General features: G+C 32.0%; 12 protein-coding genes, 1 long non-coding RNA gene and 2 pseudogenes across 14 annotated transcripts; 7 read left to right on the top strand and 8 right to left on the bottom strand.

Annotated features, from left to right (window-relative positions):
* Positions 1-8,251: 8,251 nt before the first annotated feature.
* On the top strand, positions 8,252-24,669 carry LOC143069716 (uncharacterized). 2 transcript variants are annotated; one of them, XM_076244485.1, is made up of 5 exons: positions 8,252-8,502; positions 19,627-19,699; positions 20,917-20,982; positions 22,690-22,823; positions 24,181-24,669. In XM_076244485.1, exons 1-5 carry the CDS (start codon positions 8,394-8,396, stop codon positions 24,387-24,389), a joined length of 591 nt encoding a protein of 196 aa, XP_076100600.1. In that variant the 5' UTR covers positions 8,252-8,393; the 3' UTR covers positions 24,390-24,669. The 2 variants fall into 2 exon arrangements, with proteins under 2 accessions (XP_076100600.1, XP_076100601.1); XM_076244486.1 differs by lacking the exon at positions 20,917-20,982.
* Positions 24,670-44,732: 20,063 nt separating this feature from the next.
* Positions 44,733-46,575, top strand: LOC143069715 (uncharacterized). The gene has a single exon (XM_076244484.1). The coding sequence runs from the start codon at positions 44,860-44,862 to the stop codon at positions 46,237-46,239; it is 1,380 nt and encodes a 459-aa protein (XP_076100599.1). The 5' UTR covers positions 44,733-44,859; the 3' UTR covers positions 46,240-46,575.
* Positions 46,576-57,005: 10,430 nt separating this feature from the next.
* LOC143069714 (dihydroxyacetone phosphate acyltransferase-like) lies at positions 57,006-136,625 on the bottom strand. The gene is made up of 14 exons (XM_076244483.1): positions 136,460-136,625; positions 134,393-134,589; positions 128,973-129,149; positions 126,848-126,977; positions 126,300-126,503; positions 125,275-125,426; positions 119,804-119,934; positions 119,222-119,442; positions 116,775-117,029; positions 116,291-116,370; positions 115,278-115,418; positions 59,594-59,805; positions 58,737-58,798; positions 57,006-58,056 (listed from the first exon to the last, which is right to left on the bottom strand). The coding sequence occupies exons 1-14, from the start codon at positions 136,494-136,496 to the stop codon at positions 57,974-57,976; spliced, it is 2,082 nt and encodes a 693-aa protein (XP_076100598.1). The 5' UTR covers positions 136,497-136,625; the 3' UTR covers positions 57,006-57,973.
* LOC143066696 (uncharacterized) lies at positions 61,055-62,977 on the top strand. Its single transcript, XR_012975748.1, has 2 exons — positions 61,055-61,730; positions 62,747-62,977. It is a non-coding gene; the product is annotated as an uncharacterized LOC143066696 (long non-coding RNA).
* Positions 71,824-73,704, top strand: LOC143069842 (uncharacterized). The gene has a single exon (XM_076244646.1). It carries the CDS (start codon positions 72,001-72,003, stop codon positions 73,702-73,704), a length of 1,704 nt encoding a protein of 567 aa, XP_076100761.1. The 5' UTR covers positions 71,824-72,000.
* LOC143069841 (uncharacterized) lies at positions 75,526-97,615 on the top strand. Its single transcript, XM_076244645.1, has 2 exons — positions 75,526-78,583; positions 97,133-97,615. Exons 1-2 carry the CDS (start codon positions 76,898-76,900, stop codon positions 97,613-97,615), a joined length of 2,169 nt encoding a protein of 722 aa, XP_076100760.1. The 5' UTR covers positions 75,526-76,897.
* Positions 136,626-136,878: 253 nt separating the features above from the next.
* LOC143066871 (uncharacterized) lies at positions 136,879-205,448 on the top strand. The gene is made up of 15 exons (XM_076239682.1): positions 136,879-137,056; positions 139,711-139,824; positions 140,774-141,987; positions 142,575-142,705; positions 143,186-143,312; positions 146,910-147,009; positions 147,762-147,910; positions 148,615-148,852; positions 153,594-153,695; positions 159,068-159,143; positions 160,250-160,351; positions 174,938-175,066; positions 175,549-175,635; positions 199,713-199,888; positions 201,727-205,448. The coding sequence occupies exons 1-15, from the start codon at positions 136,946-136,948 to the stop codon at positions 201,859-201,861; spliced, it is 2,991 nt and encodes a 996-aa protein (XP_076095797.1). The 5' UTR covers positions 136,879-136,945; the 3' UTR covers positions 201,862-205,448.
* LOC143069709 (complement C1q-like protein 3) lies at positions 177,054-178,833 on the bottom strand. The gene is made up of 3 exons (XM_076244479.1): positions 178,739-178,833; positions 178,326-178,379; positions 177,054-177,489 (listed from the first exon to the last, which is right to left on the bottom strand). The coding sequence occupies exons 1-3, from the start codon at positions 178,812-178,814 to the stop codon at positions 177,071-177,073; spliced, it is 549 nt and encodes a 182-aa protein (XP_076100594.1). The 5' UTR covers positions 178,815-178,833; the 3' UTR covers positions 177,054-177,070.
* Positions 180,524-183,918, bottom strand: LOC143069711 (complement C1q-like protein 3; annotated as a pseudogene).
* On the bottom strand, positions 187,376-189,843 carry LOC143069712 (collagen alpha-2(VIII) chain-like). The gene is made up of 3 exons (XM_076244482.1): positions 189,762-189,843; positions 189,374-189,427; positions 187,376-187,811 (listed from the first exon to the last, which is right to left on the bottom strand). Exons 1-3 carry the CDS (start codon positions 189,835-189,837, stop codon positions 187,396-187,398), a joined length of 546 nt encoding a protein of 181 aa, XP_076100597.1. The 5' UTR covers positions 189,838-189,843; the 3' UTR covers positions 187,376-187,395.
* Positions 190,975-194,649, bottom strand: LOC143069713 (complement C1q-like protein 3; annotated as a pseudogene).
* On the bottom strand, positions 197,104-198,867 carry LOC143069708 (complement C1q-like protein 3). The gene is made up of 3 exons (XM_076244478.1): positions 198,758-198,867; positions 198,359-198,412; positions 197,104-197,535 (listed from the first exon to the last, which is right to left on the bottom strand). The coding sequence occupies exons 1-3, from the start codon at positions 198,831-198,833 to the stop codon at positions 197,117-197,119; spliced, it is 549 nt and encodes a 182-aa protein (XP_076100593.1). The 5' UTR covers positions 198,834-198,867; the 3' UTR covers positions 197,104-197,116.
* Positions 205,449-210,807: 5,359 nt separating the features above from the next.
* On the bottom strand, positions 210,808-212,288 carry LOC143066694 (complement C1q-like protein 3). The gene is made up of 3 exons (XM_076239519.1): positions 212,181-212,288; positions 211,788-211,841; positions 210,808-211,243 (listed from the first exon to the last, which is right to left on the bottom strand). The coding sequence occupies exons 1-3, from the start codon at positions 212,260-212,262 to the stop codon at positions 210,825-210,827; spliced, it is 555 nt and encodes a 184-aa protein (XP_076095634.1). The 5' UTR covers positions 212,263-212,288; the 3' UTR covers positions 210,808-210,824.
* A 1,555-nt stretch (positions 212,289-213,843) lies between these two features.
* LOC143069710 (complement C1q-like protein 3) lies at positions 213,844-215,258 on the bottom strand. Its single transcript, XM_076244480.1, has 3 exons — positions 215,149-215,258; positions 214,758-214,811; positions 213,844-214,269 (listed from the first exon to the last, which is right to left on the bottom strand). Exons 1-3 carry the CDS (start codon positions 215,222-215,224, stop codon positions 213,851-213,853), a joined length of 549 nt encoding a protein of 182 aa, XP_076100595.1. The 5' UTR covers positions 215,225-215,258; the 3' UTR covers positions 213,844-213,850.
* A 13,351-nt stretch (positions 215,259-228,609) lies between these two features.
* Positions 228,610-248,653, top strand: LOC143069704 (WD repeat-containing protein 26-like). The gene is made up of 14 exons (XM_076244476.1): positions 228,610-228,994; positions 230,464-230,563; positions 231,368-231,424; positions 231,897-232,033; positions 232,720-232,817; positions 233,373-233,529; positions 234,059-234,197; positions 234,898-235,038; positions 236,033-236,152; positions 236,840-236,985; positions 237,501-237,579; positions 238,999-239,128; positions 240,380-240,553; positions 246,323-248,653. Exons 1-14 carry the CDS (start codon positions 228,801-228,803, stop codon positions 246,361-246,363), a joined length of 1,713 nt encoding a protein of 570 aa, XP_076100591.1. The 5' UTR covers positions 228,610-228,800; the 3' UTR covers positions 246,364-248,653.
* Positions 248,654-257,528: the final 8,875 nt, after the last annotated feature.

Here is a 257,528-nt window from a genome sequence, read left to right as displayed (position 1 = left end):
AAGTCCTATTTGTTAATTGATTTTATGAAAACCATTATTGGGATATTAAGAACAAAAACATTAGAATTCTTTTGACAATTGTTTGCATAATGTGACATTAATCATAAATGTTTAGTATATAAATAATCTATTCATAGAATATAGCATTATTTAAATATGACAATAGTGATAGATTTATTAACTAAAGTGATATACATGTAATTGAAAAAAAGTAGTGATTAGATCTAGCCTAGTTTGGATTATAATTTAATATGAAATGTAGTAAAAATCTAGTCTATATTGTAATTGTACTATTTTGTATTAAATTTTATTATATTCAATGATTTAAGAAATATATAGAAAATTCATGTAAATTTTAATGATAGTGAAATCACTGGAAGAGTTCTACATGAATTCTGTGACATTTAGAAGTTAAATTGATGGAAAAATAACTGTTAAACATGGAGATTGTTTACCTTATAAGAAAGACATATTCAAAAGTTAAAGATAGAAAAAGAAAAATGATTCAAACTGGAGTTATTTCCCTTTAGTTATTTATTTTGTAGTCTTTTGGTTCCACATGATTTATGGTTTGCAAATCTGAAAAAGGTAATTCATGGAACAAAAACCAAATACTAACACACCATGGGGACTTTAAAAATATCAGTAAAGGGGATGACCAGAAGTTATAAAAAAAAAATTGGTCCTTATATAAATAACAAATCTCTTGCATATACAAAGAAGTAAGTTTATTATTTACAATAGAAATAAGCACATATTCTAAACTGACACATGCAATACCCTCATTGGTAGTCAAGGTAGTTAAAAACCACCCTCGTCATATTATAAACATCATTTTCAAAACTGAAAAATTACTCAGAAATACAGAGTTTTTGAAAGGCCTAAGGATGAACATATTCAATCATAATTTCTTTCATTTATCTGATTAATTTATTAATATTAACCAATTTCAAGCTGTCTCAATCTGAAATCCTATTAAAATTGTGCCATTTTGTTTTACAAGTTTCATCTTTTAAAAATTAGTATATAGTATATAATACCCCATTTTAAACACCTTTTCCCATTATTTTAGCTAAGGTGCCACATACATGTAGTTATTTATAGAACACAGGGTAGGTTTCAGAAACAAGCTGTACATTGCTTGCATTAATCAGTTACCATAAATTAGCAGCAACAACTAGTGATGATGGAGTGGAAGAACGATTTAAGAAAGAAGTCATGCTTGAGAAAAGATGAAACATTCATTTATTTTAAAACATATTTTGTTGAAAATGATTTAAGAAATGAGAGGAAAATTGATTCAGCATTATTGTTCTTTATGAAAGATCTGCACACTAATGTCTGAAGTTGTATTGTTTAGGCATTTATTTCCATTGTTAATTCCGTCATTGATTTCAGAATGATGTTAAGAGAACTGAAATTGCAATTTTTTTGGAATTGATTTTAAGATATTTAACATTGATATATTAAGAGCATACACTTAAAATTTGTAAAAATATGATTCAAAGGAATTTAAAGTTAAATGTGCATAGAAATTTTACTAGCATCACAGGATTTTAATGAAATAAAGTACATATTGTCAATTCATTATTTTCACAGTGGCGGATCCAGGGGGGGGTTCCGGGGGTTGGAACCCCCCCTTTTTTTTGGCCGATCAATGCATTTGAATGGGAGCATATAGTTGGAACCCCCACTTTACTCTGGGTTGGGAACCCCCCCTTTTTAAAATGGCTGGATCCGCCACTGTTTCACCAAGCATATTAAATATGCCAAACCATGCAAACAACCATGTGCCTATTTGTTATTTAAGCTTTTGTATTTTATTGTAATATTGTAGTTTGTTAATTATACATATACTAGTGGCTTTTAGGTTGCTTTTTTTGTCAAATTGTCTGTATTGTGCAATTCTTTTGGAAAATTTTATTTGTTAATTATTGCAGATTAAATATAAATTTTAATGCTACAAATGTGTTAGTTTGAATTATCCCCCTTTACTAGAAAAATATGTCTTGAATTTGTCTTTATTGATTTGATATACTGTGAATTCATTTAATTTTATGGATAACAATTTGCATGGATTGAGGAAAACTTGCCTTTTCACGGATATTTAATTTTGTGATTTTGCCAAAGTCTTCTTACAAGGCTAAGGAAAATTGGTAATTAGTTAATTACCTACGTAATCCATGAGAATTGGTATTCAACGAAAATTATTGAATCAACCGTATGATATAAAAGAGCTGTGTGTTATCTCTTTAGTTCATGGGATGTTGAAAGCTAAAGTCATCCTTTTCTCATCACTTGGCTTCCATCTTCTTTCTGTTATTTCCTCTGACACAACTGGACATTGGTCTGAATTATCAGATTCCAAAATTTTAAAATCAAGACAGAGAATGAAATTATTTATGAAATTTACAGTTTTCTGTTTGTTGTCGGGTTAGCCTCAGTGGCTGAATGATCTAAGTAGTTCATCTACTATCTCGCTAGCATGTCAACACTGATGTTAGCTTGAACCCTGCACAGGGCAGGTGCATTTGACTCCAGTATAAAGACGTAAACATTTTAAACTACTACAGATAGTCTAAAAATGTCAGTGATGTACCTAAAGAGAAGATTTATTGATTGATGGTTCATGTTTTACACCACTTTCAGTGCTTTTGGCTATATCATGGGGAGGAAAGAAGCAGTACTTGGAGACTACCACCAACCCATGCAGGAAAATTGACAATCCTAGTCAATCACATTTCTACAAGCAGGATTCATGCTGTATATGTTTACAGTCTAGAGTTCATTGTAAATTAACTGGTCTTGGTATATTGAGGTTATGATCTTCAAAAAAAAATCAGAAGCCTCATAAAACCAATTAACAACTGTGTTGGACATCTACATGTATCCTGAATTTGATGTTAGTATTGGTAAAACAACAGTGCTGGCATTTCATTTTCCTGCTGAAGACAAACCATGTTCTTAACTTTATTTATTTTCTAATTTGATGTATACATTATGGCTATGCTATTAAAATTCTGTGCCTATAAATTCTTGTTTTCAAAATTCCAATAGGGAACATACTTTTTATACGACCGCAAAATTTGAAAAATTTTTCGTCGTATATTGTTATCACGTTGGCGTCGTCTTCGTCGTCGTTGTCCGAATACTTTTAGTTTTCGCACTCTAACTTTAGTAAAAGTGAATAGAAATCAATGAAATTTTAACACAAGGTTTATGACCACAAAAGGAAGGTTGGGATTGATTTTGGGAGTTTTGGTCCCAATATTTTAGGAATTAGGGGCCAAAAAGGGCCCAAATATGCATTTTCTTGGTTTTCGCACTATAACTTTAGTTTAAGTGAATAGAAATCTATGAAATTTTGACACAAGGTTTATGACCACAAAAGGAAGGTTGGGATTGATTTTGGGAGTTCTGGTTCCAACAGTTTAGGAATTAAGGGCCAAAAAAGGGCCCAAATAAGCATTATTCTTGGTTTTCGCACAATAACTTTAGTATAAGTAAATAGAAATCAATGAAATTTTAACACAAGGTTTATGACCACAAAAGGAAGGTTGGGATTGGATTTTGGAGTTGAGGTCACAACAGTTAATGAATTAGGGGCCAAAAAGGGGCCCAAATAAGCATTATTTTTGGTTTTTGCACCATAACTTTAGTATAAGTAAATAGAAATCTATGAAATTTAAATACAAGGTTTATGACCATAAAAGGAAGGTTGGGTTTGATTTTGGGAGTTTTAGTCCTAACAGTTTAGGAATAAGGGGCCCAAAGGGTCCAAAATTGAACTTTGTGTGATTTCATCAAAAATTGAATAATTGGGGTTCTTTGATATGCCGAATCTAACTATGTATGTAGATTCTTAATTTTTGGTCCCGTTTTCAAATTGGTCTACATTAAGGTCCAAAGGGTCCAAAATTAAACTTAGTTTGATTTTAACAAAAATTGAATCCTTGGGGTTCTTTGATATGCTGAATTTAAAAATGTACTTAGATTTTTAATTATTGGCCTAGTTTTCAAGTTGGTCCAAATGGGGGTCCAAAATTAAACTTTGTTTGATTTCATCAAAAATTGAATAAATGGGTTCTTTGATATGCCAAATCTAACTGTGTATGTAGATTCTTAATTTTTGGTCCAGTTTTCAAATTGGTCTACATTAAGGTCCAAAGGGTCCAAAATTAAACTAAGTTTGATTTTAACAAAAATTAAATTCTTGGGCTTATTTGATATGCTTTATCTAAATATGTACTTTGATTTTTGATTATGGGCCCAGTTTTCAAGTTGGTCCAAATCAGGATTCCATATCAAGTATTGTGCAATAGCAAGAAATTTTCAATTGCACAGTATTGCACAATAGCAAGAAATATCTAATTGCACAATATTGTGCAATAGCAATTAATTTTCAATTGGAGTTATCTTTCTTTGTATAGAATAGTAGTTGATAATATATGTTGGAAATTTGCCAGACATGACTATGATGTCGTTTTCTATTTTTATTTGCCAATAACTTTATGTAAATAACTTCATTGGAAATTTGCCAATATAAAATGTTGCTGATGAAGCTTTTTTTCCTTATCTTATCTAAAATGTTTTTAGATAATGTATGTTGGACATTTGCCAGACATGACTATGATGTCATTTTCTATTTTTATTTGCCAATAACTTTATGTAAATAACTTCATTGGAAATTTGCCAATATAAAATGTTGCTGATGAAGTTTTTTTTATTGTTTTATACAATAAACAATGTATATTCACTTTTACTACCAACCAATCTTTACCATTCAGTGATAACAAGCACTTTATTTTACATTTTAATATTTTATGACGTATTTAAAAGAGTAGTTATTGTTGCAAACTCCATTAGAAATTTGAATTGATATCAGTTTTGGAGAAAGGGAAACGGGGATGTGAAAAAAAAAGGGGGGGGTTAAATTTTTCTCATTTCAGATTTCATAAATAAAAAGAAAATTTCTTCAAACATTTTTTTGAGAGGATTAATATTCAACAGCATAGTAAATTGCTCAAAGGCAAAAAAAAACTTTTTAAGTTCATTAGACCACATTCATTCTGTGTCAGAAACCTATGCTGTGTCAACTATTTAATTTTAGATTTAAAAAGTTTGAAGAAGAAATCTTTAATTGATTTGTAAAATCTTGACAATTGTTTTGTGTAAAAAAAAACCATGTAATGTCAAAAATTTGATCACAATCCAAATTCAGAGCTGTATCACGCTTGAATGTTTTGTCCATATTTGCCCCAACTGTTCAGGGTTCGACCTCTGCGGTCGTATAAAGCTGCGCCCTGCGGAGCACCTGGTTATAATTGTATAAATAAACCAATTTATCAAGACGTTTCGGCCATTGGCCTTCTTCAGTTCTTTATTTTTCCTCTCAACTACATGGCTGACATTTTGTTTTCAATCATTGAAAAGATGTAAAAGAGTGCCTGCTAAATTGGCTCTTTTTTCGGGGCTTTTATAAAAACTCCTGTTGACCATAAGGTGACTAATATAGATATCTATTGTTGGATTGCTTTCTGATAGAATTTATGAAAACTGCAGACAGTCTTATCATAATTTTCTGTTGATAGAACAAGTATAAATTGTCGTTTGATGTATGTTTGCACACCATCCAGTGGCAAATATTACAAGAATTACAAGAATATTTTGAGGAACTACATGCAAGTTATATGCAATATGTTACATTTGAAGCAATTAGAATGTGCTTCAGTATGTCTTCTCAATTTTTTTGTTTCTTAGTTTAAGCTCAAAGAAATATATACCAAAAATGTCCCTTCATTCATATCCTAACTCCACCGATAAAACCTAAAAAAAATGTTTCAAAGTCTAAAATTTCACATCTTTTTGTGAAGGTCATTATCCACAACATAAGAAGGTGCCCTGCCACTGTCCAGAACTCTATCTAACTTGTAACATTAATTATAGTCATTTAACTATGATCCATATCGCTTTACAGTGCTACATTTGCAAAAATATTCAATGTTTACCGCGACGCACACGAAGTGATATGTGCCTTCCGATGATCGGTTGGTTCAGCATTTAAAGCTATGTGGACGAGAAAAAACTGTAACGGATATGTAATCTTCCGTGCGAATCTGTATCTTTCCTATATTGATTCGTAGAGTTAACGATGTAAGCTATCCAAATTTTGGACTCTCTGTTGACATTATGATCATTATGCAGAAATAAAATTTATCGACATATTTTGATAACTTCTGTGAAAACAGGACTTTTTCCAACACCTCTGATGTGGAAGTGTATTGTGAAAACAGCAGTGGCCGCTTTCGAGACTGTTAATTGGACAAGACAGTTAAACTTTGATGATGACTATGTTGCTTTTAAAACGACCAGAACCCCATACGTACCTCACTCTGTATGGACTGTAGCATTGAAGCATCCAAACCTACAAAAACAAGCACATTATTTGATTTCTGTTTGCTGTTTAGTAACAGACACTGTCATTGAACAATACATTCTCTGTGAACGATGTGGTAAAATGTTTTTGGATCTTAGTTCACGCTATTGCTTCATGTGACTATTTCGACTTTCTGGAGGCAATAAAGAATATATTTAAAATAGCTGTACTCAACTTCAATTGCAACAAATGTTACAAAATTTAACTTTTTAAATGATTTTAAAATCTTGTAAGACCAATAGTCGAATATGCAAGTTTAGTGTGGGAAACAATCGGTTAGATAATTGATTTTTAATAGACAAGTATCCTTATAAAGAAGCACCAATAGAAAACAACGTAATCCACACAATTTGTTTTATGTACAGTTGCTTTTAAAATCTGGATTTTTTTTTATTGCTACTTCAAAAACATGGAACTTATTGTAACGACCATGTACTTAAGACCCGCTTCGTGTTTCTGTTGCTTAAGTTGCTTCAGTTAACTCCGTTGCCTGTAACCGCTTAACATAGGGGTAATAAAACTTCCCTTCAGATGATGAGAATCAATGGTTGTTTAACCCTAGCGACAAGTTAAATGTACATTCATGGGGGGGGGGGGGGGGGGGGGTGGATTCAAGACGCTTTACGGGTGACATATTAATGAGATGGGAAGACATGTCATCTTTATTCTGTATTTTTGCTTACGTTTAAATTCCGCCTGCTTAGCGGATAAGAATCATAATGTTAAAGTCTTTGGTCACCTCTTTAGATAATATTATTTTAAGAACAGTCTATCTTTTAACATAACAATCGTCTTAATAATAATTTTCTTTTCAAGATTTAAGCTTAAAATTTAATAAGATTATTAGAATGTTCTGAAGATAGGTTCAACGCCTAGTGTATTTTTTTTTTGTATCATAGTCATGTCTCACATACACTGTAAAGTTTCCGTATGAATCAAAAGACATGATGAAGGGAAAAAGTCGAGAAAGTGGTTATATCTGATAGTAATAAACAGATACCCGCCTTTTATAATAGTTTTATATGCTGTGTTGTGTGTACTGCTATTTATCTGTTGGTCTTTTTTTTTCTAGCCGTGGCGTTGTCGGTTTATTTTTGTTTTGAATGTTCAATTGGTATCTTCAATTGACGCAGCGGGCATATAGTTTTTATGTCCACTTCTAGAGACAATCGAGATTGGTTTGAAACACATACAAAAGTTTTTAATATAATTTATCATAACATACAAAGTATCAAACCAAACAGTGCCGAAGTGATATAGCCTGAAAAAGTTCTGTTTGCTTATTTCAAGACTTCAAATTGTCTAATGATAAGAACCAATAAAAAGGAGGGTCAATACTACCTAGTTTGTATTCTTCTGCAAAACATATTGAAGACCCATTGGTGACCTAGGGCTGTTTTCTATACTCTTTGGTCGGGTGGTTGTCTCTTTGACACATTCATCGTTTCCATTCTCAATTTTATGATAACGAAACTATTTACCACAAAATCTGTATCACTAAATTTTAATGTGACAGCATTTCCGATTTGCCCCAAATTTGCGAGTTTTTAATCCATATATTTCCCTGCATCAAAAAGGGACAATGTACCTATAAAACGACCTTGTACTATGATGACTGCGCATGAAATAAATACGCATATCTTTATTATTGTAATTATAGGCATCAATAACTCTCAAATAATAGTTTGCCCAAATCCACAACAAACTGGATGTGGAAAAAAATCAATGACAACAGCTTGCAACAAATGTGAATAAACATGATAGATAAAATCTTTTATTTATGTCGTTCTACATGAGAGGACAAGGATTTTTAAACCCTTTTATATACACAAACTTTTAAATACATATACACATATAAATATATAAACATTTGTGGAAATAATAGTTTAAATTGAGTATTGCGTGGCGTTTGTGTGTGTATAGATATAGATATGTTCACCATGTGTGCTAGTTTGTGATGGAAAAGGATCGTATAATTCGGACTGAAACTGGCCCACCAACACAACCTAAGCTTTTAGCATATATACCGGCAGTAGCCAGACTATGGACATTGGCCACTCTAGCACGTGAGTTGTAAATGTACTTATTAAAGTCTGCCACCATACATTGATCTACCCACATAAGTATGTTCATAGTGAGATGCAATCTTTGTACAAACTACAAAGACTTATGTACTTCTTTTATCTCTCTAAACAGATATCGGACAATTCTGAAGTAAAGACAAACCCCGGAGACAAACTTTCTTTTTTTTTGCATTTTTGAATATATAATTCTTTATTTGCAAAACAGACAAAAACCAATTTAGGTTATGGCAAATACAAAATAAACATGATCAAACATAATGAAAACTCGACAATATTATAAGAGATATATGATAAAAACAGTTATTGTTCTCCTTTCCTCAGTTCTAGTAGAAGGTTTCATATACCACGCATCTCCTACCCCCCTTCCGAGTTGACAAAAAACATATACACCTAACCGGTGGTCTCGTTATAGTCCCAATCCTTGGTGTTGTCTTGTGTTCCTCGACTCTGTATCAACAGTTTTAAGTCGAATGAACGGATGTATTGACGTTTAACGTTCAGTGGCATATATAACATCAGGAAAAGAACATATGGGTCTTTTTCAAAAAATGTCGAATTTTGAAATTGAAAAAATTATTAAAAGTTACTTATTCAAACAACCCTCTACATAAGCAAATCATAACAAACAGTACTTTAAGAACAACATATTAAAAGATGCAATCTTAATGATGTCATACAAGAATATGTTATAACATTTTTTGATCGGTGGTACATTATTTTGTCTATCCTGTTACCATTTTCAAAAGAAATTTTGGGTTATTAAGAAAAGGTTAAGATAAAATGTTAAGCTTGTTTTACGTAGACAATTAGATGGTTTTCAAGAGAATAAACTTCTATATATATTCATTCTGTAATATAATAGATAATTTGCCAATTTTCCAGGTTGTACTGAAAAATGCCTCTAAAAATTGGTTTTCAAAGGTTGTAAAAATTAGCACCAGTAATGCAAGTCTAAGATAGCAATTTATATTGTTCGGCATTTTTTCACCCTTTCAAATAAACCCAACATCAAGTAAATCCCTCATAAGTTAGTTTACTTTTCTCTATATTTCATTGGTAACAGGAACGTACGTTTCTGATATATTACTATATAAAAGTCTATCCTGTTACCTTTTTGTCTATCCTGTTACCGATATCAGTATTGCACCTGCGAATGCTTAATTGGGAAGATTAAGACGTTATAGCCTGAAGATGACTTCAAACAACGAAATATTTCATTCGTTTTGCACCTATATGTTAAGATAAAAAAATTAACGACGTTTTTGTCTACAATTGTCTATGCTGTTACTGTAACCATAGCAACCATAGTAACAGGATAGACATAACAGGATAGACAAATTTCTTCGTTTTTGATTGCTGTTGTGAAATAACTACTCCCTTTGGAGAAGTGATTATGTTTTTCTATTGTGAATTTGGTTTCCAACACGTTATTGCACTTTTTACAAATATACTGTTGGTGTATTTAATCAAAATTGGTGGTAACAGCATAGACATAAAAAAAAGTACGCTATATTTTTTTCACTAAATGTCTTGAAATTTCTTTTCTCTACACTGTCGTTCAAGAAACGAGGCGTTTTAAATGTAAAGATTACTTTGCACTTTTGAAATCAACACTGACTGATTCAATATTCATAGGGAGATTAATTTCACGGCTGATTTAAGTAGCGGTAACAGGAAAGACATGAGCCTCCTGTACGCAGATTCAATTTAGTTTGTAGATAATATGTTACATACAGTGATATAGAAGCTACGAATTTTCGTTAGAATAATATTTAACGTTCTTAAAAAGTCCCTTTTGTAGATATCAAGGCGATCAGAAAATCGCAAAAAAATCATTTGAAATGTGTTTTTCTGACACTGTACGCAGACAAATACCCCCAAAATGGGTCTTAAATGCAGTTTAATCTTATCAAAATAGATGTAAGGTGTGATTATTATTAATGTTCTGAATCACAAATTCGACAAGCTTTCATTTAAACCATTACAACTGAAATTTCCATTAGAAATAAAAAAAGTTAGCATGGGTGTACTGAAAATTCGACATTTTTTGAAAACGACCCATATAATGATATCAATGTCATCTGAAAATTAGTATGCACTATACAAGACTAACACCCATGAGCCAGATTTTAACGTGCTGCTTCACTAGGTATAAACAGTTCTAAAACCTGTTACATTTCATCCTACCTAGACACATGATTCGGCTGACCGCAAACAAGTCTTTGCGCTTAGCACTACACGCTGTATGGCTTAGCGGAGAAGCTACCAATACCAATACTTCAAAGTTTTGAGGTTTGGTCCTGCCAATTATCGAACTCACTACCTCCCAGTCAGAGCTCCAGATAAGAATTTACAAATTTGGGTTTTTACCCACCATTTTCTTATTTAATTGGGTGATAAAGTTTTTGAATTGCATTATCAATTTTAATTCACCCCTCAAGCAAATATCAAATTGGGTTTTTCACCACCAAGCTCCTTAATGTGTTGGGTTTTTTCATCAACACAATATTAAATATTTTTCCATCTTAAAATATATATGTGTCTTTCTTTGTATACGTGCTACATGTAGCTGTTTTATTCACTGACGAGCAATTGCGTACGTTTAATTTGACTCGTTTCAAACGTTCTGCCGGGCAGTTTTGTATTTTCTCAAAACTTATATAAACTGTGAAAAACGGATATGCGTATTCACTCAACTAAAATGAAAAAATAGTATATAAACTAAAATTATACTTGAATGTTTTTGTTTAAATCAATTTACATAAATCTGGGTTAAGTTGTCCCATATTAGAAATGTTTTCCAACTACATGTCATAATTGATTTGGCTTTTCGCTTTTTCCAACTGATTTCGTTTTTGACGAAACCCCATTATTATAATTAGTCCAAATAATTATGACGTCTGGCAACTGAAGGCTCTTTTATTTTTTTCTTGGACGTTATTAGCAATGTTCTCGTTAAAGTACGCAAACACGTACTCCTGTGAATTCGATGGACCCTTCCTAAAAACAATAGATTCATGAGTCTTTTTATCATCATAACTTTCCATCAGCTATTCAAAAGAAGCTGAAAACGTGTTTTTTTAGTATATTTTTAGCGGACATTAACTTTCGTTTTAATTCATTGTATGTAATGATAAATCCCGAGAAATTTGAAAAAAAATATGACAACATGATACACGCTAATTGGATAAACGCTGAGAAGATCGAAATGTTTCATAAACATGCGTACCTTTTGAGCATAAGAAAGTTCCAACGGGGACCCATTTCAGCTACTTGATGCAGAGCTCTATCTTTAGAACGAAAGGAAATTTCCAATTATATAATTATAAAAATAGAATTACGCGAAGACTATAAACTGATGAGGGTAAATAACGCAAAAGATAGAGAATAAAAGCGTTGAAAACTCATGGTTTTGGCATATTATTGGGTTTTCTGGTGAATTAATTGGGTAATTGAACCCTGCAATGGGCTATTGTATTGGGTTTTTAATTATTTGTATTGCGTGATCATGCAAACACGCAGCTTATCTGGAGCTCTGGTCCCATATTCAAGACAAACACGCTACCCCGAGACCTTTACATTTGATGTTTGCTATTTCTCCGATATGGATTCTGGACTTGTCGCCTCAGTTTTTGACTGTTAATTTGATTTTCGTCTACTTTATTGATGAAGGTAGAATTGAACATTTGTAAACAACTGATGCATAAAATGCTGATGCATGTAGATATATTTACCTCTGAATAGTAAAAATCTTGTCATTCAACTCGATCATCAGCAGCATATAATAATTAGAAGAGTATGCAGTTAAAGTTACCCTTGACCGATGAAAAGCTTCAGACAATTTGGCATATTGACTCATAAAATACTATTGTAATTCGTGACTTTAAGTCTACTGCAAATGTATTTTTCTCGAAAATTACGAAATTTGTGAGTAAAGTTATGACGAGGGAAGGGCCATTGCTTCTAACTCTATACAGTTTTTTTCTTCTTCTTCGTGAATGTCGAGAATTGAAGTCAGAGAATATTTCCACTTTATCTTGTACTAGTATAATAAATTTCGCATCATATACATGTATCATTCTAATTAAAAAAAGTCTTTCTCAGTAATGAAGACACAGGCACTAAGTCAACAAATGGAAGTTTTTAACGACCTTGACTGTCTATACAGCCCTTGCACGGTCGGCTAGGTACTAAGTATTGTCTCTGACTTAGTTATAAGGTAGATAGGGTGTCTTCCTTCATCTTGGCTTTTGTAATACCAGAAAACATCGGTCTAGACCTTTGATAGAATGTGCAAATTTTGAGAGTAGTAGGTAATTCATGTGTAAGAATTTTCATTACAATATAGAAAATGAGATGTATTTATGGTTGTATTTTACAGCAACTTTTATTTGATTCATTTTTTTTTTTAAACTTTGCCACAAAAGGGGAGACGTCAACTCAAATGTAAGGGCAGATAAAGATAAAGGTACTTTTACAATAGAATGTATTAGGAATTTCTCTATTTTATTACGTAGCAAGTAAACGGGTCTGGTGACCTCATTTTTCTTTTTCTCATTTGACAGCATACTATTATAAAGCTATCTTCTCATTTTTTTATCTCAAAATTCTATGGTGCAGTTTTCGTTTTAAGGCAGAAAATTGTGGTTTTCATGCATAATCTATACAAAATATGTCAATTTTGAACAACCTGTAGCATGAAAATAAGCCCCGTGACCCATTCTTTAAAAAAAAAAATTAAAAAGCATGATATAAATCCCATTTTGGCAAATTTAAAAAAAATTCAATTGATTATAACTTAGACACCTCTATCTACCTTACATCTTAAACTGAATTAATTTTTGTAATACATTAAAGATAGAAACAATTTTTACGGCTGCTCTGCTTATCAAGTTTTATTCCTTTATTAAAAGGTAACCAAAAAGATTTCAGTTAGTTCTAGTATAACTAATATTTGATACTGTTGAACAAGTGCCTGTAAATGAATGAAAATAGTTCTCAAGTGAAATACTATGAACAAGTAAATCATACTATTTTATATTTCCGTCAATTCAAGCCGCTCTAATGTGTCTATGTTTCAGTACAAATTAGAGTTTTTGATCTATACTATAAATATATTAAGCACACACCAGAATTCCACTACCTATACTTATAGTAGAAGTTAGAATATCTAGATCATAAGATGTGAACTTGGAGGATCATGAATAGTCCTAAATATCAAGAACAATAGCATAACAATGCCGAAAGCTATAGGTAGTATGATTCAGGATTACTCAGGATTACTCTGGATACAATTTTTATTTATTCATATTCCGGATTTTTCTGGATAAGTATGACAACAAAATCAATAGAAATGAAAGCAAGTATTAATACTTTATTTTAGTACAAACAAGTTCTGGTAATATCTTCATTTAAAAAATATGAGATATTACTATGCACATTTGCTATTTTTTTTATTTATGGCACTTTGATGAGAGCAAACCATACACAAACAAGCCTTTGAAGGCAGAAACAATATATGGAAAAAACTGATGAGAGCAAACAATATACAAACAACACTTTGATGAGAGCAAACAATTCACGAACAACACTTTGGTGAGAGCAAACACTACATAAACAACACATTGATGAGATCAGACAATTCATGAACAAAACTTTGATGAGAGCAAGCAATTCATGAACAAAACTTTGATGAGAGCTAACAATACATGAACAAAACTTTGATGAGAGAAAAAAACATTAATAAACAACACTTTGATGAGAACAAAAGAACATCAATTGTATTACTGTTCGTCATCTCAAAGTCACCGTGAGGCCTTCAACAAGGAGCGAAATAACTCTTACCTCTCGGTTAAATATACGAAAAACACTTTAATGAGAGAAAACAATACATGAACAGCAGCAAGTAGAATATTTCTTCTTGGTTTCAGATGCAAACCAATTGGTAATAACCACCTATATTTCAATCTTTTACATCCATGGATTCCTCTCGAAAAATTAGGTCGAAAAAACAGACTACGTAAACTAACAAGGTCAATAATTTTGCACAAATGCTATCTGCAGCAATGCAGAATTTCGTGGTTTTTTCGTTCAATCTTTAGTTTTCTGGTACCCAATCTTTATTTTTATGTTGGTCAATCTTTAGTATTTGGTTTTCCTCTGTATTTAATTTTATTGTCGTTTTTTTTTTTTTTTTTTTGGTCGTTTTCTTTTTGAATTATGCATGGCTTCCTGATTTTCCCTCAACTTGCTGTCGTTGATATCAAATTTCTCCTAGTTATCTCCCATTTTTGAATGTTCATCACACATTTTATATTCATATGGTATACTATCCAGGAGCTTAACATTAAAATCAGATAATTTCAATTCCTAATAACAAATATTCATTCATGTCCAGTGCAGGATGTTTATTCAATGTTGTCGACATCGCGATATCTACAATGTTAACACGATATCGTGTCAACATTGTTTACATTGTTTGAACCCTTATATAATGTTTACATCGTTGACATCGCGATGTATACAATGTTAAAACAATGTTGTGTCAACATCGTTTACATTGTTTAAACCCTTATATAGTGTTTACATCGTTGACATCGATAACATCGCGATGTTTACAATGTTAACACGATGTCGTGTTAACATCGTTGACATTGTTTGAACTCTTATATATTGTTTACATCGTTGACATCGTTAACATCGCGATGTTTACAATGTTAACACGATGTCGTGTCAACATCGTTGACATTGTTTGAATTCTTATATATTGTTTACATCGTTGACATCGTTAACATCGCGATGTTTACAATGTTAACACGATGTCGTGTCAACATCGTTGACATTGTTTGAACTCTTATATATTGTTTACATCGTTGACATCGTTAACATTGCGATGTATACAATGTAAACACGGTGTCGTGTCAACATCGTTGACATTGTTTTGACTTTTATATATTATTTACATCGTTGACACCGTTATCATCGCGATGTTTACAATGTTAACCCGATGTCGTATCAACATCGTTGACATTTTTTGGACTCTTATATATTGTTTAAATCGTTGACATCGTTAACATCGCGATGTACACAATGTTAAACCGATATCGTGTCAACTTTGTTAACGTTGTTTGTACTCTTTTTTTTGTTTACATCGTCGACATTGTTAACATAGCGATGTATACATATAAGAAGATGCGGTATAAGTTCAAATGAGACAACTTTTCATTTAAGTTACACGTTTTATAAGTAAACCATTATAGGTCATAGTATTGTCATTAACACGGAGCTTTGGTTTTTATCGAGTAGCAAGCTATAAAAGGCACACACAAAAAAAACACTAGTGTGAAACTATTTAAACTGGAAAAATAACGGTCTAATACATGTAAAAAAATGAGAAACCAGAAACACGTATGATTAATTTAACAAACGACAACCACAGGCACTTGTCTCAGAAGAAAAAAATTACCTATATACCTTAATATTAAGGTATATAGGTAATTTTTTTCTTCTGAGACAAGTGCCTGTGACGACAACTACTGACCAACAGATTCCTGACTAAGGACAGGTGCAAACAAACGCAGTTAGTTTAACGTTTATATACGTACCATAGACTCAATATAAAATATAAACACGATTTTGACACAGTCAATATTGCTAGCATTGCTATGTGAACAATTTAAACAGAAATGTAGAGGTGGTATGATTGCAAATAAGTCAAATTTCCAGTACATACAAAGTTTTACCCTACACGCATTAGGAAATTAGCTGTAAGGCAAAAAATATTAATAAAATTAATACTCAGCGAATGTGAATTAAAATCAAATTTTTCGGTGTTTAAAACTGAATTGTTGAAAATTAAACTTTTGACAAAAACAATTGCTCCAAGAATAATATCCTACATAAAATCGCTCCCTTTTATTTAGCTACAACTGTGACCGGAAAGATTGAAAACAAATTTCGATTTTCAATGCCGGCAACAACCTTTTCTTTGTTTTAATTTCCAAAATGAGCAATTTAGATTTATAATATTTTATACTGTTGGAGAAATCTTACTTTGTAGTTTTCAACGGAAAACTATTTCCAATTTTTTTTTGTATTTTATATTTACTGTCTCGTTTATTCAAAACACGTGAGGTAGTAATAAAAGAATTGTATTTTAACTAAAGATAGATGTATAACGTTTTAGGATCAATAACTTTCATTCATTTATGATACCTATAATTTTAATTTCCTTATATCTTAAATATTCATAAATGAATTCACAAACTCGATGCAATAATTTCTAAACGTTCGTCTTAGTCGGGAAAAATAATGGTATACAGAAGTCCGTCCATGCTTTTGTATGTCCCTCTGTCAACAGTAGCGAATGAGTTCGTTACCGCAAACTTCTGTAATTGACGCGAAAAAAGAAACAAGCACATCTAGTCTGGTGTAGTTAAATACTCTGTAAGTTAACCAGTTCCATCTTTCATTTCTTTTTTTATTTTCAATATTTTTGCTAATGAGGGAGAGAGAACAAAAACAGACTTTCAATACAAAAGCGGCGTGAAAGGTTATTTCAAACAATTTTCCATTCCGACGGATGGTGGTTCTGAAGGTTAATATTGGATGTGTTGTGCGGCAACAACATCATAATATCTAAAACGGATACATGCTTAATCTCTTGTATTACCGGATAATAAAGTAGTGGATATAGATGTTTTTCTTGGAAATTTAAATGTGGTTTTCAAACGTCTAATTTCTATATATTTTTAAATATTGCTCCAGCAAGGAAAGTTTGTACTATGACGTCAGATGCAATGTTCTGAAGAAAGACAACTATTTTCTTCAAAACGAACGAGATAAAAACTCATAACTTTTTTGAAAGGTCGGTGACATACACTTCTTTTTGCTTTATTTTGAAGAGTACATATAGCACTTTACTTCTTTACTTAATGTTTTTGAAGAAATCACTGGTAGATATTTTTTTAATACTGGAAACGTTCATTTTTACATTTGATTTTTGGCGGGAATGAAATAAATCATATTTTTATTAAAGAGCAAAACAATATGAGTCTTAATCTCTTGAACCTGTATTCGAAAGATACAAATCTACTGTTTAACGTGAACTAAGAATTGTGCTTGTAGGTTTGATGTAAAGCATATTTTTTTGAGAGTTTAGATAACAAGCAAATATAATGTTAATATTCGGGAAAACACGAAACTGAGGTTGCTATAGTGACAAAACTAAGTCGGTGATCCCCAATTTTTTTCAACATATTTTGTTCCTCAAATCATGCAACACCTTCACACAAAAAGGAAAAATCACTGATAGAAATGAATAGGCTGTTTGGTCTTTTTTTAACATTGAGCAAAGTTTATATCGCATAGTTAACAATAAAAGACGCCGACATGACAAATGGAAAACAATTTAAACTATATAACTAATTGCTTAACTTATTTAAAAAAAAAGAGCGAAATTATTTTGTTATTAGAAAAACAACAAGATGTTGACACTATATTGTTAACATTACGATGTATACGATGTGAAAGATGTAAACAGAAAGATATACACTCAATATATACAACATAAACACGATGTCGAAACGATATTGTCAACATCGCGATGTATACGATGTGAACGATGTAAACAGAAAGGTATATACAACATAAACACGATGTTGACACAATATTGTCAACATCGCGATTTATACTGCAATCAGCTATTTTACTATACAGATAAAGCTATACGTGTAAACGTTAGCTTTATACGTCAATGACCTCAACTCACCTATAAGCCCCGCCTACTTACAACGTCACGTCACAACCATGACAACGTGTAGTAACAATGGTCAAACTTTTATGAATTTAAACCTGTTATGTCTTCAAATTGGTAATTTATATACCATGTTTATCAAATGTTATTAATTAAATTCATTTTCCCTTTCTAATTCCTTAAATTGTCAATGCTTACCGCCTAGACTACGCTCATAGGGAAATACCCCAAAATGGTACCCCAAGGGGGAAATTCCAAACACTTTTTTTAATAATATTTGTTTCATATTTTTATTATTTTTTTATTTTTTTATCGATTTCAGTATAAAAGCAATATACGTATAGTGTCTTGAAATATGAAATTTATTTGTATTCGGCACGAAACGGGAAAATGCTCGGTAGAACCTCGCATTTTCCCGTTTCTAAGCCTCATACAAATAAATTTCATATTTCAAGACACTATACGTATATTGTCTAAGTATACGATATGAACGTTGTAAACAGAAAGGTATAGACTCTATATATACAACATAAACACGATGTTGACACAATATTGTCAACATCGCGATGTATACGATGTGAACGATGTAAACAGAAAGGTATAGACTCTATATATACAATATAAACACGATGTTGACACAATATTGTCAACATCGCGATGTATACGATTTGAACGATGTAAACAGAAAGGTATATACTCGATATGTACAACATAAACACGATGTTGACACAATATTGTCAACATTGCGATGTATACGATGTGAACGATGTAAACAGAAAGGTATAGACTATATATACAATATAAACACGATGTTGACACAATATTGTCAACATCGCGATGTATACGATTTGAACGATGTAAACAGAAAGGTATATACTCGATATGTACAACATAAACACGATGTTGACACAATATTGTCAACATTGCGATGTATACGATGTGAACGATGTAAACAGAAAGGTATTGACTCTATATATACAACATAAACACGATGTTGACACAATATTGTCAACATCGCGATGTATACGATGTGAACGATGTAAACAGATCATATTGATAGGATAAAATGTAAACACAATAACGACACTATAAAGTTGACATTTCGATGTTGACAATATCGACAAAACATCGTGCACTGGACATAGTTCCAAATATTCAAATTCAGATTTGTTAGTTCTAATTACTCTAAAGAAGTAAAATTCCAATACGATATCTGCAAGATGGATTTTAGATTTACTGAATTTTAATATCTCTATACATAAGCCAATCAATGATAGATTAAAGAGGTCTGTAGTCTCAAGGTAACATATCTACTATTGAACTTATGATGCTGAAAATCTTTTTTGTTTCAGTCATGTGGTCCACCAGCATAACAACTCTTCAGTTTGCTTCCGGAACGCCATTATATTGGGGTTGGTACATACTGTAAGTAAAATATAAGCAAATCAAAAAGTTATCATGAAAGCTAACAAAACTTTAACTCAATTATAAAAGAGGGGCGAATAATACCAAAGGAATATTCAAACTCTTAATTCGAAAACAAACTGAAAACACCTTGGAAAAATACGATAAACGAGCAAAAGACAAACAACAGTATACCAAACACAACATAAAAACTGAAGACTTCAGCAATACGAACCGCCACCAAAACGATGGTTGTCTCAGGTGGCAAATATAACATGTATATCCAGGGCGAAGTTTGCATCATAATTTATAAATACAAGAAGCAACAGAGTAATAGATATGGAGATATACTTCTACAAGGTCCTTGTGTTTACATGTCGAACGATAGGAAAAGAGTTTTAATTTTTGTTAAAATACCGAACTGCGAAGACAATTAAAAAAGGGGGCATAAACATTAGAAAATATAACGCTGAACTATATCAATCAACGGAATGAGGAACATTCTCCAATTTTTACGTTTTATTAGTCGTGATCATTTTTTCACTTACAGATATCTCAACAATATTTCAAATTGCAAAAACTTGACCTGGTCCGAGACCACCATTGTCGTCCCTTGAACAAATATAGTCCCTAGTGTTGACAGTGGGTTACTTGCCATTAATTTTTATACCCCTTCCAAATTTATTTCTCCACGTTTAATGCCTTAAATTGCAAGTAGGGGGGTGAAATTACACTGTAAAAAATTTGGGTCCAGAATTTTAAAGGAAAGTAGTGATTTGGTCCAGCTGAAAACGGTTTAAAATTAGCACTTCGGAAGCTGTCAAAAGATTTCAAGACGCCCTAAACATAAAATTGTCCATATTTTGAGTTAGAGACGATGAAGTTTTCTATCATTTTGATATAATTTGTCCCAAAAGTAGTACAACACACTGTAAAAGTTTCTTTGAGAAAGCGCAGGTGGGATTTTTTTTATTTTCATTTATGTTCTAAAAGAAATGCACTACGAAATAATTGTGATCTCGGACCACCTATATATAGCAATTTAACTATCATATCAAAATGCTGGTTTAATTAGCATTCGTGGTTGACATTGGAGAGTCAACGTCAATTTCAGTTTAAAAGAATTTTGTTTCTACACAATTACAAAATTTTTACAATTTATTTTACAAGTTTTCAAATAAGCAATAGTTTGGTTTTCGAATAGTTAAAATGTTTAATAGCTATTTTTCAACTTTTAGAGCAGCCAGTATTTTAATAACACTATTAGAACTTACATGGATGATACATAAATGTTCATGCTGCAGGTATGATAATATGATATTGGACTTTGCATAAAAATAAGAAAATATGCGATATGTTTGTTAATGTAATACCAAACCACAAACAGAGATAAAAAAGACATGACTGAATGTAAATTAAATCAGACGAGAAAAGCAATTCCCTGATTTTATGAACAAAATAATAAATTAAAAACAAATAAAAATTATATCAATAAACGACACTTGAACCAGTCGGAATTACTAGCTCTCCATTTGGAACAGACACTTACATTGTCCGTTGTTCAAACATATATATGTTAAGGTCCAGTTGCAACTATAACATGCATATCTGTTGTACAGATACTAGTCAGACTGTTACATAATATGATCTGACATTGACCCTGATGATATTAATAAAATTTATTAGCTGCATTTATAATGTATATATTATTAATGTTGTTTTCTTTACATTATTGGTTGATGTAGCACAAAAGGTTATACATATACTTCACAAAAATAGATATCTATATATGTCTGTTAAATGATAATTGTATTATTAATTCTTAATTAGATGCATTATTTGCCCAGATTGAATGTGCTAAGTTGCATACAAGGTCACTCTCGTATGTGTTAAACACTCAGATATGATAGCAGATGTTTTAAGAAGAATAACCCATAGTCACATCAGACTGAAGCATACTATTGAAAGTTAGCTTTCAATATAGACATCAGCATGTTTGATTGCACTTGTATGATCAAAGGTCTCTTTAGACTCCTCATACAGTCATGGATAACTAATATACCTTTGTTAAACATCAACAAAGCCAAGAATTAACATGTGGTCAATTGTTGAGATATTGAAAAGTAGGGTAAAGTTCGAAATTCTTCCCACACATTGTATTTTGGCTAATTTGTGAATAAAATAATATCTGGGAAATTATATAGTTTCTCATCCTGTAAATTTTGTCTTTATGGGAGATCTAAATCAGGGACAAGAAAATCTTAAAAAACAAATCATCAAATAGACAAAGTGTATGCCCCCGTTACATGCAATAATACTACACCACAAACATTGGATTTCAAGTAGTGATGTTGAGGTACAATTAGCAAAGGTTGTATCTGAAAGACACATTTGAAGACACCACTAAAAGGGTTATCTGCTCTTTTGTCGGGTTGTTGTCTCTTTGACATATTCCGAAACTTGCAGAAAATTTATAGAAAATCATAATCCTGATAATAAATTAAATATGTTATAATACCTTGCATTTATGAAATAAAAGAAATGGCTAAAAAAATGTAGAAGGGCTCAGCCAGAAAAAAACCTTGCACTTTGCTTGTATAATTCCATATAAAATCCCAAAGTTTGCATTATGTTTATTGTGAAAATTTAGAAGAAAAATCAAATTCTCAAAATAAAAGCAAGCATGCCTTTAGAATATGAAATAACAACCAACAGACGATAAAAGTTCTAACTGGCACATTGATAATGATAGAATGTAACCAACAGTAAAACAAGTAAAAAGTTCGTGCTTTAACTCCTTAGGAGGGTTTGGTGGGACAAACTGTAATATGTGGTACGAATTGAGTGAATGACAAGAGGACAGACAACTGGGCTGACGGACGTGGGCAAAACAATATCCCATCTTGAAAATTTGTAGCGGGCGTATGGAAACAGATTTAGCCCTAGGTGTCGCAAAAAACAACATTTACAGTATTGTCTGTAATATACGTATTTATCGTTCCATTTTTCAGCAAAGAGGGATGTTGCTGTAGATGTTGGTCCGTGGTCATGTGGATTGATAACTGGAAGAAGGGCATTTTATACTTATTACTTACTATACCTATATTTCTGATTGGTACACAAGTTATTCTAGGTTTTATTTCAGGTAATTCATTTTAAATAACATAATTATATATAATATTCGCTGTATATGCTATATAAAAAATAAACGGACCGGTCAAATGAAATAGTAATCAAAAAACAAAACAGAAAACATGGTTTGTCAGTCAAATTATGGCCGATGGCTATTTGATTTTGATGTTCTTTGGCAATGCACATGGCTTCCCAAACTGTCAGTCACCAGAAAACCTGGTGGTTTTCATTTCTGTACTTTTTTTTCGTTTTTATATCATTTTCCATATTCTTTTTCGTTTTTTCATTATCCTCTATTAAACATGTAAAAACAACACGTTATCAACTGGTACGTCCGAAGCGCCTTTTTTAGATTTACCTTCACCAGGAACGTTAAAATCCGAATTATTGAAACTAAGGATGTATAAGTACCGAAACAGTCGAGGAACTATATATCTAAAATAGAAATGATTTGTTTTAATTGTTGTCTTAATCTCAGATGTTTCACGTGGTCAAGATTGCACTCTTTCAAAGACTTGAAATACTACCAATAATTTATTGTGTAATTTTCTATTTTTAACTAGCTGCTGAATGGTCCTTAACAAAAGATTAAGAGGGTAGTTAAAAAGCAGAAGCAGATTTTGGGGAAAAAAATGGTTGCTTATATAGGGAACTACTGAAGCGTGACTAAAGAGGGCCCCCTCTTAGGCAGTCAGTAGGCCCCACTTATGAAAATTTCTAGATCCGCCACTGAAAAGTCTTATATGACAACAAATGACACAATTAACTTTAAAACAGAAAAAAACCAATCAAAGGGTTAATTCAACAATAAAAAGCAACAAAATTGCTAGATAGTCTTACAGCAACAAAATATCATGGAATACTTCCTTTTGGACTTCCCGGGCGTCATCTGTGTCTAATATGAATATTCTGCTTACAAAAGGGGGTTCATTGGGAGGAGTTTTTCTTTAAATAATTTTGTATAAAAGGCTAAGACGAAAGATACCAAATGGAGATTCTAACTCATAAGCAGATGATAGACTGACAACGCCATGGCTACAAAGGAGAAAAAAAAATGCTTACATAAACTTTCTTTATGTTGATAGAACATAATGCATATATCTTGTAAAGATGCTTGACTTTTGATGAATACTAGTCTAGCAGGCCCGTAGCCAGGAATTTCCAAGGGGGGGGGGGGGGGGGGGTAATTGGACTCACGAACTCGACTTTAACAGTCACAATTCGGATAAAACGTTGACTTTAACAGTGCTTTTTTGTTTTCAAGGGGGGGGGGTCGTCCGAACCCCCGAACCCCCTGGCTACGGGTAGTAGTACTGTATGTTTCTGTATAATGTCAGTGATTTTCACTTATATTTTGTATCTTCTTTCAGGTCTAGCATTAATTATAGCAGGACTTTTATACATTTTAAAGACGTTCAAAGAAGGCATTATTTACACAATCAGAGAAACACGTTACATAAAAACCTACACACCTCCAGTAAATGTGGTGTCGTGTCACACACAGACCGAAGAGGAGAAAATTACATATGAAGACTTTGAGCCAAATGCTGGATACAAATATTACCGACAGGGGAAATGAATTAGTGCAAATTTTCCATGCAAAATGAAATATAACTTTTAGGTTGGAATTTTATAAACAAAGGAAGTAATTCCTGGAAGTGATCCATGAGTTTTTGAATTTAATGCTCAGTCATGACTCTGGTATTGAACTAAATGAAATGGGAGATCATCTATATCTTTATTTGATAAAGATTTATCAAATCTACTTTATTGTCATGTTACAATATACATCTTTATCAGACAAAAAGTTTGAAGAAGATGAATTCTTAAGGGAATAGAGTTTTTATTTCTGCAAGTACATGTACTAACATGGCAGATAATCAAGGAATGATGATTATGATTTTTTTCTAGAGGACTATTATTTATTTGTGTATCAATCTATTATGTTTAAATAGATATAAAATTTACGAACAAAGGATGCATATTAATGTAAAAAGCCACTTATTTGGACTGGTCAGGACGAAAAAACTAGAAAGAAGCATCAGTAAGCACAAATTAGCTCTAACTCATAGCTTTACCATCTAAAATATCTAACATGCTTTGAATATGTTGGTATCAAATGGAAACTTAAGAACTGGGGTTCAGTGAAAAACATTTGTTGAATGTATATTTGATGAATAAGAGAAACCTTTATGGGGTTGGCTAAATGTAAGGTGTTAACTGTAATTGGTTCATTCATACCAAAATTTTCCTCGAGAGAAGAAAATGTATATATTTTTCATGATATGTGCAATTTATTTCATTCAAAGTATAATTTCAGTGATTTTTACAATTTTGCATAAGTATAGTCTCCCTTTCACTAACTTTTAAAAATAGATCTGATTTGTCAGAAATCTTATTTCTTTTAGTCATTTATCCTTTGCTGGCAATATTTATTAAATTACTTTATTATTGAAACTTGTACCAGATTATCAGAATATAATTTCAATTTTGTTGCAATATTTTAGCCACAGTGTATGTATATTTTTTTTATTGGTTCCATGATCTACGCTATAGAATATTCATTAACTGCATGGTAATTAGGGTTGTACATACATATACTTGTTACTCAACTTATTATTACTATTAAATTTCTGTTATCGATATTGCATTGTTTTTATTTGTACAAATTTTAGTGCTCAATTCTTTTGATATCATTTATTTCTAAAACATGCTAACTTCTCTGCTATTTGTATTCTGAAGGATTTGTATCATTGGCAATCAGACCATATCTTCTTAAAGTCATATTCCATGAAAACGTTATCCGAATATTCTGCACTTGTTTAGTGCCATTTTCATAATTTGTCCAGTACCCCGCAATGGTATTTTTTTGACAGCAGAGCAACAGTATTGTATTATTATGTTGACATGCATATATTGATGATTGCATGGTAGCAAATAATTATTTCCTAGCCTTGATGCCAATAAACTCTTGGGCAAGTAAACTCAATTAGTAACTATCATATCTATCATAAATTCCAAGCAAAAACAACACAACAAATGAATTACGACCCTCTATAAAATCATTTAATCATGTTTATTAATCTTTAAAACTAAAGTTTAATACATGAATATATTTCAATCTAAAATTATATCAAATATATATAGAAATGTAAAAGGAATGATGCCAATTGTACAGTTTAATTTGACATGTAATATTAGTTATACAAAGTCATAAACTATCTTTTACAATTTACATTATAAATGGAAGTACACCAGGGTCGTAAATTACATGGAGACATGTAGGTAGTTGCCTCCTATTGTGGGCTGACAAAAAAAAATATACAAAAAAACCAGAAATGTTTTGTCACGTAGTGTTGTCATTTGAGCGATATTTTTTTTAACATTGTCAAATAAGCGGTAGCTTTGGCTTGCCATAAAACCAGGTTCAACCCAGCATGTTAAAAATGTCCTGTACCAACTCGGGAATATGGCAGTTGTTATCAAATAGTTCGTTTTTATGTATGTCCATTGTTTTTGTTGCACTTCAATGTTCCTTTTGTTCCTTTGTTTTCCTCTTACAGTTGGTGTGTTTCCCTCGGTTTTAGTTTGTAACCCGGATTTTTTCTCTCTCAATCGACGTTTGAACAGCGGTAGACTAATGTTGCTTTTATTGATTGAACTTACAACCTCAGAGTTGACAGGAAGAACTTGTAAGACTACTGAACCGCCGAGTAAGAAAACATGTTTAAATTTCATGTACAAGTCTATCAGAACACTCTCATTTTATATATTAAAATTAAAGTCAGTTTGAATTGTTCTAGGAATTAAATGCAAGAAAATACATATTGTTATTCATAATCTAATAGATTAAGTAAACAATTATGTTTTATCTTAAAGGGGCACTAGCTACGAGATATATATAAAAAATCTACTAAATATTTTTTTTGCTCAATCATTAATGAAATGCAAATAGTGAAATAATAATTCGTTTTAGCCAGTATGGTTCAATTTTGTCAAAATAAGCCTAAAAACATTGATTATGAATTATTCACTTGCACTTATACGGTCATCTGATGACTTTAGAGGTCAACTCGATGGTTAATTAGATGGCGTCTTGATTAAATTACACGCGACACGAAGCTACGTATTTTCATGCCAGTACCCTGTTTATTGTTTATTTTAGACTTTAATAGTTTGGATAAATGTTTAACATTGTTATAAATCAAATATGAGAATTTGATAAAAATCGGTGAACATGAATTTGACAGCTAGTGCCCCTTTAAACAAACTAACTTGTTAACTTTTCAACCAGGTAATTTTGTTCTGAACAACCAAACGAACTCTTCCACACAAAAATTAATAAGGATAATCAATGTTATAATAAACATTTTTTTTCAACCCTGGCAAATTCTCTAAAATCACCAAAGTACACACTCGATGTTTATAGTCAATGTCATTATTAGATCATTTTGAAATAATATACATCAATACTTCGAAATTTTACTGATTGTAAAATCCCCCATTTTCTTATAAAATATCATAATTTCAAGGCTTTTTGTGAAGAAAAATCTGGAGGAAGCTTCAGAATCGTCAAATTAAAAATGGTATTTTCTATTATATTGTAAAACATCATAGTGATCGTTATAATTAAGAAGATTTATCATCCATATCAATTATCATGAAAGTTTGTATAAAATCAATTAACATGGTTTTAAAGTGTCTAATAATTGTAAATTATGCATTCAATAACAAATAAATAAAAATGGATTCAACATTTACGTATGGGTATTACTACAATAATGGTCAATTTAGACATATCTACATTCATTGAAGCTGTTAAACTATATACACAGGGGTGATATTAATTATTACAACTCAAAAATGGGACTAACAAAAAGATGCTATATAAAGTGAAAAAGTATTTTTTTCTTCTTCATCGAAACCGATCCAGTCGCAATGTTTGCAACAGTTAAAATTTCAAATCAAAATAATACTGAACTCCGAGGAAAATTCAAAACGCAAAGTCCCTAACCAAATGGCAAAATCAAAAGCTCAAACACATCAAACGAATGGACAACAATTGTCATATTCCTGATTTGGTACAGGCATTTTCTTATGTAGAATAGATTCAACCTGTTAGCTAAACCTCTCACTTGTATGACAGTCGCATAAAATTCCACTATATTGACAACGATCTCATCACAATCTTTTTTTCTTTTAATTTACAGTATATAATGATAACTTTGATATCATTAACATCTACATGCAGTGATTGTCAACGCATTTCAAGGATTTAAAAACTATTGTATACCATCAAGTAAATTATTTCTAACTCAACAGAAACACATTGGTAAAATAAGATAATAATGTTAAGAATCTAACTGAATGCAAACAATTAAAACAAACGACTAAATACTGTTACTTTTTATTAAATAATATTTTAATTTTGGATGTAACGCGTCTTCTGATTGGCTGACGTTGTTTTGTTTATCAGCTCATAGACATAATTAGGAACACACAAAGCCGAATATTTGAAAGCCATGGATGTATGGGAACCGAAGAAGTTGGAAGAGCTTCATGACAAAAAAATCGATGGTCAACTTTGCCTCAGGGAATAAAAAAAATAGTGTCTTTATTATTTCAAAAAATGTACAAGTGATAAAATTGTATAAATTGATCTGATAGATGTTAAACAATTTGTTTGCGGTGATGATGGATACACTATAATAAAGTCAAAAGGATACAGAAAATACATATACAATATTAAGTCAATCTCAGAAAATATAAACTTTTTTCTATAAGGCTGAGTAACTGGGGAAGGGCGATTGTTTATCGAGCCCTTACCCAGTTTTGTGCTGAATACAAATCGGAAGTATAATTTTATGACATTGACCTAATAGTGTTTTTATACTACAACTTAAATAAATACATTGATAGCTTTTTAAATTGTAGCACAAATTTCAATCTTATTTTCATCCCTAATTGAACCCCTGATTATGGAAATAGTGTTTCACGAAGAAAATTGACATTGCATACAATATACATGTGTTACTATATTTAGGAAATAAATACAAGTAGTTGCAGTATAAAATTTCAAATGGATTCGTAGATGTTGTGTTGGTATTTTTAACTGGAATGGCATTATCAAAAAGTGGTACCTGCGAACCAATACCATTGGCACTTTAATACATTTTATATTCACATCCAGACCACTTGAGATCAGCCCCAGATTGTAGAGGGGTTAAAACAAATCCTTTTTATCTAGTCCTTATGTTTCCAAAAAGTGTTTGCAGACTGCCATGGGTCTATTGGTTTTCTTTTTGACATGGCACCAACTCAGCTTACGACTTATAAGTTTGATTGTCCCAATGGTATCTCTCATTGTCATTTTAGCAGTATTTTTAACACTGCCATATAAGCGGGAGGTATGACTGGCCATAAAATCAGGTTCAACCTAGTTTGGGGTTTGTTTTCTATTGCAGTACAGTGTTAAAGTTGTTTTGTTGTTTTCCCTTGATTTTAGTTTGTGATTATCTGTTGACCGTTCTATTACAGGTCTTTTCATCCTCCCTAAGGCAGTTTTACGCTTGACGAAAACGAACTTAATAACGTTTCCTCACACAATGTGATGTCGCTGATAACTTATCCTGATGATGCCTGTTGTCGTCTCAAAGCAGTGATACGAGAATTACGGAGCGACTGATCGGGGTTATATAGGCTTAGGGAAAGATGATAATGCATGCTACCCTGGTTGTTAAAAGAAGTTTTAGGTAAACATTGGTAAAACGATATATGAAGGCATCAAACGGGAAATAAAACATATTAGCAGGAATTTGACATCCTGTAAAACCTCAGTTCTTGGTAGAACAATCATCAATTATACTAAAAACAGATTTGATAAAATAAAAATGATATTGCACTTATATTGAGTTAAACTATCTCTCTCAGTATATATTCGTCGATATTTAGTGCAAAAACATATAATACAAATGTATATACATTTTTGTTTTGTTTTAACAATTGGTCAAACATTCATCTTTTTTCAACGAAATCATCAAAAGGGACACATTCCAATTGCTTGCCAAATATGTGAGGAATCTTATGATTTATGTATAGTTTAAAATGTAAAATTTATATACTGTGGGATGATATTGATATCCTTCCAAATCAGATAAAGATTGCACAACACTCCAAATTAGTCATATATATTAAATGTGTTTCATACACCATTCACCACTGCTAGAGTGTGTTCATCATAATGGCTTCATCCAAATCTCTGCAGGAAGGACAGATTCCGATATCTTGTCAGTTGTGCGAGGATTCAAATGAATTAAAATGGAAAGAGTCAAATCCACTTACCAACATATCATTATTGACATCAAAGACATTGCTTCACACCTGCAACAAGCTAAAGATAACGAAGTATTTCGAAATATTCCATGTGAAATTCATAGCGGACATAACTGTTGCTTATTTTGTGGTGGCACGGTAGTATTTGCATTCCAGAATTTATGTTGCTCTTTTGTGTACCCTACTTAGGTTAATGTATCTAAACAGTGTGATTGGACAAAAAATACAGTATCAACTGAACATACTTTCCCAAACTGAGGGATGAATCAGGTGTAGAAAAATATGAAATAATTTTACATACAGATGAAAATGAATTTTTGAGATTTTTTTTTTAATTTTGTATTCACTGCACTATAAAAGACCTAAAAACACTAGTGGCCTTAGGTATTTAAATATAGCAAAAAAAGTAAACGGTCATGATACATATTCAAATTCATTTCTAAATAGTAAAATGAAAGTACTTCAGTTTGCAGTGTTAGAAAGTGGTGAAAATTCTAAAAAGGCTATCAATATCCCTATGGGCCAGGAAATACTACCGTGCCACCTTGTCAGACCTGCGATAAAGTTGTCTGCCCTTCGTGTATTGCAGAAACTCATACCAAACACGATATGATTGAATTATCCGAAGGATATAAATTAACTGTAAAGAAATTAAAACGTTTAATTCTGAGCTTGACGTGAAAAAATCAAATTGTCAAAAAGGATTATCTGACCTATCTTTATTCAAATCTTCAGAAAACTTCAAATATATGAGTGCGAAGCAAAGCATCGAGAGTCGTGAAAAAGTTTTAAAAGATGAAGTTGAAATGCACACAAAAAAAATTATAAAAGAAATTGATCAGAGATGGGATCGTAAAAACAAAATCAGTAAATGATGCATATATTAAGTCACAGAAAATACACAAAGACCTAGAATTTCGAAGCGAGAGTTTTACCAATGCATTAGCTTCTTACAATACAAGTGATGTTTTCAATGCATACAAAGAAGAAAAAACAGCCAGGATACAAAGAATAGAACAAGTAAATACTCATTTTAAAAGACTGCCAAAATATGTGGCAGGGACAATGCAGATTCTACAGGCACTACATGGAAACCTAACAGAGTCTGATGAAATTTATTCACTAGAACAATATAAATTCAATGTGGTTTCAAAATTCAACACAGCACTTAAGCAAGTTGACATGGTATTCATCTGTGCTGATGAAACAATGTGGATTAGACTGGTAAAAGTTGTGCAGAACAGACAGGTGAAATGTGTTGGTATGGCAGTATTACCATCTGGAGAATTACTAATGAACCAAATCTTAAAATACTTTCTCATACCACTGGAAAAATTACTTCTTCAAAATATAGTGAAGCACCTTTAAGTACCGGTCATATCCATATAACCGGCGATAATAGGATCATAATCAAAGCCAGAAAGAAAGGATCTGTCTTCCCAGTTAAAGGCACTAGACAAGTTGTTGTTATGGATACAGAAGGAAGAACTGAAAAGGTATGGCAAGCCGTTCTCGTCAAAACTATGTTTAAACCATTTTTCGAAAAATTTACACACTGAGAATTACAATAAAGCACTCTGAGATTTAAAAACTTCAAAACGCACACTGAGAAATAAAAATTACACACTGAGAATTGAAAAGTACACACTGAGAATTAAAAATTACACACTGAGATTTCATAAAGACGCACTGAGATTACAAAAATGAAAAACGCACACTGAGAATTGAAAATTACACACTGAGATTTCAAAAAGACACACCGAGAATAAATAAACTGAAAACACACACTGAGAATTTGAAATTACACACTGAGAATTTAAAATTACACACTGAGATTTGTGCGCAATTTTTATGCGCACATATCTAAATAGCATACTTAATCTGAATATATTACAAGCTAAATACAACAAGGGGACAGAACTCGTTAGTTCTTCGATTTGGTTCCAAATTATTAAAAAAAAACACTTTAGAAATACAAGAACAATAAATACCCACTTACTCTTAATACAAAATAACAATCTTCAAAAGAATGCAGTGAAATTTTTACTCAAGTGTCTATTATAGCATATAAACGTAACAAAAATATAAAAGATTAACTAGCGAAATCAGGGAAACAGTTGGAAGACTTTTGAAAAGGGACCCACGGTTTTAAGTTAAAAAAAATCCCGATACACTGGTAGTTATGATCTGAATTATAATAGGCAACAAACTTATGAATATGAGCGATGTTAATTAAAAGATATTAATCTGTTGAATTATTCATCTCATGAATATTCATTAGTAATTTGCATATTAATCTCAGTGTGTATTTTTGAAATCTCTGTGTGTAATTAACAATTCTCAGTGTGTGTTTTTCAATTTATTTTATCTCAGTGTGTCTTTTTAAAATCTCAGTGTGTAATTTTGAATTCTCGGTGTGTGTTTTTTATTTTTTTAAATCTGAGTGTGTAATTTCGATTTCTCAGTGTGTTATTTTAGGTTTTTAAATCTCAGTGTGTATTTTTTTCGAAAAAAGGGTTTAAACATAGTTTTGACGAGGACGGCTTGCCATAAAAAGGTGTATGAATAAGACAATAATGGAAAACCTATCTTTTTAGAACAATATACACTGGGGTAAAGCTGATGACCGTAACTGCATTCACGGTCATCCCAAGATGTCGGATGAAAAATTAGGTCAGTTTCTGTATTGTCTGTTAAAGTGTTTCTATATCATTTTCTTTACAAATCATACATTGAAACGATGTAAATTTATAAAAGAATCACTCGGAAATCACTAATTACTTCTGAGAAATGTGCATGAAACGGGAAATTCGATTTGAAAAAATCGCCAAGATGACCGTAAATCACAATCGAGATGACCGTAACAGAATCAGCGATTCATAACAAGGCTGACCGTAACTGCCATTCAGATGACCGTAATTTGTAAATGATGACCGTAACTTTTAAAGGATGACCCTCAATTCTAAGAAATATCCGTAATTATATAACTATCTTTTTGTATCAAATGATTGCCAAAAGACATGCAAATGAACAGGAAGGGAAAACATGCCACAAAAGCGCGATAAAATGACACCTTACAAGCATAATAAAAAAAAATGGGGTGCACAGCCTTCAACTGCTCGACAAAAGACTTGTTTGTTTCTGGGATTCCTTTTAATGACATATAATAAATACGCATTTTTAAAAATGTCAAAAAATTGCATGTACACCCATTGATATTATATCGTCTTTCATTTTGTCGTGCAAATGAAATAACAGAAATATTTTGAAAATATCATTCGAATAAACTAGTGAAGGTGAGCTCCAGCAAAGTAGATTCTTAAAATAGTATTGTACGAAAAGCGTATCACAAGGCGGAACGTTGTCAATTTGTATATATACAGAAATGTTATTCATACAGTCAGGATTCTACTTCTTCAAAATTATCTCCCCATTACGCCAGTTCATGCTCACAATCGTAGAAATGGAAGCCATTGTAGGGATGACGCTCTGCCAATTTTGCTCTTGAAAACTGATAAATTTATCCACATAGCACCATTACGATAGATCGTTATATGTCAGTTGTATTTTAAAAGACAAATGTATCTACTAGCTAATGAGCATTAGTTAATGATCGTTAAACATTTCGTGGAAGGGCAGACTAAACATTTTCAGTGGTTGAAGATTATAAACCCTAGTTATCACACACAAGAAAATCATATTTTTTCGAAGATATCCATTTTCATCATCCAAATTAAAAGACTTTCGTCAAGTACTTTTAGAAAAAAATAGCTATTCGAACACACCTACTCTGTTTTTGTGATTCATTAGATAGGTATCTCACTTGACCCATGTATTTCATCTTTTCGTACTGTCATTTTTTTACGTTATAAAGTCAACCTGTAGCTTTAATATATAATAATGATAGAATCTGAAGCGAGATGCTATATAAAATACTCTTGCTTTGTACGTTTTAAAGACAAAATATACACCCCAAACATGCCCTAACATAAAAAGGTGCACTCGATTTTTCTCTTTTCGATACAATCGTTACCTGTTTTGGGGGATTTTTTCTTGATTCACATAATGGAAGGACAGACACGGAAATTTCTGAACTAAAAGATTGATATGTTCTCCCTCCGTGATAACAAAAAATCGGAGGTTATGCATTTTATACATCCAACTTTAGATACTATATATAAAAAAGAAGATATGGTATTATTGCCGATGAGACAACTATCCAGAAAAGACCAAAATGACACAAACATTAACAACTATAGGTAACCGTAAGGCCTTCAACAATGAGCAAAGCCCATTCCGCATAGTCAGCTATAAAAGGCCCCGATAAGAACCATGTCGTCGACTTGATATCTTATTGTTTTGCATTACTATGTAATAGGTACATTGAAAACCTATGCAAAAGGTGTTTTTAAAATAAGAAAATTGTCGTTTTATTTGTTTCTATTCACTTTTTAAAATTTTGTTACTATATCAAACATTACAGTTAACATTTATCGCTTTCTCGATAAACACAGAGCCTCGATTCTTTTGTTCTATTTCAAAAGTGTTTCCGCCTGCATATATCAAGACAAATTAAGATTTTAATCTGCTTCCTCTGGATCCATACACATGGGCTCGATTACCAAATATTCGTATGTATTATTAATGTTTTTAATGCTCCATTTATTGGCATTGTGTTTTTCTGGTCTGTGCGTACGTCTGTTTGTTTGTCCATTTGTCCAGCTTCAAGTTAAATAAAATTGAAACGTAGTACACATTTTCCCTATGGTATGATCTTTTTAATTCTAAAGTCAAATTACAGTTTTATCCCATTTTCATAGTCCACTAAACATAGAAAATGATAGTGTAGATGATGCATCCGTGTACTAGGGACACATTCATGTTTCTTCAAATTTTCGTCGTATCGCTGTCAATTTGTGTTAAAATTTTAACGTCGATATCAATAAATATTTCATTGTTTACGAGAAATATGCAATTTACTATCATTGTTATAAATCCTAAATATGCCCAATTATATTATAGTTCAAAACAAGAGGCTGTCACAACGACAGCAAACCGGATTTATTAATATTTATTTGTGTCCTGGCAATATCACAAGAACCATTACTGATGAATGGTGAAAGTGAAAATCGTCAACATCAAATTTGACCTCCATTTTGTCATCAGTATCAACATCTTAAAATTTGAAAAGCTTAGATTGAATGGTTCATGAGTAAATGCAACAACGTGAATGGAAACGCCATTTCACAATCTTTCAAGAACGGTAAAAGTCAAAATCGTCATTATTAAACTTGACCTCTAATTTGCCATCAGTAACAACATATAGAAATTTCAAAAGCTTTGGTTGAATGGTTCATGAGAAAATGCACGGACACGACTGGAAACACCATTTTTCAATCTTTCAAGAACCATAACTCCTGAACGGTACAAGTAAAAATCGTCATTATTGAACTTGACCTCCATTTTGTCATCAGTAACAACATATTAAAATTTGGGAAGCTTAAGTAGAACAGTGCATGCGTAAATGCACGGACACGACTGGAAACTCCATTTTTCAATCTTTCAAGAACCATAACTCCTGAACGGTAAAAGTCAAAATCGCCATTATTGAACTTGACCTTCATTTAGTTGTTAGTAACAACATATTAAAATTTTAAAAGCTTTGGTTGAACGGTTCATGAGTTTGTGCACGGACAACATTTGATTGCCGGTCCGCCCGCCCGCCCGTCCGCCCGCCGTACATCCCCAAATCAATAACCGACATTTTTGTCACAAAAATCCGGTTAAAAAGAAATTGATGAAACATATTTATATCCGCTAACCGAGCCCTTATTGAGATCGACAAACTCAACAAAAAAGCTTTGAATACAATACGGATATTTCTTAGAATTGATGGTCATCCTATAAAAGTTACGGTCGTCCTATATAAATTACAGTCAGTCTTTACAAATTACGGTCATCCTTTACAAGTTACGGTCATCTTTTTACCAATCACTGTCATCCTTGTTTTATGTTACGGTCATCTTGAAAATATTTTGATTATGATTTACGGTCATCTTAACGATTTTTTCAAATCGAATTTCCTGTTTCATGCACATTTCTCGGAAGTAATTAGTGATTTTCGAGTGATTCTTTTATAAATTTACATCGTTTCAATGTATGATTTGTAAAGAAAATGATATAGAAACACTTTAACAGACAATACAGAAACTGACCTAATTTTTCATCCGACATCTTGGGATGACCGTGAATGCAGTTACGGTCATCAGCTTTACCCCAGTGAATATAGAGCTAATGAGGCCAGCATATATACTGCACAATTTTCAGACCTCTAAACATTCACTTGACAATTGTGATATTCAATTCCGGTGTCAATGATAGCTTACATTACACTGATTAGAAAGATATATTGTTTTAATGTTTTGCCATTTGGAATAAGGGAAATAATTAGGAATAAACTGTCTACAAAAGGCCATTTCCGGTGAAAATGATGGCTTCCATTTCACTGATTAGAAACATATTTGGTTTTCATGTATTGCTATTGGAAATAATTTTTCTTGAAATAAATTAATAAAATTGAGAATGGAAATGGAGAATGTTTCAAAGAGACAACAACCCGACCATAAAACAGACAACATCAGAAGGTCACCAATAGGTCTTCAATGCAGCGAGAAATTCCCGCACCCGGAGGTGTCTTTCAGCTGGCCCCTAAACAAATATATAAACTTCTCCCGGTCTACCAGATGGAAATTCCGGTTCAGATGATTAATTACTTGACACTTTTCTAAAAGTATAAGGTTTTTATGTACTTTTGCATGAACTATAAGTGCAAAAATTGCCACTTCTTGTTTGCATATAGTCACTTCTTGTTGACCTTTTCTAGGTTATATGTGAACAAACTAAATACAAAAACCCTTATTGCATTTTTATGTACTTGTATGCAGTTTTAGAAGTAGTCTATTTTCAAGCTAAAGAATAAAAGATCTAAAACCAAAGACCGCAACTCCCTATATGTATGGTAAAGTATTTATCCAACAAAACAACGTATTTTGAATATTTAACAGAAGAACAATCCTTTAAAATTTCACCAGAGCACTTCTATCACGACATATCGGCTTTGCGTTAAGTCATTACTGAAAATTTGACCAAAACATTAAGTCAATCGATCTTTCACGATTTCTGAGGAGTTGGCGATTGTTCCCCGTATCGGGCCCAATCCTTTTATCGTTGATAGGCCAAGTCAATGCACTACTATTGTCTTTATACTGCAATCTAAAAAAAAAAACATTTTTAATTGTTGTTTAATGTGTTAATGTTATTTATTTGATTTAGATATTGGGGAAAATCCTCCTTTAAAAAGGCCTCATAGCATGCAGGCGGGGACATATATAACACCTGTTGAAAACCTTAATCGACGGTGAACGAATATCGTTTGAGAATGGACTAGAATATCAACAATAAGCATAAAACAATGATTTATAGGTTGCAAACAAAAAGTATTAACAAGTGAACTATGATTTTCCAATACTTGTTTAAGAAACAAGTTTGAGTCGTTTCACGCATCATTGTATACATGAGAAACAAGAACAGGTTGAAAGGTCGTATGAATGATTAAATATAATTTCTACAAATTCTATTTGAATATTCATGAGAAAAAGTGATATCGGGGCAGTGACTGTATATGACATAGAAATATACAGTCATCACTTTTTGACTGCTCAAATAGAACGAGTGCAGTATACAATGGATTTAAAGTATTGAATATGAAACTATCGGTACTACTATCAAATAATAGTAAATTCAGATATTACTTGTTGCATTAGTTATTGCAATTGTTAAACTATATAACAAAAATGCTATAAAATTGCATAAAAACGATTTTATTCTTCAACCAAACTTATCGAAAAATCAAGAAAATTTTGGAATTTTCAGTATGCAATTATAGGTTTGATATCATTTACATCTACATGCAGTGATTGTGTCATAAGAAAATGCCTGTACATTGTGTCATAAGAAAATGCCTGTACCAAGTCAGGAATATGACAGTTGTTATTTATTCGTTTTATGCGTTTGAGCGTTTGATTTTGCCATTTGATTAGGGACTTTCCGTTATTAATTTTCCTCGGAATTAGTTCAAAATGCCTCAAATTATAACTGATAAAAACACAATTAAAACAAGTGACTAAATATTCTTTCTTCTAATGAAGATGATATAATAGCAAGAAACACTACTGCAATTTAAAAACTCAGGAGAGTGATGTCTCAGCCAAACTCTTTTTTTGTTTTTTTGTTTTTATCTCAACATACTTTGGTATTTGCTGCTCAGTCATAGTATTCTTTTTCACAACATGTTTTCCCCAGTTTTGTTTTTCATCGTATATCACCAACGGTAAAACTTTAAAATTAACCTTCTGTGAATCACATAAGGAAACCTCTTAATTGACAAAAAGAACAGTAACCAAAATTTATTAAGTATACTACTGTTTGTATTGTACTTATCATAAGATTAAAATACACATATAGCTGGGTTTGGTTTAAATTCTAGTATGTTGAAAAGCAAAGATGTGATTATAAACGGTAAATCCTGAAGTCTGTTAAGCTTACCTTGCCAATCTATGCAGAAAATGCTTAAACTTGCAAAAGAAACTAGTGGAATTGTTAGTGTCGATGATGTTATGATATGTGTTACACTAAAAGCCTTTCAATACGAACGAGGTGGAAATTGATGATTTATGGTAAAATAATCGTTTTGTAATAAAGAAAAAAATCAATAAGCCTGGGAAATAAAAATATTTATGTCATGAATAGAGCATCCACTTAAATGACAATATAACTTTAATCGAAAAATCACAAACAAGTTTGTTGAAGAAAACTGACAAAAAATTATGACCAGAAATTTGTATTTTGAGATAACTTCTGAGTATTTTCTCACAAAATAGGAAGCCGGAAAATTCACAAATTATAAATCTACTATAAACATCACAAATATGACTGTATAAGGAAACTGACAACTTTCCATGAAAAATAACAGTATTTGGGTAAAAAGCTATAAGATTTTATCATTTTTAATGGGTAATAAGTTATAACATTTTTATCATTCTTAACCGAAAACAGGAAACCAGAAAATATGTCAAATTGAATGCAAACTAACTTGAGGATGTTTTTGTTAATATCAACAAAAAAATTGTGTAATCGGATTAACTTGAAATGTTTTATATCTCTCATGACAAAAAACATCCTCCGCTAATAAAATCTTACCGACGTACAAGTTATATTCAAAAATATTTACATTCTCGTTGAATAAGTAAAATTTTATTTACTATAAAAGAATGGCAAGAATACAAAATGTAAATTCCGTTTCCCCTCCTTTAAATCTGGGTGGACGAAATCTTATTATGGTTTCTTTACTTTGCTGGTGGATTTTTTTTATTATCGATAGATATATATTGTATGTGTATTATCAAACAAATAATAGAGAATTATCCGAAAACATCTTATTGCTTGATTGTATTTAATCTGAGCTAACAGTAGAAGAAGAAAATACCAGATTTTCTTTTTCTTTCATGCTCATAGATAATTGCAATCTGATACAATCTTATGTAACGAATTCAATATTAATTAAGTGCTTTCCACGGGACTTTTGCAACATTTATTAGAGAACCGTGTTGAACATAGTTTATATCTTGTCGCGTCACATTTCTCCTATCCTCTTTTTTTATGGACAGTTCCCATTGAGTTGGATTTTCTTCTGTACTGTTTATTAACATTAAATTTGGCAGTCTAATCTTATTAAACCTTTCACTATTAGTGCAAGTTCTTTATTTTCATGGGTTCAAGTATTATGATCAAGTTTTCCTGGATTCTCGATCTCATGGTTTTCAATTTTGCTTATTTACTTTGTGCATATGCCATTTTATTTTCTTTGTTGAACCAGTTATTTGTTTTTATATAGTCATTAAGATTATATTACAATGTTGACTGCTGTACCCTAAATTTTGACATTGTTACCTGTTATAAAATTGAGAATGGAAATGGGGAATGTGTAAAAGAGACAACAACCAGACCATAGAACAGACAACATCAGAAGGTCACCAACAGGTTTTTCAATGCAGCGAGAAATTCCCGCAACCGGAGGCGTCCTTCAGTTGTCCCCTAAACAAATATATATACAAGTTCAATGATTATGAACGCTATACTAAACTCCATATTGTACACAAGAAACTAAAATTAAAAATAATACAAGACTAACAAAGGTCAGATGCTCCTGATTTGGGACAGGCGCAAAAATACGGCGGGGTTAAACATGTTTATGAGATCTCAACCCTCCCCCAATACATCTAGCCAATGTAGATAAGTAAACGCATAACAATACGCATATTACATTCAGTTCAAGAGAAGTCCGAGTCTTATTTCAGAAGATGTAACTAAAGAAAATACACAAAATGACAATAATACATAAATAACAACAGACTACTAGCAGTAAACTGACATGCCAGCTCTAGACTTCAATTTAACTGATTGAAAGATTATGTCTTCATCATAAGAATATCATACACAATCCTTCCCATTAGCGGTTTAGTATCATACCATCATAACATATATGAGAAGAACATAACCCGTGTCGTGCAAACAACAGGTTTTTAAATAAATGTGTATAGTTCCGATGCAAAGACCCTATAAGTGAATCAATATTAACGACAAAATATGCAATCTCTTTGCTTTACTCACACATTGTTGTCAATAAGATAAATTTTACGCGACTGTCATAAAAGTGAGAGGTTTGGCTAGCTATAAAACCAGGTCCCCGTGCCTGTAGTGTTTATCTTTATATTTTAACAGTAAGTGTTTTTTGCTTGTGAGAGAGCTGTCTACATTTTCCATTATCATGATTAATGTTCTGTCATTTTGTCTCTTGTGGAGAGTTGTCTCATTGGCAATCATACCACATCTTCTTTTTTATATTGATCCAGCGTTTTCTATGTGAGGAAATGCCTGTACCAAGTCAGGAATGCGACAGTTGTTCTCATGTCAAAAGATTTTTTTTAGCTTTCCGTTTTGGTATTTTATAAAGGACTTTCGTTTTGAATTTCCCTAGAAGTTAACTTTGGTATTTTTCATCACTTATGTGCTGACAAGAATTATCATTGATATGGTCATATTTATAAATTAACTGTTAAAACTTTTGAATTTTTGAAATACTAAGGCTTTTCTACCTTAGGAATAGATTACCTTGGCTGTATTTGTCAAAACTTTTGGGAATTTTGGTCCTCAATGCTCTTCAACTTCGTATTTTATTTGGCCTTTTAACTTTTTTGGATTCGAGCGTCACTGAATGAGTTTAGTTGTTAATTTACCTTGTGCATCATTGTTTTTAAAAGGTTTCATCTGGATATAACTGGATAAATGTTTTGATTATACATAACTAATTGAGTCTTGTGGTGAGTCTATGTTCTTAAACAATTTATTTTTACAAGGAAAGTAAAACGTTATTATAAATGGCATGCATCCAAAGGGATATTCTGGATTAACCTTCATAAGAACACCAAAAGCCGAACATTTGAAAGCCAGTGAAGTATAAAGTAAAATCACAAAAATACCGAACACAGAGGAAAATCAAATAGGAAAGTCTCTAATCATATGGCAAAATCAAATGAAAAACACAACAAAAACGAATGGACAAGAACTGTCATATTCCTGAATTGGTACAGGCATTTCCAAATGTAGAAAATGGTGGATTAAACCTGGTTTTATAGCGCTAAACCTCTCACTTTGTTGACAGTCTCATCAAATTCTGTTATGTTTACAATGTGAACCGAAGAAGATGGAAGAGCTTTATGACAAAATATAAAATAGCACAATTGATCGATGGCCAACTTTGCCTTCAGGAATTGAAACATTAGTGTCTATTATTTCAAAATTCACTTGCTCTCGTCTCAAAGCCGTGTTACGAAAATTAAGAAGCGACTGATCGGGAAAGACGATAACGTATACTACACTGATTGTTTATAGACGTCAAATATAATTTCAAATCTATTTTTAGCATAATTTATGATAATTCTTCCAAGGATTGAAGTTAGGACATGATGTAAAATTCCTGCTATTATGTTTTATTTCTCGTTTATTGTGTTCATATATCGTGGGTAACAACCGTTGCCGGATAGTTTTTCTGCACGAGTAGTCAGGACTTGACCTGACTACAAGTGCAGAAAACTATTCGGCTGGTTGTTATCGGCCTGTTTCTTTTGTAACTTTTGTTTTTTATCTGACTTGTACGACGTTTCAAGAAAGTAATAATATAATCGCAAGACTAAACATTTGAGAAACTTAGATAGCCATAAAGCAGTAAATGTAAGTTATAGTATAAACACATTTTTTTGTCATTTCCCTTCAACCGAAAAAAGAACCATTTTAAGTAAAAGATGAATGTTGTACACATTTAAGACTTTTTAAAATGCAACTTCGTAAAAAAGTAATATATTAAAGAAATATTTTAGTGGAAGGTAGAGACTTTTTATCAAGAAAAAAAAATCAGGAATATAATAATTTGATAAAAAAGAACCATTTCAAGTAAAAGATGAATGCTGTACACATTTAAGACTTTTTAAAATGCAACTTCGTAAAAAAGTAATATATTTAAAAAAATATTTTAGTGGTAAGTAGCATTACGTTTGATTATTATGGATGAAACGGAAAGCGGGGAGGGGGGGGGCTAATTCGTTTTAAAATAAACAGGCTGTGATCTTTATTTTTGATGAAAAAATGCAGGATGTGTCATTCCATCCCCCAATTCCCCCTAAAAAAATTTTGTAAAAATCGCGCGTTTGTTGCCAAATACATGAATTTGATATTCAGTGTGTGGTGGGGGGAGGGGGTCCCGGGTGTTGGAACAACCCTTTTTTGGACGATCAATGTATTTAAATGGGGACATAAAGTTGGACCCCCCCCTGTTTTGTCCTGGATTTGGACCTGGATCCGCCACTGATATAAATTCGATAACAATATAAATTTATCAAAAGAATGAATTTCCTACTTCATTAGAGAATGAAATGTTTATGAAAAAATGGATTTTATCTTGATATTATATATATTCAGGCATATACTTTAATTTTTTTTTTATTCATGCTCGTCTCTAGATCTGCAGGTGTTAATTGGGATTAAACACGTGTAACATTATGATCCAATCGCAGCTTACCGCCCAAAACTGATGACATAAGTTGAATGATTTTCTTCTAGATTTGCTGCTTATTTGGACGTGATCACTTTGTTAATAGAATCAATCGTGCATTAGTGAGTTGATAGGGATTTTATCTTTTGATAAGATTTGATTTTTATTTACTTATTTCCTATCTTATTTTTATTGAAATATACACGTCAGTATCATCATTTGTTTACTTTCAGCATTGTCCAAAATACTATTCATGTCCATATATCAAAGAAAACATTTATTGACCGAATATTTTGCTTCATAAAGGGGGCGGTATGTTCTTTTTTGAGTATATTAACTATTTACTTTTCAACGCCATCACCCAAATGTTTTTTTGTTTAAATCAGCACTCTTTATGGTATTCGGAAAATCAGGAATCATGCAAAACATTAATTTGTCATCTGCTTGACCATAATAATTTTTTTTTCCTCATAAAATTTGGGATCAAAATATCTATTTTAGGAAAAAACCATACCCCCCCCCCCCCTCTTTGAAGTTAAATGTCTTATCCCTTAGTGTACTGATAAGAATAGTATTTTACTGGAAATGTTTGAAAAAAGACATTGATGCTAACGTAAATATGTTTTCAATAAAAAGACAGGAAATAAGTCGGTGAACCAAAAAATTCAAATCTAATTGAAATTTAAAGTGCCCATGAACTCACTGATCATGCACGAGTGATTCTATTCATAAAAAGTGTCCGTGTAACAACTAAAAAGAGTCCGTGTATCATCTAAAAAGAGTCCGTGTAACATCCGTTTATGTACTATTTTTCTATAGCTCTGCGGGGGGCAAAGTCGTACAAATTGAGTTAAACTATCCCTCTAAGTATATATTCATCGATATCAGTGCAATAACATATAGTACAAATACAATGTACAAACACTTTTGTTTTGTTTTATCAATTGTTTCAAACATTCAATCCTTTTCAACGAACGGATCATGGCATAATCCACATATAAGGGACACATTCCAATTGCTTGCCAAATATGTGAGGAATCTTATGATTTATGTATAGTTTAAAACGTAAAAATCAATGTTCTGTTGGATGATATTGACATCCTTCCTCATCCGATAAAGATTTTAAAAAGAAGTCACAACACTTCACACTAATCATATATAAGATTAAATATTTTGTATACATCACTCATTGCAACCACCGTGAGAGTGTGTTCAGCATAATGGCTTCATCCAAATCTACCATGAAGGACAAATTCCTATATCTTGCCAGTTGTGCGAAGAATCTAATGAAATAAAGTGGAAATGTTTACAATGTGACTTTCTCTTGTGTACACAATGTCAGAAAATTCATAAGAAAGTGAAATCTACGTACCAGCATACAATCATAGACATTAAGGACATTGCCTCTCAACAGCAACAAATCAAGGATACATTAGATTTTAGTCACATACCATGCAGAATTCATAGTGACCAAAACTGTTGCATATTCTGTCAGACATGTGATGAAGTTGTTTGCCCTTCCTGTATAGCTAAAATCCATACCAAACACAACATGATTGAATTAGTGGAGGGATATAAAATGACTGCCAAAAAAATTAGTAGATTCTATTCTGAACTTGACATACAATTAGCAAATTATAAAAGAGAAAGATCTAACCTGTTATCTTTCAAATCTTCAGAAGACTTCAAATATGAGGAAGAGAAGCAAAATATTTTGAGTCGAGAAAAAGTTTTGAAAAATGAAGTTGAAATTCACACACAACAACTTTTGAAAGATATTGGTCAGAGTTGGAAGCAAATAAAATCTCTAACTGATGCCGATAGTGAGTCACAGAAAATAAACAAAGAATTAGAATTTCGAAAAGAGAGTTTAACAAATGCCTTGGCTTCTGTCAATACTTGTGACGTTTTTAGTGCATACAAAGAAGAATTAACATCCAGGCAACAAAGAATAGAACACGCTAATACTCTTTATAGAAGACTACCCCAATATGTACCAGGGAAAATGAGGATTCTACAGTCATTACATGGAGAACTCATCACGTCCACTGATGAGTATTCACCTGAACAATATGAGTTTAAAGTGATAAAACAGTATAAAACCGGACGAGTACTTGTTGAAATTTTAATATGTTGTGACGATGGAACATTGTGGGTAGGCTTTGTTAAAGACAATATCATACAAAAAATACAATTTTCAAACAAATTATTAAATGTAGTGAAGGAAATACAGACGTCTTTTGTTTCTATGGTACCATTACCATCAGGAGACCTACTTATATCTAATGCAGAATCAAATCTTAAAAGGCTTTCACATACCACTGGAAAAATAACTCACTTTAAATATAGTGTAGCACCCTTAATAACAGGTGCTGTCCATGTAACTGGGGATGGTAAGATCATTGTCAGAACCAGAGAGAAAGGACCTCTCTTCCCAGTTAAAGGCACAAGGCAAGTTGTTGTTATAGATATACAAGGAAGAACGGAAAATGTTTATGAATTAGACAATAATGGAAAACATATCTTTTCTGCTCCGCAAAGAATAACAACAGACACTGACAATAACATATATGTTCTAGATTATCTGAATGAAGACTGTGGTAGAATATTGGCATTAAATAAAATAAACGGTGTGAAATGGATATATAATAGCGATCCAGATATGAACCAAAAACAAACATTTAAGCCTTCAGGTTTATTTGCTGCAAAATCAGACAATATTATAATTATAGATTCTAAGAATCAAATGATTCATATTCTTAACTCTTCAGGGCGGTGCCTTCATTACCTGAAAACAAAGGATCAGTTAGATATAAAGTTACCATTCTCTGTAGACATGGACAATAGAGGTATACTGTACATAGGCTGTAACACTAAATCCCGGGAACCTGATGAAGCCAAAATTTATACAGTTCAGATATCAGGATTCTGAAATAATGATTTTGTTAACTCCGTTGATCAAACTTTTAATAACTTAAAGGAGTTTCAGGGTATATGCCATGTTTTCATTTTTGATTCTACATGCATAATCAGAATACTTGAAAGCGTTAAAAATGATTCAAATAACATTTTCGCCTCTACCTGTGAATAACTTTGTCAATTCACATTACCAAATGCCTGAAATGATAAAAAGTTAAAAATACAACACAGTGATCTAGTTATTAGTTTGCAATTTGTTTAAAGCAGTTATCAGTTTTAATGAAACTTGATAAATGTTTTCTTACTGTTTTTTATGTTTTTTTCATTGTATATAAAATGTTGGATTAAGGTTCCACTTAAGTCAAAATATAGGACACTTCATAACCATCTAGACTTTGCTTGTATTTTTCAGCCGATAATGAATAAAGTCCTAAACTATGGGAACATATCTTCATTTAAACATACTTATGTTGTTAAAATAATTTACAAAGACATAATTGTATTAAGGTTATAAACAACGTCAGTACTTAGAATCTACACTTCAAGACCATCATGCATTATTTGTTATGTTGATACAGAATATCTATCAAAGAACTCATCAAAGATACTAGGGATAAGATCAAGCACGCGTTTCTAATAAAAAAAAAGAATCATCAGGGATCCTCGAATCAAAAAACCTTAAAAGGCCAGATAAACTACGAATTAACAGAGCATTTAGGACCCAGAATTCTAACAGTTTTGACAACTACACGTAAAGAGTGGTAATAAATATCAATGGGACATTTCCTCTCAAAAGTCAAAAATAAACTGAGAACCCTTTTAATAATACAAGAGAGAGCAAGATGCTCCGCAGAACGCAGCTTTATACGACCACAGAGGTCGAACCCTGAACAGTTGGGGCAATTATAGACACTATATTTAAGCTTGATACAGCTCTGAATTTGGATTGTGATTAAATAGTTGACACAACATAGGTTTCTGACACAGAATGAATGTGGTCTATGAACTTAAAACTTAAAAACTTAAAATGTTTAAATTGGACATTTATTTTTACCAATTATGGTCAAATATCCAAAATCTAAATGCATGGTTAGATTCAGCATATCATAGAACCCCAATAATTCAATTTTTTATGAAATCAAATAATGTTCAATTTGACCCTTTAGACCTCAATGTGGACCAATTTGATAACCAGGGCCTAATATTAACAAGAGTGCACACACTGAAATGTCTCGCCTTCTTTACTAATCATTGATATTATGTTGATAGATTAAATATAAAGCTTTATTACAACTGTCACATAAACTCAACATTAACCAAGAAAACTAAACATTGATCAATGAACAATGAGGCCAAGGTCAGATGAACCATCCCAGGCAGACATGTATAGCTAACAATTATTCCATACTACAAATATAGTTGACCTATTGCTTATAAATTAAGAAAAATAGACCAAAACACAAATACTAAACACTTAGCAATGAACCGTGAAAATGAGGTCAAGGTCAAATAAAACCTGCGCGACTGACATATAGATCATAAAATATTTCCATTTACCAATTATAGTTGACCTATTACATATAGTTTACGAAAAAATAGACCAAAACTCAAAAATTTAACCATGAAAATGAGGTCAAGGTCAGATGACACCTGTCAGCTAGACATGTACACCTTACAATCATTCCATACACCAAATATAGTAGACCTATTGCATATAGTATAAGAAAAACAGACCAAAACACAAAAACTTAACTATAACCACTGAACCATGAAAATGAGGTCAAGGTCAGATGACACCTGCCAATTGGACATGTACACCTTACAGTTCTTCCATACACCAAATATACAAGACCTATTGCTTATAGTGTCTGAGATATGGACTTGACCACCAAATCTTAACCTTGTTCACTGATCCATGAAATGAGGTGAGGTCAAGTGAAAACTGTCTGACGGGCACCTTGCAAGGTACGCACATACCAAATATAGTTATCCTATTACTTATAATAAAAGAGAATTTAACATTACAAAACCAGATGCTCCGCAGGGCGCAGCTTTATACGACCGCATAGGTTGAACCCTGAACGGTTGGGGCAAGTATGGACACAACAATCAAGCTGGATTCAGCTCTAAATTTGGATTGTGATTAAATAGTTGACACAGCATAGGTTTTGGACACAGAATGAATGTGGTCTAATGAACTTAAAATATTTTTTTTGTCTTTGAGCAATCACTATGCTGTTGAATATTAATCCTCTCAAAAAAATGTTTGAAGAAATTTTCTTTTTATTTATGAAATCTGAAATGAGAAAAATTAACCCCCCCCCCCCCCTCACACCATTTTTTTTCACATCCCCATTTCCCTTTTTTCAAAACTGATCTCAATTCAAATTTCTAATGGAGTTTGCAACAATAACTACTCATTTAAATACATCATAAAATATTAAAATGTAACAAAAAGTGCTTGTTATCACTGAATGGTAAAGAGTGTTTTAATTTATCAGTTGGTAGTAAAAGTGAATATACATTGTGCATTGTATAAAACAATGATTTAAGTTGATTCAACTACTATTCTGGACAAAGAAAGATAACTCCAATCAATTGAAAATTTCTTGCTATTGCACAATATTGTGCAATTAGATATTTCTTGCTATTGCACAATAGTGTGCAATTGAAAATATTTGCTATTGCACAATACTGTGCAATTGAAGATTTTTTGCTATTGCACAATACTGTGCAATTGAACATTTTTTGCTATTGCACAATACTGTGCAATTGAAGATTTCTTGCTATTGCTGAATACTGTGCAATTGAAAATTTCTTGCTATTGCACAATACTTAATATAATAATTTTGGATCCTGATTTGAACCAAATTGAAAACTGGGCCCATAATCAAAAATCTAAGTACATGATTAAATTCAGCATATCAAAAAAGCCAAAGAATTCAATTTTTATTAAAATCAAAATTTGTTTAATGTTGGACCCTTTGGTATTTAATGTAGACCAATTTGAAAACGGGACTAAAAATTAAGAATCTACATACACAGTTAGATTTGGCATATCAAAGAACCCCAATTATTGAATTTTTGATGAAATCAAACAAAGTTTAATTTTTGACCCCGATTTGGACCAACTTTAAAACTGGGCCAATAATCAAAAATCTAAGTACATTTTTAGATTCAGCATATCAAAGAACCCCAAGGATTCAATTTTTGTTAAAATCAAACTAAGTTTAATTTTGGACCCTTTGGACCTTAATGTAGACCAATTGGAAAACGGAACCAAAAATTAAGAATCTACATACACAGTTAGATCCGGCATATCAAAGAACCCCAATTATTCAATTTTTGATGAAATCAAACAAAGTTCAATTTTGGACCCTTTGGGCCCCTTATTCCTAAAAACCTGTTGGAACCAAAACTCAAAAAATCAAACCCAACCTTCCTTTTATGGTCATAAACCTTGTGTTTAAATTTCATTGATTTCTATTTACTTATACTAAAGTTATTGTGCGAAAACCAAGAATAATGCTTATTTGGGCCCTTTTTTGGCCCCTAATTCCTAAACTGTTTGAACTAAAACTCCCAAAATCAATCCCAACCTTCCTTTTGTGGTCATAAACCTTGTGTCAAAATTTCATAGATTTCTATTTACTTAAACTAAAGTTATAGTGCGAAAACCAAGAAAATGCTTATTTGGGCCCTTTTTGGCCCCTAATTCCTAAAATTTTGGGACCAAAACTCCCAAAATCAATCCCAACCTTCCTTTTGTGGTTATAAACCTTGTGTTAAAATTTCATAGATTTCTATTCACTTTTACTAAAGTTAGAGTGCGAAAACTTAAAGTATTCGGACGACGACGACGACGACGCCAACGTGATAGCAATATACGGCGAAAAATTTAAAAATTTTGCGGTCGTATAAAAAATGAACTTTTTTTTCAAGTTGTCACTGAACCATGAAAATGAGGTCAATGACATTGGACATGTGACCGACGGAAAGTTCGTAACATGAGGCATCTATATACAAAGCATGAAGCATCCAGGACTTCCACCTTCTAAAATATAAAGCTTTGCAGGCTCGACAAAAATCTGAATACATGGTTAGATTCAGCATATTGAAGAACCCCATATATTCAATTTTTGTTGAAATCAAACAAAACAAAAAAGTTTAATTTTGGACCCTGGTTTGGACCAACTTTTAAACTGGGCCCATAATAAAAAATCTAAATACATGTTTAGATTCAGCATATCAAAGAACCCCAAGAATTCAATTTTTGTTAAAATCAAGCTAAGTTAAATTTTGGACCCTTTGGGCCATAATGTAGACCAATTTGATACCGGACCAAAAATTAAGAATCTAAATACAGGGTTAGATTTGGCATATCAAAGAACCCCAATAATTCATTTTTTGATGAAATCAAACAAAGTCTTTCGGCCACTAAATCCTAAAATGTTGGGACCAAAACTCCCAAAATCAATCCCAACCTTCCTTTTGTGGTCATAAACCTTGTGTTGTAATTTCATAGATTTCTATATACTTACACTAAAGTTATTGTGCAAAACCAAGAAAAATGCTTATTTAGGACCTTTTTTGGCCCCTAATTCCTAAACTGTTGGGACCAAAACTCCCAAAATCAATCCCAACCTTCCTTTTGTGGTCATAAACCTTATGTTAAAATTTCATAGATTTCTGTTTACTTTCTGCTTACTTATACTAAAGTTATTGTGCGAAAAACAAGAAAAATGCTAATTTGGGCCCTTTATTGCCCCTTTTTCCTAAACTGTTGGGACCAAAACTCGCAAAATCAATCCCAACCTTCCTTTTATGGTCATAAACCTTGTGTTTCAATTTCATAGATTTCTATTTACTTATACTAAAGTTATAGTGCAAAAACCAAATGTCTTCGGACAACGAATACGACACCAACGTCATACCAATATACGACCAAAAAATTGTCAATTTTTGCAGTCATATTAAAAGACCAAAAGGCACAAAATAGTACATAAAACTTAAGATTGAGCAAAACAAACCCTCTAAAAACATGGGTGATCTCAAGTTTTCTGGAAGGGTAAGCAGATCCTGCTTCAAATGTGACATTCGTCATTTTGTTTTGTAACTACAACCCCCATGAAAGGTCACATTCGGGGAAAGAGGACAGGATTGTGGTGACAAAAATTGGAACACACATTTCCTCATCTGTAAAACATATGTTCCATAACAGTAAACCATATTGTGATGACGTCTGTCAAATTTATGAAGGGATGATTTCTACTTCACCACTTGGAACTCTTGGTTTAATAGCTTTCTTGTGAGAAGCAACCCTCTAGAGATCAAGAAAATTATGATGAGAAATGCAAGCTCTGTAATATCCTATCAACTGGGAGATATATATACTGCATATATTGTATATTTATGATTAAAACAGTCATATCTGTTGATGGCCAAAGCAATCAATGAGACCTCTATGAAGAAAAAAAGAAAAGAAAACGATTTTATTTTGTTTTCATTTTATCATAATAGTTTCATACATAATATTCATTAATATAAAATAGTATTTTAATTAGACAAAAGTAAACATTTTTATTTGGTTAATATAATAGTGTATTACATAATATGTATCAATATAAAATAGCATCATAATATAAAAAAAAAATAAACAATAAAGAGAATTATGCCTATTGCACAGTCTTATGGACATTAAATGAGCATAAAGACATAAACTATCTTTTTTAACATAACAAATTGCAATACAGAATACAGAACCTAATTAAAAGAACATGTCTGAATTAAATTAGTCTCATTATAGATACTAAGCAATTTTCATCAAAACATTAAGAAGGGTGGTCAATGTTATATAAGTTAAAAAAAATTAGAATGTTTTTCAAGTAGAACAAATTCACTTAAAATCACCAATCCAGTGCACAGTCTGCATATTCTTTGTCAATTTTAATATTCAAAATTTTTACGATTATATGTTGCCATACTAACAAAGGAGTAGGTTCAGTAAGACCCCTTTTTGGCCCCAAAATATAGCAGTTTTACAAAATTGTAAAAATGTAACCGTTTAGTTATTTATTGGACAGTAGAATGCTTCTGCTATATAAATATGGGCTGTTTTTGACAAAACAATGCACATATATCAGGTACTAGCACCATTAAGTCATGCTAAAATACTGAAATCTTCACAATTCTAGCATTTTAGTTAAATTTTAGAGGGTTTTCGTGTAAAACGAAAGTGGCCACATTCGTGTTCATCCTTAATATTGAAATGTAAGTTGTATTTTATGATAATACATAACATATATAAAGGTTGAGGATGAACACTTTCATTTTTGACAAAAACCATCTGAAAATTGACATTTTTTGGCATATTTGGTAGATTTTTCATATTTGAGCTTGAATCGGATCGTTTTTTATGACTAAATAAGTTAAAAATTGTCACATAAACTAACTGATTCAAATGAAATAGACACTTAAGTGTTTAAAAAGTGGTCAAAATCTTTCGTCTGATGAACCTAAAATTTGAGGCCAAAATCAATCCTTATTGGACCTACTCCTTTCTAATTAACGTACAATACAACACTTTCATATAAAAAATCATAGCCGTACTTTGACAGTAAAACAATCATTTAATTCAAGACAAGCATTTCTTCATTCAAATATATTATCATGCAAAATGGTATGAAATCAAGTTACATTTTTTTAATGTGTATAAAGTATGAATGATAATAAATTAAATGGATTTCAATTATTTTACATGGAAGTACTATAATTGAAAAACACCAAAACTTCCTTCTTTTTCTTTACATATGTACTGTTTATATATAGCTTAACAGCTGTACAGTTGATATACAGCTTTACATATGTACTGTTTATATATAGCTTAACAGCTGTACAGTTGATATACAGCTTTACATATGTACTGTTTATATATAGCTTAACAGCTGTACAGTTGATATACAGCTTTACATATGTACTGTTTATATTTATAGCTTAACAGCTGTACAGTTGATATACAGCTTTACATATGTACTGTTTATATATAGCTTAACAGCTGTACAGTTGATATACAGCTTTACATATGTACTGTTTATATATATAGCTTAACAGCTGTACAGTTGATATACAGCTTTACATATGTACTGTTTAAAAATAGCTTAACAGCTGTACAGTTGATATACAGCTTTACATATGTACTGTTTATATACAGCTTTACAGCTATACAGTTTATGTAAGGGACGACATCAAAAGTTCAATGAAGGATAAAAAACTTAATTCACATAGTTTTTTCACTGACCCCCCAACCCCCCTCTAAACTTAATTTGGGAAAAATTGATTGACCCATATGGATATATGTAAAAATCAATGTCGGATAACCAAATCTTGCAGCAGTTCAACCCCCCTACCCCCAAACTATTTGAATTAAGTTTTTTATCTTACATTGATCTTTTGATGTCGTCCCTAAAGCTTTACAGCTGTACATTTGATATGCATCTTTAGAACTGTACATCGAGATAACTTGTACTAAACTAGCTGTGTACAAAAAATAAACCATTACATTTTAAAACATGTTTTTCTTTATTTGCAATATACAATGATAAACAAATAAATCATTTTATATCTACATGTAATGATTGTCAAAGTATTGCAAGAAAATAAGAACTAGTATATACTATCATGTAAAGCATTTCCAATTCAACACAAATACATTTGTAATATCAAACCATTCTGCTGCAAATTCATAATTATTACATATATTAAAATAAGTGTTCAAATACTGTAACTTTAAATGAAATGTTAGCTTTGGTAAGATAAAACCAACTAACATAGCTACAATTTGTCAAAACATAAGTTTATATTAAACATATTTTATTGTTCAAAATCATTGACAATAGGATTAGACACAAGTTTGCAACAGAAAACGACTTCTCCTTTACATACAAATAATAAATAACCGAACAAAATAATAATATCATAAACAATAGTGATATTAATATGGAGACATGAAATTAACAAGAATTTAAACAACATGGCAAAACATAAGAATGGTATCATTTAAATTATATTTAAAAAAATAGTTTACAGCTTTATGTAAAACAGTACTGATCTAAACAAATCTAGCTACATGTTAACTTTAAATTTGAAGAGTCGACCAGTATTTCAGGTCAATAATGAACCGTTGCACTTGTAAAACTGCACTTCTTAACAGTAAAGTGACATTGAATGACTACTTTTGGTATAAAGCTGGATAACAGCAACTCACAATATGATGATTTAAACCAGTGAGACATCATAGATTAACCCTGCTTGAGAATTTGTCTACCATCCCTGAATTTAGCAGTAAATAATGAAATCCTAGCAAAACATCAACAAACCAAACAATAAAATCAAAATGATTCTCGGTTTTGCCATCTTTAACACCTTTAAAATATTTAACATCAAAAGACTTAGATTAAAAACAGTGTTTTTTGTTTTTTTTTTTAAGTTTAATGATAACTAGGAAATATTTACATCTTGAATGGATCAATATTTTTATTACAGTGTAATTTTAAAACATCACACAAACTTTTGAATGCAGAAGCTGAGAAAATTTCATCCTCAGAAATTACAATTTTAAGTGAATCCTCCTTATCATAAAATCTTTGAAAACAGGAAACTGGAAAATTAGTCAAATGTAAATCTATCAAAAAATAGGAAATGAAAAGATAATAATACTTCTAGCCAAAATCTATAAGATTTTCTCATTATTTTCCAAAAACAGGAAATAACCAGGTGCTCCGCAGGGCGCAGCTTTATACGACCGCAGAGGTCGAACCCTGAACAGTTGGGGCAAGTATGGACAAAACATTCAAGCATGATACAGCTCTGAATTTGGATTGTGATCAAATTTTTGACATTACATGGTTTTTTTTACACAAAACAAATGCCAAGATTTTACAAATCAATTAAAGATTTCTTCTTCAAACTTTTTAAATCTAAAATTAAATAGTTGACACAGCATAGGTTTCTGACACAGAATGAATGTGGTCTAATGAACTTAAAAGGTTTTTTTTGCCTTTGAGAAAATCACTATGCTGTTGAATATTAATCCTCTCAAAAAAATGTTTGAAGAAATTTTCTTTTTATTTATGAAATCTGAAATGAGAAAAATTTAACCCCCCCCCTTTTTTTTCACATCCCCGTTTCCCTTTTTCAAAACTGATATCAATTCAAATTTCTAATGGAGTTTGCAACAATAACTACTCATTTAAATACATCATAAAATATTAAGATGTAAAAAAACTGCTTGTTATCACTGAATGGTAAAGATTTTTTAAATTTATCAGTTGGTAGTAAAAAGTGTATATACATTGTATATTGTATATAACAAAGATTTAAGTTGATTCTGGACAAAGAAAGATAACTCCAATTAAAAAAAATTCTTGCTATTGCACAATATTGTGCAATAGGATATTTCTTGCTTACTATTCTGGACAAAGAAAGATAACTCTAATTAAAAAAAAAAATGCTATTTCACAATATTGTGCAATTAGATATTTCTTGCCATTGCACAATACTGTGCAATTGAAAAGACTTGCTATTGCACAATTCTTAATATAATAATTTTAGATCCTGATTTGGACCAACTTGAAAACTGGGCCCATAATCAAAAATCTAAGTACATGTTTAGATTCAGCATATCAAAGAGGCCCAAGAATTCAATTTTTGTTAAAATCAAACTTAGTTTAATTTTGGACCCTTTGGACTTTAATGTAGAATTTGAAATTTGAAAACAGGACCAAAAATGAAGAATCTACATACACAGTTAGATTTGGCATGTCAAAGAACCCCAAGGATTCAATTTTTGATGAAATCAAACAAAGTTTAATTTTGGACCCTTTGGACCTTAATGTAGACCAATTTGAAAACTGGACCAAAAAACTTCAATAATCAAGAATCTAAGTACATTTTTAGATTCAACATATCAAAGAACCCAACCGATTCATTTTTTGTCAAAATCAAACTAAGTTTAATTTTGGACCCTTTGGACCTTAATGTAGACCAATTTGAAAACGGGACCAAAAGTTGAGAATCTACATATACAGTTAGATTCGGCATATCAAAGAACCCCAATTATTCAATTTTGATGAAATCAAACAAAGTTTAATTTTGGACCCTTTGGGCCCCTTTTTCCTAAACTGTTGGGACCAAAACTCCCAAAATCAATACCAACCTTCCTTTTATGGTCATTAGCCTTGTGTTTAAATTTCATAGATTTGTATTTACTTATACTAACATTATAGTGCGAAAACCAAGAAAAATGCTTATTTGGGTCCCTTTTTGGCCCCTAATTCCTAAACTGTTGGGTCCTAAACTCCCAAAATCAATACCAACCTTCCTTTTGTGGTCATAAACATTGTGTTTAAATTTCATAGATTTCTATTTACTTAACCTAAGGTTATTGTGCAAAAACCAAGAAAAATGCTTATTTGGGCCCTTTATTGGCCCCTTATTCCTAAACTATTGAAACCAAAACTCCCAAAATCAATCCCAATCTTTCTTTTGTGGTCATAAACCTTGTGTCAAAATTTCATAGATTTCTATTAACTTAAACTAAAGTTATGGTGCGAAAACCAAGAAAATGCTTATTTGGGCCCTTTTTGGCCCCTTATTCCTAAAATGTTGGGACCAAAACTCCCAAAATCAATCCCAATCTTCCTTTTATGGTCATAAACCTTGTGTTAAAATTTCATAGATTTCTATTCACTTTTACTAAAGTTAGAGTGCGAAAACTTTATACCTGTTTACTTGTTAGAGACCTTAAGTGATCTGTACAGTGGAAATTTAAATGAAGATTTCATTTTTTTTTGATTATTTAGTAATTAAGATAATTGTGAAAAAATCCCCAGACATAAATTAGATCTTTAAAAAAATCAAAATAAATAGTAGAAAAACACAAAAATAATACCTTGTGTTCCGGTTTGGAGTAAGAATTGAAAAATTCAAATTCAAAATAAACCTAAAAGCCATTTTTTTGTTGTTGCAGGTGTACTAGAATCCCTATATTTACCATTACAGTGACTTGACTGTTAGTGTTGCTCTCCAACAATTGCAACTCATTCAAAATTTTGACCAAATTGCAATTTGTTTTATATAATCAAATTGTTCTACTGGTCAGTTTAAATATTTTCATAGCAATTCAAAATAACAAGTTCACCTTAAGCATTGTTATGACTATAATATACTTATACAAACTGATGGACTAATTTTGTCACAACATCATTTAAGTGGAGTTTTAAAAAGTCTTATAGGATTGTAAGTATGTTTTATTTTATCACCTTGCACTATCATATTATGACTGAATAATATTCTGACCAGTTGAACAATTTGGTTTAATAAAAACAAATTGCAATTTGGTCAAAATTTTGAATGAGTTGCAATTAGTGGAGAGCAACACTAACTGTCAAGTCACTGTAACTTGGTTAAATATTACAATATAGGCACCAGATATAATTATAATTGTTGTTTTACGTCAGTGTCTTGATGCCAATATTGAAGATCTAAGAATAATCACATGTGGTGGATATTCATATCATTATAACTGTCTACTAATCAAAACTGTTTTGGACAATGAACAGACGTTGATTATTACTTGACATTGATTGTGACAGATTTGGATGACACACATATATTTGCCTTTAAATGACTATAACTTGGCATTTATGGTGACTGTTTTGAATGACGAACAGACAATGATTTTTGTATATTTATAACTTGGCATTTATGGTGACTGTTTTGGATGACACATTGATGATGGCCTCTGGAATATGGGGAACATCTATATATTTCTCTGAAAAATAAATAAAATTGATACTATTCATTAAGAAACTTCTAATTTCATAATTGAATTTTAAAACATTAATCCACATAATCTTTTTTAATACTTATTTTGAAATAATATGGGAGTTTTTAACTTCTTAAAATTGCAAAGAAATATTTAAATTTGCAACAACAAAAAATGCATTTGAAAACTTTTATCAATATGACAAATAGCCTCTACATGCACCTTACCACGTTGGTATGTGCAAATGACAAAATCCTTAGATTTATATGTGTAACTATATATATAAAGTGCCTAGAAAATCAACCTAACGATGTTAGAGTAGATTTGATTCGTAACTTCCTCCCTGGTGCCGGGGCTGGAACCTGTACTTTTTATTTCTAACTTCTACGACAACACCGCCTAGCATTGCGCAGAGACCTTATCCCCTCCTCTAACTCTAGCTTATAAAAATAAGCTTTCGTTTCGGGAGGTGTTACCTTGTCGTAGATATAGAATGCAAGTTAAATGAAGTTGTCATCTAGTTTTCTGACTATTATTGCTGCCCCTCCTTTTATCTCTTCTCAAACTAGACAAACTGCACTCCCCTATTCTTTTTAATGAAATATACAAAATTTAAAACAGCATAGGTACCTTAGATAAAGTTAAAATATGATTGGAATATCCCCAGTGATTAAATTCTATCTTACCTATTTCTGAACAAACAGCTGTAAGTTTGACTGTGTTTGGGAACATGTATGTCTGGTTATCTCTGAAATTTAAATAGGAATAATAGAAAATGTACAAATCACTGTAAATCGGACAGTTTGATAAATATCACATACTGTACTATGTAATATTTCACACCTTTGTCCTTTTGACTTTATAGATGGTTGTCTTATTGGCAATAACACAACATATTCTTATTTCTATATGCCAAGAATTAATGTTAAAACATTGATTTAAAAAGCCTAGGATAGTCAAGTAGTTATCAAAGTTACCAGGATTATAATTTAGCACGCCAGATGCATGTTTCCTCTACATAAGACTCATCAGTGACGCTCATATCAAAATATTTATAAAGCCAAACAAGTTGAAGAGCATTGAGGATCCAAAATTCCAAAAAGTTGTGCCAAATACGGCTACGGTAATCAAGATGTCTTATAGCTATGATCATCAGCTAGAGATGTTGTTTAATTACCGTTAGCCATTAAATGTATCATTGTAAATATACAGCTACAAGTGTTGTTGTCAATGTAGTGGTATTTGATTTTTTAAACTGACAACCATGCATACCATCTGGTATCCACTAAAGGGAACTCTACCAGCACAAAACATAGGTGGCGTTGGTTCAGCAGCTCTTTATTTTACATTATTAATATAATGTAATAAAATTGAGAATGGAAATGGGAAATGTGTCAAAGAGACAAAAACCCGACCAAAGAGCAGACAACCGCCGAAGGCCACCAATGGGTCTTCAATGCAGCGAGAAACTCCCGGCAGCGTACTTCAGCTGGCACCTCAAAAAATTTATACTAGTAATATATGAAGCAATTGCACTATTTACCTTTTTTCTTTCCTGACTGCACCCATTTGATGTAAGGAATTTATTCCATTACTGAGTAGATCTAAGGACAGAACTTCCAGATGTCTGATCTGTCCCTCCCTCAATAGCCTTGACCCCAGAATCTGTGATTCCTTAGTGATTGACTTTGGAGGCTTGGCTAACGGTTTCCCATGAGCATCATTGTGCATTGACAACATATATTTACAGGCAATCTGTAAAATATGAAAAACACAAACATTAAGTCAGGCAATCTGTAAAATATGAAATAAATTAACATTAAGTCAGGCGATCCGTAAAATATGGTCAACATAAACAATAAGTATTTGTCTATAAACATGTGAAATATTTTGCATTCGGAAAAATTAAGTAATGTCCGTAACTCAGGTAAAGTAATTTAAATAAATGATGAACAGTAAAAAAGAACAGTTAAACCAAAATGATTGCAAGATGCCTTAGATGAAAAAGTACCCTATCAACAAAGGAGTAGGTCCAGTAAGACCCCTTTTTGGCCCCAAAATATAGCAGTTTTACAAAATTGTTAAAATGTAAACCTCAAGTTATTCATTGGACAGTAAAATGCTTCTGCTACATAAATTTGGGCTGATTTTGACAATACAATGCACATATATCTGGTACTAGAACCATTAAGTCATGCTAAATTACTGAAATCTTCACAATTCTAGCATTTTTGTTAAATTTTAGACGGTTTTTGTGTAAAACGAAAGTGGCCGCATTCGTGTTCATCCTTAATATTGAAATGTAAGTTGTATTTTATGATAATACATAACATATATAAAGGTTGAGGATGAACACGGATGCGGCCACTTTCATTTTTGACAAAAACCATCTGAAAAATGTCATTTTTCGGCATATTTGGTAGATTTTTCGTATTTCAGCTTGAATCGGGTGTTTTTTATGACTTAATCAGTTAAAATCTTTCACATAAACTGATTGATTCAAATAAAATAGACATTTAAGTGTTTAAAAAGTGGTCAAAATCTTTCTTCAGATGAACATGAAATTTGAGGCCAAAATCGGTCCTTAACGGACCTTCTCCTTTGATTTAAATAATGAACAATTCCAGCACATCTGCATTGGTAAATTATAACATTACCTGCATCTCTCATGAAATAAAATGTAATTCTGAGCAGGGATGGGGTTGATTACTTTAAAATGTAATCGATTAAATTACAATTACTTTGCTAATAAAATGTAATCGATTACATTACAATTACACCCTATTTCATATGTAATCGATTACATTAGATTACTTTTCTTTATTGTAATCATGATTACTTTAGATTACTTATGATTACATTGCATATTTCTATATCAAAGTTTTTTATCCTCACAATAAAGCTTATATTGGTGATTTTTTTTAAAAGCCTTAATTTATTCATCTTTTTCTTAAAGGAATAATTTATAGACAAGTACAGTGTAACATGTGTAATTTAATAAAATAGCTATAGACAAGTGTCCTTTCTCTATGTAAAAGATATAACTTTATTTTTAACTATAAATTGTAACCAACTGCCTAATTAACAAAAAAACTGAAAATAAGGAAAAATTAATTAAGTATAGTTTTATTGTCTGTTGGGGCATAATTGACACATCCATTAATGTTTTTACAGGTGTTAATCACTACTTCCATTTTTTTTAAACAAACAATAGGTGGGCTTGGGTATTTAAATTTTATTGTCTTAATAACAATATCAATAAAGTTAAAAGTGGTTGATTGTCATTATTTGTTTGAAAATTTTTAATACTTGATCTAATTAGAAATAAATAGAATTATTGTCAGGTGAAAACACAAAACAGTTTTGTTACTTAGGAAAGATTATACATTTCTCTTTATATTAAGAAACAGTTTATTGTATTAAAAGATATTTTGTATTGATGAAACTTCTGACGTCACCTATTGTTTACTATGCATATTGTTTGTAATATTATGCCATATGTATACACTGTACCAGTCCGGAATGCGGTTCGATAAAATTGCTCCCCTTGTTTTTTTCGCTCTCCTGTCAAATCATGTAATTTCGCTACCTCCAATGGTAGACGCTACAGTGATGGGTGTCGTCAAGAAAGATACGATTAAAGGAATCAGATAGGAATTAGACGATCACCATTGGTATAGGTGAGTTGTTTAATAGTTGTTGCTTTGGGATAAATGCATGTTTTGGATTAATTGATAATCAGGAATAGCTGGAAAGGAAAGAAACGTGTTGCTACGTGAACCCGGAAAGGCTGGGACGAATTAAAAAAATAAATCTACAGACGATCGTTCTGAGTGTGCCACCTACACATTCAAACGTGTACACAAGCACAATATTCCCTATCTACATAATGTGTTTTCATAATTATGTGATATAGAGCAAAAAAAGGTAGCAGTTTTTTGTGTCTTGTTGTTAAGCATTTCCAGGGGAGATAATGTTATTTTTCACGGTGTGTTTGATAGGTTTGTTACATTGTAACATTATATAATACACACTCAGAAAGTGGATTAAAATAGCCTCCCACACTCAATTAACTGAATTTCAATTATTCTATTTACCGTAAGGCTATTATATAAACTTCGGAGGTTCATATCTCTTATATTCAACGTTTTTATATCGTTTTTTTTTTTTTACTATAATTGATGTTGAACGGTTCATAGTAAAAAGTAAAAAAAAAATCTGATAAAACCGTTGAATGTAAACGATATGAACCTCAGAAGTGTTATATATTGTCCTTTAATATAAGACCGGAGGTTCATATCATTTACATTCAACATTTTTTATCGAATTTTTGTTATTAACTATCAATGTTGAACGGTTCAACATTGCCATTTGGTAGTTAAAAAAATCCGATAAAAATTAACGGTTCAACATTGATAGTAAAAAACACTCCGATAAACATGTTGAATCTTAAAGATATGAAACTCCGAAGCCTTACATTATAGGACTATCGTTTATAAGTTCTTTATCCTAACTAAATGTGTTTTTTTGTGGTGTATATTAAAAAAAGGGGGAGGGGCTTTTAAAATCACCAAAATACCTTAACAATCCTACAATATTTGTTTACAGAATGAGAATTGAATTCGATCCGTTTGTACGGGGAACATGTGGTTGCAACCCCCTCTTTAATTGCCTGTTCGATATTTTTTTTTTGCAGCGTCGAAAAGGGAGATAGACAGCAGTTTTATCAAGAAGTTATGTACGTTCTGCTATACATTTGACAGTCAGTAATTATTCTGAAGTACACATGTCGACCAGAGGCATGGAACAGAGAGGAGAGGTTTTAAAGTACCAGATGCTTATCTGAGATTCCAATTTGAACTAAAGAAAGCAATATATAAAGATATGTAGGAGAAATAATCTATATGAATAAAGTTATGTCACAAAAGGAACTTGTTTTTTTTATATACAGAATTTGTCAAACGTCTCCATAACAGAAGAGATGTGAATGCATCCTTCATAGTCTTGTAATACTAATGGTAATAATTTATATAATTTCTGAGATGATATAGCAGTGCTATTGGTTTCCCCTTTCTCCTTCTTCAAAGAACTTGATCATCTGAACTCTTTCTTTTTTATTTTAAATTGGAGCCCTGTTCAAGAACAGTTAAAAGAGCATATGCTTAATTTTCGTTATCTTTTATCTTTTTTTTTTTTTAGAATTTTTTTTTTTTTCAAATGAAACAGGTTGTACATTCTACATAAAACATGCAAGTCAACCGCAAATGTAAACATCCAAAAAGGTCTTTAGTATATTCATTTTTCAACATACAAAATATGCCAAAGGTTTAAGCATCCCAAACATTACTCTTGTACAAAACTGTATAAACAGATTATCAAAGACTGTCTAGTAAGTACAATTTTAACCCAAGCGCAACGACTTGGTTGATTGTAAGAGTTCGGTACAGAAACTGAAGACTTGAGACAATATCATGGAGATAAGTATGTATACATAAGAACAACATTTTCAAGAATATAGGCGGGGGAAGGGGGGTTGGCTTTCGTCTAATCAAATATGTTTGATTAAACGTAGGGAATCACTGGAGTATGACTGGAACGAGCTCCCCTTAGCTCAGTCTTAATTCCTTGTTGATGGATTGTTTCCTGGCTTGCTTTGGTAGAGTATTGTCTGCATGTTTCACACTCAAGTAATATATATACGCATGTGTAGTACATGAAATATGAAGACACCGGTGCACTACTATAGTACTTGACTTGTAATAGTGAGCAAGTATGAGAAAAATAGAGTGAGCCACCGTATACGGTAAAAATTAATATAAGGGAACTTTGATATTCTTGAATCTGTTTGAGTTGTGAAGAACTAACATACAACTGACAGTGGGACGGTTATTCAAGTAAAGTACTATAATACAATCGAGTCTTTATGTGATAAACGATAATAAAATTGAGTCTAATGTAAAACGGTTAAATAAGTAAAGACTCTTAATGTCTTGCAAATTTTCGACTGTAGGTAAACTATAATAAGAAAAGAAAAAGATATACATGGTAAATTCAAATCGTATGAATAATATTGGCGAACAAAAAAAGTATCACATTATGTCGCCGGACAATTGTAAGATGCTATAAGATAGACTAAAAATGTATCGAAAATACAGCACAAAAGAAATCATGAAATAACTCGGTGCAATCCCAATTTAAGATGCAAACACATCAAAAGAAAAACAAAATCACATCATATCTCCACATATGACACAAAACAAAAACCAACTGCAATCAACAAATAAGACGCAAAGAATAAAAAAAAATCCATTCGCGGGCAACTACCTACTTATTATACTGTATGATCGAACACAAATTTTACATAGATCCCGCTAACATGTTTAACCCTGCCACATTATTTATGTACAATTTATGTGCCTGTCCCAAGTCAGGAGCCTGTAATTCAGTGGTTGTTGTTTGTTTATGTGTTACATATTTGTTTTTCGTTCATTTTTTTTTATATAAATAAGGCCGTTAGTTTTCTCCTTTGAATTGTTTTACTTTGTTATATTTGGGCCTTTTATAGCTGACTATGCGGTATGGGCTTTGCTCATTGTTGAAGAGCGTACGGTGAATATGACACCAAAGAAATAAGACGCAAACTAAATTACAAGAAATTGCAAGATAAATAAATGACGTATAAAAAATAATTCCGAACGACAATTGGTTAACACAAACAAAAGGAATACAACGATATAAATTTATGTTACCCCAAAAACTCAACTTCCACAATAGTCAACCAATCCGGGTTACTGTATAACTAAGGTGTAACAAAATGTGTAACAAAACTTTTTTTAAATAATACAGAAATTATGACTGTTGGTGTAATTGTAATTGTTAAAGAAAAAAACATGTCAAACATGCAAATATTATTCAAAAAAATTAGTTTTAATCACTTAAAAGTCATGTGATGTTACATATATAGGACGGGTGTGTTCGATTCGTAAATTAATTAACAAAACCCCGTGATATAACATCCAACTTTGAAATTGCGTCCAAATGTCAAATTTAGGTGTGCCACTTTGGGAATGGTCTTAAACGATTGGCAATTCATTTCTCAATTTTTGTAATTTTTCCAAGATTTTTTCTATGTCGAGCAAAAAAAAGTAGCAGTTTATAAGGAGACCCCCTAAATGACGTAACAGCTTGATTTATGGTCGTTTTAAAAACGATTGTTTGCAAGTTGCATTGTCAACAATTGTACAATATGAAAATTAAACAACGTGAACGCAAATATAAAATTAATAATGACTTTACGGAAAGTAACTTTGGTGACATCTTGACAACCGTATACAAAGTTCATTTCACTTTTCTACCTTCTAAACACAAGAGGTCGAATTCTTTTGTTCTATTTAAACCGCATATCGGACTGTGTACATGTACTTGTTTATACTGGCTCAAAGTTAATAAAGAATAAAAATAAGAAAGCACATATTATACACAAATTTATGGAAAATAAAATTTATTCAATTTTGTCAATAAATGCAACCTGGTTTTAACTTCCATTTTGAATTAAGTGGGCTTATATATTTATGCCGACCATCAAAGTCAAATAGGAACTAAATGTTTTCTGCATTTGAATTTCAATGTAGTTATGTAAAAATATTGGGTAAACTGATATGAAATTGGAGTTAATATCAGAAGTTTTCAATCAAGGAAAAAAAAATGCTTTCAAGGCATTTTCTTGTATCATAAGAGCTCAATCTCACAAAAAAACATTGGAGAGTAAATTTCCTTTTGTAAACGGTTAACAAAATAAAACACTTGGTTATACAGATTTGTTATATAGATGATCACATTAAACAAGGTCCCATCATTGTGATTACTAGTTTAATGATTTTTCATTCAAGCTTTACATTTTCTTATTTTCATCTTGTCTATCAAAAACTATTTTCATATATATACAAGATTTGTAATCAGCAAGTAATCATTTGAATGTAATCTTACACCTGTTTTTTGCCATGTAATCGATTACATTACGATTACTTGTAATCAGAAATGGCATGATTACTGATTACATAGGATTACACTGCAAAATGTAATCGATTACAGCTGATTATGATTACTGATTACGATTAACCCATGCCTGATTCTGAGTGGCGGACAATAAAAGAGATGCACTTTATAATCAAATGTGACATTTATGACTGCACTGCTGCACATGACAACCTCACAGCAATGCATATTTAAACATATAAATGGCAGACACAGATGATGCCTGCTTGAATATCATATATATTATAAAGGACATAACTGAAGAACAGTAAAAGTGACACTACCCAAATTTGTACTTGATCTGAGTTTTATGGTAATAAGTAATGTGTATAAGTTTCATAACATTTTGTTGAGGCAAACTAAAGTTGGAAAACAGAAACCAACTTTGGGACTTTCTGACGTACATACATATAGACACACGAAAAGATGAACAGACCGACAAGGGTAAAACTAAATGTCCCCTCCACCACACGGGGGGGGGGAATAACAAAAAGCTTAATACAACTTATGGTACATGGTTGTAGCAAAGGTTTGTATAGTTATATACACAGATTGTAGAATTATTCATATTTTAAAACAAACTATAAAAGTACTTAGTTCACTTTTTATTTTGTTTTATCAGGTGTATGCAAACATTTATATAAAGGAAGATATATAAAATAATTTTGTCAGTCAAAGTATTATATGTGCAAATATGGTGTACAAAGATTACTGAGAGAGATCTTAAAATACAATGAAATATGAACACCTTAATAATAAAGTAGTACAATTTTTTGCATTGAATGTTCACACTGTTTGAACAAATTGGTATTATTATAAATCTCTTTAGGGCCTGCAGAATCTCTCAGGAATATAATAGAAAAATTCAAATATTTACACCCCAAATGGTACCTTCACCTTTCAAAGTATACATTTAAATACTAAAATCAATAATTTGAGGGAATATATACCTTGACATACCTATTTAAACAAATTCATATTGTACTACTTCGATCTAGTTACATATATAAATTTATTTTTGGAACAACATTCACTGCGATCAAGTGTGTTCAGCATAATGGCATATTCAAACTCGCTATGTAAAGGGCAAATTCCAATGCTTTGTCAGTTATGTGAAGAATCGAACGAGATCAAATGGAAATGTTTACAGTGTGACTTTCTTTTGTGTACAAAATGTCAGAAAATTCATAACAAAGTAAAATCGACTGACCAACATTCTATTATTGATATCAAAGACATTGCTTCACAACAACAAGAAGCCAAAGTTAACACAGATTTCAGTGCATTAAAAGAGGAAAAAGCAGCAAGAAAACATAGCAGAGAACCGGTCAATACTTATGTTAAAGGACTGCATCAGAGTATACCAGGAAAAAAGAAAATTGAAGAGGCATTACACGGAGAACTAACTGAGTCTGATGATGATTATGCACAGGAACAGTATGAAGCTAAAGTTATAGAACAGTATCAAACTGGACTAAATCTTGTTGAACAGTTGGTTTGCAGTGATGATGGGACATTGTGGATAGGTAATATAGCAGACAAAATCCTACAGAAAATAGAACTATCAAACGGAAAGTTAAATATTGAACAAGAAGTAAAGGTAAATTGTGCTGGTATAGCATTCTTATCATCAGGAGACTTACTTATATCTACCGCAAAATCAAATCTTAAAACACTTTGCCATACAACAGCAAATATAATAAATTCAAAGTATAGTGTAGAACCATTAATTAGTAGTACTGTCCATGTAACTCAGGATCGTAAGATTATAGTTGGAGCCCGAAAGGAAGGACCTGTCTTCCAAGTTGATGGATCAAGGCAAGTGGTTGTGATGAATATAGATGGAAAAACAGAGCAGGTGTATGATCTTGACAATGAGGGAAATCCTATCTTTTCTGCTCCACAAAGAATAACGTCAGACAGTGACAATAACATTTATGTCCTAGATTGTCTCAATACAGACAGGAGTGGTAGGATAGTGGCATTAGATAAAACTAATGGAGTGAGGTGGATATATAGTGGTCATCCAGTTATCAACAAAGAACAAACATTTAGACCTAAAGATTTAGTGGCTACACAATTAAACAATATCATAGTTACAGATATGGATAATCACATAATTCATATCCTCAACACTTCGGGAGAGTGTATTCATTACATGAACACTAAGGATCAATTAAGTATCCGTTGTCCATACTCTTTAGACATTGACAATACAGGTACACTGTATATAGGTTGTAGTAGAAACACAAATGAACCTGCTATAACCAAACTATATACTGTTCAGGTTTCAGGATTCTAAACTACTGATTTTATTTATTCACCTATTTGTTTTACAATGTTTAAAAATATTTTATGATCCAAAAATTTAAATAAAATAACTTTTTCTATTAATTCAATATAAAAAATAAGATGTGGTATGATTGCCAATGAGACAACTATCCACAAAAGACCAAAATGACACAGACATTAACAACTATAGGTCACCGTACCGCCTTCAACAATGAGCAAAGCCCAAACCGCATAGTCAGCTATAATAGGCCCCGATAAGACAATGTAAAACAATTCAAATGAGTAAACTAACGGCCTTATTTATGCAAAAAAATGAACGGAAAACTTTTTGTATTTTTTTGTCAGCAAATCACCATATCAAAAAACATGGTAATTAAATTAAAATGTCTCTTTTACCTTTTTTTGTAGAAATACAAAATATATTGCAAAATGAATAGCCGTATTAATAAAATGTTCTGCAGGGTGCATCTTGATATTTCTAACAAGAATGTGTCCTCAGTACAAGGATGCCTCATCCGCACTATTGTTTTCTATGTTCAGTGGACCATGAAAATGGGGTAAAATCTCCAATTTGGCTTTAAAATAAGAAAAATCATATCATAGAGAACATGTGTACTAATTTTCGAGTTGATTGGACTACAACTTCATCAAAAACTACCTTGACCAAAAACTTTAACCTGAAGGACAGATGGATGGACGAACAGAAGAACGGACAGACGGACGCACAGACCAGAAAACATTATGCCCATAAATGGGACATAAAAAATCAATAGACTGTTGACACAGAGATATGTCACACCTTTTTTTTTTTATAGTAAAATACAAATGTTGAAATTTAAATAGCAATACTTTATCATGTAAGTGATGCAAAATATTCAAATTCAATGAACCATGAGTCATGGCATGACTGAAGATACAGAGCCCAAAAAATCTCCATGGAAATGAGATGTGCCAATGCTATTAAATTTTCATGGAAATGAGATGTATCAAAGCTCATACATATGCATACTAAACATAGACCTAACACAAATGTTTCCCCATAAACTGACATAATCACAAACTGATACATATTATCTAAGGGAAAGTTTCAAAGTCAATAGACCATGACTGATGGGGTGTGGTCAATTATCTCCATAGAAATGAGATGTGCCATTGCTAATACATATGCATACTAAGTATTATTGACCTACCACTAGTGGTTTCCACATAAACTAACATTAGAACGAACAGATATATGTTATCTAAACAAAACTTTCAGACCTAATTAATTTTGAAAAGAGAAACCTACCCATACAAGGTTTCATTTTAAGAAATCCAAATAATCATTTTTATTCTGTAAAGTGTGTTATGTACATTGCAATACATTTTTTTCAGTATCAATAATTCCTCTATACATGTATGTGGCAAATTGTAAGTTATTTTTCTATCTGTAGGCAGCAATAAAAGCATTTATTTACATAGTATTGCATTATGAAGATATTGTACAAAACCCAGATATCTCTCAATGGTCTTTGCACATGATGTCTGTTTTAATATTTTCTTTAAACTTGTAAATGAAAACTTCAATTGTTATGTCATTTATAAGGCCAAAATAAATAATATGGGCATTTCCTAGTGCTTTTTTGATAAAAATAGGGTAGGTAGGTAGGGATTTTTATTTTATTTTTCCTTCTTTTTTTTACATTGAGTCTATGGGAAGGACATTCTGACTTTAACACTGCTTATTGAAAAATGACAAAAAAAACTTAAGAATAGGCTATTTTTTAGCTTAAAAAATAAGGACGTAGGGTAATAGAAAACACACATCTTTTTTTTATTTGGCCTAAGTAAGCACTTCCTTACATTGTTTTGTTGAACAATAAATAATTCCTTTGTTTTCTTACAGGAAGATATTGTTTATTTGTTATTTGGATATTCTATCTAATATAGTGATTACTTATTTGCTGAGATAAAAAGAGATATATCATTTTAGACTAAAATGCGATTTTAATTTTTGCGATATTGAGAAAAGTCGTGTTTAATTAATATCAAATATCAAATTGCAAGTTTAAATCTTTGTGATTATAACCCTGTTGCATTTTGCGCAATTACAAAAACATTGCAATGATTTATGAATTTACAGTCTATAAAATCAGCAAAATCTGTATTTTCTGTTAACTATCAACTTCTTTAAAAATGGTATATATTAAACATTCTTTTTTAATGATATAAACTATATTTGGAGACTGGTTTCCTAATTTATTTATAACAAGTGTAGGTTCAAATGCCAAATTGAATCAAAGATATAAATTTTTCACTATGAATTTGCTTTTAATATGATAACAACTAGCAACGATGCTATCCCCTAGATATCAATCTATGATGAAAGATAGGCTACATATAGCTGGCCAATCAAAGTTAGACACCATTGGGATTCTATAGATATCTTGAATTTTTGGAGCTAACTTGATCCATTATTTAGTAGATGAGCTAGCAGTATGTTCAGTAGTCCAAATTTATGTTGCCCTAGCCCTACACAGCTGCTACCACATTGAAGACACCCAAGTTATCTTTAAATCTGATTAAATCTGAGCACTTCAATAATCAGAACTGAATATATTAATATTTTTTGCATATAGCATTAACACTGTTTCACATTCATTGCAGGCATAAGAAAATGCCTGGACCAAGTCAGGAATATGACAGTTGTTACCCGTTCTTTTGATGTGTTTTAGCTTTTGATTATAACAATTTGATTAAGGACTTCCTGTTTTTGAATTTTTCCAGAGTTCAGTGATTTTACTTGTTTCAAATAATCCATTATCATGGCATTATCCAAATCTTTTTAAAAAGGACAAATTCCAGTGGCATGCATAATATGTGAGGAGTCTAACAAAATAAAAGAGAAATGTTTATAACAAATTTCCCCAAAAAAATTTTGACATGAAAAAATTTCAGAAACTTTATGAAAAGTTAAATTTACACTGCATTATTATACTTAGTTATAAATATAACAAGAATGTGTCCAAAGTACACGGATGCCCCACTCGCACTATCCTTTTCCATGTTCCATGGACCGTGAAATTGGGTAATAATCTAATTTGGTATTAAAATTAGAAAGATTATACTATAGGGAACATATGTACTAAGTTTCAAGTTCAAATTGGACTTCAATTTTATCAAAAACTACCTTGACCAACAACTTTAACCTGAAACTCCCACGTTCATTTTCTATGTTTAGTGGACCGTGCAATTGGGGTCAAAAGTCTAATTTGGCTTCAAAATTAAAAAGATTATATCATAAGCAACAAGTTTACTAAGTTTCAAGTTTATTGGACTTCAGCTTCACCAAAAACTACCTTGACCAAAAACTTTAACCTGAACAGACAGACGGATGCACAGACGAACGGAGCCACAGGCCAGAAAACATAATGCCCCTCTACTATCGTAGGTGGGGCATAAAAATCAATATACTTCATGTATAAGATAATCTAGACATACATCTCTGATCAAATTTGATTGCATAAGGAAGTTAAAAATCTAAACCATTGATATATTTTATTCATATCAAATTCAATTTAGATATTGTTAAAGAATTACATTGTTTGATCATCGATAATCTACTGTTGCCTTAAATTCAGCATAATGGCATATTCAAAGCCGTCTTTTAGAGGACAAATTCCAGTATCTTGTCAGCTTTGTGAAGAATCAATTCAGATCAAATTGAAATGTATAGAATGTGACTTTCTCTTGTGTACAAAATGTCAGAAAATTCATATGAAAGTGAAATCTACAGACCAACATACAATTATAAATATAAAAGACATTGCTAGGCAGCAAGCTAAAGATTTCACTGACATTCCATGTGAAATTCATAGCGGACAAGACTGTGGCTTATTTTGTCAGACATGTGATGAAGTTGTCTGCCCTTTGTGTATTGCTAACACTCATAGAAAACACCACATGATTGGATTAGCTGAAGGATATAATTTAACTATCAAGAAAATTAAAACCTTTAGTCCGGAGCTTGTTATGAAATTATCAAATTATGAAAATGGAAGATCAACCCTGTCTTCATTCAAATCTTCAGAGGAATTCAAATATAAAATAGAGAAACAATTAATTCTGAGTCGAGCAAAAGTTTTAAAAGATGAAGTTGAAATGCACACAAAAAATCTTCTAGAAGAACTTGATCAAAGATGGGATCTTCTTAAGCAATCAGTAAATGATGTTGATAATACAACACAGAAGATAAACAAAGATTTAGCATTTCGATCTGAGAGTTTAACTAATACCTTAGCTTCTGCCAAATCTTTTGATGTTTTCAAAGCATACAAAGAAGAGAAAACAGCCAGAAAACAACACAAAGAACCAGTCAAAGCTTGTTTCAAAAAACTGCCACAATATATTCCAGGAAAACTGCAAATTCAACAGGCATTTCATGGAGAACTTAAGGAGTCTGATGATGATTACGAGTATGCACTTGACCAATTTGAACTGAAAGTAATAAAACAGTATAAAACTGACCTGAAAAGCATTGCACAGATTGTTTGCTGTGACGATGAAACATTGTGGATAAAAGACAATAACAAAAAAATACAGAAAATACAATTTTCAAATAGACTGGTACATATTGTTCAGCAGTTACAGTTTGTGACAGCTGGAATGGCATTATCATTACAAGGAGACTTATTTTTCTCAATTGCAGAACCTTATCTGAAAATGCTTTGCCATACCACTGGAAAAATGATAGAAATAAAGAATAGTGAAGCGCCCTTAATAACTGGTCCCATCCACATCACTAGAGAAGATAAGATCATAATCAGAGTAGGAGAGAAAGGACCCCTCTTCCCTGTCAATAAACCAAGAAAAGTGATCATGATGGATAAAGATGGAACAACAGAGAAGGTCTATAATGGTCTTGACAATGAAGGAAAACCCCTCTTTTCTGCTCCACAAAGAATAACATCAGACAATGACAATAACATTTATGTCCTAGATTGTCTCAATAAAGACTGGAGTGGTAGGATAGTGGCATTAGATAAAACTAATGGATTGAGATGGATATATAGTGGCAATGCAGATATAAACAAGGAACAAACATTCAAACCTAGAGATTTAGTGGCTACAAATTTAAACAATGTCATAATTACAGACAAAGATTCTCACATGATTCATATCCTGAACACTTCAGGAGAGTGTATTCATTACATAAACACTAAGGATCAGTTAGGTATTGAACTACCGTACTCTTTAGACATTGAAAATACAGGCACACTGTACATAGGATGTTTTCAAAGCAAACCTGATGAAGCCAAAATATATACAGTTCAGGTCTCAGGATTTTAAAGTGCTCATTCTAATTATTCATCAATCAATTTCAAACTGAAATAAAATTACTTTGATTATAAGTTTTAGATTTTCTGTTTGGCCAATTGCAGAACGTATAATGAATAATATTAATTGTTTGCATGATTTTTATTTAAGAAATGTAAATTGGGAAATACCTTATGAAATAAATTCAAACAATCAAAACTATAAAGCATTTTACTAAAGCTTTCTAATTTTTAATTCTGAATTTCACAATTATTATGATTATTATTTAATCAATATTATTATTATTAAACTGTCATGTATTCTACTTTAACCAGATGCTCCACAGGGGGCAGCTTTTTACGACCTCAGAGGTCGAACCCTGGACAGTTGGGGCAAGTATGGACACAACATTCAAGCTTGATACAGCTCTGAATTTGGATTGTGATTAAATAGTTGACACAGCAAAGGTTTCTGACACAGAATGAATGTGGTCTAATGAATCTAAAAAAACTTTTTTTTTGCTTTTGAGCAAAATACTATGCTGTTGAATATAAATTCCCTCAAAAATAAATTTGAAGAAAAATTCTTTTTAATTTCTGAAATCTGAAATGAGAAAAATTTACCCCTCACCCCACCCCTCCCCATTTTTTTCACCTCCCCCAATCCCTTATTCCAACCAGGTGCTCTGCAGGGCGCAGCTTTATACGACAGCAGAGATTGAACCCTGAACAGTTGGGGCAAGTATGAACACAACATTCAAGATTGACTTCAAATATTTGACATAATATGGGTTTCTGACACAAAACAAATGTCAAGATCTTACAAGTCTATTGCGCAATATTGTGCAATTAAAGATTTCTTCTTCAAACTTTTCAAAAATTTTGAATTTGAGAAATTAAGAAAAAAAATTGAAAACTACTACCACCCCCCCTTTTTTGCAATTAGTCCAAAACCTGACATTTTATTATACATAATTTACAAGTAGTGTAAGGGAGGTAAATCGGAACATACCTAACATTATATGTTAAATGTTTCTGAATTACCTCCCTTACACTGCTTTTAAATTGTCTTAATTGTCCATTGACCAGAAAAACCTAGTTTTCCCCTTTTTTTGCCCCCAATTCCAAAATATTTTGAGCCATAATCCCCCAAAGTCAACACTAACCATCCCTTCATGGTATGGAAATTTGTGGTAAAAAATTTCAGAGAGATTCATACACTTAAACTCTTATTTTAGGCCACTTTTTGGGCCCTAATTCCTTAACTAATAGGACCATAACCCCCAAAATCAACCCAACCTTCCTTTAGTGGTATTGAACCTTCATAAACGATCAAGGCTCCAACTCGTATTTCCGTATTACATATAGGATCCCATGAAAATAAAGATCTCATTTTGAATTTAGTGGTTTGCTGTAAAAAAATGTACATAAAAAGTTTGGCACGACAGCCGAAAACAACAAAAAAACATAATAATAAAAAACTGTGAAAAGACAATGAAAAATCGCTGGCAAAAGTAGACCGTTTTTTTTTAAAATATAATATTGGTCAGTTGAGCTATTGTTGAGTCAATGAATTGAAACTCGCACATTTCTTGTTAATTATGGTGATTGTAGATTGACAGGGGTGGATTTATGCGGTTTTAGCTTGAAACTTTAATTTCTCGCTTATTTTAACACAAAATATTCGCCACGTTTTGCTTGCCATTCAAGATATCTACATTGCACCCTCTTAAGAAGAATAATCTAAAAATTTCGATAAATATACCTCAAAAAATTTTTTCACCTCGCTCCCCTCGGCGAAATTTTAACATTGCGCCCCCCCCAATCAGAAATCCTGGATCCGCCCCTGATTCGGCCGAAGTAAGCACTTCCTAACATTGTTTTGTTGATCAATAAATAATTCCTTTGCTTTCTTAAAGGAAGATATATTGTTTATTTGTTATTTGGATATTCTATCTAATATAGTAATTACTTATTTGCTGCGATAAAAAGAGAAATATCATTTTAGACTAAAATGTGATTTTAATTTTTACCTTATTGAGAAAAATCATGTTAAATTCATATAAAAAATTTCAAAATGCGAGTTTAAATCATTGTGATTATAACCCTGTTGCATTTTTCTCAATTACAAAAACTTTGAAATAATTTCTGAATTTACAGTCTTTAAAATCAGCAAAATCTGTATGTTCTGTTTACTATCAACTTCTTTAAAAAAGGTATATATTAAACATTCTTATTTAATGGTATAAACTATATTTGGAGACTGGTTTCCTAATTTATTTATAACTAGTGTAGGTTCAAATGCCAAATTAAATCAATGATAGAAATTTCTCACTTTGAATTTGCTTTTATTAGCAACGCTGCAATACACCGGATATCTATATATGCTGAAAGATGGGCTACATAGTGACACTGCTAAAAACCAATAAGACATCATTTGGGATTCTATATATAGATATCTTGGCTTTGGGTTTCTATATATAGATATCTTGGCTTTTTGGGCTAACTTTTGTATTTAGCAGCAGAGCTATCTGTATGTTCAGTAGTCCAAATCTATGTAGCCCTACACAGCTGCTACCATATTGGAGGCAGTCGAGTTATCTTTAAATCTGATTAAACCTCAACACTTCAATAATCAGAAGATATTCAATTTTTTGCATATACATTAACACTGTTTCACATTCATTGCAGGCATAAGAAAATGCCTTTACCAAGTCATTGGTATCTGTTCATTTGATGTGTTTGAGCTTTTGATTTTGCCATTTGATTAAGGGCTTTCCATTTTGAATTTTCCACAGAGTTCAGTATTTTTGTGATTTTACATTTTTCAAAATAATTATTTATCATGGCTTTATCCAAATCTTTTCAGTAGGGACACATTCCATTACCCTGCAAAAGATGTGAGGAATCTAACAAAATAAAAGAGAAATGTTATGTAACAGCAAATTTCCCAAAAACTTTGACACAACAAAATTTCAAACTTTATGAAAAAGTTAAATTTACACCAGCATCATTATATTTAGTTTTAAATATTAAAATCAATATTCAACATGTATAAGATAATCTAGATATACATCTCTGATAAAAAATTGATTGAACAGGGAAGTTAAAATATCTAAACCATTGATACATTTTATTTATTTCACATTCATGACATTTATTGTTAAAGATTTGAATTGTGTTTGGTTTGATCATCAATATCTTACTGTTGCCTTAAATTCAGCATAATGGCATATTCAAACTCGTCTTTTAGAGCGCAAGTTCCATTATCTTGTCAACTATGTGAAGAATCAAATCAAATCAAATGGAAATGTTATCAATGCGACTTTTTATTGTGTACAAAATGTCAAAAACTTCATAAGAAAGTGAAATCTAATGACCAACATACCATTATTAATATCAAAGACATTGCTAGGCAGCAAGCCAAAGATGACATTCCATGTGAAATCCATAGTGGACAAAACTGTGACTTATTTTGTCAGACATGTTATGAAGTTGTCTGTCCTTTGTGTATTGCTCACACTCATGGAAAACACCACATGATTGAATTAGCTGAAGGATATAAGTTAACTATCAATAAACTAAAAAATTTCAGTTCAGACCTTGTTATGAAATTACCAAATTATGAAAGAGGAAGATCTACCCTGTCCTCATTCAAATATTCAGAGGAATTCAAATACAAAATAGAGAAGCAAATAATTCTGAGTCGAGAAAAAGATTTAAAACATGAAGTTGAAATGCACACAAAAAATCTTCTAGAAGAACTTGATCAAAGATGGGATCTTCTTAAGCAATCAGTAAATGATGTTGATAATACAACACAGAAGATAAACAAAGATTTTGAATTTCGGACTGAGAGTTTAACTAATGCCCTAGCTTCTGTCAAATCTTCTGTTGTTTTCCAAGCATACAAAGAGGAGAGAGCAGCCAGAAAACAAAACATAGAACCAGTCAGAGCTCGTTTTAAAAGACTGCCACAATATATTCCAGGAAAACTACAAATTCAACAGGCATTACATGGAGAACTTCAAGAGTCTAATGATGATTATGAGTATGCACTTGACCATTATGAACTGAAAGTTATAAAACAGTATAAAACTGATCTGAAAAGCATTGCCCAGATTGTTTGCTGTGATGATGGAACATTGTGGATAAGTGACAGTAGCACTAAAAAAATACAGAAAATACAATTTTCAAATAGACTGGTACATATTGTTCAGCAGTTACAGTTTGTGACAGCTGGAATGGCATTATCATTACAAGGAGACTTATTTTTCTCAATTGCAGAACCTTATCTGAAAATGCTTTGCCATACCACTGGAAAAATGATAGAAATAAAGAATAGTGAAGCGCCCTTAATAACTGGTCCCATCCACATCACTAGAGAAGATAAGATCATAATCAGAGTAGGAGAGAAAGGACCCCTCTTCCCTGTCAATAAACCAAGAAAAGTGATCATGATGGATAAAGATGGAACAACAGAGAAGGTCTATAATGGTCTTGACAATGACGGAAAACCCCTCTTTTCTGCTCCACAAAGAATAACATCAGACAATGACAATAACATTTATGTCCTAGATTGTCTCAATAAAGACTGGAGTGGTAGGATAGTGGCATTAGATAAAACTAATGGATTGAGATGGATATATAGTGGCAATGCAGATATAAACAAGGAACAAACATTCAAACCTAGAGATTTAGTGGCTACAAATTTAAACAATGTCATAATTACAGACAAAGATTCTCACATGATTCATATCCTGAACACTTCAGGAGAGTGTATTCATTACATAAACACTAAGGATCAGTTAGGTATTGAACTACCGTACTCTTTAGACATTGACAATACAGGCACACTGTACATAGGATGTTTTCAAAGCAAACCTGATGAAGCCAAAATATATACAGTTCAGGTCTCAGGATTTTAAAGTGCTCATTCTAATTATTCATCAATCAATTTCAAACTGAAATAAAATTACTTTGATTATAAGTTTTAGATTTTCTGTTTGGCCAATTGCAGAACGTATAATGAATAATATTAATTGTTTGCATGATTTTTATTTAAGAAATGTAAATTGGGAAATGCCTTATGAAATAAATTCAAACAATCAAAACTATAAAGCATTTTACTAAAGCTTTCTAATTTTTAATTCTGAATTTCACAATTATTATGATTATTATTTAATCAATATTATTATTATTAAACTGTCATGTATTCTACTTTAACCAGATGCTCCACAGGGGGCAGCTTTTTACGACCTCAGAGGTCGAACCCTGGACAGTTGGGGCAAGTATGGACACAACATTCAAGCTTGATACAGCTCTGAATTTGGATTGTGATTAAATAGTTGACACAGCAAAGGTTTCTGACACAGAATGAATGTGGTCTAATGAACCTAAAAAAACTTTTTTTTTGCTTTTGAGCAAAATACTATGCTGTTGAATATAAATTCCCTCAAAAATAAATTTGAAGAAAAATTCTTTTTAATTTCTGAAATCTGAAATGATTTGCAATTAGTCCAAAACCTGACATTTTATTATACATAATTTACAAGTAGTGTAAGGGAGGTATATCGGAACATACCTAACATTATATGTTAAAGGTTTCTGAATTACCTCCCTTACACTGCTTTTAAATTGTCTTAATTGTCCATTGACCAGAAAAACCTAGTTTTCCCCTTTTTTTGCCCCCAATTCCAAAATATTTTGAGCCATAATCCCCCAAAGTCAACACTAACCATCCCTTCATGGTATGGAAATTTGTGGTAAAAAATTTCAGAGAGATTCATACACTTAAACTCTTATTTTAGGCCACTTTTTGGGCCCTAATTTAACTAATAGGACCATAACCCCCAAAATCAACCCAACCTTCCTTTAGTGGTATTGAACCTTCTGGTAAATATTTAAAGAGATCCATTCACTAAAACTAATGTTATTGTCTGGAATCTAAATGCGTCTTTGGAGGACAATGACGACGACAACATGATAGCATTATACGACGCAAAAAAATGTTTGCGGTCGTATAAAAATAATCTCAATGCTACTCATTTAAATACACCATAAAGTATTAAAATATAAAATAACTTACAGTCATGGTTAAAATTAATATTAATTAAAAGTAACTACTAAAAATAAATTTACAGCTACACATCTCAAGACAATTATCACTTCCTTTAACATTATTTTCAAGCAGTGTAAGGTAATCAAGTTATCAAACATATATATAACAGTATTCTTTAAATTTTAATTTTAATAGGATTTCCTCCCTTACATTGCGTTTAAATTGTCTAAATTGTCCTTGAATCAGAAAAAACCTTGTTTCCCACCTTTTTTGCCCCTAATTGCTTAATGAGTTGATCCATTACCCCCTATAACCATCCCTTTGTAGTATGGAAACTTGTGGTATAATTTCAGAGAGATTTATACATTTAAACACAAACTATTGACTGAAAACTACAAAAATGCTGATTTGGGCCCCTTTTTTGGGCCCCTCACTTATTGAAACCCCCATGGAGCAAGAAGCCCAAAACTCAATTCCAGTCTTTCCTTTGTAGTAAGAAACCTTGTGGTATAATTTCAGAGAGATCCATAAACTTAAAATTCAAGTTATTGTCTGTAAACTAGAAAAATGCTTTTTTTTGGTCCCTTATTCCTAAATGTTCATTGATATTAACCCCAAACTTACACCAAGCCTTCCCTTCATTATATGGAACCTTGAGGTACAATGTCAGAGAGATTCATACAGTTAAACATAAGTTATTGTCCCAAAACTTCAAAAATGCTTGTTTTGGCCCTTAATTCCTAGACTGTTTGTCCCATAACCCTTAAAATAATTCCCAACCTTCTACTTAGGATGTGTTCACATTGACCTAAACTTGGTGTTGTGTTAGTGTAACTCACACATAAACTAAACATAATTACGTTCCCATTGATAAAACTCAATGCTTACATGTAGTTTAAATCATGTTTTGTCTACATGCAGTCGATAGTGGATGTAGGCCTTGTGTAGGTTAAGTGTACACACAACTAGGCATTCAGAACTTTAATTTTCCCATGTATACTTAAAAAAGAAACGATTTTTATATAAAATTGATACTTATTACACTATTTTTAAAGTTCTTTACAGAAATATTTGTCTAAACTTGATATATTTATTTATTATAAAGACACTTTACGTAGCCTTATTAACCCCTTATCAAGACTCATCTATCATCATTGCTGAACACATAATTCACAGTGGCGGATCCAGAAATTTACATAAGAGAGGGCCCACTGACTGACCTAAGAGGGGGCCCACTCCAGTCACGCTTCAATGATTCCCTATATAAGCAACAAATTTTTTTCCCTAAATCCACCTCTGATTCATTTGAAAAGGTCTTCCCGAATCGACTGGACGTACACACTAACAGAAATATTTGCCACTGTTCTTTACGCAAACAACGATTCACTCATAAATGCATTACTGAAACAGGTGCTCCGCAGGGCGCAGCTTTATACGACCGCAGAGGTCGAACCCTGAACAGTTGGGGCAAGTATGGACAAAACATTCAAGCGTGATACAGCTCTGAATTTGGATTGTGATCAAATTTTTGACATTACATGGTTTTTTTTTACACAAAACAAATGTCAAGATTTTACAAATCAATTAAAGATTTCTTCTTCAAACTTTTTAAATCTAAAATTAAATAGTTGACACAGCATAGGTTTCTGACATAGAATGAATGTGGTCTAATGAACTTAAAAGTTTTTTTTTTTGCCTTTGAGCAATTCACTATGCTGTTGAATATTAATCCTCTCAAAAAAATGTTTGAAGAAATTTTCTTTTTATTTATGAAATCTGAAATGAGAAAAATTTAACCCCCCCCCCTTTTTTTTTCATATCCCCGTTTCCCTTTTTCCAAAACTGATATCAATTCAAATTTCTAATGGAGTTTGCAACAATAACTACTCTTTTAAATACATCATAAAATATTAAAATGTAAAATAAAGTGCTTGTTAACGTTATCACTGAATGGTAAAGATTGGTTGGTAGTAAAAGTGAATATACATTGTTTATTGTATTAAACAATAAAAAAAACTTCATCAGCAACATTTTATATTGGCAAATTTCCAATGAAGTTATTTACATAAAGTTATTGGCAAATAAAAATAGAAAATGACATCATAGTCATGTCTGGCAAATTTCCAACATATATTATCAACTACTATTCTATACAAAGAAAGATAACTCCAATTGAAAATTAATTGCTATTGCACAATATTGTGCAATTAGATATTTCTTGCTATTGTGCAATACTGTGCAATTGAAAATTTCTTGCTATTGCCCAATACTTGATATGGAATCCTGATTTGGACCAACTTGAAAACTGGGCCCATAATCAAAAATCAAAGTACATATTTAGATAAAGCATATCAAAAAAGCTAAAGAATTTAATTTTTGTTAAAATCAAACTTAGTTTAATTTTGGACCCTTTGGACCTTAATGTAGACCAATTTGAAAACTGGACCAAAAATTAAGAATCTACATACACAGTTAGATTTGGCATATCAAAGAACCCATTTATTCAATTTTTGATGAAATCAAACAAAGTTTAATTTTGGACCCCCATTTGGACCAACTTGAAAACTAGGCCAATAATTAAAAATCTAAGTACATTTTTAAATTCAGCATATCAAAGAACCCCAAGGATTCAATTTTTGTTAAAATCAAACTAAGTTTAATTTTGGACCCTTTGGACCTTAATGTAGACCAATTTGAAAACGGGACCAAAAATTAAGAATCTACATACATAGTTAGATTTGGCATATCAAAGAACCCCAATTATTCAATTTTTGATGAAATCACACAAAGTTCAGTTTTGGACCCTTTGGGCCCCTTATTCCTAAACTGTTAGGACCAAAACTCCCAAAATCAAACCCAACCTTCCTTTTATGGTCATAAACCTTGTGTTTAAATTTCATAGATTTCTATTTAATTATACTAAAGTTATGGTGCAAAAACCAAAAATAATGCTTATTTGGGCCCCTTTTTGGCCCTGATTCATAAACTGTTGTGACCTCAACTCCAAAAATCAATCCCAACCTTCCTTTTGTGGTCATAAACCTTGTGTTAAAATTTCATTGATTTCTATTTACTTATACTAAAGTTATTGTGCGAAAACCAAGAATGATGCTTATTTGGGCCCTTTTTTGGCCCTTAATTCCTAAACTGTTGGAACCAAAACTCCCAAAATCAATCCCAACCTTCCTTTTGTGGTCATAAACCTTGTGTCAAAATTTCATAGATTTCTATTCACTTAAACTAAAGTTATAGTGCGAAAACCAAGAAAATGCTTATTTGGGCCCTTTTTGGCCCCTTATTCCTAAAATGTTGGGACCAAAATTCCCAAAATCAATCCCAACCTTCCTTTTGTGGTCATAAACCTTGTGTTAAAATTTCATTGATTTCTATTCAATTTTATTTAAGTTAGAGTGCGAAAACTAAAAGTATTCGGACGACGACGACGATGACACAGACAACGACTACGATGACGCCAACGTGATAGCAATATACGACCAAAAAAAAAGGGTGAGGTTAATTGTTTGTTTGTGTAGTATCTCAGATCCGTTAAAATACAATTTGAAATATAAAAAATATTACAACCACCCTTTCCAAATACTCCTTGGAGAAAAATACATTTGAAACAAACAGAAAAGATAGAAATGTAGTCAGATCCTAACATCGCAATTCTTTTTCTTTGTCAGTAAGGGACGACATCAAAAGATCGATGAAGGATAAAAAACTTAAATCAAATAGTTTGGGGGTGGGGGGGTCAACATTGCTGCAAGTTTTGTTAATGTAAAATCGATTTTACATATATCCCTATTGGTTAATCAATTTTTCCCAAATTAAGTTAAGAGGGGGGTAGGGGGGTCAGTGAAAAAAAACTATGTGAATTAAGTTTTTTATCCTTCATTGAACTTTTGATGTTGTCCCTAAGGATGCTGATGCAGCCTACGTTTTTTTAATGCGTAATCGAGACATCTTTAAACTACTGCAAATCATCCAAAATGACTTTCTTAAAGAAGCAACCACTTAATTTCAAAAAAAGGAGGGGGGTTCTGAGTCAGCGAAAGTTTATATTTAGTTTTTTTTTCAATGGTAACAATTCAATATTTAACACTATAATGTATGGGGAAACTTTGGATTCAGAATATTTGTTCATTCTAATCATATGTATTTGTTTTTAAATCAAATTGTGGAAAAATCCATCCCCCTAACTGCTAGAAAAGTTGTTCGAAAATTTGGTTCTACGTAATGAAAATTTAAATGACATATAGTTTACAAATGTGAACAAATCTTATGTACAGGTAGCTAAACAAGGTGTATAGATGTGAACAAATTTAATGTGAAACTAGTGTACATTACATTAAACCAAATGTAAACATGTTTACTGTACTCGGCCTTTGGTGTGAACACGGCCTTAGTAGTATGAACATTGTGGTAGAATTTCAGAGTAATTGAAATACTTATACACAACTTTTTGTCTGGACACAAGATAAACTCAATCCCAACCTTCCTTTTGTGGTAATAAACATTGTGTTAAAATTTTATTGATTTCTATTTACTTATACTATAGTTATTATCCAGAAACCATCTGTCTTTGGACAACACAGACGACGACTTAATATTAATATACAACGGTCCTATAAAAACTATACAGTATAATAACTTCAGTACAAATGTATAAGTAAATAATAATAACTTCAGTATAAGTAAATAGAAATCAATAAAATTATACTGAATTAAATATTAATTCAAATTAAAGGAGTGTGTTTTCCCAGAAAAATATCTTTTGTATTCCAAGTTGAAGTATTTTTTCAATCAATATGCATTGGTAGATTATAACATTACCTGCATGTTACATAAAAAAATGTAATTCGGAGTGGCAGACAATAAAAGAGAAGCACTTAAAATATTTTTTTAATTCTTAATAAAATGTGACATTTATGACTGCATGTGCTGCTCGTGAAAACCTCACAGCACTAAAATTGAGAATGGAAATGGGGAATGTGTCAAAGAGACAACAACCCAACCATAGAACAGACAACAACAGAAGGTCACCAACAGGCTAGGTCTTCAATGCAGCAAGAAATTCCCGCACCTGGAGGCGTCCTTCAGCTGGCCAATAAACAAATATATTTACTAGTTCAGTGATAATGAACGCCATACTAAACTCCAAATTGTACACAAGAAACTAAAATTAAAAAATAATACAAGACTAACAAAGGCCACAGGTATATTCAAACAAATAAATGGGGAATGTGTCCATGGAACACAGATGATGCCCCCGCTTGAATATCAAATAAAATAATAAAGGAACATAACTGAAGAACAGTAAAAAGTAAAATCACAAAAATACTGAACTTAGAGGAAGATCAATTGGGAAAGTCCATAATCACATGGCAAAATCAAATAACAAAACGCATCAAAAACAAATGGACAAAAACTGTCATATTCCTGACTTGGTACAGGCATTTTCAAATGTAGAAAATGGTGGATTAAACCTGGTTCTATAGCGCTAACCCTCTCACTTTAATGACAGTCTCATCAATTTCCGATATTTTTACATTGATGCGTTAAATAAACAGACACAATAAATATAATAGTCAAAATATGGGTACATCAGTCATCATCGTTTAACAATTTTAAAAGGAACAATTTAACAGAATACAACCAGATGCTCCGCAGGGTGTAGCTTTATACGACCGCAGAGGTTGAACCCTGAACGGTTGGGGCAAGTATGGACACAACATTCAAGCTGGATTCAGCTCTAAATTTGGATTGTGATTAAATAGTTGACACAGCATAGGTTTCTGACACAGAATGAATGTGTTCTAATGAACTTAAAATTTTTGTTTTCTCTTAGAGCAATTCACTATGCTGTTGAATATTAATCCTCTCAAAAAAATGTTTGAAGAAATTTTCTTTTTTATTTATGAAATTTCAAATGAGAAAAATTTAACCCAATTTTTTTAATCACATCCCCCTTTCCCTTATTTCAAAACTAATCTCAATTAAAATTTCTAATGGAGTTTGCAACAATAACTACTCATTTAAATACATCATAAAATATTAAGATGTAAAAAAACTGCTTGTTATCACTGAATGGTAAAGATTATTTTAATTTATCAGTTGGTAGTAAAAAGTGAATATACATTGTATATTGTATATAACAAAGATTTAAGTTGATTCTGGACAAAGAAAGATAACTCCAATTAAAAAAAAATCTTGCTATTGCACAATATTTTGTAATTAGATATTTCTTGCTTACTATTCTGGACAAAGAAAGATAACTCTAATTAAAAAAAAATTTGCTATTTCACAATATTGTGCAATTAGATATTTCTTGCCATTGCGCAATACTGTGCAATTGAAAAGACTTGCTATTGCACAATACTTAATATAATAATTTTAGATCCTGATTTGGACCAACTTGAAAACTGGGCCCATAATAAAAAATCTAAGTACATTTTTGGATTCAGCATATCAAAAAACCCCAAGATTTCAACTTTTAAAATCAGACTAAGTTTAATTTTGGACCCTTTGGACTTTAGTGTAGACCAATTTGAAAACAGGACCAAAAATGAAGAATCTACATACACAGTTAGATTTGGTATATCAAAGAACCCCATTTATTCAATTTTTGATGAAATCAAACAAAGTTTAATTTTGGACCCCGATTTGGACCAACTTGAAAACTGGGCCAATAATCAAGAATCTAAGTACATTTTCAGATTCAGCATATCAAAGAACCTAACTGATTCATTTTTTGTCAAAATCAAACTAAGTTTAATTTTGGACCCTTTGGACATTAATGTAGACCAATTTGAAAACGGGACCAAAAGTAAAGAATCTACATACACAGTCATGACAGTTAGATTCGGCATATCAAAGAACCCCAATTATTCAATTTTGATGAAATCAAACAAAGTTTATTTTGGACCCTTTGGGCCCCTTATTATGTTGGGACCAAAACTCCCAAAATCAATACCAACCTTCCTTTTATGGTCATAAACCTTGTGTTTAAATTTCATAGATTTCTATTTACTTATACTAACGTTATGGTGCGAAAACCAAGAAAAATGCTTATTTGGGTCCCTTTTTGGCCCTAATTCCTAAACTGTTGGAACCTAAACTCCCAAAATCAATACCAACCTTCCTTTTGTAGTCATTAACATTGTGTTTAAATTTCATTGATTTCTATTTACTTAAACTAAAGTTATTGTGCGAAAACAAAGAATAATGCTTATTTGGGCCCTTTTTTGGCCCCTAATTCCTAAACTGTTGAAACCAAAACTCCCAAAATCAATCCCAACCGTTCTTTTGTGGTCATAAACCTTGTGTCAAAATTTCATAGATTTCTATTAACTTAAACTAAAGTTATAGTGCGAAAACCAAGAAAATGCTTATTTGGGCCCTTTTTGGCCCCTAATTCCTAAAATGATGGGACCAAAACACCCAAAATCAATACCAACCTTCCTTTTGTGGTCATAAACCTTGTGTTAAAATTTCATAGATTTCCATTCACTTTTACTAAAGTTAGAGTGCGAAAACTAAAAGTATTCGGACGACGACGACGACGACGACGCCAACGTGCTAGCAATATACGACGAAAAATTTTTCAAATTTTGCGGTCGTATAAAAACATCTACTATCTACGAACACATTTATTGATTTGAGTGTCTGACATCAGAAAATTTTATTCGTCACATAAATTTGTCGTTCAATGTACGTACAAACAATTTTAAAATTTTCATGGGAATGTTAGCATACAGGGTTAAAAAATCAAAAGTATGTAAGAATAAATTTAAGAAATAGACCGAGATTTAAACTTGTCCAAAAGTTATATATAGAATTTATAAGAATCCAAAAATAGTGAATTCCACTACGCGATTGAATGATTTTGACGTTTGTGGTTCAACGTATATTGTGATTCATAATAGAAATATATCATAATGACATATAAATAGAACAATATCCTACTGACGGGATCTTTTAAAGTACAGAGTCAGGCCACGGTTTTTTAATTTGTTGGTTTACAGATTTTCCCCATGAAAAAGTCGGGTCGGTCGGTCGGGAAAAAAAGAAAAAAAATCATCTTTGAAGACAGAAAAATATGCAAAATCAATATATATTTCACCTTTCTAACAATATGTTTGTTATGCTATTTTATCATCATTTCTTAAATTTTAGTTCGATGAAATATTATTGCTCAGCTGTTATAAACACCGCATGACATTGTCTTATAATTTACAGTAAATAAAAGGGGGTGCACAGACAAAGACGAAATTAAATCGTTATTCCAGAAACAAGAAAAATAGATTTGCGTAGCTCTTAATCAATTCCAGAAAACTTGGTGAATAATGATCTTCAAGCACGAAAACTCACTGATAAAGAAAAAAATATAAAAACGTCGTACGAAAATAAGTTTCAACACACGTGTCAAAAACCTAATAGACTCGTCCACTGGAAAAACGAGATTATCGGGTTAATCTGTTGTCTCGCATTCCCGTTTTTTTATCCAAATGGACAATAATTTTTTTATTATCTATGAAACAAGAAAATTCCAAATGATTTGTTAATATTCAGTACTTTAACTTGATGTCTTCCACCTGTCCACATTTGGACAAGTCTATTTCTATGAGATGGTGCATCTTACGGACTGATGACAAATAAGGGAAACGAACTTATTGTGTAATATTGGTTTTAAACACAAGTTTCGTTCCGCAAAATAATTCGCGAAAACGACATTTGAAGGTCAGTTATAATTGATTTGTCTATTTTTTTGAAACGTAAACTGGAAGTTTTATTTCTTTCACAACAGAAAGTGTTATCAATTTTATTAGTGATTAATGCATTTCATTTCATAAAAAAAATTATTTTAATTATTTTTCAGGGATAATGCATTTGTTAGGGTCGATGGGGAAAAAAAGCATGAAAAGTCAATTTTATTTTTATTCTGGAAATCGGCAAAATCGGGTCGGCGGATCCGTAAACCATCAAATTAAAAAATCCTGGCCTCACGTTATAAGAACAAAAGAAATACAAAAAGTGACGTCACCTAAATTTGTACTTGATCTGAGTTTTGTGGTAATAAGAATTGTATATAACATGTATAAGTTTCATAATGGAAACCAACTTTGGGACTTACCGACGTAAAAAAACATATGGATGGACGAACAGATGTACAGACCGACAAGGGTAAAACTTAATGTCCCCTCCTCTACAGATCTAGAGGGGACATGACAAAAAGCTTAATATAACTAGTGGTACTTGATGATGTAATTATAAGGATCGAATGCTTCATTTTGTAATTCTATAGGGTCACTGTTTGAAAGAAGAACTTACATGCTTCATACAAAATCAACTACTACACCTTTTATTTGCTGTCTTTGCTAGATTAATTGTATTGTTAGTTTGAATTTTTTAGTCATTTGTATTGTATGTCTGTGATGTATTATTAGCTGATAGTTAGATGTAAGAACTTTCCTCAAATTCAAATATACAATTGTTCAATGTTTAAGTTCCATTAACATGATTAAAGACTAGAAATTATCATCAAATATTATTTTCTGTGAGGAACATTATATTAACAGATAAAATATAAAGCATAGTTTTGTATAGTTATATACACTGATTGCAGAATTATTGATATTTTCATGATTTAATCAGATGCTCCGCAGGGCGCAGTTATATACGACCACAGAGGTTGAACCCTGAACAGTTGGGGCAAGTATGGACACAATTTTTAAGCTGGATTCAGCTATAAATTTGGATTGTGATCAAATAGTTGACACAGCATAGGTTTCTGACACAGAATGAATGTGGTCTAATGAACTTAAAATATTTTTTTTGCCTTTGAGCAATTCACTATGCTGTTGAATATTAATCCTCTCAAAAAAATGTTTGAAGAAATTTTCTTTTTATTTATGAAATCTGAAATGAGAAAAATTTAACCCCCCCCCATTTTTTTTCACATCCCCCTTTCCCTTTTTCCAAAACTGATCTCAATTCAAATTCCTAATGGAGTTTGCAACAATAACTACTCATTTAAATACATCATAAAATATTAAAATGTAAAATAAAGTGCTTGTTATCACTGAATGGTAAAGATTGGTTTAATTTATCAGTTGGTAGAAACAGTGAATATACATTGTATATTGTATAAAACAATGATTTAAGTTGATTCAACTACTATTCTGGACAAAGAAAGATAACTCCAATTGAAAATTTCTTGCTATTGCACAATATTGTGCAATTGAAGATTACTTGCTATTGCTGAATACTGTGCAATTGAAAAGACTTGCTATTGCACAATACTAAATATAATAATTTTGGATCCTGATTTGAACCAACTTGAAAACTGGGCCCATAATCAAAAATCCAAGTATATGTTAAGATTCAGCATATCAAAAAAGCCCAAGATTTCAATTTTTGTTAAAATCAAACTTAGTTTAATTTTGGACCCTTTGGACTTTAATGTAGACCAATTTGAAAACGGGACCAAAAATTAAGAATCTACATACACAGTTAGGTTTGGCATATCAAAGAACCCCAATCATTCAATTTTTGATGAAATCAAACAAAGTTTAATTTTGGACCCCGATTTGGACCGACTTGAAAACTGGGCCAATAATCAATAATCTAAGTACATTTTTAGATTCAGCATATCAAAGAACTCCAAGGATTCAATTTTTGTTAAAATCAAACTAAGTTTAATTTTGGACCCTTTGGACATTAATGTAGACCAATTTGAAAACGGGACCAAAAATTAAGAATCTACATACACAGTTAGATTTGGCATATCAAAGAACCCCAATTATTCAATTTTTGATGAAATCAAACAAAGTTTAATTTTGGACCCCGATTTGGACCGACTTGAAAACTGGGCCAATAATCAATAATCTAAGTACATTTTTAGATTCAGCATATCAAAGAAGTCCAAGGATTTAATTTTTGTTAAAATCAAACTAAGTTTAATTTTGGATCCTTTGGACCTTAATGTAGACCAATTTGAAAACGGGACCAAAAATTAAGAATCTACATACAAAGTTAGATACGGCATATCAAAGAACCCCAATTATTCAATTTTTGATGAAATCAAACAAAGTTCAATTTTGGACCCTTTCGGCTCCTTATTCCTAAACTGTTGGGACCAAACCTCCCAAAATCAAACCCAACCTTCCTTTAGTGATCATAAACCTTGTGTTTAAATTTCATTGATTTCTATTTACTTATACTAAAGTTATTGTACGAAAACCAAGAATAATGCTTATTTGGGCCCTTTATTGGTCCCTAATTCCTAAACCGTTGGAACCCAAACTCCCAAAATCAATCCCAACCTTCCTTTTGTGGTCATAAACCTTGTGTCAAAATTTCATAGATTTCAATTTACTTAAACTAAAGTTATAGTGCGAAAACCAAGAAAATGCTTATTTGGGCCCTTTTTGGCCCCTAATTCCTAAAATGTTGGGACCAAAACTCCCAAAATCAATCCCAACCTTCCTTTTGTGGTCATAAACCTTGTGTTAAAATTTCATAGATTTCTATTCACTTTTACTAAAGTTAGAGTGCGAAAACTAAAAGTATTCGGACGACGACGATGCAAGACCACACAAGACGACGACGCCAACGTGATAGCAATATACAACAAAAAATTAAAATTTTTGCGGTCGCATAAAAACAAACTATAAAAATACTTGATTCACTTTTATTTTGTTTTATCAGGTGTATGTAAACATTTAAACAAATTATATGTACAAAAAATTAATATAGTGTACCGTACAGAGATTACTGAGAGAGATCTAACTAAATAACATGAAATATGAACACCTTAATAACAAAGTAGTACAATTTTTTGCATTGAACATTTACTGTGTTTGAACAAATGCATTATCTTAATTGGCATTATTCAAATCTCTGCGGAATCTCTGAGGAATCTAAAGGAAAAACTGAAATATTTACACCCCAAATGGTACCTTCATCATTCATTGTATACATTTAAATACTAAAATCAATACATTGCCAATTTGGGAGAATAACCTTGATGTACCTATTTAAACAAATTCATATCATATTACTTCTATCTAGTTAAATATATTATTTATTTTGGTACAACATTCAATGCAACCAAGTGTGTTCAGCATAATGACATTTTCAAACTCGCTATGTAAAGGGCAAATTCCAATGCTTTGTCAGTTGTGTGAAGAATCAAACGAGATCAAGTGGAAATGTTTACAATGTGACTTTCTCTTGTGTACAAAATGTCAGAAAATTCATAACAAAGTAAAATCTACCGACCAACATACTATTATTGATATTAAAGACATTGCTTTATAACAACATGAGGCCAAAGATAACACAGATTTCAGTGCAATAAAAGAGGAATAAACAGCTGCGCCATGAGTGCATGATACGCCCGACGTCTTGTGGGGAAGTTTTATGCAATAATCATAAATAGTTTCTGAGAAAGTTTTAAGCAATAACCATATATTGTTTTTGAGACATGGCAGGACATGTGAAACCCCGTTTTTTTTTTTACAAAAAACTAAATATCACTAAAATAAAATTTTGAATCAAAACCAAAAAGTATACAGATCTTTAGATAAATATAACAAAGAAGTGTGTAAAGTTTTAAGCAATAATCATAAATTATTTTTGAGATACGGCGCGACATGTAAAAAAAAACTCCCCTGTTTAACAAAATACTCAAAAACTCCAAAATAAAGTTTTAAATCATCACCAAAAAGTATACAGATCTTTAGATTAATATAACAAAGAAGTGTGTAAAGTTTTAAGCAATAATCATAAATTGTTTTTGAGATACGGCACAACATGTAAAAAAAACCTCCCCCTTTTTTACAAAATACTCAATAACTCAAAAATGAAATTTTGAATCATCACCAAAAAGTATACAGATATTAAGATTAATATAACAAAGACATGTGTAAAGTTTTAGGCAATAATCATAAATCGTTTTTGAGATATGATGCGACGTGTAAAAAACCCCTCCCCCTTTTTTACAAAATACTCAATAACTCAAAAATAAAATTTTGAATCATCACCAAAAAGTATACAGATATTAAGATTAATATAACTAAGAAGTGCTTAAAGTTTAAAGCCATAATCAAGAATCGTTTTTGAGATACGGTGCGACATGTGAAAAAAACACACCCCTGTTTTAGTTACAAAGTGCTGTAACTCAAAAAGTTTTAATCTTATTTTCACCAAAAAGTATACAGATCATTTGATCATCATAAGAAACAACTATGTTAAGTTTCATGAAATTTGGATAAGTCGTTCTCAAGTTACGGTGCGACATGTTTACGTCGGACAGACAGACGGACAGACACCGGACATTTGTATACCATAATACGTCCCGTCAAAATTTTGACGGGCGTATAAAAAGCAGCAAGAAAACATAGCAGAGAACCGGTCAATACTTATGTTAAGGGACTGCATCAGAGCATACCAGAAAAAATTGGAGAGGCACAATGTGGACAACTAACTGAGTCTGAAGACGATTTTGCACAAAAACAATATGGAGCTAAAGTTATGAAACAGTATCAAACTGGACTAAAACTTGTTGAACAGTTGGTTTGCAGTGATGCTGGGACATTGTGGATAGGTAATATTAGTGGAAGATATTAGCAGGCAAAATCGAGGGAATTGTGCAAATGATGATACAAGCATGAAAATTACCACAAAGCATCATTATTATATACTTTTTAAGAAACAACTACTGGCCATTAAAAAAAATCATTTTTTCAAGATGACCACCACCATTTTCTAAAGTGGCTGTTTTTTCAGTTTGAAAATACTGATTTTTTCTGGAAAACTTTTCGTTTACCTTCTTTTAGTGAAAAACAGCTGTCAGGTTTGGTAGCTACCTTCTTTACATGTGAATAATTCACTAGACATGAGTATTTGACACTTACAGGGTTTGCGCATGCGCGAAAATGTAACAAAATTCATTAAAAAATATTTTAACTATTTACCATAAAATAAGTGATTTGGGATTTTCAATGATATTATGATTTGGTTTGATAACATTTTTCAAGGTTATGACACACATAATTTAACAATTTTGCGCATGCGCGAACTATTTATAGACATAATGAGTGATTTGTATGCACTACCAGGGCAAACTGGTATAAATCGTAGTTCATCTCATTACTCTAAAAAGCAAGTAAGTTTAAAATCTATGATGCCACTGTTTAAAAACAAGCCAATTCAGTTGCCATGATCAGGTATTTGATGGATAAGACGGAAAATGTGGTAAAAACGAGAAAAACATCAATAGTAACAGCAGATCAGTCACTTTTGGTAATGGATATTCAGTGGGAATTGACTGATTTGTACAGAGAAGATAAGTTTATCGTCATGTAAGGTGGATTTCACATTGAAATGACTTGTTATAAAATTCTGGGTGATATATTACGTGAAGGTAGATGGACACATGTGTCATGTGTCCTCACTAAAACCATTATTGCAACACCTAGAACGGCATATTCTTGTATGTATGTTCAAATGTACTTAGGATTAGACACGCGCATCAGATAACTCTATGTGTTTTAGCTTGAAAGGTATATATCGGCTTAACAAGCTAAACACAGAAATTATAATCATGTCATGACTCTGTGACGTTAAATGATTTGATAGACTGGCGTAAGAAAATATAGTCATCTCTACCACAGTTCAATACTTGGCGTTCAATTATAAAATACATGTAAGAACTTCTTGTGAATTTGGTAGTATGCTTATTTCATGAGTCAGATTTTGTACAAACAGTCCATATAAAGCATGATACTGTATTCATTTAGGTATTGATCGTGTAACATATTCTCGATCGCGAGCGACCTTCTCCTAGATATGGCTTCCCTTCTCTTAAGTCACCCATAGGTGGCAATTGATTTTGAAAATGATAATTTTACCGTACGTAAGACCAGAAAATATTTTTCTTATAACACAATTGATCAGACAAAAACAGAATAATGCAATTGTAAAGGGCGATGTGTTGTCATAGGTTTTAACCGAAGACCTCATTTAGACGTATTGATGGTAGCTAGACCAGAAGTCAGTAGACTATCAGATAAATTTGCAAGATCTAGAGGTTTGAGGCATTCTATAATAGATGAACGACTTAATGAACACACAAGGGTTTCTTTAAAAAGATCAAAGGCAAATAATTTGAAGATTGTTTGAAGCAAATACAAAAACGAAGGAGAACCGGTTTCTTATAACCAGATTAAAAAGAACAACTCCTATTATGTCGGTAAAATAAAACTGTAAACGTTTTTGTAAAAAACAAAGCTAGAGCTCTTAGATATCTTTTCTAAACTTTTATTTTTTGTCGCAGTGGACAAATTGATTTGGAATATTTCTTAATCCATAAAGACAAACTGCTCCTCCGTTTTTGTCTTCGGATGTCATTTTAAACAGTGGTATTAAATCGGTGCAAATGGATAAACTTGAAGCATTTTGTAATTTGCAGATCCAAATTCAGACGCATTTATCGTTGATAGAGCAGCAATGGTTAATTTTCAGGCCACCTTGTAGGGAATCAATATTGGATGGTTTTGCAATTGTGTTATACGGCCTTAAATAAAATCTTGCATCGATAAGTATTCAAGAGTAAATATTGTGTTAGATTAAAAAATGAATCATTGAAAGGCTAGATGTGAGAAGACAAAAGTTGGGTTCTGGAGTAGTTTTCTCTATGAAGATGACAACGAAACGAAATTTTTCAAGTGTCTTGCCGACAGAAATGCTTCTGTAGAGACTAATCAGGATACTTTCCAGCTACCCCTTGTAAGCATGGAGAAGCAGATATACGAAAGTTTGTCCATGTTCGGCCTGATTATGAAAATTGTTGTAGGACAGTAATTTAAGGTAGCACCGACACAGATGTAGTAGTATTAGGAATTGCAGCACTCCAAAAATAGGGTGGAACAAACTTTGAATAGGTTTTGGCAGGAATGAATACTTTTGATGGCTTCCTGTACGTGATATATCAAATGCGTTTGGTCCTCGTGTAGCTACTCTTCCTTTCATTCATACATTCAGTGCATGTGACACTAAGGGAATAAGTCAGTTTGGATGACATAGGAAGTATTTCAACATGTAAGGGACGTACTTATTTCTTTGCTGAAGTATAAAGACACATACAAGGACATAAAAGAAGCATTTGTTTGCATCATGTATGACAGAACAACATCACTATTTGCTGTTAACGAGGCACGATGTAAATGTTTATCCAGGAAGCAGCGGCATTGTGATGTAGTTCCGCCTACAAGAGGTTTTTTTTCGGAGCACATCCAAAGAGCAGCGTATCAAGGAGGATAAGTTTGGGCTCAGCCTGATTTATGTACCAATTCATGAACACTAGGGTTGGATGAAAGAAAAAAATTGAGGACTTCTTCGGCTACCGTTAAAGTTGCATCCTCCTGTCGGGAACTTTTGAAATGAGGAGGCGAAAAATCCAGTTGTGTTGGTGACTGTAAATGCTACCGTTCTGTCCTTCCTTGTACGAGTTTTGTTATTGGCTACTGTCCGATAATTTTAAGATAACGAACCTGTCTTTCTAACAAAACTAGACATTTAATCTTAACAAAGAATGTGATATCACTTGTTAAGTTTTACGTATTTGCATCTAATTTGGAACCGGAAACCACTATTTTTCTTCACTTATGTGTTGTTTTGTCGTACTAAGGAGCTGTTTTTAACGTTTTATCATACTTTACATTGAATTATACATAACACATCTTTCAAGGATTAAAATCCCTTGTAAAATTGCTTGAAAGTAAAAAAAATCGAAATTTTTGACTCGTTAGCCGACATTTTGAAACCGGAAGTCACCTTAAGTTTCATTAATGTATTGTCTAGTCGTTGTTTATGAACTGTCATTTCCTTTTTATCAAATCTAACAATGGATTTTACATATAACACACCTTTCAAAGGATTAACAAATATTGGCTAATTTGTTATGACGCCATTTTCAAAATGTGTGGTGGCCATCTTGAAAAAATGATTATTTTTTCTGGCCAGCAGCGGATTTTTTATAAGTATCATTTAGTTAACCTTTATACCAAATTTCATGCTTGTATCACGATTTGTACAATTATGTCCATAATATCTCCCACTATATTGCAGACAAAATCCTACAGAAAATACAATTATCAAATGGAAAGTTAAATATTGTGCAAGAAGTAAGGGTAAATTGTGCTGGTATGGCATTTTTACCATCAGGAGACCTGCTTATATCTACTGCAGAATCAAATCTTAAAATACTTTGCCATGCCACTGGAAGTATAATACAATCTAATTATAGTGTAACACCCTTAATAAGTGGTGCTATCCATGTAACTCAGGATCGTAAGCCCGAAAGGAAGGATCTGTCTTTCATGTTGATGGCCCAAAGCAAGTGATTGTGATGGATAAAGATGGAAAAACAGAGCAGGTGTATGATCTTGACAAAGAGGGAAACCCCCTCTTTGCTGCTCCACAAAGAATAACATCAGACAATGACAATACCATTTATGTCCTAGATTGTCTCAGTAATGACTGGAGTGGAAGGATAGTGGCATTAGATAAAACTAATGGAGTGAGGTGGATTTATAGTGGTCATCCAGTTATCAACAAAGAACAACCAATCAAACCTAAAGATTTAGTGGCTACAAAATTAAACAATATCATAGTTACAGAGAGTATACATCAAATGATTCATATCCTCAACACTTCAGGACAGTGTATTCATTACTTGAACACTAATGATCAGTTAGATATCCAGTTACCATACTCTTTAGACATTGACAATAGAGGTACACTGTATATAGGTTGTAGTAGATACATTAATAAACCTGCTATAGCCAAACTATATACTGTTCAGGTTTCAGGATTCTAAACTATTGAATTTATTTATTCACATATTTGTTTTACAATGTTTCAAAATATGTTATAATCCAACATTTTAAGTTAATTATTTTCTTCTATTAATACATACAATTTTATATTTTTTGTTAGCAAATCACCATAACAAAAAACATGATTATTAAATCAAAATGTCTCTTTTATCTGTTTTTGTAGAAATACAAAATATATTGTAAAATGAATAGCAATATTAATAAAATGTTCTGCAGGATGCATCTTGATAATACCAAAAAGTCAATAGACTGTTAATACAGAGGTATGTCTCACCCGTTTTTATTTTGATAGAAAACTGCAAATGTTGAAATTTAAATAGCAATAAATTATCATGTAATAACATTAACGGTACCAATTTTCTTGCATCAGATGCGCATTTCGACAATACATGTTTCGTCAGTGATGCTCGTGGCCAAAATATTTGAAATCCAAAGCTTATATAAACAAGAATGTGTCCTCAGTACATGAATGCCCCACTCGCACTATCATTTTCTATAATCAGTGGACCATGAAATTGGGGTAAAATCTCTAATTTGGCATTAAAATTAGAAAGATCATATCATAGGGAACATTTGTACCAAGTTTGAAGTCGATTGGACTTCAACTTCATCAAAAACTACCTTGACCAAAAACTTTAACCTGAAGCGGGACAGACGGACGGACGAACCGACAAACAGACGCACAGACCAGAAAACATAATGCCCCTCTACTATTGTAGGTGGGGCATAAAAATGAAGAGCTATAAACCAAAAGGTCCAAAAAGTAAAGCCAAATCCGTGAAAGGAATGGTGATGCAAAATATTCCATGTCAATGAACCATGTTTCAGGGCATGACGGATGATACAGAGCAAAAACAATCTCCATGGTAATGAGATGTGCCAATGCTATTAAATTTTCATAGAAATGAAATGTGTCAAAGCATATACATATGCATACTAAATATAGACCCTTACACTAATCTATCAAAAACTGATATATAAAAAAGAAGATGTGGTATGATTGCCAATGAGACAACTATCCACAAAAGACCAAAATGACAAACATTAACAACTATAGGTCACCGTACGGCCTTCAACAATGAGCAAAGCCCATACCTCATAGTCAGCTATAAAAGGCCCCGATAAGACAATGTAAAACAATTCAAACGAGAAAACTAACGGCCTTATTTATGTAAAAAAATGAACGAAAAACAAATATGTAACACATAAACAAACGACAACCACTGAATTACAGGCTCCTGACTTGGGACAGGCACATACATAAATAATGTGGCAAGGTTAAACATGTTAGCCGGTTCCCAACCCTCCCCCTAACCTGGGACAGTGGTATAACAGTACAACATAAGAACGAACTATAAAAATCAGTTGAAAAAGGCTTAACTCATCAGATAGACAAAAAATACAAATGGACGTGGCTGGGTACTTATACATCCCGACACAAAAAGACACAATGAACAGATCTGAGAGTACTCGCAGTTATCTGACAGCTAGTTCAAAGCCACTACCAACTAATAAAAAAATCATGCCTCTAAGACTAAACACTCAATCCGTACACATCCAACATACAATGGATTTAGTGTAAAGACGTCATAAACAGCCAGAGAAAAACATGACCTTGTGCAATGCCAAGTTACAGGTATCGACAGATTGTAGATCCATGAAAATGTATATACTAGTAATATTTAGTTAGCTTTTAATCTACTAATAACAAAATCAATATTAATACCAATAAAAACAATATTCAATGATCTTATTACAGTGTTGAATAGGTAACCTTTTACAATAAGTTTATTTAAAGGAGCAACAAGTTTAGATGGATCATTTCTAAATTTCCGGGCACATTTAACAACATTTCCGTAAAAATGAGGATGTGCTATCCCATTTGAAATAATTTTTCTACAGGTACAACCAAACTTCAAAACCAAAACTTTATATCTATGGAAAAATTTAGTAAAGGTTTTAAGTAATTTATGGTAACGATATCCCTGGTTTAATAATTTACCAGTAATACATAGGTTGCGTTTGTTAAAATCAAAAACATCACAACAGACACGGGCATAGCGAACAAGTTGTGAAATATAAACACCGTAAGATGGTGCCAAAGGAACATCACCATCTAAAAATGGAAAATTAACAATAGGGAACGAAAAATCGTCTCTTTTGTCGTAAATTTTAGTGTGTAGTTTCCCGTTTAAAACCGAAATATCTAAATCCAGGAAAGGACAGTTATTACCGAATCCATTTGATTTATCTAAAGTAAGTTTCTTGGGGTAAATTTCAGCAGTATATTAAGAAAATTCTTGATTATTTAACGAAAAAATATCATCAAGATAACGGTAAACGTAATTGAATTTATTTGCAATTTCGACGTGTCTTTACTGAGTTTAGTCATAAACTGTGATTCGTAACAGTACAAAAACAAGTCTGCTATTAAAGGGTGCCATGGGATACCTACAACCTGTCGATAAACTTCGTTGCTGAAACGTACGTAAATATATTCAAGGAGAAAATTAACAGCTTCAATCATCTCATCACACCTCCAGTAAGTATATCTAGCATATTTACCTTTCTCATTAGCGAAGAAGGCTTTAAATGAGTTGCAGCAAATATATCTACATTCAGCTTTACCAAACGACCATTTAATTAAATAGGAAAACTTTTGTTTAATAAGATAGTGTGGAAGTGTAGTGTAAAGATTAGAAAAATCAAAACTATTCACAGAATCAAAAGGACCATCAAAAGCCCGTAATTTATCTAAAACATCCAAAGAATTTTTTACACTCCAAAAATGGTTTATACCACTATGTTTATATATTTTATTACAATAGTTTATGATTAGCTCTTTAATAGTAGTTAATGAACCAGTTAAGAGCACTGACAGATTAGTTGTAGAACACTTACTAGAGGCCGAGATGAAACGATATTTAAATGGTTTTTTGTGTAGTTTTACTCAGGTAGCCAATACATAGTAGGGACCTTCAAATGTTCAGAAGAAGCCTTAAACTTTGATGTGGTTGTGATATGCTTGTTTACTATATGACTCTCTGTGAAGCGGATGGACTTGAATGTAGATGAATTTAAAATTTCATTCTTAAGAACGTCCGTGTAGTATTTTTGTCATACCACAACCACATTGTTGGCTGCTTTGTCGGCCGGTACAAACACAAACCGCTTTGAAAGTATTTGAAGTTTATTTCTTATTCTGGAAATAGGTGTATTATGTACTCTATTATTTACTTTTAAATTATTTTTTCAAAATGTGATATTCTCTTATCTACCACATTCATACATTTATTTAAATAAGAATCAAGAGATTTTATATCAGATTTTTCCTGTTTACACCATTTTTTACAAAATGAGGAAAGAGCATCTTTGGTGACTTGACGACACTCTTTCCAATCTATTTTAGATGGAGGACGATATTTTGGTCCTTTTTTCAAAAAGTTTTTAACCTCTCTGTCCTGGACGGTATTGAGGTCCCCTGTAATAACATGACCATAGGGAACATATCTAAACTTCGACGATTCAGTTTCAAGTTAAGGGAGTATTACTATCTATATTCACGTCTGATGTATTTACCGACGTATAATTAAAAATTAAACTTCTGCTGGGTTTTTTGTATGTGTATGAAATTATAGGTGGGTCTATATTATCAAAAAAGGGAGGTTTTAAAGTTTTGAACGGTAGAGTCATTAAATATACCAGATAAGTTGATAAAATCAATACCTCTGCTAATATATTTAATTTTCAAAAAATGACGTTTATGATCTTCAGGTTTGTCGATACGTGGGAACAGCCTATGGTGGCAAAATGCTGTAATAATACAAAAATATTCATACAGTGGGCTGAAGAATGAGATGGTGTCACACTCTTTGAAAATATCGTGTAATTTTGCTAATGGGTATTTGACCCAGTTTACCTAATAATTGATGCCGTAACCATTATTTTTAAATATAGATAGGAGATTATCAAGTGTATAATTTATACGATGTTTAATTTGTTGATTTTCGATTGATACGTTTCCCATGAGACCTATTATTTCGTTGTTTTTTATCAATAATATTCATGATATCAATAGAGGGAGTAGTAGATATGTTCCCTTGTCCAAGTATATTGTCTATTAGACCCAGGGGATAAGCTGTTTGAAGTCGTTAAATCCAAGACAGTTCCATAATTTTACGGGAATCTTCAAATTGTTTATGCGACTGCCCTTGTTGTTTCTGGACCGTTTCGAGCGGTTGAAATCTAATAAATTTAATATTGTGGTTGTATTGTGACCTAAATGTTGATAAATAATGCTTTTGAATTTCTTAGGTTTTCGGAAGTGGTATAGATGTTCCTGTGTTCATTTAAAAAAACTCCCGTCCTGTTTGTCCTACATATTGTATACCACACTTGGGCTTAGTTCATGTAACCAGATAAATGAGGCTTTGGGTTTTTATGTTATGTCACAGGAAAAGGAAAGCGAAAAAGCTCTCCCGTTCATGTGACCTTTTAGTATTATCAGAAGATAATCTAGAACAGGTTTGTCATTTTCTGGCATTGCACGGGAATATTTGTGGATATCCACGTGCATTTTTATTGAATAATCTGGCTGCAGCAGCATTGCCACCTTTAACACAATTATAACAAGAGTACACACACTGAAATGTCTCGCCTTCTTTACTAATCATTGATATTATGTTGATAGACCTAAAGATAAAGCTTTATTACAACTGTCACATAAACTCAACATTAACCAAGAAAACAGAACATTGATCAATGAACCATGAAAACGAGGTCAAGGTCAGATGACCCATGCCAGACAGACATGTACAGCTAACAATTCTTCAATACAGCAAATATAGTTGACTTATTGCTTATAAATTAAGAAAAACAGACCAAAAGACAAACACTTAACACTTAGCAATGGACCGTGAAAATGAGGTCAAGGTCAAATAAAACCTGCGTAACAGACAGATAGATCATAAAATATTTCCATACACCAAATATAGTTGACCAAATGCATAAAGTATTAGAAAAAAAGACCAAAACTCAAAAACTTAACTTTGACCACTGAACCATGAAAATGAGGTCAAGGTCAGTGACACTTGTCAGCTAGACGTGTACACCTTACAATCATTCCATACACCAAATATAGTAGACTTATTGCATATAGTATAAGAAAAACAGACCAAAACACAAAAACTTAACTATAACCACTGAACCATGAAAATGAGGTCAAGGTCAGATGACACTTGCCAGTTGGACATGTACACCTAACAGTCCTTCCATACACCGAATATACTAGACCTATTGCTTATAGTATCTGAGATATGGACTTGACCACCAAAACTTAACCTTGTTCACTGATCCATGAAATGAGGTCGAGGTCAAGTGAAAACTGTCTGACGGGCATGAGGACCTTGCAAGGTACGCACATACCAAATATAGTTATCCTATTACTTATAATAAGAGAGAATTTAACATTACAATATTTTTTTTATTTTTTTTCAAGTAGTCACTGAACCATGAAAATGAGGTCAAGGACATTGGACATGTGACTGACGGAAAGTTCGTAACATGAGTCATCTATATACAAAATATGAAGCATCCAGGTCTTCTACCTTCTAAAATATAAAGCTTTTAAGAAGTTGGCTAACGCCGCCGCCACTGCCGCGGGATCACTATCCCTATGTCGAGCTTTCTGCAACAAAAGTTGCAGGCTCGACAAAAACTGCTAAATTCAGATAAGGAATTTCGATTGATGGCAGTTGAATTTATATTTGGGATAATGTTTTTATAGCACGTGAATATCCTTGAGGGATTAGAGTTGAGTGTTTTCTTACCAATTCGTAAAATCATGATTATTTAAAGGGTTATGAGAAGATAAAATGAGGACGAAATTCATAACATTGAATTAAGAGTTACAGTAACGGAATATATATAAACAATTTATAAACCAGTCGAAGAATTCTTATAAAAACTATATTGAACAGCCCAACAAACAAAGGTGTATATAACAAGACAGACATGAAACAAATATAGGTCCGAGAAAACAGTTATGATGTAGTGAATTTATCTATACCAGAAAACAACAAAATTCTTTTAACAAAAATTAGCACGTGCTCGATTCGAAAAATATTTTTAAAGTGTAGTGTATTTATTTAGGGACACAACATCCTAATTTATGACCTTTTCAAACTGGACCAGATCACTAATTTATCTTAACATAAAGTTACTATAAACTGTTTAGGCATGTAATTTCCCTTCCATATGACTATACTATGCATAAAATATAAGGAAATAAAATTGAAAGGTGTATGAATCAAATGTAAAACAATGTCCACATTAGGGACTATATTCGTAGACAACGAAAGAAGGACAATAACTGTGTCCCGGACCTATTAAAAGGCTAATACAAGAAAATATAAGAACACTTAGTAAAGCCATAGAAGGGATACATGTTATCTTAGCAAAAGTTTCAAAGTCAATAGACCATGACTGATGGTAAGCGTCAATTATCTTCATAGAAATGAGATGTGCCATTGCTAATACATATACATATATATAAGTATAATTGACCTACCACTAAGGGTTTCCCTGTAAACTGACATAAGAACGAACTGATATATGTTATCTAAACAAAACTTTCAAAGTAAATAGACCTAATTAATTTTGAAAAGAGAAACCTATCCATAAAAGGTATTATGTTGAAAAATCCAAATAATCATTTTTATTCTGTAAAGTGTATTATGTACATTGCAATACATTTTTGTCAGTATCAATCATTCCCATACACATGCATGTGGCAAATTGTAAGTTACTTTTCTATCTGTAGGCAGCAATATAATACTTTTTTATATATATTTTGTGTAGGTTCAGAAGCAAAATTGAATAAAGACAAATTTCTGTCTATGAATTTGCCTTTAATATATTAACAACTACCAACATTGCTATAGCCTAGATATATATCTATGATGAAAGATAGGCTACATAGTTGGTCCATTAAAAATGTCATTCTAAGAACTCAATTAGACACCTTAACACTTCAATAATCAGAAGATATTTAATATTTGCATATAGCATTAAATTATAACACTGTTTCAAATAGTAAATCATCATGGCTTAATCCCTATTTCTTTATATAAAGGGACAATTCCAGTAGGCTGCCAAATATGAGAAGAAGAATCTAGTAACAAAATAAAAATAAAATGTTAACAGCAGGTTTTCTACATTTGAAAATGCCTGTACCAAGTCAGGAATATGACAGTTGTTGTCCATTCGTTTGATGTGTTTTATAATTTGATTTTGCCATTTGATAAGGGACATTCCATTTTGAATTTTCTCGGAGTTCAGTAATTTTGTGATTTTACTTTTTCCCAAAAAACTTTGACACAACAAAATTTCAGAAACTTTATGAAAAAGTGAAATTTACACCAGGCATCATTATATTTAGTTATAAATTTTAAATCAATATACTACATGTATAAAGATAATCTAGATATACATCTCTGATTAAAATTTGATTGCATAAGGAAGTTAAAAATTCTAAACCATTGATACATTTTTATTCATATCAAATTCATGTTAAATATGAAATTGAGAAGCAAATAATTCTGAGTCGAGAAAAAGTTTTAAAAGATGAAGTTGATATCCACACCAAAAAATTACTAAAAGATCTTGATCAGAGATGGGATCTTCTTAAGAAATCAGTAAATGATGTAGAAAACACAACACAGAAGATAAACAAAAATTTAGAATTTCGAAATGAGAGTTTAACCAATGCCCTAGCTTCTGCCAAAACTGTTGATGTTTTCCAAGTGTACAAAGAGGAGAAATCAGCCAGAAAACAAAATACAGAACCAGTCAATGCTCGTATTAAGAGACTGCCAAAATATATTCCAGGAAAACTGCAAATTCAACAGGCATTACATGGAGAACTTCAAGAGTCTAATGATGATTATGAGTATGCACTTGACCATTATGAACTGAAAGTAATAAAACAGTATAAAACTGAACTGAAAAGCATTGCACAGATTGTTTGCTGTAATGATGGAAAATTATGGATAAGAGACAATAACACCAAAAAAATACAGAAAATACAATTTTTGTCGAGCCTTCGACTTTAGTCGAAAAAGCGAGACTAAGCGATCCTACATTCCGTCGTCGTCGGCGGCGTCAACAAATATTCACTCTGTGGTTAAAGTTTTTGAAATTTTAATAACTTTCTTAAACTATACTGGATTTCTACCAAAGTTTGACAGAAGCTTGTTTATGATCATAAGATAATATCCAGAAGTAAATTTTGTAAAAATAAAATTCCATTTTTTCCATATTTTACTATAATTGGACTTAGTTTTTTCTGCGGGGAAACAAAACATTCACTCTGTGGTTAAAGTTTTTAGAATTTTAATAACTTTCTCAAACTATCCTGGGTTTGTACCAAACTTGGACAGAAGCTTGTTTATGATCATAAGATAATATCCAGAAGTAAATTTTGTAAAAATAAAATTCCATTTTTTCCGTATTTTACTTACAAATGGACTTAGTTTTTTTCTGCGGGGAACCATTACATTCACTCTGTGGTTAAAGTTTTTAGAATTTTAATAACTTTCTTAAACTATCCTGGGTTTGTACCAAACTTGGACAGAAGGTTGTTTATGATCATAAGATAGTATCCAGAAGTAAATTTTGTAAATAAATAAATCCATTTTTTCCATATTTTACTTTTAAATGGACTTAGTTTTTCTGCGGGGAATCATTACATTCACTCTGTGGTTAAAGTTTTCCTGGGTTTGTACCAAACTTGGACGAAGCTTATTTATGATCATAAGATTGTATCCAGAAGTAAAGTTTGTAAATAAATAAATCCATTTTTTTCCATATTTTACTTTTAAATGGACTTAGTTTTTCTGCGGGGAACCATTACATTCACTCTGTGGTTAAAGTTTTTAAAATTTTAATAACTTTCTTAATTAAACTATACTGGGTTTGTACCAAACTTGGACAGAAGCTTATTTATGATCATATTAGATTGTATCCAGAAGTAAAGTTTGTAAAAAGATTACTCCGTTTTTTCTGTAATTTACTTTTAAATGGACTTAGATTTTCTTACAATCATAAAATAGTAACAAGAGGAATATTTTTATTGATTTTTTTCCTCATTATTGTTGAGCCTGCAATTTACAGCAAAAATAGGCGAGACACTGGGTTCCGCGGAACCCTTACAAATTTTTAAATAAACGGGTACATATTAATTAGCAGTTACAGTTTGCGACAGCCGGCATGACATTATCCTTACATGGAGACTTGTTTTTCTCTATTGCAGAACCTTATCTGAAAATGCTTTGCCATACCACTGGAAAAATGATAGAATCAAAGAATATTGTAGCGCCCTTAATAACTGGTCCCGTTCACATCACTAAGCAAGATAAGATCGTAATCAGAGTTGGAGAGAAAGGACCCCTCTTCCCTATCAATGAACCGAGATAAGTGATTGTGATGGATAAAGATGGAACAACAGAGAATGTGTATGATCTAGACAATATGGGAAACCCCCTCTTTTCTGCTCCACAAAGAATAACGTCAGACAGTGACAATAACATTTATGTTCTAGATTGTCTCAATAAAGACTGGAGTGGTAGGATAGTGGCATTAGATAAAACTAATGGAGTGAGATGGATATATATTGGTCATCAAGATTTCAACAATGCATTTAGACCTAGAGATTTAGTGGCTACAAATTTAAGCAATGTCATAATTACAGACATAGATTCTTACATGATTCATATTCTGAACATTTCAGGAGAATGTATTCATAACCTGAACACAAGAGACCAATTAAATATTTTGTTTCCATACTCTATTAACATTGACAATACAGGTACATTGTACATTGGATGTTTTACACGTCATGGCGAACTTGATGAAGCCAAAATATATACTGTTCAAGTTTCAGGATTTTAAATAGCTCATTATAATCATTCATCAATCAATTTCAAACTGTTTTAAATCTTGCTTTAATTTAAATATTTAATAACCTTGATTATAAGTTTTAAATTTTCTTTTTTTTAAATTGCAACAAGAATGTACCATAAATGATGATAATTGGTAAAGAAATGAATTCTACATGTGATTAATTCCTAAACAATCAGAAAATGGAAAAAAACAAAAGCTCAGAGAAATCTAACAAATGAAAAAAAAAAAAGCTCTGACAAATCTAACAAATGGAAAACAACTGTCATATTCCTGACTTGGTACAGGCATTTCCTTTGTGTGTTTTCTTTTCGAGGTTTACATGACTTTAAGATACTTGGGGTTTTGTCATGTGCATGTTGGAAGTTGGTGTCATGTTTTAACAAAATATTAATATATATAATGTTTTTTAATTGATACTGTAAACACATGTTGTCTTTAATATCTCCTACAGTGGTCTAACCTCCTTTATCAGACACCATTTGTATGCACGCTTCAATTCTAATATTTCTATTAAAGTCCTACCAACAGGTTAAAATTGAAGTCCATGATATAAATGAAATACAACAAGAGGGATTGTTGAAATATTTGAAATAGCTCTCTTCACTAATTATAATTTTCAAAACAAGTGAGAATACGCTATGGCTTGATATCAACTAGAGTTATTTAATTTCAATATAATAATATATTGATATCAAGCTATATCCAGTTTTCACAAGTTTGTTAAACCTATTTCTATTATGGTCAACACTTTCAATGCAATAAATCAGAAATTCAGCTTAATGTTGATTTAGTTTTTTTCATTCCAGTATGACATCATATATCCTTTTCTAGTGTCAAACTTTAACATCAGACATTTTAAGACTCTTTGTATGCTTCAGAATGTAATAAAATTTGACAAAACAAGAATGTGTCCACAGTACACGGATGCCCCACTCACACTATCATTTTCTATGTTTAAAGGACTGTGAAATTGGAATAAATTCTCTAATTTGGCATTAAAATTAGAATGATCTTATCAAAGGGAACATGTATACTAAGTTTCAAGTTGATTGGACTTCTACTTTATCAAAAACTACCTTGACCAAAAACTTTAACCTGAAATTTGCACTATCATTTTCTATGTTCAGTGAACCGTAAAATTGGGGTCAAAACTCTAATTTGGCATTTAAATTAGAAAGATCATATCATAGGGCACATGTATACTAAGTTTCAAGTTGATTGGACTTCAACTTCATCAAAAACTACCTTGACCAAAAACTTTAACCTGAAGCCAAAAACTTTAACCTGAAATTTGCACTATCATTTTCTATGTTCAGTGAACCGTAAAATTGGGGTCAAAACTCTAATTTGGCATTTAAATTAGAAAGATCATATCATAGGGCACATGTATACTAAGTTTCAAGTTGATTGGACTTCAACTTCATCAAAAACTACCTTGACCAAAAACTTTAACCTGAAATTTGCACTATCATTTTCTATGTTCAGTGAACCGTAAAATTGGGGTCAAAACTCTAATTTGGCATTTAAATTAGAAAGATCATATCATAGGGCACATGTATACTAAGTTTCAAGTTGATTGGACTTCAACTTCATCAAAAACTACCTTGACCAAAAACTTTAACCTGAAGCCAAAAACTTTAACCTGAAATTTGCACTATCATTTTCTATGTTCAGTGAACCGTAAAATTGGGGTCAAAACTCTAATTTGGCATTTAAATTAGAAAGATCATATCATAGGGCACATGTATACTAAGTTTCAAGTTGATTGGACTTCAACTTCATCAAAAACTACCTTGACCAAAAACTTTAACCTGAAGCCAAAAACTTTAACCTGAAATTTGCACTATCATTTTCTATCAGTGAACTGTAAAATTGGGGTCAAAACTCTAATTTGGCATTTAAATTAGAAAGATCATATCATAAGGAACATGTGTACTAAGTTTCAAGTTGATTGGACTTCAACTTCATCAAAAACTACCTCGACCAAAAACTTTAACCTGAAGCGGGACAGACGGACGAACGGACGAACGGACGGACAAACGGACGGACGAACGGACGCACAGACCAGAAAACATAATGCCCCTCTACTATCGTAGGTGGGGCATAAAAAATATTGTCAAGTAAAAAGTGTGAGTATTTAGTATATTATTAAAAAATCACAAAGATGTATGTTGCCATGGATGAAATGTTCATCGTCTTAGCCTTTGAAAGTCATCAATGACCTAACAAATAGCCAATGGAAATGCCATAATATTGTCTTGTGATACTCGATAAGCCAATCAAATTTAAGCAGATTTTTGTGTCATTTTTTTGTTCCCTATTGCTATTTTTTCCTTTATTTTTATTGTGATGATTCATTGACCCTTCCAAAGGTAGAATAGAGAATGAAAATTTGGAACATGTTAACAAGACAACAACCCGACCAAAGATCAGAAAACAGCCTAAGGCCACAAATTGTTAGTTAGATCTCACATATGGAGGCCTCCTCCAGCTAGACCCTTAACAGACATGTAAACTAGTTCAGCGAAATGGACTCCACATTAAACCCAAAAACATATAAATACACCTAAACTTCAATGAATGCAATAGAAAACTGTGTGCAGAGAAAATTTTAATATAGAGAAAAAGAAATTGATAATAGACAACCCAACATGCTCACATACCCCATGCCCCCTCATTGTCACTGGGAATACAAAATATCACCAAATTCCTTAAGTTTATAGACTAATAACTGCTTCAAAAGTCAACTTGAAACTTTCTAGTGGATATGCACATCAACATAGTATGTCCTATTTTCAAAATTAAATGAAATTCTGTTTTGTAAATAATTCAGAGATTTTCTACATCAGCTGACTATATTTGGTTTTTCTCTTTGTTAAAGGAATACATGTATGGTGACCTGTTATTGCTAATATCCACTTCATTTAACTCTGATGGATAGATGTCTCAATGGCAATCATACCACATCTCATTATTTTTATATTCCCATAAATTAAGAAATGGCAAAGTAATTGTTACTATTGGGGGTATCTTGATAAAAGCAAAGGTTTGTACAGATTATGAAAGGACTATAGACTATAAATATTATAGTATGATAAAAATTATATCCATTTTTATTTGTTTTATCAGTTACATGTAAACAAATAAAAATGGATATAATATGTGAAATTCATTGTGGACAACTCTGTTGTTTATTTTGTCAGACCTGTGAAGAAGTTGTCTGTCCTTTGTGTATTGCGAACACTCATAATAAACATAGCATGATTGAATTAGCAGAAGGATATAAACTAACTCTCAAGACAATACAAACTTTTAACTCTGAGCTTGAAGTTAAATTAACGGACAATGAAAAGGGAATATCAAAACTGCATTCCATCAAATCTTCAGAAGATGTTAAATATGAGACAGAGAAGCAAAAGATTTGGAGTCGAGAAAAAATCTTAAGGGACGAAGTTGAAAAGCATTCAATAAAACTTTTAAAGGAACTTGATAAATTAAAGGATCATCAGAATAAATCAATAAAAGATGCAGAAAATATATCATACACCATAAAAAAAAATCTAGAATTCAGAACAGAAAGTTTAACAAAAGCCCAAGCTGCTGTCAATGCTTCTGATGTCTTCAGTGCATTAAAAGAGGAAAACACAGCAAGAAAACAAAGAACAGAACCAGTTAGTACTTATGTTAAAAGACTGCCCCAGTATATACCAGGAAAATTGAAGATCCAAGAGGCACTACACGGAGGACTAACTGAGCCTGATGATGATTATGCACAGGAACAATATGAAGCTAAAGTTATAGAACAGTATCAAACATCTCTAAAACTTGTTGAACGTGTTGTTTGCAGTAATGCTGGAACATTGTGGATAAGTTATGCCGAAGACAAAATCCTACAGAAAATACAACTATCAAATGGAATGTTAAATACTGTTGAGGTACAGGTACAATGTGCTGGAATGGCATTACTACTGTCAGGAGACCTACTAATATCTTCTGCAGAATCAAATCTTAAAATAGTTTCTCATACCACTGGAAATATAACCAATTCAAAGTATAGTGTAGAACCCTTAATAACTGGTGTAGTACATATGATCCGGGATGTAAAGATTGTAATCAGAGCCAGAAGGGAAGGACCTGTTTTCCCTGTTAAAGGGACACGACAAGTTGTTTTGATGGATATAGATGGAAGAATAGAGAAGGTGTATGATTTAGACAATAATGGGAAACCTATTTTTTCTGCTCCACAAAGAATAACAACAGACTCTGACGATAACATTTATGTTTTGGATACTTTCAATACAGAGTGGAATGGTAGGATACTGGCTTTAGATAAAACCAACATTGTAAGATGGATATATAGTGGAATTCCAGATGTCATCAAAGACAAAACATTCAATCCACGAGACTTAATTAGTACACAATTAAACAATATTATTATAACAGATATGGATAGCAGGTAATTCATATCCTAAACACTTCGGGAGAGTGTATTCATTACATGAACACTAAGGATCAATTAGGTATTTTGTTACCATACTCTGTAGACATTGACAATACAGGAACACTGTACATTGGTTGCAATACAAGTAAACAAAATAAAACCAATTTATATACTGTTCAGTTTTCAGGATTCTGAACTACTGATTCTTATTATTCACATTCAAGTTTTAAACTGTTTTGAAATACATGTCAACTTACTTGTGTTCTTAATTTAATTCAAGGCCATTTTGTCAAAGGTTATAGTTGACTTTCTTTACTGTTATGTTGCACTACTGTTAAAACATTTAAACCTATTGCCTTTGTTTGCGGCTTTCCTTAGTAAGGAATCTGTTGTTCAGTGGTTGTCAATTGTTGATGCGGTTCATAAGAGTTTCTCGTTTCTTGTTTTTTATATAGGTTTTCCTGTGTGAATTGTTTTACACTAGTTATTTGTTAGTAAAGAAGGTGAGACATTTCAGCAGGTACACTCATGATACTGATCTATAGTATTTCTCCACACCTTTTTTTTTTTATTAATATGCAGCCATATATTCTAATTTGTAGAATATTAGACAGGGTTTTGGTGATCAATTCATCATTTCAAAACTGATTCTATAAGACTATGTTTGTGCAATAAAATCATCTGATTCTGAGTTTCTTAAAATTAGTACATAGGTAGTGGGCAGAATGTTTATCAAAATGCAATTGTAGAGACTTGTGGTCACTATCCTCACTTGAAGTTACAGTGGGCTAATTTGATTTTCATCATTTATGAAATCTAAAAAATTGAAGGGTCATCTTTAGAGGTTTTAATTTTTTTAAACAGGTTTTTAGTATCTCTTCTATTCTTATATATATGTGTTAGGTGTTTTAAACATTAATTTCCAACAACTCATAATGTTGAAACCAATCTGTTCAAACTTGAAAGTAAATCTAATAGAAATTTCAAAGTAAAGAAAAAATGCACAAGAAAGAAAAGACTTTAGAAATTTTAAGATACAAATAGAAGATACTTCAACTTCATTGCAATGACTTGCTAAGTCTTGTAATAACAAGAACCAATACTTGATGAGGTCAATTACGTAATACAAAAGTTATTGTATTAAACAAAGATTGATTGATACTGTATAATACATCCTAATATACAATTCTTGACCCCAATAAGCCTTAAAAATAAGTGTTTGAAAATAATGTTGGTATCCACTTTGATATCAAAAAGTAAAATCACAAAAATACTGAACTCCGAGGAAAATAAAATCGGAAAGTCACTAATCACATGGCAAAATCAAATTATAAAACACATCAAAAACAAATGGACAACAACTGTCGTATTCCTCACTTGGTACAGGCATTTTCAAATGAAGAAAATGGTGGATTAAACCTGGTTTTATAGCACTAAACCTCTCACTTTGTACGACAGTCTCATCAAATTTCGTTATATTTTCAATGATGCGTGAACTAAACAGACATAATATATATATTAATAGTCAAAATATGGGTACATCAGTCATCGCTGTGTTACAATTTTACAAAAAAAACAAAAGCATCTATCAAATAAAAACACAATCAATGCTTCGCATGTCTGAGGTCAGAAAATTTATACATCACATAGGAAGAAATTTTGTCATTCAATGTTTATACAAAACAATTTTATAATTTCACATGGGCAATATTGGCATACAGGGTTTAAAAATCAAAAGTATGTTAGAATTAATTTCAGAAATAGACCGAGATTTAAAATAGTCCAGAAGTTCTTTAGAATTGATAAGAATCCATAAATTGTTAATACCACTACACGATTAAATAATGTTGAAGTTTGTGGTTCAACGTATTTCTCAATTTATAATAGAAATATAACATAATGACATATAATAGAACAATAACATACTGACGGGATCTTATAAAGTACAGAGTCACGTTATAAGAACCAAAGAAACACAAAAAGTCGCATATACAAAACACACCAGCAAAAATGAAAGAAAACACAAACATACTGACAGGATGTATAAGTACTGAGCCACAATCCAGACAGTAAAAGTAATATCAATAGAGCAAAGACAAATGAAAGAACAATATAACACGTTGTTAAGATGATAAACAATGTCAGTACGCAGAATCTATACATCAAGACCATTATGTATTATTTGTGAAGTTGATACGGAATATTTATCAACAAGGTCTTGGTACCTTCCGATGAACTTTTTTAGAAAAAGGACGAGACATTCCTTGACAAACCCCTGGTTCATCAACTTTCTGCTCAAGACACTGCTTTTACCAATTTCGTTCATTCACCATGTTCACTTATTAATTATAAAAGAATCTTATAAACTAATAAAGTATTTTCATAAACTGCTTAAATTTGATATATAACCTTTTCACAATAATTCATAAATAGTTATATGATATTAATTTTAATAAACAAAGGAACTATATGCAAGTCTACATTTAAAATTTAGAAGTTTTTTTGGCCTCTTTTTATTTAACATTTAAGGGCTAGTTACATGTCTAACCTTGGTAGCATATAATCAAAATAGAGTTTGTACATTCTGAAAGTCATTTACTTGATATAGTATATTTCATTAGTTCAATGATATGTTCAAATTCAGATTTCTGCACTCTCGTAAAATCCAGAGTGATAACATATATCTTACAAGAATGTGTCCCTTGTACACAGATGCCCACTCACACTATAATTTTCTATGTATGTTTAGTGGACCTCTGATTTGGCATTAAAATTAGAAAGATCATTTCATGTGTTCTAATTTTCAAGTTGATTGGACTTCAATTTCTTTAAAAACTACCTTGTCCAAAAACTTTAACTTTAACAAATGGACAAATGGACACACCAACAGAAAAACATGATGCCCCTAATTGGGACATAACAAGAATGTGTCCATAGTACATGGATGCCCCACTTGTACTATGATTTTCTATGTTCAGTTGACCCTGTTATTGAGGTCAAACCTCTAATTTCGCATTAAAATTAGACAGATCATACCATAGGTAACATGTGTATTAAGTTTCAAGTTGATTGGACTTCAACTTCATCAAAAATTTTAACCAAAAACTTTAAACTGAAGCGGGACAGACAGATAAATTGACCGACTAATGGACACACATGCCGAAAAACATAATGCCCCTAAGCGGGGTATAAAAATCAAATACAGCAACTAACATTCAATTTTCATTTGAATAAAAACTTACCCAATATCCAAGTAAGAAAGGTTCAAACATCTGACTAAAGAATGTTGTATATTTATTTGTAGATTTTTTAACTTGTAATAAACCATCTTCTACCACCACTCCACAGTTGTGTGTTAATGTCAACATTGCATTCTCAAAATCCTACAAAATAATTATAAAAAAGTTTTATATTTAGTACCTTTATTTGGATAGAACAATTTGGATGTTTCCTCATAGATACCATAAACAGCACCACATAGATACCAATAAAGATCTCAAAATCTTTCTCTCTCTGTATACTGTAAACCAACTTTCGCGAGTAGAAAAAAAATGCGAATATAAATTGTCGCAAATATGTAAAACTTTGATCATTCCTTATTTAACTTCATCAAGTTAGACAAAAAATCGCGAATATAAATAACTGCGAAATGGTCTAGAAAGGGTAAAATCCGAAATAAAGTATCCGCGAAAATAAGTTGGTTTACAGTATATATGCGAGCCAGAGAAAGGTTTGAGATCCCAATAACATGTTTAAGGCTGCCACATTCTGTACTTTTATGCCTGTAATTCAGTGATTTTTGTTAGTTGCTGATTTACATATTTGTTTTTCTTTCATTTTTTATACATTTATCAGGCCTTTAGTTTTCTGGTTTGAAATGTTTTACATTTGTTATTTCGTGGCCTATTATAGCTGACTATGTGGTATGGGCTTTGCTCATTGTTGAAGAAAGGTTGTACAGTGACCTATAGCTGTTAATTTCTGTGTCATTTCATCTTTTGTGGAGAATTGTCTCATTGGTAATCATATAACATCTTCTTTTTTTATATACAATTAAGCTTTGTTGCAATCCTATATAAATTATTCAAGTTAGCAGACAGACAGAATAACTAACAAATTGATGGACATCTAAAAAACTAAATAACCCTTCACCTCTTTGTATTGTTGGTACAATATCTATGTGTTGTAAAAATTGAGATATACACTTTCTTAATTTCTACAACACACAGATATTGTGCATTTTCAATTAACTTACTTGTTTTGTAGAGTCTGGCATAAAGATAAAATCTCTGTTAAGAAGATGTTCTAAAAACTCATATTTACTGTAAAGTTCATCTGAAATGTAAATAAATGATGGGAAGATGCTATTTTAAAGTAATCTGCTCAAACAGCTTTTTTTGAAGAAGGATTATTATCAAATACAAATATTTCAATACAAGTTTCAAATATATATAGCAGCATAACAAATGCATAAAAAATCAAGCTAAATAAGAATTCTACATTATATTTAGACTTTGGATAAATAAATCAAAATTTCAATTTTGTTTATTTGACTTGACTTTACTGTAAATCACAAATGGAACACAAAGACACATAGAATTACCATATTTTGTACCTAAATTAATATTTTAAATCAATCTCTTTTCTTATTCTGATGGAAATCAAGCTTATACTGCCAACAATCTTTTTTAAAAGAACCAAAAAATTATTTCTATATTTAAAAAGAGACCCATACTTACTCATAGACATTGTTTCCTCTGTACATGAATTAATAGATAAAGTAACCATGGAAACTCGTACAAATATATGCATTAATTGATTTTTATACAGTGTTATTATTAAATGTTGAGCGGCAGCTTGCATCAGTTCATCTTGGCTGCCTCTGGTTGGATGCTGAATCTCTAGGAGATGGACTACGTCTTCGCTATCTACTTCGGCAATGTTTTTATGTAAAGCTAAGGTACTTCTAAGGACTGCATCAGCTGACTCATTACCTGGAAATAAAGATGCAGTAAGATACATGTTTATACACCCTCCCTATTCCTGACTCAATACCTGGAATAACTTAAAAGTAAGTTCTACGATACAAGAGATCCATGTTTATACACAACCCCTATTCCTGACTCAATAACTGGAATTACAGCAGAATGCATTGGGTGTGTAGGTAAAAGTAGAATCTTTGGTTAGCTTGCTAGTTAAATGAACCGTGAAGTCATTATTAGGTTAGGAATACTAACCTCGTTTCACAGTAGTCTAGTCCAACAAACAGATAGGTTGGGTATCTGTCGACTAGTCTACTCTTAAAGGAGGGTAGTTTACCTAACCTAATAATGACTTCACAGTTCAGCTAGCAAGCAAGCTAACCAAAGATTCTACCTTTACCTACACACTCAATGAATTCTGCTGTAAAGATACAGTAATATCCATGTTTATACATTGTCCCTATTCCTGACTCAATACCTGGAATAACTTATTAGTAAGATCTGTGTATACACCCATCGTATTCCTTTCTGTCCAATTGCAGAGAAAATAACAAGTCAGATGATTTTCCTATCATTTTGATATTACAAAACAAAATTTCTAGGTAAACATTGATGTGGTTGTTGTATTGAGTCAATTGACACATCAGTCTGATTAAAACCAGCCCCCACTATTCACTTGTATTTGTAGTCTGGTTTCAATCAGACTGTTGATGCATAGTTTAGAACTAGTCTTGTGTATGTGTTAATGTTCACAATCAACAACAGATAAATTTATAAAAAAGTACTATACTTCTGATTCATCCAATTTACTATTTTCGACTTATTATATATTGTAAGGACAGTATTGAGTGTCAATTGTACAATAATTTGAAACTAGAAGATCTAAAGAGTCTAAATGGTTCAAGAGAGATAACCTTTGAAAAGGTATAAACATACAACAGATATATGGAGAGGAGATGCAAAAGCATAACATGTAAAAAATCCTCTGTGTACATTGTTTATAAATGTATGTATGCTGTGTTGTGTGTTATACATTTTAAGCATGAATGGTGTAGCGGACTTTTTGGTAGGATATTCAGGACTTAAATTTGATTAAGGGCTTTCCAGAATACACCTTCTCCCTAATCCCAGCTGACCCGGCCGCTTGAACTTTTGACGCATACAACAATGACTTTTCCATTACAGCATCAGATATTTTGTTTTATGTCATCAAAATTTTACGGGAACCTGTGTGATATCCAGTAATGGCGGACAAATAGCGATAAGGTGGATTAATTGTATGTGGGTGGGGAGGGGGAAGAAAGCACTTGATTAAAATTTGATGGGTGGTAGTTATTTAATAAAGATTGCTTGAATCTTTAAATGAAATATACAATTTAAAATGTATGCATGGTGGGGTCAAATAAAAAGTGCCTTCCTCCCCCCTACAATTATTTTTGGAACAGCCCTAACAGCATAAAAGAAGGGTTAATCTTCAATTATTGGCAATAAGCAGCTCACCAGTATTCTGACCTGAAGTAGATTTTTTTGTTTTATAATACTAACAAATTACTTTTTAAATAAAATGTAAATGCTTAGTAAGTTCATGGTGTTAACAAGATTTTAGACAATGTGTTTTCCTCATTTATGTTTTCTTGGATTGTTTTCAAAGGCAACTTTTTCATCAAAGATCAATTTTTTACAACATATATTGCTCTGGTGGCAGGACATACTTATAGATTTCTGACAAATGTGAAACAAGCAATAACTACATCAGCATGAATATTTCAACATTTAACTGTAATTTGAATCCCCAATGATGCCATGATTTATGACCTTGTAACCATTCTAATAAAGTATCATTGAAGGTCATACAGTGACCTGTAACTTTTCATTACTTTGTTGTTTATTTTCAATCACACCATTTCACCTTTTTTAATATAATTATAGAAAAAGTATGTTGTTGTAGTATTTCTAAATACCACACTATTTAGCTACTTTTATTGCTCACACAGATTCAGATATAGACAACTTACTGAACTGTTTTCAAAACTTTAAAATGCTTTTCAACTTCCTACTTGATTTTGCCATTTAAATATCACGATTCCATCATCGCTGGTGAGTCTTTTGTAGAGTTGATGCACATTTGATGTGAAAAATTATAAGCCTGCTATTTTTTTCTGATTTTTGTTTGTGTATGACTAAATGAGGAGTTAGACACTCACCTGGCCAGTCAATATAAGCTCCCAGGTTAGTGGCCTGTCTTTTTATCCATTCCACTTCCTTCTCAAGCTGTTTGATTTTAATACCATCTTTATTCTGTACAAGGACAGCAGCCATTAATGACCAAGGGGAGATAACCATATGTTCCTGATGGAGTAACAGTACTTTATATCCTAAATTTTGTATTAATTTATTTTCGTCATCTGAAAGGCTAGCAATATACCTGAAAAAATAAAGGCAATAGACATTTGGTGAAAATTTAAGATGAATATACCTAATCACTATTTGTTCCTTTAAAATTTTAACAACACAAACTGTGTGAAATAGTTAGTACCACAATATTTAGTTAAATCCACTTTGCCTGTAGGTCAAAATCAAGCAGTTTGAAACTATGGAAATATAAGTGTTCAATCAGGACCAAGCTATTGGCCACTGTACTCTTACACTTCTCAGATTGTTTTTTAGTTCATGCATTCACTAATTTATTCAAAAGTTCACAGAAAATTTAATACATATCTCAATTTAAACATTTTTTGTTCTATAAAATTTATTTACACACTACTCACTCCTGTGAATAATTTTACCTGGGTGCTAAACTATGAACACTCCTATCCACTTTTCCATCTGTATATTTTCTGATTGACAGAGGCTCACCGAAATGAACATGTACATTTCCAAAATCTTCAGAAAGTAAATTTCTAGCTTTGAATAAACCCTGCAAATATTGAAAATATGGAACTAGTGAAACTTAATTGTGTAAGATAGTGCAAGAGTGCATATTATTGGTTGTTTGCCAGTCTTGTTTGTTTGAAGGAAAAGACATATTTAAATTACACTTTTAAATGTTTTACTCATTTTTATTAAATCTATTTACAAATTGTTAACAATCAGTTTAATTAAAAGCTTGACATACTGTAGGTTCATTTTTGTTGATTTTGTGGGAAAAGGTAATTAAAATTTTCAGCACTTTATATAGGCTTAAAATTGAGAATGGAAATGGGAAATGTGCCAAAGAGACAACAACCCGACCATAGAAAAAAACAACAGCAGAAGGTCACTAACAGGTCTTCAATGTAGCGAGAAATTCCCACACCCGGAGGCATCCTTCAGCTGGCCCCTAAACAAATATATACTAGTTCAGTGATAATGAACGCCATACTAATTTCCAAATTGTACACAAGAAACTAAAATTAAAATAATACAAGACTAATAAAGGCCAGAGGCTCCTGACAGGGGCAAAAATGCGGCGGGGTTAAACATGTTTGTGAGATCTCAACCCTCCCCCTATACCTCTAGCCAATGTAGAAAAGTAAACGCATAACAATACACACATTAAAATTCATTTCAAGAGAAGTCCGAGTCTGATGTCATAAGATGTAACCAAAGAAAATAAACCAAATGACAATACTGTGGATTCATTTTTATTCGTGGTATACCAATTTTCGTGGTTTTCGTGGGACACAGCAAACCACGAATTTAAGAATTCAACGAAGAATAATCCCGACAAATGTGAAATGAATCGGATGTTTACTTCCGGTTAACTTTTGCAATACTAGTATAGTGTTGATTCGGTACAAACATGGTAACAAAACACGTGTTTTAAATAAAATAGAAAAGTAATAGTATTTTGATTACATTTATTCATATACTAGTATTCTACTTTCATTTAAACATTTTAACAAACATTACATACAAGTACATATAATAAATGAAATACACATAACAACACATTTGCACACATACTTTTAACAATCTTTAACAAGACTTTAGTTCACATACATACAATGTCACCCAGTACGAAACAAAGCACTAGATAGAATGTTATAATGTCAAATTTACAATAAACCAGCTTTACGGAAGCCAGACTTGATTAGGTCAGTACGGGTGGAAATGATCTGATGTGTTGAAACTACCCACTGGGCATGAATGGGTTTCATGACGGACGTCTTCAAATCTACGATGACCTTTGGTTCACGTTCACCGGTGATGTCTTCTTGATGGTTTAGCTGTTGCACAACTTGTGCTGAATACCAGTCATGAAATTAGATTTCAATTGTTCTTTATACTCTCGGTTTACAGATAAGTCCAACGGCTGTAGTTTGTCAGTACAGGCGGCAGGCACAAACAAGGGAATAATGTCATTTTTCTTTAAGTGGCTTAGTAGCTTTTCTCCTGTGTGGGCTCTGTATACATCAAAGATAGCTACGGCTTTCTGGTTTTTCTGAGAAAGAGGAAGATCTTCAATAATACCCTCTACGTAAGGCAAGATGACTTTATCTACAAAACGGATCATTGTGTCTTCGTTGCTCCAATGTGTCTCGGTACTTGTAACATCCCAGTTGTCTGGAAAATCAACACCCTTAGGTAAGCTACGATCTGTTTTACCCTGGTAGATTAGTTGAGGTGGCAATAAGGACCCATTCATAGATGTTGCTAGAAGAAGTGTTATTTGACGTTTGTCATCAATACCGGTGATTGGTACCTGTTGGGAGCCCTGTTGCTCCATTGTCCAGTCGCCGCCTGGTATCAGCTGACACCCGGTCTGGTCCCAGTTAATCACAAGAGAGTCAGGAATGCTGTGTTGCTTAATGACTGTGCTGACTTTTTTTACGTACTCCTGTTTAATGTCGTCGAAATCAGCTGGTAGATGTTTTACACCCTTGGTTCCCTTACGCTTAACGAAGCCCATGCGGCGGAGAACGGAAATAGCGTAGGTCTTTGTGATGTTGATATGCCCGCCATACTTTTGCAGCTTGTGTCTAGCGAACTTTGTCACAACGGCCTCAGCTGCTGCCATAACGATGCGTGAGTTGATGACTCCGCCGTTCTTACGAACGTTAAGGATCCATTGTTGAACGTCGTTATCTAGGTGACCAAGTAAGAGAGGATTTCCACGTGGCGATCTTGGTAAAACTTCTATGTCTCCACCTCCTTAAATAAATAATAAAAACTTTAAAATATCAATCATACTTTACGTTTTTAAATTGATAAAAAATATGCATTAGAAAATAACGGTAAACGAGTTGTTAATTACCGTGTCAAAATCCACTTTTATTGCTCATTAAAAGGATTAAGGACGGGACATTGGCCTTAGGTGATATTTTTGTGACAGGAACAAGAAAATTCACACCTTTGACTTTACAAATACATTTATGTAAACAATAAGGGAATACAGGTAAAGATGTGGGTTTTTTTACATAAAATTTCGATAAATTGTAGATGTTGTTTTGCTTATTCTTGACAAAAACGACACAACTTGCATTTCAATTAATATTCTGATAAAATGCAGTTTAAGCATTGTGTTTCTTTATTCTGGACAGAAACAACATTTTATCAAAATAAAATTTACTGTGCAAATTGGATTAAGAAGGGACAGGGAGGAGACAAATTGCAATTGAAATAATATTCCGTGAAATTGTCATTTAAGCGTATAATTTATTTTTCTGGATAAAAAGCACATTTTTTTTCGAAATAAAAATTTTACTTAATAAATTGGATAAGAGATCGGGGGTTACATATTGCTTTCAAATAATATTCTGATAAAATGCCGTTTAAGCATCGTGTTTCTTTATTCTGGACAGAAACAACATTTTATCAAAATAAAATCTTACTGTACAAATTGGATTAAGAAGGAGCTGGGAGGACACAATGTACAAATTGGATTAAGAAGGAGCTGGGAGGACACAAATTGCATTTCAAATAATATTCCGTAAAAATTGTCGTATAAGCGTGTACTTTAGTTTATTCTGGACAAAAACGACATTTTTTACGAAATAAAATTTTACTAAACAAATTGGTCAAAGGATGAGCCCCGAGGTTACAAATTGCTTTCAATTAATATTCTGATAAAATGCCATTTGAGCATTGTGTTTCTTTATTCTGGACAGAAACAACATTTTATCAAAATAAAAATTTACTGGCACTTGAACCTTACGCGATTTACTGTTACATAATTTAATTATAGTCCCTTTATACATGATCAGTACATTATACATACGTTATGCAAATAAAAAATTTAATTAAAAATTCGATCATCGACATTTTAAGTGCAATAATTAATGCCAATATGAAACTAGTTAGTAAAAATAAGAATAAAATTATCTTTTTTTATCGTAAAAAAACCAAAGTACTAGTACTATTAAGATAAAAAAAATTCAAAGTAAAATGTTGAAGAAATTTTCAATAAATATAATTATATTTAGCATTGAATCTAAAAATTGAATAGAAAAGAAAATATTTTCCTTTGAAAACAGATAAAAAAAATCCCGATAGTTACCTTGTTTTTTTAATTTAAGGTAGGTGTCTCTCATGCTACGAACAGACGTCTCGCTAACTTTCTTGTTGAGGTCACTGGAAAACTTGCGTGCAGCTCTAGCAACGCCATTCTCGACTGAGTATCTGGCAATTTTAGCACGTGTTTCGTCATCATAATAGTTGTAGTCTCCCCGTTTGCGTTTTCTGGTTGGAGTAGTTGGAAGGCTAGTAGCAGAGTTCATCGTGTCAATACCGTCGTTGGCTGCTTGGGTTACAAGAACATCACGTTGTGTACTGCATTGAGATGGATCGGGCAAGCCTGGTGTGGCAGGAGCTTTCACCTTAATACTACCGGACTTTAACCACTGTTGAAGCGACATTGTTTGTTATGAAGGAATCATATTCCCCAGAGTATATATAATAAAATCGTGAGATGAGTAAATTTTATCATTGTTTTATGGCTTGGGTTTTAGCTTGGATGGCAAACTTCGTTAGCTTGTTCCTTACTTTTGATCATTTTCTAATTACTTCATATTATGTCTTGATTAGGAAAAAATAACTTTCAATCAGTTGTACATCAAAGACCTTTGTATACCTTATAAAATTCTAACGACAAATTATAAATTGTAAAGCAAACAAATCATTAGTTGCCTTTGTCCACGCTTGTAAATGAACACTTTAACATAGAATGATTAAGGGAAGATTTTGACAATTCAAAACATTTTCAATGATTTACTTCTTTTTTTTAACTATTCTTCATACAGAGATCCACGAATTTAAGTATCTGAAACATTTTTTTTTATTTTTGAAACAGCGAACCACGAATTTACGTATCCCACGAAATGCCTTTTTTCCTCTATCCACGAAAATTGATACCCACGAAAATAAATGAATCCACAGTAATGCATAAATAACAACAGACTACTAGCAGTTAACTGACATGCCAGCTCCAGACTTCAATTAAACTGACTGAAAGATTATGATTTCATCATATGAACATCAGGCACAATCCTTCCCGTTAGGGGTTTAGTATCATACCATCATAACATGTATGTTGTATGTTGACTTTAACAAAAGCACAAAATCTAATACAGTAGTTTTCAAAAGTAGATTTAGCTTTCATATTGAATATTTCTAAAAAAAAATCTGAGATATTTTGAGTGGGCAAGAGTACACTGCCCCCCACAGTTATTTGTATTTATTGTGAATTGACGTACAATTATTTAGGAGATAACTGAATTGTATTTTAAGCTCTGACGGCAACAATTAGGGATTTGATGGTCGCATATAAAGTTTACTGGCGACGCGTTAGCGGAGACAGTAAACAGGTATTTTGCGGCCATCAAATCCCCAATTGATGCTGTCAGAGTTTGAAATACAATATTGTTACCTCCATTCTAATGAAACTGACAGAAAACAACATTAAAACATGTAATTAAAATCTGTCATATGCCGTCTGCGCATGCGCGTACGTCCCATAGCATCAATTGTGAATTGATGCCATGTAAAAAAGTGACGTTATCCAATCAAAATGAACGTTACAAACGTTGTTGCATTAGAATTCGTAATTGTAACATAACTGTAATTGTAATTATTTGAATATATCTTTCTACTTTATTTGTACAGTTATTTCACATACAAATTTTCACCTGACTTGAACAGTTATTTTGTGTATATCTTGTTACACGAAATTGAATTCAAGTTTACATCACTTGACTTTTCTACAATTCTTTTGTTTACAATTTTGTATTTTTCTTGTGACTTGGATTGTACAGTAAGTTTATAAATATCTTTTACTTACAGAAGTAGACTCTTTCGGCTTAGGTACACCTAATATTTCGTAAGAATACAATGTTTCTTCTAAAATCTTGTCATAACTTATACTAATAGGTATAACCATGATATCTGGAATGTGGGCTTTAAAATAAGGTTCTAATGACGCAGATAACATTCCTGAAATAAAAGTTTACAAAATTTGTAAATTCTCTATCTAATGATGACATTGTTGAGATACTTTTTTGCATTCTCTTATACCTCAGAATTACTTTTTCACTTTTTCTCTTCCTAAATTGATTAAAAATATATATATTTGTGGTAGGATACATTTATGACAATTCAATATAGTTTGTTTTGTAGTGCAACACACCACTGACAAAGTATTCAAAATTAATATATATATATATATAATTTAATTTTGGATGTAACGCGTCTTCTGATTGGCTGACATTATTTTGTTATGAGCCCATAGACAAAATTTAGTCATGTGACCATGACGTCATCAACGTTTTATCATGGTTTTCTACAGTTTAAAATGGAATTTAGAATTAAATTTTAAATGACTAATATTTTTTCTGTCTATTTAAATAACATAAAAAATGTGGTGCACACTGTTAAATAACCCGCTACGTGCGTTATTCAGTGTGCACAAATTTTTTTATGTTATTTCTTCATAGACAGAAAAAATATTACAGTCATTCCTTAAATATATATATATATACATGATTGATTGTCCAATGAATAAAATATACCTTGAAGATTAGTATATCTTTTATTCTCAAAGATTTAATGGTTCTCTCTTTGATTTACAATTTTTTTCATCAGTCAACCAACTACCAAAAATTTGAACATAGAAACTGAAAGAAGATCAAATTTTGATTACCGGTACCAAAATGTGATTCTTATCTGTTGGGTTGCTGCCAACTTGATATTCACTGCACATCTTTGCTCATACTCACAAAGAATTCAATTAGTTGCTCTTAAAAAAATAGGAAAATTTAATCTAAAAAACAAACTGACACTTTGGCAAAAAAGTGACATATAGCCTACCAAATTTTGGAGCATATGACTTTGACGTTCTGCTTCTGGTTCCCTCAACATAAAACTCTATAGGATGATCTCCGTTAACCAGCTGAGACTGGACATATTCAGTAAATACTGCCCAGTATAACATGTCATCTCCAAAACTTCTTCGAATATAAAATGCACCACTGTTTCTCAACAACCATCCAAAAAACTTCATACCCATAAAATCTGAAAATAAATATATGCTATTTTGTATAAACTTGTATATTTTTGTTATAGTGAAAATTTGAGAACAACTTTTTCTTGGACATTGAAAAAGACCATTCATTTATATATCCCATGATGTAAAATATAATTTAAGTTTATAACAGAAATATTTTTGCTATCAAAGCATGTGATAATATTTTTTTATGAAAACATACTTGCATTTTTAGGTTTTTTTATACATGTAAGTAAAAAAGTTAGGTATATTTTATCAATTTACATAAAGCTGTTTTATATATTTCCCCAATTTAAATTGTGTTATACTTTTTTCATGTGACAAAATAATTTCCCTACACAAATATACAAACCCATAGCAGCAGCAATAACAGGCAGTGGAAGATCGTAGGAATAGAACACATATGACATCAAAAGAAAGTCAAAATAACTTCTATGACTAGGCATCAATAACACTGGATATTCTACTAACATTTCTCTGACCTGAAAGTAAAGAAAAGTAGGTCAAAGTCAAATTAAATGTACTTCTATGACTTAACATCTCTCTGACCTGATAATAAAGAAAAGTAGTTCAGTCAAATAACTTCTATGACTTAACATCTATTTGACCTGATAATAAAGAAAAGTAGGTCATAGTCAAATAACTTCTATGACTTAACATCTCTCTGACCTAATAATAAAGAAAAGTAGGTCATAGTCAAATAACTTCTATGACTTAACATCTATTTGACCTGATAATAAAGAAAAGTAGGTCATAGTCAAATAACTTCTATGACTTAACATCTCTCTGACATAATAATAAAGAAAAGTAGTTCATAGCCAAAAAACTTCTGTGACTTAACATCTCTCTGACCTAATAATAAAGAAAAATAGCCTAGGTCATAGTCAAATAACCTCTACGACTTAACATCTCTCTGACCTAATAATAAAGAAAAGTAGGTCATAGTCAAATAACTTCTATGACTTAACATCTCTCTGACCTGATAATAAAGAAAAGTAGGTCATAGTCAAATAACTTCTATGACTTAACATCTCTCTGACCTAATAATAAAGAAAAATAGCCTAGGTCATAGTCAAATAACCTCTATGACTTAACATCTCTCTGACCTAATAATAAAGAAAAGTAGGTCATAGTTAAATAACTTCTATGACTTAACATCTATCTGACCTGATAATAAAGAAAAGTAGGTCATAGTCAAATAACTTCTATGACTTAACATCTCTCTGACCTAATGATAAAGAAAAGTAGGTCATAGTCAAATAACCTCTATGACTTAACATCTCTCTGACCTAATAATAAAGAAAAGTAGGTCATAGTCAAATAACTTCTGTGACTTAACATCTATCTTACCTAATAATAAAGAAAAGTAGGTCATAGTCAAAATAACTTCTATGTCTTAACATCTATCTGACCTAATAATAAAGAAAAGTAGGTCATAGCCAAAAAACTTCTGTGACTTAACATCTATCTGATCTAATAATAAAGAAAAGTAGCCTAGGTCATAGTCAAATAACTTATATGGCTTAACATCTCTCTGACCTAATAAGAAAGAAAAGTAGGTCATAGTCAAATAACTTCTGTGACTTAACATCTATCTGACCTAATAATAAAGAAAAGTAGGTCATAGTCAAAATAACTTCATTGGCTTAACATCTATCTGACCTAATAATAAAGAAAAGTAGGTCAAAGTCAAATAACTTCTATGGCTTAACATCTCTTTGACCTAATAATAAAGAAAAGTAGGTCATAGTCAAAATAACTTCTATGACTAAGCATCAGTAACACTGTGTATTCTACTGACATCTCTCTGACCTGATAATAAAGAAAAGTAGGTCATCATGTACTAACATCTCTCTGACCTGATAATACAGTAAAGTAGCATATATAGGTCAAAAGCAAAATAATTACTGACCAGGCATCAGTAACACTGGGTATTCTTTCACAGCTCCTTCTCAAAAATAGGAATAAATCATTTTTATTTTACCTACAAATAATAAGACTATTTTGATAGTAACGTCACTTCATTTTTTCTATTTCTTAATAGCCTTTGATTTTTTAAAGATTCCATCATATTGCCCTCAGAAGTTTTCAACTACATTTTGTATTTGTTTCATTTTTAGAATTATATGGCAGTAGAGGCCTATCCTTTCTGAGTTTCAATGTACCTGATATCAACCCATTCTTGTTTATGCTATTCTTATTGTTTTCAAGCATGTTTTTGGGAATAACAAAATTGGTATATTCTAATGGAATTCGTTTGTAACGACAATTTTCATTGGACATTGACAAATATTTTGAAGGGGTAAATCCCACATTCTACCTGTCTGCTACATGTTGCTAGGCAAACTCAATTTGTGTTTTACAAAGGATTAAAATACAATACAGTTATCACCTTATTTTACTTTCAAATCACATACAACATGTTCAAAGTAATACATTTTGCTACTTATTATGTGATCAAGAAACAAGTTTTTTACCTTTTGAATTCCTTCTGTATTAACATATACTCTTTTAAACAGTGATTTTAAAACTTTGACCATAAACATTGCAAATCCTCGAATGGCTCCCATGCTTAGATTGTGGGACATTTCCTGCATAACTTCTTCTGCTTGCTTCCATACCTCTTCAACTGGTAATCCACTTTCTGAACAAACCTGGAATAAAAAATTATTGACCCACCATAACATTAAGTGGAGAATGCAATGAAAATGGTGGACTTTTAGTAGATTTATGCGGCTTGAATGATCTAGTTATTGGAGGTTCCTTATTTCCACACAAGGACATTCACAAGCTTACATGGAACTCACCAAATGGCAGGGACCAAAACCAGATAGACCACATAATTGTAAATGGAAGATGGAGAAAGTCACTGATGGATGTCTGTGTCAAAAGGGGAGCCGATTGTGGAAGTGATCATCACCTTCTACTTGGGAAAATTAAACTTAAACTGAAAAAGGTAGTCAGACCACAGCATAACAGAAAAGCATATAACATCCACCGCCTCAAAGACAACATGATAAGACAAAAATTTAACATCAGCATAAGAAACCAATACCAAACACTACAAAATATCAGTGAAAACAACGACAACATTGGTCCTGATCTAAATGAACATTGGAACAAAGTAAAAACTATGTTTAACGATACAGCTGTAAATGTGCTTGGAATTAGAGACAGTACAAGGAAAAGGTGGATTTCAGATAAAACCTGGAATGTTATTGAAAAGAGAAGATCTACAAAAAGTAAGTACAATCAGGCAAGATCAGAAAGGTTGAAAGAAAAGCTACAAATAGAATACTCAGAACTTAATAAAGAAGTTAAGAAAAAAGCTCGAAAAGACAAATTACAATACATTGAAGGATTGGCAAATGAAGCAGAAGAGGCATGCAAACATGGAGAACTAAGTACTGTATATAAGATCACTAAACAGCTATGTGGGAAAAGCAACAACAATGACACACCAGTTTTAAGCAAGAATGGAGAGGTACTAACATCAGAATCACAGAAACTTGAAAGATGGGCAGAGCACTTTCGGGAAGTTCTAAACAGAGAACCACCAGACAAACCAGCTCAATTTGATAACACCGAAGACAAGATTGAAATAGATATAGCAGAAGAAAAAATTGAACTAGGTGAAATAAAGAAAGCATTATGCAAGCTAAAAAATAGTAAATCAGCTGGAGTAGATAACATCAGTGCAGAACTCCTTAAGGCAGATGTAGAAACAACAGCATCAATACTACAAACACTATTTAGCAGAATATGGGAGGAAGAAGTTATACCTGAAGATTGGGAAGAAGGACTTCTACTTAAACTTGCCAAGAAAGGTGACATGAAAAATTGCAACAACTGGAGAGGTATATCTCTACTATCTGTACCTGCAAAAGTTTTCCTTAAGAGTTATTGCCAAACGAATAGTAGATGCTATAGATGACACCCTGCGGAAAGAACAAGAAGGTTTTAGAGCCAATAAAGGGTGTAGTGACCACATATTCACACTCAGAAACATCATTGAGCAGTGCATAGAATCGCAACACAACATCGTCATAAACTTTGTGGACTTTGAAAAGGCTTTTGATAGCTTGGACAGAGACAGCATGTGGGAAATAATGAGATCGTATGGCATACCTGAGAAAATAATTAACATGATCAAATTATTTTACAACAACTACAGATGCTGTGTCCTACACAATGGAACCCAATCCACCTGGTTCAATGTACAATCTGGAGTTAGACAAGGATGCGTCATCTCTCCCCTTCTTTTCCTCATTGTCATCGACTGGTGCATGAGAAGAACACTTGGCAACAGAGTAACTGGAATAAGATGGTCGATGAACACAATCTTAGAAGATCTAGATTTTGCAGACGACATATGCCTATTATCAACAACTAGAGCAAACATGCAGAACAAAACATCAAGACTACATGAGACTGCTCTATCTGTAGGTTTAAAGATAAATGCACAAAAGACAAAGATAATTAGCCTGAATTACAAAACTAGTAAACAACCAATAACACTTAAAGGAGACAACATAGAAGAAGTGGAAAATTTTACTTATCTAGGTACTAATATCAGCCAGGACAATGGCACTAGCAAAGATATCATGGCAAGAATCAACAAAGCCAGAACTTCTTTCTGCAGATTACGAACAGTATGGAAAACAACATCAATATCCAGGTCCACAAAAATTAAAATCTATAATAGCAATGTAAAATCAGTTTTGCTATATGGTGCAGAGTCATGGAGGGTAATAAAATCTGACTTCAACAAACTGTCATCTTTTCACAATACATGTCTTCGGAAAATTTGCAAGATCTTCTGGCCAAAAACCATCAGTAATAAAGAACTATACACCCTAACCTTACAACGAGACATCAGAACAGAAATTAAAGAAAGGCGATGGAAATGGATAGGCCATGTTCTACGAAAAGACAAACATGACATCACAAGGATAGCTCTTCGTTGGACACCAGCAGAGGGGAAAAGAAAGAGAGGGAGACCGAAAGAAACATGGCGACGTACAATAGAGAGCGAACTAAGAATCATGGGAATGACATGGGGAGAAGCTGAAAGAAAGGCACAAGACAGGCAACAGTGGAGGGCGTTGGTAGTGGCCTCATGTGCAAGTATGCACGAAGAGGATTAAGTAAGTAAGTATAACATTAAATTGTAGAAGTTAAGACATCATAGCCAAATATAACAAGAATGTGTCAATAGTACACTGATGCCCCACTTGCACTATAGTTTTCTATGTTCAGTGGACCGTGTAATTGGGGTAAAAACTCTATTTCAACAGAAGAAAGATAATATCATAGGAACATGTGTACTGAATATAAGTTTCAAGTTGGTTGGACTTAAACTTCATCAAAAACTACCTTGACCATGAACTTTTACCTGAACAAATGAACGCACAGACTGAAAAACATAAATGCCCCTAAGCATATAAGTGGGGCAAAAAAAAGACAGAACAAACAGATATCAGTTCATGAACTATATATTATCTGGTTTTTATGTTGGTTTGACCTAAGAAATTCAGTTTCATCTTCACATGTTCATTCATGTTAGTGTTGTACAACCTTTTGCCTTGAAATGTCATTTTAAACCAGGTGCTCCGCAGGGCGCAGCTTTATACGACCGCAGAGGTCGAACCCTGAACAGTTGGGGCAAGTATGGACAAAACATTCAAGCGTGATACAGCTCTGAATTTGGATTGTGATCAAATTTTTGACATTACATGGGTTTTTTTTACACAAAACAAATGTCAAGATTTTACAAATCAATTAATGATTTCTTCTTCAAACTTTTTAAATCTAAAATTAAATAGTTGACACAGCATAGGTTTCTGACACAGAATGAATGTGGTCTAATGAACTTAAAAGTTTTTTTTTGCCTTTGAGCAATTCACTATGCTGTTGAATATTAATCCTCTCAAAAAAATGTTTGAAGAAATTTTCTTTTTATTTATGAAATCTGAAATGAGAAAAATTTAACCCCCCCCCCTTTTTTTTCACATCCCCGTTTCCCTTTCTCCAAAACTGATATCAATTCAAATTTCTAATGGAGTTTGCAACAATAACTACTCTTTTAAATACATCATAAAATATTAAAATGTAAAATAAAGTGCTTGTTATCACTGAATGGTAAAGATTGGTTGGTAGTAAAAGAAAAAAAACTTCATCAGCAACATTTTATATTGGCAAATTTCCAATGAAGTTATTTACATAAAGTTATTGGCAAATAAAAATAGAAAATGACATCATAGTCATGTCTGGCAAATTTCCAACATATATTATCAACTACTATTCTATACAAGAAAGATAACTCCAATTGAAAATTAATTGCTATTGCACAATATTGTGCAATTAGATATTTCTTGCTATTGTGCAATACTGTGCAATTGAAAATTTCTTGCTATTGCACAATACTTGATATGGAATCCTGATTTGGACCAACTTGAAAACTGGGCCCATAATCAAAAATCAAAGTACATATTTAGATAAAGCATATCAAATAAGCCCAAGAATTTAATTTTTGTTAAAATCAAACTTAGTTTAATTTTGGACCCTTTGGACCTTAATGTAGACCAATTTGAAAACTGGACCAAAAATTAAGAATCTACATACACAGTTAGATTTGGCATATCAAAGAACCCATTTATTCAATTTTTGATGAAATCAAACAAAGTTTAATTTTGGACCAACTTGAAAACTAGGCCAATAATTAAAAATCTAAGTACATTTTTAAATTCAGCATATCAAAGAACCCCAAGGATTCAATTTTTGTTAAAATCAAACTAAGTTTAATTTTGGACCCTTTGGACCTTAATGTAGACCAATTTGAAAACGGGACCAAAAATTAAGAATCTACATACATAGTTAGATTCGGCATATCAAAGAACCCCAATTATTCAATTTTTGATGAAATCACACAAAGTTCAATTTTGGACCCTTTGGGCCCCTTATTCCTAAACTGTTAGGACCAAAACTCCCAAAATCAAACTCAACCTTCCTTTTATGGTCATAAACCTTGTATTTAAATTTCATAGATTTCTATTTACTTATACTAAAGTTATGGTGCAAAAACCAAAAATAATGCTTATTTGGGCCCCTTTTTGGTCCCTTATTCATAAACTGTTGTGACCTCAACTCCAAAAATCAATCCCAACCTTCCTTTTGTGGTCATAAACCTTGTGTTAAAATTTCATTGATTTCTATTTACTTATACTAAAGTTATTAAGCGAAAACCAAGAATAATGCTTATTTGGGCCCTTTTTGGCCCTTAATTCCTAAACTGTTGAAACCAAAACTCCCAAAATCAATCCCAACCTTCCTTTTGTGGTCATAAACCTTGTGTCAAAATTTCATAGATTTCTATTTACTTAAACTAAAGTTATAGTGCGAAAACCAAGAAAATGCATATTTGGGCCCTTTTTGGCCCCTAATTCCTAAAATGTTGGGACCAAAACTCCCAAAATCAATCCCAACCTTCCTTTTGTGGTCATAAACCTTGTTTTAAAATTTCATTGATTTCTATTCACTTTTACTAAAGTTAGAGTGCGAAAACTAAAAGTATTCGGACGACGACGACGACTACGACGCCAACGTGATAGCAATATACGACGAAAAATTTTTCAAATTTTGCGGTCGTATAAAAACAGTGAAATGCTTGAAAAGGGTAAATTTTGCACTTTAATGGCTACCCAGCATGTGTCAGTTCTGTTGGACTCCAATCTTATGATCTTAATTGACTTACCAGCTGAATGTTGATGGAACTCTCTAGATAAGCACACTGAAATTCCACCCAAATAAAAACAGATTGCCACGATATACGAAGTACTGAATTTTGTGTAACAGTAACACAAACACTTTATTCAATTACACTAAAACAGAAACATACCTTTTCAACAGCATATTTAACACGATCACTGTGCATAACATGTTTTCTGATCTCATCTGGAGTTCTTGGTTTGTTGTACTTATATTTTGGTTCTTCTCTCGTCCTAAATGACCAAACAACATCGCTTGAATGTCTTCTGTCCTCCAAAATATCTTCATAAATGTCTTTCTGTCGAGCAGACACTAGCCTTGGATTATCTGTAATAACAAGAAGACAATATTAACACTGAAAAGAAAAGAAAAACTGTTGATCTCAATATACATGTATATAATACTAATAGTACATGTTTATGTCAAGTGATGGACTATACTCGAATTGAGGCACAAAATGTATAATCTATTGATTAATGGTTATTTTTGATCTGTTAAACAGTTTACATAGCCATGTTTAATCTGTCCCTTTCTTACCATATTTTGTACATAAGTTTCTTAAGAGTCTATAGCTAGCTTTAAAGATCCTGCATCTTAACAACCCTATCTTGGATTCCAGGCCATTATAATATAGCCAGGAACAAAATAGCAAACTGGTTTGTGAAAGAGGCAGAAAAGAAGTTGTTATTACTTAATGACCAATTTAATATCATAACAATGTCAAATGTAAGAAGTGCAATCAAGATGTCTACAACAATACTGAAATGGCTAAGAAGATGACCAATCTAGTTAAGTACAAAATGTACCTATTGTTGGGAGGGTTGTTTTAATAACTTGACACACCTAACCTCAAATAGGAAGAATATTGTAAGAACTAGTTCGTTCTTCTGTTGTACTGTTACACTACTGTCCCAGATTAGGGGAGGGTAGGGATCCAGCATACATATTTAACCGACACATTATGTATGCATGTGCCTGTCCAAAGTCAGGAGCCTGTTATTCAGTGGATATCCTTTGATGTGTTACATATTTGTTTTTGTTCATTTTTTATACATACATTAGGCAGTTGGTTTTCTCGTTTGATTTGTTACATTTGTTATTTCAAGGCCTTTTATAGTTATAGTTTGCAAGTATGGGCTTTGCTCATTGTTTAAGGCCATATATATGGTGACTTATTGTTGTTAATTTCTGTGTCATTTGGTCTTTTGTGGAGAGTTGCCTCATAGGCAATCATACCACATCTTCTTTTTTATAATCATTGAGATGGGTGCCATCTCTGTGGGCCCGCTGCGAATAATGTGTTCTAAAAAAATTGTATCTTTACAATAGGATATAGGGTTGTCAACTGAAACCAAAGTTTTTGACCTTAACCTTTGACCTAGGAATTTGTACTTACATTATAACATACCCTCTGGTGTTGGTTAATATACATGTCAAGTATAAACTTTTAAATCCTAATGGTTCTCAAGATATAGAGCACACATGATCTTGACCATAGGATATAGGGTTGTCAACTGAAGCTAAAGTTTTTGACCTTGACCTTTGACCTAGGAAGTTGTACATACATTATGACACACCCTCTGATGTACATTAATATACATGTCAAGTATAAACTTTGAAATCATAACCGTTCTCAAGATATAGAGTCTGAGTGTACAACCATAGGACATATGGTTCTCAACTTAAACCAAAGTTTTTGACCTTGACCATGATCTAAAAGCTGTAAAAATATTATGACACACACTCTGATGTTGGTTAATATAAATGTCAAGTATAAAGTATGAAATTATAACGGTTGCCCAGATATAGAGCAGACACAATTTGTTACCGACATACTGACAGAACCATCACTTTACAATACGGGCAAGGCCCTAATAAAAAATCTCCCATAAACATGTAAATAAAAATGTTAACTTAAATCCAAGTTATCTTTTAAAATTACATGTTTATAGATCCCTTTTTTGACTTAATTCAACATTTCGCACCAAAATATTGCCAAGATGTCTTTCACACGGGTCTAAGCAGTCGTGATTTGATTTAGATAACTGTCAATGTCATATAAATGTTGTGAAGTACTACATCAGTACATCTACATCATGAACTTGTGTAAGATGTAACTTATAAATATCAATATGAGAAGATTAGATAAGAGAGAAAATTTATGATGAATGTGAAGTACAGAATTTTCTTTTGATACCTTGTTTAATCCACGAATTCCTTGACTGGTCTGACATATTTGAGCTTGGTAAATGGTCTTGCACCCTTCAGTACGAATTCCAAAGTTCTGCAAATGTTGTTGGTGTTTTTTCTGGTTCTCTGTAAATAAACTTTCAGCATATAACTAGGAAAAACAGTAAACTGGAATACAGTTTTACCGGTGGCGTGATCGATCAAGGTTAATATTTTACTTGTTTACTGTAATCAAAATGCAGGACTTTAAAAACACCATCAATACTTGGATGACGATAACGCGATTTACGACTTTATAAAATAAAATTTATTACATACTATTTGCTAGAAATACTATGTTTGTAACTTAATTATGTTTTAAACACAATTGTAGCATGAAATAATATTAATCAACAGTTTAAACTTGATTAATGTGGTACCGAGTTATGTCGTAAAATGAAATTCGTCTGCACCTGAAAACAGGTGCGTGCAAGACTGACCATTCCATGAGAAAATGGCCTATCAATACACTAAACCTGTCATAAAAAGAATCCTGCTACTCTTTGTGATAATCTTTATTTCAATGGACATCACATCCTGTAAACTTTCAAAGAAAAAAGAAAATGTAAATGAAAACATTTGCCATAGGCAGTCACACACATATACTATTCAAATGTATTTATAATAATATTTATGTCTCTGACTGCGCTTTGAACATGAACTTACTTAGTATAGAAATTCCCTGCATAGATCTTCTTCTCTGTTTCATGCACACACTAGTCACTAGTTTAATTGTTAATATGAGGCAGGTATTACCCGTGAATGGGGACAAAGTCTGTATGAATTATTTTTTTTGTAACTAAAATATTTGGTCAAAAAAAAACATTTTTTTCATGTTTTGACTTCTCGTTTTCTCGTGTTTGGTTCGACGTGCGTGCCTCGTGTTCTCCTTTATTTATTTTCCGTTTTTTTCGTGTCAGTACTCTTAATTTTTCGTGCTTGTCCCGCATTTGATTAAAAGGTAAACCAGGACTAAATTCAAAGTCAGTTTGGAGATTATTTTAAATTATGTGTTCCCAGAATATTTAAAATTGCAATCAAATTAATTATTATGAATAATCACATGATTTTTCTTTCAAATCAGTTGCAACTAGCGGACGCTAAAGGTGACTGCAGGGTCATAATGTCCATTATATAATGACTAGATGATCTCCAAGAACGGCTGATCAATAAATTACTTTACTTTCTCCATTAAGATTTACGATTTTATTTCTCGTGCTTCGTTTTTTTCTGATTTTTTTTCTTTTGTGCAACGTTTTTGCGATTTTTATTTCACGTGTTTCCGTTTTCAGGGCCCCCCTTTACCACCCTTTTCCTTGAGTTCCTACATTTTACTAGACTAATCAAAGTCTCATGACAACGAGACCGGACGAAGGAAGTAGATTTCTGTGTTCTGTGCAAATGCGAGAATTAAAAAAGGCGACAAAAAAAATTTGAACAATTTTGAGTTCATAGTACAATGAAAATTTCAGGAAATTTTCCTGATTTTTTTTTTTTTTTATTGATTTTTCTACTGTATTAGGGGACTTCGTCCCCATATAATCATTAGGGTGAAATAGCCCTTAATATCGTCAGGTGTCAAACCGCGATTTTCAGCTACTGTGATTGTGATCGTCAAATTGGATATTTATCATGATCCATCAGAGGTCTCACATAATTATTCATTACCGATAATTTGTTGAAGAATTTAACATGATTCATCAAAGTAAATCATAAAGTAAAATGTACATTTTATCGTTGTGCATCAAAAAATATATATACTCTTATTCGTCCATACTGGGACTATTATACTAAAAGTAAGTATAATAGTCCCAGGTCCATACTAATTTTAAACAAATTACAACATCTAGCAGGCCTCCAGATTTTTAGTGTTCACCCTAAGAACTGATTTGTATAATGTTCGGTAAAAGTCTGGCTAAGCATGAAGCGATCATCTACTTTTTAGTTTTCAAGGCCTTTTTAAGAAACAGTCATTTTAAAATAACTTGTGATCTTTTTTACCAAACCTTTTGCCTTTAACAGCCACACACATCCAGTCATATAAGTGACATGATCATTATTAAGTACTATCAAAACAACCCCATCTTTGCATTTTAATCAAGGCTAATTAGTTGTCGAACAGCTGAAAATTAACTGTTCAGGCTGCCAAACTGTTTCTGTTCATTAATATGAAAATATGAAAACACTTTGATGGAATCTTTTCAAATTTAGATAATGTTGTTTCTTTTGACTTCATGAAGGTCAAGTTTGATTTCACAATTTTAGCTTTAATATCCTTGAGTTTTAGAATTTTAAATTCTTAATTATTTTATTTGATCCTGTTTGAGGTTCAGACTTGCAAATATAATTTTCATGCAGGAAAATCCAGTTTGATGTCACTCAGACAGCTCTAGTTGCATGACATGTTCACACATGTACAATTCAAGCCATTCTTGACAAATTTATATGATATTATATATCAGCAATGTCTTTGACAAATTTTAAAGTCAGTTCTAAATAACTATTTTTATAGGAGTCCTGCGACTTTGGAATATAAATTAATTAGAAAATTGCTTTGTTAGCACTCTCAAGCTTGCATATTTTTTGCATGATTGTTCTTAAAACTTAAATTGAAGGTTTAAATCAGCAATGTCTTGACTCAGTCGAAAAATTTGTGCAGATCAACTTTTCAAAAGCCTTATGCATCTTGAAAATATTAATGATATAGAAAACTGATTGTGAGCCTTTTTCAACTACATAGTAGAGCTCCAGAATTCTCGATATCTTTCTTTTTATGGTCACATGTCCTTGAAGAAATTTGCTGGTCCTCACTATTCATGCTTTTATTTCTATTGAAAATATCAAAAATGTGGTGTTCCTTTGGAAATTTTGGTTGCCAAAACCTTCAGACCACCATTATTCCAGAATTCTGGAGCTCAATCTTGGTACATATTTTAAAACTCTATCATGCTACAAAAAGTGTCACAGCATCATATGATATAAGATCTCAAAGGTTATTGGTGCATGCTTGTATTATTTATCGTCATAATTTCTGGTATTAAACCAAACCTAAATTATTTGTACCCATTGCTTGTTCAATGTATTTGGTTTTTTTTATTTATAGATAGGAATTTGCCTTTTGTATCTGTGAATGTACATATATGTGCCTGTAAACAAAAAATGTATATGTTTTTGTGCAATAATTTTTCAAAGTACCTACATATTTTTTATATTCTGTAGAATGTTCAAAGTTTCCTGGAAGATGAATTAAAGGAAGCAGAAACTAAAGGTAGTAAATGTGCTCTGAAGAAGATAAATGTGAAAAGTGTCAACCAAATTAGATGGACTAAAACTGTAAGTACATGTTGCCACTACATTGAAAAAATTTAAAGAAAACATCATACAAATATCAACATTAACACAAAGTGATTTTCACTATACAATTCTGAGAGATATAATTTGTAAACATATAGTTCTAGAGAGTAAAGGAGACATTATTTTGAATGATAAAAAAGAAACAATTTTGCAAACCCCATGGCTATCACTTACTTAGTTACTAAATGCCAAGTTCTGTAAAAAATTTATTTGGAGAATCTCATTAACAAGTCTTAATAATTGTTCTAAAAGTTCTTTAAAAAATGGTTTGGTGAGATGATTATAATGTGTTTCATGAGACAACTAATAATTCTAAACTGGTTCAAGTCTGTTGGTCCTATCGTGTTTTCGTCAGTCTGTCCATTTCATAAAAATTAAGGAACTTCAAATCAGAGCTTCCTGAAATTTGGAATCGAGCTCCATGTGAGCATGCTGTATAGTACTGTGTGATGCATTTTTTCAAATTTATTGCTTATTAACTTCCTATTAACCAAGAACTTTATTGTCAGCTCATAGTTCAACATGGTAATCATTTGTATATAATTTAATTTTGGATGTAACGCGTCTTCTGATTGGCTGACGTTATTTTGTTATGAGCCCATAGACATAATTTAGTCATGTGACTGTGACGTCATCAACGTTTTTTCATGGTTTTCTACGGTTTAAAATGGAATTTAGGATTAAATTATAAGAAATGACTGTAATATTTTTTCTGTCTATTCGAAATAACATTAAAAATGTGGTCGGCCCACTGTTAAATAACCCGCTACGCGCGTTATTCAGTGTGTACCAAATTTTTAATGTTATTTCTTCATAGACAGAAAAAATATTACAGTCATTCCTTAAGTAATTAATGTTGATTGTTCTGCTCCTTGTGGGCGCTTTGATTAGCAATAAAATATATTTGAATTTGAATGTCTTATTTTAGGCTAAAGAGGTGGTTCCTTGTGCTATTAAGCTCTTAGCAGAAAACAAGAATGATGGATTTCTATGGTCAGTGCTTGGCACTTTGTATGATAATGCAGATCAGTCAACTGATGCAAACTTTTGTTTCAAACAAGCAGCAAGACTTACAGGAAAGATAACTCCGTTTATCAAACAATGGAACTATCTTGGTCCTTTTGTCATTGGAAAGACAGAGTTCGATGGTGATCCTGTAGAAGCATATGGTGGAATTTACAATGTATCAAAGTATAGGGAACACAAAAATCAAAAGTTTTACTCAGAGTTTTCCCCAGGAGGGGAAATTACATGGCAGGTATATAACCAGAGACAACCAAAAGATGCGATGAAAATTGCCCCAACCGTGAATTGGAATGAGTTAATCAATACATTAAGCTCTATGGGAATCACAGAATGGCAAGGATGGATTGTAGGGGAATTTTCTCTAAATGACGACAGACAAAATGTTGCTTTACAATGTCTTGGCCACCATACCATATATGTTGATGGGATACCAGTCACAGGAGATGTCTACCATAGAAACCAGTTTTTCTTTGGCCTTCAACTCAATAGAGGTTTACATACAATTTATGTCAGACTAAGAGGAAAAGTTGGTGCTAATTTGATGTGCAGTCTACAGGTTAAACAAGTCCCTTTTGAAGTTTTGAATCCTCATTATCTACCAGATATTGTTGATGGGCATGTATTTGGTAAACATATAGCCATACCAGTTGCCAACTACCATTTTTCAAAATGGATAAAAATATCAAAGATAAAGCTGGTTGACCAATCCCATGGCAATGATATGACCTTTGAACTCTTGAACCAAGTTCATATTGCACCAGGTCAGATTTTACCTTTTAATATTGTTTTCGAATCGTCAGAGATATTGCCATGTGAAAATATACAATTAAAGCTAAAATTAATGACTTCAGAAGGAAATAAAGATTTTCTAGTGAATTTGAGGTGTAGAAAATTAAAAGAATCTTTTCTGTTTACGTTCCTGGATCACGATGGTTCTATACAACATGCTGCAGCTATATATCCACTGAGTGACTGTATGGGAGAATCTTGTCCTGTTCTCTTGACTCTACATGGAACAACTGTGCCACCACAGAACCAGGCAGATAGCTATAAATATATGGTTGATAAAGAGTTTGTGTATGGGGTTAATGGTGCATGGTTGTTGGCTCCTACAAGGTATACTTATATTTACAAAAAAAACAAAATTGGAAAGATAACTATGTTATAAAGGAAATAACTAAAAGTGAATCAGAAAAAAATTTAGCTTTATAGAGTTATATATCTTAGATGTATGTAATGTTAAAAATTGTGCAGTGCGCTGAGGGAAATCTAATCATCATTGTAAATAAGTTCTATTAGATTTATGTATTTCACAAGATCATGTTTTATATCACTCTATTTATGAATTTAATACTTTTTTTAAATTTGTGCTATGGTATACTGTTATACCAATGCAAATGATTATCGAGTACTGACTGCTATGACGGCTTTAGACACACTCTCTAAACTCACGTAGGAGTATTCTTGGTTGACAATGAAAGCTGATTAAGAAAGAGTTTTTTTTTTTTTTTATCTTTATTTTGGTTGTTCTTTTCTAAATATATTTTAAGTTCTTGCAAGTGTTAAAATATTACCTTGTTTGGAAAAAATATGGACAATAATTTAAAAATTTAGACTTACAATTTTCACACTTTGTAGGTATATGTAAATGATACCAATAAAATAATGGAAAATAACAATGATATTTCATATTTGCTTTTTAGGCATGGCGCTCATAACTGGGAAGGTCCAGGAGTACTGACCGCTATGACGGCTTTAGACACACTCTCTAAACTCACTGAGGAGTATTCTTGGTTAACAATGAAAGCTGATCAAGAAAGAGTTATTTTTGCAGGTATTTACCAGTTTTTTAAGGTAAAAACAATATTTTTTTTCCTACAAGTGTTCTTTTTTTTTTTATATTTTATCATTTTTTAAGGATAAGGAATAAGTAAGCTCTGCATTCCTATTTATTCTACTGGGTCTACCCTGCTTGTTGGATTGTGAATCAGAAAAAAATTAAAAAGTAAATTGAAATCTGCATTTGTAACTGTAAATATATTTCACTTACCGCTTATCTGATATTATGTTTTGCCTACTAGGGGAAGAATAAATAATCAGTGAAAATATTTCTTGTGTTTTTTTCCTGACGACTTTTATGTAATAGTTATTGCACTGATTATTGTACAACTGTTATCAATTAAATACTTTTAACTGATTTGAATTATGGGAAAAATAAAGTAATCGTTCCTAACACAAATTATTTTCGATGAAGATGTGATATGAAGTATGCTGGTGCATTTAGGTTCAGAAATTATACATTTATATTTTTAAGGTCATTCCATGGGAGGTCATGGTGCACTAAACTTAGCTACACATTACCCAGACAGAGCATTAGGCCTCATTTCTCTTGCTGGTTGGATAAAGAAAGAAGAGTATGGTGATAGTAACCTGTTCTTTAGGTAATTATATCTATGGATGATTTAAATCCCTGCTTGGAAGTTATTTCTATAGCTTAAGGAGGCTCGCGGGTATAAGATTTTCAGAAAAAAATAAACATTTATTTTTCATTACAAATTTTATTAACTAACTTACATAGTTGTTACTTTATCATATGGTACAAAAATCATTCCAAAAAATCAATTCGTGTTGGCCCATGGTGATTTTTAAAATGTAGATATCATTGAAAAAGCTCCAAATTATCTCCCTTTGGTGCAAAAAATGCCATTTTTTGGCATAAAAATTGAAATCTCTTTTTTAACTCATTGGTGACCTATATTTTTTATTGTTGTTTTCGAATAAGCTGTACATAAACTAAATAATTGTAAAATTTAAGCGATTTCTGTAATTTAGTTCTTTTTTTATTTCGATATTACCTCTTTTTCTCCTATTTGTTCAACAGAAAGAAAGGACATTAACAAAAATGTATGCTTCTTTCGTAGGCAGATTTGGAACGTAAATGAACGGTGACCCCATTTTTTTATTTCATTTTTAGCTCACCTGGCCTAAAAGGCCATGTGAGCTTTTCTCATCACTTGTCGTCGTCGTCGTCGTCGTCGTCGTCGTCGACGTCGTCGTCTGTCGTCTGTCGTCGTTAACAATTTTTCAAACATCTTCTCCTCTGAAACTACTGAATGGATTTGAATGAAACTTAAAATGATTGTTCCTTAGATTATCCTGCACAAAGTGTGTGCTTCGATTTTTGATCCGTCAAAAAACATGGCCGCCGTTACTTAAAATAGAACATAGGGGTCAAATGCAGTTTTTGGCTTATATCTCAAAAACGGAAGCATTTAGAGCAAATCTGACAGGGGTAAAAATGTTCATTAGGTCAAGATCTATCAGCCCAGAAATTTTCAGATGAATCAAACAAACCATTGTTGGGTTGCTGCCACTTAATTTGTAATTTTAAGGAAATTTTGCAGTTTTTGGTCATTATCTTGAATATTATTATAGATGAAGATAAACTGTAAACAGCAAAAATGATCAGCAAAGTAAGATCTACAAATAGGTTAATATGACCAAAATTGTCAATTGACCCCTTAAGGGGTAAATGTCCTTTAATGACAATTTTTCACAATTTGTTCATCATATTTGCTAACTTTAAAAAATCTTCTCCTCTGAAACTACTGAATGGATTTGGATGAAACTTAGCATGATAGTTCCTTAGATTATCCTGCACAAAGTGTGTGCTTCGATTTTTGATCCGTCAAAAAACATGGCCGCCCTTACTTTAAATAGAACATAGGGGTCAAATGCAGTTTTTGGCTTATATCTCAAAAACGAAAGCATTTAGAGCAAATCTGACATGGGGTAAAAATGTTCATTAGGTTAAGATCTATCAGCCCTGAAATTTTCAGATGAATCAAACAAACCATTGTTGGGTTGCTGCCACTTAATTGGTAATTTTAAGGAAATTTTGCAGTTTTTGGTCATTATCTTGAATATCATTATAGATAAAGATAAACTGTAAACAGCAAAAATGATCAGCAAAGTAAGATCTACAAATAAGTTAAATATGACCAAAATTGTCAATTGACCCCTTAAGGGGTTATTGTCCTTTAATGACAATTTTTTCACAATTTGTTCATCATATTTGCTAACTTTAAAAAATCTTCTCCTCTAAAACTACTCAACCAAATTCAACCAAACTTCAACTGAATGATCAGTAGGGTGTATAAAATAAAGTTTGTGTTTTATTTTCTATTTTGTCTAAAAACATGGCCGTCATGGCTAAAAATAGAACACAGGGTAAAATGCAGTTTTTGGCTTATATCTAAAAAAACTCCAGCATTTAGAGCAAATAAGACTAGAAGTTAAAATATTTATTAGGTCAAGGTCTACCTGTCCTGAAATTTTCAATTTTCAATTTGCAAAAAAAATAATTTTTTTAATACTTTATGCATTAGGTCAACTATATTTGGTGTATGAAAATATTTTATGATCTATATGTCGGTTACACAGGTTTTATTTGAACTTGACCTCATTTTCACAGTCCATTGCTAAGTTTTAAGTGTTTGTGTTTTGGTCTCATTTTCTTTATTTATAAACAGTAAGTCCTATATATTTGTAATATTGAAGAATTGTTAGCTGTACATGTTTGCCTGGCATGGTTCAATATGTTCAATAAGGCATTGTTTACCAGGTGAGCGATTCAGGCTCTTGAGAGCCTCTTGTTCTATTAAGTATAAGATAAAGTTCATTTATAGAAAAATATAGCAAAATCCTATATTAAATAAAATATTTGATTTAGACCCGCGAACCACCTTACAATATCTGTATCTGCAGCTGGGTTCAATTCCCAGTGTTGGGATTGGAAAGTGGCATACTGTAAAAGGCTGCCAACATTTTTTGTGCAGTAACTTATTAACCTTTTAATCAATGCTTTTCTTATTTTGATTTGTGGATACTTATAAAAATTGAAATCAGTCAAGTCTAAAATTGACATTTTCACTCTAACTGTTCAGGAAATATATGTCCACTGGTCCTTTATGGGCTGGAAAATGGCACTTCTGTTGTTAACCGGAATTTTGTGACAAAAATGTCGGTTATTGATTTGGGGATGTACGGATGCCAGGGAGTCGGGCGTCGGTTGGCTGGCGGCAACCAAATGTTGTCCGTGCATTTACTCATGAACCATTCAACCAAAGCTTTTAAAATTTTAATATGTTGTTACTGACAACAAAATGAAAGCCAAGTTCAATAATGACGATTTTGACTTTTACCGTTCAGGAGTTGTGGTTATTGAAAGATTGAAAAATGGCGTTTCCAGTCGTGTCCCTGGATTTACGCATGAACTGTTCAACCAAAGCTTCCCAAATTTTAATATGTTGTTACTTATGACAAAATGGAGGTCAAGTTTAATAATGACCATTTTGACTTTTACAGTTCAGGAGTTATGGTTCTTGAAAGATTGAAAAATGGTGTTTCCAGTCGTGTCCGTGCATTTACTCATGAACCATTCAAGTTCAACCAAAGCTTTTCAAATTTTAATATGTTGATACTGCTGACAAAATGGAGGTCAAATTTGATATTGACGATTTTCACTTTCACCATTCATCAGTTATGATTCTTGTGATATTGCCAGGACACAAATAAGTGTTAATAAATTCGGTTTGCTGTCGTTGTGACAGCCTCTTGTTTTAGTGCAATTACTTATTAACCATTAAAAAACAATGCTTTCAAATTTTATTCATACATTATTACAGGTGATTAAATGGAGGTCAAGTTTGATATTGAAATTTTTGACTTTTACCGTTCAAGACATATGATCTTGATAGATAAACACACAATGGACATGGTACATGTGTATGTTAAACTATAGCCTGAAAATGCCATACATAAGAAAAAATAATTTCAATCACAATTTGTTGTAGCTGCCCTCTTAAGTTCTTAATTTTAATAAACAGAAAACCTAGTTTGCTGTCAATTAGAGGGCTAATTTTTTTTTAAATGACTTTACTTTGTTATTCAATCATACAAGTGCACTAGAGATAATGCTATTTGTCAGATTCATGATATTTATAATTATTAAAATGTTTTGTATTTTTGTCTTTCAGACATGACATAGCTGCAAGCCATGTAGACCCAGGTGTCAAGTTTATCATGGAATCTTCTATCACAGAAAATGATGTTGATCGACACGTTTCTAACTTGAAGGTAAGTAGGATCAAAATATGGTTTCAAATCCAAAATTATAGGATTATTACCAAAAAAAAAATATATATATATACAATAGATGTAGGAGTCTGACTTGTTAGTCAAAAAGGCCTATGTTATCTAAATAAAATGATAAAATAAAATTTTATAAATAAACATTAGTTTTAAAACTTGATCACTTTTTGCAAGGAATGTTCTTTTTGAATTGTCTCCCTTCCAAATTAACTCATAAAACCAGACTTCTGTCACAAATAATTGCCTTTTCAGACGGACTATGGGTAATATCATTGTTCATTCACCAAAATGAAAATAATGTTGCCCCATTGGTTAAACTTCTATTGTTTAGAACTTTTTTAACCAATCACAAAGATTTGGTTTAAGCTTTTGAAAATTTAACCCAGAATGCATTAGGTTCTGAAACAGTCAATTGTATATTTAAATTGACCAGAAATTATTAATTATTATCAATTCTTAGAATATGTATAATTAAATAGTTACTTATTTGATATTCACATCCAACACTATAAGGAAATATCTGATATGACAAAATTATTAATTTCATGTCAGATCAAAGCTACAGAGTTCTACATTTGCTTTACCTCCTGGGTGAAAAGGACTTGTCCTAATTTTTTCCATTGTAGCCTTTCTTGGAAATGATGCCAGAAAGCAGTAATTTGATGATTTAATAATCATTTCCACCATCTTATAAAAAAGTAAGTTAAGAATTACTCATATTAAAATGTATGTTGTAGCATGTACCTGTGTTGATCAGAACTGGTGCTGCTGACAAGACTGTACCTCCATTCTACCTTAGAAGGGTGTATCGACTCTTGAGGGAGATAGGAGCTATGGTTAATTATACAGAACCTGAGGGAAAGGAGCATTGGTGGTGGGATACTAAGTAGGATATATATTCTAGTTTTGAGTGTTATCAATTTTATAAGTATTAATCAGTTACGACAAATCTTTTCAAAAGTTTTTTGTGAACTTGAGTTTACTTTGACGGATTAACATGAAACTTAAGAAAATGGAAGATACGGTTTAGAGAAATGGTAGAGCCATTTTGATTTTCAGATCAATAGGTTTAATTTAAGGTCACAGATGCTTAAAATAGATTGAAAACAAAGAATATGAGTTGCAGTTAGGTGTTTATGGTATATTTGTTGAAATTAGACATTGTGGTAGATAGTTGGGAAGGGACAAAACCTGTTGATTTTGAGGTCAAAAGGTCAAAATATAAAAAGGAGGTGAGGTGAGGTATGATCACCAATGAGACAATTATCAACCAGCTGAGACCAGAGTGGATGTAAGCATGTAAGGACTTATAGGTTACTGTACAGTCATTCAACAACGAACGAAACACATACCCTATAGTAACTGTAAAAGCTCATCTTGGCAATAAATGTAAAACTTCAAAAATTGAAAACCATTGGCAATTGATCATTTTGTAAAATTGAATATTGAAATCAAAATCTTTGCATGTTTTGATTGGTCATTTTCAAGCTTATGCAATTGAAAAAAACCTATTCCCTTTTGTAAATTCTAAACTACCCCCTCTAATAAATGTACGGTATAGTCAGATTAATACTGATTTTTACTTTTTAGAGATACCAATGACGGGGGAGTGGTAAATGACAAGTACATCAGAGATTTCACCGCTAAAGCTCTGGAGCAGAAGTTAGGTTACTGTCATGAGGATAACTGTAAACCAGTCAGTGATAATAAATACAGTAAACAAGATTATAGTTTTACCTACACATGTGTGAATCCAGCGTTCGGGGAAGGTCTGCGAGGATTTCAAGTCATTCAGCAAATTACACCTTTCAGACTTAGTCAGATAAAGGTAAATTGCAACAGTTCAGTGAATTCAATTATTACAATATTTTTTTTTAAACGTAGGAAATAACAACTTTTGTATTTTTATTCAATAAATTTCTTCAGGATGAATAAGTAAAGGAACAAAACACTTGATAAATAAAAACAATGTGAAAATGCATTAGATTTCAATGGTTCTCTCATAGATAAAAAAAATATTTTGGTTCATGAAAACTTATTTATTAATTGATGAAGTTACAGAAACACTATTTTCTACTCATTTTTCATGCATTTCAGGTGTTACCTAACACTACAGGGAGATAACTCTGTAAAATCAGCTAAGCGTTTTAATCACATTGTATTGTAAGGGAACTATTAAGCTTCTCAATGATCAAAATTAGTGTTTGCCAAACTGCTATCTATCCAACCATTTTTTTCCGAGAAAGTGATTGGTTCAAATTTTCTGAAATTTTTATATTTTGTTCGAAGGGTCAAAGTTAATATTTTGTCAAAATTTTATGAAAATTAAACGAGCCAAATTAATTTTAGTCAAGGTGTTGGGTACCACCTTAAAAAACTTTGAAAATTAAGATATAAACTGTTTTAGCAAAACACTGCTAAGAGAATAAAAATATCTTTGAAATCACAATCCTTATCTGGAGTCATTAATTAAGTAACTAACCCAGTGGTATCTGAGATTCTCATAATGTTTTGGATTTGAGATTCTTTATATTTTACATCTTCACATTTGTTAACACTTTCAGTACGGCATTGTTTTTTTTGGCGCGTTTGAATAGCCGGAGATTTATTAGCGCGAGCAGTTTCGTGGCCGGGATTAATTTGACATGTGCTCATAAAAAAACGTCTCGGAACTTCAAACGACAATTACCGCTATTTGAGATCGATTTTCGTTAACATATTTTAAGGTTAAGTTGTACCCTACTTGTTTTGAGTTGTGGTGTGGTTAGAGCGATATGAAAAGGAAGCAATATCAACAGTTTAGCTCTATGACGAACGAGGTTTTTTTTTATAACTGAATGTTTACAAATACATAGCTGCGAAGGGGAGAGTTTCTTCTGACCGTTCCCTTTCCGAGATATTAACTTACGTTCGATGTTTCTTTTTGTTACAAAGAATAAAATGAAATGTCTATGACAACACCATAACTGATTGGGAAGACGATAAACGACCGACAACATGAGAAGTACCAGCGATTGAAATCCGCCATTTGCAAAGCGTCGTTCATGTCAACAACAATTAAAGAGATATAACTCAACTGTAATTTGGCGGACGACAACTCTTTTTAAATATGTTGCTGTATGTTTTTAAGTCACTTGGGGTATAACAGAATTTCTTGTTACTGTTCTATGACAAATAAAAATTTGTATTTGTTCAATGATTAAACAAAAAATCTCTGTATTTGTCAAAGTAAATTACCTTCCTTGAAAATATTCATTTCAAACTAAGTAACAGGCATGCAACCTAATAGCAATTTAAGCAGATAAAAAAAAATACATTTAAAAAAATAAAAATCAAACGAATAATTAGATATTTGACAAAAAAAACTACTCAAGGTATTGATATTATTTTGATTTCTTTTAAACTGCTATAAGGTTATATAACAAACAAAAATAACAGTGTTATAAATTTTTGTTACTTGCCTCTTTTCAAGTCTTTAAATTTTTTTTCGGTGTCCATTTTACTACATTTTGTTGTCCTGATCTCTCTATAAAATTCCTTCTTTATTTTAAAATGTCTCTTGATACTATCTTTTTGAATATATCCTTCATCAGTTATTCTTTAGTTTTGTTCATAGTTTATAAATAAATAAATTCGCAAATTGAAACGGTAAAGTCAATGAATTCAAAATTGTCTGGAACTAACAACATAGCTATAATGCTAACAGTAACTTTTAACAGAATGGAACACCGTGAAACACTCTGGTAGACAGAGGTGCTTTCCACAATCTAGACAGCCATATTTTGTTTGACTACGTGTGTCTTGCTGATTATTTTTCACTCTCATGTGACAGACATGGCACCAACTTTTATTTCCAAAGGAACCTGGCAAGTGTCTCTGTGTAAGACGATCATCAACCGGGACAAGTGATGGACGGCCTTTACGAACTGAACCACCTGTGTATCCACCTATCAGTCCTACTGCTACTCCCTTTGAAAACTTCAAAAAGGTTAATGGTCTCTTACCAGGGCCTGGTTGATGATGAGGAGAAGCCAGAAAAAGCCTAAAGGCATTAAATTTCAACATTTCTATCATTGTAAAGAAAATCCTTTTAGGCCATTTCAGTGTTTTGTGTTGGAAAACATAGTACTGGATGTACTGGTCAGCCCTATCAACCCCTTCCATGTATTGTGTGTAATCAGAGATCATCTGTGGACATGGTATCTCTTGTCATTGAAAAATACCATCTGATTGTTGCACATTTCTCTGCACTGCACCTACTGAGAAATCGTGTATACTTGATATTAAGTTTACATTTTTTTTGTCCTTCCATACTACAGCAGCCACTGCATCCTTCTGTCTAAACTGCATGTCCCCACAATTAGTAACACCTTCAGGGTTTTTCTTCATTATATCTTTAGGAAGCTCTCTCCTATTTATTCGTACAGTACCACATGCAGCAGTGTTAAAATGTTCAAACAAGTCTGTAAATAAGGTGGGAGAAGTGAAGTAGTTGTCCATATAAATATGGTACCCTTGCCCTATAACATTTGCCTTTTCAATACAATTTTTGACTACACGGTTTGCCAGACCATGAGCTGCGGCACCATTTATCCTCCCACTGTATACCTGACAGAAGGAAACATATCCTGTATTAGCTTCCGCTATCGCCCACATTTTTATTCCCCATTTGGTAGGCTTGGCTGGCATATACTGCTTAAAAGACAGTCGTCCTTTCCATGGAACCATCACCTCATCAACTGATAGTTGCCTTTTAGGGATATACTGGTTTACCATAGAATCTGTGAACATATTCATTAACGATTCAATTTTGTATAATTTAGAATAATTGGGATCCCCTGGCTGTGGGGCTTGCTCACTATTTGAAAAATGGATGTACCGCATAATTTGCATATAGCGATCCCTTTTCATGACTTTACTGAAGTACGGGGTCTCCAGCATAACATCTGTGCTCCAGTAGGATTTTATATCTGGTTTTACATTGATTCCCATCAAGAAACATAAACCTAGAAAAGCCTTCATTTCTTCAATAGTTGGTGTAACCCATGGGGATTTATTTTCATCAGGATGATCACGAATTTGTTTATTGGCATACCTGTCTGTCTCCTGTATGATGTATTGCAAAATGGCATTGGTAAACAGCAATGAGAAAAAATCAACGGGCTCTTTATCTGGATCTAAAACTGTGGTAGGACCAGTATTTCCCCGTGGTAAAAATATATGTGGTAATCCCCTCTCATAATAATTAAAATTCTCATGCCACCCATCAGCTTCAGCAGGACGGTCACCAGCTTCATCAACAAGGGGTTCATTTTCATCAGAAAAATCATTTTCACTTTCATTTTCACCATCAACAACATCTAATTCACCTATCCCAATTTGTGCAAGCCTATCATTGTACCGCTGTGCAGCTGCATCAACTTCATTTTGCGAAAATTCCGTCAAACTCTTCATCCGAAGATTCAGACAATTTTTTTTATTTTCACCCAGACGACAATACTAGGTTTATCACAACTATTTTACTATGGAACCGCCTTTTAGCCTAGAAAAATTTGATTGGCTGCACAAAAATATGGATTTCCTTATTTGGGAGAACACCTGCACATCGTGTGAAATTTATTTGTCAGCAAAAACCGTAAACTCCTGATCGTCAACAGAGCGTAAATCAACAACATGCAAAGATGATACATAAAGAGACAGCCATTACCGGCTTATCTTTTTTATTAAACAGTCCTAAGTAAATATTATTAATTTTTAAAACAGCGATACATAAATGGTTTAAATATTTTGTTTGTAAGGTAATGAACTTTCATTTTTAAAGCGATCACATTGACTACACATGTCAACAAAATTGAAAAAATGGCGGCATATTATTTTATCATGAACGCAAATCGAAAGTACGAAGAAATGACATAACAATGACTTTTATTGTCAAAATTTATACATAATATTAAAAATTGAAACCTGTTAACACATTGTGGTAACGTACGCTTTACAGCTTTACGTAATTGATCTGATATTAAAACTGAAAGTAGGTCGGAGTATTTTTCGTTGTCCATGATGCATTCAAGCATCACGCGGCCGTAGTAAGGTGATGCATTCAGGCATCATACGACGGTACCTAGGTGATGCCTTAAGGCATCATACGCCTTGAATGGGTTAAAGATTGTATGTTCTTATCAGCAGTCGAATTTAAGCTTTTTTGTGTACTGGCCAGCCGGACCAGTGAACCGTAAATCTACTGGTCCTGTACCAAATCTACTGGTCCTAAATAATGACATTTATTAGACAAACACTAATATAAATAATGACATCCCTGTACAGTGGAATTTGTTTCACATGTATTTTTTTGTTTGTTAATAAAGTGAGATTGTGTTGCAATCAGTGATTTTCATTAATAATTTCTACTGATCCGTCGGACCACCAGCTAACAAAATCTACTGGTCCGATGTAAATTCTACTGGTCTTGGACCACCGGACCAGTGCTAATTTTGACCCCTGGTTCTTATGTATGGTAATGTTATCTGTTATAACATTTAAACAACTACAAATATGAATTTATATTTCAGGGTTCCATGAAGGATGATTCAATGATAGTTGATACAACCAATGTACTGAGATTTTCATATAAAAAGAATAACTTGAGGTTGCCCAAGTTCAAATCGTTACAGGTATAAACGAAGTAATAGTCTTTCATTTTAATCTTTTGCAATGTTAGCAGCTAGTCTGCAGTTAAAATTTTAAAATTTCTTCCTCTATGTTATTGATGAAGATAAAGGAAAATTAATTTTTAAGTTTTCTCTTCTGAACAGAATTTTAACCATTTCCAACATAAAGACAGGCATTTTTATTTAATTTTAAAACAAATGTTAAAGGAGTAGGTCCGGTAAGGGCCGATTTTGGTCTCAAATTTCAGGTTCATCTAACAAAAGATTTTGGACACTTTTAAAACACTTAAGTGTCTATTTCAATTGATTCAGTGGGAAATACTGGGAAAACCAGGGTTTTACTGGGTTTTAGTGGGTAATACTGGGCAATACTGGGTAATATAAAATATTTGTCTGAATTTTAAAGAGGATTCAGTGATAAACACAAATGCAATACATTTAATAAGATATTTATACCCTATTTTGTTTGTTTAGCATTTGTCTAGATTGGCAAACTGTAAATAGAAAGCAAATAAATCATTTTTATACGACCGCAAAAATTTTAATTTTTTGGTCGTATATTGCTATCACGTTGGCGTCGTCGTCCGAATACTTTTAGTTTTCGCACTCTAACTTTAGTAAAAGTGAATAGAAATCAATGAAATTTTCACACAAGGTTTATGACCACAAAAGGAAGGTTGGGATTGATTTTGGGAGTTTTGGTCCCAACATTTTAGGAATTGGGGGCCAAAAAGGGCCCAAATAAGCATTTTCTTGGTTTTCGCACTATAACTTTAGTTTAAGTGAATAGAAATCTATGAAATTTTGACACAAGGTTTATGACCACAAAGGGAAGGTTGGGATTGATTTTGGGTGTTTTGGTTCCAACAGTTTAGGAATTACGGGCCAAAAAAGGGCCCAAATAAGCATTATTCTTGGTTTTTGCACAATAACTTTAGTATAAGTAAATAGAAATCAATGAAATTTTAACACAAAGTTTTTGACCACAAAAGGAAGTTTGGGATTGATTTTTGGAGTTGAGGTCACAACAGTTTATGAATTAGGGGCCAAAAAGGGGCCCAAATAAGCATTATTTTTGCATTTTTTGAAGTTTGGATTATTGAAACAATACTTGGTAATTAAAAGGTATCTTTAAATGTGCAAATCTTGTATTCTGCCTACATATAAAATTAATAGAGAAGAGAATGAAATTGAATTTTCTAGAAATGACTGTCAATGGTTATCTGTATAAAAAGTATATGTTTAGCTGTTATACTATGAAACTATAACAAGTCTTTACTATTTTGTGTTAAAATAAGCTTAAAAAATCATATTGCCAAGTAATGCCCACTATCACCCATTTCTGGGAGTATTGCCCAGCCCGGGAATTCCCGGGTGGGTAATACTTTGCCAACCCTGCTTTTCAGATGGTTTTTGTTAAAAATGAAAGTGGCCGCATCTGTGTTCATCCTCAACCTTTATATATGATATGTAATATCATCAAATACAACTTACATTTCAATATTATGAATGAACACGAATGCGGCCACTCTCATTTAGGAAGAAAACCGCCTAAAATTTCACTAAAATGCTAAAATTGTGAAGATTTCAGTAATTTGGCATGACTTAATGATGCTAGTACCCGATATATGTGCATTTTATTGTCAAAAAAAAACAGCCCATATTTATGTAGCAGAAGCATTCTACTTTCCAATAAATAGCTAAAAGATTACATTTTTAGCTCACCTGGCCCAAAGGGCCAAGTGAGCTTTTCTCAGCACTTGGCGTCCGGCGTCCGTCGTCCGTCGTCTGTCGTCCGTCGTCTGTCGTCCGTCGTCCGTCGTCGTCTGGCGTCGTTAACTTTTACAAAAATCTTCTCCTCTGAAACTACTGGGCCAAATTTAACCAAACTTGGCCACAATCATCATTGGGGTATCTAGTTTAAAAAATGTGTCTGGTGACCCGGTCAACCAACCAAGATGGCCGCCATGGCTAAAAATAGAACATAGGGGTAAAATGCAGTTTTTGGCTTATAACTCAAAAACCAAAGCATTTAGAGCAAATCTGACATGGGGTAAAATTGTTCATCAGGTCAAGATCTATCTGCCCTGAAATTTTCAGATGAATCGGTCAATCGGTTGTTGGGTTGCTGCCCCTGAATTGGTAATTTTGAGGAAATTTTGCTGTTTTTGGTTATTATCTTGAATATTATTATAGATAGAGATAAACTGTAAACAGCAATAATGTTCAGCAAAGTAAGATCTACAAATAAGTCAACATGACCAAAATGGTCAGTTGACCCGTTTAGGAGTTATTGCCCTTTATAGTCAATTTTTAACCATTTTTCGTTAATTAAAGTAATCTTTTACAAAAATCTTCTCCTCTGAAAATACTGGGCCAAATTTAACCAAACTTGGCCACAATCATCTTTGGGGTATCTAGTTTAAAAAATGTGTGGCGTGACCTGGTCAACCAACCAAGATGGCTGCCACGGCTAAAAATAGAACAAAGGGGTAAAATGCAGTTTTTGGCTTATAACTCAAAAACCAAAGCATTTTGAGGAAATCTGACATGGGATAAAAATGTTTATCAGGTCAAGATCTATCTGCCCTGAAATTTTCAGATGAATCGCTCAATCGGTTGTTGGGTTACTGCCCCTGAATTGGTAATTTTGAGGAAATTTTGCTGTTTTTGGTTATTATCTTGAATATTATTATAGATAGAGATAAACTGTAAACAGCAATAATGTTCAGCAAAGTAAGATCTACAAATAAGTCAACATGACCAAAATGGTCAGTTGACCCGTTTAGGAGTTATTGCCCTTTATAGTCAATTTTTAACCATTTTTCGTAAATTAAAGTAATCTTTTACAAAAATCTTCTCCTCTGAAACTACTGGGCCAAATTAATCCAAACTTGGCCACAATCATCTTTGGGGTATCTAGTTTGAAAAATGTGTCCGATGACCTGGCCATTCAACCAAGATGGCCGCCACGGCTAAAAATAGAACATAGGGGTAAAATGCAGTTTTTGGCTTATAACTATGAAACCAAAGCATCTAGAGCAAATCTGACAAGAAGTTAAATTGTTAATCAAGTCAATATCTATCTGCCCTGAATTTTTCAGATGAATTGGACAACTGGTTGTTGGGTTGCTGCCCTCCAACTGGTAATTTTTAAAGAAATTTTGCCGTTTTTGGTTATCTTGAATACTATTATAGATAGCGATAAACTGTAAACAGCAATAATGTTCAGCAAAGTAAGATCTACAAATAAGTCAACATGACCTAAATGGTCAATTGACCCCTTAAGGAGTTATTGCCCTTTATAGTCAATTTTTAACAATTTTCATTAATTTGGTAAATTTATGTAAATTTTTACCAAATATAGTTCTCTGTTACTAATGGGCAAAGTTCATTATAGATATAATTGTAAGAAGCAAAATCGTTCAGTAAAGTAAGAACTTCAAACACATCACCATCACCAAAATACAATTTTGTCATGAATCCATTTGTGTCCTTTGTTTAATATGCACATAGACCAAGGTGAGCGACACAGGCTCTTTAGAGCCTCTAGTTACAATTTTGTAAAACTGCTATATTTTGGGGCTAAAAAGGGGTCTTACTGAAGCTACTCCTTTTAAAGAAATTTTACCCAACTGCTGATGAAAAATTCTTTTTTTGTTGCATCAAAATTTCTTGTTTCTATTCTACATTTAATTTCATGATTATTAATTTTCATAGATTCCAGTATGAGAAAGTAATATTCTTTGTAGGTTAAAATTTAGTTGCAGTTTTTATTTGGTGGAGAAATTTTTCTATGAAATAAATCACATTAAAACTACAACTACCATTTCTGCTTTTACAGTAATATGATATGAAAAATTATGTTTAAAAAGTAACAGTTTTATTTCAGGAATCAAATTGCTAGTAAGAGTGCATTACTATGCAGTTTTCTGTTTTACCCAATAACATATTTTGGATGTCATATTTTCGTAGTCCTTAACTTTTTAAACAAAAAAATGTTGTCTGTTTTTATTGGACTTTAAGGGGACAACAAAAAATAGTCCAATAAAAACAGATAACACAGTGGCTACAAACAATTAATAAAAACAGCAATAGCAAAAAATTACACAGAAAACTTTTGACTGAGCAAAACAAACCATACAAAAAGCCAGGGTTGACCTCATCTGCTCAAGAAGTGGAAGCAATTCATGTTTACTCACCTGTAGTGTTGCTCAAGCAGTTGTATTGGATTAAAAATAAGGTCAATGATATATTTTATATATGAATGTTATTTACATTTTTATACGACCCCAAAAAAATTTTGGGTTCGTATAATGGTATGATGTCGTTGTCTGCGTCGTCTGCATCGTCGTCCGAAGACACTTTGGTTTCTGGATAATAACTTTAGTTTAAGTGAATAGATCTTAATGAAAAAAAGGAAGGTTGGGATTTATTTTGGGGATGATGGTCCGAACCGTTTAGGAATTAGGGGCCCAAAAGGGGCCAAAACAAGCATTTTTCTAGTTTCAGGATAATAACTTGTTTACCAGTATTTCAATTGCTCTGAAAGTGTACTGCAATGTTTAAAATCACAAGTAGAAGGTTTGGATTCATTTAAGGGGTTATGGGGCCAAAGTTTAGGAATTAAAGGCCAAAAAGGGGCCAAAACAAGCATTTTTCTAGTTTCCAGACAATACCTTGTGTGTAATCGCATGGATCGCTCTGAAATTGTACCACAATGTACCATATATCAAAGGGGAGGCTGGGATTAAGTTTTGGGTTAATTGCCCAAAATATGTAGGAATTAAGGGCCAAAAAAGGGCCAAAAAGAAGCATGTTTCTAGTTTCCAAACAATCATGACAATAACTTGTGTTTCAGTGTATGGATCTCTCTGATTTATCGTACTACAAGGTTCAATATTACAAAGGAAAGCATGGGATTGAGTTTAAGGGTTATTGCTCCAAGGGGGGGTTTCAATAAATTTTGGGGGGGGGGGGGATCTCAGTTTACCATTTTTTGTAAGGGATTTTTTTTTTTTTTCAACATTTTTCAAATTTCAAATTTTGAAAAGTTTCAATAAGAAATATTCAATTGCACAGTATTGTGCAATAGATGTGTTAGATCTTGAACCACATTAATTTTGTGGCAAAAACCTATATTTGTCAAAAATTTGATCAGAATCAAAATTCAGACGGTATCAAGCTTGAATATTGTGACCAAATTTGCCCCAACTGTTCAGGGTTCGACCACTGGGGTCGTATAAAGCTGCGCCTTGCGGAGCACCTGGTTTTTTCTATTAGCAGTATGATACTTAAGCATTGGATCCACCATTTGAAATAAATCTATGTAAAAAAACTCATTTGTACTGTAAAGAAGTTTTGATCTTTTGTAGGTGGATGGATCTTCAGTGAAGAATTTAGAAGATAAACTGAAAATTTCTTCTACAGTTTATTTCTGTAGAAATACAGGTATGACATAGAATATGGATTCTAATCCTGGGGGGTGGGGGGTTACTGACTATCCTTTTGGGTATAACTGTGCCAACAGCACTTGCCAAATCATACCCAGTTCTTACCAGAAAACCTTGATAAAACATACCCTGTTCTAAACAATTATTGAAAAACATACCATGTTCTAGACACGCTCAGAAAATGAATACCCTGTTCTAGACCCAGGTTCCAGACTGTATCTTAAACAGTTAAATAAGCGATCCTGTACTAGACAAATACTTTGTTTAAAAAAAAAACATATTCACCAGCAGGGCATTAAAAAAGCAACCCTGTTCTAACCAACAGGGCATTAAAAAGGAACCCTGTTTTGCAGCACACTCATACCACTAAAAATATAGGAAGTAACCCCCAGGATTCTAATGCAATAGACCACTTTTGAGTTTGTTGCATTTCAATATTAAACTTTAGTTACTGTGGATTCATTATAATTCGTAAGATTCTAATTTTTGTGGATTTCGAGGTAATGCGGGAATTACAAATTCCAATGTCAAACAAAATACCAGTTTTCTATAGGAATGAACTTAGACTTCAGCAAAACCACGAAATAAAATATCCACAAAAAAATTAGTTTTCTTCAATCCACAAAAAAATGGTATCCACGAAAATAAAAGAAACCATGGTATATTCATCATTTGTGTGTTTCTGTCTTCAGCGTCATCATCCCTTCCATCCATGTTGAGGGAGTGAATGCTATATTGCACTTGTTATTCATCAAATTGAATTATAATTTCAACACTGCTGTCATTTGGGAATTGTGATTTAGTACCTATATATATATATGGAACTAATGTAATTTCTAGTTTACCTTGCATAATGACAATCACAAAGACCCTTGATCAATTTTAATAGTGCAAGGATACAGACAAACCTGGTAAATAATGTCATCAATGTACACATAATTGACCAACTTTTCTGTTGAAGGACTTTGATAACTAGAAAGTGGTCTATTTGCTCATATGACATCATGTATATTTATAGAAATAAAGTTATGAGATGAAGTTTTTTTTTTATTGAAATAATCAAGTATTGGCTTTTGATATATTTCTGTTTATTATTTATTATAGATGCTTGGGAAGTCTGCACAGAAGATTTGGGAGATTCCAGAGTACCTTTGTCTTATGGTCCTGCTAGGAGAGTTGCTGAAAAGAAATTCTATATTGTTATTGGTATGCTATTTAGATATTAAGGAAGCAGCTGACAGTCAAAATATTCACTCTGCTTATTCAAAAGAACTTGTCCTTTAACAATACCTATACCGTAGAAAGTCTTGTATAGTATGCGGTTTTTTTCTCCAAAATTGGACCTTCCAGAGGGGGTGTGGACTATAGAGTACAATAAGCAAGAAATAAGAAAACAAGTTCAATTTCGCGGCCAAGGTGGTTTGTTTACGTTCCGCCATCTTTGTTATTGATATTGTAGAGGGCACTTTCATCATTTTTCAAACTTATAATTTTAACTCATTCATATTAATAAGTTATTTCTATTCAATATCAAATTAATACTAATAAATATAAATAATAAACCTTTCATTACAAATTTCTCGTTTCTTTTCAATGTATTGGTTGAAATAAACTGGTATCTGCTTGATTGAAACGATACAAATATAGTAAAAATGACATCCGTAAACCAGCTTGAATTTGTTAACTTCAAAACGTAATAGATTATTGCTCATTTGTTCATTCCGTTTTGGTGTTTCATACTGACCAATATGGTTTTTATTGTCGAGCCTGCAACTTTTGTTGCAGAAAGCTCGACATAGGGATAGTGATCCGGCGGCGGCGGCGGCGGTGTTAGCTAACTTCTTAAAAGCTTTATATTTTAGAAGGTGAAAGACCTGGATGCTTCATACTTTGTATATAGATGCCTCATGTTACGAAGTTTCCGTCAGTCACATGTCCAATGTCCTTGACCTCATTTTCATGGTTCAGTGACCACTTGAAAAAAAAGTTGAGATTTTTTGTAATGTTGAATTCTCTCTTACTATAAGTAAGAGGATAACTATATTTGATATGTGCGTACCTTGAAAGGTCCTCATGTCTGTCAGACAGTTTTCACTTGACCTCGACCTCATTTCATGGATCAGTGAACAAGGTTAAGTTTTGGTGGTCAAGTCCATATCTCAGATACTACAAGCAATAGGGCTAGTATATTCGGTGTATGGAAGGACTGTAAGGTGTACATGTCCAACTGGCAGGTGTCATCTGACCTTGACCTCATTTTCATGGTTCAGTGGTTATAGTTAAATTTTTGTGTTTTGGTCTGTTTTTCTCATACTATATGCAATAGGTCTACTATATTTGTTGTATGGAATGATTGTAAGGTGTACCTATCTAGCGGGCAGATGTCATGTGACCTTGACCTCATTTTCATGGTTCAGTGGTCAAAGTTAAGTTTTTGAGTTTTGGTCTTTTTATCTAATACTATATGCCATAGGTCATCTATATTTGATGTATGGAAATATTTTATGATCTTTATGTCAGTCGCGCAGGTTTTATTTGACCGTGACCTCATTTTCACGGTTCATTGCACAGTGTTAAGTTTTTGTGTTTTGGTCTATTTTTCTTAAACTATAAGTAATAGGTCAACTATATATGTTGTATAGAAGCATTGTTAGCTGTACATGTCTGTCTGGCATGGTTCATCTGATATTGACCTCATTTTCAAGGTTCATTGGTCTTTGTTTAGGTATCTTGGTTAATGTTAGTTTATGTGACAGTTGTTTTAAAGCTTAGCTTTATACTTAGGACTATCAACATAATATCAATGATTAGTATAGAAGGCGAGACATTTCAGCGTGTGCACTCTTGTTAGGTTAAGACCCTTTAAACATTAATGTGATAGGTATATTAAAGGCTGTTTCACAAAAGGATGGAACTGTTTTACTTTCAAAGTCGTATTATAGTGATATCTGTTGTGTACAGATTTCGACTCTCACCGGTTAATTTCTTCTTTTACACATGCTTTTTAAACTTCCTGTTTAAACATACACAAGTTTCTAAATTGTTTTTTAAGTGAATTAAACTTATTTCAACAATCATGAAGGGTTCTAGAATCAATTACAAGCCGTTTCAGCTTCTGTTTGATGATGGAAAACAGGTTTTCCCAAGAAAATACCACAAACGACCTCACAGGATTCGAAATTACCGGAGTTTCATTAGACTTTTTCTGACAGTTACAAAAAGTTTTTTTTACCTGAAATTTCGTGGAGAGAAGGGGGTGTGGACTATGTACCAGTGCGAACTATAGAAGCCTTTCTACGGTAGCTAAAAAAGTATTACTGTAGGGATTAATATTCGTGTGTACCAATTTTGTTGAATGAAGGAAATCTTGCATGTTCATGGACATTTAATTTCATGGTTTTGCTAAAGTCTTTATACAAGTCTTTAGAAAAAATTTCATTTTCCTATACCCACAAAATCCATAAAAATTGGTATCCAGCGAATAATAATGAATCCGTAGTATAGCTCATATTAGCAGAATATCCAAATTATGATTAAGCAATAACTTCCTGTTTGAAAATAAAATAAAAAATAATACTCAAAATTGACAACAACACTTCGAATGGTCTTCAATTTTATTTGCTATGGTCTACATGTTTCGCCTGCAAGGCAGGCTTCATCAGGACAATTTATATACAGAAATTTATCCCTGAAGTGCTGAAAGTGGTGCAATTTGATGTCGTCATGGTGAGAGAACAATGAAAAGTGAAAGTAACAATACAGAGTTATAAATAGATAAGATAAATATAGAAAATTAAGTTTGTTTACAGTGTAACTTGAGTTCATTTTACTATTATATGATACATGAAATTGTTCTAAAGGCTTGGTATCTAATTGGACGAACTTCCCATGGTTCCTACCACTTCGCAAGGCTTCTCTTAAAATGTTGAGAACTAATTATTTATAGAATGTAATTAGGAAAAAAGTTCTCATATCCAAATAAGACCTTTTTAAACAAATGCCTTATATTAAAATGTGAATTCTTTTATTTCAATATCATGACACAGACATTAAATTACTGGATGTTAAGCTCTATTCTTATTTCACTGCATATACTCCACACTAACAATCTTTCACTGAAGCAATGAACTAAACAAAATAATATGTTTTACTAGCTAATTAGTTTTTAGAGGCGAATTCAAACTGCAATTAGGAAAAAAACTTTTTGGCAATTGGTATTGTAAAAGGACAAAGCCTTCTGAATAAGTAATCCAACATATATATGTAAAGATATAAAAGATAGGTGAATGATTCCAAATAGACATTCAAATTCACATGTTAAAAATATACTGACAACACTATGGCAAAAAAAATCATATAGACAAACAACAGTATACGTAACAAAACAAAACATAAAAAGACTGAGCAACACAAACCCACCAAAATCCAGGGGTGATCTTATGTGCGCAAGAAGGGTAAGCAAATAATATAAATATATTTAATATCATTGACAATTTTTTTCTTTTTTCTTTCATCTAATTTATTTTTTCTTCAGAGATTACTTTCTTATCCAACTTTATTAGTTTAACTATTTTTCTATTTGGCAACTCCTCAGGAAAAGGCATGAAAGGGTGTTAGTGGTGATGATTTGAGATTTCATAAATATGTATTACAGGTGTAAAACCACCATTTATTTTTCGCTATTAGTCTTTGTAAAATTTGCGCTCTTCAAAAAATTGTGCAAAATTTATTTTTGTTTCAAATAGAGAAAAACTTAGCATAATTAAAGTTATATCCTGCCCAGTACTACAGACAAAATTTCGCATAACATTTCATTGCATTTAAGGTTGCAGTCTTGTAATTGACTGCTCCATAGGCTTACATGCAAAACAGCTGATCTTTGAAAATAAAAAAAAAAAAATGCTACATAGAAAAAAAAGTCATGTTCATATCATTTATGTTCTAATGTGAAATTGTGATTTAATCGAGAGAAAAATGTGGGTCATGCCACGAAGAATAAAAAGTTACATAGTAACCCTGAAGACAAAATATTTTTTTTCTACTTTCTGTTTGCTGTTTTTACTAAGCCGCACCACTTCCAGTAAACATGATATCCTTCCACTTTCCTGGATTGATATCCCAAAAAGATGCAAGATTTTTTTATGGCCCCGCAATGAAATTGTCTGTGCCATTTAGTTTTTACCCTTGTCCGTAATTCAGTCATTCCGTCATTCCGCAACAAACCATTATACAGAGTTTTTTCCTAAATGCCTTCAGATATTGGGCTGATTTTTGGAATTTGAGTTAACCATGATAAGTTACAGATCAAGTTTAAGTTTCGTCCTGCTCAGGTATTTTTTGCCGAAATTACGAGCTATGGATAAATTGTTGAAAATCACAGTTATACGGACTTTTTTTCTAAACGCTTTCAGATATTGGGCTGATTTTTGGTATGTGAGTTACTTAGGATGAGTAACAGATCAAGTTTAAGTTTCTTTCCACTCGGCTAATTTTTGCCGAAATTACGGGCTATGGACTTTGATAAATTGTTGAAAATCAGTTAAACCGACTTTTACCATGTAACGTCATGTTTCCAAAATATTCTATAGAAACACCAAATAAAAAATATGGTATTTGAAACACCCAAGATATATGTTTATGACTACGATTTTTTTTACTGCCATCAAATGTAGATTTAATTTACTACAATTGTCAAACTGAAGGGAATATTCTTGTTTTACCCTTTTTCGGATATGACGTCCTATGATTTTGGTAGTATTACACTTGTAGTCCCTAGTACGATATAGACAGTTAAAAGTCACAGTTTTAATATAATAGATTTTTATTTGAAAAACAACAAAATCACACTTTTTAAATTTTATAAATAAAAGCTGTTTGGTATAATTTATCATCACTTTTATCAGCCTTTATCATACTAGACAAAATCATCATTCCTGTTTCTCTGTTTATGTCTATTGCCATTGGAAGTTTTATTCCATCTGCTTCTGACAGTATGGTTTTACTGATTTTACCATCTGGCGATACTACGACAATATTGTTGTTTCCAGAAGAAGCTATATAAACAAAGCCATTATTGTCTAATGTAAGTCCTTGTGGTTTTACAATGTCTTGGTGGATAAATGTCCAGAGAAGTTCCCCAGAATATTTGTAGCAGCAGATTTTGTTTTCATAATTAATTGAACCATAGATATTTCCTTTGAATAAACAAATGTGATATGCCCTCACTCCTTCTAAAACTGTTTGAGACATGTCATTTAGATTCACTATAGTACTATTACTTCTACTACTGACAACTAATATTTTACCATCACTTGCTATTGCAGTACAATTATGGGAAAAGTTAATTGTTCTGATAAGTTTATTCTTTTCTACATCAATCAGCTCTGTCTGGTTTGTTGTTAATAATGTGACAGCCACTGTATTATTTCTAACAAAGCAAGCATCAAAAAATGATCCTTTCAATGTTACTACTTTTCTTAAAAAGGTGCCATCATTAATGAATAGTAGCAGATGACTTTCATTAGAAATGTTATCAAGTATTAAATATTTACCGTTGGGTAATATTCTACAAGAAAATATATCAATAGACCTCATGTCTTTTGGAATTTTCAAGTTCCTCAACAAGGATGGCTTAATGAGTTCAATTCCAGCAACAACTGGAAATAAGTTCTGTGCCTGATCTTTTCTTCCAACTTCAATTCGGAGAGATGATGGAACGATTTTGATATTAACATCCCCAAATGATTTAATATCCCTTGAAATTGATTGAAGAGCAGATGAAATGGTAACCTCTAAGTTCTTTTCATCAAAATTGTCTCCACTTTTTAATTCATCTATGTATTTTGCTGCTTTGGATGTTGTTTTCTCAATTTCTCTCAGACCAATGTACATTTGTAGCTCGGTTGCATACTGTGTCATTTTTGAGAACTCATTTTGCAATTTGTTTATCTGATTGTCTTGTTCCTTCAGTTGTTGCAGGAGAGTATTCATATTACATTTTAAATTGGAATGTATTGATTCCACATCATGAAGAATTTCTTTCTCCAATTTGTTTATGTAGTCATTTATTGATTTTCTCATGGATCGAATATCCTCAACAGCTTTTATTTTCTGACTGTTGCTTGCATTTATCCTTTTATTTATGTATTTGATAATGTCTTCAAAGCTATCCTTTAAATCCCTCAAATCTTTTTCTAGTAAATGAACTAAGGCAGATGACTTAACTTGCTTTAGAATATTAGACAAGGGTTTCATGTCGTGACACATCTTATGTTTATCGGTGATGCACTGGACACAACATGGACAGGCGTGGAAAGTACAATAAAGTTCAAACTTCTTCTTGTGCTCTCTGCATTGGCTACTTATTTCTTGCATAAATTTAGGTAACTTGTGGTAGTCTGTAGAAGACATTGTTTTGTGGTCTTTGGATGTTCTTGACCTTTTGTGATGCTTTCCACAGTCTGTACAAAGGAATACCTCACATTCCGTGCACCATGTGACTGCTTCTTTAGATGTCCCATCTTCATAACAGAGAGTGCAAAAGTTTCTTTCTTTTGATGCCATTTTATTTGATTATTTCTAAAATTTAATATGAAAAAAAATTACAGTGCATACTAAACAAGTGATATCCTTTTAACAGATATCCAACTTGTACACTTTGTAATATATGTCAAAAACAGTTATTTTATACATTAAGTTTTACCCTTGTCCGTCTGTATGTCCCAAAGTTGGTTTCCTTTCCTTTCTCTAACTTTAGTTGGCCTCAACCAAATGTTTTGAAACTTATACACAATGCTTATTACTACAATATACAGATCAAGTTTGAATTTTAGTGCCATCTTTTTTACTGTTCTAGAGTAATATAAAAGGGAAGATGTGGTATGATTGCCAATGAGACAACTGTCCACAAGAGACCAAAATGACACAGACATTAACAACTGTAGGTCACTGTACGGCCTTCAACAATGAGCATAGCCCATACTGCATAGTCAGCTATAAAAGGCCCCGATAAGACAATGTAAAACAATTCAAACAGGAAAACTAACGGCCTTATTTATATAAAAAAATGAATAAAAAACAAATATGTAACACATAAACAAACGACAACCACTGAATTACAGGCTCCTGACTTGGGACAGGCGCATACATAAATAATGTGGCGGGGTTAAATTATGCTCTTTACAAATAGAAAAATTGCTGAAATGGCAGTGGTGGTGTTGGCTAACTTCTTAAAAGCTTTATATTTTAGAAGGTGGAAGACCTGAATGCCTCATGTTACGAAGTTTCCGTCAGTCACATGTCCAATGTCCTTGACCTCATTTTCATTGTTCATTGACTACTGGAAAAAAAGTTAAGATTTTTTGTACTGTTAAATTCTCTCTCATTATAAGTACTAGGATAACTATATTTGGTATGTGCGTAGCTTGCAATGTCCTCATACCTGCCAGACAGTTTTCACTTGACCTCATTTCATGGATCAGTGAACAAGGTTAAGTTTTGATGGTCAAGTCCATATCTCAGATACTATAAGCAATAGGTCTAGTATATTCAGTGTATGAAAGGACTGTTAGGTGTACATTACCAACTGGCAGGTGTCATCTGACCTTGACCTCATTTTCATGGTTCAGTGGTTATAGTTAAGTTCTTGTGTTTTGGTCTGTTTTTCTTATACTGGATGCAATAGGTTGACTATATTTGGTGTATGGAATGATTGTAAGGTGTACATATCTGGCTGGCAGGTGTCATCTGACCTTGACCTCATTTTCATGGATCAGTGGTCAAAGTTATGTTTTTGAGTTTTGATCTCTTTTTCTAATAATATATGCAATAGGTCAACTATATTTGGTGTATGGAAATATTTTATGATCTATATGTCAGTCACGCAAGTTTTAATTGACCTTGACCTCATTTTAAGGTTCATTGCTCAGTGTTAAGTTTTTGTATTTAGGGCTGTTTTTCTTAAACTATAAGCAATAGGTCAACTATATTGGTTGTATTGAAGAATTGTTAGCTTCATATGTCTGCCTGGGCTGGTTCATCTGACCTAGACCTCATTTTCAAGGTTCAAAGGTCAATGTTTAGTTTTCTTGGTTTATGTTAAGTTTATATAACAGTTGTAATAAAGCTTTATATTTAGGATTATCAACTGTCAATGATTAGTAAAGAAGGCGAGACATTTCAGTGCGTGCACTCTTGTTTTTTTAGATTTGAGTTATCTTCCTGTGTCCATGATTACAGTTGAATCAACTAAAACCAATGCTTTATACAATGCAATATTCAATTTTACTTCTAACTTGTCTCGCCTTCTTTAACATTCTGGATTATGCCCCTTTACAAATGGAAAAATTGCTGAATTTTTGGTTTCTGTTCTCTTAACTCAAGTTTGTCTCTACTATATTGCTTATTAATTTAACACTCAAAATTCTATTAAAGTTCTTATTTTGGTAGCTAAACTTTTACAGTTCTTGAGTTATGTCCCTTTATAACGTTATATGCTAGTGGGGGTATCATCTGTGTCTCTATACACACATTCCCCATTTATTTTTATTTTTTTTGGATGCATTTTTTAAAAGCATTGTCAAAAACTTGCTTGAGGTCCTATTTTTATGAAATATTTTAGAATACACTCACAAATGTGATTATGACTTGTCAATACTGAGAAATCATTATTTGTTTACATTTAATGAACTTACTTGTCATTTTTTCCTAAATAGCCATATGATTTTTGTTTTATTTTTATGTTTTCTAAAATTACAAATCATAAATATATTTCATAATTTTTGCAACTGCAGAATGAAAAAAAGTTATTCAATTTGGACAAGATACATCACAAGTATAATTTTTATAAAAATTTGTTTTTATTTCAAATGATAAGGAAATTTCAGAAAGGTGAAACACTTTTGACTGAAGACAACATGATACATTATTAATCAAAGTATTTAGTCTTACCTTATCTGTTTGGTAGTGCTTATGGAATAGGCAGCATATTAGAACAATAGATTAAACAAAAAATGGACTCGATATTGTTATTTTATATTGATATACATATCTTAAAAGGTATACCTATAGAAATTAGCTTTGAGTATTTAATAAGCATATCATGTTTCAGTGTTTTTTTTAAATCTTTTTATCATTGATACTATAAAGTTTTGAATGAGTGGTTCCATTCAAGGATAAACAATAAGTGTTCAATAAAAAAAAGTACAAAGATACCATGGGGTTATAAAAAATCATGAGTTGAAAAAATATCTCCTTGAAGCATTTAAACAGTCTATTTAATTTTGTTTACTAATTAAGTCAATTATTTAAAGTTTTGATTTCTATATGATTCAACTATCAACTAATTTGATATTGTACGGTCAATCATATTGTTCTTATCCATAAGGCTGTTGGGGAAACAGTTATGATCTTCCTCCCTGTGACTGTGTCTGAGATCATTTAACATAAAGCTTGCATACTTGGTAGTATGGTTGGTTGTCATATTTATAGACTATGTTAATGATCTTCAGTATGATTTTACATTTTTCCTGAAGTTGTGGGAAGATGGCTGACGTCCTCGTCGTCCGTCCTCTTCGTCCGTCCTCGTCATCCGTCCTCATTGTCCGTCCTCTTCATCTGTCATCGTTAACTTTTACAAAAATCTTCTCCTCTGAAACTACTTGGCCAAATTTAACCAAACTTGTCCACTGTGAATGAATCGTCATTGGGGTATCTAGTTTAAAAAATGTGTCCAGTGACCCAGCCAACCAATCAAGATGGTTGCCCTGCAATTTTCAGATGAATCGGACAACCGGTTGTTGGGTCACTGCCCCTGAATCAACAATTTTAAGGAAATTTTGCCGTTTTTGGTTATTATCTTGAATATTAATATAGAAAGAGATAAACTGTAAACAGCAATAATGTTCAGCAAAGTAAGATCTACAAATAAATTGATCCCTTAAGGAGTTATTGCCCTTTATAGTCATTTTTTACCAATTTTTCGTAAATTTTTGTAATCATTTACAAAAATCTTCTGCTCTGAAACTACATGGCCAAATTTAACCATCCTTGGCCACAATCATCATTGAGGTATCTAGTTTAAAAAATGTGTTCGGTGACCCAGCCAACTAATCAAGATGGCTGCCCAGCAATTTTCAGACGAATCGGATAACCCGTTGTTGGGTCGCTATCCCTGAATCAACAATTTTAAGAAAATTTTGCCATTTTTGGTTATTATCTTGAATATTAGTATAGATAGAGATAAATTGTATACAGCAATAATGTTTAGCAAAGTAAGATCAACAAATAAGTCAACATGACCAAAATGGTCAGTTGATCCCTTAAGGAGTTTTGCCCTTTATAGTCATTTTTTACCAATTTTTCGTTAATTTTTGTAATCATTTACAAAAATCTTTTGCTCTGAAACTACATTGCTAAATTTAACCATCCTTGGCCACAATCATCATTGAGGTATCTTGTTTAAAAAATGTGTGCGGTAACACTGCCAATCAACCAAGATGGCCGCAATGGCTAACTAGAGGCTCTTAATAGCTTGTGTCGCTCACCTTGGTCTATGTGCATATTAAACAAAGGACACAGATGGATTCCTGACAAAATTGTGTTTTGGTGATGGTGATGTGTTTGTAGATCTTACTTTACTGAACATTCTTGCTTCTTACAATTATCTCAATTTTATAATGAACTTGGCCCATTAGTTACAGAGGAAAATATTTTGTTAAAAATTACAAAAATTTACAAAATTTACAAAAATTTACAAAATTTACAAAATATACAAAAATTGACTATAAAGGGCAATAACTCTTTAAGGGGTCAACTGACCTTTTTGGTCATGTCGACTTATTTGTGGATCTTACTTTGATGAACATTATTGCTGTTTACAGTTAATTCTATCTATAATAATATTCAAGATAGTAACCAAAAACAGCAAAATTTCCTTAAAAATTACCAATCCAGGGGCAGCAACCCAACATAAAAAAGAGATAAACTGTAAACAGCAATAATGTTCAGCAAAGTAAGATCTACAAATAAGTTAATATGACTAAAATGGTCAGTTGACCCCTTAAGGAGTTATTGCCCTTTATTGTCATTTTTTACCAATTTTTCATAATTTTTTCTCATCTTTTACAAAAATGTTTTCCTCTTAAACTGTTGGTCCAAATTTAACCATACTTGGCCATAATCATCATTGAGGCACGTAGTTTAAAAAATGTGTGCGGTGACCCTGCCAACCAACCACGATGGCCGTTATGGTTAAAAATAGAAGATAGGGGGTAAAATGTAGATTTTGGCTTATAACCCTGAAACCAAAGCATTAAGAGTAATTCAGACATGGGGTTAAACTGCTTTGCAAGTTAAGAGCTATCTGCCCTAAAATTTTCAGATGAATCCTACAAATGGTTGTTGGGTTGCTGCCCCTGAATTGGAAATTTTTAAGGAAATTTTGCTGTTTTTGGTTACTATCTATATTATAGATAGAGATAAACTGGTTGACAAACTCTTTTTGGATATTATCTTGAATATTATTATAGATAGAGATAAACTGTAAACAGCAATAATGTTCTGCAAAGTAAGATCTACAAATAAGTCAACATGATCAACATGGTCAGTTGACCCCTTAAGGAGTTATTCCTCTTTATAGTCATTTTTTATCATATTTTTAATATGCACATTGACCAAGGTGAGCGACACAGGCTCTTAAGAGCCTCTAGTTGTAGTTTCCAGACAATAACTTGTGAAATTAAATTTTTCTGGTTAACGGACAATTGAGACAATTCAAAAGCAGTGTAAAGGAGGTAATCCAATTCAATTTCAAGAACACTGTATGATTACCTCCCTTACACTGCTTGTAAATTATGTATTAAGAAATGATGATTGTCTTGAAGTGATTAGCTTTTTAAATTAATATTAATTTTAGCCATGACTATGTATGTCATTTAATGTTTTAAAACTTTATGATGTACTGTGAAAGTACTTTTATTCGTGGGGTACCAATTTTCGTGGTTTTCGTGGATGACTTTATCCACGAATTTAAGTGTCCAAAGAAATAAAACAACCATTGTCCAAATCAAGACACGGAAAGATACCCAAGTAGGTTTGAATACTGTTATGATCTAGAGAATATATTGAATAACGCCAAATCTGAAAATACTAGAATAGAAGTCACAGGGCAAATGCACTATTAACTACAACTGCATGCAGGATTATATCCATTTAATCTTAAATAACCTAAACCGTACAACTTTTGATCTTTTGATTCTCATAAAAAGTATTTTTGATCGATGAAAATCAGATTTCCGGTATTGGTAAGCTAGTATGATAAAGTGTTCACTTTATATCCTCATAGTTCTCTTACATATGGGAAAAAATTATTTCATGCTGGGCTTGATTTTGACAAGAACTATTTCACAATTCAAGATACGTTTATAGCATTTGTTTATGTTACTGGGTTTTTTTTTATGGTCTTTAATCTGTTGATCACTTTATCTTGGGTTAATTAGTGTTGTCACTACGATTTATACGGGTCAATGTTCACTTAGCAATTTCCTTCAATCCAGACTAAGTGTAACCGTCGTTTCTAAAGGCTTCAATTTTTATGCCCCATTTATGGGCATTATGTTTTCTGGTCTGTGCGTCCGTTCGTCCGTCTGTCCGTTCGTTCGTCCGTTCGTCCGTTCGTCCGTCTGTCCCGCTTCAGGTTAAAGTTTTTGGTCGAGGTAGTTTTTGATGAAGTTGGAGTCTAATCAACTTGAAACTTAGTATACATGTGCCCTATGATATGATCTTTCTAATTTAAATGCCAAATTAGAGTTTTGACCCCAATTTTATGGTTCACTGAACATAGAAAATGATAGTGCAAATTTCAGGTTAAAGTTTTTGGCTTCAGGTTAAAGTTTTTGGTCAAGGTAGTTTTTGATGAAGTTGAAGTCCAATCAACTTGAAACTTAGTATACATGTGCCCTATGATATGATCTTTCTAATTTAAATGCCAAATTAGAGTTTTGACCCCAATTTTACGGTTCACTGAACATAGAAAATGATAGTGCAAATTTCAGGTTAAAGTTTTTGGCTTCAGGTTAAAGTTTTTGGTCAAGGTAGTTTTTGATGAAGTTGAAGTCCAATCAACTTGAAACTTAGTATACATGTGCCCTATGATATGATCTTTCTAATTTAAATGCCAAATTAGAGTTTTGACCCCAATTTTACGGTTCACTGAACATAGAAAATGATAGTGCAAATTTCAGGTTAAAGTTTTTGGCTTCAGGTTAAAGTTTTTGGTCAAGGTAGTTTTTGATGAAGTTGAAGTCCAATCAACTTGAAACTTAGTATACATGTGCCCTATGATATGATCTTTCTAATTTAAATGCCAAATTAGAGTTTTGACCCCAATTTTACGGTTCACTGAACATAGAAAATGATAGTGCAAATTTCAGGTTAAAGTTTTTGGTCAAGGTAGTTTTTGATAAAGTAGAAGTCCAATCAACTTGAAACTTAGTACATTGTATACATGTTCCCTTTGATAAGATCATTCTAATTTTAATGCCAAATTAGAGAATTTATTCCAATTTCACAGTCCTTTAAACATAGAAAATGATAGTGTGAGTGGGGCATCCGTGTACTGTGGACACATTCTTGTTTTCTTTTTTTTTCTAAACTTAAATCCACGAATTTAAAAACCCACGAACATGTAAATATTGCTGAAACCACGAAAATTGATACCCACGAATTAAAGTAAATGGGTAATTATGGTTGCAAACTCCATTAGAAATTTGAATTGAGATACTGGAGGTGAAAAAAATTGGAGGGGGGGGGGGGGGCAATTTTTTTCATGTCAGATTTCAGAAATTAAAAGAAAATTTCTTCAAATATTTTTATGCCCCATTATTTTTTCTGATCCGTGCGTCCCTTCGTCTGTTCGTTTGTCTGTCCTGCTTCAGGTAAAAGTTTTTAGTCCAGGTAGTTTTTAATGAAGTTGAAGTCTAATCAACTTGAAACTTAGTTTACATGTTCCTTGTTATATGATCTTTCTAATATTAATTCCAAATTAGAGTTTTTATCCCATTTTCACGGTCCACTGAACATAGAAAATGATAATGTGGATGGGGCATCCCTGTACTAGGGACGAATTAAAGTAAATGGGTAATTATGGTTGCAAACTCCATTAGAAATTTGAATTGAGATACTGGAGGTGAAAAAAATTGGAGGGGGGGGGGGGGGGGCAATTTTTTTCATGTCAGATTTCAGAAATTAAAAGAAAATTTCTTCAAATATTTTTATGCCCCATTATTTTTTCTGATCCATGCGTCCCTTCGTCTGTTTGTTTGTCTGTCCTGCTTCAGGTAAAAGTTTTTAGTCCAGGTAGTTTTTAATGAAGTTGAAGTCTAATCAACTTGAAACTTAGTTTACATGTTCCTTGTTATATGATCTTTCTAATATTAATTCCAAATTAGAGTTTTTATCCCATTTTCACGGTCCACTGAACATAGAAAATGATAATGTGGATGGGGCATCCCTGTACTAGGGACACATTTTTGTTTTTGGGGGTTGTTTTGGACTAACCCTTTAAACAACAGAAAGGATCTATAAACAGAAAAAACCCACCATCAAAACATTTATGAGTCAGTAATTATGTTTTTAGTCAACAATTAGGCAGGGTTTCTGTTGTTGAAGATGCATATCAACCCTGGTGAGCAACATAGGCTCTTTAGGTGTTTAACCTGACAAAAACTATACATAGAAACATTACATTTTATGTTGTTGACAAATCAATTATATAATTTGTTTTATTCCCTGAAGGTACCCAAGATCCTGAGGCAGCAGTATACATTCAGAAGTTTGCTGTTTACATAGCCAACCTGTTCTTTCTGACATCTGATACACCAGCTGTGGTTATAAAGGATGATGACCCTGAGAATGGTCAGATAGGTATAGGTTTTACACAAATAGGGGTGGATAAGGGTGCTGTTTACATAGACAACCTGCTCTTTCTGACATCTGATACACCAGCTGTAGTTATAAAGGATGATGACCTTGAGAATGGTCAGATAGATGTAGGTTATAGGTTTTACACAAACAGGGGGGTGGTGTTTAAATAGCCAACCTGTCTAATGCACTGGTTGTAGTATTACAGGATGATGAGCTTGAATTTTATATTCTGTATGCCATGTACATCACCTAATTGTGTAACTACTTAATCAAATAAAAATAATAAATTATTTAATAAAAATGACAGAATGCACTATCATTGCAGCCATAATAATATATGTTTAACCTGCAGATATCACGTGATCCATATAGTAAGTGTTTATACAACCTCAAAAATTTAAACATTTGAACTGAACAAAATAAAATATGTATTAGTTATTTGAAAACACCTAGATATCAATTGTATTTCTTTCTTTTTATAGAAAATTCTAATTTGATAATTATTGGATCACCAAAACAGAATTCAAGGACAAAGATGTACATAAAGAAAATACCTATCGAGGTCAAAGGTTAGTAAAAATGTTAATTTTTGCCTTTTATTTTGAAAATTATAATACAAAGAGAGAATCTTTTTAAAAAAAACAGCAAAAATTATCACCAAGTCAATATCTACAAATAAGTCAACATGGCTGAAACTGTATGATGCCTCCTTTATATTGAAGTTCTTACCAAATTTTAACAGTTTTGACTAATATCTGAGAAAAATGATTGAAAGTTGAAAACTTAAATCAGCAATTAGGATTAGCAATCCAAAATGTTTTTAGTTGAATCTGGATTAGAGTTATTGCTCTTTACTGACAATTTTTACCCAATTTTAGTTTTTCTGCATGTTATATTGAAACTTATAATAGATAGATAAAAAAAAAACGTTAGAAAGCACATGAGTGCACATGCTGAAATGTCTCACCTGTTTTTACTGATCATTGTCAAAGGTATTAAAGATTTTTACCACAAGTATAACATAAATTTAACATTTTTAAACATCCATTAAAGAGTAATTGTAAAACAGACTAACATTTTAGCATTGACCAGCAAACCATGAAAATGATTTCAAGGTCAGATGAGACAGACTAGACCAACATGTACATTATACAATCATTCCATACACCAAATATAGTTTACCTTTTACTTAATATTGTACTTAAAAACAGAACAAAACACAAGAACTTAAACCAATGAACTCTGAAATTCAGGTCAAGGTCAGATGAAACCTGCCAGAATTACAAGCATTCCATTCACCACAAAAAGTTGACCTACTGCTTATAGTATGTGAGAAATTACCTAATCAAGTAACTTTTATCTTTGATCACTGATCCATGAAATGAGGTTAAAATCAGGCGAACCATATACTAAATATTCAGTAATCCTATTACTCATAATAAGTGAGAAATTCATATGATAAAAAACGATACATTTTTCAAGCAGTCACTGAACCATGAAATTGAGTTGAAGAACAATGGAGGTATGACAGCCAGAAAGTTTGTAACATAAGGTATCTGCATACAAGGTATGAGCATCTAGGGCTTCAACCTTCTAAAAAATACAGCTCTATACAAATAGTTAATGTCGTCCGCAGATAGAAATCCTTATGTCTCCAGACTGCACCTTTCTTTGCAGGCCATACAAAAAAATTATCAGCAAGACAAGATCTACAAATAAGTCAACATGACTGAACTCAACAGTCAAACTTTTATTGAAGTAGTTCTCTAATTAAGATTTTATCATTTTTTGGGCTTTGGGCATTATGGACTTTGATTATTTGCAAGCTGGTTAATTCTTGTTGTTGTGACACATCTATTTTTCACCCTTTTTTTGCGTATTGGATTCTATTCTAGTCCACAATGTTTAAGATTGTTTAAGGTGTACAAAAACCTTGGTGAGGGATACAAGTTCTTTCTAGCATCTAGTTTTAATGAAAAAGAAAAACTAACAGTATAATATCTTTTATTGAGCTATGAGATAGCCAGAAAACCAGCTATATGGGTAATTTTTATTAGTGTTGATGGTATAACTGCCTTGGCTCTTCACTGCAACTTGGTCTCCTTTCTTCAGATTCAATATAATATTAGCTGTTCCAGTCTCATGACTAGAACCTTTCAGCCATGTAGTTTGTTGATGGATATTATTATGAGTAAGGTAGACAACCAGATATTTTCCACTAAGAGTCATTACTGTATAAGAAAACTGATAAACTCCAGCTACAGGTGCAGTAAAAATACCAGTAGTTGGGTTATAGCCATTTCGTATATTGGTGACAACTTTATCAAACTTGATAACACCTTTGGCTTCAGGGGTCTGTTGTTGAGTCAGCATTGATTGAAAGGCTGGGATTGTGGTTCTACTCAGACACTGACAGCCTTTATCTAAAATGAAAGTAAGAGAAAATGTAAAATGACAGTTATGAATAAAACTTGAAAAATATTCAAATTGCTATTGTAAAAAATGTACATAGAAGATTGCAAAATAAAATGTGTAATGAAAGGGATTTTATTGTAGACATTCACATTATAATTGTACCAGCCTCAAAATGAAAGATATTTAATAAATCATCAAGTTAATTTTTAGCTCACGTTGGGTTGCTGTCTCATTGACATATACATAGCATCTCCTTCAATCCATATAATCATCAAGTTCAGCAGCAACAAATTATTCATGTTTGTTGTGGATAAAAGGTTTTATTACATTTTATGTAACTGTTTATTAGGTAATAAAAGAAATTTTATGTATAGAATAAGTAAAAGATATGTTTTTTCACTCTTTTGGTCGTTTGGAAAATGTTGTTTGTGCTGTATTTAGAGCCTTCTACAACGAAATTTGTTACATGCACACATATAAAAATTGCAGTTTTTATCCAACACAATCATAAGTTTGAACATTGTTTTCAATTTAGACTTGTTTAGAATAAGTATATATATACATTGTCTTATGAATTATAAAAATTTTAATGTCCAATTTGTTCAAGGATTAGAAATATGTAGAATGTGAGGCTTTTAAATTACTATCCTGTTTCAAACCAAGTACAAAATTATATATTTTGAGAAAATGTATGGTTGTTCTCTTTCTACTGCATCTCTGCAAACTCTAACAAATAGAATATTTTGGTATTTGTCTATATAAAACCAACGTTTATGCATTGGCAGCATTTTGACTGAGCAAACAGCACATTAGTAGCATAAAAGTAATTAAATATGAAACTAACCTGAACTTTTTTGTTTCATTGACATTTCAAGGAGATCACCAAGGAGTGAACACTCTGAAAATAAATATTGCATCATGAAACGATTGGATTTTAGTATATTTAATATGTTCTTTTTGCAACTCTATAATTCAACATGTATGCTTAATATTGTTTCCATTACCTGTTAAAGTGAACTCACTAAAAACATTTTTCTCCTCAGAAATTGAAAAAAAAATATTTGAAGCAATAACTTTTACCCACTGTATTGTATGTAACAAAATAAGAAAAAAATATGTTTGTTATCTTTATAAGCTTAAAACAAATTTATTAGAAACAATAGCTTTTAGCCAGTATATTAGTTCATTTTAATTTCATTTCAATAATTCTATATTTTCATTATTTCATAAAGTTAAAAATGATATAATTTTATTTACCTAGTTTTGTGTCACATGACCCCATGACTATTTCTGCCGATAACATTAGTGTCAATACTGTGGTATAGAAACTCATCTTGATATCAATGCTAAATAGTGACTTAGAACAGAATAATTGTTTCTGTGGTGTGAGTCTTTTATATAGTGTAAGTAATGGTAGCATTGCCTGACTTGATGAAAACCAGCTGTCAATTAATATGAAATGGATATGGTTAATGAGTTTTTAACATGCATTCTAACATGACGGCAATATTTACAATTCAAGAACTTGCTGTAGTTGTCCTTTTTATGCTAGTACTTATTTTTGCAATTTTGGTATTGTCAACTAACTCACATGTATTTGATTTCGTGGTATTTCCAAAAATATCAGATGTTACAGTGATCTATAGTTGTTAACTTCTGTGTCATTTCGACTCTTGTGGGGAGTTGTCTCATTGGCAATCATACCACATCTTCTTTTTAGCTCACCTGGCCCAAAGGGCCAAGTGAGCTATTCTCATCACTTGGTGTTTTTCGTCTTGTTGTTACTTTGTAGCCGATCCATCATCCATGATGGCCGACAGCGGGGAACTTAGTTAACCATAGACCCGATTGGAAATACATACAAATGTCTTCTTTTAGAGAACCACTGAATGGAATGAAACAAAATATAGCCCTAATGGTCCTTATGAGGTGCTGACTAAGTGTTGTTACTTTGTAGCCGATCCATCATTCAAGATGGACGTCAGTGGGGGACTAAGTTTAACATGGGACCCTATGGAAAATACATACAAATTTATTCTTTTAGAGAACCACTGAATGGAATGAAACGAAACAAAGCATGAATGTTTCTTATCAAATTTTGTTGAAATCCGACATAAACTCTTTATAGGAGTGTTGGGCTTTAAGTGACATTTTTATGCCCCACCTACAATAGTAGAGGGGCATTATGTTTCCTGGTCTGTGCCTCCGTTCGTTCGTCCGTCTGTGCGTCCGTTTGCTTCAGGTTAAAGTTTTTGGTCAAGGTAGTTTTTGAAGAAGTTGAAGTCCAATCAACTTGAAACTTAGTACACATGTTCCCCATGATATGATCTTTCTAATTTTAATGCCAAATTATAGTTTTGACCCCAATTTCATGGTCCACTGAACATAGAAAATGATAGTGCAAAGTTCAGGTTAAAGTTTTTGGTCAAGGTAGTTTTTGATAAAGTTAAAGTTACATCAACTTGAAACTTAGTACACATGTTCCCTATGATATGATCTTTGTAATTATAATTCCAAAGTATAAGTTTGACCTCAATTTCACGGTCCACTGAACATAGAAAATGATAGTACTATGGACACATTCTTGTTTTTATTTTATTTATTATTAGCTTTAGGCTTTGTAATTTTGCGAGCAGGACCATTTGTGTTGTTCCTCCACATCTTATTTTCATCCTTTTTTGGGGGGTGATTTGGGCAAAAAGTAAAGAAGATAGAAAGGAAATTTAAACAGAAAAATATAACAAAACAAGATCATGAAAACGAATATTTTTGTGATGAATTCTATACTTGTCCGCAATGTTTTAGAGTGTCCATTGTTGAAGATGTACATAGAGTCTTTACCACAGTATATAATGTAATCATAAGTTATCTAAAGAAAAGTTATCTAATGTAATCAATAACATTTGAAATTAGGTGTAATTGTAATGTAATCAATTACATTAAATTAGCAAAGTAATTGTAATGCAATCGATAACATTTCAAGGTTATCGATAACATTTCAAGGTTATCAACACCTAGTTTAAATGAAGAATAAAAATAAACTAGTGGTAATATATATTTTATTGTGCTATGAGATAGCCAGAAAATGAGCTATACAGGTTAGTACTATCACTGTGAATAGTATAACTGCCTTCGGACTTCACTGCAACTTGGTCTCCTTTCTTCAGATTTAATATATTATTAGCTGTTCCAGTCTCAAAACTAGACCCTTTCAGCCATGTTCTTTGTTGTTTGATATCATTATGAGAAAGGTAGACTGACAGATGCTTTCCAGCCTGACTCATGACTGTATAAGAAAACTGATAAACTCCAGCAACTGGTGCTGTAAAAATACCAGTGGTAGGGTTGTAGCCATTTTGTGTATTGATGATAACTTTGTCAAATTTGATAACACCTTTGTCTCTAGGGGTTTGTGGTTTAGTAAGCATTGATTGAAAGGCTGGGATTGTGGTTCTTCTCAGACACTGACAGCCTTTATCTAAAATGTAAGAAAGAGAAAATGAAAATGACAGTTATGAATAAAACTTGAAAAATATTCAAATTGCTATTGTAAAAAATGTACATAGAAGATCGCAAAATAAAATGTGTAATGAAACATTTAAAGGGATTTTATTGTAAACATTCAAATTATGCTTGTACTAGCCTTAAATTGAAAGAAACTTAATAAATCATCAAGTTACTGTTTTTTCTATACAGTCAACTCAGTTCTCCTTGTCATTGGGTTGCTGTCCCATTGACAAATACATAACATCTCCTTTAATTCATTGTTATAATGATTAAATTCAATAGTATACAGTTTTTATACGACCGCAAAAATTGAAAATTTTTTGGTCGTATATTGGTATCAAGTTGGCGTCTGCATCGTCGTCGACGTCGTCCGAAGACATTTGGTTTTTGCACTATAACTTTAGTATAAATAAATAGAAATCTATGAAATTTTGACACAAGGTTTATGACCACAAAAGGAAGGTTGGGATTGATTTTGGGAGTTTCAGTTCCAACAGTTTAGGAATAAGGGGCCAAAAAAGGGCCCAAATAAGCATTATTCTAGGTTTTCGCACAATAACTTTAGTATAAGTAAATAGAAATCAATGAAATTTAAACAAGGTTTATGACCACAAAAGGAAGGTTGGGATTGATTTTGGGAGTTAAGGTCCCAACAGTTTAGGAATTAGGGGCCAAAAAGGGGCCCAAATAAGCATTTTTCTTGGTTTTCGCACCATAACTTTAGTATAAGTAAATAGAAATCTATGAAATTTAAACACAAGGTTTATGACCATATAAGGAAGGTTGGGATTGATTTTGGGAGTTTTGGTCCCAACAGTTTAGGAATAAGGGGCCCAAAGGGTTTGATTTCATCAAAAACTGAATAATTGTGGTTCTTTGATATGCCGAATCTAACTGTGTATGTAGATTCTAAATTTTTGGTCCCGTTTTCAAATTGGTCTACATTAAGGTCCAAAGGGTCCAAAATTAAACTTAGTTTGATTTTAACAAAAATTGAATCCTTTGGGTTCTTTGATATGCTGAATCTAAAAATGTACTTAGATTTTTGATTTGTGGCCCAGTTTTCAAGTTGGTCCAAATCGGGGTCCAAAATTAAACTTTGTTTGATTTCATCAAAAATTGAATAATTGGGGTTCTTTGATATGCCAAATCTAACTGTGTATGTAGATTCAAAATTTTTGGTCCCGTTTTCAAATTGGTCAACATTAAGGTCCAAAGGGTCCAAAATGAAACTAAGTTTGATTTTAACAAAAATTGAATTCTTGGGCTTCTTTGATATGCTGAATCTAAACATGTACTTAGATTTTTGATTATGGGCCCAGTTTTGAAGTTGGTCTAAATCAGGATCCAAAATTATTATGTTAAGTATTGTGCAATAGCAAGAAATTTTCAATTGCACAGTATTCAGCAATAGCAAGAAATCTTCAATTGCACAGTATTGTGCAATAGCAAGAAACTTTCAATTGCACAGTATTGCGCAATAGCAAGAAATCTTCAATTGCACAGTATTGTGCAATAGCAAGTATTTTCAATTGCACAGTATTGCGCAATAGCAATAAATATCTAATTGCACAATATTGCGCAATAGCAAGAAATTTTCAATTGGAGTTATCTTTCTTTGTCCAGAATAGTAGTTGAATCAACTTAAATCATGGTTTTATACAATATACAATGTATATTCACTTTTACTACCAACTGATAAATTAAAACAATCTTTACCATTCAGTGATAACAAGCACTTTTTTTTACTTTTTAATATTTTATGTAGTATTTAAATGAGTAGTTATTGTTGCAAACTCCATTAGAAATTTGAATTGAGATCAGTTTTGGAATGAGGGAAAGGGGGATGTGAAAAAAAATTGGGTTGGGGGGGGGGGGAGTTCAATTTTTGTCATTTCATAAATAAAAAGAAAATTTCTTCAAACATTTTTTTGAGAGGATTAATATTCAACAGCATAGTGAATTGCTCAAAGGCAAAAAAAAAATTTTAAGTTCATTGGACCACATTCATTCTGTGTCAGAAACCTATGCTGTATCAACTATTTAATCACAATCCAAATTTAGAGCTGAATCCAGCTTGAATGTTGTGTCCATACTTGCCCCAACCCTTCAGGGTTCAACCTCTGCGGTCGTATTAAGCTGCGCCCTGAGGAGCATCTGGTTCATGTTTGTTTTTGTAAAAAGATTTTACTACATTTTGTGTAAACTTGTAAAATAAAAGAAGAAATTATATGTATAGATTATTTATAAAACCAAATTTAATGCATGACGTGCAGCATTTTGACTGTACAAAAAGTACATTTTTAGCCTGAAAGTAATTATATATGAAACTTACCTGGACTTTTATGTTTCATTGCCATTTCTAAATATCACCAAGAAGTGAACACTCTGAAAATAAATACTGCATCATAAAATGTTTGATTTAAGTATATTTTATACGTTCTTTCACAAGTTGATAATTCAACATGTATGCTATATAATTTCCTTTACTCTGATAGTGAACTAATTAAAAGATTTTTTTCTCTTAATTTGAAAAAAATAAAAGTATTTGAAGCAATAATTTTTACCCACTGTAAGGGAAAAACATATATAGATATAAGAAGATGTGGTATGAGTGCCAATGAGACAACTCTCCGTCCAAGTCGCAATTAATAAAAGTAAACCATTCCATTATAAGTCAAAGTAGGGACTTGGCTCACACCAAACAGCAAGCTATAAAGGGACCCAAAAATTATTGGTGTAAAACCATGCAATTGGAACTAAATTATTCAGAACAAGAGCTTTTGGCCAGTATGTTAGTTCATTATAATAATTCTTTATTTTATAAAGTTAAAAATGATATAATTTTATTTACCTAATTTTGTGTCACATGATCCCATAACTATTTCTGCCAATAACAACAGTGTCAATACTGTGGTGTAGTAACTCATCTTGATATCAATGCAATGGTGACTTAGAAAACAGTGATTGTGTCTGTGGTTTGAGTCTTTCATATAGTGTTAGTAATGGTAGAATCACCTGACTTGATGAAAACAAACTGTCATTTAATATGAAATGGATATGGTTAATAAGTTTCTGTCATGCACTATAGCATGGCAGCAATATTAACAGTTTAAAGAACATACTTTGGAATTATATAAAGGTTTGTCCTTAACAAAAGGTCCTGGAATACATTGCTTTACAAATGAACAAAATCGACCCATATTTAGTAATTTTACAGTACTACTTCAAACTAGTTGATTGAACCCTCAATTTTTAAGTCATATGCATCTGTTTGCCATGTTCTGTAACCTTCACCCTGCATTATCTTTTCAAAATTCTTCTTTGAAGCCGCTTGGCCTCATTATCTAAACTTTGCCTGCAAATTCATTAGAGTAAGAAGAAAAAGAGAAATTCAATCAAAATGATCAGCATGCTGTTCCAATGTTTCAAGTTATTTCAGAATAATAATCAATTGACTCCATTTTTGAGTTATCATCCTTAAATGACGATTTAATAAGAAATACATGAATATATTTCTTTCTAAATAGTGGTTGACTGAAACCATTGGATAACTGCTAAGGTAATAATTGTCTTAAATTGACAGTATTCACATTATCATGTTGTTGCCAATTAATTTTGAAAAGATGGTGTAAACTGTGACAACAAATATTATCATTAATGCAAAACCTGCAAAAAAAAGTCTAAGTCTTCCTTTCAGGCCCTTAGGAGCCTCTTGTTTGGATTATTCTTTCTGAAGATTGCTTAAATATAAAAGTTTGAAAGTTAAGTATGTATGGACCTGAAACTTTTGCAGAAATCTATCTCATAGTTCTCGATTGTTGAGTAATATGTGTGTGGACCATATAAATACTGATTCTTCCATAAAAAGAAAATTGTAAACACCTGCATATAAGAAAATACTTGCAAGTTGATCGCTTTTTAGCTCACCTGGCCCACAGGGCCAAGTGAGCTTTCCCCATCACTTTGCGTCCCGCGTCGTCTGGCGTCGTTAATTTTTACAAAAATCTTCTCCTCTGAAACTACTGGGCCAAATTAAACCAAAGTTGGCCACAATCATCATTGGGGTATCTGGTTTAAAAAAAATGTGTCCGGTGACCCGGCCAACCAACCAAGATGGCCGCCATGGCTAAAAATAGAACATAGGGGTAAAATGCAGTTTTTGGCTTATAACTCAAAAACCAAAGCATTTAGAGCAAATCTGACATGGGTAAAATTGTTTATCTGCCTTGAAATTTTCAGATGAATCGAATAACCCGTTGTTGGGTTGCTGCCCCTAAATTGGTAATTTTAAGGATAAAAGAGATAAACTGTAAACAGCAATAATGTTCAGCAAAGTAAGATTTACAAATAAGTCTACATGGAGGAGTTATTGCCCTTTATAGTCAATTTTTAACCATTTTTCGTAAATCTTAGTAATCTTTTACAAAAATCTTGTCCTCTGCAACTACTGGGCCAAATTAATCCAAACTTGGCCGCAATCATCTTTGGGGTATCTTGTTAAAAAAATGTGTCCGGTGACCTGGACATCTAACCAAGATGGCCGCCATGGCTAAAAATAGAACATAGGGGTAAAATGCAGTTTTTTGCTTATAACCCAAAAGCCAAAGAATTTAGAGCAAATCTGTCAGGGTAAAATTGTTTATCAGGTCAATATCTATCTGCCCTGATATTTTCAGATGGATCAGACAACCCGTTGTTGGGTTGCTGCCCCTAAATTAGTTATTTTAAGGAAATTTTACTGTTTTTGGTTATTGTCTTGAATATTATTATAGATAGAGATAAACTGTTACAGCAATAATGTTCAGCAAAGTTAGATTTACAAATAAGTCTACATGACCGAAATGGTCAGTTGACCCCTTTAGGAGTTATTGCCCTTTATAGTCAATTTTTAACCATTTTTCGTAAATCTTGGTAATCTTTTACAAAAATCTTCTCCTCTAAAACTACTGGGCCAAATTAATCCAAACTTGGCCACAATCATCTTTTGGGTATCTAGTTTAAAAATGTGTCCGGTGACCCAGTCATCCAACCAAGATGGCCGCCATGGCTAAAAATAGAACATAGGGGTAAAATGCAGTTTTTGTCTTGTACCTCAAAAACCAAAGCATTTAGAGCAAATATGACATTGGGTAAAATTGTTTATCAGGTCAAAATCTATCTGCCCTGAAATTGCAGATGATTCGGACAACCCGTTGTTGGGTTGCTGCCCCAAAATTGGTAATTTTAAGGAAATTTTACTGTTTTGGATTATTATCTTGAATATTATTATAGATAGAGATAAACTTTAAACAGCAATAATGTACAGCAAAGTAAGTTTTACAAATAAGTCAACATGACTGAAAAGGTCAATTGACCCCCTAAGGAGTTATTGTCCTTTATAGTAAATTTTTAACAATTTTTATAAAATTTGTAAATTTTTACTAACATTTTCCACTGAAACTACTGGGCAAAGTTCATTATAGATAGAGATAACTGTAAGCAGCAAGAATTTTCAGTAAAGTAAGACGTACAAACACATCACCATCACCAAAACACAATTTTGTCATGAATCCATCTGCTTCCTTTGTTTAATATTCACATAGACCAAGGTGAGCGACACAGGCTCTTTAGAGCCTCTAGTTATGAATTTACTAGTGAAAAAATACTGTTACATATATTCCCAAGTTTTTCACATTTGTTTTTTCAGATTCTTCATTTTCAGTATCAAAATGTACATTTAGTGGTCCTTGATCAGGTCTTCTTACATTAGCACCAAATGGTAAAACGATCTCGCATTGATATTGATGTCACAATTGCTTAAAATGTCTGATGCTTCCTTATTGGAGTTCTTACCCTTTTATACTGAATTTTACCATTTTGTTTGTGTTTTTGTCTGTTAGGTGTTATCTAAAACTATAATAACAGTGGATAGATAGAAACTTAAATTAGCAAAAATATTCAGCAAAACCTACTATAAATAGGTAATGGCAAAAAACCTCTTTATCTTTATTGCAGTTATTGCTCTATAATGATGATATTTATCTATTTCTAGTGTTTTGTCCATTTTCCTGAACCTTATAATAGATAAAAAGACACCTTAGATAGCAAAAATTATCAGTTAGACAAGATTTACAAATGAGACTAATTTTGTTGAATCTTTCTACTAGGAATAATTGCCTTCAAATGAGTTTTTTACCCTTTTATTTTTTGTGTTTTGGACAAAATCTCAGGAAGATAGAGAGGAATTAACTGTAAAAAAAAAGTGCCTTACAAGATCAACAAAAATGTGTCACAATTGTTTTCCTTGTGGATGAGGTTGAATAGTGTCCATTGTTGAAGATGTAAATAGACCTAGGTGAGCTACAAAGGTTCTTTCTAGCATCTTGTGATAATGAAAAAGAAAACTAGCAGTATAATATCTTTTATTAAGCTATGAGATAGCCAGAAAACCAGCTATATAGGTAAATTTTATGAGTGTTAATGGTGTAACTGCCTTGGGACTTCACTGCAACTTGGTCTCCCTTCTTCAGATTTAATATAATATTAGCTGTTCCAGTCTCATGACTAGAACCTTTCAGCCATGTAGTTTGTTGCTGGATATTATTATGAAAAAGGTAGACAACCAAATGTTTTCCTTTTAGAGTCATTACTGTATAAGAAAACTGATAAACTCCAGCTACAGGTGCAGTAAAAATACCAGTAGTTGGGTTATAGCCATTTCGTATATTGGTAACAACTTTATCAAACTTGATAACACCTTTGTCTCCAGGGGTTTGTGGTTGAGTCAGCATTGATTGAAAGGCTGGAATTGTGGTTCTACTAAGACATTGACAGCCTTTATCTAAAATGAAAGTAAGAGAACATAAAAAAACAAGAATGTGTCCATAGTACACGGATGCCCCACTCGCACTATCATTTTCTATGTTCAGTGGACCATGAAATTGGGGTCAAAACTTTAATTTGGAATTAAAATTAGAAAGATCATATCATAGGGAACATGTGTTCTAAGTTTCAAGTTGATGTAACTTTAACTTCATCAAAAACTACCTTGACCAAAAACTTTAACCTGAACTTTGCACTATCATTTTCTATGTTCAGTGAACCATGAAATTGGGGTCAAAACTATAATTTGGCATTAAAATTAGAAAGATCATATCATGGGGAACATGTGTATCAAGTTTCAAGTTGATTGGATTTCAGCTTCATCAAAAACTACCTCGACCAAAAACTTTAACCTGAAGTGAACGGACGCATAGACGGACGCACAGACGGACGAACGAACGGAAACACAGACCAGAAAACATAATGCCCCTCTACTATTGTAGGTGGGGCATAAAAATGTATGAAACATGAAAGCTATCAAAATTACTGTTTGTAAGCCTTGTAGTGTTTTAAATAATTCAACTTTAATGGACTATGATTGCTATGATTGCTAGTGTAAAAATTGGAAAGGACATGAATTAAAAAGTGTAATGAAACATAGAATGGGATTTTATTGTAAACGTTTGCATGATATTTGTACCAGCCTCAAAATGAGGGATTTTTATTGTAAACGTTCGCATAATATTTGTACCAGCCTCAAAATGAGGGTTTTTTATTGTAAATGTTTGCATGATATTTGTACCAGTCTCAAAATGAGGGATTTTTATTGTAAACATTCGCATGATATTTGTACCAGTCTCAAAATGAGGGATTTTTATTGTAAATGTTCGCATGATATTTGTACCAGTCTCAAAATGAGGGATTTTTATTGTAAACGTTCGCATGATATTTGTACCAGCCTCAAAATGAGGGATTTTTATTGTAAACGTTCCCATGATATTTGTACCAGCCTCAAAATGAGGGATTTTTATTGTAAATGTTCGCATGATATTTGTACCAGCCTCAAAATAAGGGATTTTTATTGTAAACATTCGCATGATATTTGTACCAGCCTCAAAATGAGGGATTTTTATTGTAAACGTTCCCATGATATTTGTACCAGTCTCAAAATGAGGGATTTTTATTGTAAACGTTCTCATTATATTTGTACCAGCCTCAAAATGAGGGATTTTTATTGTAAACGTTTGCATGATATTTGTACCAGCCTCAGAATGAGGGAAATGTCATCAATCATCAAGTTACTTTTTTTTCAATGCAGTCAACTCAGTTTATTCTGTCATTGACAAATACATCAAGTACATAACATCTCCTTTAAGTCATTCTTATAATGATTGAACAACGGTATACAGTTATTCATGTTTGTTGTGGTAAAAAGGTTTTATTACATTTATGTAAACTTGTAAAATAGAAGAAAAAAATGTATGTATAGATCATTGTTAAAAGCAAATTTTATGCATTTGCAGCATTTTGACTGTCCAAACATTACAGTTGTAGCCTAAAAGTTATTTTTATGTAACTTACCTGGACTTTTATGTTTCATTGCCATTTCAAGGAGATCACCAAGAAGTGAACACTCTGAAAGTAAATATTGCATCATGAAAGTATCTTTTATAACATTCTTTTTGCAAGTTCATAATTCAACATGAATGCTTAATAATTTCCCATACTCTTATAGGGAACTAACTAAAAGATTTTGTTTCTCTTAGTTTGAAAAAAAATATTTGAACTTTAACCCACTGTATTGCAAGAAACAAAATAAGAAAAAAACATATGTTTGTTCTCTGATACGCCAAAAGAGTATATTAGAAACAATAGCTTTTAGCCAGAATTTTAGTTAATTCTAACCTCATTTCAATAATTCCATAATTTTATTATTTTATAAAGTTAAAAATGATACTATTTTATTTACCTAATTTTGTGTCACATGATCCCATTACTATCTCTGCCAATAACAATAGTGTCAATACTATGGTATAGAAACTCATCTTGATTTCAATGGTGTGACCCTTTATATAGTGTTAGTTATGGTAGAATTGTCTAACTTGATGAAAACAAGCTGTTAATTAATATGAAATTGATATGGTTAATGAGTTTTTATCATGTCCTATAACATGACAGCAATATTAACAGTTTATATTACATTACTTTCTGCTGGGTTTTTTTTCGGGTATGTTTAAAGAACTCACTTTCAGAGTAAATTTGACAAAAGGTCCTCAAAACACATTGCTTTACGTGCGAATAAAAATTGACCAATATTTACTACAACAGACCAGTTGATTGAACCCTTAACTTTAAGCTGATATGGACCAAAAAGTGCATGTGAGCTTTTGCTATCACTTTATATCTGTTTGTCCTGTTCTGTAACCTTCCCCCTGCATTGGCTTTTAGAATTCTTCTTTTCTGAAGCTGCTGGGCCTCATCATCTAATCTTTTCTTGCAAATTCATAAGAGTACCTAGTTTGTAACATTTTGATCCATTATCCAACTGTTAAAGATAGAGATAGAAAAGGTTGTGTCAGGATTTTGGTGTACATGCATTTAAGACCCATTCAGGTGAGGCCACACTTAAAAATATTTTGGTTTGCCAAAACCCTACCCAAAGGTAGAGACAGTGGGTAGGTAGGTAGGCATTTTTTTTTACCTGCAAAAAGAAATTGAAGTGTCATATGTTTTACAAATATGTCTGATAAGATCATGACCCTTGCTACCAACCAAAATTGCAGAATGCCCTAAAAATAGAACAGTTTTGATGTAAAAGGACAATAGGTAGATCTCAACAGCGTTAACATTTGAGTTCATATATATATTAATGTTACCACCGGGTACCATATCTTTATAAATAGGGTGCAAACATTAATCCACCATTCTTCGTCTGATGAAGGTCCTTTTTGGACTGAAACCGGTTAGTCTATGAAACATCACCAGGCGCTGTTAATTATGTGTCTTGGCATATATACTATATTGTTATGCTTTTACATTTCCCCCTGCTGATACACATAATTGATATGGCTTCTACTAACGAAAGCTCCATTTGGAGTTAATGTGTTAAGAGACCACTTATGTCAGTATACCTTTCCTATATTGCCTTCTTCATAGCATCTAGTTTTAATATTAAATATCTTTTATTGCGCTATGAGATAGCAAGAAAATGAGTTGTATGTGCCACTACTATCACTGTGAATAGTAAAACTGCCACTGGACTTTACATCAACTTGATCCCCTTTCTTCAGATTTAATATAATATTAGCTGTTCCAGTCTCATGACTAGAACCTTTCAGCCATGTAGTTTGTTGCTGGATATTATTTTGAGGAAGGTAGACAACCAGGTGCTTTCCATTCTCACTCATTACAAGAAAACGGATAAACTCCAGCAACAGGTGCAGTAAAAATACCAGTAGTTGGGTTGTAGCCTTTTTGTGTATTGGTGACAACTTTGTCAAACTTGATAACACTTTTGTCACCAAGAGATTGTTGATGAGTCAGCATTGATTAAAAGGCTGGTTCTACTAAGACACTGACAGCCTTTATCTAAAATGAAAGTAAGAGAAAATGTAAAATGCTATTGAAAAAAATGTATATAGAAGATTGTAAAATAAAATGTGTAATGACAGGGATTTTATTGTAGACATTCACATTATAATATTACCACCCTCAAAATGAAAGATATTTAATAAATCATCAAGTTACTTTTTTTTTCAATGCAGTCAACTCAGTTTTTTATACGCCCGTCAAAATTTTGACGGGACGTATTATGGTATACAAATGTCCGGTGTCCGTCCGTCCGTCTGCCCGGCGTAAACATGTCGCACCATAACTTGAGAACGACTTATCTAAATTTTATGAAACTTAATATAGTTGTTTCTTATGATGGTCAAATGATCTGTATACTTTTTGGTGAAAATAAGATTTAAACTTTTTGAGTTACGGCACTTTATAACTAAAACAGGAGTGTGTTTTTTTCACATGTCGCACTGTATCTCAAAAACGATTCTTGATTATGACTTAAAACTTTAAACACTTCTTAGTTATATTAATCTCAATATCTGTATACCTTTTGATGATGATTCAAAATTTCATTTTAGAGTTATTGAGTATTTTGTAAAAAAAGGGGGAGGGTTTTTTTACATGTCTCGCCATATCTCAAAACCTATTTATGACTATTGCTTAAAACTTTACACATGTCTTTGTTATATTAATCTAAAGATCTGTATACTTTTTGGTGATGATTCAAAATTTCATTTTTGAGTTATTAGTATTTTGTAAAAAAGGGGGAGTTTTTTTTTTACATGTTGTGCCGTATCTCAAAAAAGATTTATGATTATTGCTTAAAACTTTACACACTTCTTTGTTCTATTAGTCTTAAGATCTGTATACTTTTTGGTGATTATTCAAAATTTTATTTTTGAGTTATTGAGTATTTTGTAAAACAGGGGAGGGTTTTTTACATGTCGCACCATATCTCAAAAACAATTTATGATTATTGCTTAAAACTTTACACACTTCTTTGTTATATTAATCTAAAGATCTCTATACTTTTTGGGTTTTTTTGGTAATATTTAGCTTTTTGTAAAATAAAAACAGGGTGGGGGGTTTCACATGTCCCGCCGTGTCTCTAAAACAATATATGGTTATTACTTAAAACTTTCTCAGAAACTATTTATGATTATTGCATAAGTCTTCCACATAAGACGTCGGGCGTATCATGCGCTCATGGCGCAGCTGTTTATTTTGTGTTGGGTTGCTGTCTCATTGACAATACATAACATCTCCTTTAATCCATATAATCATCAAGTTCAGCAGCAACAAATTATTCAAGTTTGTTGCGGATAAAAGATTTTATTACATTTTATGTAACTGTTTATTAGGCCACGGTTTTTTAATTTGTTGGTTTACGGATTTTCCCCATGAAAAAGTCGGGTCGGTCGGTCGGGAAAAAAAAAAAGAAAAAAAATCATCTTTGAAGACAAAAAAATATGCAAAATCAATATATATTTCACCTTTCTAGCAATATGTTTGTTATGCTATTTTATCATCATTTTAGTTCGATGAAATATTATTGCTCAGCTGTTATAAACTACGCATGACATTGTCTAGTAATTTACAGTAAAAAAAAGGGGGGATGCACAGACAAGGACGAAATTAAATCATCATTTCAGAAACAAGAAAAATAGATTCGCGTAGCTCTTAATCAATACTAGAAAACTTGGTAAATAATGATCTTCAAGCACGAAAACTGATAAAGAAAAAATGCATAGACGTCGTACGAAAATAAGTTTCAACACAGGTGTCAAAAACCTAATAGAATCGTCCACTGGAAAAACGATATCGGGTTAATCTGTTGTCTTGCATTCCCATTTTTTTATCCAAATGAACGACATTTTTTTTATTACCTATAAAAACAAGAAAATTCCTAATGATTTGTTAATATTCAGTTCTTTAATTTGATGCCTTCACCCTGTCCACATTTGGACAAGTCTATTTCTATGAGATGATGCATCTTAGGGAGTGATGACAAATAAGGTAAACAAACTTATTGTGTAATTGGTTTTAAACACAAGTTTCGTTCCGCAAAATTATTTGCGCAAACGACATTTCAAGGTCAGTTATAATTGATTTGTCTATATTTAGAAACGTAAACTGGAAGGTTTTTTTTTCACACCAGAAATTGTTGTCAATTTTGTTAGTGATTAATGCATTTCATTTCAGGAAAAAAAATATTTTAATTATTTTTCAGGGATAATGCATTTGTTAAGGTCGGCGGGAATAAAAAAACGTGAAAAGTGAATTTTATTTTTATTTTGGAAATCAGCAAAATCGGGTCGGCGGATCCGTAAACCAATAAATTAAAAAATGTTTTTTCACTCTTTTGGTCTTTTGGAAAATGTTGTTTGTGCTGTATTTAGACCCTTCTACAGAGAAATTTGTTACATGCACAAGTATAAAAATTGCAGTTTTTATCCAACACAATCATAGGTTTGAACATTGTTTTCAATTTAGACTTGTTTAGAATAAGTACATATATACATTGTCTTATGAAATATAGAATGTTTAATGTCAAATTTGTTCAAGGATTAGAAATATGTAGAATGTGAGGCTTTTAAATTACTATCCTGTTTCAAACCAAGTACAAAATTATATATTTTGAGAAAATGTATAGTTGTTTTCTTCATACTGCATCTCTGAAAACTCTAACAAATAAAATATTTTGGTATTTGTCTATATAAAACCAAAGTTTATGCATTTGCAGCATTTTGACTGAGCAAACAGCACATTAGTAGCATAAAAGTAATTAAATATGAAACTAACCTGGACTTTTTTGTTTCATTGACATTTCAAAGAGATCACCAAGGAGTGAACACTCTGAAAATAAATATTGCATCATGAAACGATTGGATTTTAGTATATATAATATGTTCTTTTTGCAACTCCATAATTCAACATGTATACTTAATATTTTTCCTTACTCTTATAGTGAACCAACTAAAAGATTTTGTTTTCTCTTAATTTGAAAAAAAATTTGAAACAATAACTTTTACCCACTGTATTACATGTAACAAAATAGGAAGAAAAAAATATGTTTGTTATCTTATCAGCCAAAAAGGTTTATTCGAAACAATAGCTTTTAGCTAGTTATTAGTTCAATTTAATTTCATTTCAATAATTTATTATTTTATAAAGTTGAAAATAATATTATTTTATTTACCTAATTTTGTGTCACATGACCCCATAACTATTTCTGCCATGAACAATAGTGTCAATACTGTGGTGTAGTAACTCATCTTGATATCAATGGTGACTTAGGCCAGAATGATTGTGTCTGTGGTGTGACCCTTTATATAGTGTTAGTTATGGTAGAATTGCCTGACTTGATGCAAACAAGCTATCAATTTAGCTTTTCTTATTATGTCATCCGTCAACCTCGTTCTTATGCTTTTAAAACAATTTCTCCTAAGAAACTACCTGACCAAATTTAACCATTCCGGAATTTAGATTTATAAATGTGTCGAATAAGCCCTCCTACCAACTAACATGACTGAAATGGCTAAAAAATATAACATTGGTTATAAAATGTAAATTTTGTTCATTTTCTTCAATATAAATGGTTTTAAAAAGAGAAAATCTGACAGGGGCTCAAATAATGTAGAATGTTGACATCTGCCTTTTGTTCATTTACATAGAAACTGTCGGAAGACATCTTGTAGGAGTAATTGCCATTAAATATAATTTTACCAATTTTTTTTCGTTTTTGCCTATTATCTTGAAGATCATAATACATAGAGAGATTAATCTTGAATATTATGATACACAGAGAGAAAAAAAAATTTCAAATAGCAAAAGTCATTACCAAGGCCAGATCTACAAATAAGTCATCATGAGTTAAATTGTTTGTAGCTTCCTTATTCAAGTTGTTTTTTGCATTTGCATTTTTGCCTATAAATATCTGAAAAAATTATAATAGAACAATATAAACTCAAATCAACAAATATGATCAGCATGACATTATCTAATGAAATTTTCAGTTGAATCTGTATAAAAGTTATTGCTCTTTACTGAGAGTTTTTACCCATTTTTGTCGTGCCTATGACTTTTGTCAAAAATGTGAGACATAGCGATCCTACATTTTGGCGGCGTCCACAAATATTCACTCTATGATTAAAGTTTTTGAAATTTTAATAACTCTCTTAAACTATCCTGGATTTCTACCTAACTTGGACAGAAGTAAATTTTGTAAAAATAAAATCCTGTTTTTCCGTATTTTACTTATAAATGACCTTGTTTTTCGGCAAGGAAACATTACATTCAGAAGAAGTTTAAAGTTTTTTAAATTGTGATAACTTTCCTAAACTATCCTGGATTTTACTTATAAATGGAAAACATCACATACAAAGTTTTTAAAACATTTATTAGATTCATAAAATATCCTGGATCTTTACCAAACTTAGACAGAAGCTTCTTGCAATCAAAAGATAGTATCAAGAGAAATATATTTATTATTTTTTTTCCTAATTTGTGTTGAGCCTGCAATTAACAGCAAAAGTAGACGAGACACTGGATTCTGCGGAACCCTTAATTTTTTTTTCTGCCTGTTATATTGAAACTTATAATACCGTAGATAGATGGACACTTTAGAAAACACAACAGTGCATACATACTGAAATGTCTCACCTGTTTTACTGACAACTTTTAAAGGTCTTAAAGATCCATTAAAGAGTAATTGGAAAATGGACCAAAACTTAAAAACTTAACATGGAACAATGAACCATGAAAATGACATCAAGGTCAGATGATACCACCTAGACCAACATGTATATCATACAATCATAACATACACCAAATATACTTTGAATTTTATTTTACTTATTGTACCTGAAAGACACACCAAAACACAACAACTTCAACCAATGTATTATGCAAATCAGGTCAAGGTCAGATGAACCTGTCAGACTGACAATCATTCCATACACCACAAAAAGTTTACCTACTGCCTATAGTATTTGAGAAATGACCTAATCTAGTAACTTTTAACCTTCATCACTGATCCATGAAATGAGGTTGAAGTCAGGTGAATTCTGTCGGGAAGACATGAAGACTTTGCAAAGAACCTGTATACTAAATATAGTTATCTTATTGCTCATAAGTGAGAAATCCACATGATAAAAATTTATATTTTTTTCAAGCAGTCTCTGAACCATGAAATTTAGTTCAAGGATAATGGACATATGACAGAAAGAAACTTCGTAACATAAAGTATCTGCATACAAGGTATGAAGCATCTAGGTTTTCAACCTTCTAAAAAATAAAGCTTTATACAAATAGTTAATGCCGTCCGCAGATAGAAATCCCTTAGTATGTCTCATGTACTGCACCTTTCGTTGCAGGCCAGACAAAAATATATATCAGCAAGACAAGATTATTGAAGTAGTTCTCTAATTAAGATTTTTTTCATTTTTTGGGCTTTGGGTATCATGGACTTTGATAATTTGCTAGCTGGTACATTGTACATACTTGTTGTTCCGACAAATCTATTTTTCACCCTTTTTTGCGTGTTGGGCAAAAAGTAAAGAAGATAGAGAGAAACTAAACAGAAAAAAATTAACAGCAAAACAAGATCAACAAAAAGGATATTTGTAGTGAATTCTATTCTATTCCGCAATGTTTTAAGGTGTCAGTTGTTAAAGGTGTACAAAGACCTAGGTAAGGAATACAAGTTCTTTCTAGCATGTAGTTTTAATGAAAAGAAAAACTAACAAAATTATATATACTTTATTGTGCTATGAGATAGCCAGAAAACCAGCTATACGGGGCTTCATTTTTACTGTAAACAGTATGACTGCCATGGGACTTTACTGCAACTTGGTCTCCTTTCTTAAGATTTGATATACTATTGGCTGTTCCAGTCTCATAACTAGTACCTTTCAGCCATATAGTTTGTTGGTTGATATTATTAATAGAGAGGTAGACAATCAGATACTTTCCTTCCTGAGACATGACTGTATAAGAAAACTGATAAACTCCAGCAACAGGTGCAGTAAAAATACCAGTGGTTGGGTTGTAGCCGTTTCGTATATTGGTTACAACTTTGTCAAACTTGATAACACTGTTGTGTCCTGGGGTTTGTGATTTACTAAGCATTGATTGAAAGGCTGGGATTGTGGTTCTACTTAGACACTGACAGCCTTTATCTAAAATGAAAGTAAGAGAAAATGTAAAATGCTATTGAAAAAAATGTACATAGAAGATTGCAAAATAAAATATGAAATGAAAGGGATTTTATTGTAGACATTCACATTATAATTGTACCAGCCTCAAAATGAAAGATATTTAATAAATCATCAAGTTGCTTTTTTTCAATGCAGTCAACTCAGTTATTTTTGGCGTTGGGTTGCTGTCTCATTGACAAATACATAGCATCTCTTTTAATCCATATAATCATCAAGTTCAGCAGCAACAAATTATTCAAGTTTGTTGTGGATAAAAGGTTTTATTACATTTTATGTAACTGTTCATTAGGTTATAAAAGAAATTTTATGTATAGAATAAGTAAAAGATATGTTTTTTCACTCTTTTGGTCTTTTGGAAAATGTTGTTTGTGCTGTATTTAGACCCTTTTACAACGAAATTTGTTACATGCACACATATAAAAATTGCAGTTTTTATCCAACACAATCATAAGTTTGAACATTGTTTTCAATTTAGACTTGTTTAGAATAAGTATATATATACATTGTCTTATGAAATATAAAAATTTTAATGTCCAATTTGTTGAAGGATTAGAAATATGTAGAATGTGAGGCTTTTAAATTACTATCCTGTTTCAAACCAAGTAAAAAATTATATATTTTGAGAAAATGTATGGTTGTTCTCTTTCTACTGCATCTCTGAAAACTCTAACAAATAAAATATTTTGGTATTTGTCTATATAAAACCAAAGTTAATGCATTTGCAGCATTTTGACTGAGCAAACAGCACATTAGTAGCATAAAAGTAATTAAATATGAAACTAACCTGGACTTTTTTGTTTCATTGACATTTCAAGGAGATCACTGAGGAGTGAACACTCTGAAAAAAATATTGCATCATGAAACGATTGGAGTATATTTAATATGTTCTTTTTGCAAGTCCATAATTCAACATGTATGCTTAATATTTTCACTTACTTTTGTAGTGAACCAACTTAAAGATTTTGTTTTCTATTAATTTGAAGAAAAAAAATTGAAGCAATAACTTTTACCCACTGTATTGCATGTAACAAAATAAGAAGAAAACATGTTTGTTATCTTATAAGCCAAAAAAGTTTATTCGAAACAATAGCTTTTAGCCAGATATTAGTTCATTTTAATTTCATTTTAATAACTCTATATTTTTATTATTTTATAAAGTTGAAAAAAATATAATTTTATTTACCTAATTTTGTGTCACATGACCCCATTACTATCTCTGCCAATAACAATAGTGTCAATACTGTTGTATAGAAACTCATCTTGATATCTATGCTGACTAAGGCAAGAATGATTGTAACTGTGGTGTGACCCTTTTATATAGTGTTAGTAATAGTAGAATCGCCTGACTTGATGCAAACAAGCTGTCAATTAATATGAAATATATATGGTTAATGAGTGTTTATCATGCTATATAACATGACGGCTTAGATTTCATTAATTCCTGCTGAAATTGTTATGTATGATTAAAGAACTTACTTTGGATGTATATACAAATTTTGTCCTTGTCAAAAGGTCCTGGAATACCTTGGTTTACAAATGAATAAAATAGACCAATATCTTTTACAAACTAGTTGATTGAATTCTTGACTTTAAACTGATATGTGAACCAAAAGGTCCATGTGAGCTTTTGCCATCACTTTATGTCTGTTTGCCATGCATTACCTATCGTAAATTCTACTTTGAACTGATGGTCTTCATCATCTAAACTTAGCTTGTATGTTCATTTGAGTATGTAGTTTCAGAGTAACATTGTGTTCCATCATCAAACTGTTATAGATAGATATTGAAAAAAATTATAAGAGATAGCGTTTGATTGATTGATTGTTGTTTGCTTAACGTCCAGTGGCAAATATTTCATGTTCTTAGAGTTTGAAAGTCACAGACAAGAAACTTGGGAAGAACTCTATCTCACAGTCCTTATTTGAACCATATTATGTAAACGCCTGCATAAAAGTAGAAAAATAAATGTTTGTGATCATTTTTTATATGTATATTTGATTTTATTTTTATAAATCTCAGATAAGCTGATCATGAAGTGTGTATTGAAACAAAAACTCTGTTAGATATATAGTTAAAGATGCTTAATGTATCACTTGATGATATTTTTTTATAACAGATTTCACTTTTGTTTTTTACAGATTCTACATTTTCATTATCAAAATGTAAATTCAGTGATCCTCAATCAGGCCTTCTTACATTAGCACCGAATGGTAAAGACAATCTTGCACTGATACTGATGTCAAACTCTTACGAAGGATTGTATGATGTCATATCACTGGCCACTCCCACTATACCACCAATGACAAGGTCCCCTGTAAGTATCATTATATTGTATATTGATATTGATGTCAAACTCTTATGAAGGACTATATGATGTCATATCACTAGCCACACCCACTATACCACCAATGACAAGGTCACCTGTAAGTATCATTATATTGTATTGATGTCAAACTCTTATGAAGGACTATATGATGTCATATCACTGGCCACGCCCACTATACCACCTATGAGAAGGTCACCTGTAAGAATCACTATATTGTACTGATACTGATGTCAAACTCTTATGAAGGACTAAATGATGTCATATCACTAGCCACACCCACTATACCACCAATGACAAGGTCACCTGTAAGTATCATATAAATAAACAGATTTTTTTTAACCAATTTCGAGGTAATGTGTGAGTATCATGCTTAGGAGCAAGTAGAGATAAAACCATACATAATGATATAATCATTATTTCACTTGGTGTACACAAAATACTGGCTTTGTTTCCAGTTGTAGAATATTTTGCAAAGGGAAACAACTCATTTTCATTGTAGAATAAACTATTTTTCAATTTCCATTTCGAGCATAAATCATTATTGCATTTATCATGATTTATTTTCAGATACAATGCAACTCATTATGCCCTTTCCACTAGCTTTGTTTTATATGGACAACTACCGGTATTAATGAATTCTTTCCCTTTTTTTGCAAAATAAACTAACATTAACTATAGATAAACTTATGTGGCAGAACACAAAATCAAATACATTTTATAATTTTAGATCTTGTTATTTTCTGAATTGTGGATAGGAGATGTCTCAATAATTTCTATGCTGAGTTTATAAAATAAGGTGTGGATGGGGGTATACAGAATAGAGAGAAATGGGCAAAAATATAATTATAGAGAAAAATTTACCAAAAAAATAAAGAATATAGAATAATAAGGTACTAGACTTTAAAAAGCAGAATAATGGGCTAAAAATATCAAGAACAGAGAAAAATGGACCAAAACAAAAAATAGAGAATAATATTGGGTGCTAAAAATTTTAAAAGAACAGAATAATGGGCAAAAAGTGTTAAAAATACATCATACAAAGGGAGGTAACTCAATAATTTGTTTTTACGTTTAAAATGAAAAAGCACCAGATTTTGCATCACTTTATGTTACAAGATTAATACCAGGTATTTTACTCATGGGTATAGGCTGCACTATTTATAAATGACAAGCTTTTTCAAAGATTAATAAATTGATAGCATATATTAATTAACAGAACTAAAAATGGTAGAAAAACATGATAGATCAATGCCCTTAATTTTGAGATATAAGTCATTGAAAATTTGGTAGGATTTGCTCTAGATTTTTATTAAATGTCACTTTATCACCTTTTTCTTTTAAAAAAGCATGAAGAAATAACAAGAATTTTATAAGATATTCAAAAACAGCTTATTAAACTATATCTTATAAAATTATGAATAGAAAAGTAGGGGTTAGTGGCTAAAAATTTGTTTTTTTAGAGTTTTTATTCAAATCAGGGATATCATGTTTTATTGTCTGTGCATCCTTTCATTCGTCTGTCTGTCCTTCCGTCAGTGACTTGTTTCAGGTTAAAGTTTTCAGTTAAGGTAGTTTTTGAAGTCCAATAAACTTGAAACTTAGTACATATGTTCCTTTTGTTATGATCTTCCTAATTTTGATGCCAAATAAGTGTTTTGATCCCAAATTCAGGGTCTACTGAACAGAGAAAATTATAGTGTGAGTGGGTTATATGTGTACTATGGACACATTCTTGTTACAATTAATTAGTCATTATGATGAAGCCTTGATATTGATACAAATTTGGTCTGATAAAATGTATTTTAATGATTTTTTCTTTTTTGTAGTTTTCTAACCTGCTGCCAGATTATGTAGTGACTGGTCCAGAGTATGGTCTGAAAGGTCCTGGTGGATTTTTATGTACTGGATTCTGGGGAAACAGCTGGGAATACAGAACTGACATTTCATCTTGTGTTTGCTAATACATTTTGTACATTTGAACTTGCTTATTTTAGGATTACTATATTATGGTGGTGGTCATTTGATGTTTCATTCATAGTTATAATTTAGATGTAATTTTTTTTTAAAGAATTGTATATAACATTTGTTGTTTAACAGCAAACAAACAATCTGTTTATATGATCTTTATTTTGAGGGCCATTTTTATCTAATAATTCTGAAAGATTTATTAATTTATTATTGAAATGAAATCCATTTTTCAAACATTTCAGCCACTAGCCATTTTTATGCCCCATTTATGGGCATTATGTTTTCTGGTCTGTGTCGGTTCGTTCATTCAACCGTTCATTTGTTTGTCTGTCAGTTTGTTCGTCTGTCTGTCCCACTTCAGGACACATTCTTGTTTTCCCTCTTTTCTTTTTCATCTAAAGTCATTTTTCATAAATCAAGGATACATTTTTACATTTAGATCCTAGTTATAATAATCCTCACAATGCCTTTTCCTTATTTTTTCAATTGTTCTGTTTATTGACCCTCTTATTGCTTCCATTGATATTGGATATTTTGACTTTTAGAATATTTTGTGTTTTGTTTATTTGATACACACTTTATTGCCAAGCACAGCAAGCTTTTTTTTTATTATATTTTTAATTTTTTTTTTATCATTATCAAGCTTCAATTTGTATTAAAAAAAATTATTTCAACAGAAAATAGAGAATGGAAAAAGAGAATACACGTACAAGTTATCACTTGTAAATTGTTATGTAGTCTAATATTTTCTAGTCCATTTATTGGTTTGTGTGTGTATAAATGCATCATGGTTTTCAGTGCCACCATAATGTATATAAGCTCTGTCAATTTTTCAGGATATCTACAGGATTGTCTAACAAAACCCTTTTATTAGTTACTACATGTACTACACTTTACTATATTTTGACATTTTTAGAGTATAGAGTCTAGATTTATAGTCTCCTATAAAAATACTTTAAAAAAATATATATTATATAATCTGAATTGGGTTATAGCATTTTATTTTTATACGACCGCAAAATTTGAAAAATTTTTCGTCGTATATTGCTATCACGTTGGCGTCGGCGTTGTCGTCGTCGTCGTCGTCGTCGTCGTCGTCCGGCGTCCGAATACTTTTAGTTTTCGCACTCTAACTTTAGTAAAAGTGAATGGAAATCTATGAAATTTTAACACAAGGTTTATGACCACAAAAGGAAGGTTGGTATTGATTTTGGGAGTTTTGGTCCCAACATTTTAGGAATTAGGGGCCAAAAAGGGCCCAAATAAGCATTTTCTTGGTTTTCGCACTATAACTTTAGTTTAAGTGAATAGAAATCTATGAAATTTTGACACAAGGTTTATGACCACAAAAGGAAGGTTGGGATTGATTTTGGGGTTTTTGGTTTCAACAGTTTAGGAATTAAGGGCCAAAAAAGGGCCCAAATAAGCATTATTCTTGGTTTTCGCACAATAACTTTAGTATAAGTAAATAGAAATCAATGAAATTTTAGCACAAGGTTTATGACCACAAAAGGAAGGTTGGGAATGATTTTTGGAGTTGAGGTCACAACAATTTATGAATTAGGGGCCAAAAAGGGGCCCTATTAAGCATTATTTTTGGTTTTTGCACCATAACTTTAGTATAAGTAAATAGAAATCTATGAAATTTAAACACAAGGTTTATGACCATAAAAGGAAGGTTGGGTTTGATTTTGGGAGTTTTGGTCCTAACAGTTTAGGAATAAGGGGCCCAAAGGGTCCAAAATTGAACTTTGTGTGATTTCATCAAAAATTGAATAATTGGGGTTCTTTGATATGCCGAATTTAACTATGTATGTAGATTCTTAATTTTTGGTCCCGTTTTCAAATTGGTCTACATTAAGGTCCAAAGGGTCCAAAATTAAACTTAGTTTGATTTTAACAAAAATTGAATCCTTGGGGTTCTTTGATATGCTGAATTTAAAAATGTACTTAGATTTTTAATTATTGGCCTAGTTTTCAAGTTGGTCCAAATGGGGGTCCAAAATTAAACTTTGTTTGATTTCTTCAAAAATTGAATAAATGGGTTCTTTGATATGCCAAATCTAACTGTGTATGTAGATTCTTAATTTTTGGTCCAGTTTTCAAATTGGTCTACATTAAGGTCCAAAGGGTCCAAATTAAACTAAGTTTGATTTTAACAAAAATTAAATTCTTGGGCTTATTTGATATGCTTTATCTAAATATGTACTTTGATTTTTGATTATGGGCCCAGTTTTCAAGTTGGTCCAAATCAGGATTCCATATCAAGTATTGTGCAATAGCAAGAAATTTTCAATTGCACAGTATTGCACAATAGCAAGAAATATCTAATTGCACAATACTGTGCAATAGCAATTAATTTTCAATTGGAGTTATCTTTCTTTGTATAGAATAGTAGTTGATAATATATGTTGGAAATTTGCCAGACATGACTATGATGTCATTTTCTATTTTTATTTGCCAATAACTTTATGTAAATAACTTCATTGGAAATTTGCCAATATAAAATGTTGCTGATGAAGCTTTTTTTCCTTATCTTATCTAAAATGTTTTAGATAATGTATGTTGGAAATTTGCCAGACATGACTATGATGTCATTTTCTATTTTTATTTGCCAATAACTTTATGTAAATAACTTCATTGGAAATTTGCCAATATAAAATGTTGCTGATGAAGTTTTTTTTATTGTTTTATACAATAAAGAATGTATATTCACTTTTACTACCAACCAATCTTTACCATTCAGTGATAACAAGCACTTTATTTTACATTTTAATATTTTATGATGTATTTAAAAGAGTAGTTATTGTTGCAAACTCCATTAGAAATTTGAATTGATATCAGTTTTGGAAAAAGGGAAACGGGGATGTGAAAAAAGGGGGGGGGTTAAATTTTTCTCATTTCAGATTTCATAAATAAAAAGAAAATTTCTTCAAACATTTTTTTGAGAGGATTAATATTCAACAGCATAGTGAATTGCTCAAAGGGAAAAAAAAAAATTTAAGTTCATTAGACCACATTCATTCTGTGTCAGAAACCTATGCTGTGTCAACTATTTAATTTTAGATTTAAATAAGAAGAAATCTTTAATTGATTTGTAAAATCTTGACATTTGTTTTGTGTAAAAAAACCCATGTAATGTCAAAAATTTGATCACAATCCAAATTCAGAGCTGTATCACGCTTGAATGTTTTGTCCATACTTGCCCCAACTGTTCAGGGTTCGACCTCTGCGGTCGTATAAAGCTGCGCCCTGCGGAGCACCTGGTTTACTATTGTCTCAAAGTTGATGTAATTCTACAAAATGTAATTAAAGATTGCTTTTTCTATATAATACTATACTTAGAGGGACAATTTTGTATTTATTACTGACCAAGATGATTTAATGATGAAAATGAGTTGGGTGGTTTTTTCAAATGATTTTTGTGAATATGTTGATTTTTATAATTTTATTAAACGATGAAAAAAAGAACATTCTGAAACAATTGTTGTGAATATGTTAATTTTCTCAATTATTTTTTAATTATATATTTTTATATTGTTATACATTGTTATTGCTTTAATAAAATATCTATACTGTCTGATTTATTCTTTTATTGTCCCCCCTTTCCCACGTCGTGTTGTGCCTGATTCAGAAAATACCTGACACCCATCCATCTTTCAGGCGGTTCAATCTTATTAATGCTTCCGCATGTACAATTCTTGCCAGATTTTTAGAGAAACTTATGTTATAGATTTATATCAGCATGACAAAATCTTTCAAAAATCAGTGCTAATCAATCGTTGTTACAAGAGTTATTCCCCTGAAAAATAACAATTGTATGGAAATTTGCATTGTAAGTACTCTATTGGTATAATTATTGCCATGTATGTTCAGAAGGATTTAACTAACATGAGAGTTACCATAAATCTGCATTTTTATTGGTTGTACAAATGAGACTTTTCCATGGGGCTGGGTGCTGTTCATTTATAATGGAATATAATGTGTTATCCAAAGTAGTGTACATATAAAAAAAAAGAAGAAGATGTGGTATGATTGCCAATGAGACAACTCTTCAAAAGAGACCAAAAGACACAGATATTAATAACTAGAGGTCACTGTTTGACCTTCAACAATGAGCAAAGCCCATTTTGCATAGTCGGCTATAAAAGGACCTGAAATCACAAATGTAAAACAATACAAACTAGAAAACTAATTCTTTAATTAATGAAAAAAAAAAATATTGTTGGCCTATAATGCATAGTTACGAAGCACTAGTCTCAACTGGAGTACAATTCAGTTCAAAGTCATATTGCATATGATATTGAAAAAAGTATAATATAGTGCATTTTCAGCCTTTATTTTGTTCTATATATATGTTGTGTACAAGTTGTAATGTTGTACAAATTATAATTTGTACAGAATTTTTGTACAAGTTATCAGTGTGTTATGACCTGCTGATCAAAAATGGATGATACAAGCACACAGGCTTTTGCTCCGCATATTTCTGTCAATTTTTCACAACTTCATGATACAGTCTAATACTGAGCATTGATACAAAAACATTATAAGACTTCACAAAGATTTTGTATAGATATGAATATGGTGTGAGGTAAAAAATAAAATTAAAATTTAAACCATTCAGGTATCCTCATTTCCAGTTTGAAGGCAAGGAGAATAGCACTAAATGTTAGGTTGACGTATATTTTTTTGAATTTAAAACATTACACTGGTACATTTTATTAGTTAAACCTGTATCACCTGTTGCAAGAAGGTATGTGTCAAAAAACTTATAACTTGTACAAAAACCCTGTACAAATTATAATTTGTACAAACTTACATCTTGTACACAACATATGTATACTTGTGTCACACACAACCATCTTAATACAAGAACCTGTTACGGCACTAAAACAGAAAGAAACAGTGTATAAGCTAGATAGCCAGCAAGGTACAAATATTGACTGTAGTATATCATCAGGTATCAATATTCCAAATAAGCCAAGATATATAATGTAAAATCAACAAAATACAAAGACTAGCTTAAAGCATGTTGTTCAAAGCAACAATATGTTACATTTTTGTACTACCTTACTTTGATCTTTGACTTCTGAACTTTAAAATTAAGCCAGGGAGAAGAAAAATCTTTTGTCTATCATGTTTACAAAAAATTAACCATTCTATTTCAGTATGAAACAGCATGAAACAAAGACATGTGATTAATTTATATGTCTCTGACATGAAGCCTTTTCTTATACAAAAAATGAAGGATTCCTTCAAAACAATGACGGATAAAAGGGTTGGTCAAAACCAAAAAGGTCATATTCTATCTTCCTCCACCTTTCATTTTTTTACTCTTTTATGTCATTTTTCTTTTCTTTTTACCATTTTTCTCTTTCTTTTTTATTTTTGAGCACCCCAAAGATACAGATAGTCAACAAATGTAGGTACACCAAATCAAGGTTTTTTTATTTCTCTGAAAGCTTAAATATTTTAAACTATTAAATATCCATATGTACATCCCAGGACCACTTCTTATGCAAAAATCACTTAACCAAAACCAAACTGACTAGATATTAAATGGAGAATGGAAACGGGGAATGTGTCAAAGAGGTAACAACCCAACATAAGAGAACTTTTAACAACTGAAGGCTACCAAGTGGTCATCAATACATCAGAAAAATCCCACACCCAGAGGCAGATTCAGAAGGCCCCTAAACAAAAATGTGTACTAGTTCAGTTAAAACAGAGGTTATAACTGTTCTTTCTGACATCTGATACACCAGCTGTAGTTATAAAGGATGATGAGCTTGAGAATGATCAGATAGGTAAATGTTTACACATATGGGGCGGGTGAGGTGCTGTTCAAATAGCCAACCTGTTTTTCTGACATCTGATACACCAGCTGTAGTGATAAAGATTGATGAGCTTGAGAATGATCAGATAGGTAAATGTTTACACAAATGGGTTTGATGAGGTGCTGTTCAAATAGCCAACCTGTTCTTTTAGACATCTGATATACCATTTAAATTTTAAAGGATGAAGAGCTTGATAATGGTCAGCTAGGTAAATGTTTACACAAGGGATGGGTGGGGTGCTGTTTACATAGCCAAATTGTTCTTTCTGACATCTGATACCCCAGCTATAGTTATAAAGGATGAAGAGCTTGAGAATTATCAGATAGATAAATGTTTACACAAATAGGGGTGGGTAGGGTGCTGTTTACATAGCCAACTTGTTCTTTCTGACATCTGATACCCCAGCTGTAGTTATAAAGGATGATAGGTAAATGTTTACACAAAAAGGGGTGGATGGGGTGCTGTTTACATAGCCAACTTGTTCTTTTTTACATCTGATACACCAGCTGTAGTTATAAAGGATGACAAGCTTGAGAATGATAAGATAGGTAAAGGTCTAACACAAATAGGAGGGGTGCTGTTTACATAGCCTGACATAAAATACACCAACTGAAATGTTAAGGGATGATGAGCTTGAGAATGATCAGGTAGGTAAATGTTTACAATATGGGGCGGGTGAGGTACTGTTCAAATAGCCAACCTGTTCTTTTGACATCTGATATATACCAGTTTAAGTTGTAAAGGATGAGGCGCTTGATAATAGTCAGCTAGGTAAATGTTTACGCAAATAGTGTGGGGGTATTGCTGTTGACATAGCGGACCTTTTCTTTCTGACATCTGAAATGTTATTGATGTCTTTAAAACGGAACAGTCATCACCTATATATTAATATCTATATCAAATAATTAAATGAAGAAAATTTAGATCAATTGTGAAATGTAAATAGGTTATTTTGAAAACACCTAAAGTGTATTTCTTCCCTTTTTATAGAAAATTATAATTTGATAATTATTGGATCACCAAAACAGAATTCACGAACAGAGAAGTACCTGGAAAAAATACCTGTAAATGTCAAAGGTTAGTAGAACACTACTTAAATATAATGTACCAGCCATAAAACAAACGGTAATTTTTGGACTGTAGAATATAGAAATAACACTTAATGAATAATGACTTATATGTGTTAGAAGCACTTTATAGCTCAAATTTTCCAAAGGGCCAAGTGAGCTTTTTTTCGTCACCTGTCGTCAGTCAACATTGTTGTTTCTTAAATTTTTTGAAGAATAATATTCTTGTCTTCTGAATCTCTTAGACCAAAGTTAGTCAAACATGGCCACAATCATCATTAGGAAATATATATTTTGAGTCTAATAAGATCATGACCCACTTTTCAACCAACAAGGTAGAGTTGGTTAGAAATAGAAAATAGGGGTAAAGTGATTTGTCCAACACCTTGAAAACAGCTATAAGTAGAAAAATATTTCTGACAGGGCACAAGTATTTAGGATGTTAAGAGCTACCTATTGCCCTTTTACATCAAACTGTCAGACGACTTCTTATAGGAGTTATTATCCTTAAATTACATATTTAACTATTTTTGTCATTTTTACCAATTATATTTGTTTCATCTTGAAAATAATATAACATAAAGAGAACATTTAAATTGCAAAAATTATCAGCAAGACAAGAAGATATACAAATAAGTCACAATTGCTTAAAATTTCTGATTATCCTTATTGGAGTTCTTACCCTTTTATACTGATTTTTACCATTTTGTTTGTGTTTTTGTCTGTTAGGTGTTATCTAAAACTATAATAACAGTGGATAGATAGAAACTTAAATTAGCAAAAATATTCAGCAAAACCTACTATAAATAGGTAATGGCAGCAAAATATTCAGCAAAACCTACTATAAATAGGTAATGGCAGAAAGACTCTTTATCTTTATTGGAGCTATTGCTCTATAATGATGATGTTTATCTATTTCTAGTGTTTTGTCCATTTTCCTGAACCTTATAATCGATAAAAAGACACTTTAGATAGCAAAAAATTATCAGTTAGACAAGATCTACAAATGAGTCTAATTTTGTTGAATCATTCTAGGAATAATTGCCTTCAAATGAGTTTTTTACCCTTTTATTAACCGGATTTTTGTGACAAAAATGTCGGTTATTGATTTGGGGATGTACGGCGGGCGGCCGGGCAGTCGGGCGGGCGGCAATCAAATGTTGTCCGTGCATTAACTCATTAACCGTTCAACCAAAGCTTTTAAGATTATAATATGTTGTTACTGACAACTAAATAAAGGTCACGTTCAATAATGGCGATTTTCACTTTTATTGTTCAGGAGTTATGGTTCTTGAAAGATTGAAAAATGGAGTTTCCAGTCGTGTCCGTGCATTTACGCATGAACTGTTCTACCAAAGCTTTCACAAATTTTAATATGTTGTTACTGATGACAAAATGGAGGTCAAGTTCAATTATGACGATTTTGACTTTTAACGTTCAGGAGTTATGGTTCTTGAAAGATTGAAAAATGGTGTTTCCAGTCGTGTCCGTGCATTTTCTCATGAACCATTCAACCAAAGCTTTTGAAATTTTTATATGTTGTTACTGATGACAAAATAGAGGTCAAGTTCAATAATGACGATTTTGACTTTTACCGTTCAGGAGTTATGGTTCTTGAAAGATCGTAGAATGGCTTTTCCATTCACGTTGTTACATTTACTCATGAACCATTCAATCTAAGCTTTTCAAATTTTAATATGTTGATACTGATGACAAAATGGAGGTCAAATTTGATATTGACGATTTTCACTTTCACCATTCATCAGTAATGGTTCTTGTGATATTGCCAGGACACAAATAAATGTTAATAAATCCGGTTTGCTGTCATTGTGACAGCCTCTTGTTTTTTGTGTTTTGGACAAAATCTTAAAAAGCTGGAGAGGAATTAATTGTAAAAAAAAAGTCCCTTCCAAGATCAACATTTTTTTCTTTGTCAACAAGGTTTGAAGAGTGTCCATTGTTTAAGATGTAAATAGACCTAGGTGAGCGACAAATGTTCTTTCTAGCATCTTGTGATAATGAAAAAGAAAATTACTATCAGTATGATATCTTTTATTGTGCTATGAGATAGCCAGAAAATGAGCTATATGGGCCACTACTATCACCATGAATAGTATAACTGCCTTCTGACTTCACTGCAACTTGGTCTCCTTTCTTCAGATTTAATATATTATTAGCTGTTCCAGTCTCAAAACTAGAACCTTTAAGCCATGTTCTTTGTTGTTTGATATCATTATGAGAAAGGTAGACTGACAGATGCTTTCCAAGCTGACTCATGACTGTATAAGAAAACTGATAAACTCCAGCAACAGGGGCAGTAAAAATACCAGTGGTTGGGTTGTAGCTGTTTCTTATGTTGATGACAACTTTGTCAAATTTGATAACACCTTTGTCTCCAGGTGTTTGTGATTGAGTCAGCGTTGATTGAAAGGCTGGGATTGTGGTTCTACTCAGACACTGACAGCCTTTATCTAAAATGAAAGTAAGAGAACATAAAACTAAAATGTATGAAACTTGAAAGCTATCAAAATTACTGTTTGTAAGCCTTGTAGTGTTTCATTTTTTACAAGTCAACTTTAATAGATTATGATTGCTAGTATAAAAATTGGAAATGTGCATGAAAGGACTTGAAATAAAAAGTGTAATGTCACATTAAATGTAATTTTATTTTAAGCGTTCACATGATATTTGTACCCGCCTCAAAATGAGGGAAATGTTATCAATCATCAAGTTACTTTTTTTCAATGCAGTCAACTCAGTTTATTCTGTCATTGGCTCTCATTGACAAATACATAACATCTCCTTTAATGCAGTTATAATGATTGAATTCAACAGTATACAGTTATTCATGTTTGTTGTGGTATAAAGGTTTTATTACATTTTGTGTAAACTTGTAAAATAAAAGCAGAATTATATGTATAGATTAATTATAAAACCAAAGTTTATGCATTTTCAGCATTTTGACTGTACAAATAGCACAGTTTTAGCCTAAAAGTAATTTTATATGAAACTAACCTGGACTCTTATGTTTCAATGCCATTTCGAGGAGATCACCAAGAAGTGAACACTCTGAAAATAAATATTGCATCATTAAAGTTTTGATTTAAGTATGTTTAATAAGTTCTTCTTGCAAGTTCATAGTTCATGCTTAATATTTTTTTCCATTACCTGTTATAGTGCACTCACTAAAAACATTTTTGCTACTCAGAAATTTAAAATAATATTTAAAACAATAACTTTTACACACTGGTATTGCATGAAACAAAATAAGAACAAAAAAATGTCTGTTATCTTACCAGCCAAAAAACTATATTCCAAACAATAGCTTTATGCTGGTATGTTAGTTCATTATGATGATTCTTTATTTTTATTATTTTATAAGGTTAAAAGTAATATAGTTATATTTACCTAATTTTGTGTCACAAGATCCCATAACTATTTCTGCCATTAACAACAGTGTCAATACGGTGGTGTAGTAACTCATCTTCATATCAATGCTAAATGATGACTAAGAAAACAGTGATTGTGTCTGTGGTTTGAGTCTTTCATATAGTGTTAGTAATGGTAGAATCGCCTGACTTATTGAAAACAAACTGTCATTTAATATGTAATGGATATGGTTAATGAGTTTTTAACATGCATTATAACATGATGGCAATATTTACTGTTTAGATTGAATAACTGCTGAAAAGTACAATTCAAGAATTTAATGTATGTCCTTTATATGCGAGTACTTATTTTCGCAATTTTGGTATTGTCAACTAACTCACATGTATTTGATTTCGTGGTGTTTCAAAAAATATCAGATCTTAAATAACAGACTTACAGTGATCATTAGTTGTTAATTTCTGTGTGATTTCGTCTCTTGTGGGGAGTTGTCTCATTGGCAATCATACCACATCTTCATTTTAGCTCACCTGGCCCGAAGGGCCAAGTGAGCTATCCTCATCACTTGGTGTCCTTGTCCGTCGTCTATCGTCGTCATTAACTTTTTACATATTGAACTTCACCCTAGAGCACCACTAAATGGAATGAAACCAAACATAGCAGGAATGTTCCTCATGAGGTGCTGACCAAGTGTTGTTACTTTGTAGCCGATCCATCATCCAAGATGGCCACCAGCGGGGGGACTTAGTTTAACATAGGACCCTATGGGAAATACATACAAATGTCTTCTTTTAGAGAAGCACTGAATGGAATGAAACCAAACATAGCATGAATGGTCCTCATGAGGTGCTAACCAAGTGTTGTTACTTTGTAGACAAGCCATCATCCATGATGGCCACCATCAGGGGACTTAGTTTAACATAGGACCCTATGGAAAATACATACAAATGTCTTCTTTAAGAGAAGCACTGAATGGAATGAAACCAAACATAGCATGAATGGTCCTTATGAGGTGCTGACCAAGTGTTTTTACTTTGTAGCCGATCCATCCATCATTCAAGATGGACGCCAACAGGAGACTTAGTTTAATATAGGAACCTATGGGAAATACATACAAATGTCTTCTTTTAGAGAACCACTGAATGGAATGAAACCAACCATAGTATGAATGTTTCTTATCAAATTTTGTTGAAATCTGAAATAGACTCTTTATAGGAGTGTTGGGCCTTAAGTGACACTTTTTAATTTTACTATAATAAGCTTTGGTCTTTGTAATTTTGCGAGCAGGACCATTTGTGTTGTTCCTCCACATCTTATTTTCATCCCTTTTTTGTTTTTTGTTTTGGAAAATAAGTAAAGAAGATAGAAAGGAACTGTAAACAGAAAAAGATAACAAAACAAGATCATCAAAACTCATATTTTTTTATGAATTCTATTCTTGTCCACAATGTGTTAGAGTGTCCATTGTTGAAGATGTACATAGAGTCTTTACCACAGTATATAATGTAATCAGAGGTTATCTAAAGACAAGTTATCTAATGTAATCAATAACATTTGAAATTAGGTGTAATTATAATGTAATCAATTACATTGAATTAGCAAAGTAATTGTAATGCAATCGATAACATTTCAAGGTTATCAACTCCTAGTTTAAATGAAAAAGAAAGAAAAAAACTAGTGGTATTATATATTTATTGTGCTATGAGATAGCCAGAAAATGAGCTATACAGGTTAGTACTATCACTGTGAATAGTATAACTGCCTTCAGACTTCACTGCAACTTGGTCTCCTTTCTTCAGATTTAATATATTATTAGCTGTTCCAGTCTCAAAACTAGAACCTTTCAGCCATGTCATTTGTTGCTTGACATTATTCTGAGAAAGATAGACAACTAGATGCTTTCCAGCCTGACTCATTACTGTATAAGAAAACTGATAAACTCCAGCAACAAGTGCTGTAAAAATACCAGTGGTTGGGTTGTAGCCGTTTTGTATATTGATGACAACTTTGTCAAACTTGATAACACCTTTGTCTCCAGGGGTTTGTGGTTGAGACAGCATTGATTGAAAGCCTGGGATTGTGGTTCTACTTGGACACTGACAACCTTTATCTAAAATGAAAGTAAGAGAAAATGAAAAAGGACAGTTATGAATAAACTTGAAAAGTATTCAAATCGCTATTGTAAAAACTGTGCATAGAAGATTGCAAAATAAAATGTTAATGGAAACATTTGTAGGGATTTTATTGTAAACATTCAAATTATGATTGTACTAGCCTCAAAATGAAAGAAATTTAATAAATTTTCAAGTTACTGTTTTTTCAATACAGTCAACTCAGTTCTTCTTGTCATCGGGTTGCTGTCACATTGAGAAATACATAACACCTCCTTTAATTCATTGTTATAATGATTGAATTCAACGGTATACAGTTATTTATGTTTGTTGTGGTAAAAAGGTTTTACTATATTTTGTGTAAACCTGTAAAATAAAAGAAGAAATTATATGTATAGATTAATTGTAAAACCAAAGTTTCTGCAATTCCAGCATTTTGACTACAAATAGCACATTTTAGCCTGAAAGTAATTATATATGAACTTACCTGGACTCTTATGTTTCATTGCCATTTCGACGAGATCACCAAGAAGTGAACACTCTGAAAACAAATATTGCATCATAAAATGTTTGATTTATGTATCTTTGATAATGTGTTTTTGCAAGTTCATAATTCAACATGTTTGCTTAATATTGTTTCCATTACCTGTTATAGTGAACTCACTAAAAACAATTTTCTCCTCAGAAATTGAAAAAAATATTTGAAGCAATAACTTTTACCCGCTGTATGCATGCAACAAAATTAGAAAAAAAACATATGTTTGTTATCTTATAGGCCAAAAAAGTATATATTTTAGCCAGTATGTTAGTTCATTGTAATAGTTCTTTATTTTTATTATTTTAATTTATAAGGTTATAAATAGTATAATTTCATTTACCTAATTTTGTGTAACATGACCCCATGACTATTTCTGCCGATAACAATAGTGTCAATACTTTGGTATAGTAACTCATCTTGATCTGGATGCTGAATGGTGACTCAGGACAGAATGATTGTTTCTGTGGTGTGACTCTTTTATATAGTGTTAGTAATGGTAGTATTGCCTGACTTGAAGAAAACAAGCTGTCAATTTATATGTAATGCATATGGTTAATGAGTTTTTATCATGCACTCTAACATTACAATGGTTTTAACAGCTAAGATTACATTCTTTGCTGAAATTTTCATGGTATGTTCAAACTAAATTTGACAAAAGGTTTTAGAATACATTACATAAAGTATGAATAAAATCTACCAAAATTAACTTCAACAGACTAGTTGATTGAACCCTTGACTTTTAGGTGATATATGGAACAAAACGTACATGTGAGCTTTTGCCATCACTTTATACCTATTTGCCATGCTCTGTAATCTTTGTCATGCCTGCTTGCCTGTTCATTTGAGTATCTTGTTTTTAACATTTTGTTCCATCACCAAATTTTTATAGATAGATATTGAAAAAAAAATTAAGAGATCAAGAGGAAAAAATGATTGAAAACAATCAACATGCCTTCCAATGTTTCTATCTATTTCAGAATTGTCTCCCTTTTCGATTTATTATCCTTAAATGATGATTTTATAAGAAAAACATGAATAATTTCCTTTCTAAATAGTGGTTGACCGAAACCATTGGATAACTGCTAAAACAATTATTGTCCTAAATTAACAGTATTAAATGTTTCCATGTTTTGCCAATAATTTAAGAACAATGATAGATGGAGTAAATTGTAAAAAACAAAAATAATCATTTATGCAAGATTTACAAACACATTCTTTGGGAGTAATTCATGCTTTAAAGAGCTTCATGTATAGGTTAACCTTAATCAGGAATGCTCAAAGCTAAGAGTTTGAAATTCAAGGACAAGAAACTTAGGAAGAGCTCTATCTTATAGTCCTTGTTTGGACCATATTAATTAAGATTTCTGCCTTTAAAAGGATTATGTAAACACCTGCATAAAAGAAGAGCAATAATGTTTTTGATCCTTTTTAATGTCTATATTTTATTTTATTTTTTTTTAAATATCCCTGATAAGCTGAAGTGTATAGTAAGAAAAAAAATGCATATATTGTCCAGTTAACAGAGCTTGAAATATCACTAGACAATTGTTTTTTCTTGTAATATATTTCTTTTTTTTTTTTTACAGATTCTTCATTTTCATTATCAAATTGTAAATTCAGTCATCCTCGTTCAGGCCTTCTTACATTAGCACTGAACGGTAAACACAATCTAGCATTGGTATTGATGTCAAACTCTTATGAAGGACTATATGATGTCATATCACTGGCCACGCCCACTATACCACCTATGACAAGGTCACCTGTAAGTATTTCCTATAAATAAAACTACTTTGTCTTACCAATTTCGAGGTCATGTGTGAGTATCATGCTTAGGAACAATTAGAGAATTTTACAACCTTGGGAGATAAACAATGCATAATGATATAATCATTATTTTACTTGTTGTAGTACTAGTTACATAAAATACTGGCTTTGTTTCCAGTTGTAGAATATTTTGCAAAAAGAAACAACACCAAACTTTATCTATGCCTTAATCAATCTTACAAAAAGAAGGTTTCTTGCTGAATTTACTGTTGCAAATGCAAAAGGAAAAGTAGGGGTGAGAGGGTAAAAGCACGAAAAAAAGATTTACTTTTTAGCACACCTGCCCAAGAAGGGCCAAGTGAGCTTTTGTTGTCACTTGGTGTCTGTGGTCATTGTCGTCTATTAACTTTTACGAAAATCTTCTCCTCTGAAACTACTCAGCCATATTAAACCAAACTTGGCCTAAATCATCCTTCGGGTATCTTGCTTTAAAAAATGTATCTTATTACCCTGCCCATCAACCAAGATTGCCGCCATGGCTAAATATAGAACATGTGGAGTAAAACGCAGTTCAGCTTATAGCTTTGAAACAAAAACATTAAAACAAGTGACATTCAAAAGGAAGATCAGAATAAAATTTATAAAATTGACAAAAGGAAACACTAATATCAAAAATCCTGGGAAAAAGATCTTGAATAGTTAAATTATATAGTCGATCGCAATGTCATGAATTGTATATGAAAAATTTGCAGTGACAGACCTATAAAAGAAATGTATTTTTGTAATGGGATCTTCAAATTTTAAGTTAGATTCTGTACTCACTCATGAACAATCAGAATGCACAAAAAATCTACAGGAATGTCATTTTTTGCAGGACCAGTAGATTTGGAGCCGGACAAGTAGATTTTTAGGCCACTGATCCGGCTGGCCAGTACACAAAAAAGCTTAAATTCGACCCCTGGGTCACTGCCCCTGAATTAATTATTCAAGGAAATTTACAGTTTTTGGTTATTTTCTTGAATATTTTAATAGATAGAGATAAATTGTAAACAGCTAAAAAGTTCAGCAAAGTAAGCTCTACAAATAAGTCACATGATCAAAATGGTCAGTTGACCCCTTCAGGAATTATTGCCTTTTAAAGTCAATTTTCCACAATTTCTGTAAATTTTTGTAATCTTTTACAAAATTATTTTCCTCTGAAACAACTGGACCAAGTTCATTATAGATACTAAGAGATAACTGTAAACAGCAAGAATGTTCCATAATTAGATCTACAAACAAATCACTGTTGCGAAAACAGAGAATTTTGTCATGTCTTTAATGTTATATAGTGCCCTTTGTTTAATATGCACTGCAGCACATAGACCAAGGTGCACGTGAGTGACACAGGCTCTTTAGAGCCTCCAGTTGATGTATATGCATCAAGATCAAATTTAAAAAGTTTTTTTTTTTCATTTTAACAACAGTTTGCTATTATGTGAATACAAATTCTGTCAGATTAAATGTATTTTAATGATTTTTTCTTCATTTTAGTTTTCTAACCTGCTGCCAGATTATGTAGTGACTGGTCCAGAGTATGGTCTGAAAGGTCCTGGTGGGTTTTTGTGCAGTGGATTTTGGGGGAACAGTTGGGAGTACAGAACGGACATTTCATCTTGTGTTTGTTAATACTTACTTATTTTAAGATGGTGGTGGTCATTTACTGTTCCATTAATAGATAATTAGTTGTGATTTTTATCCTCATTAAGAAATGTATTATATATGACAAATTTAATCTTTCTCCAATTTGTTTGATCAAACCAGTTTAAGTTTTTGTTCTAAAGATATCATAGAATTTGCCAAGCCTATATATGGGATCAGGGGGTATCATTGTGTGGGCCATTTTCTTTTTTAATAATTCAGAAAGATTTATATTATTGTAATGAAATCCATTTTTCAAACATTTCAGCCACTAGCCATCTTTTTTCCCCTTTTCTTTTTCATCCAAAGTCATCTTTCACAAATCAAGAATAAATTTCATATTTGGATCCTTGTTAATATAATCCTGATATTGCCTTTTATCGCTATTTTGTGCATTTTTCTTTTGATCTTTTCTAGTGATAATTTTCATATCATGCTTCTCGCTTGAGATGGAAAAATTATCGCTAGAAACTAAGGAGGCCACGTGGCGTTGCTAACGAAATTGACATGAAATTGACAACGTCGTCATAGGTAAAATAGCGATAAAAAGATTATCATTGGTCATCTCAACTCGATTGCTTTTCTCACTTTCGCTGTACCAGCTCAAGCGAGAAAATCAATCTCGTTGAGATGATCAACGATAATCTATAATTCTTCCATTTTTCAATTGTCCTGTTTATTGACCTTTTTAATTTTTTCATTGACATTGAATATTTTGACTTTCAGAATATTTTGTGTTTTGTAGGTTTGATACATACTTTTATTTCTAAGCACAGCAAGCTTTTTTTTATTACATTTATACATTTTTTTGTCATTATCAAGTTTCAATTTATAGGAGAAAAAAAATTTCACCAGAAAATAGAGAATGGAAACGAGAAATACACGTACAAGTTATGATTATCACTTGTAAATTGTTATGTAGTCAAATATTTTCTAGTCCAGTTTTTGATTTGTGTTTGTATATATGCATCATGGTTTTCAGTGCCATCATCATGTATATAAGCTCTGTCTATTTTTCAATTTCTTTCCTCCTAGATTGAAAAAAGTAAAAGTTTCGATAGTTGATTTAGACATATTGTTCATGGATGTAGGGGAAGGGGTTGCAACAGAGCATGCAAATAGCAAATTTTACAGGATATCTACAGGATTGTCTGACAAAACCCTATCCCTTTCAGCAGTTACTACTACACTTTACTATATTTGGACATTTTGAGGGTAGAGTCTGTATTTATAGCCTCCCGTATACTTTAAAAATATATATTGAATGATCTGAAATGGGTTATAGCATTTTATTTTTTACTGTTGTCTCAAAGTTTATGTCATTTTACTAAATTAGTTAAGATTGCTTTTTTTATTCAATAATTTATTTAGACGGACAATTTTGTATTGATAACTGACCAAGATTATTAGATGATGAAATCAAATGATTATTGTGATTGTGTTAATTTGTGATATTATTTAACGATGAAAAAAATTACATTCTGAAACAATTGATGTGAATATGTTGATTTTCTCAATTATTTTTTAATTATATATTTTTATATTGTTATACATTGTTATTGCTTTAATAAAATATCTATATGCTGTCTGATTTATTCTGTAATTGTCCCCCAATGTTGTGCTGCAGGAGACCTAGAAAATACTTGGCACCCTTCCATCTCTTTGTTTGTCTGTTCTTATTAACCCTGTCACATGAACAAATGTGGCAAGATTTTTATGAAACTTATATAATAGATTTATATCAGCATATCTCTCAAAATCTATGAATATCAAGTGGGTCTCATTGGGGTCTAAGCGTGATGCGGGATTGCCGATTTTTTGTAAGCTTGACGTGTGAAAGTCAAATTATTGTGTCGTGAAAACGGGAAATGAGGTCTAGTGGGACCCGGGAAATGACAAAAATATGAGAATTGCTTACGTACATAGTGTAAGCGGGATGTGGGAATCTGACAAAACAGAAAGCGGGATCCAGGATCGGAACCCCACAATGAGACCCCCTATCAATGCTGATAAATTATTTTTTTAAAGAGTTATGCCCGCTGAAAAATATTCACTCGTATGGAAATTTGCATTGTAAGCACTCTCAATTTTTGCCATGATTATGAAGAATGATTTAACTAACATGAGAGTTAAAATAAATCTGCATTTTAATTGCTTGCACTTACAAATTTGTTGAAAGTCATACAATTGAGACTTTTCCAAATTTCATAGAGCATTTATAATTGAATTTTGATGTGTTAACTGAAGTAGTGTACATATTCATATTGAAATAGAAGTATAAAGTGCATTTTCAGCCTTTATTTTGTTCAAAATAGATACTGGTGTCTCAAACAACCTTCCAATACAAGAAAAACTATGTTAAACTAAAACAGAAAGAAGCAACATATAAGCTAGATAGCTAACAAGGTACAAACAAAATTGACTGTAGTTGGTCATCAGGTATCAATATTCCATAAAATCCAAGACATATTATGTTAAATCAACAAACTACAAGGATAAACTTAAAGCATATTGTTCATAGCTACAATGTGCTTCTACCATAATGTGATCTATGAGGTCATACTAAACTCCAAAGCATATGATTGAACTAAAATTAAAAATCCTTCAAGACTAACAAAAGCCAGAGGCTCCTGACTTGGGACAGACACAAACATGTGGTGGGGTTAAACATTCTTACTGAGATCTGAACCCTCCCCTACACCTCTAGCCAATGTAGAAAAAAACACACAGCAATATGGACAGTAAAACTTTTTTAATGTGAATGTTCATTAAAAATCTAAACAACTGATTCAGGCAATACAGAACAAGACACTCTCAAGAGCATGTGTGGCTAACCTGGTTCTACTTTGGTTTTTCGAATCATGTAAACATCTATTTTTACATGATTTCCAAAACATATTTGATTTCATTCCATTCAATGGTTCATATGAGAAAACATTGTTATGTCATTCCTTATAACAAGCTTGCCGTTGGTGGCCATCTTGGATGACAAATCAGTAACAAAGTTACAAAACTTGGTTAGTGCCGAGTAAGCACCTCATAAAGAACATTAATACAATGTTTGGTTTCAATCCATTCAAAGGTTCTTTAGAAGAACACATTGGTTACATATTTACCAATAGTGTTATAAATTAAACTAATATCTTCCTGGTGGTCATCTTGAACAGTAAATCAGCAACAAAAGAGCAAAACTTCATTAGCACCTCATAAGGTAAATTTATGCCATGTTTGGTTTCATTCCGTTCAGTGATCCTCTAGAAGAAAGCATTTAGTGTATCTCATAGGTTCCTATATTAAACTTACTCTCAATGATGGCAGCCATCTTGGAGGATGGATGAGCTACAAAGTAACAACACTTGGCCAGCACATCAAAAGAAACATTTATGCTATGTTTGGTTTCAATCTACTCAAAGGTTGACTGTTCTTTGGAAGAAGACATTTGTTTACGTTTTCCCATAAGGTCCTTTGTGAAACTATAAGTCCCACATTGGAAGTCATTTTGGATCATGGATTGGCTACAACGTAAAAACACTTGATCAGCACCACATAAGGAACATTCATGCCTTGTTCTGTTTCATTCCATTCATTGGTTCTTCAAAAGAAGACTTTTGTATATATTCAATATATTAGTTGCACCTTTGTTCAGCTAAGTTCCCTGCTGGCAGCCATCTTGGATAATTTATTGACTAAAAAGAAACAGCACTTGGTCATCACCTCATTAAAGATAATCATAGATATAGGAAGATGTGATGTGAGTGCCAATGAGACAACTCTCCATCCAAATAACAATTTAAAAAAGTAAACCATTATAGGTCAATGCCGTTTTTTTGGTTTCATTCCATTCAGCTTCTCTATAAAATAAAATATCTGTATGTATTTTCAATAGGGTCCTATATGTTAACTATTAGTAAGTCCACACTGGGGGTAATCTTGGATGATTGGTCGCAACACTTGGTCAGCAACTCTAAAGAAACATGCATGCAACGATTCCATTCCGTTTCATTTAGTGGTTCCAGATCTGAAAGTTTGACCTCATTTTACACAAAAAGTAGCACATGAAGGTATATTTTTCATTACATATTTGATTTTAAAAAAATAGCCTACATTCAAATTAACATCAAAATTTCATCATGGGATAAAAACTGTATCGTATGCTCTTAATCCATAAAAGCAGTACCAGTTTGTAGGAAAAATGAATTTCCTATTCTTTAAACATTCATGTGCACTAGAGCAAAAAAAAAATTTGAACAAAAGCTTATAAGGGTGACAATTTGCGACTTCTGAACGGAAAAAAGAATAACTTTCAAATTAAAAAACCATGTTTACAATTGTTGTTTAACAGTTCTTACTCGGATGCTTTAGTTCTTTCCGTTTCCAAAAGGGAAAGACCTTACTATATTTCTTCTGATTTGTATATACGCCCGTTTACAGTGACTATTATTGTATATCCTTGTCCGTCCGACACTGATGACAATTTGCAACACACTGTGTCATTTTTCAACTAATGACAAACCTGCAATATTGTTTGATCAAATAATCACCTTTACTAATTCGTTTTTTAAAGGACATATCGTTTGCCTAATCGCATTATTATTTAATGTCTCCTGTATATATGCCAATCCAATCTGGGGCCGGTTTTACGAAGCTATCCTAAGACATGTCATAAGACATATCTTAGGACATGTCTTATGATCCTCTTATGACTATCCTAGGACATATCTCAGACCTCGTCTCGAAGCTGTCTTAGGATCATCTTATCTAAGACATCCTAAACCTGTAGCAAGTTCTTTAAATTTTCAAATATAAATATGATCTACGGAAAAAAATCATGTAAATGTAGTATGTTTACCATAAATTATTCTAAACGTATTGATTAATATAAGGCACTGGCTACGGTTACATGGAAATGTAACAATAATAAAAATATTATTATTACATTGGAGACTAAATGCCGGAATGCATGGTTGGGTAAGGACCTGATTAATTACGAATGTAACAATAACTATTGAGGCTACGGTTACATAGCGTTGTTGTTACACGAATAACAGCACTGTACGAATGTACTAAATAATAAAACTGAGTTGAAGACATTTATTTTATTTTTGAAAGTCTGACACATTTATGATGAAACCACTCCAAGCAGTCATCACACACCAGTGATGCCGCATTGTGAACGTCTGTACCGCAGTGTGCAAATCCATTCTCCGATATTTCTTTTAGAAGATAAGGCAACCTTTAATGTTTGCCATGGTTCTGGTGAGAAATACTTTTTACTCTAGCAATGTTGATATTCTCATCCAATATTTTGGTTGGAAGCATGTGGTGTAGTTTCAGGTCGTCTATCAATATGATCACATTGCCGTCCATTACGGATTTTGGTTTACCTCAGATTTTAGTATACTTTGCTTTTGATGTATCAATTTTTTTAGAGCTGCGTTTGTATCTATAGCTGTATGAAATTTGTGTCTTGATATTGTTTCAGTTTCGTTTCAAACGCATCCCAAGTTTTAATTTTTTCATCCAAACGTGACAAAATTGGTAATAGGAATCTCTTCATCCATTGTTCAAAGTGTAATGACAGTAATAAGAGTAGGTGTGCAGTTAAATAGAAGAACAAAAGTTAACACTTATCTCATATGTTTCGCCTTTGGCACTACTAATCTGAAGAATCTGAAGTAGTACCCTTAAGAACATCAAAACCATTAATACGTAAATCTATTTAAACACCATTTGTTGAATAATAATATTTATTACCTATCATTATTACAAGTATTATTTAGTACATATGAAAGAATTAAGCAACACAATCACAGAAGATTTAAATTTAATAAATCTAGCGTACATTACTGTTGTTCATGTAATTATAACACAATGTAACCGTAGCCTCAATAATTATTGTTACATTCGTAATTAATCGGTTCCTTATCCAACTTTGCATTCCGGCAATTAGTCTCCGATGTAACAATAATATTTTTATTATTGTTACATTTCCATGTAACCGTAGCCAGTGCCTTGTATGTATTGTCCATATGGTCATATGTTAAACGAGGTCCCCGCTGGCGACTATCGTTTATGACGGATCAGCTACAAAGTATCAACACTTGTTCATCACATCTCAAGGATTATTCATGCAATGTTTGGTTTTATTCCATTCAGTGGTTCTCTAGAAAAAGTTCAAAATATGACTACAAAGTTACAACACTTGGTCAGCACCTCATAAATAACATTCGTGCTATATCATTTATTTTATTCCATTAAGTGGTTCTCTAAAAGAAGATATGTGTACATATTTCCAATATGGTGTTAAACTAAGTCCCTGCTGGAGGCAATCTTTGGTGATAGATCAGCTTCAAAATACCAACACTAGGTCAGCATATCACAAGGATGATGCATGCAATGTTTGGTTTCATTCCTTTCAGATGTTCTCCAGAAAAAGTTCAAAATGTAAAGAGTTACCGACTACGGACGATAAGTGATGAGAAATGATTTTAAGGCCAGATGAGCAAAATAAGTGTCATATGATGTGCCATTCGCTTCACCCTCTTATTAGGCCATAGAACAATTTCTCGTCTGGTTTTCTCATTACTTTGCGTCCGGCGTCCGGCGTCCGTCGTCGTCGTCGTCCGTCGTCGTTAACTTTTACAAAAATCTTCTCCTCTGAAACTACTGGGCCAAATTAAACCAAACTTGGCCACAATCATCATTGGGGTATCTAGTTTGAAAAATGTGTGGCGTGACCCGTCCAACCAACCAAGATGGCCGCCATGGCTCAAAATAGAACATAGGGGTAAAATGTAGATTTTGGCTTATAACTCTGAAACCAAAGCATTTAGAGCAAATCTGACTGAATAAAATTATTTATCAGGTCAAGATCTATCTGCCCTGAAATTTTCAGACGAATCGGACAACCGGTTGTTGGGTTGCGGCCCCTGAATTGGCAATTTTAAGAAAATTATACCGTTTCTGGCTATTATCTTGAATATTATTATAGATAGAGATAAACTGTAAACAGCAATAATGTTCAGCAAAGTAAGATCTACAAATAAGTTAAAATGACTAAAATGGTCAGTTGACCCCTTAAGGAGTAATTGCCCTTTATAGGCATTTTTTACCAATTTTTCGTTATTTTTTTGTAGTCTTTTACAAAAATCTTCTTCTCTAAACTACTGGTCCAAATTTAACCATACTTGGCCACAATCATCATTGAGGTATCTAGTTTAAACATGTGTGCGGTGACCCTGCCAACCAACAAAGATGGCCGCCATGGCTGAAAATAGAACATAGAGGTAAAATGTAGATTTTGGCTTATAACTCTGAAACCTTTTTAGCATTAAGAGCAATTCAGATATGGGGGTTAAATTGTTTTGCAAGAAAAGATCTATCTGCCCTGAAAATCTGCCCTGAAATTTTCAGATGAATCCGACAACCGGTTGTTGGGTTGCTGCCCCTGAATTGGTAATTTTTAAGGAAATTTTGCTGTTTCTGGTTATTATCTTGAATATTATCATAGATAGAGATAAAACTGTAAACAGCAATAATGTTCAACAAAGTAAGATCTACAAATAAGTCAACATGACCAAAAAGGTCAGTTGACCCCTTAAGGAGTTATTGCCCTTTATAGTCAATTTTTAATAATTTTGTAAATTTTGTAAATTTTTGTAAATTTTAACAAAATATTTTCCTCTGTAACTAATAGGCCAAGTTCATTATAAATTGAGATAATTGTAAGAAGCAAGAACGTTCAGTAAAGAAAGATCTACAAACACATCACCATCACCAAAACACAATTTCGTCATGAATCCATCTGTGTCCTTTGTTTAATATGCTCATAGACCAAGGTGAGCGACACAGGCTCTTAAGATTCTCTAGTTGTTTTTGTACAGTTCTGTGATATCTCATTTGTATTCTTTTACATTTGTCTTTCTAGACCTTTTATAGCTAACTATGATCTGAGACTATGATGTATTGGTTGTTCATTGTTGAAACCTCTACAATGACCTACAATTGTTAATTTCTATGTTCCAATTCTATATCAATTCCTTCATTTTGGTGTGACTCATTGCATGCAATCATTCCACATCGATCGATAGTTGCTACTAGTAAACTAGCTCTCGAGTATTGTCGGGGCCATAGGGAAAATCAGGGCTTTTACATGGAAGGACTTGACACTTCAAGTAGTTTTCAACTATCAATAATGCTTTCGGTGTCTCGGAGATATTTAATTACCTATAACTCTCGATCAACAGTTTATATTGAAAAGTGTATGTAAATATTGTCTGGAAGAAAAATTAATCAGATGTAATGTTTTTGAAATAAAGGCTCATTGAAAAAATCTGTATAATTGAAAGTAAATATGCATGTGCACTTTTTGTTAACGCATTTGTTATCTGTCATAACGTTATTTCAGGGTTTAACACTCAACCAAGGACTTTCTATACTAACGTCCTTGCACTAACCCAGGACTAATTTTTGAGATAATAAGATGCTAATTTTTTCGGCAACGGCGCTAAGTTTTTGTATAAGGCTTTATATTTAAAAAAAAAATGGAGGACCTGGGTCTCCACACTGAGAAGCAGTTCATAAGGGAGGGTCAGGGGCCCAGCCCCTCCTTGTGGGAAGAAATTAATGGATCCGCCATTGGTCTCTCATATCTTACATATATATACAGATGCCTTCTGTTACGAAGTTTCTGTCTGACTGTCATATTTCCATCGTTCTTGACCTCATTTTCAAAGTTCAGCGACTGCTAAATTGAAACTGTACACAGCATTTTGGTCATGTGAATTTCTGAATTATTGTGACTTTAATGGGATGACTATAGTTGGTAAATGGGATCCTTGCACGGTTTATAAATCGGTCAGACAGGTTTCACCAGACCTTGACCTCATTTCATTGATCCGACAGTGATTGAGGTTAACTGTTCATGGTCAAGTCTGCATCTCCAATATATTATGAATAGTATGTCGAGTAGCTGTATTTCGTGTATGATGTACAAGTTCATCTGGCATGTTTCGAGTAACTTTTTATGTTATTTATTTTACTTTTATGTATGACCTTGACCTCTTAGTAACTCAATGGCTTAGTGACATGCTTAACTGTTAAAATTTTGAACAGAAACAGGCGAGGGAGTTCTGCTCAAAACCTAGTTGCTTTTCCCTTCAAAACGTGAATAATATAATTTTGTCTACTTTGTTTTCGGAGATGAATCATATGCTATATATATCTTATGCACGTGCATTTTTCGGTGATATGGGACATACTAGCTTTCATATCAATATAAGTGTTTTCGTGTCAGGTGTGTCCATCTTCGTATACATTTGATCTTTTGAGGCCTGCTTGGCGCTGGTGAATAAGATACAAAAATGTTTCAATAATTTATCCCAAACAGCAACCTAAGTTCAGTTGCATGATTGATTGATTGGTGTTCAATGCGCCACTTTCAGCACTATTGACAAATTGTGGTATTTCGTGGCAATCACTGAGTTTTTGTTAATGGAGAAAGCCGGAAAGAACCACCAACTTTTGGTAGCTAGAAAAACTAACAAGTCAATTAAGATTTGTAGCGAGTGCAACTGCCACTTGTGAGATTTGGCAAAATTGCACTCACAACATCTGTGTTGACAGGCTAGTAATATATAGTATATAGACAACTCGGCAACTAAGACACCTTAGCCTAAATTGAAGTGTGATATACATGATGTGATCTAATTATTTTTAGTTTTGTTTCAATCTTTAAATTATTTGTGGTATAGAAAACTTCTATCTAAATTTAAGTTACGTTTAAATATCTAACTTGAATTACCTCAGTTGGTAATTACTTGAATAAAATATTATGTTGTTTCAATAATTCATTTCAAACAGTAGTCTAAGTGGGAGTGTGATGTGTGATTTTTGAAGTTAGTGGGCTTTCACTTTCAAACCATTCATCGTGTGCTGATCAACAAAACATGTTTATAAATTAATATTAGTCCTTCCCTTTTTTCCCCTCAAAACCGTTGTATTTCTTGTTTTCTTTTAATTTTAAATATTCCTGCAGGCCGCAGTAAAACTTTTTTCCTGTCCACAAGTCCTTTTGGTGCTGAGTTACTGTAGAACTATTTTGTTCACCTATGAAAAAAAAAATCTAGTAAAAAGTTACTTTTTTATATATGAAAATCATATTTGTAAATTATTCTTTTAAATTGACGAATATTCTATTCAGATATGTCACGAAAAGCAAATGGTTAATTTTAAATTCGTTCGTTGCATTTTGTTATAGATTTACATTTTTTTACAAAAGTAACACGAGCACTGCTTTGAATTTTCGCGGGGTGCAAACACAATTTCTCTTCCCGGCATCCTCAAAATGTGACGTCACGAAGCAAAACAATCTTAGGAATAGAAAGGAACTGGGTGCTCTAATTCTTAGTAAATTTATGGTATTATTGACAGTCTATATGGTTCTGCGAGGAACAGATAGGTTAAAAGACAATACTGGCATCCTCGTCAGACTCTGAAAACGGTGGATTTTCGCCCCCACCGCGTAAAAAACAGCGAATTGCTGAGAATATGCAGTCGAACGGCTGTCCACAACACAATGGAACAAGTGGGGAACCTGCATCGACATCTCAACAAAACGGAGCTTGTCTGACAGTACCAAACGGACAGCATAACGACAATCCTTCTCAAACAAAACCCATGTCTCAAACTGACCAAGACATTGTTAGATTAATCGCTCAACATCTGAGAGGACTTGGATTGGAGTAAGGACTTATTTTTGTTGTCAATGTTTTGATTATTCAACAAATGATAAATAACATAACTTGAAATTACAGTCATGGAATAATCACAGAAATATGAAAAGGGACATTTAATTACATGATAAGTAATTTGTGTGTATATATAATATATATCTATCAATGATGAAAGTAAATTTGCATATTAAACTAACTGGTAATTTATTTTACCAAAAGGGGTTCTTTTGGGGGTCATTTTTTAGGTCATATTTATTTCTGTACTATTAAAAGATAGAAATCATACAAGGTTTTTTGATAAGAAGTAAAGCAGCAATTTTATTGTGTATAAGATTGAAAATTACAAATTATTTATAGTTTTTGCTTAATTATACTTTATCTATTCATGGAACCCCAAAATTTTTTCGTTTGTAAACTTTAGATGGTACATGTAAATGTAATTACCATTTTATTTTCTTGGAGGTCTATTGAAAAAAGACTTTAAGACTAGACTCAATTTTTGCCATGTCAACATGGTCAAAATATACAGAAAGTAAGAAATGAAATTTTATATATTATTACTGCAAATTTTAAACCACAAAGCCACGCTAAATAATAAAGTCAGAATAGCAACAAGTGTCAATGAATCTTCTGTCCAGCGAAAAATCCTGACACTTTCCCCTATGAAATCCAAATGGCCTTACCTATTCCAACACCATGAACATGATGAATAAAAGGATTTTAAGAGGGGTTATTTATTAGTTTTACACTTAAAGAAAAGATAGAGTAGGTTTTTAGGTTGCATTTTGTGTGCCAGAAAATCTTTGGTCTTTATTTGAAAGGGATACAGCAATGTTGAGAAGGTTGTATAAATGAAAACATGGATATGTGTGTCCCACCATCAGCGGGTGTGGACACAAGTCACCATCCACAAACAAAAGGGTTAAAGCACAAGGAACTTTTAAATGTCAAAGTGTGACTTATACTTGTATGGTACCACACTCTTTTGGCACTGGGTATTGTAAGGTATACAAGGCTTAACTTTTACTATAAATGTATGCCTATTTTTACCTAACCCTGGCACATCTGAAGTTGCACGTTCTCATACCCAGTGTTCTAGACTCCTAGGTATCCTAAATTGTAATGTTCACCACCTGCAGATCCAAATAAAGGCCAAAATATGCAAAGAATGGGATTCTTTCAAAATAAGAAATTCAGAATTACGGTTTCTATTTCTACAAGACATTGTGACCCAGTAAAAGATTGACATTAGATACACTGTACGTATCGTTAATGATGGTTATTTATCATGGTTATTATAAAAACAACCCCACCTATTCACACTTTAATTAAAATGACTTCAGAACTGCAGGCAATCATTTTACTATAGTTCCACTGCTGTTTAAGTTTGTGCAATAAAACACATTTACAAAAATGTAAAAAATGAAAGTGACTCATTGCTTAACTATTATAAATTGATGTTATAATCTCCATTTTAGCCAAACAGCTGAACAGTTGATTAAAGAATCAGGATGTATGTTAGAACATCCAGCTGCTGCCAGACTCAGGTCTCATGTCATGGATGGCGAATGGGTTAAGGTGGGTACAAATGTTTAACTTTTAACATATGTGTTTACGTCCTGTGTCACAATGGTATAGAAAGAATGCAATTTTAAGGATTACATTCTGATAAATGCTACTTTTAATGACAACATGGTTCATTAAATATTGATGGATAAACTTTTTAAGTCCAGATGGTAATTTTTCAACAATAGGTTAACTATGATGATAGCATATTATGGTCATTAGAAAGTAAACTATGCTTTAATTTCGATGAAGATGTTAGCAGGATCACCAAGTTTGATAATGGGCAAGCAGCAAGCTCACATAATAATAGTCAACATGGAAATATGTCGCCTCAACTGTCATGAATCTGAGTGACTAACGATTAATTCATCTTTGCTATACCCTTAAATGCTGCATGCAAAGTGTCATACAAATACCTGTATATATTTACTACATTAAAAATCACGATAATCAAAAAGCATATCTATATACATCCCACAACAAAAAAAGTAAAGATCTGAAAGTACTCACAGTTACTGACAGCTAATTCAAAAACTTTAAAAATAACAACTAAGATATCAATCAGTACACATCTAACTAATAATGAATTTAGTATAAACAGTCCAAGAAAAACATGACCTTATGCAATGATTTATTAACATCATCACCAGCAGAACTTTTCTCTTCAAATTAATCATAATAAGGTAAACATTACTTGTTACTACATGTTAATAAAATACATGTTTATCTTAATTATTCATGCCAGTATGGAACAAAAAAACAAATTCAAATTTTTATTTGAAGATGGTTGCATTAAAATTGTTTTAAATATTTTAGGCTGAATCTGACCTGGAGGACTTGAAATCTCTGATAGAATCTTCACATGGGCTTATTGTAAGTATATACAACTTGTAAAAAATGTACATAATACACTTATTCGAGTATAGATACATTTGTACATATACATTTTGGTGTGCAATATAAACATGTCATTTCTTCTTCAAACAGTATATTTTAAAGCTTTAGATAGTTCTTACTGTTTTGCCTGTACATTTAATGAGTTTGAAGTTGAATGATACGAAAACTCAGTGAATCTCTAATCCTAAGCTAAGTCATTGATAAGATTCAAGCAAAACCCTTTGTTAATGTTACAGAAAAGATTCTATACAGTCAGTGACTAAATAAATGCTCATAAATTCACTACAAACTAACTACTCAAATAGCACGTCTATTGTATTAAATGCTGTTGGATTGCAAAGCAGTTTAAATGTGACATTTATATTAAGAAACATATTTTCATGTAAATTGCAGCTTATGTATGAAGATTTCATTTTGAACTGTACACATGTCTTTTTTCAATTTATAGAAAATGAAGTTCATGATACTAGAACAAAAGTATTTGGAGCTTCTAGAAGATGGTCGTGAGATGGAGGCTCTACATTGTCTCCGACATGAACTGACACCCATGAAATACAACACAGAAAGAGTTCATGAACTTAGCTCGTAAGTTATTGTCTTAGACCTGATCTTAAAGAGATTGTATTAGACGTAATTTGTGAAAAGTTTCAAAAGGAGGTATACGGTATGCATCTGTGAGACATCTGCCCAACAACACATGAACAATATAATCAGAATAAACTCATCATAGATACCAGGATCAAAATTTTATATTTACGCCAGACACACGTTTTGTCTAAAAAAAGACTCATCAGTGACGCTCTAATCAAAAAAAATTTAAAAGGCCAAATAGAAGACATTCAGTTTTCAACTTTAGATAGATGTCTTTACCAATGTATTTTATGTGACAACTTGTAAGTCAGTTATATTCTAGGCTACCTGTTTTAGATAGTAATGCACCTTTAAATTTGTACTATCTTAAATTTACATACTTATTCAGAATGGTAATTAATACACATGAATGTACAATATTCAATGAGACAGCAAACTAACAACACAGTATACAATAAATACACAACTTTCAAACCAGAGCCAAAGCCTGATATGAACATTTGGCTCTGTCACCTCTGTGACTTTAAGATGAAGAGCAGTAATAAAGTGTTGCTTTTTTTTTACTAGAGTTTCTCAAATTCGTGTAGGTATTGTCTTTCCTGAATTAAAACACTATCTCCTTTCTTTTCTATTACTCTTGATTTATATTAAATGATTATTCCCCTGAAATCTTTTGACAGATATATGATGTGTTGTAATGCTGAAGATTTAAGGAAGACTGCCAATTGGACTGGTAAAGGAGTAGATTCTAGATCTTTGTTGATAGAAAGATTACAATGTAAGTAGACTCCATGCATGTTGTTGTAACATAACTTTCTAAATTCATTATTATTATCTTCTTGAATAGTATGTGCTATCTATGATTTTGAATCTGACATCATTTTACAATTTTGGTAGAAATGAATGCTTTAGCTCTGAAAAAGCTATATACAATACGACAACTTTGTGAAACCTATTCTTAAATTTTCTAGGAAGGCATTTATAGATTTTTTTTAGCATAATTTGAAAATAATTGTTCTCTTGCTGTTTATTTCTCTGAAATTGTTCAGCTTTTTTAGACAATTTTACTACACAAGATTCACCCCAGATCCAGTCTTTTTTAAAATATAAGAATAGTAAATTCATTTCAACTTCCAATCCATGTGGCACTGACCTCATAGTTTGCTGAAATTTACCCATAATCAAATTATTCAATTTTACTCTAATTTTCGTGTGAAAATTCAATTAAAACCAAATAGTGCTTTTAAGTAGTGTAGGCTTAACACATACAAGTATTCTACCTTACAAATTTTCAACCTTATTTATATACAAACATACTTTATATATTTTATAGCCTTCTTACCACCAACCGTCATGTTACCTCCTCGACGTCTGCTGACATTACTTAACCAAGCGGTAGAACTACAGAAAGATAAATGTCCATATCACAATACCAAGATTGACAACAATCTGGACGCTGTATCATTGCTCATTGACCATGTCTGTAGCAGGTAATTGTTTGTAATAATAGAATGAACTTATGAATAAAATAAATTATTTGTATGAAAAATATTTTTCAGAACAAAATGAAGGGAATACAAACGTAAATATTTAATGGGATACACCTATGAAATTAAAGTGTGGTATTGAGATCATTAGACATGTTAGATGTGCAATTACAGTAATATCCAAGATTTCTGCTTATTAAGAAACTTCACAATAAACATGATTGCTGAACTTTTGTAATAAAACAATAACCTGCATTTAACAATGTATTCTGGGTAATGTTATTTCAGTGTTCTCAAACAAAAACATTTCCCTGTGATGGGAATCAGTCAATAGTCATTTTCTTGGTTTATATCTTTCAGCTAGGTATTTTTCATTAATTTTAGTGTTTTATCTCAGTCATAGACATAAACATTGCAACACTTTATTTATCAATTTCCAAAGTCATATATTTGATAAATGTATATTAATGATATCTAAATGTTGATTTGTATTTATTAATATTTAACAATGTTTTTAATTTTATATTTACAGAGAGCAGTTTCCGTCCACCACCATACAGATATTAACTGACCACTGTGATGAAGTTTGGTTCTGTCGTTTCTCACCAGATGGCACCAAATTAGCCACAGGATCAAAAGATGGATCCTTGATCATCTGGGAGATAGACATGGTAAAAAACTACATCTATTAATCACATTTAGTATAAACATGAACTGATATGAGTCTCAGATTTAAAAAAAAAAAATGAGCCAAATGAACTTTGTTTAACCTTATAAATGTAGACTTACTGGTAAAAAAACACTGAAACTCTGGATATTCTTTTTTTTCAAACTTTATAGTCAAGGAACCCTTTAAAGAAGCCTTTATAAAGCTCAAAATACAAATTGGACAAAAAATCAATTCATAATCAAAAATATTTAAGATTGAAAGCTAATTCTACAATGCTGTTCTTCAAACAAGTTCAGTTAAATATTGCCCAAGTAATCTGTCTACAATGATTGTGCGAAGCAGTACTGTCAAATGCATGACCTTTTATATTGAAATGAGCTGATTAAATGACTATATTTTGTATTCAAGCTAAATAGATAAATATTTTTGTAAACGAAATTCAATATATTTCAGAAAAAAGTTAATAACACTCAGCTGTTTTAAAATGGAAACTTAAGTCTGACAGCATTGGCTGTAACTATTTTTAAAAGACTCTTGAGAGTCTTCAACATTCTACAACATCATGAACATGATTCTGTAGTAAAGATGCAATGTTCAGTAATTATTGATGCATCATAAACCTAAAGTAATATACATGACATCTTATGTGGTAATAATAAAAAAACAGTTGATTGCATATTTTGAATTTTTCTTTTCTTCAGGTCACATATGAACTTAAACACAGACGATCATTTGAGAATCATGCTTATGGTGTTTCATTTATTGCCTGGAGTCCTGATAGTACACATATAGTGGCTTGTGGTCCTGACGACTGCTCAGATCTATGGATGTGGAATATAGAGGTACTGTAATTTCAGAAACATTTGCACACACTGGTTATTGCAATTTAGGGAAATGCTGTTTACATTTGTTCAAACAATAGTATCAAAGACTTGTAAGTAAAACCTATCCCTTTTCAATCTTAATAAATCTATAATTAAAAACTGTTTCAAAGTTACAGAATTTACAGTATTATGATGGGGGTCTCATTGGGGGGTTCCGATCCCAGATCCCGCTTACTGTTTTGTCAGATTCCAGTATCCCGCTTACACTATTTACGTAAGCAATTCTTATTTTTCTGTCATTTCCCGGGTCCCGCAAGATCTCATTTCCCGTTTTCACGACACAATAATTTGACTTTCACGTGTCACGCTTACAACAAATCGGCAATCCCGCGTCACGCTTAAACCCAAATGAGACCCACTATGATATTTAAAGACATTATTTCTTGCTGATAGATAATAGATTAAACATTGTTTGCTCAACACTTAGAGACTAATATTTCAACATTATTGTTAACCAGAAATAAAAAAAAGATAGGTTCTGTGATGTGGGTAGACTAGGATGAAGGTTTTGGTTTTCAACTACCACTTAAAAATGAGATTAACAATAGTAAAACAGTTTTACTATTGCATTGTAGTAGGCCATCTAGAAACTCCTTAAAGAGTTGTTGCATGGTTTCTTTAACATGCATAGAATGAAGACATCATATTTAAAGCCCACTTTATGACTGGATGTGGCTGCTCATATTTACACATTTGTACAGCAGTTACACCTCTTATTTGCATAAGGGATATTGCCAGATGTGAGAAGACCAGGGATGATTATATAGATCAAGGAAGTGGTTTAATATATTTTATTAAAGATTCAGATCTGATTCTTGAAAACTATAACACATCGTTTTATACAAACAAGAAAGAGAGAATAATTTGTTTGGTAGCGAATATTTTTTTTTAAGAACAAGAAAAACAAAATTAACTTTTTGATGAACTACTTAACCCTTTTATTTCATTTCAGACTGGAACATTACGTTTTAAAATGAGTCAGTCTCAAGAAGATAGTTTAACTACTGCAGCTTGGCATGCTGATGGGAAGAAGTTTGTTACTGGTGGAATTAGAGGACAGTTTTATCAATGTGTAAGATAACCTTTTCAACCATTATAAAAAAATTGTGAAAGCCCTTGCAATCCAAAGGACAAAGCTTATATATTATACTTTGTATGTAATTTTAAGGACTTAGATTTAAACATTGAGCATATTAGAAAATGGAATGTGTTTTATGGCGGGTATATTTGGATTCTTTTAGAGAAATTTTTATTTATTTAATAATTCAAATGGAAATACTATTGATTCTTAGGAAATAACACATGTAAGGCTTTCATGATGTTAATTAATTATATTTTTTTAATTAGTAATTAGAAGGAAACATTATGGTTACTTGGAGGTGATGTATGTAAATATCTGTTTTGATTGTATTGTAATTTGTATGTGAGGGCCTCAGGGAAGATAAGTTTATTGTAACTAACTGAGTTTACCCTCTTTAAATAATGAATTTATTATTATTATTTATATTATTGTAAATTTGTGCATGCATTTATTATTGCAATAGCTGAAGAATGAAAAGAAAATGCAGGATTAATTATAGCAATTTCAGGAAATACATTTGACACAAAATCACATCAAATTTTTATTTCTGTAAAAAATCTATCCTCCATTTTCACTTCATAAAAGTTTCTCCATGTATATTAATGTCAGGAAAAAGATGGCTTTGATTCCTTTTAGATTACATGATAAAACTTTGCCTGATTTGATTGTTTATTTCAGGATTTAGATGGGAACATTATGGATTCCTGGGAGGGTGTACGTGTACAAAGTATGGCGTTCCAGGTGGACGGGAAATATGTATTAGCTGCTGATACCCACCATAGAATTAGGGGATATAACTTTGATGAGTTAACAGACTTTAATATGTAAGCCGTAGATCTTGGAATAAATTTATAGTGTATACATCCCTATTAAACTATTTTTCGATATTATATATAAATTTGATATTAAGCAAAAAGCAGTGGAGAATAGATTCATAGGAACAGATTTTCAAGATTATAATATCAAAAAAAAAAAAGAAACTACATTTTTGATACTTAAAAAGTAAAAACGGTGAACAAAACAAATAAAATAGAACAAAAAACTTTCTTTCATGACCTTTCACTTACTAATACTTAACAGTGGATTCATTTAGACCATTGACCAATCCACAACCAATTTAAGGATCTTTCCATTGGATTATTCACAGCTTCAACTAATCTAAGGATTTTATTTATAAAGATAGTGATTTTAGCTTGCACAACAGGGAGAGCAACTTCTTATTTCTTTCTTTTAGATTATGCTCTTTTTAGTTGTTTACAAACTATTCCATTTTCATGCGATATAATATTTTTACAATTTGAAAAAAAATATTCTTAGTTTCATGGTTTTTGAATTTCAGAATTCAAGAAGATCAGCCAATCATGTCTTTCACGTTAAATGAACCAGGACGACTAGCACTGTTAAATGTAGCAACCCAGGTAAGTTAGGACTCTACAGGCTAAACTTGAAAAATTGTTTTCACTTCATATGCTGACATATTTAAGGTGGTACCTAACACTTTAACTTAAATTAATTTGGCTCGTTTAATTTTCTTAAAATTTTGACAAAGTATTTACTTTGACCCTTTGACAAAAATATAAGAATTTCAAAAAATTTGAACCAACCTTTTAATCAGAAAAATTACACTGGTTATTTAGCAGTTTGACAAAAATTTATTTTAATCATTGAGAAGCTTTATATTCCCTTATGAACACAATGTCGTTAAAACGTTCTGCTGATTTTACAGAGTTATCTCCCTGTAGTGTTAGGTACCACCTTAAGGGCTATTTTAAAACTTGATGAAAAGAAATTTGTGCACTTAATATTTTACTGAGAACTAAGTTTAATTGGTGCTTTAGATCAAAAGTCAAGAGTGCATGAATATAGTTCTTAATTCTGTGTGCCATATATTCTATGTATTTCACAGTTTTAAAATTGTGAAGTTTGGCATAATATTTAATTTCAAAAGTTAATCTTAATCATGATTTTCATTCATGTGTATATACCTTTTACCACAAAGAGGTAAACTTTTCATAAATATTTTCAAATTCAAACTTTTGAATAAGCATTTTAAGTTTAAAACTGCCTTTTTCTTTCTTATTTTAATAACTTCAGAAAGGGAAATGTTTCCAATGATCATATTAATATGTAAACCTTTAGTTGCTACTTAATTTTTAAAGATCTTCTTATTTTGATATAAATATCTTTTAAGCTTTTCAGAGTAGAGGTAAAGATTTCCATTTTCAAGTGTTTCTTGCATGACTCGTTTTGAATTTGAAAAAAGAGAATAAAAATGTTACTCCAGTTTAACTTTGAAAAGTTGAATATTATTGTGTTTAACAGTGATATATATGTGTATTGTAAATGAAAGTTTTTGTCCTTGATATAGGCAAGAAAAGTAATGATCTAAACAATATTTTTAACAAAGAACAGTAATCAGATTTAAACTAAAAAATATGTGATTCATGTATAAAATACATGAGATAAAGTTTAAATATAATAATTAATATTTGTTATAGTATTACTGGTAATATAACTTTTGTTTTATACCATATCTTCATATTACAGATTAAAAATGCCATATAAGGTATATCTATTGTTTAGGGCAGTTCCATTTAAAAATGCAGTGAAGGCAGGCAATTTTACAGAATTAGAATTTCTCTTACATTTTCACTACAAAAACATTCACCTATGGTTGAAACTTCAAAGTGCCTTCCCTTAGACCCATATATGTTTTTTTTAAGGAACAGTCCTTATGTATTTTTAGCATGTTTGGCTCATTCTATATAAATAATCTTAAGATAACAAATATTTATGATATCGTCAAGCAGTTAAATATTATTGTAATGTCATTTTAGGGTGTTCATTTATGGGATATTAAGGATAAACTTTTATTAAGAAAATTCCAAGGAGTGACGCAAGGATTTTATACAATACATTCCTGCTTTGGGGGATTAAATCAAGATTTTGTAGCTAGTGGAAGTGAAGGTAAGTGATTTTTTTTGCCTCACCTATAATATGATGGGGTGTTACATTTGATGGTCTCTTTTTCCTTCACTATTAGGTTAGACATACACGTAGGTTATTGCAAAATATGAATAATGATAAGAAAAATAGTTGATTGGAACTTTGAGAAAATACTTATTTAACATCAACTCAACATTAAAAAAATATCATTCAACAATAATTATATGTTTTCATATCATCAAGTTTGTCTGATAATGCTTATTTATTAAATAATTTTACAGAAATTATAAACATTTCCAAGTGAACAACTGTTTTGATGAAATGAACATTTTAGAAAAAAAAACCCCAACTTTACCAATCTTTTGCTGCGATATTTTAGATAGATATAGATTATCATTACAATTAATCATGTTAGAAATACAAAACTAGAATTTCAGAAAATGTTCTATTTTCTTATAAAATACTTGGTCAATGTCCCAAAAAAAATATATGAGGCTTACACACTTGAGATGGTTGCGATCGATTCTGCAGTAAGTATTGAACAGTACCAGTTGCAGTATAAATGATATTTTTAAATTTGAACCTAGATAATCTTTATTATACCCCCGCTTTAAAAAAGGGGGGGTATACTGTTTTACCTCTGTCTGTCAGTCCGTCCGTCCGTCCGTCCATCAGTCCGTCAGTCCGTCAGTCAGTCCGTCCCATGAAACTTTCGTCACATTTTTCTCAGGAACTACACATCCACCCTTTCTGTAATTTGGTATCAACATTTATATATGTCAGCCATACCGTGTGATGCGTTTTCAGATTCATCACTTGACAACTTCCTGTTTACCGAACACTTGTCTGATTTTACACATGATAGCCAAGTTGAAAATTTTCGTCACATTTTTCTCAGGAACTACAATACAAGGATTTCTGAAATTTGGTTTCAGGATTTATATAAGTCAGCTATACCGTGTGATGCGTTTTCAGATTCATCACTCGACAACTTCCTGTTTACCGAACACTTGTATGATTTTACACATGATAACCAAGTAAAAAATTTTCGTCACATTTTTCTCAGGAACTACAATACAAGGATTTCTGAAATTTGGTTTCAGGATTTTTATAAGTCAGCTATACCGTGTGATGCATTTTCAGATTCATCACTCGACAACTTCCTGTTTACCGAACACTTGCATATTTTTACACTATTAATATTATCCACTTGCGGCGGGGGTATCATCAGTGAGCAGTAGCTCGCAGTTTCACTTGTTTTTTATATTCCAGATCATAAAGTATACATTTGGCATTTAAGACGTGAGATGCCTATATCTGCATTAGAAGGACATTCACGAACTGTTAATTGTGTTCATTGGAATTCTAAACTTCCAGGAATGTTAGCTAGTGCTTCAGATGATGGAACTGTAAGGATATGGGGACCCATGGATAAACTTAAAACCAGTGAGTAGTAAAATGTTGAATAGTAGTAACAATATCTTCAAAAATTGTTCGCCAGCATATCAGTTGTTGTAACTGCTAAGTAATTTTGCATCAACATATGCAATGGAGTTCATAACAAATACATTGAACATGTCACTTTGTCCATTGAAATTTCATATGGAGTAAGTTTCCGTAAGCGTTATATATACTACAAAAATTTAGCTTGTTGAAAACACAATATTTTCCAGATCATAACTTAAAATAAAAACAAATCCTGACCAACCATCCCTTTAATTTTGATGACCCTGCAGTAGGCAGCGAGGGCATTAGGAGTAACCCATAACTGTAAGTCTTTCCATCTGTCCCACTTTTCGCTTCCCCACTTATATTTGCCTCATGCAATGTTTTGAACTGAAACACAATGGTAAGAACCACAACAAGCAGAAACATTTTGAAATTTTGGCAGTGAGTCTCTTATCGTTCTAGAGTAATGCCCATTTTAACTTGGAAAATTTCAAGGCTTGAGCAGGAGCATTCTTAGATGGTGACGTTCCCTTTGACACCATCTTACAGTGTTTATATATCTCAACTTGTACGATTCGCTCGTGTATGTAACAATGTTTTAGATTTTAACGAGAGAAATTTATGTATTACTGAAAAATTATTACACCAGGGTTTTCGATATCACAAACTGGTCAAAACATTTACTAAATTTTATCATCAGTATAAGGACATCATTCGTAAATATAGCTCAACATGCAGACTTCTTATACGTTCAGGTATTTCACATCCAATTTTTTATGGAAATATTCTTCATAAAGCACAAAAATGTCAGTATTCACCTCAGAAACTAACAAAACCTTTAAATAGACTTACTAAGAAGGGATATAGTTACGATACTGTTGTCAGGTCATTAAAGATTGCATATTTTGGCATTCATATTGATTCACTTATAGGGTCTTTGCATCGGAACTAAACACATTTATTCAAAAACCAATTGTTGGCATGACACGGATTATGTTCTTCTCATATATGTTATGATGGTATGATACTAAACCCCTAACGGGAAGGATTGTGCCTGATATATGATGAAATCATAATCTTTCAATCAGTTTAATTGAAGCCTGGAGCTGGCATGTCAGTTAACTGCTAGTAGTCTGTTGTATTTTTGTCATTTTGTTTATTTTCTATGGTTTCATCTTCTGACATCAGACTCGGACTTCTCTTGAACTGAATTTTAAATGTGCATATTGTTATGCGTTTACTTTTCTACATTGGCTAGAGGTATAGGGGGAGGTTTGAGATCTCATAAACATGTTAAACCCCACCGCATTTTTGCGCCTGTCCCATGGCAGGAGCCTCTGGCCTTTGTTAGTCTTGTATTATTTTAATTCTAGTTTCTTGTGTACAAATTGGAAATTAGTATGGCGTTCATTATCACTGAACTAGTATATATATTTGTTTAGGGGCCAGCTGAAGGACGCCTCCGGGTGCAGGAATTTCTCGCTACATTGAAGACTTGTCGGTGACCTTCTGCTGTTGTTTTTTCTATGGTCGGATTGTTGTCTCTTTGACACATTCCCCATTTCCATTCTCAATTTTAATATCAGCCAATATTAGTGCGGTGACAGAAGTGTAAAAAGTCGTCTAGATCGCGAGTTTAATCTCCCCAAATAACACACGGCTAAAAATGGTCTTAACTTAAAGACAAATATGTCTTCTTTAGTTTTTGCCCTGTCGTCAGAATTTCGTACGGTCACATTTTTCTAAAAAGTCGTTTTAATGACTAGTAGTATATTTGAGATTTTCAACCCCCCTTTTTCAAATTGAAAAAATGTGTATGTTTTCTCACATTTAATTGAAATAGTTTTTCCTGAAGCCATTTTTATATGTCAAAATATTCTATTTATTATTTTATTTTCTTCTAATCTATAAAATTTGCGAAGTTTGGACTGTTTAAAATTGAGGTAATTTTAATTGCAAATTCAGACACAAACTTTGGTTTCTTCTTCATAGCAGTAATAAAAATTATCCCATGATATTTTAAGCATATAGTATTTCATAAAACTAATAAGTGATAAAATTTTCGGAACCAAAATATGAAAAAAACCTCAAGAAATCAATGGAAAAAGAATGGACTAAAAACTTCAACTTCAACACGGAACTTAATCACTTGCCTTCCGACACATTTTGTGTATTAGTCAATAATTTGCTCTCAACTGATAGATGGAATTACTACCTTTTTCGCTATTATATACACATATTTTCAATTAAAGTGCACATATATGCCACATACTTTGTTTGTATATGTTTATATTCTATATTTTTTTGTTACAAAACATCAAATATACTTGTCAGAAAAGTCTTATTGTAAAATCAAAATAATTGACGGATAGTTTCAGTAAATATTCCGTGATATGTGAAGTCCGTTGCAACTTGCTCCAATAAGTCCAAAAGAAAAGAATAAAGTCGTTCAATTTTATGCAGTGCTTAATATGCAAAAAAACAAACTCGACTGGAATTTTGAGTCAATTTAACCATATAGGGAAGTCGATTTTTGTATCTGCATCGAAAAAAAGATTGGATGAGGTGAACATGTTTCATGAAAAGGCACTTGTTTCTGTCAATATGGGTTTACTATCCATACCCGTACGAAAAATCACCCGTACGGATATGGATAGCAAACCCCATATTGACAGAAACAAGTGCCTTTTCATGAAACATGTTCACCTCATCCAATCTTTTTTTCGATGCAGATACTAAAATCGACTTCCCTATATGGTTAAATTGACTCAAAATTCCAGTCGAGTTTGATTTCATGCGATAGCTGTTAATTCGAAGAACTCCGTGCAGGCAGTTTACCATCGTTCATGCTACAAAGGTTACAAAAGTTAACATATTTGTGCCCCCTTTTAGAGCTAGGAAGCTTCTTATCTGATATTTAATGACGACATACAATTATCAGACTGTTGTCCCACAGTTTCGAGTATTTGTATGCGTTCTAGAATGCAGTCGTTCAACTGGAGCGCTTGTACATTTTGTTGCAACAAAACATTTTAGAAATATCAAAAACACTACGCAAATTTGAATCAGATGAGCGTATGAAGAATTTTTTATCCGTGTCAGACAAAGTTAAAATTGAAATACTTTTTCTGTCCATCTTTTAAACTTCAAGCACTCTGTCATTTTGGTTGCATTACAAATCATTTGCTAAAAACGAGAAAAGACCCCAAAAAAATCCAAACCCGTGGAAGCAGATACTGTGGATTCATTAATATTCGTTGGATACCAATTTTCGTGGATTTCGTGGATACAGGAGAACCACGAATTCAAATGTCCAACGAATAACAAATTTGCTAAAGGAATGATTTGAGACTTTGCCAAAACCACGAAATTAAATATCCACGAATATGTAAGTTTTCCTCAAACCACGAAAATTGGTACCCACGAAAATAAATGAATCCACAGTATCTCAGATCACGATACTGCTTTTACTAATTTTATTTTGGCTATTGACAACGATTTAATGGTCATTCCTCGTGACACCGTTACTTGATAAATACAGATCTACTCTAATTTAAAATATTCTACTTTTAACATGCGTTCTAAACTTATTGATTTCTATAGAAATTCAGTTGTCAAACAACAAGTTCAAGGCAAATATAACATAATATATAGTAGCAAAATAACTATTTGAGATGCAATATCAGCTGCTAGGCAATTGAAAACTGACCTCAAAATCGCAATGTCAACGGTAATAGACACACATAACGGACAGATATTTCCTTCCGCTGCAAGTATACTTAGAAAAGACATCGAAACTCTAAAGAAGAATACCCAACTTCGGATGAATTGTCTCTTCCTTCTTCAATTCAGTCAATGCCTTCGTATTTATTGCAATTCATTTTATAGTTACTCGATGAAACTGCATACAGCCAAGACTATTCTCAGGAAATGGCACCAGAGCAATTGCGTAAATGCTAAGAAATTGTTAAGTCAATCGTGTGTGTGGCCAATTTTGTTTTACTCTTTTTTATTTAGGATTGGCTTTACAAATGTACCATGAGTTTAGTTCAAAACACCTTGTTGAAACATTAAATGCCAATGGACGTTATGCTTCTTAAAGTAAAGTGCTACGCTATCTAATGTATTGCAAACCATGAAATTGAGCGAATTCAAGATGGTGTGTTCATCTCGTATAATGTTTCCTCAGCATCTTTACAGACACGCATATGGATGTCATCACACCTTCCTAAACCCCCTTTTAGATCTCTGTTAAATCTTGGATGAATTGATAGGGATGGTTTGAAGCTGGTATTTTTTTAGGAACAAATGTCTTCGGACTTCCTACAATACCTTGTCTATACTTGTAAAGAAAAACTCAAAATAACGTGTTTGCTGTGAGCAGAACCTTTCATGTGCAGACATGTGGCCATGAGTAAAATGAGTAGAAATATTAAAACATGTCTTGTGACGGTTTATGAAAATGAAGATGATGAAGATAACGGTTGATTTGGTATAAAGTTTGTTGCACTGGTATACCCAGATTAGGGTAGTGTTGGTGCGCCCTTAAAAAAAGTTTAACCCGGCCACATTCTGTATGTGTCAGTTTCAAGTCACGAGATAGTAATGCAGTGTTTGTCGTTTGTTTCTATTTGTTTCTTATTCATTTTGTACATTAATCGGGCCGTTAGATTTTTCGTTTGTTTTACATTATTTGTTTCGGGAATTGAAGACTATGCAGTATGAATTCAATTTTTTACTCATTGTTGAAGCCCGTACGGGACCTATAATTGTAAGTTAATTTATGTCTCATTTGCAATCATATCACATCTTCTTTTTTTTTATATGGAATACTTTTGAAGTTTGTGGTACGTTGCAAGGAAAAAAAGGGGGATATATAGGTACAAAACCTATAATGTAATAGATTTTAACCAGAGTAAAATACACAACAACAGATAATACTATGGAAGCAGTAATAATTGTGAAAAAAAAACAAAAGCAACGAGTAGTCTTTAAAAAAAAAATAAAGTATCCGCAAATTCAATTTGAGGTCATATTTGACTGTAGTGTTCTATTGCTTTGGTTTCATACCTCACCCAATATGATGGATTAAAAAATAATTTTAAAGTATTGTCCTGCATGACACTTGATGTTTACCTGAATTTGAAATTTGTCATAAGGTTAAGGTGCTCTAAACATTTTATAGGTTGAAAACTTGATTTTTGAAGTTTTGTTTATAAAACGTCGTTTTATGCATTTTTTTGATAAAAAAATCTCAATGATTAAGGTTTATGTATAATAACAAACATTACTAAAGCCAAAACAGTATCATTTGTATTTAGGTAAAGTTTAGAAATATAAAAAAATGTCAAAATTGAAACCCTCCCAAATTTTCACAGATTTTTACATATGACCTTTGACCTCAATTTTAAAAAAATGTGACCATATCAAGTCTTGACGACAGGCATATTATTATAGTACACGATTTCCTCTTTCCAATGATATATTATATAGGTGTGTGTTCGGTGGGGAGATTAAATTAAAAAAAATCTGCCTTCAGTCACCGCACTATATGTCCAAAAAGTGAAAAATTACAAAACATATATTGGAAAAAATATATTCTCTAATTTAGGAAAGAGACTCTAAACTCACATAATTTTGTGATTGGGTTATAATGACTGTGAAGAATTGGAATGAAGTAGACTAGTAAAACAAAAAATTGCATCTTTATTAATGGAGAATCTTATACCTGTATGACATGTCATCATGTTTATTTATACTTTACAGGTAATGGCTGTGAGGAATCAGGAAGAAGTACACCTGTATAACAGTACATCATCTGTAGTTTTAGCAGCAAATTACCTCTGTGATCTCATCGGCCATAACTCATATAGGAACAACAACAAATCAACTGTGTCATTGAACATCTACACCAGAAACAACTAATCAATTGTGTCTTATAAAACATCTACATCAGGAACAACAACAAATCAACTGTGTCATTTACATTATCTACAGTGGGAAAATACATATAATCAACTGTGTCATTTACAACATTAGGAACAACAAATCTATTGTGTCTTATAATAAAATATCTGCTCCAGCAACAAGATCTACACTAAGAACAACAACAAATCAACTGTCATTTATAACATCTACTCTAGAATTAAAAAATCAACTGTGTCATGCATAAAATCTACACCTGTAGCAACACCTTCAAAGTAGTTGTGTCATTTTAACATCTTAACCAGGAACCAAAAATCAATTGTATCATTTATATCAACTACACAGGTAATAACATCAAGTGTGTCAATTTCAACATGTAAACATATCAGCTACATATATACATTCTAAGCTGTGTCATAAGGAATAATCTTATATACAATTTGTTACATGGTAAGTTTTGAATGTTTTTGGCAACTTGCAAAAGCTAGGGTGTTAATTCTGGCAAAGCTTATCTTCAACAAATTTTGCTTAATATTTGATTTCTATAGTTTCCCATTTATTGCCTAATCTTTGTCATTTTGGTTTCACATTTTATACCATTTTTGTTGTATTCCATCCGACAAACAATGGTATCCACAAGACCACAAAGATTAATAAATCTACGGCACCCTGTCATAATTCTGATATTTCATATCAAAGTAAGTCTGTTTTAACATTTTGCTTAGTAACTGCTGATATATTGTAGAAATTGAAATAAGGTCTTTTATTTATCAGCTGATTGGTGACTACTGTTATAACTGAGTAAGAGAGTTTAATATGTGAACTTAAACCTTGACCTCATATACTTGCATACTGTAAACCAACTTATTTTTGCTGATGCTTTGTTTCGCGTTTAGCCCTTTCAAGTCCACTTCGCGGCGATTTAATTTCGTGATGTTTAAATGTTCTTGAGGTGGTTAAATAAGGAAAGATCCTAGTAATTCATATCCGCGACGATTTAAATTCGCGTTATATTTGTACTCACGAAAGTAAATTGCTCGCAAAAATAAGTTGGTTTACAGTATTATTGTGTCATAATTATGCAAATTTGACATATGTAAAGTAATTATTAAACTGTTCCATCATAGTTGCAGTCAAGTTAAAAAGATTTAAATTAAAAATTTGATAGAGATGTATTATTTTCATGTTATGTTTCTAACATTGTTTATTTTCAATTCTAACATTTTTTACCTTCATGTCTAATGTTGATAACCCTCAGCTTGTTATTTAAACCATTTGAACTGTTTCTGTGTATGTTCTGTGTTAAAACCAGATATATTAAAATTATTCTTTTCAAATTTATATGTAAGAAAATTTAAACATTTGTTTTACTGCCTCATTTTTGCTTTGAACTTTAAGGTCTTAAATTATCAAAGTATAACATTATATTTCTATTGATAATATGGAAGTTAGTAACATATTTAATTGAAAATATCTACCCTACCTGCTCAGGTTACAAATTTGAAGACCACCATTAAAAAATCCTACTTTTCAACTGTTCAATGTAATTTACTTCCTCCACAAATTGTGCCAAATTTTTAAACCAGCTGAATGTTCAGTAAGTGAAATATAAAAATAACATACTTTGATGGTTTTATTTATGCAAACAGTTGTTATGTAGATGGATGTTTACAATACTAAATTACCAAAAGGTATATGAGAAAGACCTGATTTGTTATTGAAATAAATGTTAAGAAGTGTATAGACTTTTAAAACGATTTGTATTGTATCATATCAAATATGACATGCAGATACATGTGTACTTAGCTGCAAGATATATAGTATGAATAAGAATATATATATAGGTATCAGGTTGATGGGTACTGATTATTTAAAAAATCCAGGTATCTGTAAATTCAGAAACTATTGAGATGTTTTTAAATGCCAAAAATGTGACGGAATAAACTTCTCAAAAACAAAAATGGCTTTCCCAATATCGGTTTTGATTTCCCTTCACAAACTTTTTGGAATCGCATAAATTAGATTTTGCATATTTGCCAATGGTCAAGGCTTCGTAATAATACATGCATGCATTATTTTATGAAATTAGGGTAATTTCCAAAAGCATATTAAATCTGGGAAGATTCACACTGCTTGTTGCTTTCCATCTATTTTGAATCTAGTTTTCACAATTTTTGAAATTATAAGAACACCACAAAATTTCTGAATTTGCCGTAACATGTTATTTTTTTCTCCCCACATAACTTACACTCAGTATTTTCAGATGTTATGTTTGAATAATTTTTACTCTTTTTATACGACCGCAAAAATTTTTGCGTTCGTATATCGGTATCATGTCGTCTGCGTCGTTGTCAAAATCGTCCGAAGAAGAATGGTTTCCAAATAATAACTTTAGTATAAGTAAATAGAAATCAATAAAATTTTAACACAATGTTTATAACCACAAAAGGAAGTTTGGGATTGATTTTGGGGGTTATGGTCCCTAAGGTTTAGGAATAAGGGGCCCAAAGGGGCCCAAAACAAGCATTTGTCTTGTGTCAAGACAATAAGTTGTGTATAAGTATTTCAATTGTTCTGAAATTGTACCCCAATGTTTAATACCATAAGTAAAAGGTTGGGATATATTTTATGGGTTATGGGGCAAACAGTCTTGGAATAAAGGGGCAAAAGGGGGCCAAAATAAGCATTTTTGTAGACCACATTCATTCTGTGTCAGAAACCTATGCTGTGTCAACTATTTAATCACAATCCAAATTCAGAGCTGTATCCAGCTTGAATGTTGTGTCCGAAATTGCCCCAACCGTTCAGGGTTCGACCTCTGCGGTCGTATAAAGCTGTGCCCTGCAGAGCATCTGTTTTAAATTTTGATAGGCAATCCGTTGCCATATAGGGCTGTATGGTTACTACTGCTTTACAACTACTGTCCTTATCCTTGCTTTACAGTAACCTTAGATGTAACCTATACCTTAAACTATTGAATGTTGTCATTCATGGAATATATGTGATAGTATCAGGTTTGCACTAATAAAAACACACCTCCTAATTTCAGTAGTGATTTTCCTTTATAAATTTTTGGAATAAAATTAAGTATAAACCTATAGCTCCAGGGTATAACCAGCATTTTCAGGGGAGTTAATAGTAAACACATTTATATTGACTGTGACCATACTAAATCTATTGCAGTAGTATGACATTTAGAATAATTTGTGACAATTTATGTGAAGCATAACTTCCTAATTTGTGCTGTTGCAACATAGTTGTACCCAATGTATGAAATTTTGAAAAAAAATGTAAAATTGAGAAGAAATTAAGTTGTCAAAAAAATATTGTCTCCCCAAAAAATGCTTTTATCAAATTCATTGATGCATGCATTTTAGCACATGTATAGAGAGTATAGAGATAATTATAAACCATTTCTTCATTTGTGAAAGTTATATTTGTTTGATTATGTTTGTTGGCATGTAGGGTTTCAACAATTTGTTTTTGTTTATATTTTTTTGCAATGTAAATATAGAAGAATATATGAAATGATATAGATGCAAGCATGGCTATATATGAGTGTTTTTGTTTGTTTTTGTTTATTTGATAAGTTGTATGTTTTTTTTCTTGATGCAAGATATTCTGAAAAAGTAAAGTAATTTGTATTTGCACGAAGAATTGACGGCTCTTTCTTGTGTGTTGTTTTTGTTGGACAACATCATCAGAAATCTCTGCAATCGTGGAAGTTGTGAGTTTTTCTTAAACCATACGTCTCCTTCAGAAAAAGATAAATTTTGTTACATACATGTAATTCTGTTGTTTGATAGAGTTAAATGACTAATAAAACAAGCTATAAAAACCATTGATGTCAAAGATGACAATAATAGAACTTCTTGATATGTTATGAAAGAGTGAATATTGTGTATTACAAGCAGACTTGGGGTAATTGTAATTGTAATCGTTAATCAGCTGTAATTGATTACAATTAATCAATTACTTTTCAAAATACCCTGTAATCCTGATTACTTTATGATTACATTCTGATTACAATGAAAACAATCTTAAACTGTTTTTATGGTCAATAAATGAACCTTTTTGTTTTTCTTATTTAATTACTAAAAATATTTAACATGTTAAGATAGTTTGGTTTACTTTTTTTTATAAAGCATAATTGGTTTGTATGCTTCAGTAAATTATAAACTGTTACAGTATTGAAAAGTCATCAATGGCCTTAGTAAAAGATATTGTACATATATTCACAATTTAAAAATGTACATTTATATATTTGATAATAACTGTTATATTCAAGAAATTCTTTTCTTTAACCCTTAATTATAATCTTTTGTTAATGTTGTGATTTTTGTCAACTTTGAATTGACAGGTAGGAAACCAATTAAGGTTTGTTTTTATTGCAGTTACCAATTGAGTATAGCTGTAGGACAATATATATGGTAAAAGATAAATCAGACATGTGAACATTTATCTAATTAGCACAAAATTAATTAAAAGTTGGACAAATATCTTGTTTAAAATAAGCAAATTGTTGTATGTACTGGACATGTAAAATGCAATGATTTTTAGTACTTGTATTTTGTTTACAATTTGATTAAACTGGTAACTTTATTTCATCCATATTTAACTTCCATAAACTGCACCTTGAAACAAATATAAATTAAAGTCTAGAATAGGTCAGAAGACAAACAGCAAACTCTTTTTATAAGCTATATTCAATTGAAGTCAAAATAATTCAGAGATCAATGATGATAAAGTGCAATGGGTCATAACCAGTGACACAATGTTCTTGTATGTATGAAGTGAACTTTTGTGGTTTATTAAATAGATGAAGTTTGAAGTTATCATTTTACAATATATATATAGCAAACAAAATACTTTCTAAAAAATGCTATAGTTATATTAAACGTTTATTCATTCACATCATACAAAGTGTTGTTTTTTTTAAAATTCATTGTAATCAGATGTAATCATGATTACTTTGCCAATGTAATCATTAATTTAATCAGACACTTTCAGAAATGATGTAATCATTAATTTAATTTAATCGTACAAATGACAAAGTAATTGTAATTTAATCAATTACATTGAAAGTAATCGGACCCATCTCTGATTACAAGATACACTACAGCTTGTACAGATAAATCTGTCCATACACACACATGGTTTACTCAATCTGTTATATTATAAAGGGTGCAAAATTTGTGATGAGAAATCTACCACAAACAAAATTAGCTCATATAGAATCATTTGTTCATAGAACTCCAAATCTGTATGGATGGTTTGAAGAGTCAAAATATATCTGACATTTAGTGAAGGGTATCTTGAAAGATTGTGAATTATCTCTTGGGACGATGAAAAGGGATATAAAATCAAGTGTATATCAATTCACCATTTCAGAATCTAATGCGTTCTGGGTATTAGTATGAACAAAATGTTCTGATTAGTTGACAACATCCCAAACATTGATTATTGACCAATCATATTATGTTATTATCATTTTGTTGTAAAAACAATGAAATTACCCAGAATCCTTTAGAATCTGAATCAGTGAATAATAAATGTGTAAAATCTATTTATTTGGAATAACAAGCATCAGGTGCTTTACAAAGTAACATTTGTTTTGAAGAGATAAAATTGTTTATTTGTTTTGAATGTTTATATATTTTAATTAAGCAATATATTTAATTTGTGGATGTGTATTATTTATATGCTTTTTAAATTGTATGATAATTTATTTTATTGTGACTTCTTATTTGTTGGTGAATGAATAGTCAGTGCTTTTATAATTTGTAACTCTATAAAGGTGTGAGAGGTTTTACAATGTGTGTTTTTGTGTATGTTAGAAATATTAAGTATTGCTTTCTCTTTATTTAAACGAGAAATTCAGTTTCATTTCATTATATTTTAATCATAAATTTTAAAATTAAATGGCAAAACTTAATCTTCATCAAACATACCATTTTACAAAATCTAACCATGGTTGTCTTGTAAAACATAAAGGCTTTTTGCTAACTTAGTATTTCTTCAAAAATTGCTTGCATAATGGAATCTCTTTAAACTGTGTAATAGTTGATTCCTAAATATCCCACAATTCCTGAAGTTTGCTCGAACAGTCTATTATAAAGTATTTTGAAAACTTTGTGTACTAATCCAAACTTTTTTTTTACCTATGAAAGAAGATTAAAACCTACCTAAATTTTAAAAATCTAACTCAAAAGATTGCTTTGAAAATTAATTATTGGAATTGAAATTTTAAAGAGTATGTTTTCAATTCTGAATCAAGAATTTAATCTGTTTACAAATTTCTGTAATGTTTCTAAAGTGTTAAGGTTTTTTCTTTGAAATTTTTAAGTTCATAAAAATTATTCTGTGCCATCTATTGATATTGATTAAATCATGAATAAATGAATCTATTGTCTAACTGGAAAACGATGAATGTAGAAACACTAACACTAAACATTTTGTATATTCTCAATAAACATTATACTTTAATGACTTGTATTATCCTTCATTGACGCCACATTTTTTTGGGAGGACTGAATTCCTAAAATTTTGCCATTTTCATAGCATTCAAACAAAAATGTGTTTTGGGTAGCGTATAACCAGAATAATTATGTTTCTTTTTGTATCTATCTTATCTACTTGCAAGGGCCTGATTTCCTTACATGATAAAAATTGCAAGAATTCAGGATTTGGATTGTTGCTCTGTAGAAGAGGTGTCAAATCAGCAATCAGCTCACTTTTATAAAGATAGGTTAATCCTGAGCTAATTCCAAATGATTGATTAGAGATTTTACATTGTCCATGCATTCATGCGTTAATGAAATAATCATAGTTCAGTGGAATTAAAGACTGAATTAATTAGGTAATGTAATGATCTTGGAAAGTTGTTGTACTGATTTTACTTACTTATCCTTTTCATCCCAAGTGGGACATAAGGCCACAACAATACAGTGAATGATCTAGTGCTTCTTGTAAAAATATAGCTAAATGCAAAGCTGGAAAACACAGTAGATATCATAGGTTGAAGTGACATGCACAGGGAGATGCGACCAACTACCTAGATCTCCTTTCAACCATGTCCCTCTAATGAATTATGGTTTATGCACTTGTTTGAAGTATGGAAAGTGGTGTTTATATTACTTTTCTTTGTCATGACCTTCAAAAAAACAGAAAAATCATAGTTTAGTCAAGAGTATACATTTGTAATAACTTATGTACTTGTCCTCAATGTTGAAAAATGTACATCACAGTACAGTAGAAGCTTGCTTTCCATAGTGCAGGTGATCATGGTCTTTATTTCCTGCAAGGTTATTGTTAAACAAGAGTGGACACACTGAAATGTCTTGCCTTCTTTGCTTATCATTGATATGTTGATAGTTCTAAATATAAAGCTTTATAACAACTGTCACATAAACTTCACATTAACCAAAGAAAACTAATCATTGACCAATGAACCATGAAAATGAGGTCAAGGTCAGACGAACCATGCAAGGCAGACATGTACAGCTAACAATTCTTCCATACAATAAATATAGTGACCTATTGATTAGTTTAAGAAACAACAGACCAAACACAAAAAACTTAACACTGAGCAATGAACCTTGAAAATGAGGTCAAGGTCAAATAAATCCTGCGAGACTGACATGTAGCTCATGAAATATTTCCATACACCAAATATAGTTGACCTTTTGCATATAATATTAGAAAAAAAGACCAAACTCAAAAACTTAACTTGACCACTGAACCATGAAAATGAGATCAAGGTCAGATGAAACCTGTCAGCTAGACATGTACACCTTACAATTATTCTAAGCACCAAATAAAGTATACCTGTTGCAAACAGTATAAGAACCAGATGCTCCACAGGGCGCAGCTTTATACGACCGCAGAGTTCAAACCCTGAACATTGGGGCAAGTATGGACACATTATTCAAGCTTGATACAGCTCTGAATTTAAATTGTGATTAATTAGTTGACACAACATAGGTTTCTGACATATAATGAATGTGGTCTAAGAACTTAAACTTAAAAACTTTAAATTTTAAATTGGACATTACCTATTATGGTCCAATATCCAAAATCTAAATACATGGTTAGATTCAGCATATCAAAGAGCCCCAAGAATTCAATTTTTGATGAAATCAAATAAAGTTCAATTTTGGACCCTTAAGACCTCAATGTGGACCAATCTGATAACCGGGCCCAAACATCAAAAATCTAGATACATGGTTAGATTAAGCATATATCAAAGAATAAAATTGAGAAAGGAAATGGTGAATATGTCAAAGCGACAACCACCCGACCATAGAGCAAACAACAGCCGAAGGCAACCAATGGGTCTTCAATGTAGCGAGAATTCCCGCACCCGTAGGTGTCCTTCAGCTGGCCCCTAAAATATGCATAATAGAACAGTGATAATGGACGTCATACTAAACTCCGAATTATACACAAGAAACTAAAATTTAAAATCATACAAGACTAACAAAGGCCAGAGGCTCCTGACTTGGGACAGGCGCAAAATTGCGGCGGGGTTAAACATGTTTATGAGATCTCAACCCTCCCCCTATACCTCTAGCCAATGTAGAAAAGTAAAAGAATAACAATACGCACATTAAAATTCAGTTCAAGAGAAGTCCGAGTCTGATGTCAAAAGATGTAACAAAAGAAAATAAATAAAATGACAATAATACATAAATAACAACAGACTACTAGCAGTTAACTGACATGCCAGCTCCAGACCTCAATTAAACTGATTGAAAGATTATGTCTTCATCATATGAATATCAGGTACAACCATATATACAATTTTTGTTGAAATCAAACAAAGTTTAATTTTGGACCGCAATATGGACCAAGTTGAAAACTGGGCCTATAGTCAAAAATCTAAATACATGTTTAGATTCAGCATATCAAAGAACGCCAAGAATTCAATTTTTGTTAAAATCAAACTTAGTTTAATTTTGGACCCTTTGGACCTTAATGTAGACCAATTTAAAAATGGGACCAAAAATTAAGAATCTACATACACAGTTAGATTCGGCATATCAAAGAGCCCCAAGAATTCAATTTTTGATGAAATCAAATAAAGTTCAATTTTGGACCCTTAAGACCTCAATGTGGACCAATCTGATAACCGGGCCCAAACATCAAAAATCTAAATTCATGGTTAGATTAAGCATATATCAAAGAAACCCATATATACAATTTTTGTTGAAATCAAACAAAGTTTAATATTGGACTGCAATTTGGACCAAGTTGAAAACTGGGCCTATAATCAAAAATCTAAATACAGGTTTAGATTCAGCATATCAAAGAACCCCAAGGATTCAATTTTTGTTGATATCAAACAAAGTTTAATTTTGGACCAACTTGAAAACTGGGCCCATAATAAAAATTATAAGTACATGTTTAGATTCAGCATATCAAAGAACCCCAAGGATTCAATTTTTGTTGAAATCAAACAAAGTTTAATTTTGGACCACGATTTGGACCAACTTGAAAACTGGACCCATAATAAAAAATCTAAGGACATGTTTAGATTCAGCATATCAAAAAAACCCAAGAATTCAATTTTTGTTGAAATCAAACAAAGTTTAATTTTTCGACCTTAATATGGACCAACTTGAAAACTGGGCCAATAATCAAAAATCTAAGTACGTGTTTAGATTCAGCATATCAAAGAACGCCAAGAATTCAATTTTTGTTGAAATCAAACTTAGTTTAATTTTGGACCCTTTGGACCTTAATGTAGACCAATTTGAAAATGGGACCAAAAATTAAGAATCTACATACACAGTTAGATTCGGCATATCAAAGAACCCCAATTATTCAATTTTTGATGAATTCAAACAAAGTTTCATTTTGGACCCTTTGGACCCCTTATTCCTAAACTGTTGGGACCAAAACTCCCATAATCAATCCCAACCTTCCTTTTATGGTCATAAACCTTGTGTTTAAATTTCATAGATTTCTATTTACTTATACTTAGGTTATGGTGCGAAAACCAAGCAAAAATGCTTATTAAGGCCCCTAATTCCTAAACTGTATGGACCTCAACTCCCAAAATCAATCCCAACCTTCCCTTTGTGTTCATCAACCTTGTGTTTAAATTTCATTGATTTCTATTTACTTATACTAAAGTTATTGTGCGAAAAACCAAGAATAATGCTTATTTGGACCCTTTTTTGGCCCCTAATTCCTAAACTGTATTGACCAAAACTCCCAAAATCAATCCCAACCTTCCTTTAGTGGTCATAAACCTTTGTGTCAAAATTTCATAGATTTCTATTTACTTACTAAAGTAATAGTGCGAAAACCAAGAAAATGCTTATTTGGGCCCTTTTTGGCCCCTAATTCCCAAACTGTTCGGACCAAAACTTCCTTTAATGGTCATAATCTTTGTGTTTAAATTTCATAGATTTCTATTCACTTATACTAAAGTTATAATGTGAAAACCAAAAGTCTTCGGAAGCCGACAACGACAGACAACGACGGCGACGCCAACGTGATACCAATATACGACCAAAATTTTTCAAATTTTGCAGTCGTATAAAAACAGACCAAAACACTAAAACTTAACTATAACCACTGAATCATGAAAATGAGGTCAAGGTCAGATGACACCTGCCAGTTGGATGTGTACACTTGACAGTCCTTCCATACACTGAATATACTAGACCTATTGCTTATAGTATCTGAGATATGGACTTGACCACCAAAACTTAACCTTGTTCACTGATCCATGAAATGAGGTCAAGTGAAAACTGTCTGACAGGCATGAGGACCTTGCAAGGTACGCACATACCACGTATAGTTATCCTATTACTTATAATAAGAGAGAATTTAACATTTCAAAAATCTTTTTTTTAAGTAGTCACTGAACCATGAAAATGAGGTCAAGGACATTGGACATGTGACTGACTGAAACTTCGTAACATGAGGCATCTATATACAAAAAAGTATGAAGCATCCAGGTCTTCCACCTAAAATATGAAGCTTCTTAGAAGTTAGGAAAAGCCGTCCCCAGATCACTATCGAGTCGAGCTTTCTG

Source organism: Mytilus galloprovincialis, chromosome 3 (genome assembly GCF_965363235.1).
Source record: "Mytilus galloprovincialis chromosome 3, xbMytGall1.hap1.1, whole genome shotgun sequence".
Taxonomy (NCBI): domain Eukaryota; kingdom Metazoa; phylum Mollusca; class Bivalvia; order Mytilida; family Mytilidae; genus Mytilus; species Mytilus galloprovincialis.
This window is presented reverse-complemented; position numbering and strand designations above follow the sequence as displayed.

Bases quoted from the DNA above. Each gene is read 5' to 3' on its own strand.
- LOC143069704 (XM_076244476.1), top strand. From the start codon at position 228,801: ATGCAGTCGAACGGCTGTCCACAACACAATGGAACAAGTGGGGAACCT. The intron at 228,995-230,463 runs GTAAGGACTTAT...TCTCCATTTTAG, and splicing joins CTGAGAGGACTTGGATTGGA to CCAAACAGCTGAACAGTTGA. The intron at 233,530-234,058 runs GTAATTGTTTGT...TTATATTTACAG, and splicing joins ATTGACCATGTCTGTAGCAG to AGAGCAGTTTCCGTCCACCA.
- LOC143069710 (XM_076244480.1), bottom strand. From the start codon at position 215,224: ATGAGTTACTATACCAAAGTATTGACACTATTGTTATCGGCAGAAATA. The intron at 214,812-215,148 runs GTAAATGAAATT...ATTTGTTTTCAG, and splicing joins GTCATGTTACACAAAATTAG to AGTGTTCACTTCTTGGTGAT. The intron at 214,270-214,757 runs GTAAGTTCATAT...CTTTCATTTTAG, and splicing joins AATGAAACATAAGAGTCCAG to ATAAAGGTTGTCAGTGTCCA.
- LOC143066871 (XM_076239682.1), top strand. From the start codon at position 136,946: ATGGCCTATCAATACACTAAACCTGTCATAAAAAGAATCCTGCTACTC. The intron at 160,352-174,937 runs GTATGCTATTTA...TATTCCCTGAAG, and splicing joins GAAATTCTATATTGTTATTG to GTACCCAAGATCCTGAGGCA. The intron at 175,067-175,548 runs GTATAGGTTTTA...TTCTTTTTATAG, and splicing joins CCCTGAGAATGGTCAGATAG to AAAATTCTAATTTGATAATT.
- LOC143069712 (XM_076244482.1), bottom strand. From the start codon at position 189,837: ATGAGTTTCTATACCATAGTATTGACACTATTGTTATTGGCAGAGATA. The intron at 189,428-189,761 runs GTAAATAAAATA...ATTTACTTTCAG, and splicing joins ATCATGTGACACAAAATTAG to AGTGTTCACTTCTTGGTGAT. The intron at 187,812-189,373 runs GTAAGTTACATA...CTTTCATTTTAG, and splicing joins AATGAAACATAAAAGTCCAG to ATAAAGGCTGTCAATGTCTT.
- LOC143069714 (XM_076244483.1), bottom strand. From the start codon at position 136,496: ATGTCAGACCAGTCAAGGAATTCGTGGATTAAACAAG. The intron at 115,419-116,290 runs GTAAGTTAATTG...ATTATTTTGTAG, and splicing joins TGCCAGACTCTACAAAACAA to GATTTTGAGAATGCAATGTT. The intron at 59,806-115,277 runs GTAAGTTTTTAT...CATATTTTACAG, and splicing joins CTTTCTTACTTGGATATTGG to ATTGCCTGTAAATATATGTT.
- LOC143069709 (XM_076244479.1), bottom strand. From the start codon at position 178,814: ATGAGTTTCTATACCACAGTATTGACACTAATGTTATCGGCAGAAATA. The intron at 178,380-178,738 runs GTAAATAAAATT...ATTTATTTTCAG, and splicing joins GTCATGTGACACAAAACTAG to AGTGTTCACTCCTTGGTGAT. The intron at 177,490-178,325 runs GTTAGTTTCATA...CTTTCATTTTAG, and splicing joins AATGAAACAAAAAAGTTCAG to ATAAAGGCTGTCAGTGTCTG.
- LOC143069841 (XM_076244645.1), top strand. From the start codon at position 76,898: ATGGCATATTCAAACTCGTCTTTTAGAGCGCAAGTTCCATTATCTTGT. The intron at 78,584-97,132 runs GTCTCAGGATTT...GATGGCCCAAAG, and splicing joins CCAAAATATATACAGTTCAG to CAAGTGATTGTGATGGATAA.
- LOC143069715 (XM_076244484.1), top strand. From the start codon at position 44,860: ATGATTGAATTAGTGGAGGGATATAAAATGACTGCCAAAAAAATTAGT.
- LOC143069708 (XM_076244478.1), bottom strand. From the start codon at position 198,833: ATGAGTTTCTATACAACAGTATTGACACTATTGTTATTGGCAGAGATA. The intron at 198,413-198,757 runs GTAAATAAAATT...TATTTTTTTCAG, and splicing joins GTCATGTGACACAAAATTAG to AGTGTTCACTCCTCAGTGAT. The intron at 197,536-198,358 runs GTTAGTTTCATA...CTTTCATTTTAG, and splicing joins AATGAAACAAAAAAGTCCAG to ATAAAGGCTGTCAGTGTCTA.
- LOC143069716 (XM_076244485.1), top strand. From the start codon at position 8,394: ATGGAAAAGGATCGTATAATTCGGACTGAAACTGGCCCACCAACACAA. The intron at 19,700-20,916 runs GTAAGTAAAATA...TTCAACTTTTAG, and splicing joins TATTGGGGTTGGTACATACT to AGCAGCCAGTATTTTAATAA. The intron at 20,983-22,689 runs GTATGATAATAT...TCCATTTTTCAG, and splicing joins CATAAATGTTCATGCTGCAG to CAAAGAGGGATGTTGCTGTA.
- LOC143069842 (XM_076244646.1), top strand. From the start codon at position 72,001: ATGGCATATTCAAAGCCGTCTTTTAGAGGACAAATTCCAGTATCTTGT.
- LOC143066694 (XM_076239519.1), bottom strand. From the start codon at position 212,262: ATGAAGATGAGTTACTACACCACCGTATTGACACTGTTGTTAATGGCA. The intron at 211,842-212,180 runs GTAAATATAACT...ATTTATTTTCAG, and splicing joins ATCTTGTGACACAAAATTAG to AGTGTTCACTTCTTGGTGAT. The intron at 211,244-211,787 runs GTTAGTTTCATA...CTTTCATTTTAG, and splicing joins ATTGAAACATAAGAGTCCAG to ATAAAGGCTGTCAGTGTCTG.